A 288,358-nucleotide genomic window follows, 5' to 3' on the forward strand; every position below is an offset into this window, starting at 1 on the left:
ACAATGCATAACTGTATTGTAGAAGTTTTCAGGGAGTGAGGCTAGAGATTTTGGCAACTGAAGTCATAGTGGCAGTTGTTGACACATGGAAGGTATTGGGAAGTGGGCTGTAAGTATCTACCTGGGAAACAAATATTTGATAATGGATTCTTCAGTCTAGCAGACAAAGGTATAACAAGATCAAATAGCTAGCAAGTTTAATTTAGACAAATTCAGACTGGAAATAAGGTGTAATTTATTAACAGAAAGGGCCATTAACATTTGGAATAATTTAGCAAGGGTCATCATCATGGTAACTTCTCCGTTACTGGCAACTTTTAAATAACGATTGTTCAAAATAAATTATTTTGGGAAGGTTCTGTGGCCTCTGTTATACTGGTCAGACTAGATCAGTGATTCTCAGCCAGGGTATATGTACGTACAGGTCTTCCAGATGGTACAGCAACTCATTTGGATATTTGCCTAGTTTTACAACAGGCTACATAACAAGCACTGGTGAAGTCAGTAAAAACTCAAATTTTATAGAGACAGTGATTGTTTATACTGCTCTATCTACTATGCACTGAAATGTAAGTACAATATTTATATTCCAATTTTTATTTTATAATTATATGGTAAAAAGGAGAAAGTCAGCAATTTTTCAGTAATTGTGTGCTGTGACACTTTTGTATTTTTATGTCTGATTTTGTAAGCAAGTCATTTTTAAGTGAGGTGAAACTTGGGGGTACGCAAGATAAATCAGGCTCCTGAAAGGAGTACAGTAGTCTGGAAAGATTGAGAGCCACTGGACCAGATGATCTCAATGATGGTTCCTTCTGGCCTTGGCATCTACTCATTGGAATTTGGTATTCCCAACTCAAAAACGTTATTTCTAATAATGAAATCTTTTAACTATAATTTAACTCCTTACCTCCAAGACCTAATCTTTCCTTCCTGTATAAAATATAGCCAGCTATTACAGTATTTTACACTGGATTTATAGCTTATTATAACAATCTGTAACACACTAACCCCACTTTTTTTGTCCTATGACTGCAGAGGTTTTAACAGGCTACTTCACCTTGATTGGTCTCTTAGAATATGTGTTAACTACTTATGCTACACAATCTGTTCCACCTTGTGCTTAGCTGTGACACTGAGGCTTTGCCTACACTGGACTTTCGTCAGCAAAACTTTTGTCATTCAGAAGTGCGAAAAAAAAACACACACACACACCCCCGAATGACAAAAGTTTTGGCGACGAAAAGCACCAGTGTGAACAGCGCTTTGTCGGCAGAAGAGCTCTCCCCTGCCAACAAACAGCGGTTACACTGCCCCCCTTTTAGCAGCATGGCTATGTCGACAAAGCCTGAGTACTTTTCCCAGACCTGAAGAAGATATCCTTGAGCTTGAAAGCTTGTTTCTTTCACCAACAGAAGCTGGTCCTATGAAAGGTATTACCTCATCCACTTTGTCTCTCTAATGTCCTGGGACCATTACAGCAAAACGACATTGCAAACAATATCTAACTGATCCGTATTATCCCACCATGTTTTAGAAATGTCTATTTTATCTAAGTCCTCTTCAGTTGCTAGACATTCTAGTTCATCTATTTTTGCTGTCTAAGTTTCTTGCATTGGTGTAGTCAGGTATGTATAGATCTGGACTCAAACATTTTCCTGCTGCCTGTTTAATCACAGTTCCTATAAAACTCCCTCTGTTGTGCCAGGACAGGTGCAATTTTAAGGCTCAAGGATTATGTTGTTGCTTTTCATTCTTGTATGTGTGTATAAATGTATGTAACCCGTAATGGGTTGGCAATGCTGTATTTTGTTGTGTATTTTTTGTAGTGGTGAGAGTCCTAAACATGAAGGAGAAGATGAGGTAAAATTACTACCCTGTCAGTTAAAACTGGAAACGGTTGTATTGGTGTTTAAAATACCCTTTGAAGAATGTTGAATAGAAGAACTGCATCACGCCACGGAAGGTGCCATCGCTTGGCTAGACTAAATAAATAGTAATTAATAAGCATCTGACTTTGGTAACAATCCACTGCAGTTTTTTAGTTGTAGGGAACTTTTTTGTGTTGAAAATTTCCTCAGCATAAATTTTGGATCATTGTACTCTGGTACAAAAATATCAATTTACAAGGCATGTAATTGGGCTGGGCACAAAATAGTGGCACCATGCAGTGATAAATTGGTCAAAGCACCAGGAGCAGTGGCGCTAAATCTCTGGGAACAGAACAATGATAACCTGTGTGGTAAATTTACAATGGTGCCTCCTCTGCGGGGCTGAGTTTGCTGGAGGTCTTAACACAGCAGGTGAGGCATTAAATCTGCCAGGAGTGTGAAGTGTTCAATCTGCTGCAGAGCAGGCCAGTGTGCTATTAAATTAACTTGATTTTGAGGGGGGAGGATGCTGCAAGAGGAGGAAGGGGCAGCAAAGAAAACCATAGTGATTTAGTGTGGAAAGATCTTAGGTGGAAAATTCTGAGGCGTGTCGTGCATTAAGGTGGTGGCTTGGACTGGGGCGGGGGGAGAGAATTTTGAGGTGGCTGAGGGAGAGGGTTTGGGCGGGAAAATGTTGAGGAAGGTTGCGCGGGCAGCTGCTGAGGGACGCCATGGGCGGGCAATTCCTGAGGGGGCTCGCTGGGTCGGGGGTGGCTTGCGCTTGCAGGCAGCTCTTGAAACAGTTGGGTGGCTCCGATTGGAGGGGAGATAGAGGGAGGAACCCGGGGCAGAGTTGCTGAGCTGGAGCTATGCTGTTTGTGGTCTGGCCGCTGTGCGGCGGCATTATCATTAGCGGCTGCTCAGCTGCAGCAGGTGGTTGAGGGATAGGGTGACCAGATGTCCTGATTTTATAGGGACAGTCCCAATATTTGGGGCTTTGTCTTATACAGATGACGACTAGCCCCCACCCCCTGTTCTAGTTTTTCACCCTTGCTATCGGGTCACCCTATTGAGGGATGGGGGAGCATTGCATTAGAAGGAAAGCTACATAGCCTTGGCTTTGCGGATGATGGGCTCTCAGGTTGCCCTACCTGATGTCCATCTCCAAAGGAGCGACTACCAAGGGCTACCAAGATACAGTCACCCCCTTCCCATTGTAATGGGCAGCATCTTCCTGCAATATCTGAATGGAGAAAATACAATGAAAGCTTTGGTGTTGGGTGTGTAACACTTGTGCATTTTGTGGAGAGTGCTAGGGGAAAAACATCTCTTGTAAGCAATTAGGAGAACAAATCTGCCTCCACCCCCAGTTTCCATCTTGAAAATTTTGGGCAACTTGGAATTGCAGATAAGAATGCAGAGACCACCACAGAGAGTCACGTTTTGTAAATATAGATAAATGTGGACACTGGTGGGGTGAATAGCAGCCAGTAGATGTTGCAGCTCTGAGGTTTCAGCCAAGCATGCCAGAGAAGCCACTTACAGTATGTCTACACTGCCCGGTGAAGTTGTGATTGTTGTAGGGGTAGGCATACCTGTGTTAGCTTTAATCTAGCTAGCCTGGATAACCGTAGCAGTGTATCTGTGGAAGCATGGGTTAGCAAACCTAAGTACAAGCTCTCAGTGTCCCTGCAGCACAAACATGATCTCTGTTGAAAGGTGGTGTCTGACTGTGATTCTCCAGCAATAGAATTGGCTCGTAGCAGATCAGGGTTTGAAAAGGTATTCTTAATCCCTTGCTTTGCAGTAAGACATGTTTCCAATACATGTATTGCTACACATTTAAACGTTCCCATCAATTAAAATTTGAGAAGTCAGTCACAAGCACAGTCTGACATACAAGGAATACAGCTGCTAGTCCATGCTACCCACATTACCTGGATACCCCCCCGTCTACCATTTCCCAGCTTTCTGCATCCTCTCCCTGACCGGGAAGCCAGCCTCCACCGGTTTGATAGGTGCAATCAAAGTTGGCATCAACCTGTTCTGCTTGAGGAGTTTGCAGCTTCTGCTTTTCTCCCAAGAACAGATCATTCGAGAAGCTTGAGGAGGAGATGCCCAAAACATGTTAAAACTGTTTGTGGCTTTGCATTCCAGTTTCTTTTAGATTGTATCATTTCTTTTTACTACAACACCTGCCTACTTAGAACCACAGGACAGGGTTGGAACATGAGTAATGGCCCCCCTGTCTCTCCAGCACCCAGGGGACCAGCCCCTACGGCTTCCCCAAGGTTTGTGGGTGAGGGGCAGACTTTGAGGCAGACGGGGAAGGGACAATTTCTCCAGCATTTGCTAATTTGGACTTGTTTCTACCCTGGCCCCATGCCTGTGGGCCAAGCTGCCCGCAGTACCGGCTGTGGTCGCTAGGGGTCGTTGTACGGCTTGTTCAGCAGTGAGCAGCTGTTTGAGATCTACAGTCCCAGGTGTGAGAGCCGCAGACCAGAGCCCAGCAGAGCCTGCCAGGCGAATTCCCAGGCGGCCAAGGCCTCATCCCCTCGGCAATGGTGCACAGAGCAGGTAAGAAGGACCCCCTTGCATAGGGAACCTCAGCTTTTTCCTAGAGCCTGCAGCCTGCTGGGAAGAGACTAGGGAGTGGACTTGGGGCTTGCATGAGGAGAGGGGAAGCAGACATGGAAGCCGGCGTAGGGGTGTTAGTGGCTGCCGTGTATAGTGGGAAGGGGAGCTAGACGGGGCAGAAGCTGCATGGTGAGCAGGGCTTCAGGGAGTGGGAGCTGCAGAGGGGGCCTGAGCATGTCATGGGAGCCATGTCGTGCCCCAGGTGCGTGAAGGGATGCCCTGTTTGTCCCTTTCAGGCTGACATTTAAAGTCTCATTTGTTTTAGCCGGTGTTAGGGTTATTGTGGGTCTTTCTCATGGTTTTGTCAACTCCTGTGGGTGACAGAACAGAAGAGAATTCCGTTCTCAGCTCAGAATGCCTTCTGCCAATGGGGCCAAGGTCCCCGAGGTGTGTGGCAGCAAACCCTGGCGCTTATTCCATTTGTCCCAAGTATTTGTGCTGAGCACCAAGAGTTTGGCTTCTAGGGTCTTTTTCCCTCCTGGACCCCCCATAAACTCATTTGTACGAGACCTGGTCTCTTCTTTGTGCAGGTCACCAGACTGAGTTGCCCTTGCTGGCATTCTAGGGAAACAATTGAGAGGGAAGAGGGTGAACCTGAGGTTTAGCCCGCTAAGCCAGCCCCTTGTACAGGGTTAAGGGATGGTTTTGTGCATAAAGCTCTGTATTTCTAGCTTCTGCCGCAATGGGCCATTACAAATGTGATGACTCAAACAGAGACATTGCTGATGGAATGAAAGAGAGATCTGAGTGATGCAGAGAGAAACTAGACATTACATTGGGTGAAGTGTGGCCTCGCAAATACAGTGTTGGCCTGGGATTTGGGAGACCTGCATTTTACTGCAAGCTATGACCTGCTAGGTGACCTTAAGACCACTTCACTTCTGTGTCTGTTTTTTCCCAACTGTAAAAGGGGAGCAATGATACTTGCCTGCTTTGTAAAACTCTTGGTCATCGATGGGTGAAAAGGGGTATGTAAGAACTAGGTACTTTTGTTATTATTAGATTGGGTTTCTGGATTCTGTTCCCACATTTGCCACTGACTTGCTGTAGGTCCCTGGTCAAATCACACCCCTTTTCTGTGTCTCACTTTATCTGTACAATGAAGATGATGCATTAGTTAAAGAATAGACTCACAGGGGTCTTTTGAGTGTGTGTGTGTGTGTGTAAAGCACTTTGAGAGACTTATGTGGAAGGCACTCCAGAGGGGCAGAAATATTACCTTTTTGTACTTATCATTGTACATTATTCATTCACTAGTAAATTCAAAGGCGAATACAAACCCAAGTTGTCTATGAAAATTACTTTTGTTTCCAGATTCCTCATTTTCCACAGTCTGGTCTGACTGCACAGCACTGTTGTGTTTCTTGTTTTTCTGTTTTTCTTTTTTTCTTTTTTTAATCCTCTGTAAAGTGAAGTGTTTTATGTTTTAGTCATGAATTCAATAAAAGATGACACCACTGAGATCTATTTCTAGCTATATTAAAAAGGAATTTACCTTTGTTCACTAACATTTAGCTTTTTGTCTCCAAAGTGTAACAGTTTGGCTTGGAATGTATCCCCCCTTTGCATGCATAGCAGCAGAAAATATTGACATTCTGTCTTTGTACTCTTCTATATAAAATCTGGTAGTGATTAAAAATAATTTATTAAGCCTCATGAGCAGCAGTGAGATATGCAAGTACTTTTGATATCCATTTCTGTAATGGGAAAAATTGAGGTACAGTTCACATTGGGACCACTGAAGGGTGTGTTATAAGCATCTGCTCAGAATAAAATCTGGTAGCTGTGTTGTCATTTCCACCTGCCTCTTCTACCCTTAAAGGCTCGATCTGGAAAGAAAAAAAAAAGGCAACTTCAAATCTTGCTAACACTCACATGAAAAATGCTTTTTTATATACTTGAACTCCTGCTTCAAAAGTTCAATATCTATAAGGACGTGACCAACACAGCTGCACTGACATGTTCCTTTCCAATGTCTTGCAGATAATTCTTGATGGGTAATATAAATATATGCCTTATGAGTATTATCTGGCATTTCTTGTCTCTCTCAGCTTCCTGAACTGCTGTGACCTGATGGAAAGCTTAATTGCATTTAGAGTTGTTTACAGTGACTCTTTCAATGAAGAACTGACTTCATTTAGCTAATCAGTTATTAAGTGTGATTGCATTAGAAATTAAAACTGAGAGGACCCAAGTTAGTACCTCAAATCTGCCACCCACACTCAAAATTTTGAGAAATATGGCAGTTTCAAATGCATGGGCCCAAAGCCAAGTATGATTCAAAATTGGAAGGGGCCTGACTTCTGGATCCATAGTTGATATAATATGTATATGGTGTGTATATGCCCCAAGTAGAGATTCCTTTAAACAAGGAAAATAGAAGACTCCATGAAGTCTAGAAAGGACCTTAGTGCTCTATACAGTCCTAAAAATTACATGTGCAGTGTTTGAATGCTACAGTGATAGCTACTAATAGAAAACCTTAAGAAGAATGATTCAGATGTAGTCCCAGAATGGCAGAGATATCCTTAAGAACATCTACATCTAATCTGGTGAGATTTTGCCATTCTGGGCCATAATCTCAATAGACAACTTTAGAAAAGTTTTGCACTTTCAAACTTGAACATTAACCCTATTCCTGTCTTGAACCCAAACGCTGACCAGCCACTGTACTGATCTGGATTGAAACACCTCCTCCCTGACCCATTTTTAGTTAAGATCTTGTTCTCTTGATCAATAGCCTCTAACTCTAAAGTTGCCCCAATGCCAATTTTTTCAGATAACTTCTGTGTATAAATCCCCTTTAATTGCCTTTAACCCCTTAAAGGAGAATGGATTAAAAAAGACTGATGGTAACTTGAAGGGGCAAACAAGGGCTTGTAATTTCATAGTTTGGCTATTAGAAGCTATTAGAGCTTCTCTAAATTGGTATCCTCTTTGCAGTTCAAGCAGATGCACTGGCTAATTCATTAGAGAAATAGAAATGTAAGATGATAAATGGTTATGTATGTACAACCCCTGGAGCCTGCAACCGAAATGAACTGCGAATGACAAATTATTTTTCCTTAACTGTCTTTTAATGAAAAACCAAAGATCCTGCTTTAATCTTCTTTTTATCAAATAGTCCTTGCTGTAGCTTTCCTTGGATTTACCAAGTAACTGACATGTAGCCCTGTAATCAGCGCACTCAGATGTGCTAGCACGGAAGGTGGCTGGCAGCTTGCACAATGGTGATTCTGGCAAAAAGAGTATATTGGGCCAGATCTTCAACAAGTGTCAATCGCTATAGTTCCATTGGCCCATTAATATCTCTTCACTTTGCAGATGGCACCAATTTCCAGTTTGGTTTCAGGTGTAATTCAAAATATTGTCTTTAACCTAAGTAGCCTTTTGTGGTTTAGCTGCTGGTTGTCTAACAGACCTTGTCTCTCCTTCTGTTCTACCGGGGTAGCTGAGATGAGCTGGCACACTTCCGTCTTCGAGAATGCCTAGATTTTTCCATGCGGGGGGGCTGATGTTGGTGGATTCTCTGTTAATGGCCCTGGACTCCTGAATTTTCTCCCCTCCTCCTAGTCTCTCAGAACATGCATTAATAACTTTCTGTGTAAGTTGCAAGGCATTACATATAATAAAAATACATAGTAAGACTTTTTTTCCTGAGGGGCAGGTAGAATGGTGAAAGGAGTCTTGTGTTTTGTTTTGTTAGGGAGTGGTGGGTTTTTTTAATGACGTGTCAAATTAATGTAATTGTTGTAATATAGGTGTTTTCAGTACTGAGCTTCGTGGACCGAGGCTTCTGTGATGGGTGCATGGTATAAACGGGAATAGAGTGCTTGAGCCTTAATTTTTTTATGCAACAAGAATAACGTGCTGCAGCCGCATGCCAAGTACTGGTGACAAGACATCAAACTCGTTGCTTGGAAAGGAACAGAACATTCCTGAGCTTGCACCGACCAAAGATAGGCTGATGCAGTGCATTGCCCGACAGCTGGTGCTGCATACTGATGAAAAATGATTCTTTAAATAAGTTTAACTGCAGACACTTAGGGAGAAATACACCCTTGTCCATAAAGACGGCTCAAGTCTCTTATCACCACTTGAGCCCCACTTTAAGGGCTTGAAGGTCAGCTTTACTCTGGACTGTGATCGCAAATGTTCCACCTACTCCTCCAATAGGTCTTTGTGTCTATGCGGAGTCATATCTGCTTACGCTGCTTACAGTACATTTTTATTACTTCTGTTTAATCCTCTTACCGTTTCAGAGCCAACACAACCTTGCAAGAGGGATCTGGATTCTATTCTGTCTTAAGCGTCTTGAACAAAATTATTCATTAAATTCCAAATAGAAAACCATTACTGTTGATGTGTGAGCCAGAAAGAAGCCAGTGTGAATTTCAGCATATGATGAGCTGACAGTTAAATAAACAACTATCTTTTAAAATGTAAACTGAGTGCGGATGATCTGGCCTTGTAAGGCGGAACCCCCATAATGTTCCCTTCCCCCTGTCCTGTAAGGAACTCCTGAACCTACACAAAGTTCCTTGCGAGACTGGGGCTTTACTTCTCAGAGTATAACTGCAGTTTAAGGGGATTGATGCAGGCCCTGTACACTGGGGTAAATCTCACCTATATAGAATAAGAAAATATCCCTAGAGTAAGCTTGAAGTCTTCCACATTGAGGCATATATAGAATATGAAAGGCTATTTTGTGTAGAGCTGAAGCAATTGACTTTGCCAGCAGCTTTTTTATTCTTCCCCCTCGTCCAGCAATTAAAGTATTAGGGAGTGAATGAGTGTTGTCTCCTTCACAGTAAATCACGTTTTCCAACTGCTTTTTGCTATAGTAGAATTAACATAGTTAATTAGTAGCACTTTGTCCATTTATAGGAGAAACTCAGGGCTTTGCATACAACTAATTCATTGTCTCAAAACCTTTGAAGTGCTGAAGGAGTACATCCATTTTCCAGTTGGGTAAACTGAGGAACAGCGAGGTGCCCAAGGTCACTCAAGCAGTGAGGGACAGAATTGAAAATAGACCCCCCCCCCAGGAGTCCTGGAGCCCAGCACTGTGGTCTAACCACTCTTCATGCAGTTTGAGAGCCCACTCTTCTGTTGATGTGGAAATGAGTGAGATCTCAGTGAAGAAGGCTGTGACTACATCTTAAGCACCCTCTCATAGGATGCAGAGGTCTTGTTGCATGAACGGAGCATTGTTCTCGGAGAGATGATCCTGGGGAGTGATCACCTTGCTAAGATCTTAAACAGTGAAGACGCATGGCTTTTATACAAGATTGCATTGTTTCTGTTGTTGCCTGGAAACCTGGATGGGGCAGCAAAACATGAGGCTGTCAAATAACTAGTTTACTACACGTTGTGAAGTCTCTTTGCTCCATAGCTTCTTAATAGTCTTCCTGGTTTGGGGAAATGGGTGGAAGTAGTGGAAGGCAGGTAGAATCATAGAAGATTAGGGTCGGAAGAGACCTCAGGAGGTCATCTAGTCCAATCCCCTGCTCAAAGCAGGACCAGGACCAACCCCAACTAAACCATCCCAGCCAGGGCTTTGTCAAGCCGGGCCTTAAAAACCTCTAAGGATGGAGATTCCACCACCTCCTTAGGTAACCCATTCCAGTGCTTCACCACCTTCCTAGTGAAATAGGGTTTCCTAATATCCAACCTAGACCTCCCCCACTGCAACTTGAGACCATTGCTTCTTGTACAAAGATGTTTAAGGGATGGATGGATGCCTAGCTAGCTAGCATCTCACTAAATAGCCATGTGTCCATTCTGACATGAAGATGTACTGGGCGACCCCATGGTTCTGATTTCTTTGGATAAAATGGAACGCCCCCCATTTCAACAGGAGTGGAAGGGCACACAGCACCGTGCAAAATCAGGCCCTATAGTCTGCATAATTCCAATTTGGGCAATTAGTATCTCAGAGGCCAATGTAAAGAGAGGATCCTCCCAAAGACCTCTGGGACCATTGGCATCACAATACACAAATGGAACAAGGAACACTTCCAAAGATACAACCTAAATTGTCTAGAAGAGATGGGGAAAATACCTTCCTCTTCTTAGCACTTGCTGTGAGGGCAGAGAGAGAGAGAGAAATGCCAGGCCGATGGAAAATTCAGACATCACCATTCAGTCACAAGCTTTTATTTTTATTCAGTTCTCGAAATCTCTTAAACGATATAAAAATACACTTACAATTTTGGATATTCTCCTAAAGGTATAAATATCAGTCTGCTTTTCCATTGTGGTTTTCAAGTCTTCATAATCAACTTAAATAGATACAGTAGAGAAGAAAATAATTTCCCACCCTGCCATTTGCCCTCAGTAAACTGTGTCCAGGCACCCTTGTATATCTCTCATATGAGTGACTATATGGATGTGATATTATAGTGTCCTGTACAGAAACATAACCCTAAAGAAAAAGGCATAACTGCACTCCCAGTTTAAAATCCCTTTTTGAGATAGCCAAGATTTAAAATTCACCAAGAGGCTGCAACATGTTACATTACATTGGCTCAAAGGATTAAATCAGCTGAGACGCTGCATCTCTCTGCATGTTGAGGTGATCAGAATTTAACAGGAGAAACCCATCTTCACAGTGTATTTCCAGTGTGTGATTGGATAAGCTCTGAAGATAACAACCCAAATCACAGAACAACCCCCTTTATATATATATGGGTCTTACCTATCACACAAGAGTGGGAGTATTTTATAGAGCTGGTAATCTTTTCATCAGAACATTTTTTTTTCAACAAAATGGAAATGTTCACAAAATATCAATTCTAAACCAAAAAATTGGAGGGTTTTGATGAAAACCTGAAAAAAAAATTCAAAGAAAAATTCCACAGGGGGAAACATTACCTGAACAGTTCTCGTATTTTATTATTCAATGGGAGACAATAAAGGATCATCAAACCTCACTCTTCAGATTTAAGCCTCCAGTGGGATTCAGGAAGGAATTTTCCATGTGTGGGAAGCTAGATGTATTGGGTGGAGCTTTCCTTTTCCTCTGTAGCATCCGATACTGGCTACTGCCAGAGGCAGGATGCTGGACTAGATTGGACTAACAGTCTAACCAGTATAGTTACTCCTATGTTCCTAAAACCCAAGAGCAGTAGATTTAAAAAATAATCAAACCCTTCTTTAAAATTAACCTTAAGGAGAGAGAAGCAAGAAAATGTTCCCTTCTGGGTGAAGCGTGCCATGTATCCTGCAATACGTAGGATGAGCCCTGTATTGCTTACTGATTGATTTTTTTTTTTTTTTTTTAAACAGGTTGTGTTGTGCCTTAGTGTTGGAGGACATAGCGGATGCTATGAGCGACCAAAGCAGTTTCATGTCCCTGATTTGTGATGCAGCATATAAATATATTGCATTCAGAACCTCACTTTGGCACCCCGACTACAGATTCCTATAAGTCCTCTGGATGGCTCATTAAACACACTTGCAGTGTTGCTTTAAAGTTATAGGGTTGCAATTAATACATTTTATTGCTTTAAAAAGAAAAGTCTCCTGTGATTTTAAAAAGGGCTTCTCTATAGCTTTGTATTATATTTATCATGAGTGTTGAGGATGTTTCCTGAAATTAATTTTTATATATAGGGGCTGTCAAGCGATTAAAAAAATTAATCATGATTAATCACACTGTTAAACAATAATAGAATATAATTTATTTTAAATATTTTTGGATGTTTTCTACATTTTCAAATATATTGATTTCAAATTGAATGCAGAAAACAAAATGTACAGTGCTCACTTTATATTTATTTTTATTACAAATATTTGCACTGTAAAAAAAAATAGAAATAGTATTTTTCAATTCACCCTAATACAAGTACTGCAGTGCAATCTCTTTATCATGAAAGTTGAATTTACAAATGTAGAATTATGTACAAAAAATAACTGCATTCAAAAATAAAACAATGTACAACTTTAGAGCCTACAAGTCCACTCAGTCCTACTTCTTGTTCAGCCAGTCACTCAGACAAGCAAGTTTGTTCACATTTGCGGGAGATAATGCTGCCCGCTTCTTGTTTACAATGTCACCTGAAAGTGAGAATAGACGTTCACATGGCACAGTTGTAGCCGGGATCGTAAGATATTTGCATGCCAGATGTGCTTAAGATTCATATGTCCCTTCATGCTTCAACCACCATTTCAGAGGACATGCGTCCATGCTGATGATGGGCTCTGCTCGATAACGATCCAAAGCAGTATGGACCGATGCATGTTCCTTTTCATCATCTGAGTCAGATGCCGCCAACAGAACATTAATTTTCTTTTTTGGTTGTTCAGGCTCTGTAGTTTCCGCATGAGAGTACTGCTCTTTTAAGACTTCTAAAAGCATGCTCCATCCCTCTTAGATTTTGGAAGGCAGTTCAGATTCTTAAACCTTGGGTCGAGTGCTGTAGCTATCTTTAGAAACCTCACATTGGTACCGTCTTTGCGTTTTGTCAGCTCTGCAGGGAAAGTGTTCTTAAAATGAACAACGTGTGCTGGGTCACCATCTGAGACTGCTATATCATGAAATATATGGCAATATGTGGGTAAAACACAGAGCAGCAGACATACAATACTCCCCCAAGGAGTTCAGTCAAAAATTTAATTCATGCATTATTTTTTAATGAGCGTCATCAGCATGGAAGTATGTCCTTTGGAATGGTGACTGAACCATGAAGGGGCATACGAATGTTTAGCATATCTGGCATGTAAATACCTTGCAACACCAGCTACAAAAGTGTCATGCGAACGCCTGTTCTCACTTTCAGGTGACATTGTAAATAAAAAGTGGGCAGCATTATCTCCCATATATGTAAACAAACTGGTTTGTCTTGGCGATTGGCTGAACAAGAAGTAGGACTGAGTGGACTTGTAGGCTCTAAAGTTTTACATTGTTTTGTTTTTGAGTGCAGTTATGTAACAAAAAAGTCTACATTTGTAAATTGCACTTTCACAATAAAGAGATTGCACTACAGTACTTGTATGTGGTGAATTGAAAAATACTATTTCTTTTGTTTATCATTTTTACATTGCATATATTTGTAATAAAAATATAAAGTGAATGCTGTACACTTTACATTCTATGTCGTAATTGAAATCAATATAGTTGAAAATGTAGAAAAACATCCAAAAATATGTATAATAAATTTCAATTGGTATTTTATTATTGCTTAACAGTGTGAGTAAAACTGCAATTAATTGCGATGAATTTTTTTAGTTAATTGTGTGAGTTAACTGTGATTAATCGACAGCCCTATTTTTATATATAAAAAAATCCTATTGATAAGCGTTAGAAAAAACACCAAGGCTATGGTGTACAATCAGCTGTAGTCTAGAGCTTCTCAACTGGAGAGAAGTGCTTGAAACAAAAAATTAAAACCCAGAAACCTGGTAGCGTTCACTGGAAAAGAAGACTCATGAGGTAGATAAGTGTTGGGATCACCAATAAAGCCTTTGCAGGAGGCTGTACAACACTGACATCAGAGCGGTACACGATTCTGTCACTGAGAGGTTGAACAGGTCGGAAATTGTCGGTCATCTGTAATGTTTTATTCTCACTGAAGTAAAGCTTCTCCAAGAAATTCGTCACCTGCACACCACCATCCAAAAATAGTTGTTATTTTTCTGAGTGAAAGAAAAAGGAATTGTCCTATCTTGAGTCTATAATTCCTCTCACTGTGGTGTTGCTCTGAACCACAAGAGTATATTAAAGCTTAAATGGAACCAGTGCCACTAAAACTTGTCCCCCAAATCACTGATAGATGCTTCCTTCTAGCCTAGGCAGACTCTTTAAACTTCCTCCCAGCTAAACATCCTAGTTCTGTCTAGCACAAGCCACCCTGGAAAGACAGGTCTTTTCTCTATGTTCAGCTCCTGCCCCCATCCCTCAGGTCGCTGTGACACAACTTGCGGGGATCAAGATTACATGCCTCACCTCCTCTGGTTCTTCTCTAGAGCCTAACTCCTGGCTACTTGAAGCAGAAATTTAGCCAGCAGCTGCCAGCTGCGAGGCACACCCCCAATTTGTCATCCCCCACTGCACTGGCTCACATCTGGCTGGGTGTTGGGTTCTCAGCAAACACCAAGCAACTATCATTAATCTTATGGACTCAGTCTTATGGGGTATCACACTGTGGACATACTGATCATGGTCACTGTTTGCCGATGAACTGACCCAGAGGGGTTGTGCCTTGTCCAAGCCCACTCAATGAGTTCATGGTAGAGCTGAGATGGAAGCGCAAACAGATCATGACCAATTTAAAATATTCTGTTCTATTAAAATAAAATTCTAAATGGGGCTCGAGGAAAAAGGCCAGTCACCCATTACTCAGTTCTCAGAAGCAATTCAGCGACACATTCCAAAACATCTGAAGTTAGGGGATGATTCAGACCCTCATTTAGAGGCACTATGGGGCATTGGATAAAGCACTGAACTAGCATTCATCTGAATTCTGTTCCCACTTCTGTCACTGACTCACTGTGTGGCCTTTGGCAAGTCACTTAATTACAATGTGTTTTAGTTTCCCCACCTTTAAAATGGTGATGTTACGAACATTGCTTTGAGAATTGCTCTGAGATCCTTGTATGCAAAGTGCCATATAAGATCTAGTATATGCCCACCCCCCTTTTTTGGAGCGGGGAAGGATTCTGAGTTTTGTTTTGTTTTTTCACCAAAATGAGTGGTGGGACTGATGGCAAACACGCTGGTCAGTGTGTGATCTGTTGTGGTGACATGGATTTGGAGTCTCTTAAGATTGGACTGCGAAGGTAATGGAGAAGGGGACAATCCTACGTTGGACTTTGTGCATATGAGATCATATGTGGGAGGGAAGAAAAGAGGGTGGGGAGGGGAGTGTGAGTGAGACAGACACAAAATGACCTCACTGCTCCTTTCAGTCTGTACCTCTATGCATTACCTGACTTTCACTCAGTATGATTGGCTCCTGAAATATTGTCCAGACGACAGACTGGTAGCAGTTGGGAGTGGTCAGGGAGCCACTGTACCGATAATAGTGTGTGAGATTCTCTTTAGCTGGAATGAGCGATTGCAGGGGCAAAGACAACATATTTTTTTGAGACCCTAGGAAAACAATGGAGAAACGTCAGCTGGAATGGGCATGGTTACAGGTTCACGGTTTACAGCTCCCTTCAACTCTGGCTGCTACTACCAACTCTGATGCAGTGCCACCCTCATAGTCCCCCATCGCTGGTTGTGGGGGAGGCGGGGGCTCCTGGATGGGCATAGCCAAGGAACCACTGTGCCTGCCCTTCTCAAGAGCCCCTGCAGAGCACAGCTTTACAACATGGACACCTCGTGAGAGCTCTCCACGCCCTGCTTCCTTGCTGAAAATCGCTTCAAAGTTTCTTCTGAATTGAGGGCAAGTCTACGCTTAAAATGCTACCTGGGGCGCAGCTGCCCCTCTATAGCGCTTGAATCAAGATGCTCTAAGCTGACAGAGAGAGCTCTCCCGTCGTCTTAGTTAATCCACCTCCCAAGAGGCAGTAGCCATGTTGGCAGGAGAAGCTCTGTTGCCGACACAGCGCTGTCGACATGGGAGGGTAGGTCGTGGATTTTTCACATCCTTGACCGACGTAGCTATACCGGTATAGCTCTGTTGTGTAGACCGGACCTTAGCCTCTATAACACCTAGGAACATATAATGATTATCTTGTTAAATAAATTCAAATTGCTCGATGATAAATCCAAGCTCCTTACCTTTGACAGCAACTTCATTTAATATCTCTATTAGAGATTCATAGTTTTCATTTTTTGCACCGATCTGAAACAATATTTTGAGTCAGAAAAATGTATCCATTTCCTCAGACATTTCCCCCCCCCCCCCGACCCGTAACTTTTAATTTAATTATTAATGAAACAGAAAAGAAGTGGGAAAGAAAGCTGAACAAAAATCAATTAGGTGAATGTAACAGAAAGTCACTGTGGATAGGTCTACTCCACAGTCAGAGGTGTGACTGCTGCACGTGTAGACATTCCCAAGCTAAGCTATGATCTAGCCAGCTCGAATCGCAATGCGGAGAGGCTGCCGTAGCATGGGCTTGGTGCATGAGTACACACCCAGGGGCCTGGGTGGGCTTGTGTAGCCTGTGCTGCTTGTGGCATCACTGGTATTGTTGTTCATGCTCGCAAAATCAAAGCTAGCTCCGATGCGTCTACGGGTGCTGTGCTGCAGTCACGTCTCTCTGATTGCAGTGCAGACCTTCGCTAAGCACTGAGGCCAGACTTAAATGATTGATCTGGACCCCTGAAAACATTGGGGGAACTTTGGCTCCTGGCCAGTTCTACAGCCAAACCCTGCAACTTGGTCCAAGCTTTGGTAGGTGCCAGTCGGAGGTGGCCAATTAAAAAAAATCCTGGCAACTTACCTTTATAAAGAACCCCAGCACGGCCAGACCTTCTTTATCTTTCACTGCCTGCTCTGTAGTGGAGAAATCCTCTTTCATGTGGACTATATGAAGCTGTAATACAGGGATTAAAGGTCAATTATTACTCCCTTTATAGCCATTTATCAGCAAATCCTGGCCCCTTCCTTGTGCCCTGGGTGTGGAGAAACCACTGCTGTTCTACTGTGGAGGTGGGGCAGGGCCACTCCCTGCCCACAGCTGGCGAGAGGCACTGGGGAAGATATGGGACTGGTGAATTTGCAAAGACATGCACCCAAAGGCAGCTCCACCCCCCTTCTCCCCCATCTGTATAAGACAGCGGTTCTCAAACTGGGGGTCGGGACCCCTCAGGGGGTCGTGAGGTTATTACATGTGGGGTCGCGAGCTGTCCGCCTCCACCCCAAACCCCGCTTCGCCTCCAGCATTTATAATAGCATTAAATATAAAAAAGTGTTTTTAATTTATAAGGGTGGGGGGTCGCACTCAGAGGCTAGCTGTGTGAAAGGGGTCACCAGTACAAAAGTTTGAGAACCGCTGGTATAAGAGCAGCTTATGGGCTACTGCTGCCCTGAATCTGCAGTGGTTCCACTGTTACTCCATGGCCTGAGGTGGAGGGTGATTTCCTCCCACCAACTCACTTGGGACCTTCCTGCATCAAGCCCACCTGGTTTGTCTACGGAGGGTAGGATTTGCCCTCATTGCTATTCAAGGAATTTATACCTGTCACTGCACGGTCACAACAGAAGTATCTGAATAAGCAAGTGTGAGACTGGGAGATAGATGCTTTATAGCCTGAAATGCTACTGCCGTCTCTGAAGGCTAAATAACCCTGGGTTTTACTGCCTCTCCACATTTGCCTTTGCCATGCAAAACGTCCAGACCCTGATCGTTTTCCCTCTGTGATCTCCGCAGGGCTCAACAAACAATATATTCTCAGTTATTTAATTCTCCTCCTGGAGTCTTGCAAAAGAATCTGTTGGTTTATTTCATTCAACATTAGGTTAAGAAGTCAGAGTTCTTGGACCCGGCTGCATTAACAGAGAGAGAATCTCACCTACCTCCATAGTGTATCTCTCTCCATCGATGCTGTGTTCCGATCCAGGGCTGTACCTTTTGCTTAGCTTAGTGCCCCAGTGGAAGTGAAACTCAATAGCCTTGTATTTATTTTGAAGACCTCCACCTCCAATCTTTGCTGACCCGCTAAGAGAAACTTTAACTGGTAGAAACAAGTAGTTAAAAAGAAATAAATTGTTTGGCTCTTATTTTAAAAATAGTTGAAACTAGCAAGGGGCATTGGTTGCGAAAGCTCGGGATCCAGAGTTTCCCAGAAGTTCACTGGGTTTTGGATTCAATGCTTTGGCTCAGCCCTTTATATTGAGTGACCTAGATTAATGAACTTCAGATCCAGATCTGACTCTGAACACTCCTGAGTACCAGTTCAAATGTAATTAAAATGGGGAACAGTCCAATCCCTATATCCAGGGCACAGGACTAGGAGTTCAGATACTGGATGATTTAGTTGGGGATTGGTCCTGCTTTGAGGAGGGGGTTGGACTAGATGACCTCCTGAGGTCCCTTCTAATCCTGATATTCTGTGATACTTGAGTTTCTGATTTGCTACATGACCTTGTGCTAGTCACTTAGGGCCTGATTTGCCAAAGTACTGAGCACCTGTGGCTCCAGTTGAAGTCTATGGCAACTCCAGGTGCCCCAACACTTCTACAGCTCAGGCTATTAACCTCTCTGTACCTCAGTTCTCTCATCTATAAAATGGTGATAAGGATACTTACCTCTCCTTGTAAAGGGGAGACCTATGGATGAAAAATGCTACATAACGGAAAAGAATTTGTGTGCTGCCATCTATGGATTATAGTTCTATTTATTTTGGTGAAAGCCAGTTAAATGAGCTTTTGTGGAAGCATCTTCATCTGCCTTTTTGTAATCAATCAATTGTTCTCATCAATTTAATTTTTAAATAAATCAATACTAGCTTTTCAACGCAGTGTAAGGTTAATTGACCGTCTCTTCCTTGCTGGGAGCGTCCAAGTGGCTGGTTTTTGCCAGGAGAGAAGCAAGAGCCTGTGCTTCTCTCACTTTTAAGACAAACCCTAGGTTTCTTCCTCTGTTATCTAGAAAGGCGATGTTGGACCAGGGATTTTTCCCTTTAAATGTACAGAGCTGCATTCTAGAAGGTGAACTTGGTCCCAAGAGGTTTATTTGCAGGTTTCTGTTTTTGTCGCCTATTGTGTGTGCTGCAGTATTTATTTGCTTTGAGGGTCTTGCAGGGTTTAGAGTTAAAGACACTGTTACTATGTCTCAACTGTAGGACTCACTTTCACTTTACACCAGTCTAACTATAGAGCCATGGTTTTCAACCTGTGGTTTGTGGGACCCCTGGAGGTCTGCAGACTGTCTCAGATTTCCAAAAGGGTCTGCATTTCCACTTGAAATATTTCAGGGGTCTGCAAATGAAAAAGGGTTAAAACCAATGCTATAGAGTAAAACTAGGTAAGTGAAACCCAGGTAAGAGCAGAGTTTGAGTCCAGTATTAACAGGAGAATAAAACGTGTCTCTGGGGAGAATAAAAATATTTTCTAGTGATAATTTCCCTTAACCGCCCTCTGCTTGAGAGATTTGTGATGCATTTGAAAACAGCAGTCTTTGTGCTCTCTGGGAGATGGAATTAGGACCTCCTGAGAGGAAGGCTGGTCTGGTAGATAAGGCCCTGGATTGGGACTCGGGAGACATGAGTTCAATACCCAGCTCCCAAAGACTGGCTGTACTGTATGTCCTTAGGTGAGTCATTTCATAGCAGTGTTCCTCACTTCCCTGTCTGTAAATGGATTAGTAACATTTCTTTTGTCTGTTTAGACTGTCAGGTCTTGTTGGCAGTGACTCTCTTTTACTATGTGTATGAAAGACACCTAGCGCAATGAGGTTCCAATCTCAGAGCAGTTAGGTGCTATTGAAATCTAAAAATAATAATTGCATCCAATCTTATTCTCATTGCACTTGCTCCCCCCGCTGCAAACCCCATTTTGCATGTCTTGGGGACTTAAAGTTCTAAGCTGTTTCTATGATGGTTTATTTTTTATACAAAGACATTTCTCGGAGCATCAGCCACGCTTTGAAGATTCCACAATTTTATATTGTACCAAAAAGGCTATTAACTTTGTCCACATTAGTGGAAAATCAGAAGAAGTTTGTAAGAAAAAACAATCTGCCGAACTACTGAATTTCAAAACAAAAATCTCATTGCCCAATCCATCTGTAAAGTGCTTTTTTAAATTTCAGCTGTCTCCCAGGGGAGCACTTTGCTATGGGGCCATTCAGATTCGGGGCTGGCTGTCAAGCAGCTGGTTCTCTTGACAACAGCCCAGGTTTTTTCAACTCTCCTTATGCTTTGGGGTGTCTCTGACAAAAATGGATGCACACAAATATAAATACAGTTTTTTCATGCCTGTCCTGTACCTCTTCATACATTATTGTCAGAGTAGGAGGAGGTCAATCTTTTTGCATTGATTTTATCCTACCTGTTATGGGTTTTGTGCAGCAAAAAAAAGTCACTAAGAAGGTCACTGGGGTCAGTTAGACCCCTCAGTGTTAGTCAGTGGGGAAATGAAAGTATGGAATATCCAAGGTCTTGGGGGGTGGTCTCGGACTGCAAACGGGTACAAAAATTTGAATAAAACATGATGGGCAAGCCATAGCCTCTTCTTTCTTGAAGTATTCTCAAGCTGTGATGAGCACAACCTGTTAGCATTTGTCTACATACCTGTTGTGGTTTTAGCATAGTGAAAACTGTCACTTAAAAGGCATTGGGGGACCCCAAATTAATTATGCAGGTATTCCAGCATCAGATTGTCTTTATTTTGAGGCAGCCATTATTATATGATTATATGAATCCTACATAATTGTTTTTACCATCACAGTTTCAGTGTTCTTCTCCCCTCAGTCCCCTTCCCCCCCGCCCCCGCAAAAAAAAAATACCGAAATGGTTTGTTGGTCTGTGAGACCCCATTTGATAACATTTGTTTGAGATAACATTTGCCTCATGTATCATCACAATTGTAGAGCAAATTGCATTTCTTTGAAGATAGTTCCATCAAACTGATTTTCTGGGAAGCCTGCACTTGCTAGGAAAAGTTTCCAGGGAAGCCACGATTGTCGGATACATTTTCTGGCAAGCCCACACTTGACAGATGCTGTTGCCGGGGCATCTAAGTGTGCTGGGTACTGATCCAGAGCCAGAGAAATGGGGAAGATATTACATCTGGTCCAGAGAACGAGTCAGAAAAATACATCAGAAATGTGTGAAGTGTAAATACTTTGCATGTTCAGAACCTGGGTCACCAATTTTTGCTCCATTTTTTCCAAGTATTAGGCCATTTAGTTGCTAGTTTGCTGTATCTGTATTTGCTTTTATATTATTACTATTGCTATCTATTTTCATTGTTCAAACATGGGCTTGGTTAGACCCTGACACTATTGTGTAGCTTTCTTTAAAATGTGTTTGATCCTGGGGTCAGTTAGACCCCAACACAAGTACTGTGTAGTACGCATCTGAATCTAGGACCCCCCCCCCCCCATTTTGACATAACAATACAGAAATAGTTGGGTGATTTTTGGTCCAATATGAGGGTTAAATCAGCACTAAGTTTTTTTAAACAAATACAGTTTTTTTAGACTTAGTAACCTGACACAACACAGCATTGCCACAGAGTATCCCCAGTGATATTTCTTCCCAATAGACAGACAGCCTGGAAGAACATTAAAGCTGAATCCGTAAATTACTAATTAATCAGCTCTTGCCAATTAACTTCAGTGTGTGAAGAAAATAATCTCAACACTGAAAATGTTTCAGACAGCAATTAAGGAGCTAATAAAACAGAGCAAATAAGTAAACCCCATTCATTTCCATAGCTTACCCGTATGCCCATTATTTACTATGGTCCAATGAGAGGACTGATTGGTATTATAGCCTTCAAAAGTAAATGGTTTCAGGTCCCCTTTGTACTCCACTTTGTTGGTGACAATATTGATAGGTGACTGTTCATCTTTTCCACACTCCGTATTTACTGTATTCCAGAGACGGGGTTCTGTTTAAGAGGAAGGAAAAATGGCTTTCATTGAAGGACAAAAACAACAGGGAGTCCGGTGGCACCTTAAAGACTAACAAATTTATTTGGGCATAAGCTTTCGTGGGTAAAAACCCCACTTCTTCAGATGTATGGAGTGAAAATTACAGATGCAGACGTTATATGAAGAGAAGGGAAGTTACCTCACAAGTGGAGAACCAGTAACTTCCCTTTTCTTCATACAAGTTCTCCACTTGTGAGGTTACTCCCTTCTCTTCATATAATGCCTGCATCTGTAATTTTCACTCCATGCATCTGAAGAAGTGGGGTTTTTACCCACAAAAGCCTATGCCCAAATAAATTTGTTAGTCTTTTTAAGGTGCCACCGGACTCCCTATTGTTTTTGTGGATACAACTAACACGGCTACCCCCTGAGAATTGATGGACAAAGTGACTTCATCCTGATAAGGCCAAACTACTGCTTGGTAGATCTACATTTGCTTCTGAGGTTGGGAAAATTCTTTCAGTGGCAGAGTTTAACAGGGAGATTCCTTGACATGTTTACAAAATACTTAAAAATGCAAAACAGTGAAGTGTGCCCAACAATGACTGATTGGTGCAACTGGAAAATGTAAGCAGATGAAGTGTGTAGCAATGCCCAATTAAATGGGAAGCATGCCTGTGTCGGACTTAGCTAATTGATCATAAACAGTAAAAATTTGTAACCTGTAGCTTAGAATGTATTTAAAAAGGAGGGATGGGACAGGTTTAAATTGCAGATCCGTGTTCTAGTGTTTGCTGAAGGCAGCACTGGGAGCCAGGAATGCCTGAGTTTTATTCCCAGTATGTTAAATCTCAGCCTAGGTGAGACTAGATGCTCTGACTAGCATAGAAGCAAAGGAGCGAATGTGGTACAGCTGGCTGTTGTATCACTGGGCTGAAGTAAAACAAAGGGTACAAGTCCAGTTAAAATAGGAAGACTTTTCTCAATGTAGGCCTCAAGTATTTTTAAGGAATTGCATGTCTGCCTGGTGCCTGTGGGTTATCTTTCGGGTTTGTTGTAAATTCCTTTTACATTGACAGGAAAACCAGGAGGAATCCAGTGACACCTTAAAGACTAACAGATTTATTTGGGCATAAGCTTTTGTGGATAAAAACCCCACTTCTTCAGATGCACTTTAGATCCACTTCTTATATTGGCAGGGTTTTCTTCAGCCAAAACCAAATTGGTAGCCAGAACAAACATTGGAGTCATTAACATATCTCTGTCCCCTTCTCTTAAATATCCTAATAATCATTTAACTTAATTGGACTGGGTTTTCCTCTTTCCGATGACATACAATCAATCGGATTTACTACATTGACATCAATGTTCTTGCACCTGTTTACCGTAGTGATGAATTTGGCCCGAGAATGGAGGCACAAGATATAATCTCTGAGCAGGACCGGCTCTAGGCACCAGCAAAGCAAGCACGTGGTAGGGGCAGCATTCCGGCCACCCTTTTCTTTTTGCTTGGGCAGTTGCGCTCTCGGAGCTTGGGGAGGCAAAAAACCTGGAGCTGGCCCTGTCTCAGAGTATAATGGAGTGGCATGTGATATCTGAAGCTGTTGTGGGAAGATTTGTATCACTACTACAAGTAGGCCCTTTGTAAAACAGCACAGCACTAAAATGATTTCAGAAATAAACTGCTTAGAATTACCTGCACAGCTGGGGTGAGTCCATTTTTGTGATACGTAGCACCATTCTTTCTCACCTGCAACAGAGGAAATTAACATTTCAGACAAACTTTACAAAATTGCATTAAAATGAGAAGCTGTAGGAGTCGTTGATTAACTTCAGAATGACCACATAGCGATATTGGCTCTGGTACGGTGATCTAGGGAGAGAGCTAGCTGACCACACAGCTTTGACTCCCACTCCTTATTTCCGGCTGCTAAATTGCTTTAAAAGAAAGCTAAAAGTCCACAGGTACTTTCCTACTGTATAGTTGACAAAAGTATGTTATGTGATCATGCATGGGAGAAGAGGTGGTCCCTGGAGGAGAGGAGGTGTCCACAAGACATTCTCTCTATTAAAATGTGTCCTGTTCTCCAAAATATGTGAGAACCCCTGGCTGGTGACACACACAAATGTTGTGATTGTACAAAAAGCTCATTAGCAAATATTCCCCAGCCATCGTGTAAATCAGGTTGAAAGCTATGGCAAGCCTAGTCTTTATTAAAAGATGCAAAACCAGAATATGGGAATTGTTTTACTGGATCAGACATGCGTCTAGTACTGACAATGGCCAATACTAGATGCTTCAGAGGAAGATGTAAGAACCCTGCTGCAGTGAGAGGTTGGATAATTTCCCCCCTTCATTAGATCTGATCCTGGTCTCTGATACAGATGGCTTCAACCCTGAAACGTGGTTTAATATCCCTTTCAAAACCTTTGTTAGGATTAACAATTATAACTCTGGATATTCTTGTGTCAATGTCCAATCCCTTTTTGAATCTTGCTAAATTCTTGGCTTCAATGATTTTATGTGGCAAGGAGTTCCACAGTCTGAATATGTATTGTGAGGAAAATGTATTTCTTTTTATCAGTTTTGAATTTGCCACCCATTCATTTCATGTAATGTCCCCTTGTTCTTGTGTACAAGAAACCTCATCTCATCTCATCCTAACAGGGATGGAATCTTTAAAAAAAAAAGTTAGACCTTTAAAGATGATATGGTGGAATAAGGAATTTTCTTAAGAAATAAAGATCTCTCCTCATTCCAGCTCAGCTGAATTTGATCTCACTCAGTATGCCCAAGAGTTTCCCTCTGGAGCATCTTATTCTTGCTGTCTCAGGCCTGGTCTGTGCCAGAAAGTTAGGTCAACGTAAGCTGTTTTGTGTTGACCTGGTTGTTGTCTACAATTAAATTTATCTCCACACCTGTGGAACTCCTGAGCCAGATAAGGAGGAGAAAGAAGAGCCCTTGGGATGACATTCAATGAGATCCTGCAAGCTAGTGCTGCATGACGCTAAGCAAAGGGCCTGGAGGGTGAACGTCGCAGGCAGCCTGGAGAAGGAAAGAATGGACAGGAAAAAGGCCCAGGAACTCCAGCAGGAAAAGCAGAGGAAGATGCACAAGGATATAATGGAGCTTCTCCGTCAGCAAATGCGCATGTTGCAAACTCTTGTGAACCTCGGGCTTGTCTCCCTTTGCAGTCCCTGCAGAACTCCAGTGTAGCGCCTCCTTTCACCACTCCCCACCCAACATTCCATGTGACACTGGGCAGCCTCTCTGCCCCAGCAGACATTAAGGACAACCACAGCTTCACGTACACTGTCCTCCAAGAAATCGCCATGTTCCCTGCTGATTTGGTTTTTCTTATGGCAGGGTTGGCAGTTTCCCAGGAAAATCTAGTTTAGGACAGAGTGCTGGTAAATATCGGTTTAAACCGGGAAATGGGGAAAAATAATTGCATCAGTGTCTAACAAGCATAGAATGAATCTTTTCAAACTTGGATTCACCCATTCCAAACTGAGCAATAGACTTGGTCTATCCACTACATCAAAGTTGGTCTTCTGCTACACAATGTGGCATGGCTAAACAGACCAGCACTGGTATCCTGAAACTCTGTATGCTTCTGATTGCTTAATGCTTCAAGCATACAACTCTGCATTATTGTCTTTCATATAATCAAATGTTTTTGACTTTTGTTTATATAATATTGAAAACTGAAATATGAATCATGACGTATAACTTCCTTGAGAAAATACCAAACCAAAATATATACATTCTGATGTTCGATATTATAATTATATACATTAGTAGTACCCTCGCGGCAGCTTTACTTTTTATTCATACAACCCTAAATTAATCTATGAATCTGATCTGTGCCTTATGTAACATAAACATAATAACATAAGAATGGCCATACTGGGTCAGACCAAAGGTCCATCCAGCCCAGCATCCTGTCTACCAACAATGGCCAATGCCAGGTACCCCAGAGGGAGTGAACCTAACAGGTAATGATCTAGTGATCTCTCTCCTGCCATCCATCTCCACCCTCTGACAAACAGAGGCTAGGGACACCATTCCTTACCCATTCTAGCTAATAGCCATGAATTTATCTAGTTCTCTTTTAAACCCAGTTATAGTCCTAGCCTTCATAACCTCCTCAGGCAAGGAGTTCCACAAGTTGACTGTGCGCTGAGTGAAGAACTTCCTTTTATTTGTTTTAAACCTGCTACCCATTAATTTCATTTGGTGGCTCCTAGTTCTTATATTATGGGAACAAGTAAATAACTTTTCCTTATTCACTTTCTCCACACCACTCATGATTTTATAGACCTCTATCATATCCCCCCTTCGTGTCCTCTTTTCCAAGCTGAAAAGTCCTACCCTCTTTAATCTCTCCTCATATGGGACCCATTCCAAACCCCTAATCATTTTAGTTGCCCTTTTCTGAACCTTTTCTAATGCCAGTATATCTTTTTTGAGATGGGGAGACCACATCTGTACGCAGTAGTCAAGATGTGGGCGTACCATGGATTTATATAAGGGCAATAAGATATTTTCTGTCTTATTCTCTATCCCTTTTTTAATGATTCTTAACATCCCGTTTGCTTTTTTGACTGCCGCTGTACACTGCATGGACGTCTTTGGAGAACTATCCATGATGACTCCAAGATCTTTCTCCTGATTAGTTGTAGCTAAATTAGCCCCCATCATATTGTATGTATAGTTGGGGTTATTTTTTCCAATGTGCATTACTTTAAATTTATCCACATTAAATTTCATTTTCGCAAAAAGAAAAGGACTACTTGTGGCACCTTAGAGACTAACCAATTTATTTGAGCATAAGCTTTCGTGAGCTACAGCTCACTTCATCGGATGCTCATGAAAGCTTATGCTCAAATAAATTGGTTAGTCTCTAAGGTGCCACAAGTACTCCTTTTCTTTTTGCGAATACAGACTAACACGGCTGCTACTCTGAAATTTGCCATTTTGTTGCCCAATCACTTAGTTTTGTGAGATCTTTTTGAAGTTCTTTACAGTCTGCTTTGGTCTTAACTATCTTGAGCAGTTTAGTATCATCTGCAAACTTTGCCACCTCAACTGTTTACCCCTTTCTCCAGATCATTTATGACTAAGTTGAATAGGATTGGTCCTAGGACTGACCCTTGGGGAACATCACTAGTTACCCCTCTCCATTCTGAAAATTTACCATTTATTCCTACCCTTTGTTCCCTGTCTTTTAACCAGTTCTCAATCCATGAAAGGATCTTCCCTCTTATCCCATGAAAGCTTAATTTACATAAGAGCCTTTGTTGAGGGACCTTGTCAAAGGCTTTCTGGAAATCTAAGTATCTAATTTTATTCTTCACGGTCAGCGTAAGGTGCTGGCTTGTCCCCAGCCCATGGGGGACCCACTGCCACACCCGCTCCTGCTTCCGGGCCAAATGCAAGAATCTTCCTTGTTCTTTTAACTGACCACTGCCTCCTAGGGCTCTCTCCCTGGAGGCACATTCCCCCCAGGCAGTTCCCTCTGCCATGCCTCTTGGACTTCGGCAGCCCACCTTAGGAATTCCCCGCAGCTCCAGCTCGTCCTTCCTTATTGACAGCCTGGTTCTTCATTGCCACAGCTGCTGCCTACATGCCTCCAGCTTTCACCCTGACCACACCACATGATCCATCGTCTACAGCCAAGCTCTGCGATACAACCGCATTTGCTCCAACCCCTCAGACAGAGACAAACACCTACAAGATCTCTATCAAGCATTCTTACAACTACAGTACCCACCTGCGGAAGTGAAGAAACAGATTGATAGAGCCAGAAGAGTTCCCAGAAGTCACCTACTACAGGACAGGCCTAACAAAGAAAATAACAGAACGCCACTAGCCGTCACCTTCAGCCCCCAACTAAAACCCCTCCAACGCATTATTAAGGATCTACAACCTATCCTGAAGGATGACCCAACACTCTCACAAATCTTGGGAGACAGGCCAGTCCTTGCCTACGGACAGCCCCCCAACCTGAAGCAAATACTCACCAGCAACCACATACCACACAACAGAACCACTAACCCAGGAACCTATCCTTGCAACAAAGCCCGTTGCCAACTGTGCCCACATACCTATTCAGGGGACACCATCACAGGGCCTAATAACATCAGCCCACACTATCAGAGGCTCGTTCACCTGCACATCCACCAATGTGATATATGCCATCATGTGCCAGCAATGCCCCTCTGCCATGTACATTGGTCAAACTGGACAGTCTCTACGTAAAAGAATAAATGGACACAAATCAGATGTCAAGAATTATAACATTCATAAACCAGTCGGAGAACACTTCAATCTCTCTGGTCACGCGATTACAGACATGAAAGTTGCTATATTACAACAAAAAAACTTCAAATCCAGACTCCAGCAAGAAACTGTTGAATTGGAATTCATTTGCAAATTGGATACAATTAACTTAGGCTTGAATAGAGACTGGGAGTGGCTAAGTCATTATGCAAGGTAACCTATTTCCCCTTGTTTTTTCCTACCCCCCCCCCCCCAGACGTTCTTGTTAAACCCTGGATTTGTGCTGGAAATGGCCCACCTTGATTATCATACACATTGTAAGGAGAGTGGTCACTTTAGATAAGCTATTACCAGCAGGAGAGTGGGTTTGTGTGGGGGGGGATGAGAAAACCTGGATTTGTGCTGGAAATGGCCCAACTTGATTATCATACACATTGTAAGGAGAGTGATCACTTTAGATAAGCTATTACCAGCAGGAGAGTGGGGTGGGAGGAGGTATTTTTTCATTCTTTGTGTGTATAAAAAGATCTTGTACACTTTCCACAGTATGCATCCGATGAAGTGAGCTGTAGCTCACGAAAGCTTATGCTCAAATAAATTGGTTAGTCTCTAAGGTGCCACAAGTACTCCTTTTCTTTTTGCGAATACAGACTAACACGGCTGTTACTCTGAAACCTGTTCTCAAAATGGTGGAGCTTTACATATAGTTATATAATAGCTCTATCTAGCTAATCATTTTATTTATATATATAATCTCCACATACACACCCATATACTTATCTCATATGACTTATAAGAATTGTAAGCCCTTAACTCACTGCCAGGTGAAGAAAGAGAACCAAATTAGCTTGTCACTTTAGCATGAAGGGAAGTTTCTAAATTATAACTCTAAATGTTTTCCTTTCTGTTTTCCAGCCATAACCTATGATCTTGTCCCATCAATAAAATTCCTTTGTAATAAGCAATTGCGGTGAGGTTGATTGTCTTATCAAAGAAGCAAGTTGGCGTTAAATAGATATGCAGGGCTAAGGTGAATCTTGCTTATCTTCCTTTATTTAAGGCAGTACTAGATAAAGTTTGGGAGCCCGATTCAATACGATTATGACTAACAAAAAAAAAGGAATAGAATTCTTTTGTAACATTCACCTAGTTTTGCTGTTGTTTTATGTACATGTTGGTAACTTGTATAGAAATGTGAGTGAAAAATCTAATAAGGGGCCTCTGGGCATATTGTATCCTTTAAAAACAAAACATCCAGTAAAGTCAATATATGGAGAATGGCTATCATTACTGACCAATCTCCCACTCCAACTAAAAAAGAAAAAAAAATTCCAAATACGTAGCCCGAAGTACACTATGTCCACTGGATCCCCCTTGTCCACATGTTTGTTGACCCCCTCAAAGAACTCTAATAGATTAGTAAGACACGATCTCCCTTTACAGAAACCATGTTGACTTTTGCGCAACCATTTATGTTCTTCTATGTGTTTGACAATTTTATTCTCTACTATTGTTTCAACTAATTTGCCCGGTACTGACGTTAGACTTACTGGTCTGTAATTGTCAGGATCTCCTCTAGAGCCCTTCTTAAATATTTGCGTTACATTAGCTATCTTCCAGTCATTGGGTACAGTAGCTGATTTAAAGGACAGGTTACAAACCATAGTTAATAGTTCCGCAATTTCACATTTGAGTTCTTTCAGAACTCTTGGGTGAATGCCATCTGGTCCCGGTGACTTGTTACTGTTAAGTTTCGGAATTAATTCCAAAACCTCTTCTAGCGATAGTTCAACCTGTGACAATTCCTCAGATTTGTCACCTACAAAAGACGGCTTAGGTTTGGGAATCTCGCTAACATCCTCAGCCATGAAGACTGAAGCAAAGAATTCATTTAGTTTCTCTGCGATGACTTTATCGTCTTTAAGTGCTCCTTTTGTATCTCGATCGTCCAGGAGCCCCCCACTGATTGTTTAGCAGGCTTCCTGCTTCTGATGTACTTAAAAAACATTTTGTTATTACCTTTTGAGTTTTTGGCTAGCTGTTCTTCAAACTCCTTTTTGGCTTTTCTTATTACATTTTTACATTTAATTTAGCAGTGTTTATGCTCCTCCTTTCTATTCACCTCACTCAGATTTGACTTCCACTTTTTAAAAGATGCCTTTTTATCTCTCACTGCTTCTTTTACATGGTTGTTAAGCCCCAGTGGCTTTTTTTAGTTCTTTTACTGTGTTTTTTAATTTGAACCACAATTTGAATATGTAACTAAAACTAAGTGTAATGTGGTATATGCATTAATGGAATAGTTTTTAAAATATAGAAAATTCCTTTAACTGGGACCCACTTGTTTTTCCCAAGGTGGTAAAAACCATGCTTTTACCTGGTAAAAACCACCTATGATAAATGCCATGCCATTCCTATATTATGGCTCTGCACACACTGGAGGACTGTGCATTTTGTGCTTGCAACACTTATGCCAGTAGTGCAGAGCTGGGCAGACTTCTTGCTTCTGTCAGAGATGGCAGACAGCAAGGAGGGCCATGTCAGTTCATGGAATTTTTAAAAAGGTGTGAAAATTAAGGGATATAGACGATATTAGGGGATGAATGCAGTGTTGTTGTAGCCATGTCTGTCCCAGGATATTAGACAGACAATGGTGGGTGAGGTAATGTCTTTTATTGGACCAGCTTCTGTTGGTGAGAGAGACAAACTTTTGAGCTTACACAGAGCTCTCCTTCAGGTCAGGGAAACTTACTCAGAATGTCACAGCTAAACTAATTAAGTAAAAATATATATATTCATGTTATAAGAAGAATAAATTTTACACTTTAATTAGAGCTTTTATAATAATATTTTGCATTGACATTTTTCACGAAAAAATTGGGGTTTTAATTAAATCTTAATTTTTTGGCAGGAAGACTTTCTACATGCAAAATTTTTGGCCAGTTCTACCAACATTTAAAAATTTACAGAGCCCCAAAATGTTTAGCTCTGGCTTTCTCCAAATTGATTGAATCTAGGGTTTTGATTTAGGGCCATCTCCGTTGAAAGAATTGCCACACCTCCACAATTGATAACCAACACATCTTCTATATTATGAGACTGTAAAATGTGATGCGATAAGTATAGGATGGGATGGCTGGCTAACTTAATCAGAAGAAGCTTAATTAATAAATGCCTAGCAGACACTGGGCAGGTCAACCTGCATGGCATTTGATAATCATGTTTTTTAATATTCATTACCGTTGCAGAGATGAATGGCTGCCAATGTATTTTTGGCATCTCCAGCTAGCACAGTGGCTCATCATGTGCTTTAACAATTACTGCACCAGAGTTGCATAGTGCAGTGAACTCAAGCACACTGAAGTGGCAGCTTCCTTTAGAGTGTGTTCTCCCAGGAACTGCTGGAAAAAAACTACTGCACCTTGAAAGCAACCTTGGTTCAGACATTAAGTGATTATTTTCCCTTTGCCCAGAAATGATCTGATTAAGTTCAATATACATGTTACTGGTTCATATATTGTGAGCTCGCGGGGGCATGGGACTGGCTTTTTATTCCGTGTTTAAATAGCACCTAGCCTACAGTAGGATCCTGGTTCATGACTGGGGCTCCTAGGTGTTGCTGCAGTCTAAATAGTAATATACAACGTGATTTAGATCTGAGGGATGCATGTATCAAATGCATATTTCATTGGCTGGAAATGCAGAGGCTGCTTCTTGGAGCTTTCAGACTATGGGGACAAAAGCCATGAAAATAGGGTCATAGAGGAACACGGGGAATCCCCTTGGGAGCAAAAAGGCATCACCAGGACGGTGTTAATAATCACAATCCACTATCTCCACATCCGTATGCCAGGGGAGCAAATGCCTCTGGAAAAAGATAGTGGGATATGTATGGATCATTTCATCACCTGTCTGAATCCAGCCCAGTTCACCAATGTGATCAAATGTCCTCTAACACCCTGTTTGGTGGCCTGTGTCAAAAGAATTTGTGGGTCTCCGTCCAGTTCCAGTGGGCAGGTGAATGCATCAGAAAAACCTTGGATCTTTAACCAAGGAACCTGCACATCCAGATGCTGAAAAATAACCAAAGAAGACGAGAGAAACTCCAGACCTCAGGCAGGCCGGGCTGCTTTATATCCACTACACGTAGAATGCACGGAGGCATATAATTTAGATTTGTATAATTTGTATACTAATTGTATAATTTGTTTGTACAATTTGGATCTGCATCTGACCTTGGGGGACTTTCTATGAACCTTTTAGAAGTTCAGAAATTACTAATAAGTATGTAGCTTTTTCCTATCACAGCTCCGGTTTAGAATAACAGATCATATTATGGGCTAAATACTCAGGAATTCCTCAGGAAAGTAGAGTCAATAAATCTGAATGTGGGTTTCACAATGAACAGGTGACAAGGATTCTTTAGTAAATATTAATTTTAGTACTTAGCGCTGAATTTATATTGGTTGTGAATAAGACTTTTATTATTTTTCTTAAGAAAAGTTGAGAACCAGGATGTTTACTGTGTTTATGACTTAGTCAGAAACCCGCCTAGGTTATTGAAAAATTTGCATTATGAAGCAATATTTGATAAAGGTGTGATTTCTCCCTGTGTATGTGAACTTTGAGTTGTAAAAGTTCCCTTCACCCACTGGATTTGGTTTCTGAACCTTTCATTGAATACGATGCAAATGATGATGGTCACATCCAGCCGGTTACTCATGGACTACAGTGCAATTATCCCCTAGAGTGTATTGTCTAGTTAAAAAAACGAGGAGTACTTAGGGTGACCAGACAGCAAGTGTGAAAAATTGGGATGGAGGTGGGGGGTAATAGGAGCCTATATAAGAAAAAGACCAAAAAATTGCGACTGTCCCTATAAAATCAGGACTTCTGGTCACCTTAGGAGTCCTTGTGGCACCTTAGAGACTAACAAATTTATTTGAGCATAAGCTTTCGTGGGCTAAAACCCACTTCATCGGATGCATGGAATGGAAAATACAGTAGGAAGATATATATACACAGAGAACATGAAAAAATGGGTGTTGCCATACCAACTCTGAAACTTGTCTAGTTCAGTTTTAAATATCTAAAGCAGGGGCTCCTCCCACTTCACTGTCAGGAAACATTTCCTGGTGTACAGTTTACATTTTCCCTTTGCTTATCTTTATCCTTCACTCCTAGTAACACTCTAAACAATTCCTCTCCTTCCCTGGTGTGTACAGTCTTCAAATACTGTCTCCCTGGTTTCCAATTCCTAATCCTGTTTAAACTACCTCATTCTGGTTTCTCTTGTGATCCCGATTTCCCCAGTCTATCCTGCCCCTCCCCACCTCATAGCCATGTCCATATCCTTTTCTGGGTCTTTCCCCTCTCTTGAGTCCTCTTGCTTCTCATAGATCCTTCTAATTCTCTGCTCTTCCTCTGAACCCCCTTTCTCTCCTGTGCCCACTTTGACCATCTGACTCTTTCTCCTATCCCTCCCTCATTCTCTTTCCCCTTCCTCTGTCCTCATGATTCCTTTTCCTATGGCCATCTCTTACCTTTTTTCTTTTCAGCCTTCTGGTGTTGATCACATTAGCAATTAGTGGGCAGATCCAGGGGATTCTTGGCCACCATCTGGTGCCTCCCCACTGTTTCTGCTTCCTGCTGGATGCAACCTGAATGCTTAGCACAGGAGCAGAAAGGGGGAGACAGCCAACAGGCTCAGCAACAACAGAAGGGAACCCCTGCTCCCAGGACAGAATTGTGGCTTGGTTGGCTACTTTGAAGAGTCACCAGCCTGGGTGGTGGCATAGTTACTCTGCAGCTGGTAGTATTATAAATGAAGAATTGCTCTCCCCGGAGCTGCTGTTTAGATATCTTTTGCTAACACTGGAATCCATTTAATTTCTTCTCAAGTCACAAGGAGCCTGAACGAGTTTCTAATTCCCATTAAGTTATACAGAGTTTCAGAGGGAATGTAACCTGCTTCCTAAAACTTCCAAGGCCTAAAAGCCAGAAGGTGATGGAGCAGAGCTTGTAGATAAAGGTTTTCCAAGTCTTATTTACAATAAAATTTTTTTCCCATCAGCCTCCCCTTTTCCAAGGTTGCTGTATTCTTTACTGGCTCTGCCCAGGACAATGCAAGGAAATGCTTCTTTGCGACTGAAATGCTGATATTCCCTCCCACAAGTGTCTGCTTCAAGGATGTTGCTGAATCACTCTCACTGATGCTGTAACAACCCAATAGCCTGGTTAAACTCTCTGCTGGAGCTTAGTTCCCAAAACTTTTGCCAGTTTTATTGGCACAAATGGGCTAAGCCATGAGCATCCACACTTAGCCTGAGTCTGGCCAAGATCTCAAAAGCCATGTGCCCCACTGGCCCAGAATGGAGCAGCTGGCAGTCGTTCTCTTTGGTGCAGCCCTTCGAGTAGGGTGACCAGGTGTCCAGTTTTGGACTGGTCCAAAAGGGATCCTGGCAGCTCCACTCAGCGCTGCTGACCTGCCCGTTGAATGTCCGGTTTGCGCCACGCCGCAGCAGGGCTGGCAGGCTTCCTGCTAGCCGCTGCACTACAGACCGCGCGGCTCCCAGGTCGGGAAGCAGCCGACATGTCCGGCTCCTAGCCTTGGCGGCTGCCGGGGGGGTCTGCTGCTGCCCTGCTCTCAGGCGCAGCTCCCATGGGTGGGTCAGGGCAGGGGAGGAACTAGCACCACTCAAGCACTCCGCAAGTGGCTGCTGAGGGGTTGCGTGGCACGCGTCTCTCCCGCTGTTGCCCGGCCCTCTTCTCCTCGCGTGGCAGGGCTCGAGCTGCAGCACATGCCCTGCCGTGAACCGTGGTCTGTTGCCCATTGCTGGCGCCCAGGAGTTGAAGGTATGTGTATCCCCGTCTCTGAGTGCTAGGAATGGGGCTGCACCCCATCCCCCTCACTGCATCCCTCCCTGTCGCGCACCCCCATCATTACGTCTCTTCCCGTGCCACCCTCTGCACTCCCATCCCCTCACTGCATCCCTCTCCCATCCCGTCCTGCCCCCAACACCTACCCATCCCCACCCTGTACCCCATTCATCTCCATACACTGCTGCACTCCCATTATGTCCCTATACACCCGTGCCCCCCCACATCTCATGCACCTGTAGCCTTCTGCCTCCCCCTGCATCCCCATCCACCCCACATGCCCCCTACACCCGCTCCTCTCTCCTTCACTGCCCCCTCTCATCCCCACCGTGCCCTCTTTCCCACCCTGCCCTCTCTCCTCCACCCCCTGCATCTTTTCCCCTCCAGCCCACCCTCCTCCCTTCCCAGCTGGGTGATTTAGGCAGCCCCTGGAAAAGTGTATGAAAGTGTCTCGGTGCATGCGTGCATTGTGTGTGTGGAAGAGACTGCGTGTCTTGGTGTCGGGAGGTGCGTGTATTGCCACGTGTGTATACCTGTGTGAATAAAATTTGCAGCCTAACTCCTTGACTTTTATTCCTTTGGCTGGCTTGCGCACACACAAATTGATGACATAAAATATCTGTGTATTCATTTCATAATAATTTTTTAAAAGAGAAGGGAACTCTAAAAGAAATGTATTATTTCTTAAAAAGTGAATGTTGTTGACTAGTAATTGCGGAAGAGCCAATCTATCAGACATTTCTTCCCATCTTTGTCTAGCTACACTATAAACTCTTCGTTGCAGATTCTCTCTTTTTACGTGTATGTCCAGCACCTACCACCCTGGAGCACTGATCTTAGATGGGGTCTCTAGGAACTAAACAACAATTGTCTTAATAAATAATGTGGAAGTATATATGTTAGTGCATGCTAGATGTGTACACACACGTATATCTGCATGTAGGTGTGGAAGTCAGTTTCTACAGATTTAATTATATAGGTATCTGGACAGGTGCATTTCTGTGGTTGTGCTCTATGGATTTGTATTTGGGCTTCAGGAGCGGGCCTTTAAGGGACTCTCCTAATTCCACACATACAATTACAATCACTTTAGTGAACAAAAAACATGGAGCTGGTTACGAAAAATGGGAAGAGGGGAGGGAAAGAATCGTGAAAAAATTTTTTTTAAATGACCCTTTTTGACTATTTATTTTGCTGCCAGCTCTAGTGCCCTGTAACAAATAAAAGCAGAACTTAGCATGATACATCTGTCAAAACAATAAATATGCCTGTTTGGGCCTTGCAGTGAAATTGAGCATGTGAGTGAGGGTGGGGGAGAGCAAGCGATAGAGGGAGGTGGGAAGGAGTGAGCAGGGGTGGGGCAGCGGGGAAGGGGCGGGTCAGTGGGCAGGGCAAGGCTGTTCAGTTTTCTGGAAATTAGAAAGTTGGCAACCTGACCTTCAAGACACCAAGGCCCAGTATGCCATGCTCCACTGTGAGCTGGGTGGCTGTTATGAGACCTGTAGTCTGCATAGAAGGACCTGCATCTTGTAACAGATGAAGTCAGCTGAGGCTCAGAACAGCCAAGTGAACCATATTAGGCCCTTGTGCTGCATTTTAGCTATCCCAGGGTCAAGCTGTGATGCAATACATACAGGACGTAACTCCATTCACTTCCTTGGTGTTTTACACCAGCGTGTATTGTGCCTCAGGGCCTCTTCTTCCTACACAAAGTTCAAGGTAGCAGCATCCGTTAAACCCAGGGCGTCTTGTTTGTGCATTTGGCAAATAAGTGCACACTTATCTCTGTCTCTACTCTGTCCAGTTTGTTGCTAGTTTCCTGACTAAAACTATTTCTTGGCTCCCCTGCAGCCATGAAACAATACAGTTGTTTGTTGTTTTGTTTTTTTTTATTGTGAACATTATCATTTGTTTTAGCTACTACAGAAGGCACAGGGAAAGGGGCAACTCCATTTAGTTAGAACCCCACCCTCTGCTGTTTAACAGCTTAGTGGATAGCACACTTGACTGGGAATCAGAATACCTAGATTCTATTCCCAATCCTTGCCAGTGATCTACTATAGAGATCTTGTACAAGTCCCATGACCTCTTTTTCATTAGTGTGCCCTCCTATAAAAGAGAGATATTAAATGAGCTGTTTACCCATCTTTGTAAGGTGTCTGGAGATCTGTGGATGAAAAATGCTAAGTGGTATTATCTATTCGTTATTGTTAAACACATGGATTAAATCTCTGAGATTTGGAAAGCCTTTATGGCCCTAGGTGCCCCAAAGATTGAGATGCCTTTGTGATAGATAGTCCCTTACATAAAAAAAAAATCACAACAGTATTCAGGTTACGCCCTGTCCCAAAGGACTAGCCACTTACCCCAGCACAGTTGCACGTTTGATCTCACAACAAAGACCTTGTGGCCAATCCTATAATAATCTATCTAAAGATTTATTGACTAGGAAAAGGAAATAAGAGAATTGTATGCAAAGTTAAAGTAGGTAAACATACACACATGAGTTAGTTTTAAGTTTCAAAAGACAATAGACACTTCTATAATAAGCAAGCTCTATAAGTCCCTTAGAGCTACTCCAGGCTAAACACTGGGGAATCTGTTTATGCCTCAAAAATCTTGCCTTCAAGAATCCAAGCAGCACAGAGATAGTTTCTTCTTGTCAGAGATTTTTATTTCCTTTCCCCTTTCTCTGAGCTACCAGCTCAGCTCATGGGAGGAAATCACTTGCACGTCACCTTTTCATGGGCAGGCTGGGGTGGCCACGGAGTGGGGAGAACAATCAACAAAGTCTTTTGTCCTCTGATGTTCCACAATAGTTTGTCTGGTGTCCACTGGCCTTCTCTATTGTGCAGGGCCTAACACCTTCTGTTGGAAGCCAGCATTTCACACTATTTCATATTACGGTCCTGTCTGGTGATTACACAGTTAGAGAGAATTGCAGTGTAAACACTCAAATATTACCTTACAATATGGGATACAGGTATGGTAAGTGAGATTAAAGCATTTTTTTAACAATACTAATGCCCGGGGAGCTAGTCTACTTCCAGATATGAATTTGTCAGTATCCAAGGGAGAAATGGAGATCTTGGCATAAGCTGGTACCTGGTTTCCCAGCATCGCAATCCTTCTTTTGATAGCTCTTAGTTTCCTAAGACTACGTTAGTCTTCCTGACATTACGTTAAAAAAAAAAATACTCAAACTGACCTATATGTTGTACTTCTGGTTACTGCTGTATTGTAACACTGGGGGGGAAATTAATCCCTGGTGTACTCGCCTGCAGCTTACAGTGGTACACCAGGAAGGAATTTGGCCCTTTAACTCTATTAGCAATGTTTTTGCATGCAATGGCTTAGGGGTCAGTCACCATCAGCATTAGTTGTGCTGGGCTAGCTTGTTTTAGGGGACAGGGGAAGGAAACCACTATCAATTAAAGCGCTGCTCATTTCAGGGAAGTTTTGATTGTCGGCCTTGATGGGTAGACTCAGCCTCCAATATTTAACTCTCCAGTGGTGTAGCTGTACCAGCTGGGGACAGATTTGTTCAACCAAGTCTCTCCAGTTCCCAGTATTTCTTCCCTTTGTATGATAATTTTATTCTTCACAGTCAGTGTAAGGTGCTGGCTTGTCCCCAGCCCATGGGGGACCCACTGCCACACCCGCTCCTGCTTCCAGGCCAAATGCAAGAATCTTCCTTTTAACTGACCACTGCCTCCTAGGGCTCTCTCCCTGGAGGCACATTTCCCCCAGGCAGTTCCCTCTGCCGTGCCTCTTGGACTTCAGCAGTCCACCTTGGGAATTCTCCGCAGCTCCAGCTCCTCTTTCCTTACTGACAGCCTGGTTCTTCATTGCCACAGCTGCTGCTCTGCCCTCTTCAGTTGCCACACTGGGAATACCTGTTCGAGCACAAGGAGCTGGACCTGTTCTTTTAAAAGGCATCAGTCACCCAGTGACAGAGAGCTATAATGCATGCCTTCCAGACCATTAAGAAGTGGGTGCCTAAAGAAAAATGTTCTCAAAATGGTGGAGCTTTACATATAGTTATATAATAGGTCTATCTAGCTAATCATTATATATATAATTGTGACAAAGCTCTGTCCTTGCCTCCGTGGGTCCCACGTTTCCTGGCAGATTTCGCTAGCCTCAGAGGCTCACCATGACCCTGCACGTAATCCTTCTCTCTCTAGAGACAAGGGTCACAGTCTACTGAGCCATTTTCATCATAAGCCAACGAGGGAGGTGAGGAGAAGTTATCCTTCCTTGCACAGTCTCTGTTGTCTTCCAGTCTCAGTGATTAATCAGGGGGCAAAGGTGGCAGGGGGAGCCCAGGCCCACCCTCTACTCCGGGCTCCAGCCCAGGGACCCTAATAGTATCAGCTATGGTAGCTGACCTTTTAGAAACATAACATGTACAATTCCCTGGGCTACTTCCCCCACAGCAGCCCCCACTTCCTCAAGCTCCACTTCACCCTTACCTCAGGGCCTCCTTCTTTGTGCCTGATATGGTGTGTACTACCCAGCCTCTCCAACAGTGTAACTACCTTCCGCAGCTCCTGATGTGCACACCCACCTGACTGACTGGGAGGCTTTTAAATAGTTTCAGCCAGCCCCTGATTGGCTTCAGGTGTCCCAATCAACCTAGCCTTCTCCCTGCCTTCTGGAAAGTTCTTAATTGGCCCCAGGTGTCTTAATTGACCTGGAGCAGCTGCCATTTCACTGATCCTGGTACCAGGGATTTGTTTAGCCTGGAGCTAATATATCTATCTCCCACTAGTTTTCTACAGCCATCTGGCCTTGCCCCGTCACTATATATATCTATATCTATATATCCCCACATACACACCCATATGCTTATCTCATATGACTTATAAGAATTGTAAGCCCTTAACTCACTGCCAGGTGAAGAAAGAGAACCAAATTAGCTTGTCACTTTAGCATGAAGGGATGTTTCTAACTTATAACTCTAAATGCTTCCCTTTCTGTTTTCCAGCCATAACCTATGATCTTGTCCCATCAATAAAATTCCTTTCTAATGATAAGCTATTGCGGTGAGGTTGATTGTCTTATCAAAGAAGGAAGCTGGCGTTAAATAGATATGCAGGGCTAAGGTGAATCTTTCTTATCTTCCTTTATTTAAGGTAGTACTAGATAAAGTTTGGGAGCCCTATTCAATACGATTATGACTAACAAAAAAAAAAAAAGGAATAGAATTCTTTTGAAACATTTGCCTAGTTTTGCTGTTTTACGTACATGTTGGTAACGTGCATAGAAATGTGAGTGAAAAATCTAATAAGGGGCCTCTGGGCATATTGTATCCTTTAAAAACAAAACATCCAGTAAAGTCAATATATGGAGAATGGCTATCATTACTGACCAATCTCCCGTTCCAACTAAAAAAAAAAAAAAATCCCAAATACGTAGCCCAAAGTCTTGGACTTGTTTACTGGGAAGATGAACCTAATGCGACACATGCTGAAGGCCTGAACACTTGGGCTTCATGAACAGTCAAAGGGAATGAGTTTCACATGCCCTTCTGCTTTCAGAATTTAAATCTAGGGACTGTGAGCAGAAGTGTCTCCGATTGCTATCGCTGTCGTGAAATGAGCATATGCTCTCGCTGTTTTGAAATGACGCTTCCTATGAACGGCGTATCTGTCTGTCCAGGTGCTTGTCTTGGAGTTGGCACTCTTTGCTGTAGCAGAGGGGAATAATCTTTGACGTGAAACCGGTGGGAAATGTCATTTTCCCCCAGAATGGCTAATCGGATGGTCCCTTTCCTCCTGCAGGATGAGTGTACTGGATTGAAGAGCACTGGGGAGAAGCATGTAATATACTGCACCTACCCTGCTACATGAGAGGGAGATGAACAGGGTGAGTGGATACAACATGCTGACCGTGCACTGTACTGACAACGCAAAGGCTGATCCTTTAAAGAATTTGTAGTATTAAAGATGTTGACTCCGCTTTTTTACGAGAAGAAATTCTACCCAGTCATTAAATATTACCAGAGACAAAGTGAAAAGTAGGGAAAAATAGCCTGCGAACTTTAAACTGTGATGCCCTTGGTTGCATTGGCACAGCAAAGAATGCACTCTCTTGCGATCCTTAGCCCCTTTATTGGCTGAGGAGCTAAAGCGTATATCCAGCAAGGGAGGACTTGTACTGGCCCATTGACTGTGGGGTCAGGCATCTGCTGTTGCACTGTCAGCCGTATTTGTTGAGCGGTTAAAAAGACGTAAATGTTCCGGAGCTGCTGGTATGGCAGCAACTTGTTTCATGCTGTGAGGCAGGCTAAGGAACCGATCCCGTGTAATCTTTTGAGTGCTTGTCTACATTCAAAAAATAATTCAGATTAAGGTACAGTGTGAATTTAAAGCACAATAGCTATTCCAGAATAACTCCATGTGTGGATATTCTTTCTGGAATCAGAGTACCTTATTCCTGTTTAGCTTGCTTAATCAATGAGTTGATTAATAAGATAAACAGGAACAAGGCACTCGGATTCCAGAATAAGAGCATCTGCACATGGAGTTGTTCATGAATAACTCCATGTGTGGACAACCCCTTAAACAATGGGGCTTGCAGGAGGCTTTGCAGAACTAGCCTCTGAATTCACTCCTGAAGTTTGATGGGGACTGGGGTATCCGGAAGATTATGTGCTTGGTATCCATGTGCTGTTGACCATACTGCTTTGAAATCCTTTTACAAGAAGACTGCCAAAGAGGGATATACAGTGGACTTATCAGAAGCTACGTTTTCTTCCTTCTCTGCCATATGTAAGGAAGCCATGTCTGTCTGGCTGGAGGGTGTGTGGCTTGTAAAGGATTAAAACCGTTCAAGGTTTGTTTCATACAAGGCTATAATACCCTTTCGGACACCTCTGAAGAGGCTTCCTGCCATACTACCAGTAAGAACACACAAAACACTCTTTAATTAAAGAGCAGTTGGGGTTTCTAACCCGCCGTAGCCTATTACATTTTAATTCAGTACACTGAAAGTATATTCATTTAAAAGGCCATATTGTGCCTGAATACGTGGTACACCTGGTAATGGCTGCAAGCGGGGACAGCTTCAGATACACCACGTAGCGTATAGTGGTGTCTCCTGGTCTGCCACCAGTTAGGGTGTCTCATAAAAATGGAAGCAACTAAGTAAGAACAAACCATCTAGGTCTCTGTCTCTGCAGTAGGAAGCACTCGAATGCCTGTGCTGCTTTGTTTTTATCTTTCGTTGGACTTTTAGCATTAAGGAGTGAATTAGACTGAAGTTGCTGCATTTCCATAGCCTCCAACCTTACCATAATCCTAAGGAGATGAATGAATATGTCCTAAATTCCCCTCTATTCCTCCCCTCGTATTCCTCTTCTGTCTCTTTGCCATGCAGTCCGTCCACGCCTTTCTCTTGCTCACAGAAGCCCTCGGTTGTGGGCCAAATCCTCCATCCCAAGTGAGGTACGCTCCTGCCTATTCTCCAAAGCTCAGTTATTACTCCCTTATTAACCGCTCTTATTAGTTTAATGATTAATTGCAGGATTGATGTTTAATCAGAGGGTTGATGTGTTAATATTTTTACAGGACTTTGATGCTGCAAAGCACTACATAAATGTTAAATATTCTCATTGTCACAGCATAGATTGTGGGGCTATCAATTCCCATGATGACTGAAGCCTGCGTTTCAGGCTTACAGGGCCAGGAGAAGAATAGTGAGGACAGAAAAATACTAGGCTGAGCGTCTCCGGTTCTTGGCACATGCTCAGTAACCTGCAGCACGTAGGATTTCCTTCCTTCATGCTTACAGTGGGTCTGTTGAGTAAGAGTTTGTCACGCTGTAGCTATGTATGAATGCTCGCAGGCCAACTCCGATAAGGCTTTGCGAGTGTGCTGGCAGCCACTCACTGAATGCTTACAAGGAAGAAAGAAAAGGAAGCACCAAAGAACGTATCCTGCTTAAGGATATAAACTTAAGATCAAAAGTCTGCCTGTGTTGTTGTCATAAATATCAAGGGAAGGGTAAACACCTTTAAAATCCCTCCTGGCCAGAGGAAAAACCCTCTCACCTGTAAAGGGTTAAGAAGCTAGGGTAACCTGGCACCTGACCAAAATGACCAATGAGGAGACAAGATACTTTCAAAGCTGGAGGGGGGGAGAAACAAAGGGTCTCTTTGTCTGTGTGATGCTTTTGCCAAGAACAGAAAAGGAATGGAGTCTTAGAATTTAGTAAGTAATCTAGCTAGAAATGCGTTAGATTCTGTTTTGTTTAAATGGCTGATAAAATAAGCTGTGCTGTGTATATTCCTGTTTTTGTGTCTTTTTGTAACTTAAGGGTTTGCCTAGAGGGATTCTCTGATTTGAATCTGATGACCCTGTAAGGTATTTACCATCCTGATTTTACAGAGGTGATTCTTTTACTTTTTCTTCAATTAAAATTCTTCTTTTAAGAACCTGATTGCTTTCTCATTGTTCTTAAGATCCAAGGGTTTGGGTCTGTGTTCACCTATGCAAATTGGTGAGGATTTTTATCAAGCCTTCCCCAGGAAAGGGGGTGTAGGGTTTGGGAGGATTGGGGCGGGGTGGGGTGGGAAAAGACGTTTCCAAGCGGGCTCTTTCCCTGTTAGACGCTTGGTGGTGGCAGCAATAAAGTCCAAGGCCAAAGGTAAAATAGTTTGTACCTTGGGGAAGTTTTAACCTAAGCTGGTAAAAATAAGGGTAGGGGGTTTCTCATGAAGATCCCCATATCTGTACCCTAGAGTTCAGAGTGGGGAAGGAACCTTGACAGTTGTAATGGCCAAGGTAACTACTGGGAGAAGAGCATGTTTTTGATAACTTGTTAGTGATATTTAATCTTGTGTTGGATGGTGAGGATAGGCAGGGAGGCTATCAGTGATTTCTTTCCTCCTTGGCTCTCAAGTACTACCCTGTCTTTGTGTTCTTTTCGTGTACCTCTCACTCTCCTTAGTTTTAGATTAAATCTTAAGGTGACAGTGTCATGGTTCTGCCATCTCGGAGCTGGGTATGAAATAAATGTGTGTTTGTAAAGAGTTCTTGCCCCAGTAAGTGGAAATGGAAAAAGTTAAAGAATTCTTATGCCTTTATTTGTTCTGTTCTATTTTTTTGTCCTTGCAACTCTGCATTGCTATGAACAGCACATACTTTGCCTTTGCATGGCCCAGAGAGACATAAGGCTAGAATTTCATGCAGACCCCATCAATGCCAATGTACGTTACAAAGTTTTACCTCCATGAGAATCAAAAATACATAAGGTAGAAGTATAGAAAATGAAAGGAACAAGGTCTGCCATATGTGTGTCCTTTGAAGTTCCAGAAACTAATAGTTCGGGGTGGTAAATCTGTAAATGGTTGATTCCTGTTCAGTGCTCAAGGGGAATGTGAAAACACTCCAAGGTCCCTGCTAATATGCCCTGGGGAGAAATTATTTCCCTATCCCCACTTTGGCAGGTGTATCCCTGTTACATAACATCTGGACCATAATTTGCTAATAATGGTGATGGTACTACAGATGGTTTTAAACAATCCTCTCTCAAAAGGTTTGAATGTCTCTGTTGGAGCTGCCCAGATCTCACATGGATCTGTCATGTTCAGTCTTGTCCCTACCAGTGATCCCCAGGAGGCACTGAAATGGGATGCTTTAGGGGCACATTATGCTGCTGTTGATGATGGAATAATGATAGATATGTAGGAGCCGATTAACATCATTAAATTATTTCTGATGTTTCATGAGATGCTACCATACTGAGAGACAACATGGCCCAGGTTAGGATGTTTGCCGGAGAGTTAGGACTTCTGCGTTTTATTCTTGGATCTGCTCCTGTCTTCTGGTTGACCTAGGGAAAGTTGCTTCAGTTCTGTGCCTCAGTTTTCCCATTGATAAAATGGGGATAATAATACTTAATGTACCTACTCTATAAAGCACTTTAAGATATATGCATGAGAAGAGCTTGGTGGTGGTGATATTATTCTCTTACCAAAGGTCAAGGCTTCCTACAACTTGAGGTCCCCAAGCTATAGTCCCATCAAACCTGCTTTTAATTCAGCTCTGATCACTCATGTTTAGGGAGACCCCCTAAAAGTATAAACAGAGCCCTAGTAACTTAAGCTCTGTCTTGTGAATACAGCAAACTGTTATAGATTCTCTTATTTAAAAGCACAAACCTCTTTTATAAAAACAGCCCACCAAGAGTGCAGTCAGAGAGATGTGTGTTAGTAGCTGTGGGCTTTGAACCAAGTGGGAGATATATTAGTTGCTGAATACTTTGAAAAGCAGAGGCTTGTTGTGCATGTGCATCTGTACTAGATGTGGATGGGGAGGTTTATAGGAAGAGGTTATTGGAAGCCTTAAGTGACAGAAGAGCCACACCGGTCAGATTGAGCAGCTGCAACTGTATTGCAATGTCATTCTCAAAGGATGGATGTGGAAAAGGGTAAATTACTGGATTGTTGATTTGGAGAATTAAAAAACCCCTCACTGGGGTTAAACTCCTCCGTTTCAGTAGCGTTCTGTTCAGGTTTTAACACTGTCCTCATCACGTTCAACGTTTGCTGCTTTCAACTACTTTTGCCAGTGGATCTTGAGCTGGGTTATCTTGTTGAAAGCTGCATTTCTTTCACAAAAAGAAAAGGAGGACTTGTGGCACCTTAGAGACTAACCAATTTATTTGAGCATAAGCTTTCATGAGCTACAGCATCGGATGCATCCGATGAAGTGAGCTGTAGCTCACGAAAGCTTATGCTCAAATAAATTGGTTAGTCTCTAAGGTGCCACAAGTCCTCCTTTTCTTTTTGCGAATACAGACTAACACGGCTGCTACTCTGATCCCTTTCACAAACTCTCAGACATAGGGCAGCAATACATTAGATGCATCTGATAATACTGAATCTTTTTTCTTAATGATGCAGCCTGCTCCTTTTTAGGACAAAAACTCTCAGAGCCTTCATCGCTACCTAAGGACTGTTGTGTTTATTTTTAACTTTGATATTTACACGGGGAAGGATATTATTGAATAGTACTGCATTCGTGATCCAATATTAGCATACAAAAGCCATCTGAAATTTTTGCAGTGCTGATGATAGATCATTATCTGGTATTAACACAGTCATCATCAGTGGATAGCAAAAATTTAATTAAAGAAAGAAAGAGAACTATAAATGTCTGTTAATTTTTAAACAAATATATGGCTCTATCAGGCTAAAGTAGCATAAGACAAAGAACCTGAATTCTTTCATTTCTTACATTATTTCTTAGCATTATTAGAAGAAAAATAAAATAATTAGGCTACCTATAGTTGTATGCCATTTAAATCAGCATAGTACATAGGCAAAGAAAATACATTTTTACAGAATCTTTGACATTTATAATTACATATAGAGCTAAAGTAAAACCTGATGGATTTTCTTGGGGTGAAAAAATACTATAACCATAAAGGTAAAATAAAACAGTCAGAATAAATCCACTTGTGATACCAACCCATAAATGACTTGAGAGAGAAACAAACAAACAAATACCTCAGATTTATCATATAGAAGGATTAAAGAGTTTGAACAGAATTCAGTGGTATTCAAAATTCAAATAATCAAATATGAATAACCTTGATACCCGGGGTGGGAAGAACAGCATGGTCTTCTTACCTTCTGTTGCTGTCTTGGCAGTGTGCAGAGAGAGCAGAACAAGGAAAATCAATTCCATTATCTATCTCCTATTCTAGATAAGATGAGTGAGGAGGCTAGAATCAATTAGTATGTGATCATATTTCTGCTCTGGGAGTTTTTATACAGGAGTAAGTAGTCGTGGTCAGTCCTGATAGCCGTAGTCAGGAAGGTGAACTCCTCCCCTTTCTAATTTCTCCAGGTATACCCTACTCCTGATTTGATTTAATTTATTAATTTCTCCCAAAACTGGAATTGTAGAAGGGGTGAGATTTTTCAGCACTAAATAAGTGTCTGGGGCTAAATGACAGATATTTTACTGACTGGGCAGATATCTTGTAGCCGATTAGTTTAGTGTTTCATTTCTATCCACTGAAAAATAGCAGCTTCTCTGATAGTGCACATGACCTTCAGATTAAGTGAGAGTATGTCCATTATGGTCAGTGCTTTGTAAAAATAAGAAGCTACTCGGACTTGTAGCAGGGTTAGAGACTGAAAAAGCAGGATCTCTTTGTGCAATTACAGTCAATGTTTTATCAAGTGCCATATGGCTTTCATGCATTTTGCCAGGCACCTTATGTGTGTGTATAGTTTTAACTTGCTACAGTTAAATGAGAGCGAAACTTTTTCATCCAATGCTCCTTTAACTATAAAAAAGTGACGCAACTCTTCTGATTGCTGTGCTGTGCCATGCGATGCAGGTTCTTATACTGCCTCATCCCTGTAATATTGGAGTGCACTGATTCAAGGTGCCTGATTCACAGACAGGCTTTATGCTCTGCCAGTAGAGGTGTGATGAACAAGTCTACTAGCAAGCGGCATTTCCTTTCATACAGTGTATCTGTTCAAACTGTATTGTATGCATCTGAGTTAGGGCCAGATTATGACCCAGCCATGCATGAAAATAAAGGGGTAAAGGAGAGAAGATCCTTCCTGTGGCCATGTTAGTGCACTGTACGTCCTGGCTTGGATAGAAGGAGAAGAGTCGTAGTTGTCTGCCTGCTGCTTGCTCCATCAGACAGAAGTATAGGGAGCAGCTGGAGATGAGTATGCTGGGGCTCTGACTCTTAAAGTGCCATCCATCAGAACTGAGCTGGTTTGAAGGGAAAGGTAAGGGTTACCCAGTAAAGGTCTGCAATAATTTCTCCCCATGCACCTCCCAGTGCAATTACTTGACCCAGCATCACCTCGTATGAACGGAGCCTTTACACTGGAAGCCCCTGGTGCAGGGATCCTCTGTGTGCAGGTACATAGTAAACAACAATAATGGGCCAGATCCTGCAGACTCTCCTTAGTCTGTACTTGGGCAGATCTCCCTTTGCTTTCAGTTGGTGTCTTTCCTGAATAAGGTTTGGGGCCAATAATAACAATTTAATATCTCCCAGCTGATCTGTGATGCGCTGGCCTTTGTTTTTCCCCCAAGAGATGAGGACTATAAATAAAGTTGTAACAATGAAGCGTTGCTATTTTTCCATCCTGGATTGGGTAGATTTAGAAACATGAACGGACAATAATGAACCTAGCACCTGGTGCTGAGCTGAATTGTTACTGCAGTGACAATAACAAAGGGGTTGGGGTGGGGGGTTGTTGGAGTTTAGAACTTCCTAATTTGGCAGCCTCTGTGGAGTTTTCCAAGCTAAGCACGTAGTCAGAGGTGGAGGGAGGGAGGGAATGGGTCGGTGTCAAGCGGCGGCCTTGAAGGTTGTGCACCAAAGTTTGTTCGAGCTCTTTTCAGTTGTGCTAGGTGCAGAAATAAGGTCTTTGGCGGGGAAGAGGGCGGTGGCTCCTCCAGAACAATTTCCTCCCACTGGTCTGGTTGCATTCCCTGAAAGCCAAGAGCTTAATTCCACACTTCATATACGTCATCCTTATTTAGGACCAAAGAATCAGGTTGAGAAACTTTGGCCTTTAATTCGGACTCTTTTTTTCTCTCCTGTATACCCATGTTCATCCTCTCGTTATTATTTAATTTACATTACAGTAGTGCTTAGGGTATGTATACCCTGCAGCAGGGAGCGAGCTTCCCAACACAGGTAGACGGGCTCACACTAGATCAGCTTGAGCTAGCGTTGCTAACAATAGCAGTGTGGACATCATGGGTCCGGTGGAGAGACAAGCTAGCCACCCAGGTTCAGACCCAGGAAGTTGGGTGGGCTTTTAGTGTGCTAGCTCCAGCTAAGCAAGCACAAGTCTGTCTACCTGGGCTGGGACCCTTGCTCCTAGTTGCAGTGTAGATGTACTCTTAGAGGCCCCGTTTTGTGCTAGGTGCTGTACATACATATAGTCCCTGCCCCGTAGAGCTTACAGTCTAAATAGAGAAGATAGGTAGAGAGCAGGAGAAATGAAGTATTGTGATGGGGGAATTTAGGCATAGAGAGACTCAGTGTCTTACCCAGTGTCACACAAGAAGTCTGTGGCTGAGTTGGAAAATGAATCCAGGTCTCCTGACCTTTAACCCCAAGGCCATTCATCCCCTTCCATAGCTGTTCCTCCACAGAATATTTTGCAGTTGTTTCCTTGGCCATGGGTGGGCTAAGAACTGGGGACATTCAGAACAGTGGGATCCCCCCACACTTTGTGGTCTCTCTCTGCAGAGATTCTCCTTACCCCAAACCCTGGCCTCAGAAAACATTTTAAGTTCTCCCAGTCCAGACTAGCCCTTCCACACTCTTGTGAACCCCTACAAGACAGAGGTAAACCCTGTATTGCCTGGTAACCTGAGCAGCAAGCCATCATCCTAAAAGGTATGCCATCATGCTTGGCGCTCAGCAGCAAAGAATTCTGGGGATCTCCTGCCGGGGCCTGGATCCTGGCCTCCAAGAGATCTGACCTTCGCCAGCCACTCCCTACAATGCTTCAAAGGATGTGCTGCAAGAATTGATGTGATGCTTTTTGTAACGTTCCTGAGGACTGTTTGCATATGACTAAGCCAGTCTGTTTCGGCAGAAGCCTGGAGACAGGAAGTAAAAGCAGTTTGCATCCTCTCCAGATGAATGGCTGGAGGCCTCTTGGATATCTGAGGAAAGCAGCCAAGGGAGGATTAAAGCAGGATCCTTTGGATCAGAGTACCATGGCTTGGGGGGAGGGGGGAGACGACACCAGATGGAACAGAGGCAGAGTAGCGGGCAGCAGGCACCGTGCTCAGCGTATTGCCTCCAGTCAGCTACCTGCTTTGGTCAGCACCTGTCTCACTTCGGGTGGAGATCAGAGAGCAGGAGAGTGACATGAGTCCATCTGGGGAGGCTGGGGGCATTTAGAGGGACTAAGAATGCTGGAGGATTAACCCTTGATCAACTAGGGACTCTCCAGTTGGAAAACCCGCCCTCAAGAATGAGAGAACGTGTGGGGTTGCTCCTGATTACACTGTGTGAAGGTTTTCTGCCTACTGGCTGGGAAAGCTGGAATATCCCTACCAGGAGGTGCAGGAAAACCTGGAGAGATCCAAGCTCCCAAGGCATCTTCTCTCTCCATTGAGTTAGCTCTGATCCTTCCCAGCAAGTCTGCTCTGCCATGCTGCTGCAGCCACAGTGCTCGTTCTGGGGTGAGGAAGGCTGGCAAACAGTTCCCTCCAGACAGTGCATTAATCTGCTGAAAGGTGATGCTGGTAGAGTGTCCCCTTGCTGGTTTGAAACAAGACCTTTCCAAATTTGCTCATGAACTTGGTCGGGGGGTTGTTTGTCTGATCGTTTATTTTTTAAGGGAAGTGAATTTTTAGTGCTGGTGGAATGTGCCAAATTGACTTCCCTAGAGACTGAAGTCCTCTGTCTACAGACACGGGTACAGCATAGGTGGTGGCAGTAAAAGGCCACACAGCCCCATGGCTGCACCTTAACCCTGTCCTCGCAATCTTAGATGGCCAACAGATGTGCCAGTTTTGGAGCTTGCTTTTGCACTATGGACATACCTTCTCCAAGAACAGAACTAAGACCTGTTAACCACCGACCCAGTTTGATTCACTACGAGCCTCTGCCGGATTTGAACGGGTGATGAACATTAACAGCAGAGCCCTTTTCACTGTGGTGTGGGGAACTTATCCCAGTAATAGATCATTGTAGGTGGGGCATCCAGAGAGATTTGCAGGGCTTCTTGCGCCTTTTGGCTCAGTTCTTGTGTTACCTGCTTAATATCTGTTTTGTGTTATATCTGAGAACTATACGCAGCATTATGTGCTCCAGTAAGTCTTTACCATCAACTGTTGTGACTCTGTGCCCATCTCCATGCAGTCTGGTCTACGGCATGACTGTGTGTGTATGTGTGTGAGATGTTTCCGTCTCATAGGTAATGAGAGCTGTAACAGAAAACTTCTCCTTGAGCTCAGGTGTTAGAGGCCTGTGTTGTTGTTGTTTTTTTTTTTAAACTAAAGGACAAGGCTTCTACTCCTAGCCCTCAGGTGTGTGCAGGTGGTTTATCTAGGCATTGTGTTGGCCTTTTACAGTACATGGATTTGTTACACTGCTTCTATTGCAAGACCAGTCCCCTTGTGCCAAACTTACCTCTAGTCTGAACGTGGGTATTTTGGTTCAGGCACAAGTTACAAAAAGCAGGAATGTTGAGACAGATGGGTTTATGACTGCAAATACAGGAAGCAGTGTCTTCTTTAGAATTAAATGATAGGTAGGGGACTTCGCTGCATGACACGCAAGTTCCCTTTTTCAGTGCTGTATACATCAATGTCTTTTTCTTTTTAGACAACCTCATAAATTCTACGCAGGTTAAAAATTACAGCCCTGTATCTGGGTGAATTGTACAGGCTGTACCATGCCTAAATACCTTTAAAAGTTTGAGCTTTAGTCTCTCTGTGCCTCAGTTCCCTATCTCAAAAATGGGAATAATAGTACTTCCTTCCCTTACAGGCGTGCCATGAGGATATGTGAAAGCTATGTGCAAGATTTTGAGATGCTCTGATATAGCAGTAATGGAAGTCATATAAGTACCTAGATTAGATAGATAAATTTTAAGTTTTCCTTCTCTTGATCTCTAAATCTATTTTTGGAAAATTCTTGATGAAGTATAAGTGTGATTCTTGTCAGTTATAATAATTACTATTATTTATCAAGTGCAGGTAGTATAATAATTGCAAACTGTAATATTCCAGAAAATGTTTTTTTTTTGTTTTTTTTTTTTTCCTTTTAAGGCTGTCCATGTCCAGGAGATGAAAAGGAAAAAGGAGTTTATTCACAGGGCCTGCCAAGGCCATTTTAGTGGATGTGCAGAGCCCGGAGGAGATTTTCAGGAGGAGTCTTTGGCTCTGTAAATTGGCTCCCATTGAAATCTGTGGGAATTTTACAAGATTGGGCCCTTGATCTAGTCAGACTTGGGGTAGAATTTTCAGAAGTGCCTAAGTGACCTAGGAGCTTAAGTACCATTTTTCAAAAGTGGCTGTCAATCTGGCCCTTAGTCTAACAATGACTAACAATGCTGATAGGTGTCTAGAGGGAATTACAAAACTGCTCGTACAATTTAGACACCTAACTCCCACTGAAAGTCAATGGAAATCAGGCACCTAATTCACACAGTTGCTTTTGAAAATCTCACCTATCTGTGTCTTTAGGTGCCTAAATATCATTTTAAATGTGGCCCTAAGTCATCCTAACTTTCAGTCAGATGAAGGGTTTTTCTACACATGGAGTTATCCCCAGTTAGCTCTGTGTGTGGACACTCCTATTCTGGAACAAGAGTACTTGGTTCCTGTTCATCTTAATCCACTGGGTTAATCGGTAGAGTTCATCAGGAATAATTCCATGTATAGACAAGCTCATGCATGCCTACATAACTTTTAAAAATGGAACTTACACTCCTCAGTAACTTAGGCACATTTAGAAAATGTTACATGTGAGAACTAGATTAGTATAGCCTTGGGTCATGTGCTACTTTGGCTGTGCAAGGTTTTCGCTTCCTTCTTTTGCTTCTCCATCTGTGGCTTGTAGCTAATGTCATTCTGTTAACGGGCTGCTGAACAATGACCTGAGACATTAAAGCCTGATCATCTTGGATTCAAATTCCTGCTGAGGGCCACACATTTATGGCTAGAACATTTTCAGTTAACTGAAAAATTAGGACACAGAAATTCTAGAGTGGGACGGGATGGGGGAGGGGCAAAACCTTCTGTTTTGAAAGAGTCCCAGCAAAAATGTTGGAAAGAGATTATACACTCGACTCTTGTCTTCCTATCCAAAGAGGAAGGCTTTAATCCACATTAATTAAAACAAAAATTGGGTAAATAGGCTCCTTGTTTTTACTACCCCCTTTGCTGAATATTCCTTCTTTGCAGGCCTGCTGGATCTAGATTGAAATGCTGAGTAGATGTGTATTCTTGTGTCAAAACCGTGCTGGAGGTCATGGCAAGCAGGAATGGTATGTTCTTCCTTAATAAGACCCAGCCTGCTCTTTGCCTTTCATAATTTGGGACAGGATATTTGCTGCCCACAGTTTGTTAAAAAATATTTTTAATAGAGTGAGGGGATGGTTGGAAAAAATAGTTATTGTATGTTGGGCCTGTGGAATTTCATAGCAAGAAAGGTCTTGGGGCTCAAGCATAAAATGGTGAGCCAGACCTGGGTTGTGTTCCTATTCCTACCACTGCCTTCCTGTGTTTCCATGGGCAAATCACTTAACCTCTCAGTGCTTCACTTTCCCTATATGTAAAATAAGCATAAACGACTGGAGGGATAACACTGGGTGATGTGACGTGCAACAGAGACACAAAATATTGTCTTACTCATCACATTGCAGTGCTGCATCTTCTCCTATAACTTCAGGAACAGTTTTTGCGCATTTATTTAAAATCACGGTGAAATTCTGCAGTCTTCAGACAGGCACGTCTCCCGTTGGTGTCAGTAGAAGTTTTGCCTGAGTAAGGACTTGCAGAATTTGTCTTAGATGTTTTACAAACTGCTTTTTGGTTTCAACACAAAACCCAGGATGCATGATATCCCTCATAGGACAAATTCTGACATGCCTTGTGCTAACGTATATGGACAAAACTGTGCATGACTTTCCCATAAAGTGGACCCCTCTCAGGAAGCCCGCCTAGGTGCGATTCTACCCAGATCCTGGCAGATAGTATTACTGTCACTCATTATTTGTATTACAGCAGCACGTAAAGGCCACAACTGAGACCGAATAACATTATGCTTGACACTGTACTGATATATAGTAGGAGATGATCCCTGCCCCGAGGTGCTTCCATACGAGGTGTGAGAGGCTAGTTGTGCATGTGCCCTGCACTTCCATCTGCACAGAGAGAAAAGGGGGTGTCTTCAGGGGGAAAGTGAGCATGCTTAGCTCCATTGCACACATCCTGCAAGCTTGACCCCAGTGACATGCTGTTCAAAACTCTATAGTCCAAGCTCTCTCTTGGTGCCACTGGGCATTTTGAGAGTATTGGGCCTTCCACGGTTGGGTGTCACAGTTTCATAGTGAATGTTTCAATGTAAGACCAAGACTGACGGACTCTCGTTAAATTATTCAGCGCTGGGTGGCTCAATATTCTAACACCTAAGCTAATGTATACCAGAATGTAGCACTTAAAAGTCATGTGACACTATGGACCTAAAGGGTTTGATGTTGGAAAGTGACCTCTTGCACCCATAAACGTGCTACTTTACATTCTCATTTGTCTAGCTAAATAAATTATAGTTTATTGGGACTGTTTTTTGTCTGCAAACTTCCTGCAAGCATTCCTGAGCTCTGGTCTATCGGTAATAAAAAGGCCGTAATTTCCTATCTCTTTATATCAGTTTGCTGACCGTAAGAATGGTTAAAGTCACAAGATGATCTTTCTGGTGCCATATATCTTCTGCATGGTACAGTATATTCCTGCAACATAAAATATGGCATTTAAAACAAAGTAATCAGCAGGTTGACTGATGGCTGGGCAAGTGGCCTGTTAGAGATCAATTCAATCTCATTTAAAAAAAGACTGAAAGCTGCAAATTATGCACATAGCTAGTCCAAGTAACCATGTGTTCCTAGAACCACTGTCCTGGTCTTTCACCTCCTGCCAATGACCTCTATTGCAGGCTATGACCCACCTGTTGTCTCATGTTTCGAATTAGACTGCAAAGTCTTTGGGGTGGGGACTGACCTTTTTTTTTTTTTTTTTTGATGGGTTTATACAGCACCCAGCACAATGATGGTTCAGCCTGACTGGGGCCTCTGAGTGCTCCTGTAATATAAATAAATTCTTAGATTTAGAAGAGAGCTAGCGAGAGAGAGGCCTGATCCAAAGGCCTGACCTGTATTTTTTTCTTGTCTTGCCACAACAAAATTTGGAAATTAAATATATCAGCAAACTCTTTCCCATTTTAAAAATTCAAATAATATTTTTAAATTAGGCTAATGATTCACTTGAAAACCTAACGGACCTCAAGACAATTTTTTCTTTTATAGTGCTCATAAGAGACGGCGTTGTTTAATGGTTATCGTGTGGGGGCTGAGTGTCACGGCTTCTGGGTTCTACTCCCTGTTTGGAAATTGACTTGGTGTGGGACAACTAGGACCTGATTTTTCAGAGGTGCAGACAACCCACAACTCCAGCTGAACACCAAGGGATCAACATGTCTGAAATCGGACCCTAATTGTTTCAGGCTGGCACTCAAGAACTGGGGCACCCACTAGTAGTGGACATTTTAAAAAAAACATGCCTCTCCAAACTTCTGTCTCTCACTTTATCGGTAAAATGAGTACACTAATACTTGCCTGCCCCACAGAGGTAACAGGAAGCTTAATTAATGTTTATAAAGCACTGTGATATCCTGGGGGGAAAGGTGATACAGAAGAGCAAAATATTGTTATTACTTGGCATTTGTTTTCACGCTATATAATATAATAATACCTACCTCTTATATAGTGCTTTTCATCAGTAAGTATCAAACAGCTAGATATAAATCAGTTACTTTCTGGTAACAGGTACACATCTGAACCTGTTGAGCTTCTGGCCAAGGGAAGATGGAAGGAAGGATGTTCTAATGGTTAGGACCCTAGCCTGGGACTTCAGTGACCTAGGTTCAATTCCCTGCTGTGCTACAGACTTCCCCGGTGACCTTAAGTAAATCACTTAGTCTTTCTGTGCTTTAGTTACTCATCTGTAAAATGAGGACAGTAGTACTTCCCTACTTCTCAGCGGTGTTGTGAGGCTAAATAAAGATCACCAGATGCTCTGGTAATCATAGGACTGGAAGGGACCTCGAGAGGTCCTCTAGTCCAGTCCCCTGCGCTCATGGCAGGACTAAGTATTATCTAGACCATCCCTGAGAAGGTGTACGTCTAACCTGCTCTTTACAGTCTCCAATGATGGAGATTCCACAACCTCCCTGGGCAATTTATTCCAGTGCTTAACCACCCTGACAGTTAGGAAGTTTTTCCTGATGTCCAACCTAAACTGCCCTTGCTGTAATTTAAGGCCATTGCTTCTTGTCCTATCCTCAGAGGTTAAGAAGAACATTTTTTCTCCCTCCTCCTTGTAACAACCTTTTATGTATTTGAAAACTATTACCATGTCCCCTCTCAGTCTTCTCTTTTCCAGACTAAACAAACCCAGTTTCTTGAATCTTCCTTCATAGCTCATGTTTTCTAGACCTTTAATCATTTTTGTTGCTCTTCTCTGGACTTTCTCCAATTTGTCCACTTCTTTCCTGGACACAGTACTCCAGTTGAGGCATAATCAGCACCGAGCAGAGCGGAAGAATTACTTCTCGTGTCTTGCTTACAACACTCCTACTAATACATCCCAGAATGATGATCACTTTTTTTTTGCAACAGTGTTACACTGTTCGCTCATGGGGAGGCCCAGGATAGATGTTCAGCTCTGGCAGAGTAGGTGGTCCCCAATCTAGCATAGCTTTCATTCTCAGCTTTAAACCATTCCTTATATATATTTTTGAAAGTTCAAAACTCTCTTGCAAAAAGCTGAAAAGATAGAAGTCTGGCTTCCTCTACATAAACGCATAATAAATCAGCACTCGCTACTATTTCACTAGTATCTCCTTTAATCTAATAATATCGGATGGATTTTTAAAATTTTATTTGGCAAATCCAATAGAGAATTAAGAAGATCCCTGAGCTTTTCACAAAGAAGCTATTTATGCTCTGTTTGATATTACTCTTTAATTAGGCTATCACTTCACATGATATTTCACCCCAGAACACTAGATTCCCAAGAGACTTAAGATAACGTTTTCAAAAGTGTTAGCTTCACTTTGGAGCCTCAGTTCCATTGAACTTAGGTGCTTTTGAAAAATTTACCCTTAATAACTTTACTGCTGCTGGTCCCACTATTCTCCCCTTTTGTTTGACTTGTACATCAGTGGATGCAGTGGATCTAGCTAGATGCTGACAGGAACTGCTGCCCCTCGCGGTATTGCCAGGGAGGTAGTGATAGTGGCAGAGATAGTAAAAGAGGACACAGCAAAACAACATGCCAACTGCTTGGACGATGAAGTCGTAAGAGGACAAACAAGAGTGTATAGACAAGCACTAACACACAACTTTTTGTTGGTCACACTTTGCACTGAGTATGTTTATAAAGGGTTAATATAGCATGAATAGATTTTTTTTTTTTTTAATAAAGGGTTGATCAACTGTTGTAGAGTCAAACAGGTCGATAGTTTGCTTATAGCCATTCATAACACCTTGGCTGATGTTCTTATAACCCTCTATAATGCATACTATTTACATTTGTAACATGCTTACAACACTTATTAAGCCTTTATCAACTTTATAAAGGCATCCTTAATATAAAGGGGGATTATTTTGGTTTCTTTTTCATGTCCATCCAGCATTTTCATATGGATTTCTTACCTTGGGTTTCCAGTTTGCTGAATGTTGTAAAATGCTGGCAGAACTATTGTGATTCACAGATTCATAGATTTTTAAGGACAGAAGGGACAATTTTGATAATCTAGTCTCTGACCTCCCATATAACATAGTCCATAGAAATTCACCGATGCTAGGAATTCCTGCATCAAGTCCAAAACTGCTGTTGGAGTTACAGTGTAGCGACATTACCATTTCACTGTAATAGATGCTTATTTTGAATAAAAATTAATCTTATGATTATAGAATAATGATGCAGACTCATGACTTGGTGCATCATCAGCTGATTTAAAATTATTCTGTAATTATTCTGTTCTATAAACTTTTCGGTATAACCCAATTTGGTTATTTTGCTCACAGGAAACTTGCACCAGTGGGTCCTCATTTTGGACAGCCAAATAACAGCATAAATATTTCAGCAGGTCCTCTGTCCAGAAGGTTTCCTTGTGATAAAAAGAGAGGGCTGTATATAAAAAAAAAGATATAATTTATGGACCAAAAGCAGCTGTTTGGGTATAAAAAGGTACCTGTGTTTGTGTACCAATGCAAATTCACATATTGATTCACTGTTTGCATTGGCTGACATGATGTAAAAAAAAAAAAAAGACAAGAAAGCCATCAGACTCAGCAAAAACTTTCTAAGGGAGGATTATGTGAATATTTGCCCTTTTGTGGTACTCCCAGAGAGCTCTGATACTGTCCCAATTTCTTCATTTTTCCCACTCACAATGTATATAGCGGTAGAACATTCTTTATAACAACAGTGACCTCTACTGTCTAACATGCGTTTTTATAATGTACGTTCCAACACCAGCCTTTTTCCAATTAGGCTGAAGCACTTTAAACCTGGTTCTTGAAACTCATATAGCTTTTTAAAAAAAATAGATCAGAAGGTAGTCATTAATTATACTGGTACCACATGGAATAGCCCATAATGAATATATACAAATACAGATGCTTGTCATTTGCCTTCTACAAACGTGTATCAGGACTAGATAAATACATATGATGGGATTTCAAAGCACCTAAGTAGCTTACGTGCTTAACATCCATTGATTTCATTAAGAGTTAGGTGCCTAACCTGCTTGGGTGCTTTTGAAAATCCTGCGAATAGACTAGACCCTCTTATTCAGTATATGTTTTAACTTAAAAAGAAAACAGTAGGAAGTGTTCATGATTTACACCATTGTAAGAGAGAGGAGACTCAGGCCCTTATATTTAGCTATTGGTCATGAAGCATTTTTGAATGTCCTGCCTGAAAATGATGTTTCTGTAAATATAGGTTTCAGTTCTGTAATTGGCTCTGTTTGGGCAGACCCTTTCACATGCATGAAGCCCCTCTGCAACATTGCAAAGGGGTTTGATTGCAGGCTTGGGGATCTATTGTCTTACCATGTCTGTCCTGCGCTTAGAAAAATTGAACAGCTACTGTTCAGACCAATTGCAACTGTGAGAACAACAGGCATTTAGCTACTAGATTGTTGGTTCTGTCTATCAAATTGCTGTTAGAAATTCCGATGTATTCCCTATGGAATGTATTAGGCACACATGAACTATATGTATTTTTGTGCATAAAACAATTTTTAATTTTAACTCGGGGATGCTGTGTTGTATGGAAGCTTTAATGGTTAGTAGCATTTCTGGTAGGTATAACCCCTTGAGAATCATTCTGAGATGAAAGTACAGCTCACAATTCTGTGTGAGAGGCTGGATTAAGAAATTATCAGCCCTGACTCATATCGGGTCTAGAAAGAGTCAGAAAATGGCTGATTTCAGTTAAGAACATAATACTAGGGGTCTGTAAACCATCCAGGATATGAGACGCTTTAAGATTTGCTCTGAAATGAAAGCTGGGCAATAAATTGGCATCTTTTTCTACAAAGAAATTGAATTGAAGACCAGGGCCCTGAGCCAGCAAAAGCACGTAAGCACATGCTTAACTTTAAGCACATGAGAATTCCACTGAAATCAATGGGACTACTCACAAGTTTAACTTTAAGCATGTTTTTAAGTGCTTTTCTGGATTGGGGCTCAAGACAGTGAAGCTAAAATATTGTTTTCCACATTTAATTTCCACCCAATGACATGCTCTGCTAAATATTACCATACTAGCATATCTATCTCTGTCTAATCTATCTATGAATCAGGGCCTGAATTCACATTAGTTTCTTTTTTTTTTATACCATCAGAGACTTTATAATTACTAATCTGATCATATAATGCCACTGTAGGCAGTGAATATTTACTGCTTGATAAAGGTTGCCGTAGGCAGGGGAATGATACTTTATTGAATATGTTTGCCACCTTTGGTTATCCTAGCAACCTGAAGGGGTTTAGCCATGCCCCTGAATTGATAACCAAAGCGCTTAAATGCACCAAGGGTTGAAGTTTAATCCATTATTAGGATGATATCGTGGCAACAGAAACTCCATCAAAAAGATAAATTTTTGAACTGCCGAGCAGGGGGGCAGTAATAGATCTTGTAGTATTCACTCTCATGGGATATAGGATATACAAAGCAGTGTTTTTTAGCAGTTTAAAATTGGATTTTCCACCATGAACAGATACCTGAACTGTTCTGTCAACAGCACTGAAATCTGGAGCTCGCATCTAGTTCTTGCACTGGGTATCCCTCAACTGATCATGAACATAATATCTGTGATCTTCAACTGTGCGGTCATCATTACCATATTGTCTACAAAGGATCTGCATAAACCCATCTTTATTCTTTTCTGCAATTTGGCTTTTTCTGATCTCCTCACCATCTCTTCAGGCTTTTGGATTTCAATGCTGTTCATCACTAATCCAGAAAGCACAATCTTTGGATCCAAAGATATCCTCATAGTTTATGCCTTTTATACTATGTCTATTCTGTCCACCATCTATAACTTAGTCAGCATTGGAATTGAGCGCTACTTGGCTGTGGCAGAAAGCCTCAGGATGAGATGCAGGGTTTCCAGAAACCAGTCGCTGGCTGCAGCTCTAATTAACTGGGCAGTTGCATTCTTTTTGGGTTGCATACCTCTAGTGGGGTGGAACTGCTTGCACAACAAAGAAAACATCTCTACTCTCTATAGCCCCTTTTGTGTTGACTACCTCATCTTAATCACCATCCCCAACTGTGTGGTGGCTTTTATTTTGCCTCTGTTCACCTACCTTAGCATCATTGCCGTCTTGAGGAAACAGAAGTTCACAGTGGGAGCGTGTGGACAAGCCAGTGGCACCTACAAATCAGCTGAAGTCCAGGTTGCCAGAACTGGTGTCTTTATCTGGCTTCTGGCACTGTTTTCCTATGCACCTTTTGTTGTAGGAGTTGTGTTAGATGCAGCCAACCGTCTGTGCCCCACTGACCTGTATCCAAGTGTCTATGTGTTTCGAAACTGTACTGCTATGATGATCACCATGAACTGTCTCGGGAACCCCATCATATACACGCTCCAAGTCAAAACATTGGGGAGTAAGCTCAAGTTTTTGAAGTGCCCTGCCAGCAACCGGGTGCAAGTCATTGGGAATATCTGACCTAGTCTGGAATTGCATATGACTAACATAACACATTCTGTCTGTCTGTCTATCTCTGCATGCATGTAGTTCTTCAGATGGACTATAGTTCTCTCTCGCAAAGCTACACTCAGATTTTAGCATGCCAAAGATTGGCCTACAACTATGGGTCAATTTCAGAACTAGGGAAAGTGGACAGCTCCCTGTTGCAACTTTGGCAGAGGAAGTGCTGGAACTGCTTAACTCTTCCATAGGCACCAACATCACTGATTTGAGCTCTTCAGGTCTTTGCTTTGTAATGCACCTGTGGAGAAATTCATACTGAGTGCATGTGGGAGCAAAAAACCCAAACAAGGGGAGCTTTTTTTAATGAGCAAAAACTGGCTGTGAACATTAGCCTACTTCAGTCATTGGACTATAGAAATGCAATCATCCAAATGGTCTGTTAGGTGCTTCTCTGGATGCACCCCTGTTTGTCTTGCTGTGGTAAAATAGCAATGCTGCTGTTTTGAAAGGAAAGAGTTTTGTGAGTTAAATCAATTTTCTTTACATTATTTTAATTTTACTTGATTATTCAGTTAACCCTTGACCCTGAACACAGGAATTGTGAGTAGCATTTATTTGTCTGCTGACCGTTCTGTGTATGCCTGATTTGTCTCTCTTTATTGGAAACATAAGATTTATTTTGCATTAAGAGAGAAAAACAAATCCATGGATACTATTTACTTTGCATTTGGAGATCTGCTTTTGCTGTGGTTGCATTACTACCAAACTTCCTTTTTTGGTATTGTTTCATGTTGTTAAAGGAGACTTTGTGTTCATTTACATGAAAATTTTCAGAAATAGTGGAAAAAATTAGTTTCAGCTATTTATTTATCATCACTTTTCTGTGTGCAAAAATTTATTTCTTTTTCTATTAACATAGCACTCACCGTAGTTTACTGTAGACCTTTTAATTGCAAAATATAGATGAATTGTGTCTTTTTTTGTGAAATATTTGTGATCCTATACTTTCTACCCTTTCATTTCTTCATATTTCTACATTTCACACTGCATCCACTTTAAAACTTGAACTATAACCTCAGTTAAAAACACACTTCAGTTTTACAATATCAAGACTGCAATGGAGTTAATCGTGTACCAAGAAAATTGTTGGGGTTTTCAAATAAAAAGAGCAAACATTTTATAACTGGTATTAAACTTTGTTCATCTGCATCTAATTAAAAAGAGGGAGGGTTCCCCACCCCCCAAAAATTGGATACTTGAATAGTTTATTTTTTCATATTTCCTTACGTAGACTAGAAAATGGAAAACTAATTTTTCAACTCTGCCCCTTATTGTTCAAAATAAACTTTTGGGATAAATGTTTTGGGGGGATTTTTGCGATAGAAGTTTTGAGTGATCTGAGGTAGTCCTAAAGCACTACATGTATGGTTGTGAATACAGAAATCTGCACTTAGAAATCCTTGTTACACAAGCTTTTGATCGAAAAGACTACTTAAATGGACATTGTCTGGTGTGTGAAAATACAGTAATATGGATTCATAGTCACAAAACAAACACACACATCACATGAACCAAACAAAATCATCATTTGAAAATCAGTCCTTGAATTGCTGGTTTGGAGTTTTGAAAACAAAGCTGTTTATTTTTATACATTTCAAGGTGGTTTTTGTTTGTGCTTTGGGTGGTTTTGGTTTGTTTGTTTGCTTTTAATTATTATTCTGAAACCTCTAAAGACTTAGGTGAAATTTTCCTTAAACATCATCAGCCTTTTATTCAGAGGGTCTGAAACAGCAAGTTTAGTTTACTATGATGGTAACATGCATCAGTTAAATTAACACATAGGTAAATTCAACATTTACATACTGGCAATTTAGTGTTTTATGGATATTGGTAACAAAAGCCATCTTGACTGTGACGCTAAATATGGAAAATCTGGGAGGTGTTTTTATATTTTTTTAAGCAAGCATTTAAAAGCCATCCATTACTTTTAAGGAAATGACAGTACCAGGTAAACAATAATGAATAATCATTAAAATAAATGATGTCCTATAGGTCAAGTAGGACAAATTCTCTTCTATTTCTTTTAAATATTACTGTATTCTTAATTGTATTTCAGAAATTACAACATCTAAACAGCTGTTTCTCACTAATTATATTTCAACCTGAGTTGTAAATCAGGAGATTATAATCTGCCCTTTAGTGGGTTTTGTTTTTAAAGATAAAACTGGGGTGTGATATTTATTTTGCTTAGCTGCATTAACAGCCATGTTGACCTTGGCAAGCTGACGTGTAGCAACCAGAATATTTCATTTACCATTTATCTATGCTGGTGATTGTAAAAGATATTGAAATTCTTTTAACAGCAAGATAACAAACAGTTGGACCCTAGCCAGAAAAAGAAAAGTTAATCTCAAACCTATCAATTCGCAAATAAAACTTTGTACTGTTACAGCCCCTTTTGTTCAGGCACAGTGCTGTTCCCACTAAAGTCAATAGCAAAACTCACATTGATTTAATTTGAAGGAAATGTGGGCTGGGATCTAGAAGAGTGGGGTTCTCTTTCTGGCATTGTCACTGATGTGTGACTTTGAACCATCACTTCACTTATCTGTGCCTCTACTTCCCCTCTCATGCTGTGTCTATTTAGACTGTAAACTCTTCACGGCAGGAACTGTCTCCTGCTCTGTGTGTGTTCAGTGCCTCCCACAGTGGGGCATTGATTTGGTTTAGGGTGTGTAAATATTGCATCAGTAATAACAGTAAGAAGCAGGAGAAGGTACAGTAATTAGGAATCCAGATTTGTTTATTTTTTCAAATTTAAAAAGCCTTCTGTCTAAGATACAGTCAATACTATATACACCCGGAAATATATTAGATCATTGACCTTAAATAAGACCTCATCCATATAAATTCCTCCGCCCCACTTCATCATGTTATTCAGCCCCCTCCTCATCGCTGCCCCTGTAAAAGCCTGGTAAAACAGAAGACCCTTACGGCATAGCCCAGGTTCATTGTATCCAGGCTTTGTTGGCTTTTATAGGGCAGAGTTAATATCTTAAGATCCATTCAGAAAGCTAGAGAGAGCACAGGTGTGAAATGTGTGTTCTGCTTGGAACACCACAAGAGGGCAGCTGCATTCCGCACTGTAAACTTGTGAGTAAGGGAAGCAGGATTTGCAAGTGGTCCTCTAGTTTCACAGGAACTGTAGATCCAGTGCTGAAAATATGAAGTAAAATACTCTGGATAGTTACAATATGCTTATCACTGTGGTACCTGAGTGTGTATTGCATTTTCCTCATCAGTGTGCTGATAAGCCTACAATGCTGCCTGTCACTTCTGTTGATCATTTATGCTGCAAAACAAATGCAAATCATAAATCCAAGGGCACCGAAACTCAAACTGCCCTTTACCAGGCTGCTGTTCGTGAGTGATCACGTGAGTATTGTGCTTGTGCTTTATGCCACCCAGACTGTAAGATGAATTCTGGTAACTAACATTCATTAACATAAGAATAGCCATACTGGGTCAGACCAAAGGTCCATCCAGCCCAGTATCCTGTCTACTGACAGTGGCCAATGCCAGGTGCCCCAGAGGGAGTGAACCTAACAGGTAATGATCAAGTGATCTCTCTCCTGCCATCCATCTCCACCCTCTGACAAACAGAGACTAGGGACACCATTCCTTACCCATCCTGGCTAATAGCCATTAATGGACGCGACCTCCATGAATTTATCTAGTTCTCTTTTAAACCCTGTTATAGTCCTAGTCTTCACAACCTCCTCAGGCAAGGAGTTCCACATGTTGACTCTGCGCTGTGTGAAGAAGAACTTCCTTTTATTTGTTTTAAACCTGCTGCCCATTAATTTCATTTGGTGGCCCCTAGTTCTTATATTATGGGAACAAGTAAATAACTTTTCCTTATTCACTTTCTCCACACTACTCATGATTTTATAGACCTCTATCATATCCCCCCTTCGTCTCCTCCTTTCCAAGCTGAAAAGTCCTAGCCTCTCCTCATATGGGACCCATTCCAAACCTCTAATCATTTTAAAAAAAGAAAAGGAGTACTTGTGGCACCTTAGAGACTAACAAATTTATTTGAGCATAAGCTTTCGTGAGCTACAGCTCACTTCATCGGATGCATTCAGTGGAAAATACAGTGGGGAGATGGGGAAATAGTTTTACTTTGTGTAATGACCCATCCACTCCCAGTCTCTATTCAAGCCTAAGTTAATTGTATCCAGTTTGCAAATTAATTCCAATTCAGCAGTCTCTAGTTGGAGTCTGTTTTTGAAGTCTTTTTGTTGTAATATTTTGACTTTTAGGTCTGTAATCGAGTGACCAGAGAGATTGAAGTGTTCTCCGACTGGTGTATTCCTCCCCCCCACCCCCGTTCCTCAGACAGTCTTGTCAACTGCTGGAAATGGCCCACCTTGATTATCACTACAAAACGTTTTCTCCCCCCCCCCCCCCCCCCCCCCCCCCGCTGGTATTAGCTCATCTTAAGTGATCACTCTCGTTACAGTGTGTATGATAACACCCATTGTTTCATGTTCTCTGTGTATATAAATCTCCCCACTGTATTTTCCACTGAATGCATCCGATGAAGTGAGCTGTAGCTCATGAAAGCTTATGCTCAAATAAATTTGTTAGTCTCTAAGGTGCACAAGTACTCCTTTTCTTTTTGCGAATACAGACTAACACGGCTGCTACTCTGAAACTAATCATTTTAGTTGCCCTTCTCTGAACCTTTTCTAATGCCAGGATAACCATTCAGTTTAACCATTAACTCTGCAACCATTAACTCTGCAAAGAAGTAAATGTTTGCTTTAGATTATCTTGTGGCCATTTAGGGGGTCCCTTCTCCCTCTACTTGTTTTCAGATCAAACATGGACACTAGCTTTCAAGTCTAGCACTCCTGATCACCTTGCATGGAACTGAGACTTGTTGATCAACCGGCAGTAACCTGCAGGGTGCTATTATCACTTGGAGAATGTATAATGTGCTCTACAGTGTCCACCCCTTTGCGGTGTCTTATAAAGGGATTCCTTCCAGAAATATGTCACTCCATGTAGCAGATTATTACCATAGCCACAGTACAGAGCCAGTGGGTCTCTCTTTTTCTTTTCAGAATCCCTATTTTTTCATAGAGAATTCATATTTTTTCCTACTCTGTCCCTCTCGTCTGGAAGAGTGCCTGTCCCTTTATCCATCTAAATTCCAGACTATTTCAGAATCTCATCTCAGCTAATGATGCCTCTAACCCTCTTCCAGGCCCATCCCTAGACCAACAAAATAGAGAGAGTGGGGGAGAGGGAGAAATGTATGAGTATTTTGTAAGAGGGTCCCTCTATTTCTCACAAGAAGCCTCTCCAGAGCAGGACTATGTGGAAAACAGCACTGTGAGCAACTCCCTCTTTAAAAGCGAGAGCAAAGCAACATGTATGGTAGTTTATCCAAGAAGGAGACATATGCTTTTGTTTGTGGATTGCTTTGAAAAAGAGAACAACTTTTAACCTTGTCTCCTTGTTGTAAACCACCATACAGCCTTAAATCCAATATACATATGAGAAGGAGACATACTATAAAACTATAACTTCTTCTTTTAAGAGATGTGATGGTTTTAACATTTCTTTGAACATGTGTGCTGTCCTTGTATGTATTTTGGAGTTAAGGCTGCATGGGACTGTACAGAGCCAGGGGCATGAACAACGAGTTGTAGAAGAAGGATAGCAATGGGCGAGAGTTAACACATTTTATATGGGTATAGACAGAGCAATAGAAGCGTGGTTCTTAACTATATGTCTGCTAGTTTTTCAGTACTTGAAGGAGATGTTATTGAAGTAACAGTGTAACCTTAACTAACATTAAACGAACTAATGTTTTCTTTGTGTCAATACAATAGATATTTAATGTTCCAAAAAGTGATCCATAGTCTGAGGTTCATCAAATTCACATTGATTTGTCTGTCTGTCTAATTTTCAGTTTCCTAGTGAACAAAGCAGGTCATGCTGATGTAGATTGCTTGTAGGTAATGTTTCTAGGAAGAATAGAATAGAATGAGCCCATAGTCTCCCAGGTAAAAAGTGCCAAATATCTGTTGAAGTTGCATGAATTTACAGGGAGATTTTCAGAGTTGGTCACCTGACTCCTGTTTTATGCCTTTGACAATCTCCCCTTTAGTTGACTTTGTAGAGCATTGAAAGGTTCGTTCCAGCAGGTGTCACTGTAGTCAACAAAAATATCCAGTCTGGATGTATCAAACTAAATTCAACCATCTAAAAGGGATGGGGGGAGGGGAGAGAAGAAGAGTGACTCTAAAAGGAGAAAAAAATTCTTCTGGGGCAGCAGACCTGACCTTCTCTTTTATGTGGGCCTCTAGTGTAACTAAGTGTATGTCTACACAGCCTGTGAGAGTGAGGCTCAGAGCCCAGGTTGACACATTTAGGCTTCGCCTACAGTTCTAAAAACAGCTGTGTAGACATTGCAGCTCAGGCTAGATCTCGGGCTCTGAAGTCTGGGGTGTGATATCCTGGAAAAAACTAGAGAGAGCTTTTGAGTCTGTAAAGATACTGGCAGCTGTAAGCTAAGAAACTGCTCAGGTTGTTTTTGGTTCTTCCTATGTTTGCGAGGAGTGGGACTTTGTACATTCCTTGTATATAAACGAGATTGCACCAAAGAAAATACCAGATTCCCTCAATTTCTCCTTCCAGCTGGAACATCCCCAGGGCCCTGAAATTGGGTTGAAAAGCTACAGCTGCATGCCCACCCTTTCTTTGCAAGTGGAAGCCACGCAAAGGTCTCAAAGGTAAGTAGAGTTATCATAAATTTAGCTAATGATAATAGAAACTCCAGCCAGGAGAAGAGGAAAAATGCTTTTGTTAACTGGAAAGCAGCTCAATATTTAGAAGCAAAGTAAAATGAGTTAATGGGTTCTCAGATTCTTACACCATGTCCATCACCACAGTACCTGAACTCATTGCAGGACTGAAAATAAAAGTGGTGAGGTGTCATTCCTTGGTCCTGTGGGAGTGAAGTTATGGGCCCATCCCTATGATAGTGCTGTCTCCTCAAGGCATGTGTGTCACCCTGTAATCTCTAGACAAGGTCATGGTTCTGGGGAGTGGCAGAGGCACGGATCTGGCGGGTGGCAGAGGGTTTTTTTATGTACCCTGGAACCAGACCATTCTGAGCCTTGAAAATAAGGTGTAAGAACGAGGTTTTTAAAGGTATTTAGGCACCCAAAGATGCAGCTAGATGCCCTATTGCTGTTTTTAAAACGCCTGTCTTAAAACTGGAAGCAAACAATTTTATGACTATTGGTGACAAAGGAGGAAAAAGGAGAGAGTTTTGTTTGTATTTTAATTTCTGGGAAGTGCTCAGCCACTCCTGGGGTGAAGGCAATAGAAGTAGGTTGAAGAGGTGGACATAGGAGGGAGCCAGTCGAGGAAGTTGAGTACGAGGGTGAGATGCTTCAGTCACCTGATGCTGTTCTATCCAAATATGTAACACAGCACCGCTGCACTCACAAGGTCAGGAAGGACAGGGTGGGGAGTGGTTCTCAGTTAAGGGCTGGGAGCCCTGGAGCCATGAATATAAGAGGGGCCACAGGGGCTCAGACCCAAGGACAGTGGCCAGTGCGAGGGGCCCCAGAGGGAATGAACAGAACAAGTGCACCCCTGGGTGGCAGGAGCCTGCATGTCTCTAGGGCATAGTCTCTACGGTGCCACAAGGCCTCCTTTTCTTTTTGCGAATGCAGACGAACAGGGCTGCTCCTCTGAAACCAGGCACGACCCAGTTCTCGCACCAGGGGCTGCTTCAGAAACATCTGAGTGCCTGTTAAGGGCGGGGGGCAATGATGCTCTATGTGCTAAGTGCCTGGCCCTGGGTGTTGTCTCCTTAGTTCCTCTTCTCTCCCCCCCCCCCCCCCATCTTGTCTCCTGCTGGTCCTCGGGGTGTCCCCGTCGGTCCCCAAGGCCCCCAGTCCAGCGGGGAGGGGCTGGCTCAGCCCCACGCCCCATTGCCCCCAGAGCCTCCAGCCAGGGGCCTCTAGCCCCCCCGCGCTGGGGGCGGCGCGCCTCGGCGATGGATTAGTAGGGCCGGGTGGAGGCGATGGGCGCGCGGCTGAGCGGGGCTTGGGGCGGAGCCGGAGCGCGGGCGCCCACACGCGGGCGGCGGCGGCTGGGAGCGGACGGAGCATGGAGCAGCAGGGGGGCAGCGGCGACAGCGGCTGCTGCGTGTGCGCGGGGCGCGGCGCCCCCCGATACCGCTGCCCGGGCTGCCGGGCCAGATAGTGAGTGCGGGGGGGGGACGGGACCCCCCCGGTCACGGCCGGTTCAACGCCCCCCTCCACCCCCGCAGGACCCCTCTCGGTCCCCCCCCCCGTAGGGGCACCCGGCTCCCAGGCACGGCAGGTTCTTCCCGTGACCCCCCCCCGCCCCGCAGGACCCCTCCCGGCAGGGCCCCCTGGCTCCCGGTCTCCCCCCTCCCCCGTGCAGTAATGGCCGCGGCCCCTCAGCTGCGCAGGGACCCTCGCTCCCTCGTGCCGGCTGCCCGGCCGTTTCGCCCGGGAAGGGTCCGGCCCCCCCCGCAGCTACCTGCGGCCTGTTGCAGGGAAGGGGATCGTCGGTCTCCGCCCGCCGCGGGTCAGAGCTGGGAGCGGGAGGCCCCGGAGCCCCGCGACGGCTCTTCCCTCTCGGGGGGGGGGCAGGAGGGAAGGGGGGGGCGCCCCCTCTGCCCTACAAGTAGAACAGCGAGACCCTTTGTTTCTGCCTTCACAAGGGCTGCTGGGCCCAGACCCCGTGGTGGGAGCGGGCGTAACTCGTTTCGCTGCTCCGCGGGAGCCGCCGCTTATCCCCGAGGGTGCTTTCTTTGCGAGGAGCGTGGCTGCAGTCAGTCTCTGGTGGCGCACAGGCACCCGTTAACGGGTGTGTTTTTTTAAAAAAGGCTCTTTTTTTTATACTTTACTTACACTTTTCTTTGTTGTAGTTGTTCCGTCCCCTGCTACAAGAAGCATAAAGGTAAGAAGATGACTTTGGCTCAGCGCTGTACATTGTTCGAAACGAGTTTTTAAGATACTGCGAACTTGCAGCTGTGACCTTCCTACTGTTGCGAATTCATGTAACTTTGAATTTTTCATAGAACAGTGTAGACCCAAACAGGATCAGGTTGTAAAGACGCTGATGACAGACCCATCCTCACCTTTCAGAAGAGTTAAACCAGTGGAAAATGAAGGTATGTTCGCTTCCTTTATAAATATACTAAAAGCATAAATTCTGGATATCGATTACCAAATGAGCCTTCTGTGGCTTCTTAGCAGAAATGGTCACACAAAAAGAACCGAAGAGTTAATCTTTCATCTGCTTGGTTACTGCTAGCTTCTCACTGGAGAAAGAAAAATAGCCCCAAACCTAGGGACTAGGAAAAATTAATACACCAATTATGTACCCAGAAAAATAGAGGACAAATAGGTATTTGATTACCATTTATTCAGTATTCAGGCAAAAAACATTTGTCTGCGAAAGGGAAAAAAAGTACATCTGTCCACTTTTTTATATTAATAGTGGATAGACATGCCTGATTTAATAAATGTCATCAAAAGTTTCACTCTCTCCAATAAAAGTACCAGAAACACCACATCCTGGATACGGTAAAGAGGCTTCCTCTGTAATATAGTTAGAGAGATCTAATGATTAGATTACTGTGTAATGTTTTTCTAAACAAAAGCTCATTGTGGTAATGATTATAATTTTGTCTGATATTTAAATGCAATGATTTATAAACCTGTTAAAACTGCCTAAATACATAAAATTAAAGCACATTATTATAAAGGCTGTAATTTGAAACAATCTTATAATTGTTCCTACTTTTTGCTGAATACTTGCCTGTTTTAGCAAATGCCTGCTATTGTTTATGTAAGGGAGGGAAAGGTTTTCTATAACTGTAGAATGTAGCCTGTTTGGTTGGAATAGTACTGCTTCCTAATAGAATTGTTCCTTTAGCTGGTTAGAATATGCTTAGAACCCAGAATCCTTCTACTAAATAGCTATCTTTTGTAAAGTACCTTGTGACAAGCTAATGGGCTCTACAGCTAACACATGTGAGTTTAATTGGAACACCTGCTTTTTTATTTTAAATTAAATATGTAGCTAAGACTAAACTTGAATGGGTAGTTGCCCAGATTTTCAAATGAGTCCTATACATTTATACCAAAAGCAGAAGGGCCAAGTCCTTTCTCTTTAGAAAGTGCCATGTGAGTGAATACCTATTCAGTGTTTCAGGTATTACAACTGTGTGAGGTCTTGTCTAGGAGCCCTCTACATTGAATGGTACTCAGAAGGTTACAGGAAAGTGGGATGAAGGAGTCTAGGTATTTCACAGCTGAGGTTTACCCCATTGCCAGTGGGTGATGCAAAGCATCTGAGTTCTAAATGAGGGGTAGTAGATAGGAGTCACAGCAACAAGACGAAATTTCTTTCTATTTTATCAGTTAAACCACATTTCTGTTTGTCTTAGGAAGCCATTGGTCTGTAGATGATATCCTGACAGAAGATGATGAGGTGGACAGAGTCCCACTGCAGAAACTCAAACTCTTAGGTAATCTTTAAGATTAATGTGTGATGTCTACTGTAAGAACTGACACCAGTTCTGCTTCAGTCAACACCTAAGAATTCTATTAAAAGCTAAGTTGAGAAATTCAGTGCTTGGTCTTTAGTTCTTCATGGGAATCTTTATTATGCCATTAATAAGGTGTGTGTTAGTTTTTGTACAAAAACTAAGAGTAACTTCCGAATAAACTGAATTGGGAGTACCATAGCACATACACAAGGACAAATAAGCAACACATTCTTTGACTCTACTGCTGGACTTATTCTCCAATTGCAGGAAATTAGGTATTTACAAAAGTAGCATCTGCTGAAGCTTTGGGGGGTGAGTTTAAGTCCTCTTAGACAACAGATAATGGGAAAGGTTGGGCTTGGGTTTTTCCTCTTAAATATGTGTGTAAGTTTCCCTCCTACATAATTTTTTCTGGTTTCCTCAAGCAGATGCAGCATTAGGTTGATTTAAAAAACAAAAAACACACTTTCAAACCCATGATTAATCCCCCGCCTGTTTTAATTTCAATGTGGCACTCTTCCTCCTTTAATTAAGTTTCTGTTTTTAAAATAGGGGAGTCTAAAGAACTGAGAAGCTTACTACTCAACCCCCATCTGCAGCAACTTCTGTTAACTGTAGATCAAGCCAAAGAAAAAGATTCCCTCATGAAAACATATATGCAAGAGCCATTATTTGTGGAATTTGCAGACTGCTGCTTGAGGGTTGTTGAACCTCCAGAGAAAGAGAATTGGCTTTTGGAGTGAGAGACTCTTCAGGAACAGAACTAATCATGAATTTTTCTAAACCTGGAAGAAACGTTTTATTACCATGTGCTTTGCTGAAACAGCCTCAGATGGTTCTCCCTCTCCCCCCCACCCAGTAAAACATATTTAACTCCTGGATGTCTGCACTCTAATTCTCACCTCCCGCGTTGTCATATGGTAAGCTTTGTCACAGGTGGTTGAAGAGAGGAATATGTATGCATCTACTAGGTGTAATTGAAGGTCAGTGTTTTAGTGCTGTGACTTACCTTCTCTTAGTACAGGTTCCATTGCCAACAGCAGCTGTGCTAGGAAGGAGAAAGGTTAGATTAAGTCCCCTCGTGTTTAAAACTTTATCCTTCAAGCATTTGTCAAACCTTGCTGAGAAATTAGAGTCCAGAGAGCTGCACAAGATATTTATTAAAATGCTAGGTAGAGAAGAACAAACAAACAAAACATACATTTCCCTGCTTCAGGTCAAGCAAGAGGAAAAGAGCCCTTTTGAGCTCTCTCTTGCTCTAAAGGTTCCCATGCTAAGAAACACTTCTGCCCCTACAGAATCTGTGACCCTAATCCTGGGGATGGATGTGACAGTGAAGGGCTCTGGACCTTAGCAGCACCAAGAGGGTGAAAGTCGTTATATGCTTTTATCTGAGTTTGGACCAATACAATCTAACTGCTTAAAAGCAGCATGTTAATTTTTCTTCAGCTGGTCAGATACATTGAGCCCAGTCTTATGATCCCACTTTTCCTGAGACAGTTGGGTCCAGCACTAAGCTCCACCAATTCTTGCATTTTATTCATAAGCATTAGCAACCTGCTGAATTTTAGTGCTCTTCGAGGTAAATGGCTGTATGTTTGCCTCGGGGGGGGGGGGGGGGAGATTGGGGGACGATCCCTAGTAGTGTTCAGATTTCTTGAAAAACTCAGTTGTTTTCCCTATGCAGTGGAGGGCTGAAAGGATATTTTACATCAGATCATAGAGCTATTTGTTCAATTATTTCCCCAAAAATATTTTAGTTCGATTAAAGGTTGTTGTGATTTTGTTTGTCCTACTGTAGTGTTTTCTTGGTATTAATACTTCCTCTATTACCTGTAGGAGAAAGTAAGAAATCTGTGCTAATGACCAATATATCTGCAATATTTACATATGTGACTGGGGGAATCAAGATTCCAGGGTAGCAGCAGATATTTTTAAAACCGATCTGTCTCATGCAGGAATATTGTAGATAGATTAAAACATTTAGAAGCAGCAGCTTGAAAGAAGTCGTTCCTTGAAGGAAAAAGTGCTATAAATATTTACGGTGGCTAAAAGTTCACATTACGTAGTGAGCAGTTTTTTCCTATCCAGTAAGATTTGGTTGAATCCAGCGATCATACAGGCTTGGTTATGTGGACTGATGTTTGCGTGAGGCAGTGGAGACTTCTTGCAGTGAAACTTGACAGAGCCCTAGGAAGAAAAATAATTAGTTCTTAGTTTTGGGGGAGGGGAAAGAAATCAGCCACACACTGGGCTCAGTTTGCTACCAACAGTCACCAACCCACTGAAGTTAGACTACCTGCAGAGCGAATAAATACAACTCACTGTAAGTATGGGTGGGGAAATCTGGCCCTCAGACTTCAGGGAAATTACAGCAGAGAAGAACTTGTACAATAAAGCCATTAAAACCAGCAGGGGCTACAATACTACATTTTTAAATAGGAGATTTTGGTTTTGAATGCCAATGTGCATGCAACCAGTGGTTGGAATTTAGGGCCCCCGTGTGCTGAGCACATTTATCACCTTACACAAATGTTCCTTCATGCTTAGTGTCCTATGATGGTGTCAGAGTTTATTTCATGCTGAGAAACAGGACTAAAAAAAGCTAGGCCTTTAAGTAAAGAGCAGTTTATGGAGAAGCAAGTGTGGGGTTGTGACTTGACCAGTTGGGGGTAGTTTTACCTAACTGAATCTTTCCCCAATTTGTTCTCTTCTGGAAACAAAGAGAAGTGGGAGAGGAGATAGTTCAGTGTTGCCCTCCTCTGAATTCTAAAAAGCCCTGGTGTCGCAGATTCTTTATAGGACCATACTTAGCACTTCTGCAAGCATTTTCGTCTCAAAAATGCCTCCAGCACTATATTAACCTTCAGCATCCTGATGGAGTGCACAAGTTATGAAACTGCACAGATAATTATAAGTTAAATGGCATGCCTAAGGTCATAGGAAGCCTGGCTGAGCCAGGAAGTCTCCCTCAGCCTTGGACATTTGTGGGGTGAGGCTGTGTCTTACAAGCACAAAAGGCTCAAGTTTGGACAGTAAATCTCACTAGCTATGCCGTTACGTAATAACCAGAGTTTGTTGCATGTCAGGTCCTACTGCTGACTTTGAAGCGTTCTCAGTGTTAGGTACGTTACCTGTGGGAGTGCTCTAATGGAGGTGATGCCACAGCCGAACAGATTGCTCTCCACTTTGTAACCATTGTTCCGATGAAGTATTTTCAAGCATGCCAGAAGGGACAGGTCTCTTCGAAACCCAACCACTGTAACAGGTGCAGTAGATAGAACTAGTCCAAGAGGCCAGAACTGGATTATTGCACTTAGAGGCCAGGTCTTTTCCAGTGGACTAGGTGACCGGTCTAAGGAAACAGTAGCACCAGGAACAGGGGAATGGAATTTTTCTTCAGCGTAATCCAGCTCCTCTGCTGCTAGCGCATCCATTCTTGCCTTAGGGAAGAGACAAAACAATATTCCTGAGAGACTGAAAGGAGCAGAGGTAGCTAGTTCAGAAGTAGCCCCTTATGCCCTTAAGTTATTAGAATCTTCCAAAAACAACATGGGCAATTTAACCAATAGGACAACATTCTGCAGAATTAAACGAGTCTAGGTGGCTGATTAAAACACTAACTCCCCCCTTAAATGAAGCTGAAGAGCAACTGAGGAGTTGATCCCACTGCCCTCAAAGGGGACTAACTGCAGGATTGAACTCTGAATTCTTGCCTTTCCCCCATCCTTCAGCTTGAGAAAACTAACTCTGGTCCCAGGAGAGGAGACTACAGAGACTGGTTTTCTCCTTTCCCATTAAGAGAAACAGAGGAGGCATATTTATAGTAGTGGGAAGGAAGGAATAAAACAGCAAGTCACAGCACTGTACTTTTAAGTTGTCTTATGACTACCTGAAGGAGGAGAATATTTTTAAACACATAAAAAGAAGCAGGCAACCAGACACTGACTCCATGCGGTTCGTATGGTACTTACTTTCCATTTCCTCCAGGCACGCTTTATAACAGTAGCAGCCCAGCGCATTCTTTGAAAATGTTTCTTTGCTAACCAGGAGCGAATAGCTGAAGATTTAATCAGAAGAGTCAAGAATAAAGGAACTGGTGTATAGAGGATCTCAAAGCCCTTACCTGTAACAAAGCCAGTTGTATACATTTCCTAATTCTAAACTTTGTGCCAATGTTCAATTATGGTACCCAGACCCTGGCACTTTGAATATTTAACCCATTTGGAAAAATTACCTTTGGACATCACAACCACACCTGTATCGGCTTTCACCTACCAGCTTGGATGATGCTAGCAGACCATCTCTGCTTTGATAGCTTCCTCTGCTTAAACCTTCTCCAGCAACACTGCAAAATGCTTTCTCAGATAGTACTGCTGCTCTTCTAGCTTCAAGTTGTTCTAGCTGTGGCAAGGAAAAAATCTTGCCATTAGTAGACTGCATATTCATTCAGTCATTTAAGAAAAAGCTGTGATTGGCCTCTCATTTTTCATTAATTTAGAAGATGGATCCTTTGGTATTTTGCATCAACACATTTCAGAAAACTATTAAACAGTGGTGGGTTAATGTCTCCATGGAGACATGAAAATATTTCAGTTTCTAGAACTGTAGATCATGTTTTTAAAAGCCAAAGAAAAGACATACTAATTAGATAGTCTGCTATTCCTAAAGTGAGAGGGAAGAGACCTAGGGGTGGGAAAGTGCCTAGAAGAAAGATACTTTCTATCAAACCCAATGCAAGAAGCTTGTTTAAAGTGGTCTGCTTCATTAGCCTAGGCCCGGTTCAGCAAAGCATGTAGCTATAAGTTCAGCTACAAGTTAAGCATGTTGTGAACAGGGGATTTGACACATAGGAGAGGAATGAAATTTATCAGCCTGAAACTGAATATAATCTTCAGTGCACCTGTGATGAGCAATAGCAAATGAGTGGGCATGGAAACAGGTACAGTCTGGGTGAATACCTCATGTCCCTTACAAAATGGAGATGGGGTTTTAAAAAGACTAAATGCCTACTCCCATTGGAGCGTTCTCACCACATACCAAAGTGTAAAAGGTTTTTTTTTTTGTTGTTTTTTTAAATAATGTGAACAGGGTGTGAAATTCTGGTTCCAGTGAAGTCAACAGTTTTGTCATTGTCTATAATGGAACTGGGCTTTGACCCGTATTGCAGAAGCACACCCTTGTTCTTCCAGGAGATGAATGTAACGTGCTTACCATGAAATTGGTCATAAAGATTTTGGTTTTTCCGCAATACATCGAAGAGTTGTTTGATTTGGTCTCTGTTTGCTTCAGGGAAACAGCACTTTGTCCCACGGTCACATTCTGAAGAATATCATGAATGACAAAGCGTAATGCTTCATCATCATCTGCTGTTGGAGTCAAACCTGCAAAATACAAGATGTTGAAGGGAGGGAAAGTCAAGCATCTAATTAAAGACTGGAAAATAGTCTCAATATAAGTAAAAGGGCAGAATTACTGCAATGGTTAAAACTGCCTACGTAGAAACTGATCAGAAACAGTCAGACTTGATTTGAACAGATAAACAGATCCTATGCAATCTAGAAAACAAAACTGAGAACAGGAGCAAGCGGCAACGGATTTAGACCCTCAGTGACAATGTTCTGCAAAAAAGCAAAAGCACAGAGCAGGACTTCACCACAGTGCTTTAGATTGTAGTTTTAAAAGGGAAACATTTGAGATACCTAAATAGGAGATGATTCTGTCAAATGAATGAGGGATTATCCTGGCCACTTTTGAGATAGGATGGACACAGTTCTAGTTACATTATTAGGAAATTGCCAAAAAATAAAGAAGGGACAGCAGAGTGAGCACGAGAATGAGGGAAATTGGTTGAGAAAAGGTTTCACAAGTTAATTTTTCTTTTGGAAGAAGGAAGATTGGAGGATAGACAATTCAGGCTAGAACTACTACATATCTCTTTCCGAGTGTAAAATAGTGCTGCCTGGTGATTCTGAATGTCAAATATAGGAAGCTGGAAATCCCTGCATCTTTCCACCCCTAACAATGCATGCGTTTCTGCTTGTTCATTGCAATACTTATTTCTCTTTAGGAGATGGAAGAGTTGGAATAAGCAATACATTTAGGCTGAATGCTGAAGTTTTGCTTTTCTTGCCAACAGAACACCTGGGGATGAGCAGTGCTTCCATTGGCCACCACTGGGAACCAATAGCCGTATTGCTTATTCAACAGGAAATAGTTTCCTCCTCTTCATCTTCAACCTGTTACCTACTACAATAAGCAGGGAAAGTAGCTAGTCAGGAGAAGGCATTTCCTAGGCCAGTGTCCAGTAAATTTGTAATGGAGAGCCACACACAAAATATTTATCTGCATATAACTAACCAAAGCTAAGCAATCGTTATTTTCCCAGATACAAGGAGACTGAGCGAGTTAGAACCTCTTGCACCAATGACCAATGTTTCCTAGCTTACTGGGCTTCCTTTTTTATGTTAAAAGTTAGATGTACAAACTTTATTAGATTAAGGTTAAAAAATGGATTAATATCGTGCACGTTGCAGATACTTTCCATGCCAAATTTAACAATGAATGAGCTGGTACATCTCCTAATAGCCCCTCTTTCAGGAATTCACAGCATATGTATTACCTTGTGAATAGGATTACTTTTTACAGTGCATCCTCAATTGTTGCTCTGAAATACAGACTTGCACAGAGAAGTTTGCGAAAGGTAGAAGAAGCAGTATAATAGCAGCAGCAGAATCCAGTAAAGCTAGAGGCCAATTGTGTATTTGGCAACAGATACATGAAACAGAGAAAGGACCGTAAGCAAACAAAAAGAAACACTAAAATTTTTCAGTTTACTTATCTAATGCAAAACAAAAATATTCACAAAAGAAAAAACAGGATCATTTGAAAAATCGTATTCTACTCCAGATGAGAATACAGCCATCTGCACAAAGATGGAGGGTTTAGCATGGAAGTAATTTTAGTTAAACAGTTTTAAAAACCTGCCTTAAACGCCAGATTGTATGGAAATTAAATTAATGACTAGAATGTAAAAATACTATGAAAGCTCAAAAATGAGGAACTTCCCCAAAACTGAACATGTGATAATACAGTAGCTGTATTTGATTTATGCAATATCAAGAAATTCTGTACACTACAGTGAGCTGAGTGAAATGAATAAAACCTACCTTTTTTCTTCTTAGCGGGAGAGAAACCATTTTCATCTGGCATTGTATTGGATGTACGTGATTTTCCCAGCACCTTATAACGCTCAGTAAAACTTTGGAAGGAGACCCTGAAAGCCAAAATGAAAATCAATCCTACATGAGTACCATTTACTGTATGGCTCAAATGCTTAAAAATTAGCTTTTAATGAAAAAAAAAAGAAACTAATTTTTGGTGTGGATTATTGAAGGAAAGGATGAGCAAGGTTCCATTGCACACAGGTATAGACTTAGTTTTTGTTTAGGGAATTCTACACTTCAACAGCAGATATTCCATGCCCTTGCTTAACAGGATTATTCCATTTTTAGTCGGTTAAACTCACACAGTTTTACTACTGAAGGCAAGCTAGCTATCACTGCCCAGAGAGATCATTGTGACTTACTGCATCACAAAGCTATTCTGCTGTTTTAAGTCTTGGCTCTTAAATACAGGACAACCCTGCAAAAGAATTGCTCAGATGCCTTTAAAAACCCACTGTTTCCATGAGAAAAATCCAGACACAGCACTCATGATAGCTGGTTTTCAAAAATCTCCACCAAAAGCTAAGGGATTTAGACATTAGCTAACTAAAAATTAGTGGGAATTGTGTTGCGAAATCCCCGGTTGGTTCTCCAAATCTCAGTCTCAGAATACAAAATTCCTTACTAAGAACAGAATAATTAAGTGACTTGTCTGTGCCACTGGCAGATTTCAAAATTGTCATGTACAAAGGCTGATCTGATCTAGTGGCAGCATAATGAACTGCTACACTGATGTGGGGGTGGAGAAATGGACATAGGTGACAAATCTTATACCCATATTTCTTAAGCCGACAGGTCATAGGGCTGTTGCCTTTCAGCATGGAGATTTTAAAAGAAAGGTGGGGAATTTAGGCCTCTTCTGTTTAAATAAGCGGAATATGCATCTAAAATTCTCTACACTGTTTTGAAATTCTTCACCAAGGTGCATTTGTCTAAATAAGCCATACAGCAGAATATGTAGGTTTCCTGCCAATTTACATTTGGCTAACCAGGTAAGAGCTTATCTACCCACTCAATCTCCATAGTAACAAGTACTCAACAATTACGTTGTAATATAAATATGTAGAGAGGGATGAAATTGTCCCTGGTCAAACTCTGTGGAAGCCAGTGGAGTTACACTAGACAAATCTGTCTTATGAAGACTAAGCAGCTATATTCTGAAGATAAAGTAAACACGAGAAACTTAAAATTCATTAGGACTTACCTAATAGGAAATCCAGCTGCACTGATGCTGATAGTTTCTACTATGCCACATGCCTCAAGCTGACTGAGAACCTATAGCATGAATGTAAACACTTTAATTCTGTTTAGGTATTGTTTACCAGGGTTTCTATCAATGCAAACTACCTTTGATAACCTACAAGTTTTTCAAAAGACTTGAGCCTTTCTATTCAAAAAGTTTCCAAGAGCAATTAACATTCACCTGTTCAATCTCTCAAATCTGTTGATTCTTTGAAAGATGGCAAAGTTATGGAGCTCATCTCCCACTTACTACAGTGGGAGTTTAGCCTAAGTACTGTAGCGTGAGTGTGTTAAAACAAATGATACATTACATTTAAGTTTGAGCAGAGAGTTAGACAGGACTGTCCTATCCCAGACAGTTTGCCAGAAGTCTTGAGACTTAATTTCGCTAGGTGTCCGATTTCCACCCCCTCACACATTCAGCTCATTCACTAGTGGCAGAAGTTCCTTTACTTTGTGAAGTAGGTTGTTTTGCTCCAACCTCAAGCTAAAAACTCTTACCTGCAATTTGTACTGAGGATTTGCCACCTATGTGCCTCACCACAAGTGGCAGGAAACTTATCCTGAATTTTCAAACCAGATTCTTGTTTTTAATGTCAATAAAGGGCCATCAGGATAGATCCTTTGTAGATATAAGGATCAGCATATCTCCATTCAACAGAGCTTTTGATTTTACACCAGCTGAGACTCTCCAAGTTTAGCTACAATTGCTCAGCTCCCAAAGAACCTCCCACTCAGCATGCATTTCAGCTGTTCTCATCTGAGTTGGCAGACCTCCTTGTATAGAAACTAGGAGTAGGCACAGCTTAAAGGTGTGTATTCTAAAATAGACTGTGCCCTTAAGATGTATCTTGACTCAGAGCTAGGTTGAGTGAGCTCTAAGCCCCCCAAACCACTAAATCCAAACTTGTACTGAACAGCATCATCTAAGAGAAACTGAGGTTTCACATACACAGTATTTATCAAATGAAGCTGTAGTGAAGAGATCCTCACTGAAGATTCGCCCTAGTTTGGAGAAGTTTAAGTATCATCTACGATACCTCTGCTAAGTTCCCTTGTCTCAAATGAAATTTTCAAGTTATTTGCTAAGAAAAGTGCTTTACAATCCATATCATACAGGGCCTGATGCAAAGCTCAGTATGAAACCAATGGAAAGACATGGACTCTGAGGAAAATTCTTTGTAGAGTTACCTCCTCTTTTTCAAAGGTCATTGCCTTGCAATCAGCATTAGGCTTGATGCATCTGATGTAATGAGGTGTAGTGCTATGCAAGATCTGCATCAGACGTTCAAGTGAACCCTATAGAAACAAACATAGCAATTATTAATGACCATGCCATATTGAGGCCCTTTTGTTTTTCCAGAGTAATTTGGCTAATCAATACTTATGTTTTTAAAAAATCCTGATGTTTATTCATGGCAGTGTTCACAGGCTCACAAGAGCAGAACTGCTTAATTTCAGCATAATAAGCACAGCTGGTTTGTTTTTTTGTTTTTTTTAGGACAGCTAGAACAAATGATCAGTGTTCCATTTAAAGATAGCTTCTGGCACTTTTTTATTCTGGGGTAATTCAATGTTCGTACGTGGATTGATTGCTCTGTGCCTGGGGTTGTAGCAAGTCCGGAGATGGAGGTATTGGTTTGACATACAGCCACAAGACGGGTTAAAAAGCACAAAGGAAGTACAACAGACTCCAACTTCTACTTGTTTAAATACAGAGGCTCTCTACTAAACAGCGGAGTTTTATACCAGTGTATCAAAACATTATTTGGCACAGAGTCAGGAAATAAATGGAAGGATTTTACCATCAAGTTACTTGAAGACAGCAGCAGAAATCAGGCAGAAGGATATAGCATCTAAGTAGCATCACTCAAACAGGACAAACCTTGAACTTGGAGACCACTGTAACTGCTGCTGCTCTGTTCTGGGTTTTGGTATCATTTTGGCTCTTTTCTGTCATGGGAAAGAACTTCTGAAGCAAGCAGTCTTGGGAATTCTTCAGAAGCTGGAGTAACTCCAGTGGAACTGGGTCCTATATCGGCAAATACACGTCACTAGGATTTGGTGGAGTTACTTGGATACATAAGGCACCCTTAAAGATGTAACTAAATAGTCATCACATTTGGCGTCAATAAGGTTAGTAAATAGGCTGTATCAGAATTTTATTACTCAACAAAAGCAATGGTTTAGAGACCGTTTCAGATCTGACCCCATGTATTTAATATGAATTCACAAATATAGGAAAATGCTGAGAGTTAAACCATATTTACTAAAAATGGTGTCTGTTACTAGCATTTTCTTATGGAGGGATGGCACAGTGAGAAGACTAAAGCACTCATGGAGTTTAGTTTTAGTTAAGCTGCCCTAGGGTTAGTTAACTAATCGTCAGGCAGTCCTCATAATGGACATTAAAACACCTTCCTATGCTGAATAAGAGATGATATTCACTGCATCACATGATACCATTTCTTAAAAGTTCCTTGCAAAAAAGGTGACTTGCCGTATCAGAAATGACATAATACAAAATAGATTCTAGTGTTCACAGATTACCTCATTAACTTCCTGGTAGGCATGGTGCAGAAAGACGCTAAGTTTTAAGTTTCCATGTGATATTAGTAAACGGCCAAAGGTAAGTCCATGCTGCTGTTTCCCTGATCACGTGGAAGTTTAAAGTCTGAATTTAATATTCATAATTAAATGCACAATGACAGTTCTGGAAGCTGAAGTCCGCTAGTCACAATATGCAACAGTAGTGCAGACGCCTCTACGCTGCCCCAGCAATATGACCAAACCCTGGAGAGAACATCTTTAGGGGCGAGAGGTCATGGAGTCTGCATGGCTCCCTTAATCCTTGGGCCTCTGAGCCTGCTACCAAAGGTGCTACCTGTCCTGGTGATTGTTCACTAGGAACTGGACTGAGCTGATCTACCCCTTTCACATGGCCAAAACAGTCATCTACTAGTAGTGGATGCATGCACCGTGTTAACAGCAGTTAAACACTATTTTAAGGCTAGCTTCTTTCATGAGCCATGTGCTTATTTTTATTTTTAAAATACATACCCTGTTTTTCTCCACCATACCTTCCACTTGGTAACAGACTTTGCCAGCATAATGGGAAACAACAAAGTTTGGCTTCTTACTAAACTTGTCCCGGCTTATGCACCGGTTATGAGTCAAAGCGTTCTCAATTCGGGTTTGGAACTGGCCGACATTAGAGGACCTGTTCAGACGACACTCCTGTGTAATGAAAACAAAAAGGTAGAATTGCAGCATATCCTATTTGATATAGGCAAACTTTACCTGCGCAACAAATAAAATCTTTCACGCATTAGTATACTTAGACAAGTAAAATGCCTTAAGGTCGATGTTGCATTTGGTATTCCAAGTCCTTTAATGTTAAAGTACTTTTAAAAAAAAAATGACCCAGTCATTGGGGTTCTATGTTTGACATCAGTGGAGTGCCTGGGATACCCTGCAAGACTGGGGGAGGGTTGTGGGGAAAAGAAGCTCCCGTATAGTATTATGGGAACAGTTGGCTCTTTCGCCTTTAAGTGAATCTACTATGAAGCTCATTGCTGGCAGGTTTTGTGCTAAATAGAATGTACACACTGTATACCTGCTATCAGACTTGTTTTCTTTGGTCATTTTCGGAGACAGTTGAGGAAAGGAAGAAAAGCAGGTGAATGAGACAGTATTATCGGTTCAGCTCTTAAACTTACCTCATTCAGCAAAGAAAAGATGCTGACAGGATTTCCTTCTATCAGATCTAGACAGCTCTGGTTATCCTGATAGTTTATGAAAGACCACTCTAGACCTTCTGCTGCATATTCTTCCTAATACAAGAGAAAAGTGGAGAATGTTCTTCTCCTCAGGGCCCCAGTATTTCACAGTATACTTGGTGAAGTATTTCACATAGGGCTTTTGTCACTCGACATACAGTTGTTTCATGTTGGCTTTTTAAAGAACAAGTCAGTTCATATCCTTAAACATCACCTGTAGCAAATTTGTCACCATTTTCTGAACTACAAATGTTTGGAAGTTTTTTCTCACATAAGAGCTCTAAAATCTTTGCCTAAGTAGCACCAGATCCCCACAGGGCCATCTGTAGGGGATAGGTGGGAATTGTGCAGCTTTTCATAAAACTGCAAAGATGCTTTACAGAGCAATCACACAAGGTTAAAGCCAAGTTGTGACTCAAATGCCCCTTCAGGGTTTCCCTTAAAGGGAAAGAGTGTACCACATGGTCACCTTTAGGGCAGAATTTAGCCCTAAGCAAGAGCTCAACACGCACCCACTAACAGTTCTGTGTTTGAAAACTAAATTAGATCCAAAAGGAAAAGGATTGTATTGCAGTTAAAAATCAAAGTTGTGATGCAGAGTTCAGCATTCTTACAAAACAAAACGGACAAGTGATAAAGCAGAACGAGTTCTCATTTTTGTTAACTTTAAAAGTGTGTGGCAAGTTAAACTTGCTTAGGCAGACTCACGAATGGAATATAAACTCTTTGGCATGCAGCCATATCAAGAAGGGCAAGAAGTCAAGCAGTGACTTGCAGCTGGCATAAAATGACTCTGTAAATGGAATTATGATTTTGTTTCAGTCAGAAGGGGAAAAGTCATTTGCGCACATGCGCAGAACCTGCTTTCCATCTGTATGGATTGTTAACCCCTTGTGTGCTGGCATGTTGTACACAGTCACCCCAGGAGAGCAGTTTAAGAAAAAAAGTCAGTGGAACACACAAGCGTACAAGATCATGAATTTCTGGATAACTTACACTCGGGGCCACTTTGCACTACTATGCTATCTCCTCACTGCCACAAATACTAGATAGCCTTGTATCCTTCAGCTCACTTGAAAGGGCAAAAAGCATAATGGGGATATAGGAGTAATAATGGGCTAGAATGCAACAAGTATGTTACAGTAGCAGCCACAAGCCCCAGTGAGGGTTGGGCCCCCATTGTGCTAGACACTGTACAACTTGGCAAATTTAAACACTTACAGCCTGAAGGTTTATAGGTCTGAAATTTATATTCAGATGCATCAAGATCTAATTAGCAATGAATTTGTTTGTTTCTTGTGATCTAGCCAGTGGTTGCAAAAACAGCTTCGCAAAGTGCAAAGTATTTTCATAAATGTTTGTATGGTTCTAAATTAACTCAAGCCCTTCTTTTCTAGTGGTTGTAATGCAGAGTGGGAAATACTGCTTGTCCTCTACCAGGGCTATTTCCCCACTAATAACATAGGGCAGACAATAAGTGTTCTCTTTTGTATTGAAGGGACAAGGGAGTGGCAACTTGGTTTATGAGGAGTACTGCCAGGGCAAAGGGCCCACACAAAGCATTAGGTATCATTTAAGCCCTTATTACAGGGCCCTGCATGAGCTCTCTGCCCGGGGATGAATTTTGGCCCTAAGGAACTGCCCACAAGACCATTACAGAGCCATGGGTTTAACTCCTTTGTTCCTAACAGGAAAGGGGTGCGGGGGCTGCAATTTCTGAGGAAATCGCTGTTCAGACTCCACATACCTTAAGAGATGCCCAATAAATTCAGCAGCACCAATATGCCCCCGTGGATGAGCTCTGAACATTTCAGCAATTCCCAACGTCACCGGACCCTCGGTGACAGCTTTTTAATATGTACGTGGATACACGTTTTATGTCCTCCACAGATGGTCCCCCTCCCTGCAAGGGCCCCATACGACAATCCTTGGTCAAGTAAGTAATCCTGACCTACCTGTGCAATCCCCATTATTTCTGTGACAGAGTAAAAATTGCATAATCAGGCCATAAAATAGAGTTTTAGGTTAAAAAACCAAAATCAGTCTTGTAATCAGGAATTTAACAGTGTAGTAACGTAGGAATAAATGAAATGGCCTTGTGTTAGACATCTTGTGGAGGGACCGTACCTGTTGTGCCTTCAGATAGTGTGCTACAAAGTGCTGTTGTAATTTCTCATTGGCATAGTTAATACAGAGCTGTTCCAAGTTGTTTTCAGGAAAAGATTCAAAACCATAAACGTCTAACAAACCTGGAGAAATATGGGAAAATATTTATTTTCTATCAGATCTAGTGTGTTTGGGTCTACAGATTTACTTTCTACTCTTGAATTAAAAGGAACTAGAAACCATACCTATAAAGTTGGTCCACACAAGAGAATCTGCATAGATGCTTCCATTTATCACTAAAACCAGCCAGTCAAATAATCTGTAAATAACAGAACCCTGATTAGCTGGAAAGATTTATACTTACAAAGGTAAGTGATCAGTTGATTTATGTTTTCCAGTGATTTTTTTCCTGACTCCGACTGTTACTGCCAATGCCACAATATTTTACAGCTTCCCACTTTATCTTGGCAGCTAAACTAATTTTATGAAGTCAGAGGTAGGCCATGAATATTTGAATCAAGTTAAGAGACCTCCTCAAACAAATGAAGAGCCCACACACCCCGCCACTAATTCACTTACTTGTGTCTAATAAGTTTTGAAGAGCAGAAGACTATACTGTAATATGGGAACACAAGGTCAAGACCCTATTTTACCGGGTTTGTTCCCTTTACTCCCTCTAGTCTCATGGAGTTTGGTGGGAGTTTAGCAGATTAGTACACGTATTTAGGCATTGCTCTGCTCAGCACTGTAACGACTAATTGACTTAGGAGCCTGTGGCCCTTTTGAAAATGGCACCTAAAAAACCCCTGTGGACCTAAACCCTTAACGGCTTGATTCAGTTAAGGATACAGGGCCTTATTCTGCCTTACTTTACATCACATGTTGTCTCACTCAAATCAAAGGGAAGTCAGAATGCGAAGGCAGAATTTGATCTAGAGTTTCTTCAAGAAACGCAAAAAGAAAAGGAGTACTTGTGGCACCTTTAAATAAATTGGTTAGTCTCTAAGGTGCCACAAGTACTCCTTTTCTTTTTGTGAATACAGACTAACACGGCTGTTACTCTGAAACCTGTCATTATTCAAGAAACAGTTTTCTTTATTTTAAAATCACCTATACCATGTTTTTTATCTTCGACTGCAGTAGCACCAGCAGTGTGGCCCCATTGTGCTAGGAGCTGCACAAATACAAGACCAATTCCCACAAAAAGCTTACAATCCAAGGCCCTAGTCATACAATGAGGTATGTGCTAAGCCCCTTATCTATGCAGAACTTATTGTAGGATCAGGGTCTCGAAGTGGGGAGGAGAGGGAGGGAGAGAGAATACGCACATTTGTTTCTCTAATGTTTATCAGAAGGCAGAATCACATAGGGCTGTCATGGAAGTTGATGAGAAGAAAAAATTTTCACAGCACTGACCCATGTACTCAAACTATTTTAACTTGGAGCTGTATCTCTAATGCTGCATCTAAACAACAACAGTGACTCGTGCAATAAGCAAACTTCCTGCTTTCAAAACATAAGTCAAATATCTACAGTGAGGAGCACTGGCTCAGGGATTCCTAAGCTTTTTCATAATAAGCCACATTTTAAATGCATTTAAATCCCATTAGTGATTGCACAGACCACTTCTCCTTCCCATTTGAAATTGCATAACATCCATGTAAGCAATTGCTGTATTTGCAAGAGAGAAGGGGAAGAGTAGTTGTTTTTCAGTTGTCTTAATGCAATTTCACAGCTGAAACTGAAAAAGCCAGTGCTATAAAACAAGAGTTTGGAAAGTACTGCCATATTATGCTTTTTTAAAATGTTTATATACATGAAGCTATTAGAAAGTTGAAAATGCTAAAAAAATCCTCAAATGTTCAAACATGTAGAAGATAAAACTTAACCGATTAGAAATGTTCTTGAACAGACATCACATGGCAAGCTTTCCAAGGACAAGTACATGTAGTCATGCTACATAGGCTGCAGAGGAGTATAGTAGAAATAACTGACTGGACTAGGATAAAACCCTGTTGGGCACGTTGACACTTTAACTAAACCTTGTATAGACAGTCACAGCAAGATTGCTGATGGAACTTACTTAGCATAGATAACTTTAGCCAGGCAGTCCCTTCTTGTTTCACATTCTAATCTGGAGCATGGCTTCTTGAAGACTTGTTGCTGTTTTCCAGCAGTTATAGTTCGAATTCTTAGTGTTTCCAGCAGCTCCTCTACAGATACCTTTAGCAAGTTTGCAGTTGTCTTCACAAAACCTTATTCAAACAGCCAAAAAAGTATCATAGGAATATAACCTGTTTCTTAAAATCTAAGCACCTTCCAGAAATTTAATATATATTAAAAAGTAGCCTTTGGATAGCCCACACTGAAGCTTCTGACTTCATGGAATATGCTCTTTTACTTTTAAGACAGAATGTTGTAAGACTAGCCTCTCATTTTGAATATCCACTAATTTTACCCAAGTTGCAGGTGCTCAACAATGCCTGTTTAAAAAGCACACACCTCTAGGGCTATGTCTACACTGCAATGAAAGCCCGGGGTTAGAACTTGAGTCAGCAGACCCTGGGTTTGTTACCTTAGGGCTTGAGCATCTACACTTATTTTTAGCCCCAGGTTAGGAACTGTTGAACCTTGAGTCCCAATTTGGAGCTCAAGCATCTACACTGCATGATGTGGGCCCACAGTCTAATCACTCATGTTCCAGACTTCCTAATGCCCACCCAAAACGTGGCTGCTCTAGCTTTTTGTTCATGGTGCAGTGTGGGAAAGCTTGACTGTCCAAACTTGACTGTCCAGAGGACAAAGGAAGTTGGCCTGTGGGATTGTGGGACACTTTTGGTGGACTCTGAGAACACGAGTCCAGTAGTGCTGAATCTACACTGCAAAGCAATAGGGCTTGAAGCCCAAGGGGTCTTGGGACCCTGGGTTAGCACGATTTGTGTGTAGACAGAATGGGCGCTAGGCTTGAGCCTAAGTTTGAAACCTGGGCTTAAAATACAGTGTAGACATATCTTCAGTGTCTAAAACTGGCCATCTGAAATTAGGTCACATCTCTTAAAATATACCCTTGCCTGTTTACTTTGTCATCTCACATAAGCCCCAGCATGCACTGCCCAAAGAGGTCTCTAAATCCACGAAGGGTAGTATACAAACAATTATTGCTAGGAAAATAGGAAATGTATCTGGCATAGTTAGAGAACTTAACCCTGTCACAGTAGGAGGAGTCAAGATTTCCTAGTGCAACGTATGCAGAAAATGTAAACTACTTAAGACCGTGCTAACTCAAAAAAGCAGCTGAAGTGTACTAGAAATTATTGGGCCCAAATTAAAGCCATTGGAATTTGTCAGAACTTGTGAAACAGAAATATGAAGCCTTCCTGATTAGGCCACTGTTAGTTCCATGGAAAACTGGGGCCATTTAAATTTAGGTCATAGAGATGATCTTCGGATAGAAGGAAAGCAGCTTAATATATGTTCTCCCTTGTAAAGTATCTAAGGCTGCAATTTGACAGACTTGCTCAGATTGGAATCTCAAAATGGAATTACAGCCTGAATATTTAAGCATATAGATATATATAAAACCTCCAATCTAGGTCTCTTTGCCTCCAGGGGCCATGTGGTGTAAGTATACGACTAAGAACAAGGATCATGATTCTTCCAACAACTCACTCTGTGCCTTTGTGCAAATCACTCGGTTCCCCTGATCTGAAAGACAGGGATCTCTCACTGGGGTGGGACGATTACATTAGTGTTTGTGCAGCATTCTGATGTTTTATAAAAACAGATAAAAGGAATAATAGAGAGGGTACATTTAACTGACAGTTCTTGTCATTCCTCTCCCCACTTTGGTCTCCTAATGAAAGGAAGAATACAGTATATGAGATTATGTACTTCGGACATCATTAGGTCTTTCTGGTGCCATTATCTTTCAACAGTAGTTACCCAATAGGAAACTAAACACTAAAACTATGCATGTTTGGGGCCTCACCTTTGGCATTATCTTCTGGTTCACAGGGCTGGGATTCATCCACTGAATCAGAGAACTGAATGTTACCAAGGTGTAGAAGTCCTGCTAATATCTGCAACATAAACAGTCATTTGAATTCTGGAGTTCAGATTCACCTATCATTTTTAAAGACATCTGGGTGCCAAATACCTCAGGTGAATAGCACAGCAGCGGAAACATTTGCGCAAATATGCAAGCCAGAAATCATTTGAAAGACACTGCTTATATTTTTTTAAGCCACTAATTTAGTTCCTGATCCCGCACTATTCAAGTAAATGAAAATTCTACCATTTATTTCAGTGAGAGCAGAATTGAGCCATTGGAAGTTAACATTTACACTTTAGATAGTATATCCTAACCACAGGTGCTATACTAAGAACTACTGTTAGTTTAACATCTGTCTACAAAATTACGTTGAACACTGTGGAACAAATACAGTCAACGGCTGAAATGAAGAATTAGAAGCACATCCTCCCCATCGTCCTACCACCCTGCTCTGCTGCTAGCAAGGGCTCTAAATGCAGCCGAACAGATGCCAGGAGTGGGCAAGATCGTCAAAAAGATCTTGGGGAATGCCAGAGGAGAGCCATTTTCCGCACCCACAGACAGAAACGCAGAAGTTGTGGGGACTACTGCAACAATAGCCAAACAGGTTCCACAGTCTTGGGGAGGCAGGGTAGGATTCCTTACCCAGGATTCTCACTCAGGCTTAGGATTTGCTGCTAACAAGTCAAATCCTGCAGTCCTTACTAATGGGAACTTTGCCTAAGAAATCAGTAGGAGATTTGCCTGGTAAGGCAAGGACTGCAGAATTTGGTACTAAGACTGATCACACACCAAACAACCAAATGCATACCAAGATCCTTAGTTTCAAAGATGAGTTTACAGATATTGCAGAGTGTTTTTATCTGACCTTAAAAATATTGTTCTGTGTGGAGCTGTCAATGCCCAAGTGAAACATTGCCTCTCTGGTCACCTCAAAGCAGTCCCCTGGAAAGCCAAATGGGTGTTGTTAAAAAGACAACACATAAACAAGCCACCCAACACCACTCTCATCCCTCCAAAACGGCAGTGTAGACAGGTCAGCTGAAATTTTCAGAGCCTAAGGTGGTGGGGCACCCCTTTGAAAGTACCAGCTGCAAGCACAAGAACATCTGCTTTGCCAAACCAAAGGAGCAGAAGTCATACTATTAATTATACTACTGCCACTGAGCGACTTAATATTGAACCTTTGTGGGCCCGAGAGGTTAGGTAGCAAGTTGTTGAAGCAGCCAGGTATCACCCGAGGTTTGTAAACTTAGCCTCAGAGAGATGCAAAGTACAAATTCTTAACAGTGCAAAGTGAAATCTGAACAGAGTCGAAGTCAGGCAGGTGGCTTTGTGAAAATGGAACATAAATCCAATGTACCAGAGCCATAAGTCTCTATAGAGTGATTTTTCTTCCTTAAGACCATACTCCTATGGGCCATTAATATTCTACATACAACAGTCTCAGTTGTCAACTTTAAATATTACCTTCCAGTGTTCTTTCAGAATTTGGCAGCCAGAAGAAATTGGCACCCTCAGGCAGGTTCCACTCCAGTCTTTCATCCTTTGTGGCACCTTTTGTGATCTTGCAACAAAAAAAGAAGACTACTGAATCCTAATATTGTATGAAACATAAATGGCAGAGTGATGATTAGCAAACTGGGAACATACTTAATGGGATGATAACACAAAGGTCCAGAAAACTGAATTAAACCATGAGTAAAAAACTGAACTGTTCTAAACAGGAAGTTGCAAGCAGATCTTCTGCCAGATCTAATGGTTCTATCACTAATGTACTTTAGAAATACCTAGATAAATTAATCTAGTACAAACCTGATAAAAAATATGAAAGTTTCTTTCACGCGGGGCCTGATAAGCAACTCTGGTTTTCTCCAATAGAAATGTTTGGATGGAAGCGCTAGTCAGATGTTGTGATCTAGAGAAATAACAAACATGTTAGTATATGCCCTTAAAAACAGAAGTCCTATGGACAGCCCGTTGTCACACAGCATGCAAGGTGCCCCATATCTTTTAATACTGTTTTAAGCTTCTGGTATCTTTACTTAATTTAAGAACTCTATCATAGTATCTTTAATAGATTAGCCATGCAAGTGCAGAGTAGTCCATTGGTACAGTCTTCTGGACTGAAAAGCTATCTTTGCAAGATAAATGTCCTTTCAGTGTTGACAATGTACTAGGTAAATCCAGGAAACATTAATTCTTCCCAATATACCAAGAATGTTACAAAAAACACTCCATTCCATGTTCTGTGGAAGACTCGAGACACACATGTTTGCAAGAAGAGAAAGTTGTGAAGGTCAAAAAAACAACACAACAAAAAACCACCACACAGCTTGAGCATTTTACATAATAATTAATACCTGTTTAATTGAAGCTGGATATATTTTCCAAAACGGCTACTGTTGTTATTCCGAAGAGTACATGCATTTCCTGTGAAGTCACCAGGAGTGGGGGGACACAAAGCATAATTATTCTCCAATAATGGGGAAAACAAACAATAAAAACCAGAGCTTGTTTTAGTCTTCTTCTAGGGACATACAAATACATAGGATGATTTGCATGCTGCTTGAGTATTTCAGAGGTGATTTTTTAAAAGAGTAATAATGGGGAATAGTGAAGGTTTGTATAAAAATTAAAAACGCACAAACTTACAATGTAGTCATGGTTTTGTTTCCCCTTACTATTGACATAAAAAAGGGCTTTACCAAAAGCTTCCATAACAGGGTTGGAGTCCAGCACTCTCTTCTCTATCCTCTCCACTGTTTCATTGCCTTTAGGAGAGGTAGATGATGCAGCAACAGTAGCATAAAATTTCATAAGACATCGGGAAGTCCAAGTCTAAAAAGAGAATCTTGACAATAAGCCTTTGTCTGCTCTCACATTATAAATTAGATACAAGTCTGACAAGAGCTTTGGCTATTAGAAAACAACATTGTGCACCTAGTTATTATGTTGAGGAAAGTGATTTTTTTTCAAATGTATGAAACAAGCTTACGTGCCTTACTGGCCTAGGTTCTTGTAAGAAAAATGAAGGTACAGCTATTCAGAAACTATAGCCAGAATTGACAGCTATAGTTCACATACAGCTTTGCTTAAGTGCTTTGCTGAGCAGGGATGGACTGTTGAATCAGGGTCAGAGTTAGAAGCTGAACTCCTCAAATCTTGTGGATGTTTTGACACGTGGGGCTTACTCTAAATTGTATCTAGTCCTAACAAAGGGCCAAACTCAGCTATCCTTACCTATATCTCAACAGGAATTTTACTCTATCAAGAACTACAAATATGGTCCAGAGAGCAGTTTTACTGAGCATGGCACATTTGAATTTAACCAGAGTGCATTCCCCTCCCATCTGTCTTCCCCCATACTATAATGGCTTACAGTTGCCTGCTGTATTTTGTACCAATTGCATTTGTGTTTGTCTCTTCCTTCTTCAAATTAGAGAGCTAGCTGAAATGCTCTGTACCACATTAAAGTCTCAGAACATGCTAACAATGTCAGAACAGTGGCCTGATTGAAAAGGGGAGGCAAAACAAACAAACAAAAAAACATCCTATGCTTACCTTTCCAGCACCACTTTCACCACTAACAATTATAGACTGGTTTATTGGTTCAATCTGGCTTTCAACATTTCTGTAGGTCTGTTCAGCCACAGCAAAGATATGAGGTTTCAACTCCTAACAATAAAGAGTATATATATATATAGTTTGAAAAGGAAAACAGTTATGTTTAACACAAAGCAGATTCTATTACTTAATCCTCACCCGCCCAGTGAGGTAGGGAAATAGAACTGAACAGAAGAATCTGGGCCCAGGAAACAGAAGCAGAAGGATAAACTATGTAACCTAAGGCCACACAACAAGGATTAGACCTCAGGAGTTTCTGACTAAGCTTCACGCTCAGGTCACTAGAACATACTGTCTCTTCCTCCAGTTGATTGAAGAATTTGAGCACAGAAATATCAATCACATCTTTTCTTCTACATAGAGCTCTGTTAGGTTCTAAATCTAAAATTTGAGACGCGCACTTAACTATACACTATAGGAATGAACCTGGCAAACAGAAGAGTGCGAGAAGAGAAGGCAAAAATGCACAAGTTTGTAAAAGAGCCCTGGCTGAATAAAGCATATAGTTTTGCTAGAAGTGGTTCTAACACAGCGGGTGTATTAGTTCAGATTTGGATGACTTTTCATCTCTTTTGCTTTGTAAGAAGAACAGTCACCACCGTTACCTGAGGGCGAAGTGCAGTGTGGTACTCTTTCATAAGCTCAGGCAAATAGAGGTGACAGATAGGTTGAAATGGATTTACGGCCACAAGACTGCAGCCAGCGTATGTATAAAACACATCTACTCTGTACCTTGCTTGCAGACATTTCAGTACTGAAATAAACACACATTCTATTAGCAATTATTGGAAACAAATGCATTTTGTTTTCCCCAGTCCTATTTGTATAAGAAATCTTTAGGAAATACTATCTTTTCTGCCTATTCACAGATGAATTTAAATCTGATTTTTACAGAGTTTGAGAACAGTCAAATAAGATAATTTCTAGCATGTCTACCATGAATAAATATTCATCTTATAGGTTCATTTCTGGTCTTAAAAACCAGAATTTAAAGAACACCTAATTTGACTAATTAATTTCTTATGCATTCTCATTATAGGTTCCACATACAGAGCCCTGGAGATTGAATCATCTATTCATTCACAGAAAAAGGAGAAAGCATTGGAGAATTCTCCACATTGTACCATCAATATGCCTCAGTCTACAAAGGACCATTTTTAAAGTTAAGTGAAGACTGCAGTTTCCAAGCCTGATTTCAATCCTTGGCTTCTCTGCGAAGACTATTACAGTAAGAGGGCTCTACTGTTTGTGATGGTGTCTTGAGATAAGGAAATCTGTTAACTGAAACTGGACAGAGCACAAAATCCTTTCGCATAGCCATGTAAGAGCCATCCAGTAACAACTGCCAACCACTACCAATTCAAGGTGTATTTGAACCAGTGACATAGGTGAAAGGTTTTTTGTTTAAATCTTAGTTCCATGTTGCTGAGAGACCGGTGTGGGTTCAAAGCAATGCTAAAGAATATTGATCAAGCCAAGTTTAAAGACTGATCTCAAGTCAACAGAAATCTCTCCATTGACTTCAACAGGCTCTGGATCATGTCCGCAGGTACTATTTTCATGCTAGTATTACAGGGATCAGAATAGCTGACCACAATATATTTTGTATGCAGTATTGTTGTAGCTGTGTTGGTCCCAAGATATTAAAGAGGCAAGGTGGATGAGGGAATATCTTTTAAATATATTGAAGTTGATCCAATAAAAGAGATTGCCTCATCCATCTTGTCACAGTGTATGTTGACAGTTATTTGTTATGTGAAGTGAAGTAAGCTTCCAGGAGATGCCCCTGATGGCCACAAACACTGACCTGTTGTTGTGGTTACAGGATTAACTTTGGTAAGGTCATCTAAGAGATGCAATTTATCTTCATCACTCAGAAAAGCTTTAACCTCTTCTTTGAATGAGTCATTAAGCTCATTCTGGATGGCAGGATCTCTCTTTGGGCCATTCACCTGGAAAGCACATATAAAAGATAACACCTGTAATAGACTGAACACCAGGGTGGACTTTCACCTCTTCAACTGCAGTTTAAAGTCCCTTTCCAGTTTCCAAATAAGACAGATTTGATTTAAGCTCAGTCTTAGCAAGAAACAAATAATTCAGCACATTTTTACTACTGGTCTGACCTCTCTGCCCAGGAAGTATTAAAAAAAAATTATTATATATCTCACTACCGTGGAAGTTGTGTTTCAGTCTTTAGACGGTGTTTATTTGATGTACGAGAGATTGTGAACTAATGACAATTTTTATGGGCTTAATTCATCCCTGGTATAATTCTGACTCAAGAGGAATGACACCATGGATAAATGTGTCCCTAGATGTATAGTTCTTGATGTTGGCAACTTTGTGATTCTTTAAGAACAAATACACTTACACAGTGGTTCGTGACCAGGGGATTTTGACTCCTCTAAACACCATATATTCAACACAAGATCTGACTCAAGGAAATGGCCTATTAGCCTTAATGGCTGGTGTACAGATCATATTAGTTGTCAGAGGTACTAAGGCTAATGGAGGTTCCCCAGGCTTGCCTTTTTTGGAGCCAAACAGTGCTCCACAACTATGGTTTTGCAATGTGTATATATAGTGCCCATTTGGAGAGGTGAATAGAGAGGTTATGCTATTTTGTCTGCATCAAACCAGAATTTGGCCCTCTACAAATAACTTATTTAAAGGTTTTAATCTGAGCCTCTGGGCTCCAGTGTCCTTGAAAACACTGTTTGGAAGGTCACTTGTTTGTTAAGCATACATAATGAAAAGCATAGCCAGTACACACAGGTTTCAGGTGCTGGGTTGTTTTTTTTGGGCAAATGCTGATTTTTGCATTCCTTCCTGCAAGCGTTCTGTCTCCTCCTCCCCCCCCCCCCAAATTATGTAACTATCATTAGTGTTACAAGTTGACCACGTCTTAACACGCTGTTTTTTGTTTATACCAAAAAGCTGCTGAATACAGTTAGCAAATACAATTTGTTAACTGACCTCAGCAGCATTCAAATGGACAAACAACATCCTCTAGACACCACTTGCACATATGGCTCTGCAGGAATAATACGCAAATTAGAATAATAATTCCTCAAAATTAATATATGCACTTGGGGATCTCCAATTTCTTTCCAGATTGGATATAAATGGATTTAAAGTCATGCACAATTCTATAGCATACGAATAAAAATTTGCTTACCAGTAAAGTTGAATGAGACGAGAGTAGGTCAGATGTTGACATGAACATGGTTTTCATTATCATACCATGTATGAGCATTAAGGACCCAATGAGTTCACAGCTGGACATGCTGAACTACACAAAGCCAAATACTGCTCTTCAGATAATACTCGAGTTTTGTTGTTGTTGATTCCCCTATCTGTGGAACAATATGCATTGTTCTCCCCCTGCCCTCTCATCGGTTTACTGTTTAATGTTTACGGTAGATAAATGGTTGCAAACTCCATTGCAGAGCTGGCTGTAATAAGTCCTGGAAAAGGAGGCTTTTTTGCTGGCTTTTATTAGTTAGCCCAACTTCCTTGCATTCACCTTCATCTATTGATATGTATGGCTAAAATCAAAAATATGCAAGAATTGGCTCAACTCTTAAAATCCAAGCAGGAGGAAAAAAGTGCACATTTTAACAATGTTATTGAAAATTTAATTTGAAGAATGATGATTAAACAATAGTGATAGTCTATTGTAATCCTGCAATTTCTAGTTGTAGTGGGCTACATCCCTGAATGCAGGCCTACCTAAATTAAGGAATTGCCAGTACTCACTAGTCTTACTCATTTTATCAGCCATATATTAAAAACAATCTTTAGTAACACAGATCAAAACCTTAAACTTATCAAATCTAGTGTCTTGATACTACCCAGAGGTTATTCACAAATTTGTGGAGCAGCTGCAGGGCAACAAGGGAGGGGGAAAGAGGAAGAGAATACTTTAACAGTCTCCGATTGTGGATTACAAATCAACTGAACCTCAGCCCAGCATTATTTTATGACAAAAAGTTTAAATTAATGAAGACGGACAATATTGGGGCTTTTACCTGTTTTGGCATATTATTCAGATGTCTGATGCTGTGTATGGGTGAATTTGGAAAGCTCTAGAAACAGGACTCCTGGATAGGAGAGTTGATACCGTGAAGGCCTTCAGACTGGTGGACCTTGTTCAAGTCAAAGTGGAGGTCCTAAGAGAAATCAACTTTGTTATTTCCGAAAGAGTAATGCAAACCGCATAATTCTGCACTGCTTTCCTGGAGAAGAGACTCAAGCCTGAACTCTAGTACGGATGTAATGTTCTTCTCTAGAGAAGCCAGCCCCACCAGAATAAGGAGTTAGTTAACAATGGAGCTAGCTAGTTTATACATGTTGTTACACTAACAATAAAAATACTTGGTTTGCCCTCAGCCAACCACGTTTAAGCAACTTGATCTGTAAAGGAATTTAAAAAAAAAAAAAAAATTAATACTCCCAACATCTGTGCTCCACCAAGTTATACTACCAAAGAGGGGGCATAAAATATTTTCAGCCATGGGGTTGACAGAAGCAAATTGAATGAGTTTTAAGTGTCCTAACTAGGAAACATGCAGAACCAAGAACTACTTGGCTTTAGATGCACTCCTCACTTAGATTTCAAAAGAATTAGCCTATTAAATACATTTTTATTTAACTACTTAAACTTATAGAGCCTTACTTATAGAGCTATTTCTTTTGGACTCATTTAGATTCCAAGTGGCCCATTAATCCTGCCCTCTCCTTTGTTGCTTTAATTGGGCCAAATTCATCACGAGTGTAATTTCAGAGGTTCATTGACATACGCTAATGATCAGTTTGGCCCATCATCATCAAATCATTCATCACCAATAGAGCAGTGTCAAATCTAGTCTTGACTATTTCCAGCAAAGGAGTTTCCACTATCTGTCCTGGCATCTTGTTCCATTGTCCCACACTATTCTTACAATTCAGTTTGCACTAATATTTTAACATGTGTTCTCTACATAAGTGTAGACTTATAGCTACTGTTTGATCACTTCTAATCCATTTCATCCAGCCAGACCACCAGACAAGAGCTTCCCTCAAAGACACCTTTGTACTGAACTAAGTTGCAGGTGCCATCCTGTCCTTCACCCAAACTTCCCAGTGAACATGAACTTGTTAAGCTCTTAGGATTCCCAGCCAGGTTCAGAATCAAGGTCCTTAAAGTTGCAGAATGCTGTGATACCAGACCAAAGTGTCCTATTTTTAACAAATTCTGTATTTCAGTGCAACTTTCATTATGTGTTTAAGTCTCAGAAGTCCAGGTGAATAACTTGATTGCATTATGCATAACCAATTCTAAAGCATAAGTCATTTTGGCCCAGATCCTCAAAGGTATCTAGACACCTAGCTCCCATTGATTTAAGTAGGAGTTAGGCCCCTCAATGCCTTTGTGGAGCTGGCCTAAGAATGTGGGGTCAACAAATTCAATTCTACTTCCACTGAAAATAATAGGATCTTTGCTCTTTACTTGAGTGGAAGTAGATTCATGACCTAGCTGAGTACATTTATTTCGGTGCATCTCCTCTAATTCTCTTTGTACTCACTGAAGGAAGAAAAAAAAATTAAATAAAGCTTCTTTAGGAAAATGAGTTGTGTGAACATTTCTTTACTGCAAAATCAGCTACTTGGTTTCTCTTGGATTAAGAGGAGTAAAGCATATAGTAAATTCCTCACAATGAAAATAAAGTTTATCTTCATTCCTGCGGTTACATCAGATAGGAAAAGTTAGTGGGTCTGATAGCATCGGTGATGTCAGAGCATTTCTGGATAGGGTGCGACTCTTGAAAGTTAAAGCAAGACATACTTGCTCATTACTGGTTTTATTCTGCTTCCCCTGAAATCAAAGGGAGTGTTCCTATTTACTTCAATTGAAGGAAGGTTAAGCCATATTTTTTGCTTTCTTATTCTAGCAATGAAAAACGATTGATTGTCTAGGCTTCAATAACTGTATCCGTCCTACCACACATCCTAGATGCGTGAACTGCCGTGGTTTTAGTTTCATGTAAGTGGTGTTTAAAGATAAGGCTTGTTTAACAGTACAGTGATCCTTAATTTGAAAGATCTAGAGAGCAACACATGTTATTAACAGTTATGCACGGAACTGTTATACCCACTCTGCACTTCTCTACCTCCTTCCAATCTTAAAATACGTAAGTGCTTTACAAACTACTGATTTAAATCTTACAAGCTGTTGAAACAGGGCGGGAGAGAACAACTCCAGTTTACAGATATCAAACTAACTGTCCAAGGTCACACAGCAAATCTGTGACAGAACCAAAAATAGAATCCAGATCTGACTCCCAACCCCATATTTTAACTATTAGACTATACTTCCATCCAAGCACAACACCAAAACAATAGCTTTTCCTGACTACACTGGAGACATCTATTAGAAAGTGATTTTTAAAAAGGGGAGGGAGTTTGCATCATCTTCTGCATTGTTTTCAAAGTTATTTGTTTTCTGCCTTCAATTAATCTCTGAAAGAGGTTTTATTTAAAGTTTTCCGTGATTATGTTTCTATTCAAACACACACGATTTAACCTTGACTGAAATTATCTCTTTGCGGTCTAGGAATTCTAGAGTAGGCTTTGCTAGTATCTAGTTTAGTGTTAACCTTCCCATAAGCAAAAGGACATGTCAAATAAGCAGACAACCCCCTCTAATCCAGATTTGCGACCAAAAGACACTTATGAAGGAAACTCCATTTCTACAGTGCCTATATAAAGTTAAAGATATAGTTCTGTAGTGCATAAAACAAACTATTTGCAACACTTATCTAATCTACAAATGTATGCTGGATGCTTTATAGTAAAACAGTTAGCCTTGTTTTTAATTTAAGGCATTATTGCTGATTTTAAATATGATTTTTAGGCTTTCAAGGGCACCCCAATGACCTTCTGAAGTTGAAAACTGTCTTTAAATGCAGTCAGTGAGTGGTTAATTCTGTGGATTGGGCTGAAATAGAAAGAGTTTACACTCTACACATCTAGAAAGGTCTATACCAGAAAAGCGTAAAGCAGAATGGCTATACCACCCATCCCTTACACTTCACCAATCTCTTCCTGATCTCAGAATGCGTAAAGTGGAGAGGACTGTGTAGAAGTGCAGGGAATAAGAGCGAGTTTGTGCAGCTGGGGGAGAGAATTTGACTCAAACACTCCCATCATTAGAGATAAGGGGCGGGGGAGAAGGAGCAGATCAGATGTTAAACAGGGGAGAGGGTGGGACGTGGGGGAGCGCCGCAAACGTTAAATGGGGGGAGAAGAGCTGGAATAAAATAAATATCCCTAATTTGGGACTCACCCGTTCCATAGGGCGCGCACATGAGACCGCAACCAGGCAGGCGGGCAGCCGGGAAGGAGAAAGCTGCTGCCGGGGCTGGGCTGGCCAAGGAAGGAGGAGTTGAAGGCGCAAGGGCGGAGGCTGCAGTTTGAATCCGGAGAAGAGCCCGGTCCCACACCCTGGCCGGGCGCCACCCCGCCCGCAGACGGCACCCAGCGGGCCTCTGGAAAGAAGAATGTGAACGCCTTGGCCTTGCCTGCCGAGCCCAGCGCTTCTCCCGGCCGGACTGATTCAACCGCGGCTGGAACCACGTGGCGCCAGGAACACACGTGTCTCTGGTTCCAGCCCCCACCCGCTGTGGGTTTGGAAGGGGGTGGGAACGTTGCTGGCATCGATCTCTGGAGTAGGGGCTGGTGGGGCTTCATGGCAAATCCAGGGGTGTTGTCCTGAATCTTTAAAAGCAGCCCCTAATGCAGAGATGCTAACAACATTTTCTCCCACTTCCTCCTCCCAAACTTGTATGTGCCTGCATCGGTCATGTACATACATACGCTAAGGGAGAGGGCATGTGGGTGTTTTGGTTACCACAGGGGCGTGGCAGTGCGGCTTTCTGTTTTGCAGTGTCACTTAACGGTGCCTCAGTTTCTCCGTCTGTAACATGGCGATCTCTGTCCCAGGGAAGGATCATTCGAGAGTCTGAATTCATTAATATTTGCAAAGTGCCTTGATAGAAATGCTACATAATTTTTATAACCTTTTCTGTAGTCTCGCTTTCAAGAAATACCACATTTAAAATGTCATTTCCCACTCCTGCAAAGACTTAAAGTACATGCTTACCTTTAGGCATCTGAGCGATCCCATTTTCTTCAATAGGACTGTCACGTGCATGGAGTTGCATGTGGCTTTGTAGGATCAGGGCCCTAACTATTGACAGTAAATTCTCACTCAGAACTAAAAATATAAGTGTTTTTATTTTAAGTGCTTGTCTTTAACTCTCACAACTTCACAATAATTTTAAAAAAACAATATTTCACATAAAATCTAATGCCTAGACCACGTGAAACCTCTGTATGTTAACAACAAAGCTCAAACAACTAATTGATAACTTCAGCATCAAACCCTCAGCCATCTTATTCCATAAACACTCAGAGGCAGGGGAAAAGTTGTTTTAAATGGTCTGCTTATGTAAGACAACAACACCTACTCTGGGTGGCTTTGGGGGGGTCGCTGATGGGGGGGCGGATGGACCGGGGGAACAAAATGTTCATGGGCAGCCAACAGCAAGACTGGGAACTTCTGGTGTCTCAAACAGCACGAGATTATAGGCCCTATAGGGGATCAAAACTCAGAAGAAGAGTTTCCACCCATTTTAAACTGCACAGCAATCCTGTTTTTTGAGCATCAGGCCTATATCCCATTCTTCTGTTTTGCAGGATATTAAAGAAAGTGTTAAAAAACTCAGTGCAGAACAAAAATTAGGACGGGGGAGGTACTAGAGTAGTTTTCTACCTATTACCAGCAAGAGAGTGAGTTTGTCTGTGGGGGGGCGGAGGGTGAGAAAACCTGGATTTGTGCTGGAAATGGCCCATCTTGATGATCACTTTAGATAAGCTATTACCAGCAGGAGAGTGGGGTGGGAGGAGGTATTGTTTCATGGTGTCTGTGTATATAATAATGATATTCTGCAATTTCCACAGTATGCATCCGATGAAGTGAGCTGTAGCTCACGAAAGCTCATGCTCAAATAAATTGGTTAGTCTCTAAGGTGCCACAAGTACTCCTTTTCTTTTTGCGAATACAGACTAACACGGCTGTTACTCTGAATTCTACCTAGTTGTCTCCTCCAAAATGAAATGTTCCAGTGTTTTGTGAAAACATTATTTTAGAGGTCATTGTTATAATGGTATATCAATTTACCAAAACAGTAACTGCCAAATTCCACCTATGGATGCTCATCTGCAATTCCCATTGACATTAAGGAAAGCTGACTTCAATCGAAATTGAAGGTACATATCTGAGGGTGACATTTGACCCTAAAAAAGCAAGTGAATTGCATCTCTTTGTATTTACAAGTGTATGGGGATTTAGGCAACTCTCATATTCTCTACCTCCCTTGCCAACATTTGGAAAGTATAAAAGGGACATTTAAAGAGAAAAATAGAAATGTGTCTTTTAATAACAACGCTTTGTATTTCTACCGAGTATCTTGCATCCAAGGATCTTAAAATATTTTACAATCTTTAAATAATTAAACAGCAGAAAATCCTCATTATGTAGCTCAATAAACCCCTAGATTAGATTGGAAGAGATTTCTGGAAGAAAAGAGTGAAAAAGTAGTAAATATTTGGGTTGCACCTAAGAGGGACAGTAGAGATATATTCCACACCTGCCACTCTCTAATCCAAAAAACTGTATGTAGTGGTAAATAATCAGGTATTGTCCTTTATATGAGTAGAAAGTAGGGCATGGTTCCTCCCCCCATTTGTTTTTCGTGGTGGCAGCTTTATACTAAATAGAGAAGAGGTTATTAGCCAACTGTGTGTTGAATCAGGCAATAAAGTAAAGCAGACTGGTTCCCTTAATGGTGAAAATGTTTGGAGGAAACAGAGTCCTCATTTACCTCTCTAGATTTGGATTTTGGCAGGCTACTACCGGAAGTAAAAGCAAGCAGAAGAGAGAGAGAGGGAAGCTAATGGTAGGTTGCAGAGAGAGGGAGGAAGAACTTCATTTAACAAGCAAATTCCCTTCCGCACAGAGAACGCTCATGGTGAGAATCTCCTGCATAATAAATGTCAAAGTCACAGAAGTTATAGAAATTATTAAAATAAACCGTTATTATTTTTCATATGCTGGCTAATGCCTCAGAGCTCTTCCAAAATTACTTGGTATCTATCATCTCTTGTGGGATGTCACAAAAGTGTAAAGAAAGGAAACTACTAGATGGAACCATTGCTTAAAACAGTCTTTGAACTCGTTTTATTTAATTGACTTAATGTTATATGATGCAATATTTTGGTTAATTTATTGCTATTATTTTGATAGCTGCTTTCAACTACCTGAAAGGGGGTTCCAAAGAGGATGGCTCTAGACTGTTCTCAATGGTAGCAGATGACAGAACGAGGAGTAATGGTCTCAAGTTGCAATGGGGGAGGTTTAGATTGGATATTAGGAAAAACTTTTTCACTAAGAGGGTGGTGAAACACTGGAATGCGTTACCTAGGGAGGTGGTAGAATCTCCTTCCTTAGAGGTTTTTAAGGTCAGGCTTGACAAAGCCCTGGCTGGGATGATTTAACTGGGACTTGGTCCTGCTTCGAGCAGGGGGTTGGACTAGATGACCTTCTGGGGTCCCTTCCAACCCTGATATTCTATGATTCTATGATTCTATTTATTTAGTGCTATTTATGTGCATGGTACTTTACTGAGAGAGAAGAGAGCACGTCGCTTGCCCTAATGCCTTAAAATCTAAATAGACAAAATACAGACAAACTAGGAGGGCAAGGAGTCCAATACGAAAATGAAGTGATTGATCAGTTGAATTTAGCTGTATCTTGGTATGCTATATATTTGCAGTGTTCTTTGTTGTTATTTCTGTGAATTTAAATTAAAGAATTATGAGATCAAGTAAGGCCCCGATCATGGAAAGACTTACACACTTTCTTAACTTTACTGCCATGAGTAGTTCATTTCAAAGGAACTACTCACGAAATTAAAGAGACAAGGTGGGTGAGTTAATATCTTTTATTGCAGTGGTTCTCAACCAGGGGTACGCGTACCCCTGGGGGTACGCAGAAGTCTTCTGGGCGGTACATCAATTCATCGATATATTTCTCTAGTTTTACAACAGGCTACATAAAAAGCACTAGGGAAGCTAGTACAAACTAAAATGTCATACAGACAATGACTTGTTTATACTGCTCTATATAATATAAGCTGAAATGCAAGTACAATATTTATATTCTAATTGATTTATTTTATAATTATATGGTAAAAATGAGAACATAAGCAATTTTTCAGTAATAGTGTGCTGTGAGACTTTTGTATTTTTATGTCTGATTTTGTAAGGAAGTAGTTTTAAGTGAGGTGTAACTTGCAGGTACACAAGACAAATCAGACTCCTGAAAGGAATATAGTAGTCTGGCTCTAAACCTTTCCACTGTTTTTACTGGACCAACTTCTGTTGGTGAAAGAGACAAGCTTATGAGCTTGCACAGAGCTCTTCAAGTCTGGAGTAGGTTCTGAGATCTGAAAACGAGCTCTGAGTATGGCTCAAAAGCTTATTTCTTTCACCAACAGAAGTCAGTCCAATAAAAGCTATTATCTTATATCTAATATTCTGGGACCAACACGGTTACACCACCACTGCAAACACAGTAATAAAGTTAAACATGTGTTTAAGGCCTAAGAGAGCAGGGGTGGTGAATTATTACAATATGCTGTGGATGGAGATAGAGCTAGTTTCAAAAGTATTTATAGTGGTAGGGAGACAGGGTGAAATTGATTATTTAATACTTAGTCCTGCCATGAGTACAGGGGACTGGACTAGATGACCTCTCAAGGTCCTTTCCAGTTCTAGGATTCTATGATTTATTCCTATTTCATAATCCTGAGGAGTCATCTTCTAAGGAGCATTTGACAACAAAGTTTGTGCTGGATAAATTTTCTAGGTAAAGAAAAGAGAAAACAGAGATGGTTGCTAAAGGTGAAGGCTCCAAGAATTTTAGCATGACAGCTGTCAATGTACATCAGTGCCCCTCAGAATTTGTGTTTGATTAAGCTGCTTGAATCTTTTTTTTTTTTTAAATGGTATTAATGGAAATGTAAACTAATATGTTTGATATGCCTTTTTAAAATCCATTTTTATAAACTTTTGCTGGGTTTGATATACTAACTTGAGTTAATGCATGTTGAAATCATTCTGCTTGCCTGACTTCATCAAATGGTAAGCTTTCAAATTTATTATTTAACATTATATGCAAAATTATTGTTAGTGCTTGTGAAAAATGAGGGATTAGCTTCACTGAAATGTTCTGTATGTATCCATAAAACAAGTGACGCCTGGGCAGGAGCAATGCTAATTTTCCCACCAATATGCCTCCAGTGTAACCTAGGTCCTTCTGAATGCTGCTCCACACAGGCCTATATAGAACAGCTTGCAGAACTGGGGCCTTAAGAGGATACTTCAGTCAGTTTCTATTGTATTTGGTTTCTTCATTGAGAATGTAAACAAAGGTGCAAATTGTGATGATGATGTTTCTGATGTGGACACGGGCCACAATCTTCCAGATTGTTTTGTGTTGGTAGATCACTGCACCTGTGTGGAGTAACTTGCAGGGTTGGAGTCTTCTCCATGAAGGCCACTAGTTTAATCCACACATGCCGCCGAACAGCTGTCCAATAGATAACGACAGCTTTTTTGTTGCAGCATATTTAATACCTCTAAATGTATTCTCTAAAACAATAAATGCTATGAGACTAGTTACATATATATTTTAACATTTATAACTTTCAGAAAAAATCCTTTGGTGTAACAAAACTATGTTTAAAAATACGGCTTCTAAATGTCTCACTATAACAAAGCAAAATTTGTATGCTAAACCTTGGGCATAAATCCTGCAGACACTTACATATGTGTTTAACTTTACTACTGTGAGTAGTCCCAAGTTAAGCACATACATAAATGTTTGCAGAAGTGGGCCTGTTATTGTGTGGGGTGGGGAGGGGAGGGGGGAAGGAGGCTTTTATTTTTTATTTTTATTAATAGATATTTTAAGAATCATTAAAAACCAACAAGATGGCCAAAACACTTCTTATGACATTGCATCATTTCTTATGGGAAGCGTATGTTTTGGGAGGCAAAAAGAATTCACCTGTAACTAAAATTAAGTTGGTACTTATGAAAATCATTTTTATTTAATATGTCTTATGTTTCCATATGTAAAAGGAAGCGTAGCGTAAATTAAACACAAACTTGCAAAACATTCTTGCACTACAAAAATTAATTCTAGTTTACATTTTGAATTGCATAGGAAGAAGAATGTCACAAAAGCTGCTGAAAGAAGCCTTTATCAGCAACTTAAATGGAACAAGTTTTCTAGAAATTTCAATAGGTTTAACTCTAGCTCCACTGTGTATAGCTTGCAGAGGTTTGCTGTTAATTTTGTATAATCTGCACAATGGAAGACCTTTACATTCAAGAAAGTATCATCTACTACTCGACTTTACAGTGCTAGTAGTTCCTTTTGTGCTCAGCTGTACAATTTTGTCCCCTGTACTCCCTCTTTTGCCAATAACTATTGGGGCCTTCTGTGCAGGATTATTTTATAAAATATACAACAGACGAAATCATTGTATCAGGACTCCTCCGAAGCAAATCATACATGATTTCCTGAAGACTAGCTTAGAACCAGACTACATTCCATCAATAACAGTGTTTCGTGTTTACGTCAACATATTAACTGCAATTAACATTCTAGCAGTGGATTTTCCACAGTACCCCAGACGGTATGCTAAAACTGAGACCTATGGAACAGGAGCTATGGATTTTGGAGTGGGAGCTTTTATTTTTGGTAATGCTCTTGTTTGTCCTGAAGTTAGACAAAAAACAGGTGTGCAATCCAAATTCTCCTGTCTAGCAAGACAGTTGTTATCTGTTTGGCCATTAGTTTTTCTTGGCTTGGGACGACTGATCAGTGTTAAAGCTGTAGAGTATCATGAACATTTTTCAGAGTATGGAGTGCACTGGAATTTTTTTTTTACTTTAGCCATTGTGAGAATGACCGCATCACTACTTTTAACTCTATTTCCAACCAACAAATCATGGATTGTTTCTATGATTCTTGCTGTATTTTATCAGCTTATTCTTGACACTACCCATCTGAAGATGTTTGTTTTATATGGGAGTGATGGCAAAGATACAAGGGTTGGATTTTTAAATGCTAACAGAGAAGGAGTGTTCTCCCTTTTTGGTTATCTGGCTATCTATATGGCTAGTGTGCAAGTGGGGTTATATTTGTTAAAGAAGAGAACTTTAGTCAAGGACTGGATTGAAGTAATATGTTTCTTTCTGCTGACAGTTTTCATACTCTTTATATTTCTTCCTATGTCTCAAGTTTATGTTGAGCCTGTGTCCCGCAGGATGGCTAATCTGCCTTTTTGCATCTGGATAGTTGCTCAGTGCCTGATATTTTTAATCTGTTTTTTAGTGACTGATCTTATTTTGGTGTTTACAAAACTTCTGGTAAATGGGTCTCGAGTGCCTTGCTGTTGGAATTTTACACAACCACCTAATACAAATACAAAGCACGATTCAGAGCCCACATCTATCAAAAGAGAAAGACAGTGGCTAAGTATTTGCATAATTAATGCTATTGATAAAAATCAGTTAGTTTTTTTCTTGCTAGCAAATGTTATGACTGGCATAGTGAATATGATGATAGATACAATCCACAGCAATACCACATTTACCTTATTTGTGCTACACTTGTATATGTTTACTAACTGTTTAATTATGTATATATTGCATGCAAAAAACGTAATATTAAAATGCTGGTGACTATTGAAACTACTTGTGTTCTAGTACTTTGTATCTTAAGTGTACAAGTAAAATTTATATTTTGTTAGCCATGCTCAAGTGATAGTTTTAATGGAAAATACAAATTTTGTCTTAGATTTATTTCTGTGCAAACATGTTGGTTTGTAGTATACTGTGTATTTATGATTTATATCTAGGCTTGGCAGGATTCAGTTTAAAAAAAATTTTTTTGACAGTTAATATCAGTGTTTATTTTTAAGCATTTTCCCTATGTTTACCAATTTAAATTTCAGGTGTGCAAAATTATGGGTTTTAAGCATTTTTTTGGTATTTTTATCTATCTAAATTTTCACAATTGCGGGAAATTATGGAGATCAGACATTGGGGAAGGTCAGACAATCATTTAATGACAGTAGACATTTTGATTCAAGAAGTTAAAGCTTTATAGCTATTAATGCACAAATTGTCAACATAACAGAACTTACTAAGTAAATATCCTTAAATCAAACTAAGTTTTTAAGCAGCATTTTTCTTACTATGGTTTTCTGTAAATTTCAACTATTATTGATGGAAATATTTGTTGTTGTTGTTGATTTGTGTCCTGACAGTGAAATTGACATTTACTGGAAAAAAACCTAATCCTTCCAGGTCTATTTTTACCAAATGATACCATCACCCAGTGAAATTTATGGAAAATGTAACACTTTTTTTTTTTTTTTTTTAAATAAACACCTTATTTACATTTCTGGATCTCTTTATTTTTAAAAATACATTTTAAAGTATTATCAACAAACTGTTTATTGACCTTTGTCTTGATCTTGCAAACACCTGTGCCAAGAGTAACTTTACACATTGAATACAATAGGACTATTCACATGTGCAAGTGTTTGTAAGTTTGGGGCCACTGTACGTACATTAACAGTTATTCCTGGATAAGGCCCTGGTATGAATAAGGTATTAGAAACAATTATTTTATAAAAGGTAAATTTTATATTGAATAAATGAATATATTAAAAACTGTGACTCCAATCCAGCAAAGATTAATTTTTTTGAGTTAATCATGTGCGTTAACTGTGATTAATTGACAGCCCTAATTCATAGTACAATTTTCTGATAACCAATAATACATATTTATTAAAAAGGATTCAAGTGTTACTTTAGGTGGCAACCAAACTAAGGCCTCAGTCATAAACTCAGAGTGACTCACGTGTATTAATGGTTGGAGATTTGGAGCCTAAGGCCCAGATCCTACAACGACCTCTGCCTGGGTGCAGGATAGGGATGTATATGGGTATGATAAAGTTGAATTGTCTGTTGGTAAAAGAAGCAAACTACATATAGCAGGCTGGGCAAGGTATTATTTAAATTGCACTTTGTTGAGCAAAGGTTTAGGCCCTGATCCTGCAACTGGTAGAGTGTAGGAGTACGTCTAATCAGGAATAAAAGACCAGCAGCATAGCCACAGCTGGCCCAGGTCAGCTAACTCAGACCCTCCCGCTTTGCGGGGTTGCAGAACTCAGGCTCCAGCCCAAACCCGAACATCTACACAGCAATATTACAGCCCTGCAGCCTGAGTCAGATGACCCAGGCCAACCACAGTTTTTAATTGCTGAGTAGATGTACCCTAGAGGAGGCCCGCTGTATCTGTGCAGTGCCCCACTGACTCTAGCTGGGTTCAAGTCCAGGAACGTGCTGTTGATTGCAGGCCTGGAGGCTTGGTTTGTAATGAAAAAGACTAACAATTGAGCCCTGTAAACCAATAGGATTGTAGTATGCAAATAAATTATGAAATAGGGGATGGGGTTGGCTCTTTTATCTCTGATGTCACAGTCCCAACAATGAACTATTCATAGTAGGTGGAAGATGGCAGAACTCCACATCATGGGTCAGTCACCCATTTTTAAATCTATATAAAGTAAGTCATTCACCACTGAATTAGTGAGAGTACCAATTAATTCATGTTCCTTATTGTCAATAACAAGCATAACAACTTCTGGCCTGAGGCAATTGGCATAGTTTTTAGGACAGAATGTTTAGTCCATGAATAGTTACAGATAGCTAACCATATTTCATGGGCGGGTTAAAAGAACCAATAAATGTGAAGCAGAGTTCTTTGATTAACAAAGCTTTTCACGTTAACTCCTGTGTGATGATTTGAGAAGATGCAAGAGAAGCTGGCACAATATGAACAAGACATTAAATCATTTTTTTGCTTATCACTTTCTAATGAGAAATTAAGTGAGTTTCCAGTCTACAGTACCAAGACCCTGCTGGAGAATTTAGGCTAGAGTACATGGGGCCTTGATAATGATGGTAGGAGAATCTGAGATTGCATTTTGATGTTTGTATACATTTTAGCCATGGTTTCGGAAATGGTTCTGAACAAGTTTTCTCCTGCCTACACATGCACTCTAATCATGTTCAGCAACAGCTATTGTAATATCTGTTAGCAGCAACAGCTACTTTTCATGATGTACACAAGGCTGGAGAAGTTACCTAATTTGTCCCAGATGACACTGAAAATAGGCGCCAGGTGGGAATTAAACCTAGTTCTTATTTTAACCCCTATCCCACACTCCCATTTTCCCCTCTACCTTTATCAGCAGTCACATAAAATGCAGGGGATTTCCTTTTTAGCCCCCAACTTTTTCTCCTTCCTTTACTAGCTTTCTAATTTCTCTTTCACCTTACCCTCTTCCTCTTTATATGCCCTAGGAGGGAGGGTCTCACCCCGTGCTTAATTTGTAATGGAAGAGGTGCCAGGACTCAAGCAATTTTTTTACTTTCATAACTGATGCTGTCTTCTCTGGGTGGAGCTCATTAACCTGGCCTCATCTGTCTTCTTTCAAGGGTTGGGGACGTGTGTGCGTGTATTTCTGGGAGGCAGCCCTTCCTTTCCCCTTAGGCCCAGTTTTGAGCAAGGGTGTTTTTCAATTGTGTTAGCTCAAGGCTTAGCTTAATAACCTGACTGAAAAGCCCTGTTAATCCTTGTATAATGTAGGCAAACACAGAAGAGGGCCTGTTAGCGGGTGATAGTGTAGCCCAGTACCTCATCTAGAGCTGGGTTTTAAAGGTGTGAGCTTAGCCCATGCTAGAAAAATCTAATTCTGTATAGACAAGGCAAAGGGCATGCCTGATAGCACAGCTTCAGACATGTTAGTCTGTGTCCTCACTGGCATTAACAGAGTTTTTCAACTATGTTAAGCCAACCCGACTCAGCTAACATGACGGAAACCCCTCTCACCCTTTTACCCCCTCAAGACAGGGCCTTCGACCTGGTCTACACATAAGTTTTACTGGCATAGCTATGTTGGTCAAAGAGGGCGTGATTATTTTTTTTTTTACCAACATAACTATGACCACAAACGCCCTAGCGTGGACACAGTTAAACCAGCATAACTGCTCTAGCCAGAGGAACTCCATAAACGACGCCCGTATAAGGATTTTAATACCCATATAACTGTGGCCACACTGGAGCCTTTTGCTAGTAGTTTTATTGGCATAACCAAACCCTCCAAGTCAGGGGTGTCTCTGGGAGGTGCCTTGGACCATGTTCCCACACAGGGTGGGCAAGTAGCTGACTCTCCATAAGGCCCCCCTCACGGGGTGTGTACCCCTCTTCAGACAGGGGGCTCCAGGTCCCGTCAGAGGGGGGCGCCCCCCACCCTCTCTCTCTTCCCAGAGGGTCTCCCCCCGTGAGGGAGGTGCCCCCCTTACCCGCACAGCGGGGAGCGCGTTTCCTCAGCCAGCGCCTCAGGGCAGACGGGAGGGGCGGACCGATCCCGCCTCGCCGGCGTTGCCCCGGCGCCTCTCCATGACCCGGGGCTGCCCCGAGTCCCCTCACGCCCCGGTTCAGCGGGCACTATCCCCGACACCCCCGCCCCTTCTCCCGCCCCTGAGAGCGGAGCACTGACGCCCCGCGGGACTATTTCCCGAGGCGGCGGAGGGAGCCGGGCGCTGGGCCCCCGCGGGTATTTGTGACACCTCCGAGGCTCCCCATTCCCCCGGTGAAGGCCGAACCCAGCTCGGAGGCCTGAGGAGAAGGCGGTGGCGGGAGGTAAAGGTCAGCAGGGCTGGGGGCGCGGCCTGGGCGGGTCACTCGCTCCACCGCCCGGGGGCAGGAAGAGTCTGGGAGCCGAGTGGGTAACAGGGCGGGGGTCTCCTTTCAGCGGCCTAGGCCCGGGTGACTCCGGCGGGTGAGGGTCTCCTTCGGCGAGGGCGCGGGGTCGGGCGGGGGGGATGGTGGTGGGGGGCGGTTGGGCCGCGGTCTCTCGCGAGAGGTAGGCGGGGCCGGGGTGGCGCTGAGGAGACGCTGTAGCGGGGGCCCGGGCCGTCCGCTGGCTTGTCACAGCGCCTGAGGCTGCGGACTCGCTCGGGAGCCGGTAAAGGCCGCCGCGGGGCGAGCGGGGCGGCCTGACAGGCCCCGCAGAGGGTGACGGGGGCGGCCGGACAGGGGAGGCGGGCGCAAGGGGGCCGGGGAAGGCCCGACGGGAGGGGAGGGCCCTTCTGTCGGGATCCCTGCCCGCCGGCTGGCTCCGGGCTGAGCGGCCCCCGGTCGGCGCCCAGGCCGGGGAGTTGCCTGAGCGGGTGGGTCGGACGCGTGGGCCGCAGGCAGCCTCTGGTTCCTCGGCGTGCCCAGGAAGCGGCGGGGGCAGGGCGCTACCGGGCCCCGGGGCGGCGACGCTTTGCTCTGAGCTGGCGGGGGCTGGGTCTCTGCTGGGGGGCCGTGAAGGGAGCGGGCCCCTCTTTCCTCCTCCCGAGGCGGGCGGCGGCGCACTCGGAAGAAGGGGCCCGGTGGAGGGGAAGGGGCCCCGTCCGGGGGGGGGGTCCGGGCTCGGGAGAGAGGAACCTCCCCTCCGCTCCTTACATAACCGCCGTGCAGCGAAGCGCCCAGGTGCTGCTGGGGTGGCCGGCTGAGCGACACCCTCTGCACGCGGCGGGTTCTGCACGGGGGTGACCGCCTCAGAGACGGGGCTGAGCCCCGCGAAGGGATGGGCGGATCCTCCCGGCCCCCCGTGTGTGTGTGTGTGGCAAGGCTTGAGGGTAAAGGCCCGTTGACAGCCCGGGCGGATTCTTCTTTCCCTCCCCTCCCCGGTCGTAGTGATCCCACAGGAAGGGGGCTGAGTCCTAGTAAGCGCTTGATAGGCCTGGGCAGACTTTCCGTGATCTGCCACAGTGCCTCCCCGTGGTTTGGTGACACCCCAATAGAGGGTCAAGGTTTGACTCCTCCCACGTCCCGCTGTCTCCTCCCACATGCTGTGTCGCATTTCCCAGTCTTTACACCTTAAGTCCCATCTCTTATCCGTCTGAGTTTCTTCCAGACCCAGAAACAGTGACCTGACTACAGAAAATGGGTGTGGGCTGGGCGGAGGGGGTCTTTTGCACTGGTGCCTGGAAAGATGAGATTTTTAATGTACACCCTAGTGTGTTGAATCAGGCGATCTGATGAAGTAGACTCATTTCCCTGCTGGTGAAAGTGTTTTGTAGAACCAGAGCTCTTATTTACCTCTCCGGGGCTTGGCTGTTTGCAGGCTGAAGCTAGGAGGAAGCAGCAACAGCAGAGATGGCGCGGCTGGCTGCAGTTTGCAGAGACGGGGAAGAGGAATTTCCCTTCGAAAAGAGGCAGATCCCCCTCTACATAGATGACACCCTTACAGTGAGTGTCTGTTGTACAAGTGACACCTAATCTCTGTGTATCTAGCTGAGCACCTAGCAGTTACAACATAAACAGACGATATGTTGCAATTCCTAGGCGAGGCCTTTCTCTTTAGACATGCCTCTTAGGCTCCTCCTTTGAGTTCTCTCAATGCGATAATCTTTGGGAATTGGTAACGCTTAACGCAGCAATGCATTTTTCACCAGACTTCTTTAGAAAAATATAGGTGACAAAATCAGAAAATACTTGGTGCTTATTTGGGGCCCATGTATGTACAATTTCCAAGAAGTGGTAGGCATGTGTCTGTCTACCCAAAAGTAAGGCAAAGCAATCTTTAAATAATATAGGATTAATATAATCAGTGAATCATGAAACTCAGGTAACAAACGAGGCTGGCCAAATATAAGTGACATTTTAAAATAAGTGAGAAGAGGATTAAGTGGATTGGTGGTAAATTTGTGTTTAAAATAAAACAGTTTAGGGATGTTGATGATGTTTAGGTCCTGCATCAGAACATTGTCCTTTGTACAGTTCTCCTTGAATTGCTTGATGGTTTGGTTGTCCTGTCTCTCATTGCACTCTTCTAATGTTCAAAATCTACAGTCGTGTGATTTTTTTTTTTCTTCTTCTTCTTCTCCCCTCTTCCCTATCTGGTGAATGCAGTAAAATTAACTGAATGTAATTTGGGGGGCTTTGGTTTGGGATCCTCTTGGGTGTTTCACTGGAAGGTGCAAAAAAACCCATAATTAAAAACTGTGGCACAACGTGCCTATAGAGGAAGTGTCTTCCTAACCCTAGCTGGTCAGTATTTGCCTTATCCCTGAAGCATGAAACTTTATCCCTAATTTTATTTTTATCCAATCTAATGGAACTGTGGACAGTCTCATCCATATTAATGTCCTCTTTTTTTAATCCTATTAAGTTGTTGGCCTTGATCTATCTGGTGACAATGGATGATATATGTTTATTTCAGAGTAACAGCCGTGTTAGTCTGTATTCGCAAAAAGAAAAGGAGTACTTGTGGCACCTTAGAGACTAACCAATTTATTTGAGCATAAGCTTTCGTGAGCTACAGCTCACTTCATCGGATGCATACTGTGGAAAGTGTAGATCTTTTACACTTTCCACAGTATGCATCCGATGAAGTGAGCTGTAGCTCACGAAAGCTTATGCTCAAATAAATTGGTTAGTCTCTAAGGTGCCACAAGTACTCCTTTTCTTTATATGTTTATTATGCATTGTGTAAAAAGTTTCCTTTTATCTGTGTTAAATGCCTGTTTTTCTATTTTGGTGATTATCCTGGCTTGTATTATGAGATGATGAATAGGAGTGCCTGATGTGCTGTATTTTAGCTGTTAAGTATTTTGTATACGCATTTCTCCTCTCTGAACTAAATAGTTCAGTCTCTTCATATGGAAGGATATTCCTGCTTCTAAGCATTTGTTACCTCTCTAGACCTCTTGTATTTCTCCTGTGTCTTTTGAAGTATGACTAAAATGAAATACAGACTTACCAGGGAAGTCTTGCTGTTCTGCCTAAGTCACAATTTGGGTAATTTTAAATTTTGCTTACCTAAAATTCCTTCTTATTTTAGTGGCTGAAATATTTTTCTCTTCCTGTCCTAAACGGTTAGTGTTGTTCAGTGCCATCAGACTGTCATTGTGCTTTTAAACAAGAGGTAGGCTACAGTTATGATTGAAGAGGTTCCTGTGTATAGCTGTAAGTTGTTTTGTGATCCCTTTAGGTGAAAGGTATTTGTATAAGTACCATAATTCTCATTATATAGAGACATTACTATTGGTTCAGTCTCATTCTGTTACCACTATGGAGTCACAAAAAAATTTCACGTTTCTACATATGCTGGAAGCTCCTCTTTAACAGTTATGGGAATCGTAATTGGGTGGTCTCCTTGGGGTTTTTTTTGTTTTGTTTGCCCTAGGTCTTAAGTATCTATAATACTTTTTCAGATACTTAAGAAAAAGTAGTGCATGTTCTGCAGTTGTCTGCAGAGCTTAGCTCTAGTGCTTTAACTTTTAAATTTAAAAAAAAGTATCAAATGAGTGTTAATTTGATGTAAACAGGCTGGTAGTAACCCATCTAAAACTTAATTAAAAACATAGATGATTGAGAAGGTCTGCATCTGTGTAAGTCATTATGCAAACTTAAACTCTAACTGAAATTTAGAAACAAAGCATCAAAGTGACCCGAAATTGGTAAATGTGTGTTTGAACTAAAATGTGGTAGAAACTTCCTGCATCATCTAGGAATAATGATAAAGTGGCATAGACACTGTACAGATGCAGTATCATTTTGCCCCTTTAAATGAACAGTGCGCTAGCTTTTGTGTCCTGTCTTCTCATAAAGAGAAATTGCTGAAAGATTAAAATAATTTACCTTTTCAGTTTATGAAAATAACATACTCTATATGATTTGTAGAGGGATGGGTTTGATTTGGTACTGTGGGGACTTCCTCTTCCATTTCAGTACCTCAGGAACTGACTGGTTGCTGTTGCTCCTGTCCATAGAACTTCATCCAAAAGCTCCTGCCCATAGAACTTCATGCAAAAGCTTGATCTTTGACAGTTTCACTCTACCGTTCAGGAGCCTTGGAGGGCGTTCTCTGATGTTGGGGTGGAAGACAGAAATTACTTATTGGCCTTTCTTCACTAATGGCAGCAGATTGTTCTGGTACATAGCACATTCCCAGCTGGAGTATGATATCAACACTGACAAAGATTGTCAGTTTCAGGCAGCTGGTGGAAATTGCTATGTGCAGCATGATTGCATACCATATGTGGCATTAACTGGCAGAGAATATATGGGTGCAGGGAACAATTATTTATATTCCAGTAGCACCTACAGGTCTGAACCAGGTTAGCCCATTGTGTCAGGCACTATACAAACATAGTAAATGTAGGAAACCACAATCCTGCACCAAAAATGACATGCTGTTGCTCGCAAAGTGTTATGGACCACAGAGGCATGTAAAGTGGGACCAAAGGAGGGGCAAAAAAGAAGTAGAAACCATAAATGGCACAGGGTAGTAAAACAGAATCCTGTAAAGAATAGAATGAAGCATGCATGTTATAATGGGACAAAGGTGCTTTCAAGACTGGGAGAATAGATATTATCATTCAAGTAAACGTCTTTCTAGCTGAAAGAGTAGTATTGGCTGGCTCTAAAGGGAGATGCATCAGAGCTCTGGAGTTGGTTTCAGTGTTGTGGGGGAAGCAGAAGCAGAATGAGGATTTCAGAAGATTGCGCCCCTCTTCTCTAGCCAATTAACGAGGCAAAGCAGTTGGTGAAAAGGAAAATGGAAGCAAACTACTTCATTTTTAGAGTTGACATGTTAGTTCAGCTACTAGTCCAATTTAAAGGGACGGTAACAACAGACTTCTGTTAAATTACAGGGTTTTTTTCCCCTACACGTTAGCTCACTGAAACTGAATTTTAAAAATAAATTTGACTTCTCTGCATTTCTCTGTTAGAAAATGAAAATCGGTTAAGCAAACTTCACTTTTTTTTCTAGTCAGTCTTTCTTTGCCTCTCCATGGTGCAATTTGAAATGCAAACGCTGAAGCAGGTTTCTTGTTTAAAACAAGGATGTTTCTATCCAAAGGAAACAATTTTTTAAATAAAAATCTAAGTTTGGGACTGAATTTGAACTGGTGTGGGTCCTGATTCCATAAAGAGCTCTGTGCAGGTTGATCCTTACTTACTTTAGTGGGGCTCTGTGAAGACTCAATGATCCATGCTCCTGGAGCCAGGTGTAGCATCAGGGCTTCAGTTCTTTCAGTAGTTATAATCAGCTGGGTTGGAACGTTCTCTGCAAGGTTGTTAAATGAAATTAAAGCCCATAGGTAATAAGAGGAAGAAATTTAGCTATAGTTATTTGGTAAGCTACTAGAGTAAGAGTGGAATTGTAATATGTTTACATTTTTTTTAAGTAAATGGTGTTTAAATTAAAGGTACACAAAACTTGGACTGTCTGCAAAAGATTAACAGATTAGTTTTCTGCATCTCCTCTGTTATCTGTTATACACATTGGAGGAACTGTGAAGAGACGTATCTTAATTGTACCTATGAAGGAGTCCAGTTCTGTATGTCTTGTGGAATGGGATGAAGGCAAGGAATAGCAATTTGAATACTAAAGGAAGAGACTTGTGTTTTCTTAACTGCAGCTGGTAAAATGTTTTTTTTTTATTGTTCCAGACAAAATATTTATGCACCCTTGTTAAAATGGTAGAACAGAATTGCCTACTGAAACTCCCAATCCATGATGTGATACTGAAATTTAAAATAATACTAACTGGATTGAGGGAACTTGCACTTTGTAAACAAGAAAATATTTTGCTGGGTTTTTGGGTGCAAAATAGATTTTAGTGCTTTTCATTATTTAAACAGTCGTGTTGTTTGACTCTCTGTTAGCAAATGGCACCATAAGTGAATACCAAATCACCTTATTTTTCCATCTTTTGGCTTCCATGGTGCATAAGTAATTAGGCAAGAAATAGTATGAAATATTGTACCAATTATCACATAGCTCTGTGGATTTAACATCTTGCTTTGAACCACTTGAGAATTGCACCTACAGTCATCCAAAGCAATGTAAATGCCTTTGGAATACCTTGTTAAATTAATATTTTCTTAAAATTGATACTTTGCAAGAATAGACTGTGAAGTGATTAAACTGTCGTACACGTGTTTCCATAACTTTTTTTTTTCTGTAGTTGAACTATTGGATCACTTTATATAATGCCTTGCAATAATGTGTGGTGGGTTTTTTTGTTTGTTTTTAATTGAAGCACTTCTTCAAATATTGTAGATCAGGGTTCTGAACCTTTTTCTTTCCGAGCCCCCCCACAACATGCTATAAAAACTCCACGGCCCACCTGTGCCACAACTACTGGTTTTCTGCATATAAAAGTCAGAGTTGGTGTTAGCGGGTAGCAAGCAGGGCAGTTTCCTGGGGGTCCCCATGAAACTATGTTTGGCTTTAGCTTCAGATGGTGGGGCTCAGGGCCCTGGACTTCCACCCCATGTGATGGGGCTTCAGCTTTCTGCCCTGGGCCCCAGCATGTCTAACACTGACCCTGCTTGGTGGACCCCCTGAAACTTGCTCGCGGCTCCCCAGACCCCGGTTGAGAACCACTTTTGTAGATCATATTAGTAACATCAATATTGCTGTCTAACCTAATGATTGTTGCCACTTCCTAAAGAAATGTTTTAGAAAAGCACATGTTCTAAAGTGTCTTCTAAAACAGCAAGACAAAGTTGAATGCTTTGCTGACCATTCTGATACCTCTGTATGGAGTACTCTTACATTTAAAGCTTCCATTATTGTAATGTGAGAAGAATGAGGGGATTCAACAGGCAACTGTACATGGATTTTTTTTTTTAAAGGAAGTAGAATAAAGTCAGGTCTGGATTATGTTTGAATTTTTGTGTTCTGAGAGGTTATTTTTTCTTGTTTAGATGGTGATGGAATTTCCTGATAATGTGCTAAACCTTGATGGACATCAGAATAATGGTGCACAATTAAAGCAGTTCATTCAGGTAAGACACAATCCTTAACTTCCTGTCAGTTTGAAAAATCCATTTGCCAGATTTTACTTTCTCTGGTTACTTGCTTTATGGTACGTACTTCTTCAAAGCTGTATCGGTCACCATGTTGATAAAGTACATTGCTAGCTTGATGTGCAGTGAAATGTGTCTTAGGCACTAGCACCAAAAGACACTGGATACATTACGCTTTTGTCCCATTGCAATTGCTGCTCCTTTATTTACACTCTCTTCTTTCCAAAGATGAAGTACCATGTTATTTAAAACAGAACTTTTAGCAAAGTGACATCTGGTTGTCAGTGTGTATTTGTGTATTATACTTTACAGAAACTGTGATTCCTAATTCTATTTTAATCCATTATTTGGTTTCAGGATGCTGCTAATCTGTTTGTTCAATTATAAATAAATTTGTCACTTCTGAACATAAGGTGCCTGCAACTACTTCCAAGGCAGGGGTGAATGCACTAATTTATAGTATGGTTAACAGTGGGATTCTAAAAAAGCAAATTTGTGGTTCTCACAATTTTTGGTGTGGAAAACTGTATGTTAATGAAGTTGGCTTTTTGGGGTGAGGGGGATATCCTGTCTCTCTCTTTTTATTCTACTTCCTTTAGGCTGGGGTTGTCAGCAGTAGACAAAGTAGCTTCTTTCAATATTGTACTTTAGTTTTAACTGTGGTATTTCTGACACAGATGCTGCATGTAAAACATTGCTATGCAAGATAATTGCACTGTTTCTTCTGCTGTTGGTCAAGTATTGAGTAGAATTGCGGCATAGCATCATCACTGCTACACTGTTGCTTTATTTATCTCTGACATTTTGGTAATATTTTTATGTTGGTATTCCTTTAAAGACTTCTATCTATCTGGATTTTTTACTTTTGTTTCAAGTAACAATAGAAGATTAGTAACATATTTTTTTTTAAAATGCTTTCCCACATTCATACCCCCAACTTGTGCTTTGATATCTGTTTGTATGGTCAGTTTCACTGACCACAGGGAAGAGAGAAACATGCTGTGTTGGCTTTTTTTGGTTTTGTTTTTTTTCTTAAACAGGTGTTCAGGCTCCTGAAACTATATAAATGTAATTGAAAGATGAGGGGCTCTTTAATGTTATAGGTGTTAAAATCAAAGTCTGAAAGTTGTATCCCACATTCAGTAAATGATTATTAAGCAAAATGTTTGTTGCCAAGAAATGGTACACACTCCATTAAGTTATTAACTTTTTAATATGAAATTGCATGTAGCTTTCAAGAAAAAAATCCTTAGGTGTGGCCTGAATTCTTAATAGGAGGACTTCAAATCTCACTCCCCCCCCCCCCCCCCAAAAAAAAAAAAAAAGATATTTAACTTGACGGTAGTGAGCTGGTGACCTGAAATTTTGGGGCTGCAGACAGTATCCACTAAGGAATTTTGAAAGGAAACCTCTGTGAAAGTCTAGAATTCTATAATAAACAACTTAAAAATCAACCCTTTAGAAATATTAATTCATTGCATCTCTCTCTTTTTCTCTCTCTCTCTCTCTCTCTCTCTCTCTCTCAGCGACATAGTATGCTTAAACAGCAGGATCTAAATATTGCCATGATGGTGACATCGCGTGAAGTCTTGAGTGCACTTTCTCAGCTTGTCCCATGTGTTGGCTGTCGTCGTAGTGTGGAACGTCTGTTTTCCCAGCTCGTTGAGTCTGGAAATCCAGCACTTGAGCCCCTTACGGTAGGGCCAAAGGGAGTCCTTTCTGTAACTCGAAGCTGTATGACTGATGCAAAGAAGCTTTATACTCTATTTTATGTGCATGGGTAAGTTTAACTTCTTAGTGATGTATCAAAGTGCAGTCACTCGGCTTATTCTTTCCATGCCCCTTTCTGAAAGAAATAAGCTAACTTCTGCATGTATGTTTTGCTTAGTTTTCTTGTTGCAGATACGAACGTATTATTGGCACTGTGATCAGATGCTAATTAACTCAAAAGCAAAGCTGAACTGGAAATTGTGTGATCTGTTAAACTATTAAAGTTTAAACTAGCTAATCTTTCAGATGACAAGTTGAATTTGTTGCTTTTTCCAGTTGTGAAAAGGATTCAGAATTAGTATTAAGATTCTTAGCCAATGGCTTCCAAGTGGCCATATGTGACTTTCGTTGGCATGTCTAGAGGAAGGATGCTTGCAGTAGAACAGGATTTTCCTTTTTCTCTAGATTGTAAACATTAAAACAAATGATATTTTCTTACCATTTTATACTACAGTAAGTTTGCGCGTGGGATGAGAGGAAGGAATGCTTTAGTGTAGGAAAGGTTGGACTTAGTAGGCACAGAAGAAGCTTTGTTTTCTATCGATAAAGACATAAATGTGTCTGGATGGCATATTGGACTGTGATTCGTATTGCTTGCTAGAATGGTTGGTTGGGAAAATGCCTACTGCCCTCCCCTCCTTTACCTGAAACATTTTATAGGCAAAGGCAATAATGAAAGCAGGAAAAAGAAAAGCTTAGAGTTAATAAAGGAGTGGCACAGTATTTGTATCTCTGATAGTGTCTGTAACAGGCTGTCTTCATTTAATTTTCGCTGGATAATCTTGTAAAGATTTGTTTGCAAAATTGTAACTTTAATTTTAAAACTGATTTCTGAAATGTGTCTACATAGGTCCAAATTAAATGATATGATAGATGCAATTCCAAAAAGTAAGAAGAACAAGAGATGTCAATTGCACTCCCTTGACACGCACAAGCCAAAACCTTTGGGGTAAGTTAAGAGAACTTGGATACTATGTCAGTAAAGTATATTGTGTACATTTAAAATCTAAAAATGTTCAAAGAACAGAATTATAGATGAGTATTATTTCCACAATTTGTTGTTATGAAGAGATACTGAAAATTCTGTAGGTTTATCTGAATTTTGTAGGCAGAGAGGTGGGGGGCCAGCAATATACAGTATGGAACTGCATGCATAGGTCCAAAACCCTTTTAGCAGCCTCGCAAAAGCAAAATTTTATAGCTATAAAACTGTGTTGAAGGTCGTATTCCACTGCTGTAACTTCATGTCTGTGAACTTTGAGAGTAGAAATCTTCACCAGAAAAATCTGATTTGAAGACTTTGAATGGCCCCATCTATATTGGCTTTCAAACCATATTTTAAAAAGCGCATATATATATTTTAAACATGTATAGCATTGTGGATGGAGCTAAACTAGTGTGCAGCTGTTCTTAAATATGGTTGGAAAGTCAGCATAGATGAACACTTGCAGAGAATAGAGCAAAGTCTGTCTTTCACTTAAACAGTGGAAACTTATAGCTCTCTCACACTTACTGTTATTTTTACAAGCCAATTTACTGGCGGGGGGTTCGGTCTGCTGTCAAACTGAAACAATTGTACAGTGGTGTGAACCTCATTATGTTAGCTCAATGTTAATTTGAAACCCAGATATGTTCACTTATCCAGTCCACTTAACCACTACTGAAAAATCCAACCAATGCATGTACATCTTAAACGTAGTGATATTTTTATATTGTTAGCTTGAAACGATATTTCATAATGGGTATAGTCAACATTTTTTAATTTGACAATTCTTTGCTGATTTTGGAATGGGGGGGTGTCACTTTTTTGTTATCTTCACAAAAAATTGCATAATTATGAAAATTGTGAGGAAAATCCCCTCTTTTACCAGGTCTTTCCTAGGACTAGCGCCATAAGCTCTGAAGCCGGGACTGTCATTATCTTATATTCGTAAAGGTTTACATAATGGGGTCCCAGACTTATTGGAATCTATGCATTACTATAATTTAAATGTTAAATAAGTCTTTATATACGCAAATAGCTAACTGTTGTACAGAACATTCCGATAATTGTTTTCTACTGTCCTGCAAATCTGAGCTAAAAAAGTGTTTGTTTATATTGCTGTCAGCTAGTGTGGTGGACTCCTGTGATAGGTTTTTTATGGATTATAATACTTGTTTAAAGCAATAGTCAGTTTGGTTCAGTAAGCTCAGTATTTTGGGGCAAAACTACTTGCCCGAAAATATAAAAGTTGAAAATCTGGGAGTAGCAACATGCAGGATCGCGATCTAGGGTGACCAGATGAGATGGACAAAATATCGGAACACATGGGGGAAGCAAAAAAAAAAAAAAAAAAAAAAAAAAAAGGCGGCCAGAGCCGAGCTGCTGAAGCGCAAAAAAAAAAAAAACCCCAAAAACGCCGGAGCAGCCAAAGCTGCAATATCAGGACAAATTTTTTATCGGGATGTCTGGTCACCCTATCGCAATCATATCAATTTGGGGATAGCAACATGCGGAATAACAGTTGTATCTACTTCCCCATGTCCAATCCTGTGGGTATTTCAGGTGGGATGTGGCGTTATTGCAGTTTTCTACTGCCTCCATCCTAACAAATATGATGTCAGTATCAAATGAACGAAGACAAACTGTTCTGAGTGGCTCATTCTGTTGTCACAGTTCCTCTGCCCAGGTAGCTGTTCTCACATCAACTTGAAATATTTTCTCTCTAACGTGACCACTGAATCTTCTTCTTAATAAACAATTAGGCCTAACTTAGTCCCCAAGCCCTTGGTCAGAGCTCTGATGTGTATGTTAATGCATATTAGTAGCCCTGATTCTCTTAATGTAGTCTACTGAATTGCTAATCGTTTTTTTTATCACGGCTGTTTGCTTTATGTGGCTGGATTTTTTTGACCCCGTGGAAAGAATTGAGGGGGGCGTGGAAACAAATAAAACCACAGTTCCTTTGTGGGGGGGATCATGATACTAACATTACAGTTGCAAACCACCATTCTGTCAGCTCTGCTTCTATGTTGTATCTCTTTCCCTTTGTCTGGTCTATTTAGGTGATGATATCTTCAGCACAGCGACTGTCTTTCATGTGTGTGGGTTTTGTTTTTTTTTTTGTTTTTTTTTTTTTTGTACAGTATCTAGCACTGCAGGGTCTCATTCTTGGTTGGCCCCTAGGCACTGCTGGTAATCAAAAGAGAATGTGTAATAAAGATAAATTAGATCAGTTTTCATGTGTTTAATTGTGCTTGTAGAAGCTTTCTCTAAGTCTTTCATACATCTGTGTGAAAGTGTGCAAGATTCATTGACTGCAGATTTTATGAATAAACATGTTTTGAATTGAATATATAGTATGTTAGTATAAATAGACTCAAGTCTAGTTAACCATATCATTTATTCAAAATGTGATGCCATAATATTTGACTCATTTGGACTGTGCAGAGCTTGAAGTATTAAAAATGCCTAAAATTCATTAGTTCCCTCCACCATCATAGGCGTGTACACACTTCAAAATGTAGTTGGTTTTTATACTGTAAAATTTACTAGTTGGCTGCTGCTATGACATCTTGCCATTCATGTTGTCTGTCTTGTTTCCATATTAGGTGGTGGTCTTTTGATTTTAAAAACAATTCAAGCAAATAAATAAGATATACTGAATCTCTAGTTGGGTGGGATTTACTTTGCTAAGTTGAATGGTGTAATAACAGGGACTGCAAGGGATGTAAATGTAACTAAGCCCGGGTCTACACTACGCACTTACGTTGATATAATCCCCTGAGCAAGGGAGGTATACCAACTGAATTCCCCCTGTACACAGCACTATGTTGATAGGAAGTCTTCTCCCGTTGACATAGCTACTGTCTCTCTGGGAGATGGAGTACCTACTGTCGGCATAGGTAGCATCTTCAAAGCGCTACCGTGGCGCAGCTGCAGTGCTGCAAGTGTAGACAAGCCCTTAATTAGTAAAAGAGAAATTCTTAGAAAATCTTGTGATCAAAAGTATAAGACTAAGTGAAACAAAGATCCAATATAGTCAATGCTGGAGTTGCAGAACATACCCTTCAGAATACTGCAGCATGAGTTAAGGAAAAGGAGAGTGCATATGTGTTTACAAATATGTATAGGGAGATGAAGACATTACTCCATTTTAGCTTTTCCTTCAGAAGTCCAAATGAAAGCATGAATTTATCTGATCTGATGGTTTTGGAGGGAATAACTGAGGATTAGTAGGGGGCAAATAACCTAACTTTTTTCAAGACTAAACTTAAGTTCGTGGAGGGGATGCTATGATGCAGTTGCCTACAATGGCATGTCGCTCGTGCAGTTGCTATTAGTAAACAACTCTGGGGGCTAGAGATGGGATAGTAAATGGGGAGAACTTTGAGTTCCTCGAGAATTCTTTCCCAGGTGTCCGTTTGGTGGGTCTTTCCCACATGCTCAAGATCTAACTGATCGCCCTATTTGAGGTCAGGAAGGAATTTTCCCTAGTTCAGACTGGCAGAGACCCTGGGTTTTTTGTTGTGTATTTTTTTGTTTGTTTGTTTGATCTTCCTCTAGAGTTTGGAAGCTTGCTTGTTTGAACTAGAGTAAATGGTAGACTCTTTGTAACTTGAAGTCTAGATCATGAGTTGAAGATTTCACTAACTCACCCAGAGGTTATGGGCCTATTACAGGAGTGGGTGGGATGAGGTTCTGGGCAATGTGCAGGAGGTCAGACTATATGATCATGATGGTCCCTTCTGGCCTTATAAAGTCTATGTAAATGTTATCCCTCATTGGAATGTATAGGAACCTTGTCAGTATCAGTTGTGCTCTGTCTTTGGCAGAGTAAACAACAACATGTCAGAGCTTGATCAGAAGTTTCAGGTTGTGGGACAAACTTTTTTTTTTTTTTTTAACACTAACTTCTCTTTCATTTATGATGTCCATTCTCTGAGAGGCTGGGTAGGAGGAGGGAAATAAAATTGATACTGTTTTTTGTTTTAAACTCCGTATGTCTTGAACTTGAGATAATAGTAGCTAGTCGTTAGTTCCATCTCTGACTAGATTAAATATTTCAATAAAGAGAAATATAATTGGTAGTACACACTGTTTTGTGGCAAAAACAGAGGCATAGAAGCTAGAGTAATATAGTAAATCCAGGGGAATATGACAACTTTAGTCTTTTGCATGTTGATTTCTGTAAGATGAATCCTCAAAAGCCGCTTTTTCTCTAATAAATGAATATATATCTTATTCTCAGGTTGAATCAGACCAAAGAGGATTATGAAACAGAATGGTTCTTACATGAACATAATTAAAATTTTGCCTTAGCTCTCTCAACTCGCATTTTATATATATCTATATATATTTCTATAGTATGCAAATTGAGGCTTCCAACTCTCAGATAATGCTGTATGTAGTCAACGTGTGTAGGCAGTTTAAATTACATGGCTTGCGGTTTGCTTAAAATATACTGTTCAATATAGTACTGCATATACTATTATATATTGCAGAAATCATCAGGTACTAGCAATATTGCTATCAACTAAATCTGCAGTTTTGAATGAAGGCAAATGTATTAATAGCTTAACTGAGGAGATGGGATAGAATTTACGTGTGTCTCCAAGAGTAAATTGTTGTGAATGATCTTCAGAGTAACTTCTGACTGATTTTATTTTTCCTTTGCAAGAAGCCTTGCCTTTAAATAAGATAATCACAGCTTTGCATTATGCATATTATATATAAGATTTAACATGGAGTTTTAATTTGTTTTCAATAACATACTAAATTTGTAGTTTTAATTACAAATAGTCAACTACTGTGGTTATTGGCTGACAAGTAGTTAGGAGCCTATAGTCATACCATCTATTGAATTGTAAAAAGCATATCATTATTGTGTTCCCTTTGGGGCTCAGAAGATAACTTAGACTCCACTTCAAGTCTTAAGGATTATTTACACTTGGAAACTTTATCAAAAGAACTGTTCTAAAATAGTTATTTTTGACAAAAGCCCCAGTGTGGACCTTTTAGGCCTGGTCTACACCTAAAACTTAGGTAGACCTAGCTGTATCTCTTAGGACTATGAAAAAAATTCACTCCTTGTGCAACATACGTTGTCCCACTTTGACGGAAGAATTTTTCTGTTGACATAGTTGCCACCTCTCAACAGGGTGGATTTACTAGTGATCGAAAATCCTTTCTGTTGTCGTAGTGAGTGTCCACACTACAGCGGCATAGCTGCAGCTGTGCTGCTGTAGTGCTTGTGTAGTGTTGACATACCCTTATTTTGGAATAAGCATGTCCTTTTCTGATTTAGATTCGTCCTTTTCGTCCATAGGCATATTAATGCTGGAATTTATACAGAAATAAATTTTCCAGGGTAATTGTTTCCAAATCGCTATTTCGGTAAACTTCCAAGAGTCAGCAAGCCCTTGAGTAAAAGTGAATTGTTTTTCTTCTCTGCCATACAACTGATAACTCTTTCAGCAAATGTATGCTGTTTAAGAAACTGAAATATGGTGTTTTAGCTTTGAACTTGAAGTAGTTGATGGTATTGAAGCATGTCTTAATTTCAGATTGCAAACTAAATATCAATTTGCTGTGGAAATAAAGATTGTAGATACTTTACTTGAAAAGTAGTACTTGATTTTGGGGGTGGGGGAAATGTTACCTACAACTTGTCATTGAGATCATGATTCTTGCAGAAAACAAATTCCATTTGATAGTCCTTGTCACTGATTTTATGGAAGAATAATAATTTTTCTGGGACGTGCAATGCTTTCCTGTATCTTGGAATATATAGGATTCAAACTAAATTAGCTACTGTAGGATTTTGATAGCATGTTTCAGGAAAACATTGTAGTTTACTCTAGACGTTATATAGCTGTAATTTTTTTTTAATACTATGCTACAGTGAAGGGAGCAATAGCACACTCAGTACAGAGAAATTAGGTGCAGATAAGAAAAATAGTGAAGACAACAGGAAGGAGAGCAAATGTAGGATCACTTTCCACTATGGACCTTTCCAGGGAGCTGCCAGGTAAAATAATTAAAGAAAAATAACACTACTGCTTTCCTTTCTTTCTTTCTTTCTTTTTCTCTCTCAAAAGAAACTAATGTGCAGTTTTTGTTTTTAATTAGTATGTTATGTTTCTTTCTGCAGGGGTTGTTGGATGGATGTGTGGGAACTCATGTCCCAAGAATGCAGGGATGAAGTCGTTTTAATTGATTCTAGTTGTCTTTTAGAAACATTAGAAACATATCTGCGAAAACACAGGTAAGTTAAGGGAATTAAAATGTTTTTTACACTTTATACCTTACATATTGGGGATTCTCTCATGAAACAAAGTATATAAAGAATACAGTTTGACGTTAAAGGTCAATTGAAAAGGTCTTTGTTAAGCTCTGACAATTTTGCAGAGCTCTGCAATAGTTGATGAGACACCAAAAAACAAGATGTACTCTTTGGTTGCTTGATAGTAATAATGCGTCATAGCAGGAGAAATGTAGAACCCTAAGATCAGGCCTTAGCTTACTTTTCACTTATGATTTTTAGCTAGTACAACACTGTAACTTGTATCTTAATTCTAGCTACATAGTCACTTGAGATATGAAATGGCATTCTTTTTTTTAATATATTTCCTTTCCCATTTAATAAAGATTGTGGAAGTCTTATTTGCAACTATTAAACTATCGTGGCAGCTATTAGAAAAATATCAGAGGCAGTTGACTTATCTGAGGCATCAGCATTTGATTTGATGTAAACTATTCTCAGAAGATAACTTAAGAATCAAACTCCACGTGTTTACACGCTGTGCCCCTTTTTATTGAGTTTGATTGAAGAGTATGAGCAGTACTTCCAAAACTATTTCTTGATCTGAGAGAATATTAGATTCCTTACAGTGGCTACATTAATGTGCTATAATTGACCTTTTTAACTTGCTCTTGTAACTTAGTCTCACAATTTAATCAAAATGTAGTAACAAGGCAATGCCTGGATAGAACTTCAGACCATTATTTTAACTTTCTAGATTGAGTGTATTTAAAGCAAAACAATGGTAAAAGTTTCTCAATACTGTTTCCTGTTATACTTTTAAAAGAGCAGGTAAAAATCAACCATATTTAACCATCAAAATATGCCTATGTTTTATGTATTAAGTTTAATAAAAACAGTATTTCCAGTGTTGTTTGACATTTTAGGTCCTTGATACCATATTACACTTTGTAAAAAGTGTTTAGTTTACCCCTTGCATTAGAAAAATATATGAAGTAATTCTTTCCTAAATGTGCAATTTCTGCATTTTTTTTTTTTTTTTTTAACAACGTATACTTCTCTTAGTCCAATTGATCTGTGGATCAGCCGGCTGGCTGTTATAGCTGTATATTTCCAAAAAGGTTCAATAAAAACTTGTTGTGCCATAATATTTATGGGACCCGTTCAGCAAACTTAAGAATTGCTTTCCATTTAGAATTAACCGTCTTAATTTGGAATTACTTTTATGCTTACACTTTTAAAATAACAATGAGAACAAAACCAGCGAAAGCAAGGGTGTTCGGTTAGGGTTGCTATAGCATCTAAATTATTTTTAATATTTTAAAGTTCTTAATGATCCTTTGGCACCATTATCTCTAGTGCGTAGGAAAATATAGGACAGTGTTTTTTTAATATTCTGGTCAGTGTGGCAACTGGTGAGTGTGCACTAAATCACAACTGCACATGCATGGCAGCTGTCTTACCAAATTAAATTCTTTACCTTACAACAATCCAAAGGCACCAATATGTATTATGAGAAAAGAAAACCTTAAAATTCATAGGAACAGAGTGTTTGATAAAACTAATCAAACATCTGTCTGTCACAAACAGCTTAAGTCTTTTTACAAAATTCAAAATAGTCTTCAGTTGGCAGTATGCCTAATATAATATGTTACTGGAACTTGGATAAATATTTCTATTTTCCCTCACTTGACCACATAAAAATAGGATATAAATGGGCCACTGCTTAGCAATTGAAACGTGGTTGACTTATAAAATATTGTCTCTTTCAGTAGATAAAGCAATTTTTGTGGGGGGGTTAGCGCGGAAATACAACACCATACAACCCAAAGTTGACATAAGTAGGCATGCAACTTTTCAGAATTTAAAACTGAACTAGGCGCACATTGAGTTTGGACCATAGAATTTTTTCCGTAGCTGTCAGTCATTTGAATAATTAAAGCCTTGAATAGCAATATTACTTCTCAAAATGGTTTTAAGCTTGGTTGCATTTTTTTAGATTTAGCACTTTTCTAAAAGTGAATAATGCACTTCACAGCTAGTTGAAAGCCCTTAGTGCACTGTTTTATGACACACTTAAGGTGAATTAGATACCTTGTATAACTACACATCTTTGTGCAGCTACTTGCACACATTTTATTTGTTTAATATGTACACTTTGCTGTAGTAAAATCTAAGGCACTAAAGTAGTTTATAATGGAAATACTGATCTTATGCAGCACATACTAGGTAAGAATGTATTCTTTGATGTCTCCCATTATTCACTGTAGTTACTTAAAACATTCTGAAGTCGCCTTAAAGTCACTTACAATGTGCCATAGATGGAAAAATAATTTTAAAGGTACAGGAATTGTTGTGCTGGCTTGGACCAGTGATTCACCTGGTCCAATATCTTGCAGGAATCTCCGTAATAGATAATATGGAATAATCTGTCCCTAGGGGAAGTTTCTTCCTAATGCTAGCAGTTTGTGGTTGGTTTATGCCCTAAAGTATGAAAGGTCATATTAACAACTTCATTATATTATAAAATCTATTATATACTTTGGATATTATCAATGTAAGTCTTTTTAACTTTTTTGTTTGAAATATCTTAACTTATAGTGGTTTAGTTTAATAAATGTAATATGCACGGTTATATTCCTAAATGACACTTATAATGGTATTAAACTCTGTTCTAAATTGCTACTTCAATAAGAATACTCACTTCTTCTTTTTTTTTTTTTTTTTTTTTTTAATTTTATTTTAATACAGGTTTTGCACTGACTGCAAAAATAAAGTGCTTCGGGCATACAATATTCTTATTGGTGAACTAGACTGCAGCAAAGAAAAGGGATATTGTGCTGCACTTTATGAGGGTTTGCGTTGTTGTCCACATGAACGTCATATACATGTATGCTGTGAAACAGACTTCATTGCGCATCTTTTGGGTCGAGCTGAACCAGAGTTTGCAGGAGGGTATGAGTATGTAATTTGCTAGAATGGGCTATCTAGCGCTTTGCTTCTTTATTTTATTTCTGAACATATGTTGCAAGAGTGATGATTAATATTTTCTGCCTCTGCTGCATAATGGATTTTTAGATGTAACCATTTGTGTTTGATCTATACCTTCATGATGATGTTTCAAAGCAGTGAACATTTCATTAATCTCTTGGCTCATTTAAATCTATAAGCAAAATTGTAAGAAATTGTTAAATGCCTTGAAATTAATTTGTTCACTCGTTAGGGCTGCCTTGCTTTCCCATTGAGGTGTTCAAGATATGTGAAATAGAACGGGAATCCTGAGTGAAAGTTTTACTGAGTAATTTTATATATATAAAATCCATAATTTAAAGATTAATGTAGCCACTGTCCTAAAATCTTCCACTGGTAATATAGTTCTGAACTTGAATAACTTAGACTTTTCCTCACTGTTGTGTGCATTGTGAGAAAAGCAGAAGCATGCTGTTACAAATACTTGTTTTTAATAGATAATGGTTTATAAACTGGTACTGGGATACAGTTGCTTTATTGCAAGGTAGGTAATTCGTAAACTTGCATTCACCTTTTTTGAAAGATGTTATAAACATTTTGTTTCCTACTTTCTCTCTTAAAGGTGCAACTAAAATTCTCACTAGACTATAAACTAGATAGACGATAAATCCTAGAAAATCAAATGTTTAACTGTGCCCTACTGACATTCAGAATTATAACAAAGCTCTTGCAATATCCCTCCACCAGTAGAAATCATGTACTGGTGGGATAACTCCCCTCGAAAGCCATAGAATGGTAGATGCAATGCAGCCTTAAGGTGCTGTGCACAGGTGAACATGTCATGAGAGCAATTGATGCAGCTTCAGATTTTTGTTCTGGTCCCTTGTATTTTGCATTTGCATGCGGCACAGCAGAACTCTCTACAGTCATTACTGTCATTATGCAAATGTCTCTTCAGATTTTTATCTTCTGTAGAAATGTTCACATTCAGCTGCCTTAAATGTACAGTAAATAGATTCTGTTGACTTTCTTAATGAAAGGAATAGTTTATTACTGTGCATATCTCTACATCAATACATTGTTCATCATAATCCAAACCAACTCAGTATAATCTCGTTCCAGACGAAGGGAAAGGCATGCTAAGACAATAGACATAGCCCAAGAAGAGGTTTTAACTTGCCTGGGTATTCATCTTTATGAAAGACTACACCGAATTTGGCAAAAGCTACGGGCTGAAGAGCAGACATGGCAGATGCTTTTTTACCTTGGTGTTGATGCTTTACGCAAGAGTTTTGAGGTAAAAATGGGTGGCTATTTTAAAGTCTTATGACTGAGCAGTTAAACTAAAGGTTTTCTAAATTAACTATTAACTTATAAAAATTATCTAATTCTTCACCATTTATGATTTTCATTGTGACATGAAATGCAGCTTCGACAATGGGACAAACACCCATTATTTTATTTTCCAGTCCAGTGCTGCTGTATGCAGGACTCTCCACAGTGAACTAGGTCACAGGGACATGGTGAAATCTTCTCTATGCTACAGGTTTTAGCTATGCTGTAATAAGGTTACCTTATTTAGTTTTAACTATGGTGAAGAATTGGAAGGATGGGGAAGCCTTTGAATTACAAATGCTATAGCAAAATGCCTACATTCAAACAAAACTGCGTTCACTGGAAACTTCCAAGTACTTGGGGGAAGGGGAGAACCTACAATACCTAAATTTGGGTTAGAACCTTATCTGAGTGTCCTTTTAACATTTACTCACTCATGATCTCATGCATCCTTCAGTGCCTTTGACACTAAAATTCCAGTATTTTTATTGGAATAGTTCTGTCTTCCCCATCTTGTATATTATATGGTTTTTCTTTTTTGCTGGTTCCTTTTCATAATGACTGTTCTGTGTCCAAAATCTTTATGAACAAGTTTAAAGAAAAAAAAAAAGATGAAAATCCCCATTGGGTGAAGTTTTAACTAGATTAAGGCTCAACTTGTTCCCACCTTATAACCTCACAAAACATTTTGTAAGAATTTTTTGTTGTTGCTATAGATGTGGCTCTGAATTACCAGTGCTTTGCATTTCCAATTCCCTAATGAGGGAGCTGCTTTAAAAAACACAGCTATCGGGGAGCCTGATTTTTAGTCATAACGTGACAGGCTTTTTTATTTTGCAAAACCTAAAACCTTTGTTTTCCAATATGTTAAAACACACGGTTGAAAATTAAAATCTTCCTGTGATTTTTTTCGAAGGACTGGTCTACAAGGGGAAGTTATACCAGGTAGGATGTAAATATAAACCATTATAGTGAGACTGGTATAACTCCCCAAAGCTTGTGTTGCTTTGGAAGTGGTTTAAGCTTAACCAAGAAAAGCCACTCTTATTCCAAGATGAGTGTCCACATAGGGAGTTATGTTTTGTCAAAGTTCCCATATATGCAAGCCCTTACTGTGATATTCTTAACTCTAAATACATTCGCAAAAAGAAAAGGAGTACTTGTGGCACCTTAGAGACTAACCAATTTATTTGAGCATGAGCTTTCGTGAGCTACAGCTCACTTCATCGGATACATACTGTGGAAATCCGATGAAGTGAGCTGTAGCTCACGAAAGCTCATGCTCAAATAAATTGGTTAGTCTCTAAGGTGCCACAAGTACTCCTTTTCTTTTTGCGAATACAGACTAACACGGCTGTTACTCTGAAATCTAAATACATTATGGAAGATTCTGATGTTTTTTTAAGGGTTTAGATTTCTCATCTTGCTGATGCTCCAGGCAGCTATATCCATGAGAATACTGCTATGTCTTTATCTGTATTGCAATAGTACCGTAATTATTTAAACAGAACATTTTTCCAAATCAATTTTCTTGCTTTACTCTTCCACTTTTCACTTTGGACAAGGAACATTCACAAATCTGTTTCACTAATGTTTGTTTTCAGGTTTTCAATGCTGCAAAGCTAAGCTTATGATTTCTTTCCACTTACATTTCTTGAAATAATTAAAATCATTTAATAAAATTTATATTGATGCATTTTTATTCATAAGTCTTCTAGGAGCATCCTTCCCAAAAATCTAAATTTGGGGCCACATTTGAATCGACAGTTTTCCTTAAGCACTGGGAGTGATCGTGCTATGATGGACTCAAAGGCACTTTGAGTCAAACTACTTACCAGTATATCCTTTTTATTGCCCTTTCTGTTTTATAAATGGAGAAGCTAAAGTTTAGCTTTAACTCCTTTAAACAGGCTTTGAATTTTATTAACAGATGGCTGTGGAAAAAGTGCAGGGTATTAGTCGATTGGAACAACTCTGTGAAGAGTTTTCAGAAGAGGAAAGAGTACGAGAACTTAAACAAGAGAAGAAGCGCCAAAAACGGAAGAATAGGCGGAAAAATAAGTGTGTGTGTGAGATTCCTGCTCCCTTACAGGCAACAGAAGAGAAAGAAATAAGTCAGGAGAAGGTAAATATTGCTGATCAATTGGTTTAACAGTTTCTGTTGCTATTGATTAACTAATTTTGAGTTAATAACACTCTGCGTTCTCGTGTTCATCACGTTGTTGGACTCTGCAGTGCTTTTTTTTTTTTAATTTAATTTATTTTTATTGAGGGACTAACTTTTTTTTTTTTTTTTTTTTTTTTTTTTTTTTTTTAAAGCGTCTCTGTAAGGAAACTTCTTTAGAATAGTTTTGCCTTCTTGTAAAGGAATAGTTTTCAAACAAGAACTCTGATTTATGGAATTACTAAATCTAACTCTGGTTATTTGAATAAGTAGTAATCTAATTTTTTTTAAAAAGATGACTTAACTAAAGAGAACATCAGGTTTTGCATGCTACTCAAAGACAAGTACCACCAATGATGGCCTTTTATAAAGAGACTAAGGGTATGCCTACACTTTAATTAAACGCTTGCAGCTGGCTGATGTCAGCTGACTTGAGCTTGCGGGCTTGGGCTGAGGGACTGTAAAATTGCAGTGTAGATGTTTGGGCTAGTGCACAAACCCAAGCACTGGGATCCCAGCCCGAGCCCTGCAATCCCAAGTCAGCTGACATAGGCCAGCCACGGGTGTTTAATTGCAGTGTAGACACACCATAAAGTACTCTTCCTTACAATGGCTTCAAGTTCTGTGCTGCTGAATCTAGCTATCAGTAAATGTACCTATTATTGAAGTAAGTTCTTTGAACTGTTGGAACAGGGTTCTCCATGGCCACGTTCTGGGAAAGAAAGGATGTATTATTATTTAAGTTTGATATTTTGCTTTTTGAAGTGATACAAGCAATATGATATTTAACAGCCTTATCTGACCACAGTAGTTTCTCTTGTGGTAGGACTATCCTTTCTAGAGATTTAAAGAAAGCAGAAATAGACCAGCGTTATCAGCTGGCTGGTGATTTCAACACTTGTGTACCTCTCTTGGTTTTGTTTTAAGGAAAACGCAGACTTCATGGACAATAGTTGCAAAGCCTGTGGTAGTACAGAAGATACTAGCAGTTGTGTAGAAGTAATTGTTACCAACGAAAGCACTTCATGTACCTGTCCCAGTAGTGGCACTCTTTTGGGCTCGCCTAAAATAAAGAAAGGTATGTTAAACTCCTTTTTTATAAGTGGTTATTCGGAAAACATTTTAATGTAGGGTGAGGGAAGATATTTTCAGACACTCTCTTTTGAAAAAATAGTTGGAAGAAGTAAGAGAATATGAACTAAAAATTTAAGAGCTTCTTGTTTGTAGAGCCCTAACTAAAGAACCTATAACTTAACTGCTGTAGATTACAGTAACTTCTCATTTCATCTCAGGTTTATCTCCACATTGTAATGGTAGTGATTGCGGCTATTCATCTAGCATGGAGGGCAGTGAAACGGGATCTCGGGAGGGTTCAGATGTAGCCTGCACTGAAGGCATTTGTAACCATGACGAAAATGGTAGGTTCAGCAAGAACTTAATGTTAACATTATCTTAGTGTATAGAAAGCATAGAAAATGTGTTTGAGAGAGGAAATCAACTGTCTTTCACAGGTGATGAGTCATGTGTCCACGGCTGTGAGGATAAAGAGGAGGATGGGGATAGTTGTGTGGAATGTTGGGCTAATTCTGAAGAGAATAACACAAAAGGCAAAAACAAAAAGAAGAAAAAGAAAAGCAAAACGTTGAAGTGTGAGAACGAGCATGTAAGGACAACTGCTTGCTTTAGAATTCTAACTTAGTTATGCATGTATTGTAAAATAATTATTGCAGATTACCCAATTTGGATTGTGGCTAATGCTACAGGTATAAGCAAGATGGTGTGGGTTTTTCATCTCCCTCCTTCCCTCCACTTTCTCATTCAAAAAAATCTTTGAAGCAAGTATCAGATTAAGTCTTGAAAAAAGTCTCTTTATTCATCAGCTACCTATACACTTTAGTAGTGCATTTTTCCCTTATGCCCTCTCCTCCTCTTCCTGAATACCTCAACCCTGTTCAGGTGGGAGACACCTGTGATAGGCTAGTTATCTCCATGGTCCCGTAATCAATAATACATAGGTGAAGGTAGTAAACTAGCATACCAAGTGCCCATTTCCCGTCACCTGAAGTATTCAGCATTTGAACTGGCCTTCTCTACCCCCTTTCTAAATACTGCTTTGTGGAATTGTTTTTGTGAGGAAATACTGTCCGGGGTGTCTACCAAATCGTCATATCCCAATCGTGAAATCAATTCAATATTACAGGTTTAAAAAAAAAAAAAAAAACTTCCAGTAATCCATTGTAAATTATCTTAACTCTTTGATTCAGAAGCGTGGAAGTTGTATTGCGGACCCGAGTAGCCGGGAGACCTCAGGAAATACCGTGTGCAGAGAGTTTCCCCTTGACAAGCCCAGAGACCCCCAGGCTGAAAGCTGCTGCAGCTCAGAAAAAAATGGGCAGCAGCTGCCTTGGTTTGACCCCAGGAAAAAGGTGTCACGATTTGCAGAGTCTACAGAACCCTCTCTTGCTCCTGACTCGGGAAAGGGCGCCAAGAGCTTAGTGGAACTCCTTGTAAGTAACCGTTTGTTTTGAAGGCATAGGTTTGTAGCCTGCTGCTCTGAATCTTTGGTGCTAGGGATAGGTTCTGAGGAATTCCAACTCTGTATGTGGTATGCTAAGGCTTGGTACAGGGAAGAGGTAAGTGGAGATGCTCCTCATACCTTGTTCCCGGTGTTCTGTGTTGGTGAGACAGCCTTGTGGGAGACGTCTCATTCTAATTTTTGAGTAAGTTGAGTCAGTGGAATAATAGTGGCAGAATGGCAATCTTGTAAAGAAGATGTGTGCACCATCTGTGCTCTTGTGGAGCATGCTAGTGCCAGCACAGGTTTTCTCAGACCATTTCCCCCTTTTTTTTTTTCATTGATCTGCATCGCTCCTTATTTTGAAAGTTCCATATTAATGCCGTGATCTTTCACCTGAAAACAGAATAACACTCTAAAGCGAAACAGTGCTGCTGCTTAATTTTGCCAGAGTTCAATGCTGAGTAGACACCGCATGTAGCAAAGCATTGTGAATCAAACCCAGATCACTGGGCTAGCTAGTTAGGACTTATGTGTTGCCACCATGTGACAATTATTCTTTGGTCAGAGCAACTGTAAACTTTGAACAACACTGTACATAGGTATGAAACTTGAACTGGAGACACTGTCATTTTACAAATTAGAGAATGTGCAATGTTGGAAGAGCAATGTTCATATTTTTAATTATCTTTTTTTCCTTTGTAGGATGAATCTGAATGCACTTCTGATGAGGAAATCTTTATCTCACAAGACGAAATACAGTCATTTATGGCAAACAACAAGTCTTTTTACAGCAATAGAGAACAGTACCGACAGCATCTGAAGGAGAAATTTAATAAATACTGCCGCTTAAATGATCACAAGAGGCCCATTTGTAGTGGTTGGTTGACAACGGCTGGAGCGAACTAAATACAATAAAATAGCTCTCTTTCATTGAAATCCTCAAGATGACTACTGCGCCTTCTCTTTCAAAACCTTAATTTAGTGACTTACGGCAAAATTTTATCTTAAAATCAATGTGATCCTTTTTCTTTCTTTTTTTTTTTTTTTTGGTGGGGAGATTGGTGGAGGTGATTTTGTTAATTTTGATCTTTCTTCAGGCTTGTTTCTTTAGTTGAGTAGCTGTGCAAGCCTCTCATAATTTATGCCATCTCTTTTCATTACATGTTTCTCTTACTGTGAGACTTACAAAAAGCAACCTAGTGGCAAAGTAATGTTGTACCTATAATTCTGTACAGAATGACAATGAGCTGAATATAAGATTTTACAAATAGACATCCATTTGCAAAATGTTTTGGATGTAATATGTTAAAGCGCAATGTGCAAAATTTAAATAAAGAATATTTATTAATATGCATAGTAAAAGTTGGTTTAGATGTTTCTACTTTTCATAACATTGTGGATATAAGTATTACCAAGTCTTTTCAGTGCAGCTAAACTACTGAACCATCAGTCCCTGTTGGTAGGTTTTGATAGCAGAACTGAGTTGAGTTGACCTGCCCTTTTCCATACAAACTGATTAAATGCTATGTCTGGACAAGACAGATGCTAGTACTGATGAGTAGTATCCCAGCGTCTCTTCCTTATTTCCCTCCTTAGCTCACAAAACAGACTGGAAGCTTCATTTGAACAAATGAAAAGCAGACAGTATTTCAACACACGTGGAGGGTTGCTCACTGGAGTGGTGGATGCCTTGGCTGGTGGAACCCTGGAAGATGGTTTTGAGTAGGTGATTACGGGTGCTTTTGCACAAATGTACATTCAGCTTTGGTTAGTTTAATAATACAGTAACATAATGTTGCAGCCTATTAGTCTCATGGGATTATTTGTTCAGTACTGAGGATAGGAGGGGTGGGAGAGGTATGCCAGCATGAAAAAGGATTAGCCTTCTGATTCTTGGTAGACGTGGATTACACAGGTTGTGTGCAGTAGACTACATTCAACTGGAGTAAATTGGTACAACTGGCGTTGAAGTTGTTGGGAACTATCCCCTGACTTTATGGTGGATTGTAACCAATTGTGTGTTTACCTGCTTTTACCTTATTACACTTCATTCAGAACTTGGTGTCAATAGCAGTGCTTTTTCCAGACTCTGCAGGCCATGGAATCATCCGTGTACTTCATGGGATACTTTTTAAAAAACAAAAAACCCAAAGCGCACAAATTCTTCAACATGCAAAACTCAATTAAAATTGTTGGTACTTAGAGCAGAAACTTCCACACTTATATTTTGTACAATGAAATTGGCTTGCACTCCACTGATTCAGAGTCTCACTTCATTTTTGTAGACTAATATTTTAAAAACACTGTTTTGGTAAAATGTGGTGGTCTTGAACACATGTTCTCCCTTAATGTGGAAATGGTTCTGTTGCTGGTTAACTTGGAAAATCTATGGTTTGGTAAGACTAAATCTCTGACTGAAAAATACAGGTAAATCTCTGATCTCGCTGCTGGCCTACTAAGTATGCAGGAAAGAACAATCTAGTCAAAAGAATATCCAAAACATTCTGTAGCCAATAATCAAATTGCTTGTGATGCAACTGCCTTTGCTGGGAAAGAGATGCAAGTGATTACACAGTCTTTACACATCTTTGAATTGAAGTTCTCTACCATAAAAGTTGATGTTTTTGGATTGGCATAAAGTTTTCCTCACTTGGCTTCCACCTCTTATTTCTGTTGATAGGAGACTTCAGAAATAGAGATTCTCTAGCATCAGTAAGAGCTTGGTTGGTTTTCTTTGCTTTACAAAGCAGGTTCATATGTCTGAAGTCTAGATCAAAGTTGCATTTTTTTATTTTTTATTTTTTGGCTGTAATATGAACAGGCTGGGAGGGCATCTTTTCTTTCCTTGGGTCCTCTTACTAATTAAAAGTAAAATACTAATGTATAATTTAAATGTAGTAAAAATGTCACTTTCAAGCATAGGTGCCAAACCACACAGCTGAATGCAACTGTTTTATGCAAATACAAAGAAATAGATGAGTAAGTCTTAATTAGCCATGTGACTACTGAAACCATTTTTGTGGATCATCTCTTTGACTTCGTAACATGGGAGTGTTAAATCAGTTATTTCACAGCAGCAACAAGGTACATGTTAGATGGGTTAAAAACTGGCCACTGATGAGTCTTAATGGAATGGTAAATAGGGAATCTTCATTGTCAGTTATTTCTGTTAGGGTCCCATTTCTAGTAGTAATCTGTTCTAGGCCCTATGCTATTTAACACTTTTATTAATGACCTGAAAGAAAACAATCATCATTATTGATAAAGCTTGCAGGTGACACAAGTTAGCGGAATGGTAAATAATCATGGATCACTGATACAGAACAACCTGGATCGGTTGGTAAATGGGGCACAAATGAGCAATCATAGAGTCCTAAGAAGAATGTAGGACTGGAAGGGACCTCAAGAAGTCAACTAGTTCATCTGCCCACATGGAAACACAGAATTAAGTATACCCAGACCATGAATTTTAACAACCCACTCTTCTTCCCTGCTACTATGGAGTCTTGATTCTTGTATTAGTGAAGAAAAATGGTGATTGGCCATTCATTGCCTTTCTATCCTCAGGTAGGGGTGTGAGGGCATCCATGGCATAGGTGCAGGCCCAAAAATACTACTCGATAAAAGAATGATCTTGTGCATGGAGAGAATGCTCACTTACAGCAGGATTCACATGGACAACACATCTTGAAGGATTACAGTTATTCTAAGGTGTAAGTAACCATTCTTTATCAGGGCCACTGTGATTCATGTGGCTAAAGTTTGCAGTGGTGTTTATAGCCATGTTTGTACCAGGAGTTTAGAGCAACCAGGTGGGTGAGGTAATATCTTTTATTGGACCAACTTCTGTCGGTGAAAGAGACAAGCTTTTGAGCGAGACAGAACTCTTCTTCGGTATACAGTGTAACCCAGTTATCTAGAACTCCCAACTGTCTGAAACGTGGTCCTGTTCCTTTGACATCTATTTGAGGGAGTTTATAATATAATGATTGATTGCATGAAAAATACCATCATTAACCAAAACCTTTAGTTAGGCAGGCTCAGTCTCCCTTATCCCAGAGTTTGAATGATCAAGTCTGTAAGTAGAATTATTTGGATAGAGCATTCTACACCTGAAGGACTTGCAGAGATGGGCTGTAAGAAAATAGATGCTTGCCCTTTTTATGGAGGGCTATATAAAAGGAAAAGGACAAGATGTCTGGAAAACAAAATGGATAGGACGTGTAGAGCTGAACAAATTGATTTTTGGTGTGGCCATTTTTGGTTCAGCTTCACCCAAAATAGACTTTTTGTGGGGTTACTCAATGAAACAAAAACCTGAGAAATTCATTTCAGGTTAAACATTTTGTTCAGCCCAAACTAACTATATTGTTCTGGGTTGAGCAAAACATCTCATTCAGCACCACAGGATATTTTTCTTTGTTTTTGTGTGTGCTCTGCTTTTTTTGTTCTTTAATCTAGCTAAATGTCAAAACAAAACATTTTCAAAAGTCAAAACCTTTCATTTTAAGAAGTTGAAACATGACTTAGAAAAATTATTTTTAAAAAAAAAAAGCTGAAACTCTTCACGGAATTAGACGCAAATTTGCGAGTAGTCTCATTCCTCTGGAAACTGCATAAACTATTTGACCAAAAAACTTCACGCTGCTCTAATGACATGCCCTTGTAAAAATTGCCCCCTTCTCTTTAAAGCACCTCTTTGAAATAATAAGAGAGAGTGAGTCTCTTGAAACTGAAAAGGAGTACTTGTGGCACCTTAGAGACTAACCAATTTATTTGAGCATGAGCTTTCGTGAGCTACAGCTCACTTAGTTCACGAAAGCTTGTGCTCAAATAAATTGGTTAGTCTCTAAGGTGCCACAAGTACTCCTTTTCTTTTTGCGAATACAGACTAACACGGCTGTTACTCTGAAACCTCTCTTGAAACTGTTCTTTTAAAATAAATAAATAAAGACTTCTGTTTTTTTGGTATGGCAAATCCATGAGTTTTTCAGCTCCTTACTATGCTAAAAAAGACAGTTACAAACCAAAGGAATATGTGTGTTTAGCACTATTGTCCACTTGATGGCGCTTTTCTGGTTTCATGTTGCATTTGTTGAAAAAACACTAAGGATACTTCAGCTTTTAAGGGAAGAGAGCTCTTTCAGTTCCCTGTCCTCTCAAATGAGCTAAAGAAGTGCTACTTTGTATTTAAAATAAATCTATATAACCCAGCCTTTCATTTTTTGTAAAACTAGGTATCTTCATGCTTCAGTGAAATGTTGAATACTTGTGACTCCTGGATTTTGCTCTAGGATTTTTTGGTTTCCTACAGACTTCTGTAATTTCATTCTTGTATGTTGGAAATGGAAATAAATTTTAAACCAATAAAAACTTGATGCCAAACAGCACTTTAGGAGAGTGAGAGAGTGAAGGTGGAATGAAAGCATCTATTTCAAATCTGGCTGGCTTTTTTTTCCAAAGTGGGCTCCCATAGTAGGTGGCTGCTCCTGATGATGATTTCAACCAGAAAGCTAGAGACTGTAGTTGGTAGATAAATCTTGAAGGAGGGTATTTGGGCATTTTATTTTCCTGCTCTGGATAGGAGTAATGGCAGATGGATTTACTGAGAATTTCTTGTATCTGCTGGCAGGAAAATGTATCTAACAAGAGAAGTTGCATCCAACAGGGGAGTCCAGGGTAGAAGAATTCTGTGGAGTTCTTAGCTTCCCTCCACCATTGCATGAATTCTGATTCGGGAGCATGGTCCATATATTCTTCTTAATAAACATGGACCTGAAACCCTGAAAAATGATTACCCTCAGCCTAGAGGAAAGACAGACTTGGATCCAAACTTTGACTCGGGATCTAGTTTTTAGAACCTGTACCCTGTATTGGGGCTATCTATATCTAGCCAGACTGTAAGTGCATGATTGATTGTTGCTCTTGCAGAAATAACGTGTGCCCATAGTGACTCAGAAATTACAGATTTTGACCTATAACAGACTTCTGCATATAATGACCCTGATACTAGCGTATGGTCCTTGCCACGTACTTAGTCATCAGAGTACCCATATAATATTTCTGCACTGCTGCTTAAGACATTATCACGATCATGGTTTTTATTTTTATTGGAAGAGCAGATTAGCAGTTGCAAGTGCTCAGCACCTTTCAAATTCATGCCTTTCAACTGTGTATTTATTGCCTTTAGGTTAAAATTATTTGCCCATTTATTTGCATCTAGTTTTCTAATCTAAGACCTGACCATTTGTCTGTGGTGTAAAGAGTATCCAGAGGGTCTTTGCCTTCATAATTTCTAGAATATGGTTGAAATCATAACACACACAATGTTTGGAAAAACAGGAAACATGGTATGTGGTCTGACAGCCCAGCTTTCTTCTTCTTTCATAAAATCAAATATCCTTGCTTTTGTATCAGCTGTTTTTATTCAGCAGTTTCCTCAAAAGAATTTCTACAAATTATTAAAACATGATCTTCATTTCTTACGAAGGAACTGACAGTCCTTAATTAAGCTTTGCTTATCCTGTGAACCTTTTTTCCTGTTTGATCTTACGAAATTTTTCACCTCAGACTTTTTCTCACAACTGAAATTAATGGAAGTCTTTTGTAATACCCTACTGTCTGTGTCCCTGCATTTTTCCTTTAAAATTATGACCTAGGCCAGATGTTCTACTGTTGAGTAGGGCTAAGCACTTGTTCTCTGCAAGAACCTGATTACACCCAAATATATCTTTCACGTTGACAAGGGGGGAGAGAGGGAAGTGGCTTCTGGATGGCAGTAATTTATAGGGCTGACATAGGGCTTGTGGTGATTTGGCTCCATCAGTGGCTCCCACAGGCCTATCAAAAAAGATCGCACACGAACGACCACCCCTACATGCACTAATATTAGACTGCCTCTTCCTAGTCTTCTGGGATGCTTCCTAAATTGAGTGAACTTGTAAACGTGTCTGAAAACCACTTTTTCAACATCTGCAATGTATTTGAGTGCACACCATTTGGTTTGGTGCCCGATCGATTTTTAAAGGCTTCCAAACTTCAAAGAGGCAGCTCCTTTCCTTTTTATATTAAGATGCCTCTTGGGATCCGCTTTAGGCTTAGGTTTTGGAGAAAGTTGATACTCTTCTGAGCTGGCTAAATTTTCTTAGTTTCACTCTGTCACTGTCCTATTTATTTTACTGAAAAGCTGGTCTGTGTATGAATTTCCAGTTTTTTAAATTCTATTTAAAATGTGCACCATCAATAACAGTAAATGAGTTTTAGTGTGATACGTAACCGTATTAGAATGATTTGAGATAATAAACTGGAGTATGATTAGGAGAAGTGGGGTGATGTTAAAGGAAAGCTTAGGCTGAATATCCGGAAAACTTCTGCCCATGGTAGACGGAGTTGATAGTTCCACAAGGAGGTGGTGTTAGCCCCTTTGCTTGAAACATGTAAACCAGACTGGACAACATGCTAGTAAATGTGCGCTAAGAAACAATCCTGCATTGGCAGGGACATGGACTGGATGGCATAAGGGAGCTTTTTCATCTATTATTTCTACAATTCTATGATGTGGAGAAGGTGATAAATCTTTGCAGGAGTGGGGGCCCTTGTTTGTTCTACACATTAAGGTAATGGGCTTGACCTGCATGCAAATATGTTACCCACAAGCAGTATGGGCAGACACCTGCAGCAGCTCTATTGTTGGGGAACCTATATCTAGTTAGTCACAATGTAAGGATCTAAACAAGCCATCTCAGCTACTCGAGCATATTAGGCGTGTCTATGGACAAATAGGATTACAGCAAAACTCAGCTGCAAATATCCCTGTTGTTTATCTGAAAGGCTCAGTGTCCCCTTTGGAGGCTTCCTTGTCTCAGTTAAATATGTAATTAGGCAGGGTTTCCCCCACCTCATATTGATTTTTGTATAATTATGTAATTAAATTAATGTGTAATTACAAAATTAGTCCATGTAATTATCTTTTCTTACCACTTTTCCCTTTTTGGGCTCAGCACACTTACTATATGGTTAGTTACTTCTTCCCAACACAATTTAGCACTCATCAGTTGGTCCAACCTTCTGATAAGCTCTTTCATGTGCTTCTGTGTGGTTTCATCCAGAACAACTCCTACAGTTTCAAGAGCTTGGGTAGTAGATTTTTGTAACACTCCACCAGCATCTTGGCTTTGCAACCTTTCCATTTAGTCTCTTGTACACAGGACTCCATGTAATTATGTGGTTTAAAACAAAGTTGTGACAAATGTTTACTTCTCTGCTGTAGTGAAAAGTGTTTGCTTTTGTAACTTCAAAATCACTGAAATCCCCATATTTTTTTCTAAATCCCATCCTCCATGCCCCAGTGCACCAAAAAAGAATGGAAAGGTCATCTTGAAAACTTTGATTATATTGGGCTATATTCATTCCTTTTGTAACTCATCTGCTTTCATTAGAATCACACCTCAAATTTAGCCCGGTGATTGTTTTATTTGTCTACTGCAAAAACGGTCACATGATTTCTCTTTAATTGTGTACATTTTTTTCAAGCAGAGTTTGTATGTGAAGTTCCAGTCCAGTGTGACTGTTTAAATCCCATAAAGCTGAACTTAAAATGGAAACACTGGCACAGTTCTAATTATAGCACACTGGAGACTGCTGCTATAATTATCCTGTGACCCCAGGTGCACCATCAACTTGTATCTTATTTATCATACTTAGGTCATTTCCTGGTACTAAGTAAAATGTAGTTTCTGATTTTGCTGGTTGTCGACCAAATTAAGGTCCAGATCTTGATCCCAGTTAAGTGAATGGTGAAATGTCCATTGATTTCAATGGAAGCATGATTGAGAAATAAGACAGTGATATTAATCACTCTGCAGCTATTATTCCTGTAAATATCCGCATGTAAGTGAAATCATACTCAGTTTACTGTATTTTACAGAACTCCCTTATCTTCACGGCAAAAGCTTTCTGACTTTTGGGGGGAAGTTGCCCTTGAAGTCGATGATGGTTCCTGTACTGTACTGTACTGTACTTTTGTTTTGTTTAGAACTATATTATCTGAATTCAAAAACACCTGCCATAGTGGTTAGCTTGTAAATGAACTTCCTTAAAAACACTACCACTTTCACCATGCAACAAATTCATCCCTGGTGCCATTCCATGGGCATCAACAAGGTAACAGGCGGGGATGAATTTGGCCCAGTCGAGGACCCACTGACAAACTTTCATTGATAGCAGGAGGATCGGGCCCATTATTGTCAATCTCCTGGGTATTGTTGGTTGCCTTGTGTCCTACTGGGTTTTTTCTTTCTGTTAAGGTATATGCAGCCTGATAATTTTGTATTCTAGTCAGTGTCTGAAACTAAGTAAGGCTTAGCTAGTCCCAATGACAACATGTGCTGCTTCAGTTTTGCATGAGTGTCACTGACAGAAGCCCCTTTTCCAGCCTAGTGAATTGTAAGCAGTTTTCTTTAAAGATTTCATATCCCTTGCAGATGTTCCCATCACACAGCTTGCATTGCTCAGGTTATTTATTTAGGGCCTCATCCTGGGAAGCGCTGGGCAACTCCTGCAAGCCGTTAAGTGCCTTCAACACTTGGGATAGCTCAGTGGTTTGAGCATTGGCCTGCTAAACCCAGGGTTGTGAATTCAGTCCCTGAGGGGGCCATTTAGGGATCGGGGGCAAAAATTGGGGATTGGTCCTGCTTTGAGCAGAGGGTTGGACTAGATGACCTCCTGAGGTCCCTTCCAACCCTGATATTCTATGATTTTATGAACACTCAACTGAGCTCAGAGTACTAAGGATTGACCTACATCTTTTGGGATTGGGTCCTTAACTTTAAAGGTCCTTGGAGCATGACCTTGTTTTCTTATGTGTTCAAAGGGGTGTAAGTGCTAAAGTGCTGTAGGACTAGTAACAAGTAGTCACTGGAGGCTTGACAGCTCTGCTCAGAAGTTGAATTAACCATATCACTGCAAAATGACATCATTTGTGACATCAGTTGTCTGATACAAATACATTCCTTCTAAAGGACTCTCTCTCTGAGAAATACTTAATTAGAAGAAAATATAAATGCCAGCCTCCCCTAGTTTTTCCTCAGGTTTTCTATACATTTCAAGCCTTATAGATACTGCACATTCAAAATCATAGGGATAAACCAAGCATGATTAGTGGATAGGGCACTGGACCTGGAACTAAGAATACCTAGGTTTTATTCCTGACTCTCACTGAGTGGCTGTGTGACCTTGGGCTAGTCATTCCACCCTTCTGTACCTTTATTTTCCCTCACATCTTTTATCTGTCTTGCCTGTTTAGATTGTAATCTCTTTGGGGCAGGGGCTGTCTCTCATTGTGTGTGTGTGTGTGTGTGTGTGTGTACACGGACTAGCAGAATGGGGCCTTGTTGTCCCTGGGACCTCTATGTTACTGCAGTACAAATAATAAGCATGGTAGGCAAAAAGAGAAACTTACAGCTTCCAAGGGGTGGGTTTGTCTGAAGGGCAGGTAGCGTCCAGGTCACTTTTTGCCGGGCTTTCGGAAGTGCTGAGTACTCCCATGTCCCATTGTGATGATTGTTCAGCACCTCTGAAAATTCAGCCCTAACACTCAGAGTCTCAATTTCTCAGGACTAACTTATTTAAGAACCTCTCTACCTCCTCACCTTGGGAGGCTGCCAAGGCTCACTCGAAAGCCATAATTACACGGTTTCCCTTTGACTCTCCAGATTTTCCTTATTCATAAGGTGACTTTTAAGCACTTCGCAGGAATAAATCAAACTTGTTCCATTTAATGGGCACTTGATTTGTTTCAGGTTTTAGGACCTGCGCTCCAGAGACTTATCACCACTTGAGGTGGAGAAGCCGATAATTGCCTACCTAAGCCAGAAAAAAAGGTGTTTGCTTACTCAAGTTAAAACAAGAAGTCAAAGTGAAGGAAGGACAGCTTTGCGGTTAAGGCACTGGACTGGATCTGGATTCAGTTGGCACTTCAGGCAAGTCACAATCTCTCTGTATCTCAGTTCCCTATCTGTAAACTGGTGATGATGATCCCTTTTTTATTCCCTCCCATCCTGTGTCTGTTTAACCGTTAAGCTCCTCAGACAGGGACTTACTATGTGCATGTACAAAGACTACCACAATGGTGTTCTGGTCTTGGCTGGGGGCTCTAGGCAGTACTATAAGGCAAATAAATAATGCGAGGAGACAAGGTAGCCATGTCTTCATCTATTTGCCCATCAAAGCTGTTGGGTGAATTTTCAGTTCAATTTGACTGGACTGAGTGATCTTTTTGCCAAACAAATAGAAAGTTTGATTTGAAAAGTTCCATGTTAAGGCTGAGGTGGCAAACTCTGTAGAAAAGAAGCTAAAATGTTATTTAGTCTAACCTGTCTATCCGACCCCTGCTCATCGCTGGTAGCAATAGACTTGGTCTTTGAGAGAGATTGGGGCAGTTGGCCTCCTTAAGGCATTGATAGACATGCAGTCCTCAGTCTCGTGGCAGCAGCACCGGGAGTCAAAACAGGGAAGAACTGGGTTGAAGAGGGGTGAAACAAATATAAAACTATTTCTTTAAAAACAAAACAAAACAAAAAAACCTGCTTGACAATCGCCTTTAACTGTCCCCAGATACATGGTACACAGTCATTCTGGATGAAATACTCTGTCCTACACACAGATTTGATTTATTCCCATTTATTGTTGCTATAATTGGCCTTTACCAAACCCTCCAGTTTAATGTAGTAGTTTTTTTTCTAATCTGTAAATATACTGGCTCTTGCTGGTTCCTCTCAACGGCCTACAGTTGTGTTAAAAAGATAACGGTATTCCCATTGTTTTTTTCTATCTGAAGTTAGTCTGGTTGGTGATCTATATAAATATCTCACATTTTATAGCCCCTTTGAGCTCAAAGATCACAAAGCACTTCGCAAATTATATAAATATGCAACATGGAAATGCAGTCATCGGTGGCATTGAGGGTGGCAACCAACTAATCCAGCAATGGTGGAGAGGGGGAGATGTCGGTTAAGAACCCTGAAGTGAATCTCTGCACCTACAAGAAATGCCAAGGGATCTTTGCTATCCATGCAGAGAAGATCAAATCTTCCCTCTACACTGCCCGGTACACGGTTAATCTACCTTCTAAGTGATGATGGGCTGAGTCCACCCTGATGGAATTTAAACTTCAAGTCCCCGAGAGACTAGGTATTTCAATCCTGATGTTTAGTCCTAAGGGGGTAAGTTCCTATCTCCCCATCCCTGCCAGACCCAATTCACTTCTCCAAGTCTTTATGAAACTCCCCCATGCCATCATGAGGGTCTCATTGCCCCCACTACCCGTTTCTTGGGTAGCATCTTATTCTATTGCAAAGAGAATGTTACTACATTGGTACAAGTGTTGCCTTCCTCTGCCTCCTGTCAATGGCCTGAGCTTTGTTCCTTCCCTTTGTGCTTTTTCCTGAGCAGTGTCAGCCTGATGGAGAAGAGGGTACTATGGACAGAATAGACCCATGGTTGACTGCATGTTCCTAATGACCCTTGGCCTGGCTCTGACTAAGCCATCCTCACCTCCTTCCGTTTCTTTCAACAAAGGCAAGGTTCATCTGTTTGCTAAAGCATTAGCTTAAAAGTTGGTTTAAAAGTAGGAAAGGGCTGTTTTCCAAAGGACAAGAGGTGGGTAGCAAGTTGGCTGGTTATTATTGCTGCCTGGTTGATCTGTTGTTTTTATTTTGTGTAAAGGGCCCCAGACTCTGAAGACTTGTATCTATTTGTTACATAATATCTTGTTAAATATGCACCTCTCCTAATCTTTAGCTGCATGTACAAAGCACTGCAAGTGACAAAAAAGACCTCTCAGAAATTTCCTTCAGCTCACAAACAAAACTCCAACCAGCTCTAGCCCCCTGGGAAACCCTCAGTGCATAGGTAAATCCACAGGGCCTGCTGCAGGAGGAACACAGTCAGGCGTTGTCAGACTCATGGAGGAAGTAGGTTACAGAACCCTAGGTGCAAAGCTCATTTCTTTATCCAGGTCTTTGGGTGAAATGCTGCATTACTGAAGCCAACGGTAGTTAAGAATCAGGCTCTTTCTTTGAAGTAGGTAATCTCAGAGCCCAACGTTGCTTCTATTGATACAAAAGCTCCTTGGGTGTAGAATCGGGCCCTCCGTTCTGTAGGTCACAGGTTTTGAGAGTGACAGTGTGACACTAGTGTATTCTGTGTTTTAAATTGATTTTTTTTTCATGGATGTAGATTTTTTGAAATAGGAGCATTGTATAAATTAAAATAAATAGCAGCATGTATACAGGAGTCTATCCCTTTTTATTCAGAGGCATTTCTAAGATGCCTATAATGTCGAGCTCTTCACAAATATTTGTGAATTTATCCTGATAACCCCCTTTCCCCTGTGAGGCAGGGGAAGTGTTATCCCTATTTTACAGGTGTGGATTCTGAGGCACAGAGAGGTTAAAGGAGTTGCACAGGGTCACGCAGCTAGTCTGAGGCAGAGCTGAGCTACAGCCCAGCTGTCCTGACTCTGTCCTGTGTCTTAACCATAAAACCATCCTTCTTCTATTACGGTAGCCCTGGAAGCCCCCTCCAAGATTGGGGACTTATTGTAATTGTTGCTGTACGTATATATGAGAGGGTCCCTGCTCTGAAGAGGTTACAGTCTAGAATAGGCAAGGTGAGAGAAGAGAAGTATTTTATTATCCCAGGTGAAGGCTGGGATTATCAAATGAGCCGGCAGTCTAACTCCCTTCGGCTCCTTGAAGTGACGAGCTCAGGGTCACGCAGGCAGTCCTTGGCAAAGCTAGGACCAGAACCATGAGTTCTGGACTCGCAGTGGGGGGGCCGAACCCACCCCTCCCCCTCTTCTGTTTAACCTACCTGCGGTAGAACCTCAGAGTTACGAACACCTCGGGAATGGAGTTTGTTCGTCGCTCTGCACAAGAAGGGGCTCTTTCAAAAGTTCACAACTGAACATCGACTTAATACAGCTTCGAGACTTTACTATGCAGAACCAAATGCTGCTTTCCCTTTATTTTTTTAGTAGTTTACGTTTAACACAGTACTGTGCTGTATTTGCTTTTATTTTTTGTCTCTGCTGCTGCCTGATTGCGGCCTTCCAGTTCCAAGTGAGGCCTGTGGTTGACTGCTCAGCTCATAACTCTGAGGTTCTACTGTGTCTTATTACTGATTATACTTTATTATCTGCACCCTGGTAGCATGGAAGTGCATGGACCAGGACCCCACTGCGCTGTGTTAGGCATTGTACGAATGCCACAAAAAGACAGTCTCTGCCTCCAAAGAGTTTAAGGGCTTTGTCTCATCTGCTTTGCATTCCCTCATTTTTATAAAAAGAAAAGGAGGACTTGGGGCACCTTAGAGACTAACCAATTTATTTGAGCACAAGCTTTCGTGAGCTACAGCATGGAATGCATCCGATGAAGTGAGCTGTAGCTCATGAAAGCTTATGCTCAAATAAATTGGTTAGTCTCTAAGGTGCCCCAAGTACTCCTTTTTCTTTTTGCGACTACAGACTAACACGGCTGTTACTCTGAAACCCTCATTTTTATCTGATGAGAGTGCTGACTGGGGCTCTGGTGCAGCAGTGCCTTACCAATTAATAAACACATACAACCCTCAAATAGAAAGCAGTGCCAAGGAGACATATAGGTTATGCTCCCTTGGCCACAGCGACCCTCAATTTCTTCTGTGTGTGTAGGGCACCTTGGGGTCCCGGGTTGTGACTGGGGCTCCTCCGAGCTCCTGCAATACAAATAATCCATTTCCCGGGCGTGTCCTTGGGTCGCCGCCTCCCCGTCCCTGCAGGGTGTGCACCGAGTCTGCAAGTGCTCAGCCTGCTCTGTGCGGCCTCCCCGCCCCGGGAAGCTGCAGGGCTGAGGGCGCAGGAAACCCAGGGCAGGGCAGGCTCCGGGCTGCTGAATATTGAATAGGACGGGGGAGAGGCTGGGCTTGGCGAAGGGGCGGGAGGAGAGAGGCAGGAGGGGCGGGGCAGGATTCATCCTCCGCGGGCAGGAGGCTGGCTGGTCTCCCGTGCCGGCCCGGGGGAAGGCGGCTCGGCCGGGTGCGGGGAGCGAGCCCGGGGCCATGGAGCGCTGGAAGGGCAGAGTGGCGCTGGTGACCGGCGCCTCGGTGGGCATCGGGGCGGCGGTGGCCCGGGCTCTGGTGCAGCGGGGCATGAAGGTGGTGGGCTGCGCCCGGAGCGTGGACAAGATAGAGGTAGGGGGGAGAGGGGATGGGGAAAGGGGGGCGGGGGAAGAAGGGGGCTAGGAAGGGAAGGAGCAATGGGAAGGCGTCTCTGGGGGATTCCCCCCCCCCAACCCCTGAATTTTGGGACCCGGGAGGGGGGGGGGACACTCATCCCCCTCCCCACTGGGGCGCAGCCTCTCCTCCCGCCCCTTTATGGTTAGCGCTCCCGGTGCGGGCTGCGGACAATGCCGGATTCCCCCCCCCCGGCACGTGGGGGAGCCGAGGTGCCTGGGGAGGGGGCAGCTCGGAGCCAGGGGGTCTAGGGGCAGGTTGACGGGTCCCTCTCAGCAGCTGTGAAGGGGGAAAAAAAACCTTCCAAGGGGCGGCCCGGAGCGGGGATGGGGGATGAAAGAGATCTGGGGACTCAGTGCAAGCAGCCCTTGTCCCCATTATTCTTCCAGTGCATTTTGGGGGCAGGGAAGGGGTTGGGAAGTTGGGGGGAGGCCCTCAAACTCTTATTCCCCCATCTGAAATTGAGGAGAGCTCTTCCCTTCCCACCTCTCAAGTCACCGGTTAAAGTTGCAGATCCCCTGTGTTGGTTTATAGTCGCCCCCCCTCCCGCCCCCCCAGCCTTACACTCTCTATTGAGCTGTCAGGTTAAAATTCAAGGCCAAGATTTTTCCAAAGTGACTGGTAATTGTGGTTGGCTCCATTATGCCGGGGGGGGGGGGGGGGGTTGTCTCATTTGAGGTGCCTTGAAAGGGACCTGGTTTCCAGAAGGTGGGTTCTTAGCACTTTTTGAGCTTCAGATCCTTTGAAGGGATCTCAGGCTGAGCACCCAAAACCACTAGCCGTTTTTGAAAATCATGGCCCATATTATTTTGAAAGGATCTCCTGTGTGTATTAGAAATAACGTATTTAGCTTAAATTTTAAAACTCAACTGAGTTCTCCTAATTTTTGCTGTTTGTTTACTTTCCACACTTTTCACCTTGGAAAATAGTCCTGTCAATTTCACTTCTGTTTATGAGCCCAGGTTACTCTCTGGTTCTAGCACAATGCTGCAGTGTATGGGTTGCAGACATTTCAGGGAAACCATGACAAAAACTGTTGCCATTGGAATTAAATTGTAAAAATTCCTGGAAATATTTCTATTGGTGTTAGGATTTCTAAAGATGAGTTTTTACAAAACCTAAATTTAGGGAAAAAATTGACCTGAGTGTCCCTCTCGTTAAATAATACTAATAAAACACTTGAACCTCAGTAGATGAAAAGATGTATAGAAGTGCCAAGTATTACATTATGCAGCTGAGTGTATATTAAAATGAAGCAGAAAGGAGGGTTGGATAGTAAAGGGTGTGTTGGTTAAGGAGGACTACAGGGAAAAAAGGTCAGATAGTGTTATGAGGGTAGGGGGACCAGACAGCAAATGTGAAAAATCAGGACAGCGGGTGGTGGGGTAATAGGAGCCTATATAAGAAAAAGACCCCAAAATCAGGACTGTCCCTATAAAATCGGGACATCTGGTCACCCTACATGAGGGAGATTGTGCAGGGTAGTTGGGTAAGGCGGCATTTTGCTTTACAAGGGCTTACCTCCATTGCAGAATTGTATGATGTTTGAAAATGATTGCGAACAAATAAGTTAGCTGACATGATTCTGACCACATCTAAGTGGACAATTTGTATTCAGAATCATCATCAGGTCAGCTAAGTGTGATTCATGATCAGTCAGCTGATATGAAGCTAAACACCATTTGTCCTGGTCTAGACAGACCACTCAGATATGGTCAGCAGCATCCTGTCAGCTAATTCAACTGTTAAAAGTTATGTTCCAGCACAATACAATTTTGCAGTGTAGAAAATCCGTAAGGGATAATAGAGGGATAGTGGTGAGATTACAGAGGGAGTTTGGTGCATAATGATGAACATATCTTGTAACAAGATAACCTTAACAACTAAGTGACCTCATGACTATATTTCTGTAAAAACCTCATGTGCTCATCCTCCTCTTTCCCTCATCTGTTATGGCTTTCACTTGTTGTTTTATGGCTACCAAACCTAAACTCTTTGGGGCAGAAACTGCACCGTGCTCTGTTAGAAAAGTTTCTGGGACATTTTGACTGTTACCCACATTAAGATAATAAATACCATAGTATAAATACTTTGAGTGTAAATTTTATAAAAATGTAGCTGGAGAGGTGAAGAATGGTTTAGTATTCTGCATAACTGTTCACGCCAGTTTGAAACCTAGTGTTTATGAATGTGTATTATTTCCAGAAAGGGCTGTGAGTGAAGTTCACTAAAGATACCCAAGTCACCTGTGATTGTAAGGGTGAAATACATTCACGTATACACTTTTTTTTGGGTAAGACTACACGTTGTCTCATATCTGGTGGTTGCTGTTATAATGGTCAAAGGCACATTTAATTGACTCACCTAGCAATAAATGTAAAATATATTCTCTCCTTTGCCAGCTTGATTACACTTTGTACAATAATTCAGTTTTATTACAAATCTTTTAGGCCCCCAACTCATCAAAACAGTTAAACACATGTTTAACTTTAAGTTCAATCTTGAATTCACTGGGTCCTACGTATATGCTTAAATGCTCGGATGAACTGGGGCTTCAGTGCGTAAGTTGGAAAGTCATTTTTGGAGTCGAGGTACACCACTAGCCAACTATAATTATATTCCTCTCAGAAATCACTGGGTAGCAGTTACTTATTATATTTTTATTAGGTTACATCTAAAACACACACACACGTGTGTGTGTGTTCTATTTTGATTGTTAAATTTGTTGCCTCGCAGTTTAGGTTTAAATCCTTTGAGGGGAAGTAGCTTGTTAATCTAGTTGGGAAAATTTAGGTTTCGCTAGAGAGTAAGGCATGCTTTTTTTTCCTTTTTATTATGGAAAGATTCCCAAAAGCTTGATTTATCCTTTGTCCAGACAGATCTTTCTGTGCAATATTGGCTCTACAGAGCTAGTTAAAAGCTAAGCAGTAGCATGGTTTATGTAAATATTGGCAGCTTCTAATGATCTCCAGCAATGTATCTGGAAATTTGAGGTATACTAAAAATGCTGGCTTTATTGTTATGCCCCTACAGAGAGAGGGAAAAAATACTTCCCAACAAGCCTGAATTTGGAGGCTAGAGCTTGGGGGATGGGGTGGCAAGACTCTGAAGACAGAAAATACATGTAAATAGAATATAGTGAAGCTTTGGGAGAGTGGCTGTGGTAATAGAGAAGAATACCTGAGACATCTAGGGAACATGGGAAGGAGGATGTAAATATCATGGCCAATAAGGCTTTGGGAAGACTTCTCTCTCAGAAGGATTTGATACCCCAGCTGCTTGTTTATTTTATTCAGGTCAGTTTCTTGGCTTTATTATCAATAGGGCTGCTGCAAATACATGTTTAATAGTCTCTGTTTGCCTTGTATAGTCTAGCCATGCAAATGAATTTCAACTTTTTCTTTCATCAGCTCTTCCCCTGAGATTCCTGCCCTGTTTCTAATCAGATTTTTCACAAAGCTCTTTGTTCAAAGAGAAGAATTGGAGGTTGTACCGTTAAGTTTTAAACATAACTCAACCAAAATCCACCTTTATTTACCACCTACTGCCTGTATTTAAGATATCATTTTATTGTTTTTTAGCTTCTGTGTTGTAGGAAAGTATTATTTTAAAATTGTCTGAAAAACAGAATTGGTTTATGTTCTGAGCTGACTGGGGGCCACGCAGCATTTTAAGGCACTTATATTTTACGTGTGGTTTAATACATTTTATCTAGGCCATGTAAATCCATCTGAACATTGGAGAAATGCTGATCTTGCCATAATTGAGGTTAAAATAGCTTTTCATTTTAAACACAGTTTTGTCCCTACAGCAAACTTCCCTAGAACTAAACCAAATTAGCTGAAATGTTATAGATGTGATTTTTTTTGTAATGCCAGTGTAGGAAATTTTTTGGGCAAGCCTAAGGTATATGAAACAAGTTATTTGGGACCATGTTGATATATATATTTTGGGGACACCAAAACTCCAAAATGGTTTGGCCTAAAACCTCCAAATGGGTTTTAATCTGTTGGGGTTGGCAAGGACTGGTACCTTGGAGTAGTTTTGTGGATGGAATTGTGCAGTTATTTGAAGCAGTTTTTGCATAGCTTAACAACTCCGTGGAGTTTATAAACTCTGGATGGCCACCACGTGGGGAGAGGCAGAGGGAAACCACATAGGGGAGAGAGGAGTGGGCTGGTATTCAGGGGAGCAGAACAGAGAGAGCCGCATGTGTTGCGAGATGAGAGTTACACCTAACCAGTCAGGAAGCAAAAACAATGTAATGTGACCCATCTAGCCAATCAAAATTAACGAATATATTTTGAGTTTAAAATATTAGATAACCACAATTACCTTCTTCTAAGCAAGCTATGATAGTCGTATTTGCCAGATAACTCTGAACAATGAATGAATCTGAAAAATGTATAAGTTGGTTGTGGATGATTTGCAAATAGAGAATGGTCATAAGGGCAGATTCTCAGCTGCACAGATCAACATCACTCCAGTGAAAGCAAGGAGCTAAGCTGATTTACCAACTAGAATCAGGCCTTCAATTCATTAAATATATTGTTCCCTATGAGTTATTCATTTTGCTTTAGTTTAAAACCAAAGCCAAGTACTCCAGTCTCGACTCCACAGGTAAACCCTGCAAAGAAGGGGAATTTATGTCTGTAGTCACAGGCTACAAACTTCTTAAAATCTTCATCAGGTCCTACTTCATTTAAAAGTCCTCCATCAGATATCTCCATCTTACAAAAGGTAAAAAGAGAAAATCCTGACTCCACTTAAGTCAATGGAAGTTTTGCCACTGATTTCCGTGGGCAAAGATTTTACCCAGAGTCCGAGCCAAAGCCTATTGAAGTCAGTGGAAAGATTCTTATTTACTTCAGAAAGCTTGGGATCAGTCCCTGTGAGCACAGGGCAGAATTAAGGAATTTGGAGTGGCCTCAAATCAGTATTGCCAGCCCCAAGTATTCAAAACTCACAAGTCAGACTCCAAAATACAAAACATTTTTTGGGGACTGATCTTTATTTGTCCTCTGGTTTTTCAGCCATTGGTGTGTTTGTGGGTAACATTTTCAAACTTTTCTCCACAACCATGAGAGCTAGTAGCTTACTTTAAAAAAAGCTGAGTCTCATATCATCACGTGACTCCAGGGGCTGGGGCTTTAAGAAGAACACCTCATATTTTGAGAGTCTCAATAAATGTGTGACAGTAGCAACACTGCGTTTCCATACATTCTAATATTTTGAGGGTCAGGAGGTGCTGTGTTTTATTTTTAAAGATATAATCTTAAAGGTCACCCGTACAGGACAAAACAAACAAAGCATCTTTATGAAATGTAACAAAGGCGTGAAAGGTGTTTTTTTTTTTTTCTTTTTTTGTGTACACTAGAAATTCAGGTTTTGTCTAACCGGATGCTTCAGAAAAACTACGAGGATGATGAGATCATAACAGACGGAGAGCTGAGCAATTTGTCATGGGGGAAACTGGTTTATTGTCAGATTATTTAAAACTCTATTGTCTTTTGGCTATTTAACATTTCCTTTTTCTTTGTAATATCTTGTAAATGATGCCATTGTATGAGTTTTCCTTTAAAAAAGAAGCCATTTCCCGTATCGCCTTGGTCACAAGTCCTTCTAAACTAGCTCTATAATAGCTTTCATTATGGGGTGATTGGTTAGCATCAGATCCTCCTAAAAACTTGCTGTTTGCTAGAGAAGCATAGCAGAACTTGTCAATAAGATTGTGATCTGTGGAGGGTCAGGTTAGTCCATTATGATAATGAAGTGCTCTAATCTGAAGTTGGATAACATTATACATATGCAAGAGTAATGCTTTGTCATAATCTGTCAACGATTGTTTACCCCAAATTTTTTATAAGGTCAGAACCCCTGGGTTCTGTTCCCATCTTTGTCTGATTCTCTGTGCCTCAATTTATTGATCTGTAAAAGGGAGATGCACTTGCTTACTTAACTCACCAAGTGTGTTAGGATGCGTAATTATTTAGGGCTTGATCCAAAAGCCCATTGAAATCAGTGGGAGTTTTACCATTTATTTTATAAGGCTTTGGATCAGGCCCTTAATGTTTGTAAAGCAGTTTGTGGTTTTTAGGTGAAAGGAGTTATACAGATGAAAATTATTATTGACATTCCATGGGAGGCTTTGGTAAAGTGGCCTTTTATCTTGCTATTTCCTTTTCATTTAATCTTCATTATCATATCTTTAGACTGGCATTAAATCTGCACAGTTCCTAATACGCCTTTGCTTTTTTAGGTATCCATAAGCACTGGCATATGGTAATGCTTACATCTGAACCTTTTTGAAAAATTGCAGATAATATCCTGCAAGTGGGTTGCGTGGTTTACTTGGTGCTAGAGTTTTTATATATTTAGTTAATCGAGTTGGACTGGTCTTTGTGAAACTGTACTCCTCACTCCACTCAGCTACATTATCCATCCATTCACAAAGGAGTTCTGCCCTGCTTGTATGAAACACAAACATGAATGAATGTTCGCTCTGAAACGTGAATCACAGATGATCACCTTTCACAACATTTACTATCCGGTGGAGCAACATAATACCATTGTAACATGTATACAGACTTGCATTTAAAGTGGCGTTTTACTGAATATTGGACTTCTGCTGGGCCTCTCTGGTACAGTAGTACTGGTTAGTTTACTGAGTTGTGTAACTGATGTTGGTAATTGCACAAAACTTTTAAAGGAGAGACTTTCCAAAGCATCTGAAAGATTTAGGGCAGGAAAGTCAATGAGGCTTGTGCTCTCTAAATCTCATAAGTGCTTTTGAAAATCTCAGCTTAATGGTCTTTGTTACTCAAACTTTTCTGACAAAAGTACATTGTGTATAATGTGGACCTCAGAAATGCTCTCTTTTAAAATCTTTGCTTTTTATTAAAACCAGCACAAAATGCACAGTTTATACTGGTAATTTATTTGTATATAGATTGTGTTACAGAGTACCCAAGTGTCCCAGATAAGACCAAGTTCCATATTCTAATTCTGTTTAGATTCTTATGTCACTGTAGAATCTGAGCATCTTCGTTGTGCATGAAGTAATGCACTAACATCTGTCTTGTGTGGGCCATTCTTTCTCTCCGCCTGTCCCCGGGGCGGAATTGGATGTGCAGTGTAGTGATTTGTTTTGCTAGGGTTTTGGTTGATTGGTTGGTGGTCATAGTTAAGTGTCCACACGGCTCTGTTTTTGTGTTAGAGGAGACAAGGTTAAAGAAGTGCAGCTTGCACTTGGAACAGAGGGTGGGAGGTTTCTGGTGGTCCTTAGCTCCCAGGGAAGGTCATTCCGCCGTCTCAGACTGGCCCCCAAGAAAGCTGTTTCCTGCACTGACAAGCTTTAACCTTATGTTTGTAGAAAGTTCCATTTTGGAATGGAGTTGTTAACCATAGTCCTCATCTTGGAGATGTAGGTGATCTTTTAGATATCCTGGGTGCAGGCCCTTCAGCACCTTGAGGGTAAAGGCCTTGAACTTGACTATGGGAAACCAGTGTAAAGAGTGGAGGTCAGGTTTGTGTGCTAGGCATTATACAAACACATAGGAAGACATGAACCCTGCCCCAAAGAACTTAGAATCTAATTTGAAAGTTGCAAAAAGGCACAACACAATTCCCATTGAAGTCAATGGAAAGTCTCCGGTCGACTTCAGTGGCAACTGGATTGGGTCCCAAGTGAGTGAAACCAGGGGTACTGGAACATTATTTTTAGTGGGGGTGCTGAGAGCCATTGACCTAAACTGTAAACCCTCTATATGATGGAAACCACTTGAAGCCAGAGGGTGCAGCAGCACCCCCAGCACCTGTAGTTCCAGCGCCTATGAGTGTAACAAATATTAGCTGGGAAGTGGGGAGAGAGGACAAAGGCAAGGTTAAAAAGAACATGTGGTTACATAGATTCATTTATAACTTGGTGATTTCAAATAAGTCAGACTGCTATCCCTGACTGCGGCTCCTCTGAGCCATCACTCTAAGGCTAGTTTCTTGTAGGCATCACAGGGGCAGTGGGTCTTGAGTAGGGAGAGGGATAGCTCAGTGGTTTGAGCATTGGCCTGCTAAACCCGGGGTTGTGAGTTCAATCCTTGAGGGGGCCGTTTAGGGATCTGGGGCAAAAATTGGGGATTGGTCCTGCTTTGAGCAGGGGGTTGGACTAGATGACCTCCTGAGGTCCCTTCCAACCCTGATATTGTATGATTCTATGATATGAAAGATGAGTGGACCTATGGATTAGTTCAGGGAGAGCATTTCATGTGTAAAGGGCAGTGTGGAAGGAAGCCTGGTCATGTCTGGGAGAGAAGCAGGCAAATGGAGTGCTCACGGCTGACATCAGTGGGAGCGATGGGAGCAATGCAGTGAGAGACAGGAGCAGATGAGCCGGGAAGGGAATTAAAGGGGAAGAGAAGCAACCTGCGTTTGACGCAGTGGGAAATGGGAAGGCAGTGGAGGGGTCAAAAGGAGCCACGGTGACATGGACTATTTGAATGGATTGGAGAGAGGCAGTGTGGGTGCTGAAGAAGCAATAATGAGGGAGGAGGCAAGAGTAGGCAAGGCGGTTGGTACAGTATGTATCTCACTGATTAAAATCTAATACATTGATAGATAAACCATCGTAACTCTTGTATATAGAAAATAAATCCAAGCCATCTTTAACTGGGGAAGCATAAATGGTACGGTTTAAAAACAAAACCAGATAATCATATTCATAATCTCTAATCCTTCTAAGGTAAACTGGCTGGAACCACCATGTGTAGATGTTTTATAACCTACTGCAAATTGGTGACTGAGAGAATATGTAATCTTGTGGGGGAATTTATCTAGGGCAATAAATGCTATGTCAAGATTTCTTAATCTCTCGGAAAATCAGATAAGAGGAAGAGGCAAGATTACAAAGGAGTTGCCGAATTGTGGTTTGGGCTTTTAAGTGGTGGTGGGAGTGGTACGCTCTTTACTTGACTTTGAATAAAAGTAAAATGTTAGAGCTGGTCAAAAATGTTGTGAAAAATGAAAAATTTTGGATCAGTTCTATGAAATAGAGCATGGGCCACTATTATTTAGTTAGAGCATCGTTTGGTTTCCGTGAGTACAGTACTTGCTGTGTGGTTTGATTTGGATCAATAGTTATTTTATCTGTGTGGCACAATAAAGAGCTAGCTGAGTCATTTGGATTTATCCTATATAATAATGTCCCGTAGTGATGGTCTAAAATAAAATACTGTACAGGCCCAATCCAGCAACTGTGACTCCCATAAAAGTTCATTACTCAATTTAAGTCAGTTTCTCACTAGCGAAAGTCTTTAAATCTTAATCAGTGCACTACGCTTGTGAGTAAGGGTTACGTGTGTCAGTTGTACAATTGTGGTGGTCTTTTATAATTAAAGTTTGGAGGAATAAGATAACCCTGCTTTTTCTGTGCAAGTCTGCTAAATTAATTTGGCTAAAGACTTGTTTTTAAGTGGGAATCCTTGAGGCATTTAAGCAGTAATACAGTTCTTGGTGGGTACGGAAACCCAGTATTTCCAAGTTTTCCAACGTTTAAGTACAGGTGTATTCAATGTTCTTGAAGGGTACAGGCACTGCTGGTCAACCTTGATTCCGCATTACTAAAGTTTTTGGGCAATGCATGTATTAAAGTCGAGCATGTACTTAAGTGCTTTGCTGGATTGGCCCAGAGCATTTAGTACTTTGCATTAAGCGACTCACTTGTGTGGTTTCTCTTATCCTCTGTGTGGGAGAAGAATTGTGTGTACAAGCAGTGTTTCATTCTGGGTGTTGGACTCTGTGATCTGCAAGGCTTTTTCCATCTTGAATTTCTGACTTCTGTTTCATAAAACGGTTCTGTAGTGTAGTCTGAAACCTGCGTGTGTGAATATAGCATTTTTCGCTGGGTGTTGAGAAGGGCACCCTGACAAATTTGTGAGTGTTGTAACTGAGAAGACTTGGTAACACAGCTGAATATTTAAAAAACTCATGTTTCTAAAGTAACAAGAAAATTCAAGCAATATTTGAGATCTGTTCATGTCACTGAGAATAAAATATCCCATCTCCTGGCTGTACTGGCTGATACAACATTCTCTGCTCCTCTTACTTAAAAATGTAATGCATCAGTTACATTTTGCAACACTCTACACCTGAGATAAAATTTGAGTATTTATTGGTAAGCGTAGGGTCTATATGGTTTGGAGGCATAATAAAGGCAGCTGAACATCCTGTCACTTGTAACAGTGTGCTTTTTTTTATTAGAATGCAGGAACATATTAAATGTTTTCCTCTGTAAGAAGAGGCTTAGAGTAGAGAGAGAGAGAGAGAGAGAGAGAGAGAACAAAGCTGCTCCTATGGGATATGAAAATGAATTCCATGTGTAAGCATGAAACCAGATAGCAAGTCACTCTGCTACTCCTTCTTTCTATCAGCTAGCAGAACATTACTCTGTGTAATTTTCAGGGACATATTTGTGCTAATTTAACCAGTACAATTATAAGAAGGCTTTCAACGTTAAATCATGTATTATTAACACAACACAGTAGGTGGTAGAATGCTGCACAATAAGACAAGTGGGCTAAGCATAGAGTCCCTCTGCCTAGAGAATTTACAGTCAAAATTCTATGTCATCCTGTTCTCTTTCAGGTCCATTCAGACTGGATTGTATACCCTTAGCTGGTGATTTTCTCTTTTGCCTACCGACCTTAGTCGTCAATGTACGGGTTGTATATTCATGTGATAAAAGTGCTCATCTGGGCTGGAAGAAATCCACTCTCCTCAACCCCTTGGCTGTGGAACTATACCTAAAACTACTATTTTAAAACTGTGGGTCTGGATTAACCCCCCTCTCTTGTCCTTATGCACATCCCAACCAATCCAAATAGACAAGAAAAACAAAGGGTAAGAGAGAATACAGGCACAGAGAGGCGAGGTGACTTGTCCATGAACAGCGTCAGGAGTAGAATCCAGGCCCCCTGTGTCCCGGTCCAGTGCCCTATCCACTGGACCACGCTGCCTCTTGCTCAGCTCTCTCGTTTTCTATTTAACCAGATGGGTTTGGAGTACAGAGGTCGATTTTTCGTTTCTTTTTGTCTAAATGTAATAGACTTCAGAAGCGTATTCACCTCACCCGTGTTAATTCTGTCCATGTTTTATTTATGTGTATTCTTCCTTTTAACGGTGAGATGCTAGTTGCTAAAGAGGACGTTGTGGTCCATGTCGCAGCATTAAGCGTGGGACACAACATTACAAGACTGAGACAGGGTTAAAGTATTTCCTTGGCTCCCTGCCACTCCACCACAAGAGGGGAACATCAGAGACGCGTGTTGTCTCGTCGTCTGTGTGCTGCACACACAACACAATCCAGACACAGCAGGGGGAGGCAGGCGCGTTACGCTGATGCCCTGGGGACACAGCTGCAGCAAAAAAATAGCAGACGGAGCACAGCTCTGACTGTAGCAAAAGGATGAGTTCAGTGGGATCCTTGCTTAGACTTGATGCAGCTGTGCTAACCACTGCTCAGGGGGCTACCTCGTATTTCATTACATTTAGCGGCTGCTTAGGGGGATTGAAAACTGTTTCTAAACTAGCTGCTGGTATGCACAGGGCTAAACTGCATTCACATCTGCTTTGCCAGGGTCAGGATGAGTTGTGAAATGCTTTTTAAACACCTTTCTTTCTAGTTTATATAAGGATCATCCTCCCATCCTAGCTGTATTCATTTGGGGCCAGATCCTCAGCTGGTGTAAATTGGCTTCGCCCATGGAACTGTCAGTTTAGACAGGCTGAGGATCTGGTCCCATTTCAGAAAAGTTGATAGGTCATTAGGCTGTTGGTTTCCCTATAGGAGAAAAAGTTTAAAAGGTAGTGAAATTTTTGGTGGTTTTATCCTTCTCATTGCTCCTTACTTCCTCTGCCACCCTTTCCTTTTCTCTAAGATTTGCAAATACATGTTCTTTATTTGCCAGCACTGATCGTGGTTGCAATGTACCTTGGAGATAGGTGGCAAGGTGGAGTGAGCCTTAACTATGTTCTAATACCAGTATGCATTATGAAATTGTGCTCACGGCTGCCAAGGAATCTAACTGTAGATAATTTGACAGGTATCCAAAGGTACTTTTGCTCTTTTCGTCTGTAGATCTCAAAATGCTGTAGAAAGATGGGTATCGTTCTCCCCATTTTACAGATGAGAAAACCAAGGCACAGATTGATAAAGTAACTGGCTTAAAGTCACATATCAGGTCATTGGCAGGGCAGAGGGTAGCACTATCTCCCAGCCCATGACTCTTTCCACTGGACCATACTACCTCTTTCTATGATCTGTGTTTCTCTTGGAGAATAATTTTTCCATCTTAAATCCTCCTTTAAGTCCTGCATTGAGGCAACTTTCTAGCTGAGGAGGCCTAGATGTGGCTTCCTCTGGAAACAGGTAGTGTGACCCCCGGGAACATTTGAGCAGTGTGAGGTGCTTCCTTTCTTCTCCTCTTGGTTTTAACACACATCCGTGAACAGTCAGAGATCCATACACGTCTTCCCTTTGACAATTTGCATTAAGGTCGCCTGTGTCAACTGTCATTTACTTCATTAACCTATAGGCTTTTTTAAAATGTTGTGAATTCATTGCTTGTGAACGTTCCTGGATTGACAGCCCAGGAAACTGAGGTCTTCTATGTACAGAACATGCACAGCTTACCCACACAGCCCCGCCTGCGTTCCTTACCCTGACTCAGGTCGTTCAGCCTAAGGATGAGAGGGAGCTCAGCTGTCTCTTTCAATCTTAGCCTCTCTGCTAAAAAAAATAACAAACTGGGAACTTTTTTCCTTTTCTCTCTCCACACATCTGGCCATTAGGAATTGGACCACTTACATTGGAAGCTCTTTGAGGCAGGGACCATCTTTTTGTTTTGTGTTTGTACAGCGCCCAGCACCATGGGGTCCCAGGCCACGACTGGGGCTCCTACGTGCTACTACAATAAAAAATGGATGAATGAGTTAGTATCTTATTATTATTTATTATCACACAGGCCACCCAATTTCCACCAAATGCAACAACTTTCAGCCACTACTAATCTAGGATGGATTAGGATAAGGGACTGAAAAGTAAAAGGTTCAGGATCCCATTACATAGTTCCCTTAGCCAGCCATTCCCCCCATGTTCTTAATAAACAGGACAAAACAGGAGGACCAGAGAGACCCAAACTAGCAAAGGGGATTGTTGGGAGATCAGACAGGATATAACTGGTTTCACAAGTGTGTTTTGATTTTTCCTTGGATTGCTTTTATAATTGATATTGTGTCCTACAAAACAACTTTTTTTGGTAGGCTGTACACAGCGTGATACAATGTGGCTCCAGTTACAAGCTTTAACAGGTTAATTTTAATGCATTTGTGACAGTTATTGATCAAAGGTAACATTTATAACCAAGGCCTACTTTGTCAAGGTTAGATGTTGCTCAAGAAACAGCCTTTGATCAGATGAGCTATTGACTGTAAATTCTAGACGCCCAGCTTCTTAACAGATTAGTGCTTTCCTTTTCAAGCAAGCTTTAAGTAGGAGGAGGGGGAAGAGAAATGCCGGGCCTCAGTCTCCCTGCTATATGCACATATATAAACGTTCACTCTTTAAAACCCCCCGATATATCCCACTTGTATATTTATTATTTTTAATTATTGGTAGTACAGTAAGGCCAAGAGAGAGCCCAGTGGAGATCAGGGCCCCAGTGTGCCTGCAGTGAAGTCCCTCCTGAAGAGTTTACATTCTAAACAGACAGACAAAAGGAGGAACACAGGCACAGAGAAGAAATGATTTGTCCAAGATTATTGCCAGAGCCAAGAATTCAAATCAGTACCGGTCAAACGCCCTATTCATATACAGCTCATAGAGTAAATGCAAGCAACCTGCATAAGAGCTGTAGCCATATCAGGTGCTACTGTATTCCCCTCTTGCAAGGAAAGCCCCATTGCGTTGGGCTAGTACTTGGATAAGACACCGCCAAGGAAAAGCTAGGTTGTTTGCAATTCAGTAGCCAGCACTCTTTCCTCCTAGTCAGCACTGAACCAAGGTACTAGGATGTGTGGCACTGTTTTTGACATGTGACCTTGTCGGGATCTTGCGGACATTAACAATCCAATGGCATTTTCCACAAGAACAGGAATGCTGGCCCAATTCCAGCTCATTACATTCTGTCTCCTTAATAAATTCCCCCTCCAGCTTCAGGTAAACATGGCAAATTTACTTTGTCCTAAACAGTTGTGTAGATTTTAGGGTTGCCAGGCATCCGGTTTTGGACCAGAACACCTGGTCGAAAAGGGACCCCGGCGGCTCTGGTCAGCAGTGTCGACTGGGCTGTTAAAAGTCCGGTCAGCGGCACAGCGGCGCCCGGGGCTAAGGCAGACTCCCTGCCTGCCCTAGCTCCATGCAGCTCCCGGAAGCGACTGCCAGGTCTCTACAGCCCCTAGGCGCCGGGGCGGCCAGGGACCAGGAGGCTCCACGCGCTTCCCCTGCCCCCAGCACCGGCTCCGCAGTTCCTGTTGGCCAGGAACCGCGACCAGTGGGAGCTACGGGGGGCAGTGCTTGCATGCGTGAAGGCAGAACACACCACGCAGAGCCACCTGCCCGTCCATGCACCTAGAGGCTGCAGGGACCTGGCAGCTGCTTCCTTGGCACCGCAGTAAGTGCCGTCGGGACCCTGCCCCAGCCCGGAGTCCCCTTCCACACCCCAAACCCCTCATCCCTGGCCCCACCCCCAGACGGAGCCCTCACCTCCCCCAACCCCCTGCCCCCACCCGGATTCCCCTCCCAAACCCTATCCCCGGGTGGGATTTATTTTATGGCAGTGTAAACTGCTTCAGTAATTGTGGGTCTTTAAGCTTAATTTGTTCATATTTATCAAATTATCCTTTCAGTTCTTTTGAGTCCAACCCGAACTTCCCAGCATTTGGTACCTCTGGTTCAGTTTGGTATTGTGTTCAAAATCTTTCCCAGTCCTGAGCTTGAAGTTCCGAGAACACTAGATCACTAAGACCTGGGTAGCCTTAATTTTCTGAATACCACTAAATGCTAATCACTTTAAACCACAGTAATTGGTGCCAGAATTATAAAATATAAAGCAAGAGGAAAGCTTTAGACCCTATATGTACTTTGTACAGTATTTTGGTTAGTTAACTAAACGCTAAATTCTCTCTCAGTGTATGCACATGGGAGTAAATTAGGTTCTAGGAAAATTGCAAAGATGACTCTCAAAGCTACCCTTCTACTCCAGACTTATTTCTTTCTGTCCAGTCTAAAATCTTGGCCCGTCTCTCTGATATCTAGCCATCAGCTGAAGTTCAGCATGGCTAAAACAGAGCTCTTCGTCGTTCCTCCCCCAAATCCCTCCTCACTACTTCCTTTCTTGATCACTGGGGACAACATTAGTATCCTACCTGTCACTCAGGCCTGTAACCTGGGCATCCTCTTCGATTCGGAACTCTTTCTAGGTCCTCCCATCCAGGCTGTGTCTAAGGGTTTGTCTATGCCAACAGATAGACCAGGGCAAGCTGGGGTGTGACTCTACTCCACACTAGCCTGCTGTGGTCTAAGTGTCCTTGTGCACACTACTACCGTATGTTCACAGTTTGTGAGAATGCTTCGCTCTAGTCCTCCTTCAAACAGGACAAGATCAAAGGGCTCGAAAGAACTGTTAAATTACGTCAGCAGCATGCATCCAGGTAGTGAGGCCGGTCAGTGCCAAGTAGATTTACAGCCCAGCTTACTGAAGTCGTCGTCGTGTAGATAAGCCCTAAATCTTGCTGATTATTTCTGCATAACATCTCTCACATATGACCTTTCCTTTCCAGCCACACAGCTAAAACTCTTGCCTAGCTTTCATCAACTTGCCTCCTGATAACTGCAGCATTCTTCTCTCTCGCTTTGTGAAGTGCAGTCTTGTCTTGCTCATGTCCGTTCAGAATGCTGCTTCAAAGGTCATTTTCCAAACCCATTGCTTTTATCATGCTGCCTTGCTCTCTGAATCACTTCACCAATGGTCCCTTCTCTGTCTCAACAAACACCAGCTGCTCGTATCAGAGGGGGAGCCATGTTAGTCTGTATCTACAAAAACAACAAGGAGTCCGGTGGCACCTTAAAGACTAACAGGTTTATTTGGGTATAAGCTTTCGTGGGTAAAAACCTCACTTCTTCAGATGCATGGAGACTTGTTTTCACCTTCAAAGCTCTACATGTCTTATTCCCACCATATCTGCCATCTATAGTTCACTATTGAAATGTCAATGCCCGCCTCCAACTGGCCATGACGTTAGCCCCAAGGACCTGCTTGTTAAATTTTCAAACAAGCTCCATCGTGCTTTCTCCTACGCTGCCTCTCACACTTGGGAGGAGCTCCCCATAAACATCTGCAAAGCTACCTCATTCTCCTCTTCAGTCCCTCCTAAAAACTCTCCTTTACTACGATTCCTAAAAAAAAAAAATTGACAGCAGCTACGCTGGTGTACCGAGATCACGGTCTGTCATGCTGACCAATATTGTCTCGTTGGTTCTTTGTACTTCCCCGGCAGTCTGTCTGTGCCCCTCTGTTGATCTCTTGTGTTATACTTAGATTGTAAACTCTTTGGGGCAGGGAGAGACCGTCTCTTTGTTCTGTATTTGTACAGCGCCTAGAACCATGGGGTCCTTGTCTATGAATGGGGCTCCTACGTGCAATGGTAAAAAATAAATTTCCTTTCTTGTTGAGGGTAAGTGGTACGTTTTTGCTACTGATGTTTTAGCCTGCCCCTAAGTTAATTAGCCTCAGGACAGAACTGTACAGAACAGCATGCAGCTTGAGAACAGTTAATGAGAAATGTACTCGATTCCAAAATGATTAGCCTGCTGCATCAACCTCAGAAATTGCCTTGGAATTTTCTAGGCTAAATAATAGTTAGGCATTTTGTTAATAGCTTCTTGGTAATATTTCAGTTCATAGTGTCTCTCTAAAATAACTCCGTTTTATAGGTGACAAGATGGGTGAGGTAATATCTTTTATTGGATCAACTTCTGTTGTCTCTGCGTGTCTCAAGAGCTTCTCTCTCTCGCCAACTGAAGTTGGTCCAATAAAAGATATTACCTCACCCATCTAGTCTCTTTCATATCCTGGGACTGCCACGGCTTCAACTACACTGCAAATGTCAGTTTTAAGGAAGACAGTCCCGGAAAGTAATATGAGAACTTTATCCACTGTGATTTTTAATCCTGTATCTTTAAGAAATAAACCGAAACCAGGACTATTTCTCTTGTAGGTAGAAGACACAACACAAGTCGGTAGTGGCTTGCTCCTTCATTAACAGCCCTTTGGTTTATCTGACGTCAACCAGACTATCGTGTGTGCTAAGTTACTCCTGTGTGTTTGCAGGATCAGGCTCATGTGCAGTAACTTGAAAGGATAAAGACAAGGAGTACTTGTGGCACCTTAGAGACGAACAAGTTTATTTGAGCATAAGCTTTTGTGAACTACAGCTCACTTCATCGGATGCTGTAGCTCACGAAAGCTTATGTTCAAATAAACTTGTTCGTCTCGAAGGTGCCACAAGTCCTTCTTTTCTTTTTGCGAATACAGACTAACACGGCTGCTACTCTGAAACTTGAAAGGATAAGGCCAGGTCAGCGTGCAGGGCTATCTCCATTGTCTCCTCTGCATAGTAACGGTGGTGTAGTAGGGAGCTGTTGTGGTCTGAGGATAAAGTCACTGCCGGTAGGCAGTTTAACGGGGTATTGATTCAGGAAGTGGCAGAATGTCGATAGGGAGCACAGGCAGGTAGGTGTGTGTGTGTGTGTGTGTGTGTGTGTGTGTGCGTGTGTGCGCGCCCAGCTGGCTGAGGAGAATATAAATGCTGGGCGGTCTAATAAAGACAAGGTGAACCTTGCTGGCCTGTGTTGCAGTCTTTGTTGTTACCTGTCTCATGTTCAGAAAACTGTAACAACCCCTCAAGCAGCTGTCTCCTGAGTGAACAAGGCGGAGGCCTGATTTTCAGAGGTGCTGAGCAGCCACCGTGTTTACTGACTTCAGTGGGAGAAATCCGGCTCTGAGTGCTTCCTGGTTGTGTTGCCATGGTGGTCTTGGAAGATGCTGCTGCCTGCTCTTTTTGTCTTCCCAGGGGGGTTAGAACCTGCCCGCTGCTTCCCCCCAATGCTGACCGCTGTTATCGAGGAGTAAAAATTGGTCTCCTAAAAGGGAGGGATTTTTGTTTGGGCTGGATTTCCCCTTATTGACAGGAAAGGATTGCAGAGGCTGTGTTAGAGGAAGCACCCCTCAGGAGCACGCAGCTCAGAAAGCTTCTGTGCCAGGGGGGAGCCCCATTAATTTGACACTAAATTGGGCCCCAGACGCAGCTTGCCAGAGGCTTTTTTACGACCTTTAAAAATTTTAATGACCTTCAAAATTTCCTGGCCCCCTGCAAAGGCTTGTTTTTCTTTTGTGGAAGCAAGGGCTGAGAGACATTGAATACTAACTGCCTCTAAGAAACCACCCTTTATTGCCCCTTGACCAGATTCCTTTCCTGATCAATGTGAAAGAGATCCTGTAATTGTGTTTTGTGAGCAGCTGGAACAAATACTTCACTGCACTAAACAGTTTCTCAACCCTTGAATCGAATGAATTGAACACATTTTAAAAAACAAATTAAAAAAAATAACCCTTGGGTGTTTATATTTTTCAAATATGCTTTGAAAATCTCCTATCTCTTCCCCAGTTTTTTTATTATTATTTCTTAATGAGGTTAAAAAAGGACAGCCTCCGATTCAGTACAATCAAGATATTTTGCCATCCAAGCCCGTTATTGTGCCTCAATGGCTGAAATAGAATAAGCATTTATGGAGGAAGAATTAGATAAATCAGACCATCTGCCTAGTCCCACATCTTCCGAATTCATCTTCTGACCACAGTGCTCTGGATCTGTAGCACTGAAGAGGTGGACACTTTTGAGGGTTGGCTATGATTTATATATAGTCCTCTCTGCTTTCTAACCAAAAATAGTCTTGCTTTTTACAGCACAGTTAGAGGTGGACAGAACTGTAGCTAGCCGTAAGAAGGGTGATTAGATTGAATGGAAGGATGGGACAGTGGTTAGGTGATGTACCCAGGGGCGAATTAAGAAATATTGGGGCCCCGGGCACAAAGAACATTTGGGACCCCTACATCCCTCTCTGCCATAGGGCCCCACCCCCAAGGCCCCGCCCCCTGGCCTGGCCCAAAGCCGGGTCATGGTCAGAGCTGCCCAGGGGCCATTGTGAGGAGCTTTGGACCCTTCACTTGCCCTGGGGGACAGGGACACGGGCTGGGGGCTGCTCAGATGCAGGGTCCTGGGCTCACTGGACAGCTCTTACCACAGCCTAGGGCAGTAGTCCCCAACCTGTGGGGCCCACCCCCCTAGGGGGGCACAGAGGAGTGTTTGGGGGGTGCAGTGAGGCCCTGTCCTGCCCCCAGCTCCAGCTGTGGCTCTGCTCCTGGCTGCTCCCCCACTCACAGCCCCCAGCCATGGGCCACAGCCCTGCTCCCGGCCCTGGCTCCCGGGAGAGGCGCAGAATGGGTAAGAGGGGGGTGCATGACCGAAAAAGTGTGGGGACTCCTGGCCCAGGGTGACCATGCTTCCCATTTTGGCCCCAGACGTCCCGACTTTGTGTGTGTGGCAAAACTGGGCATTTGTCCCATTTGCTCTTGCCAGCTGATCATCACGGTGATTAGCTGGCAAGAACGAATGGGACAAATGCTCAGTTTTGCCAAAAAGGAGCTGGGGGCAGTGTGAGCGGGGGAAGAGGTGAACTTCGGTGCACTCGGGCCAGCCCTGCCCAGGGGAGGGGAGAAGGACGCAGGCGAGCTCCACGACGGTGGGGGTGGGGGGCTGAGACCATCTCCACGTTGTGGAGGGGAGGGAGAGGGGCTCGTGAGTGAGCTCCATGCCGGGGAAGGAGGGGAAGAGGGGCTTGGTTCAGTCCCTCACAGGACGGGGTGGGGGTGCCTCATTCTAGCGCTGTGTGTAGGGGGTGCACCTCTGTCCAGCCCTGTGTTGCGTGGGGTGGGAGGGACCCCTTGGTCCAGCCCTGCACCACACAGGGCGGAGTGGGGGCCCTTGGTCTAGCGCCATGCAGGGTGGGGGGCTTGGTCCAGCTGCACGCTGTGTGGGGCCGGCGGCCCGCTCTGTCGGAGGGGTTTGGGCCAGTTCATTGTGGCACTGGGGTGAGTCGGCACCTCAGCCAGCTCCGCCTGGAGGCGGGGGGAATATTACTCACCTGGCACTTCCACAGGCTTCTGGCTTGGCTGGAGGTGAGCCTCGGGGGGAAGAGGAGGAGCGGGGGTGTGTGGCCAGAGTTCTGGCTGCTCCTGTGCGGACCCCCAAATTGGTGGGGGCCCCTAGGCACGGGCCCCATTGGCCCATGCGCTAATCTGCTACTGGATGTACCTAGGACCTGGGAGACCTAAGTTCAAGCTTGAGGGATATCACTAACTTCCACACGTGACCTAGGGTAAGTAATTTAACCTTTCTGTGCCTCAGATCCCCGTTTACAAAATGCGGAGAGGTACAGTGGTAACTGAGAGATACAGTGGTATCCCAGGGCCATATAAGTACAAAGATATGTAGTAAAACTTTCTTTAAAAAAAAAAAATGGGGTGAACTCTTACTGGCATTACTTACCATTTCAAGAGAATTATATCAGTAACAAAGTATTGAGTCAAGATCAAAGACTCATATCATACAATTATTTATTTATTGTTTTATTGTTTATTATTTTTTTATTTTATTTTATTTGTTTGTTTTATTGTTTATTATTTATTTATTGTTGTTATTGTTTATTATTATTATTTATTTCATTTATATCTATAAAGCAGCTCCAGTATAGAGAAGAAAACAGCAGGTGCACATTCTTTACCCTTTGTTTATTTGCATTTCCACAATGCCTAGGAGTTCAACTCATGGTCCAGGATCCTTATGAAGACCTTGTCAGAGCAACAAAGAAAGAGTCCAAATTACTTTAGGGATGAATAGAAAAGGAAAGTGAACTGATGAATTTAAAAAAAATTTTTTTTTTTTTTAAAGCTGAACTTACATAGGTTACATTTCAATTTTCAGTATCTGTTAGGAACATAAATGACACAAACACTGATTTATTTGAGCATAAGCTTTCGTGAGCTACAGCTCACTTCATCGGATGCTCACGAAAGCTTATGCTCAAATAAATTGGTTAGTCTCTAAGGTGCCACAAGTCCTCCTTTTCTTTTTGCGAACACAGACTAACACGGCTGCTACTCTGAAACAAACACCGATGTAAATTAGATCTGAACTTGGCCCATTGTGGCTGGTCGCCTAAAGTAGTGTTGGTATTTATGCAGATATTTAATTACAATATGTCAAATCTGCAGCTGTGTGTTTCCGCTCAGAAGTTGGAATGTCTATCTCTGTTGTATGTGTCTTTCACTCTGAGTATTACTATACCACTCTATGCTGAATCCTTCACTTCACCTGGCTGTGGGTCATAAATCCAAAACATATTAAAATTCAGTAACCATCAACTATATTTTGCTAGTGGGGAATATCAGAGCCCTGTGAGAGAAGACTGCTCCTTTCCAAACATATGTTAATCTTCCTTTTCAGAAGAGAATTCATTCAGGATTATAGTGGCATGTAGCAGTAGCCAATGAAACGGAGATAAATGCATGAGGAATATAATTTCCTCTCCTGTACACCCCTGGCATAAATATTTGTCTGAATGACATTGGGGGCTGTGTGGGAAAATATCCAGCCCTGTATTTGGATGTTTAAAAAAAACCAAAACACTGGGGAGTGTTGAAAAGGAAAAAAGACTGATCTTATAGCAGGGACCTGCTGTTCTTGTACTGTTCTTTCCATGATAGTGTTTGAGTGATTTCCAACCAGTCAGCAGGCTGCTTTACTGACAGGCACGTTTCTTATAGTGTGGCACAGATTGCAGCTGAGTTGTTGGAAGTTTATCTGTCTCCTTCCAACTTTGTTGCAACTGAGCAATTCACGCCTGGAATTTACCAGACTCCATCCTTTGCTGTTACTAACACTTTGCCCTCCTACCCAAGGTTCTCAAAGCCCATGAATGGCTCATCTCACAATGCCCTATTTTACAGGTGAGGAAACTGAAGCAGAGTACGGTTAAAGTGAGTTGCCCAAGGTCAAGCAGTGAACTGTGGCAGAATTGGGAATATGGCTCTATTCTCCTTGTTCCCACTTCTGAACCTTAGCCCCAAGACTGTCTTTCCTAGCCCCCCCCCCCGTGTCAAGTTGTTGTTTATTATTTGTATATTGGTAGCACCCAGGTGGCCTGTTCGTGGACCAGGACTCCATGGTGCTAGGTGCTGTACAAACACAAAACAAAAAGAAAGTGCCTGTTGCTCAGATTTACAATTGACATAAGTGTGCGAGGTCACCCTGGCCATCTTGAAAAACCCTTGTGCCAGTGTTGGGTGGCACTTTATCATTTTGCCCCTGGGTGACATTCAAATCCATGAACCCTGTTTTACAAAGAAATGTTGTCCCCATGTGCCTGCAAGCGCCTTGGCCCAAGGTTGCAGAAGGTATCAGTATGAAGAGAAGGGGGCAGAGGTGAAGCAAGATGTTCAGGGCCTCTGGCAGATATGAGCAAACTATCTAGCAAATCTGAAACTAGCTGGTTTGGAAGCTGGGAGGGTCAGTGATCCTTATTAGGGGATATGGGAGAATTCTAGAAGTGGGGGTGGGAGGGGATCAGGTGGGAAGTAATATGCTGGGTCAGGAAGTATTCATCAGCTATATGGGGATAGGGATAGTTTGGGTAAGTTGGAGCGGGTTCAGCCCTACAGTTCATCTTTCCTGAATGGATGTTGAAGGGAGGAGGAGCTTAAAAATTAGGGCTGTCTCCAGAACCAGGGTATGCCTTGTGGCTACATGCTCGGAACAAAGGCCAAGTCCTGTTTGGCAGATCCCATTGCACAAAGTATTTTCCCTGCTCTGTTGTCAGTCCCTCTGGGTGTGCATGGGATGTAAGAGGACTCAAAGGGCCTACTGTTCAGCTGTATTTTTTTTTCATATGCAGGCATAAGGATTGTGGAGCCCATTGGTGCAGCTTGATTTGGTGAACACTGGGCTGATTAGATGTAGACACTGCTGTTTAGGGTAACTGTGGGGGAGGAGGCGAGGAAGGTAAGTATGTGTGTGTATGTCCATCTATAAAGCAGCTCCAGTATAGAGAAGAAAACAGCAGGTGCACATTCCTTACCCTTTGTTTGTTTGCATTTCCACAATTTTGGCTTTGATTTATAGCTGTTGTCCATACAAAGGCTCACACAGCAAGGTTTTAGGGGGGAAAAAATGAGAGCAGAGGCCAGTGTTCTGAGTATTCTGGTGGGAGGCTGGCTGAACCACTGTGCTGTTACAGAGGACTGTGGTGTATGATGCTGACACTGCAGGGGAGGGAAGCATTGACCACAGATGCTGCCTCAATATTGTTACTCTGAAAAATCCTTCAATTGTGACATCTTTCCCCGCTCTCTGCCAGCCCCCAAGTGTATTTTACTTGAGGGGAGCCCTAGAAAATCAAGACGGAGGCGGCCTGTTAGATCATCTACCCCATCTCCTGGGAACCCCTGCAAGATTATTTCCCATGAAGTATTTTTCTAATGCTTAGCCCTGGTTAGTTTGAAAGATTCACCACTTCCCTTGGGGGACGGATCCACAGCCCAAGAGATGTAATTGTAAAAAACAGATTTCTATAACATTCAGCCTAATTTTTCCCTTTAATTTAATCCCATTGCCCCTAGTTGCATCATCATGACTTGTTCATTAATAAAATAATTTTATGCAAGGGTATGTGTGTTTGGGTGTCTTTCTGTTTACTTTGATGAGCTTTGAACCAAGCCCTAAATTCATACAGTGTATCCATAGGTGTTTCCCACCTTTCTGGAGCAGACTTTCATGGATACTCCCACAATTGCTGCAAGAACTGATCAAGTGTAGTTGAATTAAAACAAATTAGCAACATCTAACTGTATACAAATATCGTCAGTTGTGGTAGAATAAAGTAGAAGTGTGTGTGTCTGTGTAAAAGTATCTCTCTAGCTGATATTGAAATTCAGATCCTCCCCTCATATATTGCATGCACACACTGCTTTGTATCTGCAGGTTGCCTTGGAAATTTACTCCCAGATAGGCAGTGATCCATACTGTAATGCATAACAAGTCAGGCCTGCTGGGTGGAAGAACTTACATGTATTTTGGACAACACAGTCTGTCACTAAACCCTCCCCACTGTGAGTTACTAAGACTGCAGAGTGTCTGGCAAATGGACACGTATGACTGCAGAACATTTACTTCCTTCTTAATGGTAACAATAATGTTCTGATAGAAAACAAGGGTGGGGGAGGGGTGAGTTTGAATTTGTGTTGTGGAACTGCCTTGTGGAATTAGGGAAAATGCAGAAATCTAAGATGTTCAGTTCAGGATATTCACACTTCAAGGAAAACATTGTTTTAATGAGCTGTCACAATAGAAATGGCTTATTCCCCTCCATCCATACTCCCAGCCCAGAAGAACACTATTAGCAATCACTGCAAAGCAGTGTCTTTAATGTTGATGTGGAGAATGATTATTTATGTGCTTTAAGGTAACAGGAACACTCATTAAAATATAAACGGAATTATTTGACTTGTACATATCAGACTGGACATTTCATAGAATCATAGAATATCAGGGTTGGAAGGGACCTCAGGAGGTCATCTAGTCCAACCTCCTGCTCAAAGCAGGACCAACCCCAACTAAATCCTCCCAGCCAGGGCTTTGTCAAGCCTGACCTTAAAAATATCTAAGGAAGGAGATTCCACCACCTCCCTAGGTAACGCATTCCAGTGTTTCACCATCCTCCTAGTGAAAAAGTTTTTCCTAATGTCCAACCTAAACCTCCCCCACTGCAACTTGAGACCATTACTCCTTATTCTGTCATCAGCTACCCCTGAGAACAGTCTAGGTCCATCCTCTTTGGAACCCCTTTTCAGGTAGTTGAAAGCAGCTATCAAATCCCCCCTCATTCTTCTCTTCCGCAGACTAAACAATCCCAGTTCCCTCAGCCTCTCCTCATAAGTCATGTGTTCCAGTCCCCTAATCATTTTTGTTGCCCTCCGCTGGACTCTTTCCAATTTTTCTACATCCTTCTTGTAGTGTGGGGCCCAAAACTGGACACAGTACTCCAGATGAGGCCTCACCAATGTCAAATAGAGGGGAACGATCACGTCCCTCGATCTGCTGGCAATGCCCCTATGTATACATCCCAAAATGCCATTGGCCTTCTTGGCAACAATATAATACCTTGTTCTGTGTGTAGAAGGCTGCCTGAGTTAAATGAGGGTTCCTCCTGTTGCCTGGCACACCCTGGCAAGATGATTTATGAGGCTGCAGAAGCTATCAGAAGAAGGTGGAACACTCAGGTGGAGCATCTGTTCATTGTTAATGATTCCCTGTACCAACTGGATTCAGGAGCACCGTTTTGAAGTGATCATTAATGACACCTACTACACAGATAAACTGGAGAAACACAGAACAAAAAGAGGTTTCCCTGTCCCAAAGAGCTTACAATCCAAGTAACACATGCAGAGCTCGGTGGGTTGGGGCCAGTGCAGAACCCTTTCAAGTGCCCTTATAAACAAGAAGCCAATTACACCCACTTATGCTAATGACGAATCTCCACTGACCTCAATGGAGTTGTGATTTCTCACACCAGCCGGAGTTCCTGTAATTACCTGTAACCACCCTGAAATCAACTTTGCATTGCATTGCTTCTGCCATAGCAATTCATCTGAGCTACTTGACTGGCAGTTCAGTAGATGCTGATAAGACAGCATTTCTAGCACTGCCGGCATCTAATCTCCCTTCTTCCCTCGCAGAGTAGCTGCGACAATGACTAGTGGCCGCTGTTCCCCAGCTGCTTCCCATGGGTGCTGTCTGTCACTGTGCACTGTTAATAGTGAGTAAGGCCAAGAAAATCCTTGTGTCGTGTTCCCTGCTCCAGAAACATCCGCTCTAATAATTGATCTGCATTTCATATTATTTAAAATAGTTTATTTTGCATGCCAGGAGCAGGTCTTGACTAAGAATAGCCTGTTGTAATATTACAGTGATGGAGCGTGAAAATTGTGCGTTGGGAGCTGAATTCCCTATAGGTTCCACCAGCTTTTGATCACATCTTCCTTTGTCGAAGCCTAGAGGTGAGCCTGACGGTTTCTGGGGCAATGTTATAAATTCGTTCCTGCTAATGAGTCAGCACTTCAGATGCATTTGGTGTAAACTATTTAGAAACTGCAAGACTTCTCCGTTCTCTGTTAGCTCCTGGTGTTGGCGTTCCATGTTGAATGCTGATGTGATGTCTCGTTAATCTGCATGTGTTCGCCTTTCCACTTGCAATGTTCTATTTCAAAAGCCCAGATCCTCAAAGGTATTTAGGTGCCTAACTCCCACTGAAATTAATGGGAGTTAGGTACCTAAATATTTTGGGGATCTGGGCAAAAGTAGTCTTTCTCTTCTGCCATGCCTCTTGGAACAGAAGATCTGAGTTGAGGAGCAGTGTACTAACTATGTTTAAAATACATTGCTTTAATCCATTTAAAACCAAAAAGTTAGGGGGATTTAATACCCAAATATCACACCAGGTTAGGGGGATTTAATACCCAAATATTGCACCAGTTTAGTTAAACTTGTTTTGTAAATTGATTTAGTTAAACCGATGCATATTCCTGTGTGGTACACTTAAATCTGTTTGAAAGAATTTAGTTAAATTGATATAACTCAGACACTGTTTGAATGTCTCCCAAGAGGGCTTTCCACCTGCTTAATGAAATCATTTAAAAAGCCAATTGTAGTTAAACAAGGACTAAACTTTTGTTTATAGGCAACCCCAATTGCTTTTGGTGATTTAAAGATAAACAAAAAAAAAATCTAGTTCCTATCTAGTGTAAAAATCTAGTGTTTTCATCTGTAGATCACAAAGCGCTTTACAAAGGAGATAAGTATCATTATTCTCATTTTACAGATTGGGAAACTAAGGCACAGAGAGGTGAAATGACTTGACCAAGGTCAATCAACAGGGCAGTGACAGAGAAGTGGCAAGCAAATCCAGGTCTCCTGTGTCGCAGTCCAGTTCACTATCCATAGGTGCTGGAACTAGGATCTGCTACACCCCTGGCTTGAAGTAATTTCCATCATATACAGGGTTTGCAGTTTGGTGCAATGGCTCTCAGCACCCCCACTATAAAAATTGTGCCAGAACTCCTGGTGCTGTCCGCTGGGCTGCAGTGCCTTTCTTGTGTTACCATCCTGGCTTTACATCTTATTTAAAACAAGCATCAAACTTGTCAATAAGTAAAAATGGAAATAACTTACAAAACCCAATTTCCTTTCACCATTGATGCAGTTTATTTTTTTTTGTAGTTCACTCACCTTAGAAAATGAAAACAGAGGAGACAGTTTCACTTTCCTTTCTAGTCAGTTTCTTGTTATGGAACATTTGGGTTACAACATTGCAAGGTGAAATATTTAAGACTTTGATATAGCAAAGCGCGTAAGCGTTTACACCAGTCTGTCCCTTTCAGGAAAGTGCTTAAGTACGTGCTTAACTTTAAGCCAAAGGGATTTATATACCTGTGATATACAAGTGGATGGAGTAGATGATCTTATGGTTCGTTCTGGCCTTCAAGTATATGAATTAAGCATAGAGTTAATGGGTTAGTTTGCCAAATCAGGGCCTAAACCTTTTTTAAGAGTCATTTAAATATTTATATTAAGTTTTTGTAAAATTTTTAAGTATTATTTACTGGATCCTAAATTTTGGGTCTAAAGTATGTAACTGTGTCCTTTACAATTGTCTAGTGCACAAAAGTCTTGTGAGGACTGCTGCTGTCTATTTTTAATGTGCATGGCACATGTCATATGATACAGCAAGATGCAGTTTTTAAAAAAAAAAAAGGTAACCAAACCTATCCTAAACAGCTGGACCAGATTCCTTCCTTTGGCTCTTTATTGGAAACCTAGTTCTTCTTTCCTTTATGCTAGTTTAGGTCAAGGTTAACACAGACACAATCAATGGTAAGACTGGTATAAGTGAGAGGACATTCCTGCCCTATATATCAAGTATCTGATGCAGTAGAACCTCACTGAAGGGATGCTCCTTGCAAAACATTGTGCTTAATGAACAATTATAAGTCTAACAGGATGTTGGGAATGACCTGCTCAAATCCTGCTTTTGTATTGGCTACTTTTCAGGCTTAGTAGCTAGGAAATACTGTCTCTGTGGCAATGGGCGGTTCCATTTTTAACTTTTGAACATGTGAAGTAATTATTTTTTCTTTGTTATATTTTCCTAATATATAATGGTACTAATGGCCACCTGGCTGGCACTTAATGACAAGCTGGGTTAAAGGGCTAGGGCTTCATCTGAAATCTTCAACTCTACCAGCTGGTGGTTAACTGCCAGGAAATAATCTTCCCCCATAGGGCATCCTGGTTTAAATGAGATCATGACAATGAGATTGATTGTATGGGAACAAAAGGAGTTGGGACTGGGCAGGAGCAGTGATTAGATCTCCGGTTAGACGCTAAGAAAACATTCCCAGCCTGATTCCAAATCGTGTTTAACTGCGTACACATTTCAGACCCATTTTCCACTGGTGTAAATAACCCCACAAATCACAGAGCAATGAAGAATCAGACCCTTCAGCCTGGTCTACACACAGATTTTGCGCTAGTATAACTATTTTGGCTAAGGGTGAAAATTTTTCCGGAAATTATTATACTAGTACAACCCCTAGTATGGAAGCAGTTATACTTGTATAAAAGTCCCTTATTCTGTGAGGCTCATCCCACCTCCTGTGAGTATAAGCTGTACCGGTATAAGCACTTTTAACTGTGTCTATGCTGTGGGGGTTTTGGTGCTGTAACAGTAGTCATGTAGTTAAAGTAATGCAACTCCTGCATGTAGAAAAGGCCTTAGTTGAAACTGTAGCAAGGGTATTCAGCTGATAAATCTGTCCTTTGAAGTTCACCTTCATGTACCAAATGCTTACCGTATGCTTTTAAAATTTCCTGGCTTTCCCATTTCTGTATCGAAGCTGTCACTTCATAGACATCAAGGTGATTAGCTTAGTATAAATGTCTAGAGAGACTCACTGTACTGCCTTTTGTATTATTCACCCCCTGTAGGTGTGATCAGAAGCTGACTAGTCTCTGCGTAAATGAAAATCTGGCCTATGGAAATGGTCCAGCCCTATTTGAGTTCTTGGTCATCTTAACAGCAGGGAATTTACTGTTCTGATCAATGTCTATTTCCAATGGAGAATGTTAGGAGGGATTAGCCTAATAAGCTAGACAAATTCAGACTGGAACTCAGGTGTACATTTTTAACAGCAAGGATAATTAACCACTGGAGCAATTTAGCAAGGGTTGTGATGGATTGTCCATCACTGGCAATTTTGAAATCAAGATTGGACGTTTTTCTAAAAGATCTGCTCTAGGAATTGTTTTGGGGAAGTTCTATGGCCTGTGTTACACAGCAGGTTGGACTAGATGGTCACCGGGGTCCCTTGTGGCCTTGTCGAGTGTAGTGGTGACTAAACTACAGGGTAAGGACTCAGATCTGGGTTTTGGTCCTTGTTCTGTTAGTCACCTGCTGTGTTACTTAACGCCTAAATATTTTCAAATCCTCTATCAATTTTCAGTGCCTCACTTTTTGGGAACCCGATTTGAGACATCTCTCATCTCAAGTTGAGACAGAAGGCTGTATAAAGGCAAAAGGATACAGTACCAGACTGGAAGTCAGGCGACCTCGGTTCTCTCTGTCACTCTATTGTAGTGTGACCTTGGCCAAGTCACTTCGCCTCTCTGTGCCTCATTTCCACCATCTGTAAAATGGGGATAATGATGCGCACCCACCTTTTGTAAAGTGCTTTGATATTTATGATTAAAACAGGCAATATTGGTGCTAAGTTTTATGATTATCATTATTACTATTTAAGAGCTGTGAGCAAAGACAGTAAAATGTATTATTTATATAAGAACATTAAGAATGGCCAGACCAGTGGTCCATCTAGCTCAGTCTCCTGTCTTCCAACAGTTGCCGGTGTCAGATGCTTCAGAGGGAATGAACAGAACAGGGCAATTTATCAAGTGATCCATTCTGTGTTGTCCAGTCCTAGCTTCTGGCAGTCAGAGGTTCAGAGGCATGGGCTTGGGTGTCCCTGGCCATCTTGGCTACTAGCCACTGATGGACCTTTCCTTCATGAACTTATCTAATTCTCTTTTGAACCCCATTATAGTTTTGGCCCTCACAACATCCCCTGGCAACGAATGCCACAGGTTGACTGTGTGTTGTGTGAAGAAATACTTCCTTATGTTAGTTTTAAATCTGCTGCCTATTGGTTTCTTGGGCGACCTCTGGTTCTTGTGTTTTGTGAAAGGATGAGTAACACTTCTTGATTCACTTTCTCCACACCATTCATGATTTTATAGATCTCTACCATATCTCTGCTTAGTTGTGTCTTTTCTAAGATGAACCTGCCCATATGGAAGCTGTTCCTTATCCCTAATTATTTTTGTTGCCTTTCTCTGTACTTTTCCCAATGCTAAAATATCTTTTTTGAGATGGGTTGACCAGAACTGCACTCAGTATTCAAGCTGTGGGTGTGCCATGGATTTATGTTGTGGCATTATGATATCTTCTGTCATATTATCTATCCCTTACATAATGGTTTGTAATGTTCAGTTAGCTTTTTGACTGCCACTGCATAATGAGCAGATGTTTTCAGAGAATTATCCACAATGACGCCAAGATCTCTTTCTTGAGTGTTAACAGCTAATTTATACCCACAAAATGATGGGGTCTAGTTGGGATTATGTTTTCCACTGTGCTTTACTTTGCATTTATCAGCACTGAATTTCCTCTGCCATTTTGTTGCCCAGTCACCTAGTTTTGTGAGATCCCTTTGTAACTCTTCACAGTCAGCCTTGGACTTAACTGTCTTGAGTAATTTTGTATCATCTGCAGACTTCGCCACCTCACTGTTAACCCCCTTTTTTCCCAGCTCATGTATGAATATGTTGAACAGCACTGGTCCCAGTACAGATCTTTGGGGAACCCTGCTGTTTACCTCTCTTCACTGTGAACACTGTCTGTTTATTCCTACCCTTTGTTTCCTGTTTGAGCTGTCTGTTGGCTCAGCAGCTGCTATCCTTCTGAAACCCAGAGAAAATGTCCCTAGTGTTTTGTTTAGGATTGGCTAAGAGTTAAATGATGCCCTGGAAGAATATCACAATCTCCTTCAGTTTGTAGAGTTGCCATCCATATTTTCCATAGCACCATTTCTTTGCAAACTTCCATGAGGCTGGTCTGTCTTTGAAGAGAGCCTGTGACTTTCCTTTATTCACAAGATCCCATTAAGCGATTTTTGGCTGAGACTGAACGCCAGCGATGTACACCAGGTGCTTTGTTCTCAAAGAGAATTTGCTAGGGCAGACGTAACCTGGGAGATGAAAAGAGCCATCTTGAGTCATGTTTCTGCAGGTGGCAAACTGCACAGAACAACAACAACCAAAAAAAAACCCCTCAGGAGATTTTCTGGGATGATTGCTGTGGTCAATCTTGACAGCGGAGCCCTTCATTAAGTGAGGAAGAACTACATGCTGTTGTATGTGGTTTCTAACGCCAAGATGATGAGATTAACTAGAGGCAAAGTGTGTCCTTTGCAATCCTCAGGAAAACAGCATTAGCAGCTCTGGATCATCATCAGCTGGTCTACCCTTCTGTTTTGTTTGAATCTCCATCAAGGTCCATATGCTTGGGTTTATGGCATCTAGGCCTGATCTTTTTTCATGCCAGTGTTGTACTGAATGTTTAAAAGCACTAGCCAGCTGAATGTGGAAACAGAGAGGTTAGAAATGTTGGTTTCTCTCTGGCTCACAACAGTGCACTGAAAACTTATGCTGAAAGCCAAACCAAAGAAAAGGCAATGGATCGCCTGAGAAACCTGAAATTGCAAAACTAGTTTCTTTCAGTGCAGAATTAAAAATTTTCCCCATGGAGGGGAATAAGGGGGGCAGAATCCTGGAGTGGACTTTAAATGGCATGACGGATCTCTCTCTCTCTGGATACATTTGAGGGTATGTTCTCATTCCCCAAGGGAATATGCAAAACGCTTCCCCCAGGCTTCCCTGTGGTCTTGTCCACACAGTCAGTCCCGTGAGTGATGCCAGCTTCAGCACACCCAGGGGGCAAAGGACTGAAGTTGAACCTTTAAACATAAATCCCTGTCTGCTAGTGTTTCTGTTCTTTTCACATCACCATTCGGATGCTGCAAGCATTGGCAGATCCATTCTCTCCCCTCAGTCTTCCCCTATGCGCTGGCCTACGGCAAGTGGGCCTGATTCTGGTCTCTCTTTCTCTAGTGTAACTACATTGACTTCAGTCATATTATTTCTAATTTACCACTGATGCAAGTGAAATCAGAATCAGGCCAAGTAGTAACCTTTTGCTGGCCAGGGCTAGCTCTGTGAGGGCCAGATCCTAAGCTCATTGAAGTCAATGGAAAGCATAGATCAGAGCATGAGGGCTTGTCTACGCTACCGGCCAGATTGACGGGCAGCGGTCACTCCAGCGGGGGGCGATTTATCATGTCTAGTATAGACATGATAAATCGACTGCTGATCGCTCTAATGTCGACTCTGGTACTCCACCTCAACGAAAAGCGCAAGGGGAATCGACGGGAGAGCGTCTTCTGTCAACGCACCACAGTGAAGACACCGCAGTAGGTAGATCTAAGTACATCAACTTCAGCTACGTTATTCACATAGCTGAAGTTGCGTAACTTAGATCGACCCCTCCCTCCCCCCGTAGTGTAGACCAGCCCTTAGTCACCTTCTGCCACCATCCCACCTTTGCCTATCTGGTTCTGTGTTACTTCTTCCCTAATCTAGCAAAGATGAAGGAGGTGAAGCATGTCCTAAAGTTTTAGGTGTTCCCTATTCTTCTGAACTGTCCCATGGCTCTTAGATCAGCCCTCAAAACTGGAGAAGCAACAACTGTTTAAACCTCCCTTGAGTAGGCATGTGCCTCAGAGTAACCGCAATGATTTGTCCTATGTGCAGAAGTGTGCTGGGAAACGTGCATATACAACTGGAGACCATATAGACCCGGCTGGGGGGGAAATTTGATGAGGATTTGATTGGTCCCCCCCCCCCCATTTATTTTAAAAACATTGAAATTACATTGAATTTCAGCCAGCTCTACTGGTCTTTGCGGTCGTGTGGGGAGAAATGTGTGTGCGTGTGTAATTTCCCACACACAGTTTAAAATTCCCCCTCTCCTACCATTATTTTGAATCTTGGAATTCAAAATTAACTCAAATTTGAAACATTTTGGATCGCTCCAATAAACCTGCATCAATGAGAATGAAATAAGAAAGACTGTGTGTGTGTGTTTCTCTACACTTTTACAGCTTGTAAATGTGTGGTGTTGGTTTTTTTTTGTTGGTTTTTTTTTTTTTTTTTACTCTTTGTTATCCAAGATGCACAGTGATTCTTGGTAACCTTGAGATATAGTGGATGTCCTGTTTTTGTTTTCTGTACCTTGGTACATTAACATCCAATGACTGCATCCTGCTTTACCATGATGGAAAGTGACAGTGACCGTCAAAATTCCAGGCACTGCTGGAACAGTAATTGAACAAAATTCTCACATCATCCTTGGGTGTACTGCAGTGCACTTTGTAAGTTTTTTAAAAAGAAGAGCAATTCAGGAACATTAAAAATGGCCAAGATTTGCGAAACTAAGACCAGCTCAGTCTTGAGCCTACCTGATGTTTTATTTCATTCTTGTTACGTCTTTGCCCAGTTGTCTTGCTGTTCCCAGTAATAAGAGACAGGTGAAGTCAGTTTGGAATTAGTTGCTATTAATTTTCTCCACTCTCTTCCCAGCCACCCACAGTTAGAACTTTTTAATGTTCTGCAGATGCCAGAATTTGGGGGTATTGCCCCACTTGCCTCAATTAAACATTTAATTACAAGATAGAGGGAGCCTTATTCCCATTTACACAAGGCCCTTTTACACTGGTCTGGATGTAAATGTAATTCATGCCCATTTTAAGGCCCCTCTGCACTGTAAATGAGAATCTGATCCAAACAGTTTTGACACTGTTTCACAGGATCAGGTCTCCAGTAGGTTTACTCATGTGCCCTGTGTTCTGTTTTCTTCTGTATCTTGGGGGAGCAGGGACCTGATGGGGTGGGTGTGTGTGTGTGTGTATGTATGTAAAATCTCTCTATCTCTATCTATCTCAAGTGAAGTTTCTTAGGGAGACTCAGCGGGGGAGAGAATTATCTTATCAGGAAGAGGACAGAAGGAAATATTCTTCCAACTGACCGAGCTCTTTGTGCTGCGTGTTAACTGCAGCATTTGGATTAGTGTATCTTAATTTCCTGAAAAGTTTATTTTACACGGCCGTGGGCATGATGGCTTAACATGTGCCGTCTGCTGCTCAGAAATCCTAAAATCGAGAGTGACCTTTGGTGTCTGAGTGCCTGGCGTAGGTTGTTTACTAGGACTTCCTGTTCCCTTGGCACGACGTACCAAGATACAGTGATTGCATTTGGGAGCAAATTAAGATCTTATCCCAAGTACAGAAAGTACATGGCCACGGACAGGCTTCTGGGAGCAAAGAATGTGACCACCAACGCTGTGGAGACTCTTCTGCTGTGATACTTTGTAACGGGCAAATATGGCGTGGTAAGCTCTCCCTTTTGAGGTATTGGCATCCAGGCTGCACGATTGTTTTCTGGCTGGGAAGATCTCTGAACTTGGGGCATTATGTCTCTCTCAACCACTGAAATAATCATGAAAGCTGACGCCTTGATGTAAAGCTACGATCAAAATGGATGAATGGCCCCTTCCATCTTATCAGCTGTGTCTGCCTAGAGTCTCATACGGTCATTGCTGTATTTGCTTTCTAAAACCAACTCTCTGTATAACTTGGATGCTGTATTAAATTTTAATCTAAATTTGGGTTATTGCAGATTGTTTTGTATGTAATTTATGACTTTTAAAACCAACTTTGTAATTTTGGATGATCTAAGCCCTATACCCAGATGTACAGACACTCCTTCCTTAACCTGTGTATTATATAATTTTAACATTAGCTTTGATTAAATTTTAAAATCTGAACACCTCCCAGCAGCTCTGGATGCTTCTTTTAATTTGCCTAACTGCTGCTGGCCTTTTAAAAATGTTTCTTTAAGTGTATGCTACAGTCTTTTCCCCTCTTTTTAAACACACATCTTCCTTCAAACCTTATCAGCACACAGTGGGCCTATCAGCAAAATCACATAGATGGCCAAATGAAACCACTCACAATAAGGGGGCGGAGGGCTATCATTCAATCAGAGGGGCAATTTTATGCTGTGTCCTACAGAAATATTGGCTAGCTCAGAACAAGCAGAGCCCAACAGACAGAATGATGCTATTCAAATGTATCGATTTCCCCGTCATTTAGGCTGAACTCAGCAAGTGCCCCCCCTTTTGTTCTGTAATGCTAGTAATAATAGTAATCACAGTTTGCATTAGTATAGCGCCTTCCTTTAAGTAATTTGAAGTGTTTTAGGACCTGATCTAGTGCCCATTGAAGACAATGGGTTTTGGATTAGACCCTTAGACATTAAGGCTGAGATTTGCAAAGTCGCCTAAGAGATTTGGATGTCCAACTCCAATTAAAATAAATGAGAATTGGGCACTCAAACCCAATCTCAGCCTGTGAGTCTCCTCATCCCAGTGGAGACTCATTGGAGGTTGTGACTTGTCGAAGGCCACACAGCAAGTGATCAGGAGAGCTGGAGTCAGAACCCTGATCCCCAGTTGTGCCTCCCAGGTCACACTTTTAGGATGCAGAATTCATTAAGTTCTGCTAGGGAGAAATTTTCTTGTTAGGATTTTCTGGCCTCTTTGACCATGTTGCTGTCTCTCCTCATTTCCACGAAAGCCAGAGGAGTGAATGAGTTGCACAGTTCTGAGTTATGTTGCTGTCCTAATTTCTGCTGGCAGATGAACAGAATGTTGATTCTTGCAAAGCTGTAGGGGGCCATGTATTTCAAAGTTCTCTCTCTCTTGTTCGCATGTTGCATTGAGGAATCTGTCGCATCAGAGGCAAGCTGGATAGGAGCCAATGCCCACGCTTTGGTTTTGTGGTTAACAGGTCCTGTATTATTTGTAAATACACTGCAATCACACGTCAGTTCCCACTGCACTCTCTCCCATTTCTCTCTGCAAATCCTGTGACAAGTAGAGAAGATTTCACAGTGTACTTTTTCCCCCCATTTTCCTTGTGCGCCATAACATTTGTTTTTTCTCTGTCTCTAATGTTTATTTAGAAGATGATCATTTTTCTTGTGCCCCCTTGGTGACTCTGACAGATGCTCTCTACCTCCTTGAGTAATTGTACAAGTGGAACAAAGCATTCTGAAAGCAGAATTCCCACTGCCCTCACAACAGCAGATTCAGGATGCATTGTAGCTGCTTACGTCCTTGGAACCTGCATAGTTTAGCTTTCCTATGTGCAACAGGGTTAAGAGAATCTGTTTCCTTCATTCTCAGTCATGGACTGATGAAAAGGAAAACGCTTTGAGAAGTGCCTGAGCTGCAAAATTTGGCTCTGGAGTCAGATCTCAAACACTCTGAAAGTTCAGGGAGTGAAATTGCCAGTGAAGTCAATGGCAAAGCTTCCACTGACTTCATTAGGGCCAGGATTTTAACCAGGGTATTTAGATCTGTGGGCTTTGACTCATTATATTGATATGGACCAGCTGCAAAATTCAGATCTGGGTCTTGGTTTGAATTCTGACCAACCCCGAATTTCATAGCATTTGGACCTGGAGGTTTTGTTTGAAGTTCACCTCTGTGATAGCTGACAAAAGAATAACTCTGTTAATAAGTAGTGAAAGTTGCCTGCCAGGCTTGTTAGCGTCCCCCAGACAGGAGATACCTTTAATGCATTGGTTTATCACTCTTGTTATACTGAACCTCTGCCCTAAGTGGGAACTGGGATGCAGAGGAGCTGCGGGGGCAAAGCTGCTGTCCATTTACTGGGACGCTTTTGGGGAAAACATGGAGGGTATCCTTGCAGGGTTTTCAGCTTCCAAGCCTCATCTCACTGGTGTTTCTGTAGGACAATGCAATCTGGGCCACTGTATCCCGTAGAAATGTAGTTGGAATTTAGATAGGCAGCCTTGTTGGCCACCCAGGTTCCAGCTTGGATTAGCACCTTACCCGGATGGGGCCTAATTCAACAGCCATGGAAGTCAACGGAAGGGCTCCACTGATTTCAGTCGGTCTGGAGATGGCCCATGAGGAAAACGCTGCAAGCAGCTAACGCCTTAGTTTTACATCTCATCCAAAAATCAGCATGTGCTCTGAAATCCTAGCGCCACACTACCACAGTTATTCACCCTGGACATGGAGGGAACGGTGCCATCTCTGAAATCCTTGACCACACCCTCTCAAGATGCTCCTTGAATGCCTCTTGTTCAAGCACTGACCCTGCACAAGGCTGCATAGAGCACGAGAGCGGGTGAGATCACAGCACAAGTTGGTGTGGCTGTGGGCCATTTATTGATTGAGTTTTTGCAGAGGCAACATGTTATCTTTTTGCATTGTCAGGATGCAACACAAATCAGTCTCCTGTGGAGGAAACTACTTATGATACGTGGTATGTCACATAGTCATGCACTGCACCACATCAGGATGGGTTGTGTCCCCACTGTCCTGCAAACGCATAGGCCAGTCACTTTGGATACAGAGAGAAGGGCTATAAAGGAAAAGAAAGCTCCCTTTAATGCCATGTACATTTTATTTCACCCGCTGAAATGTCACATTGGTGAAACGGCTGCAGGCTACAGAGTTTGCAAGTGATTTGGTGGATGTTTGTAGCCAGAGTCCATCTCTCCCCAGCAGCCAGACATCATGTGACTATCGCCTCATACTGGAAGCTGTCACTGTGTCTAATGTGACATATCAGCGATGAGATGCTGTTTCTCATTAGCATCAGGGCCCTTCGGAAGGGGTGAGAGGGGATCCTCTGGAGAATTTTGGGCTGCGGCTGTTGAATGATTAACACACACGGAGAGCCGCAGAGCCTCTCATTTCATTAGCTTTGTATCATTTAGTTTGATAAAAGAGCTGGATGCTTATAATAATCGCCGATCATGATTAATTAGCAACGGTAATGCATGCAATTGCTGTGTCCTTTATCCACACTTGTGTGTGTTAAGCCTACAGCTTGTCACCCTCCATGCTGTGACATTATTTATTCTCTTTATTAGTGGCCCCGATCTTGTAACGAGACCTCTGTTGTGTGGGGTGCTGTACAAGCATAGAACATGTGTATGCAGTTAAATAATGTTAAAAAGACTTTCACATCCAGATTCAGAATCTTGTCCGTGTAAATATTTTTTTTTAATATGATCATTTACCTTTTTTCCCTCTCAAATGACCTGATTTTTGCCTTTAAAAATTCTCATGGAGACGATTAAGGGATTGCTCAGACTAGGTCACAACCTCCCAGGCGAATGGATACAAAAACATAGGATAGATAAGCCACATGGAGCTAGATCATTGTATTGTTTAGATCATTGTATTGTTCTTGATGCAAAACCTGATACAGGGAGGCAAAAGTCTATTGCTTTCATGCCCCCTTCTGATCCCAGGGGCTGTTTGGACGTGGCTTTTGCCCTGTGTGCAAGTTTGAGGAGCCTCAATGTTGCTCTAAACGAGGGCAATTTTAAAGCAGCGGAAGCAGAGACCAGGATGTGGCTTCCAGGGTGCGAATGCATAGAACAAATGCATTACAGTGTGTAGGTGGTGCACTGGAAAGCTATTCAAGCTCCTGCAATAAAAGATGAAAACTAAGCAAGGAAACAAAATACAGTACCAATGTTAATATCCCCTGTGACTGTGTGTGAAGATTCTATTCCTCTCTGCATGCAGGCAGGATTAAAAAAAAAAACACCTAATAAACTCAGGGCCTGATTCCCTTCTGACTTACACCAGTGTAATACCATTGACTTCAAATGACTTACACTGCTGTGAGAGGAGAATCAGGCCCTTAAAGCTGCACAAATGAATAATAAATTGAGCCATATTTATGTTGGAAGCATACACATTAAAAAGCACGTACATACAAATTCCCTTTGGTTCCCATAATGTAATGCTGCTTTATGAGTTTTGCCTCTTAAATTCAGGGGGAAAACAGGACAAACAAACCCAAGTACAATAGAACTGTGGAAAAAAATGTATCCAATAATCTTCATCTTTCTGTTCAGATACAATGAGCCCTAAGCCCTAAGCCTGCACAAAGACCTTTTCTTAGGCTTCTTGTGAAGGAAAAGAATTTCACCCTGTTCTCACTTGCCAGATTTTTGATACCGGATCATTATGCTTTTCACAATGTAGAGGTTTGTTGTTTACTATATGTAATGAATCCCAGTGCTCTCTGAGCATGGTATGCATGTCCCTTTTTTGTTTTTTAAGGGCAAATATTCAACAAAATTGAATGTAAAATTACATTGTGCAAACTGACAGTGACTTGTAACAAGGCGCTTTTGCTGGGATTTAGTTGCTAATTAAAGGTATGACTGTGTGATTGCAGTTGCACTGGTGTAAACCAGGAGGAGCTCCAGACAAGTCAGTGGGGGTAATGCTAAGGCCAGTATTAGGGAAGTTCGTTTGTAGTTTAGGGAACAATTTCCCTGCACCTTTAGTTATTTACATTAATGCAAAATGGGGATAAAAGGCTACCAGATGATAACGGTAGCACTTTAAATCAGTTTTGCATGGTGTGATTGTATACGATGCAGGAAATCGTGAACTGGGCCCCCAGGTCCTGATTATTAGTAGTAAATAAATCATTATTTTTATGACTGTAGTGCCAAGAAGTCCCAGTCATGGACCAGGCTGTCAATATACTAGGTGCTGTCATCTCTTGTTTACACTGTTTTTAATCTGGTAATGCCATTAATTTAGTGGAATTATTCCTGGTTTGCACTGGTGTAGGTGAGATCATAATCAGGCCTTGTCTTCATTGCTGAAAAGGTGTGTGTGTTTTTTACCTCAGGGTAACTAATATGGTAAAAACACAGTGAAAGCCTGGCATTTTTGCTTCACCTCAAGGTAAATTAGGCGAGGTCAGCACTATAACCCCACGTGAAGTTTAGACTTTACCCAGTTTACCTCATATAAAACTTAAGTGCCTGGTCTTTCCTGTATTTTTAATTCAGGATGGTTCATGCATGTTAGTTACCCTGAGATGAAAAAATGCATCTTTTTTTAGCAGTGAAGTCAAGCCCTAGACCCAAAGCCTGAAACGCTTACTGCATTCAATTCAGCGCCATTATTCCTGTGGGATTCAACAGAAGAGGTGTGTCTGGGGAGAAACAAAACACAAAGACGTCTTTCTTTTGCTAAAGTCACTTGGGGATGTAGGGACTAATTCTCATTTACACTATGTATACATATGTAAAATGCTACTGCAGCACACACTCAGCGCTGCAGCTGGGTCGCTGTAGCTCTTCAGTGTAGACACACAGAGCAATGCTGGGAGGGGTTCTCCTGTCGGTGTAGTTAATTCACTTTCCAGAGAGGCGGTAGCTAGGTTGATGGAAGAACTCTTCCATCGACCTGGTGCCGTCTACAACAAGGGTTAGAGACAGCGACATCTCTCAGGGCTGTGGATTTTTCACACCCCCGAGAAATGTAGCTATGCTGATGGACATTTTCAGAGTAGACCAGGCTTAACACTGCTTTGCACCACTCTAGCCATGTAAAAGGGGTGTTAAAGTGGGTGTCAATTACCTCTTGTTTGGATTCAGAGTAGCAGCCCTGTTAGTCTGTATTCGCAAAAAGAAAAGGAGTACTAGTGGCACCTTAGAGACTAACCAATTTATTTGAGCATAAGCTTTCGTGAGCTACAGCTCACTTCATCGGATGCATCCGATGAAGTGAGCTGTAGCTCATGAAAGCTTGTGCTCAAATAAATTGGTTAGTCTCTAAGGTGCCACTAGTACTCCTTTTCCTCTTGTTTGGAAGCTCTGAGAACTACTTTAACCCTGAATTACACTTGCATCCACTCTTAGTCCCATCACTCTTTTATGCTGCCAGTGTAGCATAAAAGGGCCTTCGCATAACTGAGAATCAGACCCAAGGTGACCAGCTAAATTTCAAGGAAATAAAGGATAAGGATATGGAAAAAATATCAGAGAAAGGTTAATTTGAAAAGACATCACCTTACAGACTCTTACTCGTGGTACAGACTTTTGTATCACTGTGTACTATTCTTTGCATGTTTTAAAGCTTGATTTTTCCCCCCTCTTTTATCTGGGGCAGGGTTTGAGTCTCGGATGACTTACACCTTGTCTCGTCATTTGCATTTGTATCGCTGTGTACTATTCTTTGCATATTTAAAGCTTGATTTTTTTTTTCTCTTTTATCTGGGGCAGGGTTTGAGTCTTGGTTGACTTACGCCTTGTCTCATCATTTGCACCAGTGCTGAGTGAATGATTCCCGAAGGATCACGTTCCTTGCTTTGGCACAAACAGTGCTGATCTGCTTGTGACTTAACTCCCTCCCCCAACCTATCTGAGGTCTCACCACCTCCCCGCAGGTCAGCAGGCAACCTTTTGCTTCACTGCAGTAGCTTGCAGGATGTGAGATTGTCTTTCCTTCTCAAGTGCTTTGTCTTTTAAATGACTCTTGTATCGAATCCCCCCACCCTTCCATCTGGCTTTTATATTCTTACTTTTTAGAGGTTTTAACCATTGTTGTTTCTTATGTATATTGTTTATAGTGACACAAGCCCCTATTTGGAGGTGCCGTGTGTGTACATTGAAAGGTTTATGAATATTATTTTACATGGTCTCCAGCTCAGATACCCTAATAATGAGTGCATTGTCCAAACCTGGAATACAGTAGCTCTTTCCCACCCAAGATCTCAAAATTCTTCACAAACATTAATGAATAAAGCCTCACAATATGCCTGTGAGGCAAGTCAGAATTAGGCTTGTCTACACTGGCAATTTACAGTGCTGCAACTGTCTCACTGAGGGGTGTGAAAAAACACCCCCGAGTGCAGCAAGTTTCAGCGCTGTAAAGTGCCAGTGTAAAGAGTGCACCAGTGCTGGGAGCCCCGCCCCTTGTGGAAGTGGGTTTTTTTAGAGCGCTGGGAGAGCTCTCTGCCACAACCACACAAGCCACATTAAAGCGCTTTAGTGTTGCCAGTGCGATACGTTAAGGTCAAAATGTTCAAAAGTAGCCGCTGATTTTAGGTACCCACCTCTGAGATTCTTTGAGCTGGATTCTCAGCTGGTGTAGATCAGGATAGCTCTGTTGACTTTGATGGAATCCCAAACTTCCTGAATTTTAAGAGCTCTGAGAGTGCAAACCTCCAACTGAAGTCAGTGGGAGCGGAGTGCTTCTGAAAATTAGGTTCAAAGGATAAGATCAGCCTCTAAAGGTGGAATTACATGAAACCGTAACTTTTGAAAATGTGGCTGTGACACACAAACGAATGCAGTAACTGGGAACAAAACAGAGGTTTTCTGACTCCCCCTCCCCGACTGAGTCCCCCCCTTCCAAAAAAAAACCCCCTCCAAAACACCCCTGAAGCAGTTGCTAATATTTTAAAATTCTGACTGGAGCTAATCAGAAAATGAGTAGGGGAGAGAGAATCACATTTTGTTTTGATTTCTCCCTCCCCCCCAACCCTCTTGGGCAAAAATAGATATTTCAATGGAAAATGTAATCAAAAAGGTGAATTTTGAAAAATGTGAACCAGCTGTAACCCTCATATTTTATGGAAAAGGAAGGGGAACAGTTAAGAGAATCCAGTTTCATTTACTGATTTGGTTTTTAATTTTTCCCCCCCAAAGAAAGGAACTCTTTATATGGTATATGTTGTTATTTAACATTCCAACTGAGTATTTATATTCCAAGAAGGCAATGTGTGAACTCTGGTACGCTTTCACTCTGTCTTATGTATTAATTTTAAAAGACAATGTCAAGGTAACTAGTTCCCAAAATGTGTACACGGTGGGGGAAATCCTGGTTTCATTGAAATCAATGGGAGCTTTGCCATTGCCTTGGGTGGGGCAGAATTTATTTCACCCCGTGTCTTTTAAAAATGAGCTAGTTCTTTTAATGTCGATGTTCCACTGATGCTTCTTTGACAAACTGATTGTTGCGGAGAGCTCAACTTAAATCACTCATCCCCTCCTGCTGCTTGCATTAACAAAGCTCTGCGTGTGTATTTTTGAGAGTGAATTTCACTCAGACCTTGTCTTCTACAGGACTCACCAGAAGCCAGGCATGGTTTTTGCTTGCCTTTTAGTTGTTGTTTAAATTACTTGTTACTGCAAAGACTGGTTTATAAAACAAACACCTCAGTTCAACTGGGAAGAGCGAGGTTGGGCGTACAATAGTTTAGTCACCGAGGGCCGTAATACAGTACTTTGGTCTAACTCTGGTTGTTGGGTTGAGTATGGGTGGTTTAGTGGCTTCTGATATACAGGAGATCAGAATGACCTAAAAGCATTAATGATACGTTTTAGTCCATTTTGTAGAGCTAACCCCTTTGAATATATCACTTGGTAAGGGAAGGGTAATATTTATTATTATGAATTATTTAATAATAATTGATCAATTTAATTATTTGTATTATTATTAATACTAATAATATCTATTATTATATATGGTACCCTTTACGTCTGTCACAGTAAGACACCTTGGATGATCAGGGCTGGATCACTAGCCTGGGAATCATTCTTGCACAGCAATGCTAATGCCTGGTCCAGTGCCCGCTCACATCAATGGGAGTCTTTTCATTGACGTCAGTGGCTGCTGGATCTGATCCTTAGACCTTTACCTCGATCGCTTCCTTATGGGCAGCAGACAGGCCAGTCCTCCCAAACCTAAGTGCCCTTTAAGATTCCTTCAAGAGCTGGTGCTTTGTAATTTATTTTGGCTAGTTACACCACATGAATGAAACTTAAATCAACAGCAAGTCACCTCCAGGCGTGGGCTCTGTTACTGTACATTTTGGGGTGTGCCAAGACCTCAGACCCTCGGTGGATCTAAATCAGTGTTTCATGGTGCATACGCTGTAGTGCGGATGGCGCTGAAAAGTACTTGTATGGAAGCCAGTCAGCTTAAACCAAGTCCCTGATGAAGCTAAGACCTAAACATGTGCTTAACTTTAAGTACATACTTAAGTCCTGTTGAAATCAATAAAAAGCTCAAGCTAACAGTGCAGGATTGGTGTGTTTGGAGGACCTTTGACTTGAATTCATTCCTCCCCAGGCCTGATCCAATTCCCATTGAAGTAAATGGAAAGGCTCCCATGGTTTACAGTACTGGATCAGGCCCTAAATTTGCTGACCATCTTCAGGGCAGAAGGCAAAGCTATCTGTTTTACAAGGCTTTCTCTCCTTTGGGTGTTTTTGGGGGGATTATTTGATAAGAGCATATGTTTTGTTTGAGTTACTGCCCAGCAGCTCAGTGGACAAATTTTGCTTTTTGTTGTTCTTTATTATAAATGTAGAGGTTGACAATTATGTGCACCATGCAAGGCGGCTGAATTAAGTGATCTGAATAATAAACACATTTAAGTGTTTAAAAAATGACTTCAGTGAAGGATAGTTGTCTTGTCCAATGAAGAGTCATAAGGGCCAAGACTGAACTTTGTATAAATCCTTTAATGGTTCTGAGAACACAGTCCAGGCTGTGCCCTGGTTCAATTTATTCAAGCTACTTGGAAATGTCTGATATTTAAAAAATCTGCCAGGTGCAGAGGTGATCTTCTTACTGTAAAATACTACAATCCAGCACACACATTAGACAGCATGGGGCCAGATTGTCAGCTAGTGTAAATCAATGTAACTCCATTCACTTCAGTGGAATGATGCTGATTTACGCCAGCTAAGGATCTGGCCTTACAAATGCAAACCAAGGGGAATTCAGTTTTGAGTAGTTATGTCTGTGACATTTATAGCATCCAACCCAAGAGGATAAGCTCTGTGGAGCTGGATGAGCAAATGTAATGTGCAAGTGACAGGCAATTAGCAAGACAGCCTATGCTACACATAAGATCAGGCCTCCTCTTGCCAAGTCTGAGACCTGGTTTACACCTAAAACTGAGGCTGATGTAGCTACATTGCTCAGGAGTGTGAAAAAATCACATCTTGGAGAGATGTAGTTAAACTAAACTAAGCCCCGATTTAGACATGGCTTGGTCGACGGGAGAATTCATCCATCATCCCAACTACTACCTCTCGAGGGCGTGGATTTACTACAGTGACTGAAACCCCCCTTCCATCGCTAGAGCAAGTGTCTACACTACTGTGCCTCAGTGGCATAGCTACAGTAGTGTAGCTTGTAGTGTAGACCTAGCCTTAGTCCCTTTCTGCAAAGACGTTTTAAAATCAAGGGTCAAGGACCATAATTTTAGTCATCAGAACAGGAGATTCTGGCAGCCTTATCTGCAGAGGCAGCGTGGTCCAGTGGATAGGGTACCACGCTGGAATTTGGGTTCTGTTCCTGGCTCCGTGACCTTGAGTGAGTCACTTCCCCGTCTGTGCCTCTGTTCCCCTTGTCTGTCTTTTTCCTATTTAGACTGCAAGTTCTTTGGGGCAGCGACTGTCCCGTACTATGCATTTATACAGGTCTAGCGCAGTGGGGCTTTGATCTTGGTTGGGGCTGTTAGGTGCTGCTGTAATATAAACTAATAACGAAAGTACTTGCTGGCAGAAATGAAGTGCACAGCTGATCAGTTGGGCCTTTCCCAGGGGAAGGGATTCTGATTGCTTTTCTCTTCCTTCCTTTTTTCTTTCTCTAGAAATTGGCAGCAGAATGCCAGAGTGCGGGATACCCTGGCATCCTAATTCCCTATAAGTGCGATCTGTCCAATGAAGAGGAGATCCTATCTATGTTCTCTGCAATCAAGACTCTACATCAAGGGGTTGATGTGTGCATCAACAATGCTGGCTTGGCTCGCCCCGAGCCCCTGCTGTCTGGGAAAACGGAGGGTTGGAGGATGATGATAGATGTGAGTAGTTCGCCCGCGAGACAATGGGAACTATGATGGGCTGGACAGAGAGAAGAGAGTCTTTGCCATGACCAAGCGTTTGGATGCAGAGACAAGTATCGCCTGCTGGCTGGGTGCTAGGGGTGGGAAAATGTGTTTTGCCTGATTCTTGAACCATCTGGAATGTAGGAGTGATTAGAGTAGGGCAGAGATTGGGGGAAAAGGGAGCAGAAAGGGAGGGAACTCTCCACCGGAAAAAATAGGGCAAAAAATGGAGCAGAGACCAGGTGGAGTGAAAACCAAATACAAAGAGACTGTGGGGAAATAAGGAGCAGGGATGGTGAGAGGACATCCTAATTAAAAAATACACTGTGGTATGTCTACCTAGGCATTTATCTGGCCCTCATCACTCTAGTATCTGGGCACCTCACAGTCATTCATGGATTTTATCTTCAGGCCACTCCTGTGAGGTAGAAAATTCTGTTGTCTCCACATGGGGAACAGAGGCATTAGGTAGATAGTGTCTTACCCACGGTCACCCAGGCAGGGTGTGGCTGAGCCAGAGATCAAACCCAGTTTGAGTCACAACCCAGTGTCCTAGCCAATAGACCCGCCTCTCTATCTTGATATGCTGTAGGCATCCACTGGTCCTGGCCTAGTTTGGGGTGGGGAGTGATTATTTTGCCCCAATATAGTACTCATCACAGGCTTCTCTTTACCAAGAAAAATAAGTTTTGGTTTTAAATGAGATCATTTTCTGGCATGGGGTGAAACATGGGTATAAATTTCATGGGAAAAAGATTGGCAAATGTGAAGGCACAGCCTAACAAATAATCTTAGAAGTGTTGCAAAATCTCCACCCCCCACAGAGGTTCACCATCTCAATTGAGCACTGTTGCTGTGTGCTGTTAAACAACTGCTGTGTTCCACCCTAGAAGTGTTGCCTGATCTTTAGATTATGTATTAATTATATTGATTACTTAAGAATCCCCGGTTATCACTTTGGGGGCTGCCAGATTCTTGCCCCAAGATCATGCCCAGTATTATTTAAATTATTATACAGTTGGGAACCCTGATGTACACAGTTGCAAATCACACACTATAGGAACTCTCTTATATTTACAAATATAGTTTATTAATACATTTAGCACGGTCACAAACACCCCAACTTAGGAAGATTGATAGAAATACGACAGCATGTACATCTGCACACCCATATACTCACACCATCCCTTGTAGAACAGCCTGAAACGTTAGCCATCGTCTTCCTCATCACCATCACCTTCCTCATCTTCACCAGTGGCCATCATTGTGGCACCTCCCAAGGACTACATCTCTCTCTCCTACCGCCCTTAGGCTTTTATAATACGTTATGCTGATGCCGCTATGTTTGATGCATGTTCAGTAGGGGATTTTTCCCTTCTCCTTATTTGTATTTCCTCACCTTACTAATATTGGAGTGTCTTTTTCCTACAGGTTAGTTTATCAATGATCCTAACTTATTATCGTATACGTCTGTTAGTTACCATGGCCCTTTTGTGGTTAGGTATCACATTTGTTATTTCTGTCCTAACTGGTATTTTGGCTCTTTCCAAGTTCCAAGTGGTGGTGTACCTGTTAAGTTTAAAAGGGTATGAACTTAGGAAAGCCCCTATGCCAACCTACTTCAACGCATCCTCTATGTTAAAGGTTGCAGCCATATATGAACCATATGCTTTAGTTCATCACCATTTATCTAGTGAAAGGTCCCAAACCATACGTATGCTAACTTTGCCTTAGCTCAACATACAGGATGTGGTTTGCAGGTACCTTATGTTACAGCCAAAATATACTCTACTATAAACCTATTATAATAAAACAAATAATCAAACCCATAAGAAACGTATAAGAAAAGATATATAGGCAAGTAAGCAGGCCAGCCTTAAATGTATCTCATGTACTTGTTATGTATGTCGGTTCGTTGCCAGGACACTTCTGTAGTTAAATTATTTATCTGTGGTCAGAACTTCCCCTTAAACTCCCCAAATACTTGGGGTTTTCGGTTGGGCCGTTTATCTGTGCAAAGTTTATCTGTTCAAAGTTCACAGGGTCACAGGTCTTAGCCTTATGCTAACTTGCTGAAGCTAATGTCTTACAGGATACAGGCCTGTAGGTTTCTTGCATTACTGCTAAATCTAATGCAAATCAGAATATAATGCAAAGCAGTAAATAAAGGCAAACTAGCCCACTGGGCTACAGAAGTGGCAGCATTCCAGGAGAGTCTGCTACATACCTGCAGGATGACTTCATTACATGGATAGGTCTGCTGTTGCTGTCCTCTTTCGTGAAGGCAAAGACCACAGTTTGCTTTCTTGTGGCTTTGCCACTTGTGGACTATTCTGCTTTTTCTTGCCAAAACTATGCTTTGTCATTTTGTGTTACATGGATTCCAAACTATGGGTTGTGATATTACTGGGGTCTGCAATACTGCGTCACTGTTTAATTCTGAATTTTAACTGGATTATATTTTACCTTGGGACTGATTTTCAGAGGTGCTGAGTTCCCATTATTTTTAACTTGGGAATGGCCTCGTTTTCATTTTAATTGAAAAAAGGACCTATTTTCAAGCAGCCCCCTCTCCAAATCCCCCCTCCCCCCCCCCAAACAAAAATATGACAAATCCAGTACATGAGCCATTTTTTTTTTGACTTGGTACCAAAATACAAAAGCTTTCAATTTCATGTAGATTTGCATTTTGTCGTGATCGTGTCACACTTCTTCAACACGGAGGTCCCCTTTATAGTAGACAAATGCTCCAAAGGTCTCCTTGGAAGTGGATGATGTATCTATAACCCACGGCTGATTAATAGATTTCATGTGATAGAATGTTCTCTCCTGGTCTGTGTGTAATATTGGTGACCTGGAATCTGTGGCATGCTGATTCCAGGAGCCCTAGAGGACGGTCCTATCCCTGCACACTCAGGGAGTCATTACCGCGTAGTTGTGTCAAACGTCCACTCACAGACTAAGGGTATGTCTAGACTGCAGCCACTGGGTGTGATTGCAGCCTGAGCCAACATACCCCAAGTTAGCTTAAATCTTGCTTGCTCAGGTCCGTAGTCCCCCGCCCCTCAGCCTAATGAGCTATAGCATTCCTTTTTTTCTGGTCTTTAGTACTTTGTTTTCCGTTCAAAATCTGATTAGAGCTGGATACCACTGAGCCGATTTCACGCGCCGTACTAGGAAATTGTGAAATTCTATCACATTATTTACAAAAACAGTCTTCTATGATATGTACATACAGTACCTAGCATAATGGGACCAGAATCTTAGCTGGAGATGCTACTGTAATATTAACGATAAATGCATGTATTTATGGTTCTGTTTTCTGTACCACACTGTGCCTTTAAACGTCGGAAGTCCGTCTGCAATGGAGGCAGGGTTGTGAGGTGATTTGGGATCTTACAGCATGAGAGATACTTTCTGTTCTCTCTCCCTCTTCTGGAAACTTTATTTTTTCTAATTTTAAGTTATGGGAAATGACAAAGAGAGTCCTCCATACTGGAAGTGTGTGTTCTGCTCATTGTGTGCAGACAACATACCTGTGTGTCTCTGCTTTGACCTAGCTGTGGCATTAATTGTCAGGGTGATGTTACGCCGCCTGTGATAAACCGGGATGTCCAAATATTATCCAAATGAAGGCTTTATTGAAAGCTTGCCAGCAGCTGAGAGCTGAACCTAACTTGTGTCTAACGAACCCAATTTCAGTGGCACTTTTAATCTGGAGGGAAAGTCCATGGAAACCACAGGTCCCCGTGTGCTATAAGCCATCCTGATCTGAGCAGCTTTACTGAACCTGGCTCATGACTTTTAACCTGCTAGTAAACATTGAAAATGCCATTAAAAATAGCTCTGGGTTTTTCTTCCTCTCTGAATAGTCCTCTTTTCACAGCTTGGAAATCTCACTCTCTGAATACACTGTAGCTGAGTATAACTTTTGGTCTGGTAGTGGGGCTTTTGCTGTCTCTCTCTAACTACATATGCATCAGAGGGATATGCTTACTGAGTGCCACATGTGTGCCTCTCATCAACATCTGTCTGGTCTGGTTCTGATGCACTTTCCAAAACTTTTCAAGAGTTTCTTGAAACGGAGGCTGCCAGCTCCTTTCATGGGCCATTGGGTCTTCGCAGTGCTCTGAATAGTTCGTAGAGAATTTCTTCAAATGTTCTGCAGGAAGAAAAGCATTAGAGAACGATTTTATTTTGAAGGGTGTTACGGAAGCATTTCAAAGTCCAGCTGTGCTGAAGGAGAGGGGGAAAAAAAATCCCCAAATAACCGTAGATCCCTTCGTTAGGAGACATTTATGGCCTTAAATCTAGTGGAGGGGTTTTTAAATTGTTCCTTCTTTCCTTACATCATTTATGAGCTTTTGAGACTGACTTTGACTTTTAACGATCCCTCTTCCCATGTTTCTTCCTTGAAACCTGTACCTGTAGCTCCACCAGCCGAAGAAGTGCTATCATTTATTTATTACAGCCCCTACTGCTCTGCTGCAGGATTCTAGATCCTCGTCACCTGAACTGTTGTCTGTTGTTTATTCCCCCCCGCACCCCCGACTGCAGGGTTCTTAGGGCATGGACCACATCCGCTTTGTGTCCTCTACAGCACTGAGCAAGCTGTTGGCACTTAACAAATGCACAGTGTATGAGTGTGAATTTTATGCCACTCTGGCCCCATAAAGGGGCCTTAAAATGGGTGGAAATATCCCCTAGCCTGAAAATATCCACAAAATGCCCCTTGTACAGAGGAGCTCCTTTGAATGGTGTGGAGAGAGCCCCTGGCTCCAGCCCCTGGTGTAGGGGGACGTCGGGGGCATCACGGATACATACTGCATTACGGCTATTCTTTAAGTCCCGGGGCTCATAGAGGGCTACATTCGAGCAGTCTCAAGGCAGGGGCTAGCCAGGCTCCTGCAGGACCCCAGCATATGGGGCGTACAAAGGTGGTTTAAAGCCACCCTTGTGCCCTTCCCCTAAGTGCAAGAATGGAGCAACTGGGAAACAAGCCCTGAGATTTTTATCAGTCCTTGGTCGGATGCACTCCCATTGACGTTGGCCAGAATCTCAAGAAGCACCTCCGATTTGGCTGGTATTACAGCATGGTTTTGTCTGAATTTCCCCCTGATTCTGTTTCCTATTAAGGTACTTTCCCTCCAGCTGGATGGGCAGAAAAATGGCCTCTTGCCAATCCATTGCTGAGAGAGGAGAGCTATATTGGTAGGATATTGCTCAGCTGATTCTATTTTGGGACTCCCAGCAAATTACCGACTTTTCCAATATCTCTTTATTGAGTTTCTTTTCTTTGAATCACTCCAGGTAGAGCCAGAAAGTAGTGGAGAAATTGAAAAGGTCAGAAATGAGAACTGGCTGATCCCGGGCAAGGTGGATCAAAGGCAACAATCCCTCTGATCAAAAATAGGAAAGGTTTTACAAGGGTTGGAGCAGGTCCTCAGCTGGTGTTAATCAGCGTTGCTCTGTTCACTTTGATGGAGCTGTGCCGATTTTACACCAGCTAAAGATCTAGCTCATAAAATCACAGGCAGAATGAAAACAATGTTTGCTTCCTCAGCATGGCTCGTCTCCACATGTACAATGCAGCTCCCGGCTCGGGTGTGAACCGGGGGTGGGGGTGGGGGGAAGGGTTCAAAAGCACTTATATGATTTAGGGATATAAAACCCAGTGGGATTTTGAAAATCTCACCCCAAGTCTCAATGCCCAACGAGTCATGGGACGGCTCTGCATTATCACAAGGTGGTGGTTTTGGGATAGGAACGCACACGCACCATACCTGGAAAACAATCCCTGCATCTCCTGGCACAGAGAGGCTTCCAGCAGCCAGGTTTATGCCCAGAAAACAGATAACCAAAGGTTAACGTTTAACACCAAATCAGAGATCCAGGCTTTCAAACTCAGCAAGAGCCACCACCTTGTGCAATGTCTGGTAGGCCTTGAAACTTTAATGGCGTGATTTATGGCTGCCCCCTGCAAAGGTGCCCAAGTGGGGGAGGATGCAAAGAGCCTGCATCCTCAGTGCAGAGGCTGGTCATAGTTATAGCCTTGGCTGTATAGGGGACACTCAGGGCTAAGCTCCTCCAAAGGGAAAGGGTTAGGAGGCAGGGCTGTAGTCCCACCTGTCATGCCCATCCACACCAGCCCAAAGACTCAGGTCCAATTTCTCAAAGGTATTTAGGTGCCTAACTCTCACTGAAATAGGAAGCTAGATACCTTTGAGTGTCTGGGCCCCAGTATGGTGCTTTCACCACAGGACTAGCCTTCCTCTCTTTTCGTAGAATTGTACGACTGGAAGGGACCTTGAGAGGTCATCTAGTCCAGTCCCCTGCACTCAGAGCAGGACTAAGTGTTATCTAGACCATCCCTGATAAGTGTGTATCTAACCTGCTCTTAAAAATCTTCCATCTCCTTTCCTCCGGTTTATGAGATTTCCATTCTCCCCTCTATTCTCCCAGCTTGTTTATAATATTGTGCTCTAAATGAGACCGGACTAAAGTCTGCTCAGCCTTCTACATTCTGCTCAGGAGCATCTGGAGTCCCGTGCTGTGTACACACCTTATTTTACACAGTAATCTTTGAACAGCTCCTTCACATTTTACCCACTGACCTTTACAGCCACGAATTCAAGCAGAACCTTCCATCCACTCCATGTGGGCTACGTTCCAGCCCAGGGGCAAAAGATTCCAGTACACACACACTACCACATTCAGTAACTCTTGCATGGTGCAGGGTTGGGTGAAAAGTCCTGGCTCTCTGGGTCTTTTGACAGTTCTTCGTTGACCGGGGGTGCTTTTTGCAGTTTGTTTGACTATACCTCTGCTGTGTGTGTATGCAAAGCGACAAGACAGTACCGTGTAAGGCACGTTTTCACAGAGGCCCGTGAAACTGGTAGCTCTGACGCTGGCAGATTTTGCCAGTAGATCTAACACGTTCTCCTGGAGAGGCTTCAACTACTTGAGACGATTGCGAGCCTCAGGACAAGCTAAATGAATCCTGGCAGCTGCTTCTTCACCTTTGTCCAGCTGAGGCGTGGAGGCTCTTTGATGCTATGGATAGATTTCCCTACACTTGTCACTAAAGTAGTGCTGTTAATAAGATTCATAGTGTGGTGGGTGGGGTTTTTGGTTTTTTTTTCCTGATGGTAAAACGTTAACTTTTTGGCATCCTCCCCAAACGTAACTGCATGTTGTAAAGCGCTCTTTGTTGCAAGATCATGATGATTTTAGCTCTCTACATTAAACAGTGCAGAAATGTCCCCCCGTCCCCCCCGTCCTTGCTCCTTCAAATAGCTTAATAGAGAGGCAAGCTGCCAGATCCCCAGCTGGTGTAAGCTGGCACGGCTCCATTGACTTCAGTGGAATAATGCTGATTTACATCAGATAGGAATCTGAGGCCATTATACTCACGACTTTACGGCTTCACGGGGAGCAGCACTGGTGTTCATGGACGCTTTTTGTGCTACTAAAAGCCAAGATCTGTATCGCAAAGGTTTTTTTTTTGGTTGTTTGTTTAAGATTTGGATTGAAACAATCCATTCACACTTCCTTGACCTTGCTAACTGTGAAATCAAATAGATTTGAAATACCCTGCCTATTCTGGGCTTTACTCCAGCCCTGGAATACAGGGCAACTTTGGTGAGACCTCTAGAGACCTCCCACATAACCAAGGTAAATTTTTAACCTGGTATGTGAGGATTTTAGCCTCAAGTTCCCAGTGTGATGGCATTGTGCTGGCTAAATGCCCAGGTAGTGTTTATATGCTCAGCCAATGTGTAGTAAAAAAAATTTTTTTTACTATTATTATTTATTATTATTATTTAATTTATTTATTTTTATTGTGGTAGCCGTGAGGAGCTCCAGTCAAGAACCAGGATCCCACTGTGCTAGGTGTCGTACAAACACGGAATAAAAAGTCAGTCCCTGCCTCAAAGAACTCACAATGAGAAAACATAGTTTTCACTTTCCCGTAACTCAAAACCAACCAAACACGAGTTTCCTCTCACTTTGTTTTAAAACAATTAAATCAAATTCATACTGGCTGAGACAAAGCCTAGAGAATTTAATCCCCTAAAATGAATGATGATGTTATGGTATCAAACTTTACAAGTCCTATAGATACTGTAATGAACTGGCTAGGGTGTGTATGTCACCACTGCACTCTACAGGGTGGAATCAGAACTGCCTGGCATTTATCTGAGGACCTATACTGGTGACAGCTAATGGCAGGTCTTTTTTATCTCAAGTTGTAAGAACCTGTGCTTTGAAGCTGAAGGATCAGACTTCTATCCTGCTAAGTTCTGAATGGTAGTGGTTGAATTGTAGTGACAACTGTGAAGTCCCAGGTGGCTGTGGATTCTTTGCAAGTCACCAACGCTAGTTCCAGCCACATTTCCCTCCATGACCTGTTTTAAAGTGCGTGCTAGTATATATAAGCAAAACCCATTTCTTTGGCTGCAGTGTGGTTAGATGGGGTGTAAGTCAAGGCAGAGTTTATCCCAAACATACAAGGATGAGCATGAAATCCCTGATCACTGCAATGGGCTTTAATCTTCATTTTTTTCCTGCTATTTCAGGTCAACGTTATGGCCGTAAGTATCTGCACCCGGGAGGTCTATCGGTCCATGAAGGAGAGAAACATTGATGATGGCCACATTATTAACATTAACAGGTGAGAGACTAGATTGTGGCTGTCACTGAAAATAACCCTAATTTGCTGTGGGTTGGCTTTCTTCGCTGTTTTCTTTTGTTGCTTTACAGTGCAAAGCTATCCATCCCTGTCTCCCCTGCTGCTTGTCTCTGGAAGTCTGTCTGTATCTCACTGAGAGTTTTTCTGTGCATGTATGTTTTTGGGCCTTTCTGTTTTCGATACCAAAGATTCATGCAGCAGCTTGCCAGTATGTGTAACTGACGAGTCCCACATTGTTTCATGCTCTAGTAATGGGCCTGTACTGTAGCACTTCGCAGCTTCTCCTTTTCCAGATAAGGCTTGTGCCAGTGTGCACACAGGATCGGGACACAGACTATCAATGAGCCCTCTTCTCTCCCAGGCACCCATGCTGGCAGTGCTTCATGGACAACATTCATTCATGTAAAGCCTGAATGATGGAGCTCTATGTGGGTCAAGTGTTGGGTTTGGGAAGATGAAATTCACTCCTCCAGCCCGGGACCAAGGTACAGGCAGAGACAACAGCTGACCCACTTAGGAATCTGCACAAACACATGGATCTTCTGGTCCCTTCCCTGGCTCAGACTCTTCGCTGCCCACTGAGCTGGCAAATGTAGGGGTAGCATGGAGAAGCCGTCTGGGAAGGGGGTCTCCATTCACAGCCACAATGTAGGGTTTACACATTTTATTGGCCCTCTGCACTGGCATGATACAATCCCATGTCTGGTACTAATATTGACTTCAACTGATGCTGGGCCCTGTATGTTGTCCTATTCTGTTTGTACCTACAATTACAAACATTCCTCTCACCTTCTAATAAACTCGGGCTTTGTTTACTGGAGATTTTTCCTGGTTACAACCATTGGTGTCTATCCAGCCATATAGCACCAGTACAAATCACAGCTTTTAGCTTTTTTTTCCTCTTGTTGACTCTCTGGTGTGGCTACACCACTGACCAGCTACCTCTGGTTAACACTCCCAGTGTAGACAGAGCCTTTGTGTTATCCCATATTGAAGCCCTAGGAGCTCGGTCTTTGGGATGGGTCTGAACTTTCTTTCTTTTTAATTTGTTTTGGGGAACTTCAGTAGAGCTGGTTAAAAACTTGGAACATTTTCACTGAAAATTTCAAATGTTTTCAACATTCTGACCACTCCTGTCAAAAGCCGGAAAGATTGTCATAAAAATGTTGCCCCCACCCCTTCAAAAAAAAAAAAAAACTCCAAACTTTTCAACTAGTTCTAGAAATCAATTGTGTTAAAAGAAAAAAAAAATCTCAGCGTACATGATTCCCCCCATTTCATTTTATAGTTTACTGTGCTCCTCCACTATTCACAGCCCATTAGCTCATTTCCTAGCTCATAGCGGGAAAGGGGGAAATTCCGTATGTACTCATCCACGTCGGATAGGTAGGTTGTTTCCCCCCACCCCTCTTTGGGGTGCTGGTTCCTGTTTGGGACGTCTCAGGCTGTTCCCTGCTCTCCCCCCCATCACCCCCTTTCTTTCTGTTCTCTTCTCAGCATGAACGGTCACAGTGTCGTGCCACAGTCAGTTGTTCATTTTTACAGTGCCACCAAGTACGCGGTTACAGCATTGACGGAGGGGCTAAGACAAGAACTTAGGGAAGCCAAGACTCATATACGAGCTACAGTGAGTGGTTTTTCTCTCGGCTATTGTAATGAACAGTGGAATGCTCGCTCGTGATGTGTGTCGGAAGTTTTATCTTTTTGAGTCATGTTTTTGAGGGCGAGGGTAGCACTCCTAAACCAGAGGGCTGAAGACCTGTTCCTGGCTCTGCCTCTGACTTGCTGTGTGCCTCAGCTTCTGGGCACCCAGACTTGAGATATCTCAGGCCTGATTTTCAAGGGATGTTGAGAACCTACTACTCAAACATACAGGCTCTCAGAACCACTGTGTTATGTTTCGTGACACACACCGAGAGAAGTTAGATAAAAACATAAAAACTGTTACCACAAGGTTGCCATGTAACACTGCTTTATTTCTTAGAATTCAGAATAACACGTAAGAGCCGCAAATAAACAGAGAGCGAGAAAGCAGGCTGCTCCCTAAAACAGAGTGGCACAACTCACCCAACCTTACTCTAAGCTGAATGCTGACTGACTGCTGTTAGACTCATATCACATGATCCCCTACCAACCTCCCTAACCTGCAAGAAGGACCAGGAAAAATCCCTGAAATTAAAAGTGACAGCGTACAGATTTAACAGTTTTCAGAATACCGCATACTGAAAATCAGCACCTAATTTGTCCAAGTTAAACACCCAAAAGTTGAGGCACCCAAAATTAAGGATGCTTGTAGAAATTTAACCTATCTATGCCATAGGTCCCTCATCTGTAAAATGGGGTTAATAATTCTTATCTACCTCACCAGGGTCTGAGGAGGCTTAATTCATGTTAGTGAAGAGATAACGTGAGTATAGACGTAAGTATAGAAATGTGAATGGACAAGGCCTCGCACTGGGAGTCATGAGACCTGTGTTCTACTGCTGACTTTGTCCCTGACTCACTGAATGACCTCAGGCGAGTCACTTAGCCTTTCTGTGCCTCAGTTTCCCTTCTGAGAAAGGGATGGGGAATCAGACCAAGAGACAGGAGATATGGATTCTGTTGGGAGAATAGCTTTTTTTGAGCTGCGGTAACTTACTGAGGAAGCAGGGGAAATATATTAAAAATGGATAATACCAGTCAGATAGTAGCTTTGCTCGAACTGTTTAGTAAGCTTGGCTCTCAGAGGTATTTTATTCAGCAGTTATACTGTGTTGCAAGTTATTTTGTTATTTGCTGTGCTGAACCTTCTCTTTGTGGGGTAGGGGATATCTATCAGAGGTCCCCATGGTAATACCCTTCAGTGATCTTTAAGTCAATATCTATTCTCTTAACATAGTTGTCTTTTTTTTTTTTTTTTTTAAATGAAAGGGGAGTTACAGTTCCCATTAGGATGTGCTCTGTTCTTTTCCAGTGTATATCTCCAGGACTGGTGGAAACTGGATTTGCTTTTAAACTTCACGATAATGATCCAGAAAGAGCTGCTGCAACCTACGAGAGCATTAGGGTAGGGAACTGAGAAACGAATGCAGAGTACATTTACACTGATTGCATGGCTAATTATCTCTCTCTAACTAATAATCTTTTAGGACCCCAAGTCTGCATGTCACTGAGCACTTCCTGAAAAATGCTCAGCACCCTCAACTCTCACTGAAATCAATGGGAGGTGAAGGGACTCAGGACCCATTAGGAGGTTCTCAGCAGGATTGGCTCTTCAGACTGAACCACTGACCTCCACATATACCTTCTAGATTTTAATATGTCTGTCTTTTTTTAAAATTTTCTTATTTACAAGAAGAACGAACATCCAAGTATAAAGATCAACCAATTTTTAACATTGTGTGGGTTTAAGTGACTTGTGTCTTATTGGAGAGAATGTGTACCCCATTAGCTACTACACTTTCTGAAAGTTCGACCTTGCAGTTTTGGAAATTCAGACTCTAACCAGCTTCTTGTAGAGATGTTGGTTTAAAATATTTTTTAAAAACTAAGCATCTTGCCTTCGGAGCTCATCTTAAATCTGATTTATTTAATGAAGTGCTGTAGGAGGAATATAAACCCTCATGCTTCAGGACACAAGCCAGCCTCAAACTAATGGAGGTCAGGAAGGAAACTTCCAAGGGAGCAGATTATCCCTTAATTGACAAATGCAGGGTTCTTGTACCTTCCTCTGAAATGGCTGGTACTCATCAGTATGGAGATGAGTCACTGGACTGGATGGGTCACTGGACTGATCCAGTCTGGAAATTTCAATGTTCCTAATTATTACCCAGTTTGTCCTGGAGTCTGGAGTGACACCCCATTCCTCATAAAACCCCTAGCTTTCTGCTGAGAGGTTGCTTTTCCATATCTCTCCTAGTTACATTGCCCCCTCTTCCCCACTACAAAAACAGAATGTAGGTCTCCATCCTGGGTAAGGGGCAGAAAGTTTAGCTCTGTGAGGAAGTACATCGGGGCTGAGGGATGGAATCTTCAACCCAACTGATTGGTCTAACCCTAAGTAAAGCCATGAGCTGTAATCCAGGCCAGGGATAAGAGTATCAGATATGGTCTGATCCTTCTCCTCCCCACCCTATGCAGGATTTTGGCCCAGTGGATCTGTGTAATGCACATTGTCACAGGCCATATCCCTTGCTCACCCCAAAACCTCCTTTCTAAGAGGGGAAATGAGGAGTCTTGCCAGGGTGATTTTCCCATGTGTGGTTTCTGCTACTGCTGCTATCCTTTGCTTATTGGGCCAGATGTTTTTGGACACACCCTGGGACTTGTCCCTTCATCTTTAACACAATGACTATACTGGGAGTTTTATTCTGATCAGCCTTTTGGGTTGTACATATATTAAGCAAGTGTCTAAATAAAACAGATCCCATTAAAACAAGCTTAAAACCCAACCTGAGCCTGCCAGAATCTATGGAGTGTGATCACAATTTGCCTAACCTAGGGAGCAGGTCTTCCCTGGCAGCTTGACAACTCTCTCTGCACATCACAAACTCACTAGTTATGCTGGTTAGCTCATGGTACCTTTTTTGTTTATGCACAGTATGGAACATAAAAGCCAGCACAAGTGAGTGATGTGCATAGAGTATGTTTAACTTTGATACTGAATAGTCTGCTGCTGACTAAGGCAGGGAGAGAAGAGTATATATTTTTCCTTAGCAAACAGCCCAGTTCTGAAAATCTATTGCTCCGGTAAAATCATCTTTGCAGGCATTAAATTATGACTATGCCACTGGCTGAAAATCTGCTAGAAGTATTTGCAATATGTCTCATAGGGATAGTGTCTGAGGTCCAGAAAGTTGAAATACACTTCCTAGGAGTGGCAGCGTGGTGTAGTGGAGAGCACACGGTACTAGAAGTCAGGAAAGCGAGGTTCTAGTTTCTGCTCTTCTGCTGCCCTGCTGTGTGACCTTGGGCAAGTCACTTTCTCTCTCTGCTTCTGTTTCCCTTCTGAGTCTTGCCTGCCTCATCTATTTAGATTGTAAGCTCTTTGGGACAGCGCCTATCTCACTATGTTTTTGTACAGCACCTAGCACACTGGGGGCCTAATCTCAGCTGATGCATTAAAGCACTGTTGTAATAGTAATATTAATAATAGCCGATGCAAAAATAAAAACAATCCACTTCCCTTGTTAAATTGTTTATGCAGTTTTCCCCATGTCTGTTTTTTCTTTTTGAAATGCACTAAGTGTTGTTTGTTAAAAACTGAGCAACTTTACTGTTAAATTTTCCTAAGTAATCCTTTGTCTTGGCTAATATTGGTTCTGTCTTTCCAGTGTCTAAAAGCTGAAGATATGGCCAATGCTGTCATATATGTACTAAGCGCTCCACCTCATGTACAGGTAAGTTGCAGCTCATGTAAAATAACATCTCTGTTGTGTGTAACTGAAAGAGTAAAGGGGAATTTTGCAGACCTGACATCTGTTAATCAGCGTTGTAGTCTCCATATCAGCTGTGTGCTGAGAAGAGCATGGCCTAGGGATTAACATTGATCATTTTCGTTTACATGTACCTTATGGCAACATTGAAACTGCAAGGATCCAACCGCTAAAGACTGTACGTCTACAAGATAAAAAGTTCCTGCCCCCAGAGAAAAGTTATCCGGGACTCCTTCTAGAACCTAGATAAAATGGAAGGAACATGGACATCTCTTGCCCCTTCTGAACTGAATCGCCTGATGTCCTGCTGACATTCTTGGGGCTAGATCAGATTCTACCAGTCACCAATTTGGGGCCCAATCTTGCTAAGTACCCAGGGTCACAGAGGATGCGTGTGGCGGAGTCGGAATTGAATGCAGGTGTCCTACAGGGCTAGCATTCTACCCACTGAACCATCCTTCCTGTCCCTCAGCTCTTCCCAAGGGGCACTGGGTACTTCACCCAAGGATGCCATATGGGCTGTTCACAGGTCTGACACCTAGGTGCACCCGCTCCCCTCCAGTGGCTGGTCCACACAGAAGATAACAGGCTACTACTACTGCTGCTCCTTTAGTTCCAGAAGCCTGTGCTTTTAGTGCTAAAGAGCACAGGTTCTGTTACCAGTGAGGACACCTGCAAGCTGCGAATTCAGAGTGAAGTATCAAATTTCCAGTACCTCACCACAACTAAATCCAATAGTTCCTAGACACTGAAGAGCTGATCCTCTGCTCCTGGCTGTCTTGCTTTTATGCCTCTATTAAATTTGCATTTGAAGTAGTTTTTACTTTCAGTTGCTTTTAAAATCACAATGAATTTGTGGCTCAGACATGAAAATAACTTGAATGTCTCCCTCTGTGTTATGCACAAACTCCACTCATTCCTCAGCTATATGGCCAGATTTTGGGTGCTGAGCACTTTAGGAAATCTGCCTGATACCTATTTTGCACTCACATTATGCCTCTTGATCGAGGGTCCCAAAGGGGTTTTCAAATCTTTTGTGCTTCCAGACGTATTTTTCACCCACTGTATAATAAATAAATAAATAGTTTGCTTCTCTGCTGCGTTTCAGCTCTTTGCTGATGTGAAGTGACAAACCCCTGACAATCCACGTTTGTAGAGTCTCTGAAAAAAATATTAATGAGTGGAGACCCATGTAGATATCAGGTCCATACCACGAAAGCAAGAAAACATGTCAGATGACTTTGGACATGAAAAAAATGTCTAGCAAGATCTTTACATGGGCTCCTGTAAAGCCAGGGCATGAGACATGTGGATATAAGAGCGGTCTTCCTGAATCATTACAGTGGCCCGTTTAGTCCAGTGTCCTCTCTCTGACAGTGGCCACTACTTGCTTCAGAGAAAGTTGCAAGAATCTGTGCAATAAGCGGTTATAGAATAACCTGGCTGTGAGCAATGTTCCTTCCTGACTCTCATTCAGTAGAAGTTGCTTTATGCCCTGAAGCATGAGGATTTATAACCAATATCAGTTTACGCTGTCTTCTTTCTCTTCTGTGTACTAAGATTAAAATCATTGTAATTCTGTTAGAAGAAAAAAATTATGGTTAAAAGAAAAAAACCTGTTATTAAAAACTAACAGAACCTAATGACTGGTGGCTGAATAACTCTGAAGGGATCTATATCTTGTCATATGCATTGTGTTCATTTGCAGTTTGTCATTATTATGTTTCACTCATGTTTAGCATGTTTATGTTTAGCACACTGCGAACCTTTTAAAATGGGCTTCAGTGCTACTGTAAAATCACCTATTGGTCTTTTCCAGATCGGAGATATTCAGATGAGGCCTACAGAGCAGATTTCATAGCAAATGAAGAAGAATGCAAGCAGCACCATGCATCAATCCCCCTTCACACCCTCCAGCAGTTTAGGGTTTCATCTGCTGGTTGACAACATTTTAATTGGATGCCAAGGATCACATTTGAAGAATTAATTTTCATTTTCTCTCTCTGAGCTAGTGCTGAGCCAGTAAAAAAAATTACTATTGGTCTTGGGTATCTCTCCCCCTCACTATTACTGTAAATGTAATTTTGAAAACACTGCAGGGAAGCAAATCAGTGGAATACTGTATATGATTGGTTTGGGTTTTTACTTTAGTTTGTTTGGGTCTTGTTTGCTGATGCTCCAGACAGACACAGGTGAAGCGTCATGAGATATTTGCCAACTTCAAAGCATCACTTGGTTGCTGATTCCTTTCTGCTGTTGTGCATTCTTTGAATTGTTGCAATGAATTAAATGGCACATGACCTGTCACTTTCTTCTCTGTTTTTTAAGTATTATTGTCAGAGGTGTCCCAACTACTTCATTTGGCACATGTGATTTCCACCTCCTCCCTGTTCAGCTGTGACATACTAATGCATTGGAAGGAGATTTCCTTTGTACTTAGAACAAAGGATTTGTCTTAATACCAGTCCTCTCTTCTAAAATCAAAACAATAGACAAGACATCCGCTGTCCACCTTTTTCAACATACTTAATGCTTCAGATTTTTGGTGTATATTGTGTATCAGTCAATCTAATTTCTGTTCCTCTTGCATCTATTCAAAGCTAATTTTCCTTGTCAGTAATGGCGCATGTGACTCCCCTTCCCCATTGTATCCCACAGTGCCAGAAGAAGTGTAAAGAATACTCCTTTCCTGTTTACATGAATTGTGCCTGACAGATCTGAAGAAGTATCTCTGTGTGATTGCCGTTTCTCTCTCTTTCTAGGTAGGTAGATAGATGGAGGGATACGCACCTGAATTTCCACAGGTTAGGGAATGACGATCTAACGTATAAGTGGCATAGTTAAAGTATGAGTGAGTTGTTTGGTCTTTTTAATAAAAGTAAAATAAAACTGTGTACGGTCTTCTTGTGATCATATATATCCTTTGTACCATCTCATAGCATTCTTGATGTTTTTGTATGTTTGATATTTGCATGCAATGACACTTTTTGGAAATATTGACGCAATCTTAGAAATGCTGTATGGTGCTGTTTAAATGCTGATTGCTGAAAGCTAGTGAGTTGGAAATGTTGAAACTGTGAAATGGTATACGATCAGATTCTTTTGGAGTTGCGAGGGAAGAGAGAGAGGGGTGAACCATACTGAAGCTGTCCAGAATGCATGACTTCTGCATAAAACCTCATTCTGCTCTCATAACCAGTTTTATGCTGGTGTAATTCCTCTGAGTTACACCTGATTTACACTGGTTTAGGACTGAGGACAGTAAGGCCCATAGCTGATTACACTTACAGTTGCGAAACTTCTTTAGCTACCATGTTTAGGCTCCATTAGAATGGTATAAAAGAGACATAGGTGTGCACTCCAACCTGATATGCAATTGTGGAGCTGTTAATATGTGTTGCCTTAAGATTCTGATTTCACTTCTGCTGTGCTCTGAATTTCCTGTAGCATTTCCGGTGGTGAACCTGTTGTATTAGGTGGAGCAGGTTTGGTCAAGTGACCTGAGCAAGGACTGGGAGCCAGGGAACTTGATTTTGATATCTTCACGTACACTAGTTTTACACCATCTATGGGTGTTACTCCTTGTTTATACCAGTGTACGAGAGACCAGGATCAGGCCAAATACCTCCTGAATTCCGACTCCTTCTTTATCCTTGGGCAAGTCACTTAACCTCTCTGCCTCAGTTTCCCCATCTGTAAAATGGCATAATAATACTTACCTACCTCACAGGGGTGTTGTGAGGACTCATTATCTGTTTTGTAAAGCACTTTGAATATGAAAAGCGCTATGTAAGTGCTAAGTATTGTTATTAAGTATTATTAATTACATCTTGTGATACACAGAATTGCTTGTGCCAAAGGTTGGCAACAGTAGACAGATATTGCCAGAATAGCTGGTAATGCATACATTAGGAATGCTGGCATAAATGAAAAAACAAATAACTTTTTTTTCTCTTTAAAAGTGTGTTCATTATTTTTTTTTCTTTCCATTCCTGGTTTCTCATCCCCCTCCCTCCTGGGTAAGGCAAGTGCTGACTCAGCCGTTTCTGGATTTGGCTTTTTAATTCATTGCAGGGTAAATTCATCACTGTGCAGAGGACTTGAAACAAGCAAATGCACCATTCAAGTCCCACTTAACCAGGACTGGCTCTAGGCACCAGCAAAGCAAGCACGTGCTTGGGGTGGCACAATTCCAGGGGCGGCATTCCGGCCATCCTTTTTTGTTGTTGTTGTTGCTTGGGCAGCATTCCCCTGGGTGCTGAATTAGGGGACACGAGTGCAGCCTTAATTAACAGACGCTGTCCCTAACAACAGTCCAACAGAGCTCAAGACAATTGGCACATGCTTTTCTAGATACTGGAGCCCTTGTTGTGCTCAGATTTGTGGCACTGGGGTAAGGAGGGTCACAACATTAGTGCATAATTGCAGTGAGACATTTTCGAAAGCTGCCCTCCCAGATTTTGTACAGCACCCTTGTGATATTCAGCTTGGTTTAACTTTAAAACTCTTCGTGTTCTTCCAAGGATTTATATGCATTGGGAACTGGAGCTCATCATTTTGACAGATGCACTTGTGCCACATTTGTGATAGTCTCTGTTTGCCAGAAGCTGGGAATGAGCGACAGGGGATGGATCACTTGATGACTACCTGTTTTGTTCATTCCCTCTGGGGCATCTGGCATTGGCCACTGTCGGAAGACAGGACACTGGGCTAGATGGACCCTTGGTCTGCCCCAGTAGGGCCATTCTTATGTGTTATTATAAAAAGAAAATATTGGAAATGGTGACAATATTTGGAGTCTGAGCCAAATTAATGTTTAGAAATTGGAAACCTGCTGCCCCCGTCCAACAAAGCACTTAACCACATGCTTAACATTGAAGTCAATGGGAATACTCACATGCTTAAAGTTAAGCACATGCTTAAGTGTGTTTCTTAATCAGGGCCTAAATTGATAATTCTGCTTTGAATTCAGAAAGCATTACCTAAGCATAGTATCATCCTATGATTTAGTTGGGGTTGGTCCTGCTTTGAGCAGGGGGTTGGACTAGATGACTTCCTGAGGTCCCTTCCAATCCTGATATTCTATGATTCTAAGTTAAGGGCCATTCCAGTTTGCTAGTGTTCCTTAAAATATGAACTGGCAGCCTCGTGGTTTTAAAAGTCCCATTCAAATGCTTTTCTATATTTGTAACCTTCTCAGACTGATGAAATAATGTGTTGTCTTTCAAATTATTTTGCTTCCAACTGTCCTGTATATTTTCCATTCCAAATTTTTTAGGGAATTTTTTTCCTGCTGCCAGTTAAGTTTCTACCTTTGGCTGATTTCCTAAAACACATGCAAACCTTTAAGGGGCTTGAAAACAGATGGCTAGTTCTGCTGCTCTGCCTCTCATTTACACTTACCTAGATGGATTGCACTTCGAGCCATCTTTCCAGAATGATGTGGCATTGGCCACACGACTAGGAAGAGGAGGGGTTGTTTTGAAACTCCCAAACAGAAGGGTGAACTGTTTAATTTATCGATAGGTTTCTAATTGTGAACTGTAAAATAAAAAGAGAAAAATACTATGGCTTTGTCCTACTTTTTAAAGATATAATATACAGTTAAATCCGTGTGTAAAAAAACACTTGTCTTATGAAGAATTCAAGCGGAGTGATTTCAGGGTGGGGAACATAGCTTCCTTTGTTTTTGTACAGGGCCTAGCACATTGTTGGCACTACTGGAAACCGATGTTAATTCTTGACGTTAAATTGTAGCAGTGATTGTTTTTATTAAAGATACAGATGTTCTTTCTGACAGTATTTGCCAATGCCTGTGTCCGAATATGGCAGAGAGAAGATTCTCAGGTTACATCTCTAAGAATGGGTGACTCAGAAACTGGTGTAAGAGCTGGTGGTGGTTTTGCTAGCCGTTAAGTGATGCAGCAGGCAGGCGGAGTTGCAGGAGAAAGACTTCTACTGAACATGCATAGAGACCAGTGTTTACACGCAGAGAGGCCACTGTTTGTCAGGTAGCACTGGGCCACCAGCATACAATCCGGAGCCTCTGGTGTCACACCTAACTAGGTCCCTCCTGAAAGCTGTCCCTCTTCCTTCAGTCCCCCACTTCATAGTACAGGTGCAAAATGAACTATTTGTCTCAGCATTTTAAGTAAACACTTTCCAACAGAGTGGTTTTAAAACAACTGGGTCTGGGTCTGATCCCTTCCTCAGGTGGGCCCCAAGCCTGCAGTCAGGCCGCATGGGTTGGCCTTGCACCTGTACAGAGCCTTATTAACTTCAACAGGGATCCACCAGAGCACCCAAATGAATCCCACTGCAGGGTCTGCGCTAAGGGTACTCTCACTAAAACCAAGGTCTCAGGTGAGTAAAGGCTGATGGTTGGGCTCTTACTTTCATGGCAACCATTTGTGTAATTGCTTTAAAACATACAGGGGATGATCCAAAACCCACTGAAGTCAATATAAGGTGTCCCAATGACTCCAGCGGACTTTCGATTGGCCTCATGGATGTTCGTCTTTCAGAGGGAGATGTTTGCAGAAAGAGCATTCAGTTATCTCATGAATAACCAGTTTAAGTTGGACTCTGCTACTCGTCCTCGCATTGAGTAGTACCTTAATCTGCAAGTACTTGCACTGATTTCAGTGGGACTGTCTGTGAGGTAAAGTACTAAACATCGGGGTGGCAGAATCTGATTCTGAATTGCATTTTTGAACTGCTCAAGAAATGAGCTACGACCACCCTGGAAAACATAGACTTGCATCTGAAACTAGCACTGTATCCTTGTAGGGAGTCTTTCGTTCATTACTGGGGGGCAAACAATACAGAAGACTCTTTTTTCCATCATGGCTATTTATTTATGAATCACCTTCTAATTTACCCAAGTGCAAATAGAATTGTTTACAACCACAAACAGGTGGCTGGAAAAAAATTGTTAACTGAGTATTAACGAATGGTTGGGTGTCTTGTGAGCAGCCAGAAAGACCTTGTGAAATAGAAGGGCAGCATTGCCAACTCTAGTGATTTTTATTGTACGTCTCCTATTATTTGCTATTTATCATGAAGCCCTAGCTCCGGGAGTCATGTGATTATGTGAGAATCTCAGCTTTCATTAAAAAATAGTAAGTTGCTAGCCGTCTGCAGAGAAAACCTTAGAAAGGTAATGTAAGTGCATTCTAAAGGTTCAAAAACCAGAAGGCAAATAAACAGAGCCCACTGTTTCTTTACATGTTATGATTTTAAAGCTAATCTCATGATTTTGGGGGCCTGATTCATGATTTTTGAAAGTTTCAGGTTGACAATACTAGAAAGGACTAAAAGAAACTTGACTGGTTCTATTAAATCCTTTGTTGTTTAAAAGATTGTACGAATGTTAGAATACACGCTCTAAGGCCTTGAACCTCCAGGTTTGCAGAAGGGGCTCAGCACTTTGCAGGAGCTGGGCCTAAGAGGATTACTTGTGTGAGCAAGGTGTGCAGGAAAAAACCCTAAAGGTCCAAAAGCTCAAACTCACATTTCTTATGGACATGATCCTGCACCCACTGAAGTCAATGGGCACAGTTCACCTTTGTCCTGCACCCAGTTTAGTCATTTACACAAGTGTAAAGAGGACATAAAAATACTTCCAAATCAGAATGGTAGCATTTTGCACTGGTGTAAAGGTGCAGGGTAATAGTGAACTGGAGCCAATGGGAGCAGATTTGGCTGATTCAATGCATCGTTTATGAACCATTCCTATTTGTAATCCTAAATATGTTGCAAATATGATGTAGCTCAGTTGTAAACACTTAGGGTAAAATACCAGCCTCAGTAAAGTCAATCGTAGTTTTGCTGTTGATTTCAAGGGGTCGGGATTTCACTTTTACAATTTATATTTCCAGCTGGTTAGACATTGTTTGGACAGATTCAGCTGTCCACTGAATTTTACAGCCTGCCTGAGTGCACAATGCCTTGCAGAAGGGAGTCACAAATAGCTCTGGAGTAACTGACGTTCTCTCACTTGCTTTTTAATATTTAAGGCGCTCCTTGGGCCTCAGAATGTACATGTGCTTCGTACCAGGCTGAGAGGCCCCTGAGTTCTCAGCAGTTGTTTTTTTGCTGTTGGGTTTCTTTGGGTGGTGTTGCTGGAAGCGAGGAGTTCAAGAACAGCTCTGGAAACCGGCAACACATCAGAGGAACCTTTCTAAGGCCCCGGTCCCACAGAGGGACCCTTCTTCCCACACAGAGTCCCATTGACTTCACTGGGGTTCGGGGTGGACAGAAGAGACTGCCCATGTGGGTCCCAGATGTGTGCGCGCAGACAGATATCTAAGGCCAAATTCTGCCAGCCTTAAACCAGTCTGTGGGCCAGGCTGTGGCGAGCCTGTGTGCATGCATGAACGCAGCTTCCATCTCAAGCCCTCTCTACAGGGCCCAGCCTCAGTCACAGCCCTTAGGCTCTCACAGTCAGGGGCTGCTCAGAGCTGGCACCCACAGGGGCTCAACTTTCGGCAATGGAGTGACTCCAGAATTACACCAGCGTACAGAAGAGGAGAAGCCAGCCCAGTTTGCCTGCATGCAGTGTAATGCGTCCTCCGCCTGGAGCTTCCCTGGGGGCTGATAGGGCTCCACAGAGCCCCCCGGTCGTGTCTGTGGCGTAGTAGCACAATCTGACCTCGAAACCGGAATAAATCCATTAGTTTAAAGGGATACAACTGAGAGCTAAATTTAGCCCTTAGTCCCCGCCCCAGTGCACCTGTTTTCCTGGCTGTGCTGCCACGAGCTGCTAGGTACACCTGACCCCTCCCCGTAAAGCTGTGGAGGGAGGAAACACCGCTGGATAAGGCAGCATTGTGCAGTCTCCATGTCGCCTGTCCTGGAGGCTCATCGGTGCTTTCTGGCAAATACAGCAGCCTGTACTCTTTTATGTTCTTTGTAACCTTGCCCGTGAAGATACAACATTGACCTTTACCAAGCCATATATATTCCCCGTTGATAAAGGTCAATTATCCAGCTAGCTTTGTTCTGCCCAGCTGCTTAAGTTTTTTTTTTTTGGCTGTGCTGAGGCTAATTTTCCTGTCCCAGTTGTCAGCCCGTCGATGACATGGCTTTCTGTTTGATTCCACGCCGCATTTGGATGCAGTTGTTGTCTACCATCCTGGGGGGACCCTCCGTGAAGCAGTGTCTGCGCAGGCTGGTTTCACGTTCTGCTACACGTTGCCGGTGTCTGCCTCGCTTTGCAGAGGACAATGGGATCTGGGGGACAGAGTAATTTTCCCATTGGTACGTGCGGGATTTACAGAACTAATTAAGGCCTTGTCTATCCTGGGGAAGTCCTATTTCCAACTCTTGGTGTCACTGCCCCAGTGCAACTCCCGTTGTAGCAACGATCCAAATACTAGCTTTGCATGTGGAGGTTGCAGCTCTGCTGAATGCTGAAATCAAGGTAGATCCCCAGTAATGTAGACAAGGCCTTGCTGCACACGGGGAGAAACAGGTTGTAGCCAGTTGTCAAGCCTGGTTCGTAGGTTTACAAGCCCTGAGAGAGGATCAGATCTCTGCTCTCCAGCCATGTAGAGACTAGGAAAAGAATCCATGTTTAAAATGTTAGCTAATATGTGTTTACATGCTAGTGTAGACAGGGGTCTAACATCTTTTTAAAAAAAAAAAAAAAAAAGTAAGAAAGCATCAGCTGGTTTTGTTCAAGCTTTGGGATTTAACTTGTTTTCCAACGTGACCTATATTCCTAGTCTGGCTTCTGACTGCAGCAGCCTCAGCACTACTGCTGAACGCACCGCTCCTGCTCTTGCTTTCCCTCCTGCGCAGTGTGGGCTCTGCTCTGGCTCACAGGCCCGAGTCCCCAGGCTCACTGGCGGAGTGGTGACCAGGGCACGGCAGCTGCTGGGAAGCAGGAGAACGGGGACGGGCTCAGCACACACCTGCTCTGACCCCAGCCTGTGGCATGTGATAATTAAGTGGTTAAAAAAATACCGGTGAGTTTTCTGTTTAATGTCTTGACAATGAAAACCTGATAATTGGATAGCAGGCGCTCGAGCTCTGCGTTAATGAGCTCAGAGGCACCGTGATGCACCATGTCTTTCGTTGTTGTTAAGGATAATCTCTTTAACCTAGTAACCCCTAGAGATATTGGAAACAAACCACTGGTTACAAAAATGTGGCTGGTATGACCCTTTCCTTGCTAGCTCTCTGGTTGTCCTGCTACTATAACTTTAAGGCTCCAGTGAAATCAAGGAAGGGCCAGCCCTTACATATTGCTGTCTGCTATTACATCCCGTTTATTATCCACTCAGACCTATGGTGCTCAGCAATAGCCTGGGGATTAGCACTGGGCACAAAAGGTGCCCAGATAGTGCTATGGAACTAAGGGACATGGAAACACTGAGGCAGATGGGCAACGGTTGGAGCAGGAGATGGGGACTCAGCACCTCTGGGTTCTAGTCCGACCATTGCTACTGATGCACTGTGTGAGCTCAGTGAAAGCCCTTCTGTGCGTAAGTATCCCCCATCCGTAACACGGGAATAATATGAATACCCATTCCACGGTGCCCTGATTGTCTATAGGTTGGAACTGGGATCTTTTGGTGTTGCTATGTCCTAATTTTTCTTTTGTTTTCTAGTGTGAGTTAAACCATGCAAACTGTTGTTGCTTTGCAGAGCGGTTCCCCTGGCAAAGCCTGTCTCTCTGCAGATGGGTATGTAGCTCCATCAGCGGGGGAGACTGATGGATACCTCACGATGACAAGGCCCAGATGTGGGATGCAGTGGGGAGAGAGATCCCCAAAACGAGCAGCTGCCCCTGCCTTAAAAAAAGAAGCCTCTAAAGAAATGGTTTGTATTGTCTGTAATGGCAGCTACATGACCTGGTGTCAGGAATATCAATTCTGGATGATGATGAAAGCGAGAGGCCACAACATTGGATGGGACTGAGACAAATTTGGGTCTAAACTGAGGGTCATCCCGCCTAATGAGGGGCAGTTAAGAGGCAACAGGAAGGTACCATGTTCAGACTGTCAAACCCTATCAGGGAGAAGACAGAATGTTCCTTTAACTGTGGTCAGCAAAGCAGAAGCCCTGGTTTTGAAAAATGCTTTGAGTTTGGAAAGCAGACAAAAGGTACTAATGGAATACAGTATATGGAGCATATCCTGCTCAGGCTAAAAGGGAAGCTAAAAACAAAGCTGTTGCTGAAAGATCATGGTAAATTAGGAGCCCTAAAGAGCGTTCTTAGGTGGATTAGGTGGTGAGGGTATTTATCAGGGTTAGTTACAAGCAACGGCATATAGTAATAAATGCAAAGGTAATAAGGATTGCTCTATACCTCTTCCTTTGGGTTAGGGCTTGTTGGCACTCCAGTTGTGTCCAGCTGAGCATGGACAGGTTGTTCAGATCCACAACCTCTGCCCAAATGCTACAGTGATAAGTATATTATAGGGTGACCAGATGTCCCGATTTTTGGAGCTTTTTCTTACATAGGCACCTATTACCCCCCACCCCCATCCCGATTTTTCAAACTTGCTATCTGGTCACCCTAGTATCTTATAAATCAATGTACAGGAGCTAGACAGGTATAGTGCATGTGTCTGCTCATTAAAATCAGCGGCTACACTATCGTCCGTTTCAGCGGGCTCAGGATCAGGCCTGTAGACAGATGCATATAGACAGGGCACTGTCAGGTTAAAAATCCGGTTTCAATGGACATTTTTTAGCTGTGTTACTAATGGCAGAGGGAGAGCTCCGTACCCGCTTTGATGCTGAGGAATGACTTTGGTGACTTGTTCTCTTCTGGGAAGCAAATTAGATTAATTTTTTTCTCTTAAGTAAATGTCATTTCTGTTGGGGGGTCGGGGGCTGACTCTTCTGGAGCAAGGCCTTGATGTGTTTATAAACTCATGCAATGGCAGATGGCTACTACTCTGATGGGCACCTTATAAATGCAGGGGGTAATGTCTCATGAAACCTGTTGCCGTTGCAACGTGCAGACTTGCTTCCTTATCGCACTGGAATGAATCAGGAGTAATCCACTGAAGCCAAGTGAGTTACACCAGCATGAAACTGGTGTGAGACCTTGGGCCTGATTCTCAGTCACACAAAGGTCCCTTTTCACCTGACAGCATAAAGACACCTAAAAGTCTGCAGAAAACAGACCCTAGCTGGTGGAAAACTGCTGACCCTGCCCAGTGGCAGGAGCTGATGGAGGCATGGCCGAAGTGCATTGTACTACAACACAGTAACTTTTCTCTCTCGCTTTCCAGGGCCTATTTATAAGGCTAGAAGGCTCAGGAGCACAGAGGGCCAAATATTGCTGGAAAATGGAAGAGCTCCCAAAGGACCCCAGTCTCATTGAACTGCTCTTTCCCCGACCAATGTCTTTTTGGACCTGATCTCCAGGTGCCCAGGCATGTGAGAATAGAATCTGCCTCTGCACTTCTAAGTTTGATTTTATTTTTGTGGGTGCAAAGAGTGAGTGAGTGTGTGTGTGTGTGTGTTCTTCACAATAAATAAATAAAGCTGGAGAGGAACATATGGGCCTGCTTGAAAATGCCATCTGCCAGCAGCAGCCTGCAACTGCTCTAAATACCAGAGGGTAGGAAAGGCAAGTTGCCGTTTCATCTTTCTATTTCCTAAATGAACACAGTTTTAATGAATAGGGCCTTAGGCCTTCTGATTTACACCCACATACACACAACTGCTTCCCACTGCCTCTGGTCTCCAATGCACAGCTGTAATTCAGTGATGGGTCTGAAATTAACTGTCTGCCTTAGCATCACAACAAGGTGCTGGAGCCAGGTTAATGCACGCTCTATAGAAATGAAAGATGAAGTAATCTATACATTTCTGTCTCTGTAGATATCTTTTGTTTTTAAAGTGAGTTGCTAATGATTTACTGTCTTTTAATCGATCCAAGATAATAATAGTTTGTACTGTTACCCTGTGTTTATCACATGGTGCAGGGCAGAAAGGACAACCGGATTCACCTTTCCTATATAGCATCCTAGACTTTTATGGAGAGGGGTAAAGGAGGCAGATGTAACAAATACAGCCCTCAAGGATTATGAGGCAGAAAACCCCTAGAAATGGTTTGATTTGAAATACGTACACAGTAGAGACACGCTAAAAGGGACAATGTCGGTGTTTTTAGGCTCAACGTTTGACTAAACTGAATGTAGCGAATGTGTTCCCCAGAGGCGCACACTTGTGATCAGGAACTGCGAAACCTACAAAGGTTTGTGTTTGAAAAGGGCTAGCGTTTGGGGTCTAAATTAGCTATTACCACTTTAGAAAGAGATCTTGGAGCCATTGTGGATAGTTCTCTGAAAACATCCACTCACTGTGCAGCGGCAGTCAAAAAAGCGAACAGAATGTTGGGAATCATTAAGAAAGGGATAGAGAATAAAACAGAAAATACCATATTGCCTCTATATAAATCCATGGTACGCCCACCTCTTGAATACTGCGTGCAGATGTGGACGCCCCATCTCAAAAAAGATATATTGGAATTGGAAAAGGTTCAGAAAAGGGCAACAAAAATTATTAGGGGCATGGAACGGCTTCCATATGAGGAGAGATTAATAAGACTGAGACTTTTCAGCTTGGAAAAGAGATGACTAAAGCGGGATATGATAGAGGTCTATAAAATCATGACTGGTGTGGAGAAAGTAAATAAGGAAGTGTTATTTACTCCTTCTCATAACACACGAGCTAGGGGCCACCAAATGAAATTAATAGGCAGCAGGTTTAAAACAAACAAAAGGAATTATTTTTTCACATAATGCACAGTCAACCTGTAGAACTCCTTGCCTGAGGATGTTGTGAAGGCCAAGACTATAACAGGGTTCAAAAAGACCTAGATAAGTTCATGGAGGATAGGTCCATCACTGGCTATTAGTCAGGAGGGGCAGGGATGGTGGCTCTAGCCTCAGTTTGCCAGAAGCTGGGAATGGGTGACAGCAGATGGATCACTTGATGATGACCTGCTCTGTTCATTCCCTCTGGGGCACCTGGCATTGGTCACTATCGGAAGACAGGAAAATGGGCTAGATGGACCTTTGGTCTGACCCACAATGGCCATTCTTATGAGCCCTAATGTGGTTATATAGGGCAGTGAGTTGGAAAGGAAAACCCATCCACTGCCCCGGAACTATGTTGGGGGGTCCTTGGATCCAGAGTGCAGCCTCTCTACACAGCTGCAGCTTAGCACAATGGGCTCCTGGTCCCTGACTGATGCTCCTTGGTGCTATGGTAATACGAATCATAAGAAATAACAGTATTGAACTGACGTGGATGGAGATGCATTGCTGTGGGCCCAGTGGCTTTGAAGGCAGTCTCTTAAGAAAGGAGATTGCCTAAATAAAAGTGGCTTGTATGGGGTTCACTGTACACGTGCGGAGAGATAACGTTGGCTCTGTTTAGGGGAGTCATGTGCAGGTTCCCTGTGTAAATCAGCAGGGCTCCATTGAAATCAATGGAGATAAAGCTGATTTACACCAGCTGGGGGCTGGCCTAGGCAGCACAGCTGTGTAGGACTGTTCCTGAATGCCTCTGCATCTTGGAACCCAGAGCCAAGCAGTCTGAAGACAGCTCCTGACACCCTCCGACGCTTGATGGTGAAAGCCAGAAAATTCATTATGTAGAAAAAGGTTTCATTATTGCTGCAGCCACTTTGCTATTTAATTGCGCCAAGGGAAAAAAAATCCGATTTATTTCAAGGCGCGTGAAAGGTCTGTGCTCCCAAACAGGCACTTCCCATCACACAGCTGGAACTGCCCTAAGGAGACAGAGCATTTATCCTTCCCCAAATATATATTGTATGTAGAGTAAAGAGAAGAGCTCAGTGGCAGGGTTCCAATTCCACCAGCCCGATATTCCGCCTAATACGTTATTACGCTGCAGATTGTGAGGCTGAGGCCAAGGAATTGTTTTCCTCTGTTCTGTTACCTTGCCATTGGTTCAGTCACAACCCTGCTCCACCTGGGTGGTGCATGTGTTGTCTCCGGGTCACAGGCAAAGTGTAATAGAAGTAGCACCTTCTCTGACTATGTTGTGCAGTCATTCACACCTGCTGTTCTAGGGATACGTCTACACAGCACAGAAAACCCCGTGGCTAGCCTATGCCAGCTGACTTGGGGTCACGGGGCCCAGGCTGAGCGGCTGTTTCACTGCTGTGTAAACTTCTGGACTCAGGCTGGAGCCTGGGCTCTGGGACACTGCGGGGTGGGAGAGTGGGAAATGGGAGTTAGGTGCCTAAATGCCTTTGATGATCTGGAGCTAAGTACTTGGTGCAGAAGAGTAGCTTGCGAGCTGAAGTGTGTACGTACACCATCCAAGCTGCTGCTGTTCCTGAACACACACAATCAATGAAAGTACATTTCCCTTTATGCACACTCTGGATAGTGTATTATTACAAAAACTAACACTCGGCTCTTTCCATGTTCAAAGTACTGTACAAACATGAGTTAATGCTCCAAACATCCCAGAGAGGCAAGTAGTATCATCCCCATAATACAGATGGAACAAATGCGACTCAGAGAGATTAAAAGAGATGGCCAAGTCCGTCAGTGGCAGGGCCAGGATTAGAACTGGTTTTTTTCTTCTAGACCGGGTTGTGTCTCTTCGCATCATCAAGTCCTTTACAGGCATTAATTAAGCTTCACGACACTTAGATAAATGGTATTTTACTCATTTTACAGAGGGGTAAATGAAGTCCCATGTCATTGGCTAACTACTGGACATGGGTGTCTATGGTATGTCTACACTAGCACATTTACTGGTATAACTTATGTCACTCAGGGGTGTAAAAAACCACATCCCTGAGTGACACAAGTTTCACCAACAAGTGGGCTCTCACCAGCACACCAAAGAAATAGCAAATGTAATAAATATAACATAAATAACATAAGAAAACATGTCAGCTGCCCCTGACTAGGCACCATGAAGAAATGTGGAGTATTATGTCCTCCTGAGATGCCTTGGAATGCGGCATAAGCAATTGTGAAGAGTGCATAGGCAGAACCATCAAGAAAACAGATCCCAGGGGACAGAATGGATCCTTTCCAGCCCTCAGTCCAGCTAGGTTATTGGTAATCTTTATATGCTGCAGCCTCAGCCTTAACTGCACGGAACGTCATAAGCAATCTGGGGGGAGAAGGCAGCAGCAAAGATTGATTTGGTCTGTTCCTGCAGCAGAAATCCAGAGGGCGATGTCCCCAGGACACTGCAGTCAGCGTGCAAAGATTCCTTCTATTTCTAGAACCTCCTGATCTGGAGGAGAAAACAAAGTGAGTCTGCAGCTCTGAAACTAGGCTGTCTCTTTTTATGGATCCTCCCAGTCTGTGTGTGGGCACCATAAGGGCTCAGCACTGCTGCGAGGACAGCTGGCCACTGGCTGCGCAACAGAGGGGTGTGGATGAGTAGCAAAAATATGGACTTTGCTTTTGATGAAGTGAGCTGTAGCTCACGAAAGCTTATGCTCAAAGAAATTTGTTAGTCTCTAAGGTGCCACAAGTACTCCTTTTCTTTTTGCAGATACAGACTAACACAGCTGCTACTCTGAAACCTGTTTTCAACCAGGGGGACTGTGGCCAAGTGTTTGTAGGACAGCTCCTTCCATGTGCTCTCTGCCTGTGTCGAATATAATTCTACATACCAAGCTCTGCTGCAAGGCCTTATTCAAATATCTTTGATTACTAGAGATAGGAGGAGTCACTTCCCCGCCCTCTCGTAATATTTAAACAACATGCCTTAGAGGGAAAGGCAGACAGGGCACTCGTTAGAAGGTGATTGTTACTGGGGGCGCAAGTCCTTCAGGCAGACCATGGGCTCCTGTGGGAATGTTCTAATGAGACCATATGAATTATAAAGAGTTATTAACAACAGCAATCTAGAGCAAAACCCTTCACCTGTCTCCAGGCTCTTGCAGCTCATTGAAAGAAACACTTAACTCCCGGCCCCCCCTCCACACACACCCATCCCACTCCTCAACGTTCCACCTGATCTTTGGATGGAAGGTCCACGTATTATTGTTGTAGAAGTATCCTGCGCACAGGGACTTGCTGGGTTGTGAATGCACGTAACCAGCTGTCACACTGCTTTCTCAGCGGCGGAAAGCAGGATGTGCATTGCTTTCGAGTGCCAGAGAAAGCAAACTGGCAGGCGAGCAGGATGGCACGTAGTGGGCACACATCTGCCGTGTATCACAGAATTTGTGGGACAGCCTAGATTTTGTCCAATCAATCCCACAGCCTGGAAGCTCAGCTTGTAGCACAATATCCAGTCCCTCTGATATTGTAACAGTTTTATGACTCAAATGACACTAGGGGTAGATCTGCACTTGAAAGTTGTACTAGTATAACTATGTCTGCTAGGGGTGTGATTTATCCTGGTATACGCTGTAGTTTAGGCAGAGTTATACCATTATAAAGTTGCATTATATGGTATAGTTATTCCCCTTGCTGTAGGAAAATAGCTATACCAGTATAGTCCTTTATACTGAACCCATACGAGGAAGGTTCCACTGCTTTGCCTACACTGATTTATTAAAGGGTACAACTTTGTATTGTCGTTGAGGACTATGTCACCCAATCGTACCAGTATGTGACGCTACTGCCTTCTGACATCATGACACAGCCTCACCAGATCATGTAACATACTCTCTTGTATCAAATCATGGGCAATCCGGAGATCTGAAAAGTGGCAACCTGAGTCCACCATCACTGTGCTTTTAGCAGCAGAACACGCCCAACCTCCGAGCTGGCATTTTAGAACTGTTGCAGCTTTTTCTTTGAGAGGAGTTGAGGCGTTTGGTCATTAGCAAAAGAAGCTGCATTTTTAAACGTGCATTTTCAAGCACAAGCCTGAGCCAGATTTCACTGAAGCCAAGAGAATTACACCTGGGATGAATTTGGCTCTGTAAGATTTGTTTATGCTGTCAGCCTCGTCAAGCATCTCTTTACCCTAACTGGATTTTAACATTGTACATCAGGAGGTTTTCTGTGCATTAGTAAAAAGAAAAGGAGTACTTGTGGCACCTTAGAGACTATAGTCTGTGTGGTATGTAGATTGTAATGGATTTTTTACCTTCAGTCCTTTTGGTACGATGTCCATCTGTTTGCATTTGGAAAGGAAGATGATGTCTGTCTGTATCTGTACAAGTTTCTTCATGCAGTTGATAGATTTCCACTCCATGCGGCTAAATGCAGTGCCTTGCATAATGACAGGTTTCAGTGCCACAAGTACTCCTTTTCTTTTTACGAATACAGACTAACACGGCTGTTACTCTGAAACCTGTGCATTAGTAGTAGCCAAGCTCCCTCTGCTGGCAACCAAGGAATCAAACATCTTTAGCAACTTGGGCCATTCTCTCCCATGCCCAAGGTTTACTTGGCAGTTGTGGAAATTAAATCAAGTTGTCAAACTAGGACAGATAAAGAGCTGGTCCCTGTCTTTGGGAATTTCTGCGGAAGTGCATCACTTTACAGAGAAGGGAAGTAATAATTGCCAAGAAATTAGTTTTTCCAAGAAAATATCAGCAAAGCTGGAGACCTAAATACCACTCCCAGTTCTGCTGCGTGACCTTGTCAAGTCACTTCACCTCTCTGTGCCTCTGTCTCCCCTTTACCTGTCTTGTCTATTTGGAATGGAAGCTCTTTGGGGCAAAGACTGTCTATTACACTGTGTTTATAAAGCACCTAGCACAAGGGGACTCTGATCTCTGTTGTGGTCTCTAAGTGTTACTGTAATACAAACTAATACATACACTAAAGGATAGAAAATCATCATCGTAAATGACGTCTTTACAAAATAAGCTTATATCTCAGGCCGTGGAACCATTTAGTGTGCAACTAAAGCCACAGTGGGTGGGTGGGAGTCAAAAGCTTGTGCTCAGCATGAGATTGTGTGGTGGTGGTGGGATTTTCCTCAGTGGGGAAAGCAGGCAAATCTGCAGGTGCCAGGCCAGGTCTCTCCTCTCAGTGCACGCTGCCAAGGGGCTGTTTTCACTTGGATAGTCTGACCATGGGTCCTGAGCATCTGCTGGCGTCAGCATGATTATTCCCAGCCTTCGGGCACAGCAGCCGGTCCCACGGGCGCCCGGCCGGGTATGGGGCACTTCTCTGGGATATGGCTCTCTGCGGGGAATGGCGCTCTCTGGGGCACAGAGCCCACGCCGGCCCATTCCCGGGCACATGCACGGTCACCCCACCCTGGGAGAACCTTGGGGGCGCTCTCGGGCTGTGCCAGCCCACTGCAGGACATGCAGGACGCATTGGTCCCCCGGGCAACCTCCAGGGCGCAGCTGATCTCCAGCCTCTGGTGCTGGTGCCCCCTGCCCAGCAGCTGCCCCCCCCCCCCCCCCCGAGACCTGCTATAGCCTGAGGGACCCAGCTCCCCACGCCACCAGGCCTTCCCCCCCACACCACGGGGCACGCCCCGCAAGGGACAACGCCTACCAGCAGGTGGCGCTGCAGGGCAGGGCGCTCCGCCGTCCTCTCCTCTCGATGGTGGGTTAGGGGCGGGGCCTGGCGCGCGGACCCGGAAGTGGAGTGTGAGGTAGGGGAGTGTGTGGGGGCGCCCGGCGGAGGCGGGGAAGAGGTTGTTGAGTTCTCAGCCCTCCCGGCGAGGGGTCACCGCTGGCGGGGTCTGGGTGACCCCTCCCCCCAGCCCGGGTAGCCGCTTCCCTGAGGGGGGGGTCCCCTCCCCCAGCCCGCTGCGCTGCCTCCCGGGTTTCCCGCCCAGGGCCGCAGGCCCGGCTCGCGCCCCCCGGCCCGAGCCCCGCGGGTCAGGCGCCTGCAGTGCGGCGGGGCGGGCGCGGCGTTGTCTCCTCCCCGCTGGGCCCGCGGGGTTTCCCAGCCCCGCAGAACTCCCGTTTCCCTCCTGGGGGGGTTGGGCTGGTCCAGCACCACCCGCCTCCGGCTTCGCAGCGGGTAGACAACAGCCCCACGCCGCGGCCCGGAGCCGGGCCCCGTTCTCGTTTTCCCCGTAACGAGCCCTGTTGCTACCGTGCTTCCAGGGCCCCCGTCCCCCGTGCTGCCTGGGCATCTCCTGCCTGTCCGCCCGTGCCGTGGCCCAGCGCAGCCGAGGCAGAGAGCATAGGACCTGCCCGCAGCCGCAGAAGAAGTCCGTGGCCGAGCTGGGAATTGGACGGAGAGCCCTGGAGTCCCGGCCTTGTCAGCCCTGAAAGCCGCAGTTCTTTCCCCCCTGGAGGCCGTTTGTTTCCATCTTCCTGTAATCCAGGGGCTCTCAAACTGAGGTCGGGACCCCTCGGGGGGTGGGGAGGTTATTATACGGGGGTCGCGAGCTGTCCGCCTCCACCCAGACCCCGCTTTGCATCCAGCATTTATAATGGTGTTAAATATGCAAAAAAGTGTTTTTAATTTATAGGGGGGGGTCGCACTCAGTGGCTTGCTGTGTGAAAGGGGTCACCAGTACAAAAGTTTGAGGGCCACTGCTGTAATGCTGCTGGATAGCAGACGAGTGCCTTGGTGCTCGGGTTTGCAACAGCAGCAAGCACTTGAAGATGACTGAAGTTTTGCCACAAGGATCGATGCAGACTTGGTGCAGCTGCTTATTGTTTTTATGTCTGTAGCAATATATTAGGCTAATAAAGCTATGCCCGAGAGGGGAATGGGGAGGGTCCAGTGGTTAGGACACAAGCCTAGAGCGTGGGAAACCTTGCTTCATGTTCCTGCTCTATTACAAACTTCCTGTTTGACACTGAGTCCATCACTTAGCTGCTCTGTGCCTCACTTCCCCATCTGGAAAACTGGGATAATAATAATAATAGCTAGTTCTTATCTAGTGCTTTTCATCAGATCTCAAAACACTTTACAAAGGAAGTCATTATCATTAGCCCCCATTTTACAGATGGGGAAACTGAGGCATGGAAGGGGGAAGGGACTAGGCCAAGGTCATCCAGTAGGCCAACGGGAGAGCCCAGAATAGAAAGAGGGACTTTCCTACCTCAGGGGGGTATTGTGACAATAAATACGTTACAGTTTGTAAGGTACTCAGTATGACAATGGGGATAAGAACCTTAAATAGGCTATATTCAGTGTGAACAAGTCCTGCCAGTTGAGTTTATTACTGTAAATATATACTTACACAAAAAATATGTATATTTATTTCCTTCATGGAGTTCATCAATAATATGTCATGTAGACAGGTAATATTCAGTATGACAACTTTATTGCAAATCTATGAAATACTCTCTCATATGACATGGCACAACCTATGGCTTCTTAAGTCTGTTGATACAATCAGAAATGCTTGCATTAAATAGATGTGTATTTAAAAGAAAATCATGCAGGGAACATTCTTAACCATGACTGTAAGTTATTGTTATTGACCAGAGCTTGAGGAGGGCTGGAGTCATGAAATAGAGGACCAGATCATTAACTGATTTAAACTGGCATAGCATCTTCTATTTGAATTCTATTTCCACCAGCTCGGAATCTGGCCCAGAGTATTTTAACTAAATTTTGAGAGTCAAGCTGGACACTTTCTGTGGCTTACATGTGATCATCAGTGAAAGATTCTGCAGTTTGAATTTAGCTAATTCTGTTAGTGATGCATGAGCGAGAATGGAATCCAGCTCATTCTCCCATGAGCATATTAGGCTAATATTAAAAACTTATTTTAGTCAGCAAAAAGCAGCTATGACTTGGAACACAGGCAGGGAGTAGATGTTGAAGTTAAGTGTAAAGTTTCCATTTGTAAATAGTCCTTTTTTCTGATCATAAGCATGTTTTAAAATTGTAAATATTAGTGGGATATTAACCCATATTGCATAACTGGCCCTTTATCTCCTTTTTCAAGGGGTAGCCGTTCCGAGGGAGGAGACTGAGTGGTAGAATGGCCTTTGTGGTGGAGATGGTGCCGATCTTTAAGTTCAGCATCTCAAAAGCTGCAAGAGTTTCATTTGCTTTTAGTTGCCACAGTCATTTTCAGGCAATCAAACATTTTTCGACTCAGGAGAAGGAGCCCTCGCAACGTGCATCACCCCCAGGGTTTGGGAATGAAGGAAATTCACACCACCACGGCAGCCACCATCTTCCAATGTCAGGACTTGGGGATGCTGCACGAGTGATGCCCAAATCACATCCTCCTCACAAAAGCTATAAAGATCTCGCCCGTCAGAAGAATTTGCGGTGGCAGTGGAAGTCTAACATGAGAAGCACTGAGCAGGCTGCATCTTCCAGTGAGGAATTTAGGAACCTGAGAGAGGATGACTTTTCAAAAGAGCGGAAGAGACAAGTGCCAAAGCCTACGTCCATTGAAAGGACCAAAGGTTCAGAGATCCTGTTTGGCATTGCGCCCTGCTCCCTGGCTTTGTCACAGTCAAAGAGGGACTTTTTCAAGTTATTCCTCAAGTCGGGCAGCAGCTGCGCACGGCCTGTGATGGAAGAGTTTGCCCAACGAGCTAAGGCCTGCGGGGTCCCCGTGCACCATGTCAGAAGGCAGGTGCTGGATGCCCTTTGCAAAGGTAAAGTCCACCAGGGAGTTTGCTTAGAGGCTACTCCTCTCCATTTTAGGAGCTTGGAAGAAGCTGAAGCTTCCCATGTTGGGGTTGCCACTGGACTGGGCACACAGCTGATTTGGCTGGTGCTGGAGCAGATACAGGATCCTATGAATCTGGGTGCAGTGCTGCGTTCCGCGCACTTCTTAGGAGTTGACAGAGTGGTGACCAGCCAAAAGGACAGGTAAATTTTATGCTTTGCTTCTGTGGTGGGGTTTCCTGTTCACATTACTGCTGGCTTCCAAAGGATGTTACTATCTTGCATATTTGTATAGCTCCTTTTACCCTAAATGACCCCCAAAGCGTGTTCCAAGCAGATATAGAAACTACACTGGCTGCTGAAGCTCTGCATATGGGAGGCAGCATGGCCTAGTGGATAGAGCACTGGCCTGGAGAGGCCTGGCTTCTATTCTCAGTTCTACCCTGGGCCAGTTGATTGACCTTAGGCAAGTCAGTTCATGCCTCTGTGCCTGTACAGTTTCCCTGCCTGTAAAATGGGATAATAATGCTGACCTTTGTAAAGCACTTTGAGAGCTACTGATGAAAAGCAGATCGAGTGTGGTGTTATTGTTATTTCACCCCATCTACAATCTCTGGTTTTCACTTATGAGTCCTCCAATAATTGGAAAAGCCCCCACTTCTTGTCTACCAAGTGCCCTCCCTTTCCTTCAAATCCCTTCTTAAATTCCCCTCCTTTCCACAGGGCCTTCCTACGATGCTCCTCTCACCAGTGCAGTCCCATGTTTTGTTTTAGTTTCTGTTAGATTGTAAAGTCTTTGGGGCAGGGACCTAGATCTCTTATTTCCTTTGTCTAGTGCCTTGTGAATTGATAGTGCTGTGTAAATAATGGCAGCATTAGGATATCGGCTTTGCCTGCTGCTTTGGGACAGATGCTGATTTCGTTTCAGCAACCTGTGCTCCATCAGGGATGGAAGGTGGGGAAAGTTTTGTTTGTTAACTCCTCTTGGATCTCTCCATTTTCAAATGTGTTCCCCCCTTTTATTGCTGAAGTCCTCCTCCTATACCTGAGGCTGCTGAAGTCAACTGCCTCAGGAGCCAGTTAATGCAGTTTCCATTTGTCAGCTGGAAGGGGTGAGGGAGCCAGTTAATGCACTTTTCCCCATTGGACTGCCCTCTCACTGCTTCTGCAGCAGGACGATGAGTCAGAATCAGAAAATCCCCTGCTTCCTATTGGACAGCGTGTTGTGTAGCCACCAGCAGCACACTGGGCAATCCCCGATTGTTGCTTTTTCCCCTTATTGCTGTAGGAGTTTCTGAGTTGCAAAGGGATTAAAAACATATCTTAACCTTTGGCGTTCTAACTGCCCCCTCTGCACTCATTCATTTCAGTGACCGAAAAGCCATTCCCTTCCAGCCGTGGAGAGATTAAGGGATTTTTTTTTCTGTAGTCCAAGTTTTCAAACCCTATGGGTCTGATCCTGCATGTGGAAGGACTCCAGGATATAATGAGGATTTGCTCACATGTTCTTAACTGTCCTGTCCCCCAGTGCTGTACTATTAACTCCACATAAAGGGAACCGGAGCCTTTCTCTGAGCTTATTCTATACAAGCTGCCAAGAGTAATTTCCTTTTTCCAGTAAGTATTGCTTTGTTGTCTCTGCCTAAACAGTTCACCAGTCTTTCAAATAAGAGGTAAAACCAAGGTCCTTTTGTAGGCATTAAAGATTTTATCATCCTTTTTGTAAGGATAGAAGAGTCAGTCCCACCACTCTGGACGCATTCCAGCTCAGGTTGTTGCCTCCTGCCTACCTTGTAGTTTCAACTGGATGCTGCCTTCTTCACTTTCGGTCTTAAATTGTTGAGCTGCCATGTTCCACCCCGGAAGTGGATGGCCATATCCTTTTATAGGGTGTGTGTATATGTTTGAGCTACTGAGGGTTTCAAAGCAATTAATAGATCATGCCCCAGCTACATCAATTTTGATTTGTTCACTACCATGACAGCTGCGCTCCTTTGGGTCAATGCAGATCACAAAGCCCAGGAAAAAGTGTGTAAGAGGTGGGGACGAAGCATTCTCGGTCGAGGGGATCTGGCTATGGAACAAACTCCCAGAGGACATCGGGTGAATCCAGAGTTTGACCATCTTTAGGAAATCTTGCAAAGCTTTCCTCTTTGAGAAGGCCTTTCCATCATAAAAATGACCCTCTCAGAACTGACATGCTTTCTACCCCAAGATGCTACCGAAAAAATTGAAAACCTGTACCCCCAAGTAGAGTTTTGCCCTGAAACAGAGCTGGAGCCCCCTTGAAGTCTGCTAGGGAGAAGACTATTGCTACTGATTTTAGAGGGAAGGCATTCAGCTACTGTGGTGACGGGCAGCAGTATACAACCTCAGGATAGCTAGAGAGACGGGATCTCTTGGGATGGAAAGAGATTTGTAAGCATGCTCAGTTCTGTGCTGTGCACAAACACACACACACACACGCAGATTGCCAGGTGTCCGTAGCTCCTAAGGGCAGTGTATAATTTGTTTAAAAAGGCACAGGTGCTGCTAGTCAGAACAGCCCTGAATCCTTTACTACCCTAGGTTTTTTTCTTTCTTTCCTTCCACGGTATGTTTATTCTAGTCACTCTGCCTCTAGATTCAAAAGTGCAAGACTGCTGCTTGCACGATTGCAAGATTTGGCCTGGTCCCTGCTATTCTCACTCCAGGGATTAATGCATTCTTGCACCTCTGAGCTGTGCTTTTTTGATCAATATCACTTGCTGAGCAAGTCCACCACTGTGTGTGTTTTTTGGAGATATATTTTAATGCAGAGGGAATATGATTATTTTGTAGTAGAACTATTAAGGTTGCACCCAGAGGCCTCAGTCAGGGGGTAGGGTGCCACTATGCTAGGCACTGGACATGCAAATACCATAAAGATAATCCCTGCCCTAAAGAAAGTACAATCTAAGTATAAAATGAGAAACAACAGGTGGAAATGGACAGACATGGGGAGCACAAGGGAATAGCGAGAAGATTATGAGCGGGGTGATGAGCAATGGTCCCAGCAGACCAGCAGCCTAACTATTGCATTGTAGGCATCACAGCAGAGGTAGTTTTAAGGAGAGATTTTAAGGAGGACAGTGTAGAAGCCTTGTGAGGCCAGTGATAATGGGAGGGATGCTCACTTCTCCCTGCCCTCTCTCTTCTGAACAGCTTCTGCTGAGGGAGGCAAATAGGGGATTAGCCCCGCTGATTCAGGTGTGTGGCAGGAGGGTCTCATGTATGCAAGGCTAGGATTCACATAGATTTTTAACAACGGGGAGGAGTCACCAGTGCAGTAGGTACATATAAAGATAGCCAGAGGTATTTAAACTTGGTTTGATGAGAAGTTTTGTTTTATTACCATTTTTAGTTAGTCTTGGTGTTCATTGTGCTCAAAAATGCTCCTCCAGCCTCGTCCCTGTGTTCCTGTCAAAACTTCCCATTCCCTATAAGAAAGTGCATCTATACAGTGATTAGAATCGTTTGTAAACCGATTTAAAGTGAGTCATGAAGGCAGTAGGATGACCTAGCAAAAACAGTTTTTCAGGGTTTTTGTTTTGCTTTGTTTTAACTTGGAACTTTTCTTGGCTTCTCTACTGACAGCTGCCCCCTTACTCCTACAGTGAGCAAAGCAAGCGCTGGAGCCATGGAGGTTTTGGAAGTATACAGCACAGACAATCTCCAGAGATTTCTGAAGGTAGAAGAGCCCAGTTTTCCTTTTTTATTTTCTTTGCCCTTTTACCACTACAGGTCCCAAGAACTTTCAGGCTGTCTCACCAGCTAGATTGCGTGGCCTGTCAGTAGGGGAGATTCGCCATTTTACATCATTAGGTGCATAGTTATAAGCTGTTACACACATATCCCTGATCACAGAGATGGAGGTTTTCAAAGGTACAAATGACACCCAGCTTCACTTACTATCTATAGCTATAAGCTGTAATTTTATCTATCAAGTAAATAAAGGCACTTGCCTGGGTTGATGCTTTTGAACTAAGGATCTTGTAACCTTTTAGCATGAATAGCCCTTAAACAGCTAAGGGAATTTAAAATAAATAAATATATATCAACTGCTTATTTTAGGCCACCATACCATGTATTAGCTGAACAATAACAGCACTGACACTTATTCTGATTCTCCTCAGTGGTGAGAACCTGGTTCAGCCACTTTATTATTTATTTGTATTGTGTTGGTGCTTATGACCCCAATCAGGGATTAAGGCCCCATTGTGCTAGGCGCTGTACAAATATGTAACATGAAGATGGTTCCTGCCCAAGTGAGTTTACAATCTAACTAGATAAAAATCCCAAACTGTTTTTAGACTAGCAGTAACGGCCTCGGTCCAAGGCGTCTGTGGGAGAACTCCCCACTGGTTGCGGACAATGGTTCAAGCCAAAGGAGACTGTGCAGTGCCTGCTTTCTAAGGGGGCTAAAATCAGTAAATAAGTTGCAATAAATGCATTGCAGGGCCAGGTGAGTTCCTCTCTCCGTGTATCAATGGGAGTAGATCTTAATGCTTCATATAGGAACATTTTTATAAACTGAAACGAATAAAGTCACCTGCTTCCATGGTGTCAGGGTTGATGCTTTTGAACTAAGCACTTTGTAATCCTTTTGAATGAATGTCCCTTAAAGAGCTAAGGGAATTTTCAAAAGCACAACTGCTATTGAAAGTCAGTGGCACTTACGTGCTTCTGAAAATCCCCCTAAATGTGCAAAGAGAGCAGATCTAATATTGATGTAATTTATGGGTACAGTTTTCAAAATCGACTGAATCCCATTTTCAGTGACTTAAGTTACTTTGAAAAATGGGATTTAGGCTCATGAGTCACTTAGATGCTTTTGAAATTTGTACCCTACACCTGTCTCAGTGTGACTGATCCTTTAAGGGGAGATGGGTCCCAGCCCCGCCCGTGACACTTAACAGGTGGAGAGAATGATAATATCACATGACAGGCAGGTCATGCGGCTAAATCAGGCTTTCTGAGGGGGAAGTTAAAAAGGGAGCAGGAGGATTGTGTGAGCAGGTCTACACAACTCTTCTGAGCTCCCAGGCACTGGGCTCGGGAAGTGCAGAGCCAGTACCAGCTAGAGAGGCTAGAGTGTAGGGACCAAGCTTGCTGAAGGAGAAGTTTCAGGAGGGGGTTTGTTTCCTTTAGAACTTGATATTAATAAACCAGATCCCAAGAAGGGGTGTTAGCTGATACACAAAATCTTTGTGAAGTTATTAAGGAGCCTGAGAGAAAGAAACTGCTGCAGCAACGTCACTGAGCCCAGAGCAAGTAGGCAGCTCTGCGATAGCCTTTAGGAGTATGTCCGCACTGCAGCTGGAAGGAAGGCTCCCAGCCCAGGTGGACAGATGCACTGGGGAGGGCTCAAGGGAGAACAGTAAAAACAGCTGTGTGGACATTGCGGCACGGGCAGTGGTATGGGCTAGCCACCTGAGCGTGGATCCACTGGGTCAGACGAGCTTATACTTGTGCGGCTAGTGCGTGCTACCACCCATGCTGCAACATCCACACTGCTATTTTTAGTGCTCTAGCTTGAGTGGAGCTAGCGCCTAGCTGTCTTCCCTGGGCTGGGAGGCTCGCTCTCAGCTGCAGTGTAGACATCATACCCTGTGAGGCCTCTGTTGAGTTTGTGCAATGTTTCTCTGTTTTATGCACCACCCGCTACAGGCTGCTGCTCAGAGGCTGGTCACACGAGGGCAGCATTGTGCAGCAGTTAAAATGTAGAGGAAAAGAGAAACTGTGGGTGGGTTGAAATGCTGTGGATGTGTTCACCTCGCTGGAGGGGCAGCTACAAAACAAATCTGGAGATTTGAGCTCCATAATGAAGCCTCTGATGAATGACTCTACAGAGAGGGAAGAAGGCTTTGAAAAGACTCTTTAAACAAAAAATATCCTTGCATTAGGGTTGCCAGGCTTCCAGTTTTCAACCGGAACTCCCGGTCAAAAAGGGACCCTGGTGGCTCCAGTTAGTACCGCTGACCGGGTTGCTAAAAGTCTGGTTGGCAGCGCAGCAGGGCCAAGTCAGGCTCCCTGCCTGCCCCTACTCCGCGTGGCTCCCGGAAGCAGCCGGCATGTCCGGCTTCTAGGTGCAGGTGTGGCCGCGGGGGCTCCACACGCTCCCCTTGCCCCGAGCGCCAGCTCCGCAGCTCCCATTGGCCTGCACCTCAAATATCCTGTTGCACCCCAACACCCTGCCCCAGCCCTGAGACCCCTCCTGCACCTAAACTCCCTCCCGGAGCCCGCAGCCCCTCCTGCACCCTAACTCCCTTTCCCAACTCGGAACCCCCTCCCGCACTCTTAACTCCCTCCCAGAGCCCACACCCCAACCCTCTGCCCCAGCCCTGAGCCCCCTCCCACACTCTGAACCCCTCGGCCCCAGTCTGGAGCTCCCTCCAGCACCCCAAACCCCGGCCCCACCCCAGAGCCTGCACCCCCAGCCGGAGCCCTCATCCCCTCCCGCCAGAGCTCTGGATGATGGTGAGATAAAAAGCACATAAAAGATATTGATATTTAATTGAAACACCTGGAAGAATCACCGTGTTACTATAAAGCTCAATTTATTAACATTTTGGGCCATTGCTGCAGTCCATTTAATTGGACCCAGATTGGTCAGTCTAACCTGTGGCATCACAGGAGTGTAAATTTAATGTAGTGTAATGTAAAAAGTGCAGATTTCACAGGAAATGAAGCTGGCAAGAAGCAGCAACTTGACTCTTGTTAAAGTGGATTTTCTAGTTAAAGGGACCCTGGCCAAATTAAGGCACTTGTACTGAGATTTTATCAAACAAAATGGGATTTCTAGTCTTCTAAACTGCCACTCAACAAGAGTAAGGGAAGCAGAATTGGCCCACTACTTAGATAAGGGCACTGGGAGCTGAAAGTGCTCAGAGTGTTTGAAAATCAGGTTCCATATTTAAGGGCATAATTTTAGGCACCCAAGTTTGAAAATTTTGGTTTGGGCTTCTTAAGCCAGGCCTACACTTAAAGTTTTGCAGGCATAGCTGTAGTGGTTACAGGTGTGATATTTTTTTAAGGATTTAGCAATGCTGGCAGAAATCCTAGCAGAGATGCAGCTACTGCGGCAAAAAAATCCTTTTGCCAACATAGTTTATTTTGCTCACCAGACTGGAATAAGTTATGCCAGCAAAAGCACTTTTTTGCTGGTATAAGCTATGTGACAGATATTTGCAACCCCTTGCAGTATGTTTGGGGGCATTGTGTTAAATTTATATATGAATGTGTTCTACTCCAGAGGGGAAGGTTACCGCAGCTCCTCCAGGAACCAGAAACAGTGGAGTTCTATTAAAGTGAATCACTTAGGTTGCAAACACCTCCAGAGAGGTACCACCCCCTTGGGAGGTTTGCATGTACTGATTTTCCCAGAAACCAACAGACAGAGAAAGGGATTTTGGTATTAAAAGGCTGGGTTTGAACTGACTCAGGGCCTTCTTTCTGATCCAGCAAACGGACAAGAGGGACCCCGACCCTTGCGGAAGGGTTGGAAAGACTTTGGCCTACTAGGGCCTCCTAAGACTGACGGGTAACTCCTGGTATGTTTAGTGTGTGTTTAAATTTGTTTACTGTTTTCTGTATGCTTTCTCTGTAATTCTTTCTACTTTTAGAAAATGTGTGTGTGCTTGGAAAGAGCTGTGTGGTAACTTGTGACAGCTGGGAATACACTGTTCATAGCCCTCGGAAAGAGCAGCAGGCTGGCCTGCTGGGGATATCACAGCAGGGAGCTATGCAGCCTTAAAAATCCCTGGTCAGAAGGGAGTGGGAGAAGGGTCCCTTCCCAGAGACAGGGGATGGCTGGAGACTGGACTGGGAACTCCTGGAGTGGCCCATGGGCGTGGGGTTACAGGTGCAATTACCCTGAAACTGTGACAAGCTATCTTTACAGTAGCAGGGTTTTGCCGGAATAGCTATATTGGTATAATTTGTGTAAACGAGACCTAGATGTATTAAAAAATGAACAAACAAAAAGGAGCAAAGTAGATTAGCTACATGTTTGTGCTGAAAATCTAAAAGCTTGTGAGTGTGTGTGTATTGTTTTTGTGAATTTAAAGAACCTGGAATCATATTTTTCTTTTTTGTCCCCTTTTCTTTCTAAGGCTAAAACTGAAGAAGGCTGGGAAGTCATAGGAACAGTCAGCAAATCTGAGGTCGAGGATAAGGTCCCTGTCATCAGCTGCTTAGAATTTCACTGGAATAAACCCACTGTTTTAGTATTAGGTATGGTATGTTGCAAAACTTTAACTGGGGTGAAGGTCCGTGATATGGAGACGTCACCTCTTAAGCTAGTGCTGATGTAGCGGTGTTGTCTTCGTCACATTAACTCTGAAAAGAAGCTAAGCACCAGGTGACGTAAAACAATCACTCTGTCTGGGACAGTCATATCCGAGGTGCCTATAAAGTGAATGTGATAAAGGGAAGCTTATTAGGTGGACATTTGCTCACCCTTTGCTGAGTGGGTTATGCCTAGTGGTGCAATAGATGGGAGAGCAGCAGTTGGCTTTTATTTTTCTTGTTTTTTGGTTTTTTTCAGTTTAATGAGCCAGCCTGAAAACCTTTCTTTTTATTAAAAAGAACCCCTGCAAATTTAGTGCTGATGATAAAGAGACTAGCAACCCAGTCCCTGTTTAGTCATAGAATGGGTACCGCAGGGCAAATGACAGTCTCGCTTCCTCACACCGTGCCTTGATCTAGGCTGACCACTTACAGGAGTGGCCAGTGAGTTCAGTATTCATGTGTACATGGGGGTACCCAGAGGTCTTCCAGGGTGTACATCCCCTTGTCTAGATATTTGCTTAGTTTTACAACAGGCTACACTAGCAAAGTTAGTACAAACTAAAATTTCATACAGACAATGACTAGTTTATACTGCTCTATACACTATATGCTGAAATCTCATCCACTCATGCCCCTTCTCGACCTACGCTACATTGATGACATCTTCATCATCTGGACCCATGGGAAGGAAACCCTGGAAGAATTCCACCACAATTTCAACAGCTTCCACCCCACCATCAACCTCAGCCTGGACCAGTCTACACAGGAGGTCCACTTCCTAGACACCAAGGTGCAAATATGTGATGATCACATTAACATCACCCTTTACCGAAAACCCACCGACCGCTATGCCTACCTTCATGCTTCCAGCTTCCATCCCGGACACACCACATGATCCATTGTCTACAGCCAAGTGCTGAGGTGCAACCGCATTTGCTCCAACCCCTCAGACAGAGACCAACACCTACAAGATCTTCACCAAGCATTCTCAAAACTACGATACTTGCACAAGGAAATAAGGAAACAGATCAACAGAGCCATACGTGTACCCAGAAGCCTCCTGCTTCAAGACAAGCCCAAGAAAGAAACCAACAGAATTCCACTGGCCATCACATACAGTCCTCAGCTAAAACCTCTCCAACGCATCATCAGTGATCTACAACCAATCCTGGACAATGATCCCTCACTTTCACAGGCCTTGGGAGGCAGGCCAGTTCTTGCCCACAGACAACCCGCCAACCTGAAGCATATATTCTCACCAGCAACTACACACTGCACCATAGTAACTCCAACTCAGGAACCAATCCCTGCAACAAACCTCGATGCCAGCTCTGCCCAGATATCTACACCATCACAGGACCTAACCAGATCAGCCACAGCATCACTGGTTCATTCACCTGCACGTCCACCAATGTAATATACGCCATCATGTGCCAGCAATGCCTCTCTACGTACATCGGCCAAACTGGACAGTCCCTATGTGAAAGGATAAATGGACACAAATCAGATATTAGGAATGTCAATATACAAAAACCTGTAGGAGAACACTTCAGTCTCCCTGGATGCACAATAGTAAATTTAAAGGTAGCCATCCTGCAGCAGAAAAACTTCAGGAACAGACTTCAAAGAGAAACTGCTGAGCTTCAGTTCATTTGCAAATTTGACACCATCAGCTCAGGATTAAACACAGGCTGTGAATGGCTCGCAAACTCCAAAAGCAGTTTCCCCTCCCTTGGTGTTCACACCTCAGCTGCTAGAAGAGGGCCTCATCCTCCCTGATTGAACTAACCTCGTTATCCCTAGCCTGATTCTTGCTTGCATATTTATACCTGCCTCTGGAAATTTCCACTACATGCATCCGACGAAGTGGGTATTCACCCACGAAAGCTTATGTTCCAATACGTCTGTTAGTCTGTAAGGTGCTACAGGACTCTTTGCCGCTTTTATATGCTGAAATGTAAGTAAAATATTTATTTTCAAATTGATTTATTTTATAATCATATGGTAAAAATGAGAACGTAAGCAATTTTTCAGTAATAGTATGCTGTGACACTTGTGTATTTTTATGTCTGATTTTGTAAGCAAGTAGTTTTTAAGTGAGGTGAAACTTGGGGGTATGCAAGACAAATCAGACTCCTGAAGGGGTACAGTAGTCAAGAAAGATGGGAGCCACGGAGATACAATATTAACTTTTGTTCACTTCCAACCCTTTTGTCATTTGGAGCGACTCTAGTTTGTTACTCGACCCCTGAACAATGCACACCTCTCCCCCCCAAACTTATCTTAAGCAGATAACGGAGACGATTGCAACAAATTTATCAAGATGGTGTCTTTTATGGAGAAATGTTTGAGTTTATAGGGTCTGAATGGTAAAGAAGCAAGTGGACGTTACAGCTGAAGTAAGAAACATTGCAGAATTCATCCAAGAATGCATATTTGGAAGCTCTTTTTGCTGCTCCATGTAAGCAGGCAACGAACGTGGTTTGAACCATTGCACTGAAAGGTAATGTCATGCTGATGATCAGCCATTGAGGGGCTGTAATCCTGCCTGATGCTACCATTTACTTGGCTCTGAAGACATTTCTTTAATTAAAATGTTTATTGAACTCCAGGAAATACTGACAAGACAACACAGCAAATCTGGCATCTCTACAAGATGTGTGGCACTATATTACAAAGGGAATAGAAAGGCTGGCAACGCAGATGATGGACCACAAAGAAATACATACCAGAAACAATGACAACAGCAAGAGAAAGGAAGAGAGAGAAAGTGACAGCAGTGTCATTACCTTGAATTATGAGAGATTTCTCCAGGAAAAAGTCCAAATATTCTTTTGTCAGGGGAGACTGGAGGCTGATTGGTAGATGCATGAGAAGAGTTCCCAAACCTTACAACAGTAATGACTTCAACTCTCTACTGAGCACTAACTCTTCACTGAAAAGAAAATTGAACATTATGGAGTTGTGTGATACTGGGGTTGTTTGAAGAAATGTCCTGGATCTAAATATGTAGCATACCTGTAGCAGCAAACAGAGAAGAGCAGCAATAAATTAGTGTGGAAGCAAGCTTCCCACACACTGTCTTATAAGAAAAGTGTTACAGACTTGCATTTGCCTTCCCAGCATCCTAGTCAGCTACAGTCTTGCTTGCTTGCCAAAGAGAATGATCTGAACAATATCTCTTAATGTTGTCTGTGTGCAAAGTCAATGCCTAAGGCAACAGATTGACTTCCCTAGAGACTGAAGATCTCTGCATGGGCCAGGATAGGATTAGCTCCCTTTCCTGTCCTGCCAGCGATTCATATCCTTTCAGTTCTTGGCATGGGTGCTGAGTCTGGGAATAAGGGTGCCTACTGTGGTTTTGTTTATTTGGACACCTGTCCACTTAGATCAATCGAATTCATTTTTCACAGGCCACTGAACAACTATCATCTTTTGGTCGCTGCTTATTTTGGCTGGATTTGAGTTGTCAACATCCAACGCTACAATAGTTAATGATAACATAAATTCTGGATGTGATATTCAACATCATGCTTCATGGCGTAAGCCAAGTTCTAACTATGTGGTGTAGGAGGTTTCTTGCACTGTCCTCTGAAGCATCAGGTGCTGGGATACTGGACTAAATGGACCATGATCTGATTCAGTCTGGCAAATCCTAACTTAATGGGATGCAGAGCCTTTCATCTCTGTCAACCCCCTGAATCATCAGGCCACACCCTGAACAATATTACAGTCAGAAATGGGGACAAAAAAAATAATTAAATGATTGCATTTCAGCTGCACTCTCAAGGAGAGACAAAACTATGAGATTAAATTCAAAGAGCCAAAGTGGTAAATGTTTTGTGCAGCAATATAAACTAGCATCTTGTATTATTTTATCTGATTCCATCAGCACTCCCTCCCACATCATTCTCTGTCTACAAGTCTTTTTGCCCTGAATTTATGGGTTCTAATTATCTTAAGCGACTAAGGCCATAAAAAGCTTTGTAAAAGCTGGAAGGAAAATTGCTGCTTTTATTGGGAATCATAAGACCCTTATCAGTGAGAGAAAGGGAGTGTTCCAGGAAACATGACACCTCTGACAATAGCTGCTGGCCCAAGCTGAAGGAACACACCATAATATGAGCGTGAAAGGCTGATGAGATGAATGTGTTTGAAGTTATAAAACTTTTCTCTTCTGTATCAAATCAAGAAAAAGTAGAGGGGAAGGTGAAATCCTTGCTTTTGCCACCAGTATCTTGTGACTGAGAGGAATGGTGGCCCAGTGGTTGGGATGCTAGCCTGGGAGACCCAGGTTTGATTTCCTGCTCCACCTCAGACTGCCTGTGTGACCTTGGGCAAGTTACCTTAGCTGCTCTGTGTCTCAGTTTCCAATCCATAGTATGGGAATAATAACACCGCCCTATCTCACCGGGCTGTTGAGTGGATAAATACATTAAAGACTGAGGTGCGCAGATAGTATAGCAGTGGTGGCAATATAAGTACCTTAGAAAGACTGGAGAGATGATTTGGTGACAGCATCAGAAGATGGAGGCTTGCAGGCATTTTACAGAGACAATTCCAGCATGTAGGACAGCAGCTAGGTTCTAGAGTAATAAGCCTAAAATCCAGTAGAGATAGCCAGTGTCTCTATTATCAATCCCTTTTTGGCAAGGCTAAGAAAGGGGAATAGGTGGCTTCCTGTTCCATGGATCTATTCTGTTGACTGCAGACCAGGGACCTTATTCTGTGTTTGTCTAAACTGTGCCAGGTGCACCTGTGGAGCTCTATAAATAATAGAGCCGATCTGGAGTCAGAGGTGGGGGGGGGCTGGTACTGGGGTTAGTCTGGGCCTTCTGTATTCATTTGTGCACAAGTGGAATTGTTTTAAGCAGCTCCCTTTCCATTTTCCTTTGTGACAATGGAAGCCAAACTACTACTAATGACCTGGCATAGATTTCTACTCTGCTTCACTAGTGTATCAGGTCAAACATATTAGGGTTGTTGGATGATTTAGCAACTAATCAATTGAAGCCTCTGGTTAAACTCTCTGTGTTCACGAGTTGCACCCAGCTGGTAGTACCGTCTATTGGAAAAGTTGAACAAGTCAATATCAGTAGAGACATAGGAGTTGCTGTACCAGATCAGACCATTGGTCCATCAACCCCTATATCCAGCTGCCAGCAGTGGACACTATGAAGCTTCCTCCACTAAGTACCTGGTCAGCTGTACATTGGGAATAGGGAAGGATTTCCCCTGGCCCTTGAAAGGGTGCTATGAGGCTTTGTAATGAAAGTGCTACAGAAGTGCAAGGTATTAGCACTGGCTGAGAAACTCCCTAGACCTCTAAAAACAAATCCAGACAGGTTGAAATGGGCCAGTAAGGAAAACTACATGCATTGCTGTCATTTGTTACCTCCGATTTCAATTTAACATCTGGATCCTGCAAAACTGCTCTTGATCATGTATATTGTCCTATGGGACAAAGTCAATGGGACAACTTCTGTGAGTCAGCGTTTGTCAGGAGGGTGTTCTGACGGTTTTATTCATAAATCAATAGCAGAGTTGTGAAAATGTGCGAAGTTGGTGAGACAGATCCATGAACATACCCATACAATATCTTTTTTTCTGCAGGGAATGAAGGGTATGGGCTATCTTCGGAGACACAAAGTTTGTGCCACAGGATGCTAATCATCCCTCCTGGAAGAACGTTGCAGCCTGGGATCGAATCATTAAATGTCTCTGTTGCTACTGGTAAAAATAATTTAATCGCTCAAACTGATTGCAATTCCTGTTTCTTTAAAGATAAAAATTTTCAGGATGAGTTTCTATTAATGATGCCTTTTTGTTTTTTTGCAGGGATTCTCTTGCATTCTATATGCAGCCAAAAAATAAAGTAACAGAATGTGATTTTTACCATGAATTGCGTAGATCTTTAGAAATCCAACCCTTTTGAGCAGGGAAAACAGTTCAGTGTTGTGTGGTTTCACTGACAATGAGTAGAGGTGGACACCCTTTTGCACTTTCCAGAGTCTTTGTACAGCTGTGAGCTCCTGAGAAGCTAAGGAGAAAGTAAACACTGAACCTTCTGCTGTGAAATGTTCAACTTAAACTTTAGAAGATTCCAGATACCATTCCAGGTTATGTCCAATGTCCTGCACTCCAGGTTGTCTCTGCACAATATTCCACCTGAGCATTGGATGCACTTGCTTCATCAAGCTGTGTTTACAGACTGCAAAAGCTCCAGGAACCTGATGAATACATAAACTCCCAAGAGACAAGATTAAAGGAAAATGTGACAGAGAGACAGCTAGATTTCAAAAATGGAGCCAAATCTCTCTCTGTTTACTGATGCAAAACAGTCATTAAAGTAAATGAACCTTGGGTTTTTTTACACTAACACCCTTGTACAGAACTCATTCCCAGTGAGATCTTTGCTGCAATAAGGACTGCAGAATCGGGCCTATTCTGTATTTTTTTCATAGTGTGATGGTGTTTCCCATTCCACATCACTGTTTGGACATCTGAAAACGTTGCATTGAATCTGACTGTAAAATAGGTCCGTAAACTCAATTGTGTGACAGATGTGACCTATAATGAAACTCAGTTGAGGGGAAAAAAAGTAACCCATTGAAATAAAACTCTCTAAAGATTTGTCATAGATTTGTGTTAAATTGTTCCTTTTGTTCTCTCTCATATGATTAGTGAACCAGGACACAGTGTATTTGTGTGAGCTGTGGGTGAGGAACAAGGATCATAGAATCATAGAATATCAGGGTTGGAAGGGACCTCAGGAGGTCATCTAGTCCAACCCTCTGCTCAAAGCAGGACCAATCCCCAACTAAATCATCCCAGCCAGGGCTTTGACAAGCCTGACCAGTGCTTTGTCAAGCCTCATGTTAGTGGATTCACTAGCATGTTCTCTCATTCACATTGTGAATGTTCCTCTTCCATTATGGTTCTGGTCCTGTAGAAGGCTGAACACCCGAGCACCTTCAACTCCCATTGAAGTCAATGGGAATTCATGACATTCAACATCTTTCCTTGCATTTGGGTGTGTGTGAGATGGAGGTTTCATTTGCAAATATTTCTGGCTTGAAAACCACACTTGTTAAATTATTGAAAACAAAATGAATGTTATCGTTTAGCACCTTGACTGTTTTATTTAGTTACTGTGGCCCTTTGCATAGGATCACTCATTAACACTTGATTTACAGTGCCCTTTAGGGATAATTTCAAACAATTTAGCTTACTCCATCCCCCCCTTTCAAATGAGCAGCTAAATCACTCAGAGAGACTAATTAGACTTTCCTTTGTGCTAAATGAAGTCTGTAAACTCTGGTCTGTGAATCTGAAAGTTTTTCAGATGCTTCAGGCGGGTGGTTGATTTCATAGTCTTTGGAAAAGCTGTGGTGTCTGCCAGCCCAGTCGCCATTCTGTTGCCTGGATTTGCCTTGGCTTATTTAGTAGGAAGGAAGGTGATGTCCTAGCTCATTTTCATGTACGTGAATTCCTTTCTGGGATGCTGTAGGTTCTAGATGCGGTGGGTGTGAATCTCTGTTACATTTGTATTTTGGTAGCACTTAAAGGACACAATCAGATTTGGGCCTCATGGTGTTAGACGCTGCACAAGCACATAATAAATGAAACCCTCCCAGCCAAAAAGAACTTTCAGTCTAAACAATGCTATCTTCCCAATTTGTTGTTGTTAGGGGATTTTGGTTTTTTTTTTTTTTTTTAGAGTAATACTTTCTTTGGTTCCTTTGTTTTTGCAATCTCTCTTCATCGCAGCCCCTCTTTGGAGCAGTTATGGGGTTGGTTCCTGCATTCCTGTGCAGACCCAAAAATTGCCACTGAAATTGATGGGAATTTCAGGTGTGCAAGGAATACAGGCTTGCCCCAAGGCGAGATGCTCAACTGGTGTAAGTCAGTGTAGCGCCATTGAAATCGGTGGAGCTATTTGATTTACATCAACTGAGGTTCTGGCCCATAGTCTTTGTCAATATGCTATGGGAGATTCCATTCTTTACTTCACTCTCAGCCATTTCTCCCTCTTGTTCTTGCCATGGGCCTAGGTTTCTGCGGAGAAGTGTTGCCGTGAAATATTTCCTTTAGGGTGGATGCTTGGGATCTGAAATGAACAGAATCATAAAAATCTTGCTGCTCACTAAGGTGCCATTCCTTCAGGATTTCTTTTTGCATTATCTGAGGTGCATGCCTCTGGCTTGCTATTTTTACCAATATTTCCATTCAGTTATACTTGGCACTGTACAGTCTCCTTAAAACCTTCTTGATGAAGCGAATGGTTTCTCAAAAAGGGAATGGATCTTGAAGCCTTGCACAGGCAAAGTTCATTGGCATTTGCCTTGTTTCGAAAACTAACCTGCCAAATATTTTCAAGAACTGAATTGTCTTGTGGCTGCTTTGCACACATTATTTTTCCTTTGATGCTGGCACCTAAATAGCCTGCCTTGTGCAGCTCATAGCAAGATCCCACCGACTGGCATTTGTTACAAATTGTTGCTCTTGGCATTTCTTAAAGCATGGTTTCAAATTGTTTTTCCAAAGACAGAATCTGTGTACCTTTTTACATTAATAAAATAGAGGATTTGTTTATATGGGAAAGATGAACTGGTATAACCTGAGGTGTGAATTTAAACCAGTAGACTTAAACTGAGTCAAACCTGTGTGCAGACACACTGATTTTGGTATGGGAGTGGTTTTTTTCAGTTTAGCTTAAATTGATAGAGAAAAGATTTAAGTTTAAACCAAAGTAAGCCCCCCTTAAACTAAAATAAGAGCATCCACATGGATTTACACTGGTTTAACTATTTTGGTTTAAAAACTGATTACATTAAACCTTTGCAACTTTTCCATGTAGACATGGTCAGAGAAAAAAGTTGGCATAGAGGTTAAGGCATTGGTCTGGGACTTGAGAGATAACGCTAACATTCTCTCTGCCACAGATTTTCTGTGTGACCTTGGGCAAGTCACTTAATCTTTCTGTGCCTCAGTTTCCCTTCTGTAAAATGGGGATAGTAACACTTCCATTCTCCCACCTGTTTATTTACATTGTAAGCTCTTCAGGACCAGACTGTCTCTTTCCATCTGTTTGTATAGTGCCTAGCAAACATTTCATATTAAGGCCTTTTGGGGTAATTGTAATACAAATGAATAATAGATTGTGATCATCTGTGTTTTGTGTTGAATTCTTGACATTTTACCTTTATTTGGCCTGATTTAAAGGTGCTGAGCACTCATGTTTCTTATTGCAAACCAGGGAAGATGTGGGTGCTCAGCATCCCTGCAACAGACTCGTTATACTTAATTATATTTTCCCCTCCAACTCTTAACTGAGAAAATAAAACACTCGCCAAGCAAACAATTATTATTTTGTGGAACACAGCTCTTTGGAACTCAGATTCTTTATAGTCATCAAATTTAAAGGTGAGAGCTGTCTATTAGGTGACATTGAAACAACTCGTTGCTGGAGAGTAGTAATGCTTTTCTGGTAGATATATAGCATTTTAGTTTCCTGTGCAGAATGAGTCAGTTTTAATATAGTAATAAAAAAGGCTAGGGATAAAGAAAGGTTCATATGAATCTTTTCCCTGTATTTCAGGTTGTTATTAAGGAGAACCCTTGTTCTGTCCATTAGGTGGTGCCCACTATGCATTTTTGCATTAGGGGAGGAAAGAAAGATTCTAGAGACTTAGAAGCAAACAAAATCCATCCTTGTTAACATCAGGAGAGGAGAATAAAGCCATTTCTTTATTCTTGTCATATAGGTAGGTATATATTTTTTTCTATGTACTAACTGATTTTTTTATGTAATTAGTTGGCAAGGGGAGGCACATCCTTAGGTTTGATTTGCTCCTGTATGTACGCTGAGAAATTTCTTGTAATTTCAAGTGTAAGAATAGTAAAGCAAAGTTACACATTAACAAAGAGGCGGTTGTAAATAACGTGAACATGTTTGACAATTATTTTGCCCTTTTCCTGAAGGTTCCAAAAGTACTTTGCAGACACTAGACCTGTAGGAATTCTGATACACAATTAGAGATGAGTGGAGACTGATGGGAACTTTTGGAACATTATGTTGTTTTATTATCCTCCTGTTATCGTTTATTGCCACCCAGCTCCTGCCTGTTGTGAAGTCCCGATCCTGACTTCCTGATATCACAACATGCTGCTGTGTAAACAGTGGCTTCCCACTATCATAGAAGGAATAAATGCACTTGGAAGTGAGAGGATATGGAGGTCAGAATGTGAGAATTTAGAGCCAAACCTTGCTGCTCTTACCCTTAGAAGTCAGCCATGCCTACTCACATGTGGAAGCCTAACAGAAGTTGGCGTTAAGTTTGTGAAGAGCTTAGAGGTAGAGAAAGACCTATTAGGTCTTCCTGGCCAGTGCATAATTGTTCCCTATTGTATGTACAGATGCAAGTGCTTTGTTCAATCTTGTTTTTAAATGTGCCAAGCAGTGAGGTTTCCACCACTTCTCTTGGTAGATTATTCCATAGATTTTATAGATCTCACTATTAGTTTGCACATGCATATCAAAAATAAGAAACTGTAGTTGTTTGTCTTGTAGTTTAATTGCGTTTACCAAAAGGGATGATAGACTCCTTGCCTCCTTCTCTGTTTTTTCTCATTCTTGTGGTCTTTTATGCTCTTTTTGGTAATCTGATTTGGCAACAGAGGATCAGAGGACAAGGGCTGGCCCTGGCATATAGTGTACATTTCATGGTAGCAACATTGTTTTTTAATTTTTTTAATGAGTCTGTGTATTTAACACACTGCTGGATCTCTGTGGAAATGCATCTGGTGTGCTAGTGACTACATTAGGTCTAATGCAGACATAGGGTAGGGGTATGAATTGACACACATGTACATGATTCAAAACGCCAGCTCCACAAATGCACTGAGTACTTAGAATTGCATATCTGTTCCTGAGTAGCAGCCGTGTTAGTCTGTATTCGCAAAAAGAAAAGGAGTACTTGTGGCACTTTAGAGACTAACCAATTTATTTGAGCATAAGCTTCCATGAGCTACAGCTCACTTCATCGGATGCATACACGAAAGTTTATGCTCAAATAAATTGGTTAGTCTCTAAGGTGCCACAAGTACTCCTTTTCTTTTTGCGGATATCTGTTCCTGTATTTATATGTGCTGTATTAAAGGTATTGTAAGCGTATTAACACTCAGTCGGGACTGCGTTCTCTGTTCTCTAGGGTTCTTCCTATCCAAATCTCCAGGGAGGGAGGGTCACTTGATGCTCTCACTCTTGTTTCGTTGTGCTGAGATGCATGTCCTTTCGCTGCAGCAATTGATCAGGTGGCTGGGATAGTCACGATCATTTGCCATCAGAATTTCTCTCCATATTTTGACCCCTATTTTGCAGGATGCTGAAAGCTTCCTAAGAAGCACTGAGCACCCTTGAATCCCATTGAGATCAACAGGAACCAAGGATCTTTGGCCCCCTGGCAGGATCATGCCCTTTGAGACAGAGCTCTGTGCTATCTCATTTGCCCCCTGATTTAATAAATGCGATTCATTAATTGGATCATTGCCTTCTTCTCCAGTTAATTTCCTGGGTATTTTTAAATGTTAAAATGTAGTTTTTATAGTCTTTCATTATTTTTAGCCTTGAGCTTGAATATAATTGTCCCTGTAATGTAACTGTAAAAAAACTCCCAGCTTCATATCATAAACGAAGTTATTAATTGTCATTTTTGCGTACATTTGCAAGATCAAAACATGTTGGCTGATTACTTCTGTTTGTACATACCATCTCTTTGATACTTCGATATGAATAATGTGAGTGTGTAATTTGAAAGTCAATTCTTCCCTCCCTGCTGCTTGTCATGGATTATTTTCAGGAACATATTTACCAAATTGATTTTAAAATTTAGTAATTGCCCTTCTACAATGATTTTTCAATAGTCAAAGTGTCTAAGCACACTGGCAAAATATTTTCCTTATTAGTTCAGTAGATACTTCATGCACATTGTGTCTTTGCCCAGACAAAGCTGAGTACATCTGTTTAATGCCCAATCTTCACTGTTCAATCGAGGCATTATTTAAAGGGACTCTGTTAATTTAGTTTAGGTCCCAAATTTAGGTTTCGTGCTTTAAAACAGAAACCCAAAACCTTTTTCTGAAATCAAATACTTGTCTCAATAAGATTTGCACATATACTTGGATTGGAAGCTCCTTGGGAGCAGAAATTGCCTTCCCAGTTTCTGCTTATAACACAAACTGTTCTGTGCTTATACAGCGCCTAACACCAAGGGGTCCTGATGCATGACTGGGGCTTCCACAAGACTAATAATAATAATAAATTCTAACACTTGTGTGCACAAGTGATAGTACTGTGTGCAGCAGATGTTAGTGCAAATTTAGGTGCTTACATGTGCAAAATTGCACATACATAAATGGAGGCTATTTCTAGAAATACAAATATGTTTTATTTTCAGTTGAAAGATTTTAAATTTTTAAAATTAATTTAATCATTTCCCCGCTCCTGCCCTCCCATGTTAGGAATCTGGCCAATACCGTTTTAGTGCAGGAGAACTGCCTTGATTGTAAAGTGAAAGGAGTGCAGAAGGTAAACAGACCATGCATCCTGGTGAAAAGTAAAGGAGATTTGAAGGCTGAGAATGTCAAAGCTGCCTAAGGGACCTGGACACCCAAATTCCATTAATTGTAATGGAACCAATTCAGGAAAGCATTTAAGAATGTGCTTATACCTTAAAACTCTCCAAAAACTTGACAGTGATTAGGCAGCTGGTGTGCTAACATCACTGCCCATCATGCTGACCAGTATTGTCTCCTTGTTTCCTGGTGCTCTCACATCTGTCCGTATCCACCTGTTCTTTTTTGCCGTATACTTAGAGCGTAAATACTTTGGGGCAGGAACCATCTTTTTGTTTTGTTTGTACAGCACCTTGAGGTCCTGATCCATGACAGTGGCTCCTGAGCACTGCTGCAAGACAAGTAATAATACTTAAGTCCCTTCCTATTCAAGAAAGTACTTAAGCATGCGCTTCAGGTGTGTGGACTTCAATGGAACTTAAGTACATGCATAAAGCTAAACACATAGTCAAATGCTTTGCCTAACTGGGGTCACTGTGTCCAAGTCTCTTGGGATATGTCTATACGGCCATAAAACCACCTGAGGCTTGTGGGGCTTGGGCTGTGGGGCTGTCAAATGGCAGTGTAGACATACGGGCTTGGGACCCTCCAGCCTGAGCCTGAACATCTACTCTGCAATTTTATAGCCTTGCAGTCAGAGCCCCTTGAGCCCGAGTCAGCTGACATGGCCAGCTGTGGGAATTTTACTGCAGTGCAGCCGTAGCCTCAGGCTTCTTTGAACATCTCTGCCTACACATTCTCTCAGGTTTAATCCGGTAAAGTTTTGTATCTGTAATTCAGTGAGGGATTTAAAAATAGATACCTTTTTTTATATCTTGGCAGTGCCCCCTCTTAACAAACATACAGTGCATATCAAATTCTTGTTTCTTGTTATGATATCTTAAAAGGGATATAGATGTCATATTTGTTTTAGATATGTCATAGCTGTTTAGTGAACAAAGTTCTCTGAGTTTTCCATTTACCCAGTGCCTGCGCTCTACCTGTCTATACAGTGCACAAAGCGGATGTATGTTTTTTTGCCACAATTATAACATAATCTTGATAGCCTCTATGCTTACTAACCAAGCTGCATCACTGAGCCTGTTGTGCTTGGCCTGTTTTCATTGGCTCTTACACGATTAAAATTTCTAAGACAGATGGAAAATCCCCCACCGAACTCCAGCGCTCTGCCTCATGCTGGGTTAAATACAGCCTGGGTGTAACACAGCTCTCAGCTTTAGAAGGGTTAATATTCACTTCCACTTGATTTGACTTTGGCCCCTTATGCAGTGTTTTGATAGCTGTACAGAGAAGTTTACACATACATACCCCATCTCTCGTGCATACGATTAACTCTGCATGTTAATTTCTTTGAGGCTCACACATGTCCCTTTTCAGAGGGGATGCCAATTAACCTTCTCCCCCTAAACCCTAAAGCATACAAACATTAAATGTGAAAACAACATACACACAATGCCCCTAACCCCAAGTTGTGAACAAATCCCAGCTTGTTCTTTTTAGGAATTTAAAAATGATTTTGCAGTAACCTGTCTAGTTGTTTGTTGTTCTGATTTGAAGTGTAAAGTCTGGAAATCAGTGTAACGTGATTCTATTTTGTCTTTGAGAGGATGACTGGTTAATGTTACCGAAATACTTAGGTCCCAATCCTGCATTGAGAGCTGCTAGTGCAGAACCCAATGCTCATATACATACCCACTGAGACTCCCCATGGATGCATGCTGTCGGATCTGATGCTGGACTGGCGCTTAGGTCCTGATTAAGCAGTCTGTCACTATTCACATTGACTTCACTAAAAGAAAAGGAGTACTTGTGGCACCTTAGAGACGAACAAATTTATTTGAGCGTAAGCTTTCGTGAGCTACAGCTCATTTCATGTGAGCTGTAGTTCACGAAAGCTTATGCTCAGATAAATTTGTTCGTCTCTAAGGTGCCACAAGTACTCCTTTTCTTTTTGAGAATACAGACTAACACGGCTGCTACTCTGAAAATTGACTTCACTGGCACTAAGCTCAATGGGCCAGATTTTTAAAGGTATTTAAGTGTCTAAAGATGCAGATAGGTGCCTAGTGAGATTTTCAAAAGTGCCTAGATGTCTGTCTCCCATTGAAAATCCCGTTAGGTGTCTATCTGCATCTTTAGTAGTCTAAATACCTTTAAAAACCTGGCCCCATGTCTCCTCCATTCCTATAGATGAGAGTTGAGAAGATTTAGCATGTCCCAGAATTGGGCCCTTAAAGAGCTTTTTAAAAGGTTCCTCTTCTGACTTTTTCCTGAAGCTGTTTTCAAGAAAGTTACATAGTCATCATTTTGTTAGCCGTATCATGTTTGTTAAACCCAACGCCCCACCCATTCACTATCCCAGGTCCTCACCACTGTTAATTATCCCAAGTTTGTTTGTGTCAGCCTTATAAAGAGGCCGTGATAAAAATATTGCTTGTTGGTTCATTTTGCAGACTGTTCTTCCTGAATAAATGATACCTCTGGGTACTGTGTTGAATCCTCCAGCCACACCATAGTGATAATCGGAGTTTGTAAATGTAATCAACCTTGAGGTCTTGTTACTTCCACAGGTGCAATTAACATTACCATCTGCTAATCCATGATTAACGATGTTTACAAATATGCTACAACATGTTAAAATGTGCCTGAACTCTTCCCCCCCCTCACTTTGTGTGTGTGTGTTACCATTAGAAGTGGGAGCATGGAAGGAATTTCCCGGTGGAGGGTTCTCAATACTCCGCCATTAATTCACAGGACATTTTGTTTTCATTATTTAAAAGTGCTGTTAAACTCCAAACCAGCTGTAGGAATGACAAGTTCAAATCTAAAGGTCGCTGCCGCTAAATGGGATTTAATTGCATGGGGGTTGGGGCACTAACTGATGAATCTGAATAATAAAACTTTGTTGGAAGCGACATATGGCGTGGTTTAAAGTAAATTTTTATTGATCATCCCACAACTGATGTGTTAATGAAATGGCAGCGTTCGCTTTGAGTTTGATATTGATGTTGAGTTTTAATAGTGTCACACAGGAATATAGTGGCACATGGCTTTTAATGGGAGTTTTTATAAAAAAAGTTGTTTATTAGTTGCCTTTTTCTTTTTAACAAACAAAGGAATGTATTACAGCTCAAATACATGTCCTCCAGATCTATATTACATGTAATTTTTCTGTAATTGGTAGAAGCATAAAAAAGCCATCGTATTTGCCAGTGAAACTTAAGTTACCATGATATTGAAGTGTGATACTATTCTCTGTAAGACTTGTGTTACTCAAATATTGTATACAATCTGTTATTGTTTGCTACAGACATATTTTTGTTATACACTGTGTATATACATGGAATATTGCACCAGTATTAACATTAAGGAACATTCATTTTTGACACACAAGGTCAAAACATTATTTGATTACATTGGAAGGTTATTGAACCTCACTATCCTTCAGTTTCACCATTGGTAAAATAAGAATATTATAAGGCTAAAATTCAAGAAGTTTGTCGTTTTCAAGAGAATTTAGGGGAGTTAGACACCTAGCTCTCTTTGAATTTTCAGTGCAATTTGGGCATCTAATTCTCCTTAATTATTTGAAAAATCTCAGCCTAATATTTGTAAATTGTTTTGAGATCCTCAGATGGATGTTGCTATGGAAATACATATTGTTGTTATGCCCTCAATTACTAGGCTTACCAGGGTCTATTAAGAAAGCCAGTAATATAGAATCGTAGAAATGTAAGGCTGAAAGAGACCTTGAGAGGTCATCAAGTCTAGCCCCCAGCACTGAGGAAGGACCAAATAAACCTAGACCATCCCTGGCAGGTGTCTGTCCAACCTGTTCTTAAAAACCTCCAATGATGGGGATTCTACAACCTCCCTTGGAAGGTCTGTTGTGCTTAAGTTTTTGGGAACATATGGTATGTAGCACACTTACTGTAGGTGAATGTTGTTTGCATTGATTCGCATCATCTAGTGTACTGTTTTTTTTTAAAGTTGTTTTTGGTTAATGGATTTGGTAAAAATGTGTGACCAGCCATACTGAATGGTTGGTTGGTGATTCAAATGGGGGATATTCATTGTTCACGTGTCGGAAATCAGATCTGGTACCATTCTTCTGCATAGAACAGATTACATCCTCAGACCAGTTTGATCTCTATGGATGTCAGTGCAAGAATGTCATTGGCTATTGTCCTATTCAGATTGGGTCTGATCCTGTGTCCACCTAAATGAATGGGACTTAAATGGACAAAAATGATAGTTGACTTAAATGGATGCAAGATCAGACCCATAGTCTTTTTTGGATCCAATCCAGGTTTAGTAAAAATATATGTGGAAGGTGTTTACAGTTCTCCCACACAGATCAAACTGGCCCCACGGGTTGACCTAGTGTCCAGATTGTCCCCATATTGATGAAGATGAAGTGGAAGCACAATGAGATTAAATGACGTCCAAATCCAATCTGATCTCAATCTGGAAGTTCATGAGAAAAATGCTGCCATGCCTGTTCAGATCATGCTGATCCCAGGAATCAATCCACGTTCCTCAAGGAAATTCACAATTAATCATAAACTATTATGAGATGTTTCAGAGTAACAGCCGTGTTAGTCTGTATCTGCAAAAAGAAAAGGAGTACTTGTGGCACCTTAGAGACTAACCAATTTATTTGAGCATAAGCTTTCGTGAGCTACAGCTCACTTCATCGGATGCATACTATGGAAAGTGTAGAAGATCTTTTTATACACACAATACAAAAAGATCTTCTACACTTTCCACAGTATGCATCCGATGAAGTGAGCTGTAGCTCACGAAAGCTTATGCTCAAATAAATTGGTTAGTCTCTAAGGTGCCACAAGTACTCCTTTTCTTATTATGAGATAAATTTTCCTTTGAGATGGCTTGGTTCCAGATAGTTAGTACAGTTCACACCCATGTAAAACTAGGTATAAACGAGAGGTGAATCATGTCCCAAGAGCCTGTGAAATGGTGTATTTTGAATGTGGCTATTTTTTGTTCATGGGGCTGTTTTAGCAGCGAACAAATCCCAGTACCAGAGTAAAAATGGGACAAAGGAAGGATGGTACAGTGGTGTGAGTGCTAGCCTGGGCCTTCGGAGACCTGGGTTCAATTTACTATCTGTCATAGACTTCTGGTGTGACTGAGGGCAAGTCATTCATTCTTTCTGTGCCTCAATTCCCCATCTGTAAAATGGAGATAATAGCACTGCCCTACCTCTCAAGATAAAGAGTATAAGATGCTCAGAAACTACAGTAATGGGAACCCTATAAGTACCTCATCATGACAAATGTCCCAAAGAAAGTGCATGTCTGTTTGTTCCTCCATCTATCACCCGGTGCCCTTCGTGAAAAGTAATACCTGCCAAAGTATGGAGAGAGGCAACAATTGTGCCCTTTGAGCTCAATAAAAATAACTGTTGATAGCTTCTGAATTGTGGAAAGCTTTCAGTGCTGCTTTTCTTTAGCTCTGGAATTATTCTGCTTACAAACTGTATATGTTTAGAGTAAGTGCAGCATATGGCACTTATTGAAACCAGCAGTCTTGGACGTAACACGCTGGGGTTCCAGTATAATTACCCTTCTCTTGTCTTTTTTCTGACTTCGGTTTTTTTTTGCCCAGTTGTCAAATAGAGTGTGCATTACTGGTCTATGTCTATTAAGCAATCACTCCTTATTTGCCTAGCATGTGACTTAAAATATGGGGAAAGGTAATTGAGTTGCATGTAATGCTTGCTTATAATCAATAGTTTATATATTTTAAAGTGTAACAATGCAGTATGAATTTGATGCAAAGTTAATGCTGTCAATTTTTTTTTCTGTTGGCCTGTTTTAGAAGCTGCAAAATCAGCAGTTTTTCATGTGCTCAATAAGTGATGGATCAGCTGTTTTATTTGAACATCTAAAAATTTGATCCCTTACGTCATGCAGATACTAAGATCCTGGAGCTGCTGTTCCTTTGAGCGCCAATTTCACAGAGCAAAAGGTCTACTAGCCCCAGTTCAGCACAGATGTATACGTCTTAAACATTTTTAAAAAATGTCTCGGGCTAAAGTTTTTTGTTCTTAATCCAAATGTCTTGAACTGTTGGAAAATAACGTTTAGGCCAAGGCTTATTTATACTGTGGCTGCTTTGGACGCTGATTGCACAAAGTTATCAACTCACTACAAAAGTTGCATCTCTATGATGAGGGCGTATGTGTGCAGATGAATAATAATACTTGGCACTGATATTTACTTATTTAGATTTATGCAGAATTAAAAAGGGGCTTCTACGGCAGGGGCGTTGAGGGTCATTTAGTAACGGCAAGGAAAATTGCTCGTGCCCCTTTTCTTGGCTTTCCCTGTGGGATTATTACTGAGACATAAACACCACCAAATTGTGCATCAATTCTGAAGAATTGAGTAGTTTTGCAATTTCACACAAAGATTCTCTAAAAGCCCAATGAATAACATTGGCATATATAGACTAAGAACCCCCTTGCCCCCCCCCAAAAAATCACCTGCATTTTTCCAAATGGATCATAGGTGAATTGGCAGCATTATAATATTTAAAAGTGACTGGGGATGCAAGTATGATGTGCTAGGATTTGTATTACCCAGCAGAATAAATTAGGCAGCAGTGTCTGTCAACATGTTCACAGCTTTACCTAGCCTCATTAGCACCTCTCAGCAAAGCGGCGCATGTTCAAACTATAACACAAATTTTTTACTTTAGATTTCATCTGTGCCTAACATACATTTTGATGTAAACAAAGGTACTAAATGGCCTTTCAGATCCTTTCCTAATGCCTTTTTGTAATAGACGGTCCTGAATTAAAAACATGTATATGTGACTTTAAGAATTTTCTAAGTGACACTGAAAACCTATTGTAAAGTAGGATTTCTTCTTGCAAAATTATTTTAATGAAATTCTGGTTTATTTTCTGAGTATATTTTACGTCTTTAATCCTCCAGAGGGGTGTTCAGAGGCAGCACCTCATTTTCAATGCCAGGGAAAACGTACCTTTCTGAAATGCATGGGGGGGGGGGGAACCAACTCACCACCAGAGGCAAATGTATGAGATAAGAATAGACTTGAAAAGCTTTGAGGTGGTTTATGGCCTCTCTTGAAAGAATAACAATTCGTGTATTTTTGTTATGGTGCAGTTTAATGATGCTTGCAGAAAAAAGATAAGGTAGAAATGGAAATATAAAATTAAACCAGGAACTCTAATGTGCTTATTTTAGTTACTAGTATTACCTGGGGAAAGTGTACTCAGAGTTCTTTATCTAGTGTAAATATTTGCTTTTGTAAAAGGAAGGGCCGTTAGCACCTTGCAAGATCAGGCCCTGTGTTAAAACCTTACCATGTATTCCGACACCTTGCAGGGGGGCATAATAGGAAGTGATTTTTTTTTCTCCCCACTTCTCTCTGCTTTATACCAAGTACTGCAGTAATTCTGACTGGATCCCATTCCAAATTCCCAGTTTGATTCCTGCTGGTGTCTCCCTGCATCCCTTTAACAGATTCATCATTGGCTTAATCACCAGTAATTACAAGTTGTACTTTTACTTTCTCTTAAAGTTCATGCAGTGTTTTGATCTTTGATTGTGTGTAGAGGGAGGAGCTGGCTCATGCTCAGCCTGCATGCTCTTTTGTTTAGATTAGATGCTGCTTTTGCATCTCGCCTTTTGTTTTTAGGGATCTGAGATACTCTAAGTGGCTTTGTCTCTGAATTCTTTTGGAGACAGCTCCTTTGGCTCTCCTTGGGTCTTACTGCCAGTTCTAATCATAGATGTTTAAATTGTCTAATCCAAGGCTGCTCGATTGCAATTGCCCAGGGTCCAATAGCAGAGTTTCTAGGACGTGCTGTTGTCTGGGTTGTCATGCACACCAATCTCACGCACCCCTCCAACGACCCACATGCCTGCAGAGGGTAAAAGTCTGGAAAGCAGGAGATTTTCTGACACAGAGACAGAAAGGGGGCCTTTTGCACATTTTAAAAAATCTCCTTTCCACTTGTTCTTTGTTGCTTTTTTCTCGCTTTTTCCCTTTTCTTTGATCCTTTTGGGGGCATCTCTCCTCTCGACTCCCCACTCTCCATTTGTTGCTGCTTTATTTTGTGCCTTTCCTTCTGCCTCCTGTATTATTATTGTGAATTTTGGAGGGGGCAGGATTCCTTGTAATCTCTCTTCTTGCTTTTGTAAACTCTTTGCAGGAAGAGCTGCTCAGTGGATAGGCTGAAAAGGGCTAGTCCTCCTATCCTGAGATTGCAAGCTGTATGGGGCATGGCCTGTCTTTTAACCATGTGTATATACAGTACCTAGCACAAGGGAGGGCATGATCTCTGACCAGGGCTTCTAGGAGCTACCACAATACACACAGTAAACAATAATAATCAACATCACCAGCTGACTAGCCATCAAAACGGAAATTCCCAAAGGCACCAGTGTGAATGAGGCTCCCAGTTCCCATCGACTTTCCCACTGAAAATCTCCCACCTAGTCAGTTTTCCCTCTTACATAATTATGTGCCTAGAGGGCTCATGCTACTACTGCCCATGATGTGTGGATATGTAGAGACCATCAGTCTCCAAGGCTGTCAGTCTGGCCCCGTTCACCCCCACAAAACTCAACTAAGAGCTGTATTTCAAAATGTATTTGTCTGCTCTATATTCGCTTCTGCTGAGGTTCTTATTTCCCAGGCATTCATGGTAGTGTCTGAACATCTTTAAGATTTGCTTGACTTTAACATTTGATTCCAGCTATGATGCTTTAGGCTATCATTATAATTAAGGATTTGTCAGCATTGCTCTCAGGGATTTATAACTCAGCAATTTCACATTACTAGGGCGACAGCCTGGCATCCCAGCATTGTCATGTCACATCCCCTCCACAAATGGCTGTTTCTGTGTAGATAATGTTCTCCTGCCTGTGAGCCTGTAGAATGCTACTACCCTCCTTAACCGTAGTGCGTTGCCGCCATAAAGACCATGTCTGATTCTGATAGATCAGCAGGCGTATTCCACCCCCTGTGGCTGGAATCTGCTATTGCTAGTGATGGTGGTCAGCTAATCGGAAGATGGAGAAAAATAAACTGAACAGCACAAACACATTTCAAATTCAGAAACTTCCCTCTTGCTTCCAGTTAGCATCTAATAAGGGTAGGTTTTTTGAGCCCGTTCACCGTTTGTGAGCACGTTATGGTGGTTCAGTAATAAAGACAGCAACTGGTGTTGTTTTCTTGAATGAGAGAAACGTGGCCTGATTTGCCATGGTTCCGAGCCACCTGCAGCCCCGGCTGATTTCAGTGGGACCTTGGGGCTGATCTGTGCCTCTAAAAATTAGTCTATATCTTTCAGTCCCCTCTCAGGTTGTGCAAACGAAGAGACCAAGTTAACTGATATGTACCTAGAGATGTTATCTTGACTTGTAGCAGTTCCTTCAGCCTCAGCATGTTTAAAAGTTGATCTGATAAAACAAGTAAAATAATGTCATGACTTGTGATAACATTAAAGGACCATAAAAGCCACACCCTTGTCTCCTGGCATTTGTATTATTATTTGTTATTTGTTTTACTGTAATGCCTAGGAGCCCTAAATATGGACAAGGACCCCGTGGTGGTAGGTGCTGTACAAACATAGGACAAAAATTGGTCTCTGCCCCAGAGAGCTTATGATCTAATTATAAGACAAGAGCCAACTGATGAGCACAGACAGACAGGCCAATTGGGGGAGCACAAAAAGGAGACAGTGTGCGTAGCTGAGTGCAGCCCTGGTCGATCCAGTGCAGCTGGGGGTTAGATGATGCTCTTGATGTTTCATATTGTAACCTAAAACGTTAGGCAATGACTTGATCAGGGCTAGATTCTGGCTAGAAGACATTGCCCATGGTAACAGCATTGTTCACGCACATCCCTTGGCGGTAGTGCCAACAGGCTGTGCTTGAAGAAGGCACAACGGCTTTGTGCTTGAAGAAGGCACAACGGCTGTAAGAGTGCAGGTTGTCATCTGCTGCACCCTTTCATAGGCTGCAGTATACGATCCTTTCTGTGCTGGCCCAGGGCTGCTTGTCCCTGTGCGAGCCTCAACCCCTGCACCTCCTCTCCAGTTTCTAGCACCTGCAGTTTCTACATCCTGAGAGCAAGATTGTGCCTGGACCCCTGCTCCGAAGTGCCATCTCCATCACCTTCGCCATTGTGCGCCTGTGCCCTAGTTTACAAACCACGTGCCACTGTGGTGGAGCAGCAGCACTTCAGAATGATTTGCCGACCAGGGGTGGTATTTATGGAAATGAAATTAGTTACCGAATGCTGTTGTGAGGGATGATGGAACATGGGCTACTCAAGGAATTTCTTCGCCGTGTAATGACTGCTTAGTGCAGAGCATATTTAGAAGATAAACACTCCTGAAGTCAGCGACAGAGCGGGGAGCTGAACCTGTGAGACTGGATGCTCCATTCCCGGCTCTTCTAATGACTAAACAAACTTTGAAGCCGGTTTGGAAATCCTTAGAGCTGTAGAGAAATGACCCTTTAAAGAACCAGAGGGCTGGCTACACTAGGCTGGCAGATGTCCCTCGTTTATAGGTTTCAGCCTAGACTGCATTGCATACATCCCTTTCACCCAGATGCCTTTTATAGCATCGTTGTGATATTTCTATGGAAGGAAGTGTGCTCTGGAGGAATGGACACAAGGAAAAGATCTGACTGCTGAGCCTGGCTCTGTCACTGATTCACAGTGTGACCTTGGGTAAGTCATCCTTTCTGTCTCTTTCCCTGTCTGTAAAACGGGGATAATGATGCTTACCCACCTACCTCATGGTGATGTAAGGATTATTAATTACTCAGTGTCTGCGCAGTGCTTTAATATGCAAAGTTGATGTAAATATTAAGTATTAGTATAATGTTAGAACTGACATTTAATGGATTTCATTCTGTTTTTATCCTTTCTGGAAAAAGCCCTCCAAAAGTTGCTTGCATGTTTTAAAAATCAGTAAATGCTTGTGTTCCTACAGTGGTGCCCAGTGATAACAAGTAGTTTCCATGCAGCATGGTTGTTGCTATTTATTATTTGTTTCTTCTATTGTGGTAGTGTCCAGAGGCCCCAGTCCGGGATCAAACCTCATTGTGCTGGGCATGTGTGTGCACACAATGAAAAGATGGTCCCTGCCCCAAATAGCTTGCAGTCTAAGGGTGATGCCTAGTGTCTTAGGTCATGTATACTCTGCCCTGCAGTTCAGACGATGCGGGTGTGAATAGCAGTGTGCACCAAAGTGCTGCACTGTAACTCCCCCTTGCGGACGCGAACTAAGAGGTTCCTAGTTCATGTTAATCTAATCCTGTCGGAAGAGGACTAGGTTAACCTGAACTAACTGCCCACACAGCTCCCACTTGGGGGAGTTACAGTGCAGCACTTTGGTGCGCACTGCTATTCACACCCCTGTAGTCAGAACTTGGGTCAATATAGACATAGCCTTAGAGTTCAAATCTGGATTCCCTTTTACATTTCTCCTTGCCTATTACCTATTCTGGGCTTTTTGTTTTCCTACAACCCGAGGCCATTGAGGGCTTTTTTCTAAACTGAACATAAGTGCTTGGCATTACCCTTCATATAGTTGTCTATGTTAAGAAAAAGAAATAAGATTATTCTTGACACATAGGCATGTTTTTCATTGTATTTGTAGGTTGAAAAGCCACCTGCCTCTGAGAAAATCCATACTGCGCTGTTCCCACTCCCTGACTGTGTTTTACAAATCCTGTTGCTGTCCCCTGTTGTGTAATTTTAATACCCTGAAGAGCGTTCATATCTTCTGTATTTTGTAATAAGTAGGTTACTTTGCAATAATGCAGAGCCTTTCAGCCAGTGATCTTTCTGCACTTTCCACATTCTAATGAAGACAACACACCTCTGAGGTGTTATCAGCATCCACATCACACATGGCTGAAGTGTGACACCGGGGGTTCCTAAAGGCCACAAAGAGCAAAGATGCCCTCATGCTGTCCACACCTGGGCAGAAGTCAGCGACAGAGCGGGGAGCTGAACCTGTGAGACTGGATGCTCCATTCCCGGCTCTTCTAATGACTAAACAACATTCTCCCTCGTATTCTCCATCACTCTGTTAAGGTTTTATTTTTCCTTCTTCGTGAGCTATTTCATAATTAGCAGTTTGACTCTCCAAGAAAATTCGTGGCCAACATCCAACTCCAAAATAGGTCCCGATCCAACGACCCTTACTCCTGTGAGTAATTCCACCAACTCTGTTTGAAAATTATTGGGAATCATCATACGAGTAAAGCGTGTAGGAGTTTACTCTTTGTAGATATAGTGGTGATTTGCTAGGTTTAGTTAAGTTCTCAACCTAAAAGTACAACAGGCAAAATTACATTTGAGTTCTGACATACATCGAATCATAGGATTGGAAGGGACCTCGAGAGGTCATCTAGTCCAGTCCCCTGCACTCATAGCTCCATGCTGTCTCATTCCAGTCCCTCTCTAGTTGGTGAGCCCAGTGTAAGGGTCACAAGAGTTAAGCTTGTAGATGAATTAAATATGACACGTGGCCTTGAGCTTTACTGGGTAGATAATTTTTCCGTTTCTTTCATGGATCCGAAATAGAGAGCAGTTTGTTTATAATTAAAGTACTTGAGGATTTATATTTTAATTCAAATAGCTGAAAAGAAGCAGTTTCTGTGTAGGTTTCTTCACTATCAGAATCTAAAAAAGATTATTATGTAAATTTTTTCTATCCTAAATTCATTATAATATTCAATTTCAGGAAATGCTCTTGACCATCTGCTGCTGCTCTAAGAAATGAGTTTTGGAGATTGTTTACTACCAGAAATATTGTAGGTCTTTAAGGCTGTATCACAGTGGAATGTGGGGGCAATGTATTTATTTCCGAATCCTGATGATATAAATCAGTAATACTAAAGCCACAAGCCTAGTAAGTTATTAAAGGATGTACCCTCTACTGGTGAAGGTACATGTATCATGATACAGCTCACTATTGTTCAAACATCCCAGTTAATACCACAGCTTAAAAAAAATACAAATTCCATAGTATGTTGCCAGCGGTGAATTAGAATTAGAGTGGAGTAAGCACTTGAATACTATGGTGATGGGTGCCAATAGAAGAACCTTGATGGATGGATGCATAGCTAGGTAGATAGGATGCATTTATATTCTCTCTGAGGCACTTCAGCTATTACGGTCCATATTCTCTCTGAGGCACTTCAGCTATTATGGGCCAAATGCTCTTCAGCTATTATGGGCCATATTCTGAAATCCTTACTCACAATGGATAGCTGTGAGTTTAGCGGTTTACTCTTGTGACCCACCGGTCAGGGTGTGTTGTGTGTCCTGTTTTGTGTCTGATCCACAGAGGATGTCAGTCTGGTACAGTCCGCAAGTTACAGAGCCTGTCTCTTTAGCGCAAGCTGTAGAGACTCAGGCTTTTAATTCTGGCTTCCAGCACAGGCCACCTGCATTTCCAGGCTGTGTGTGGGTGGGAAAGCAGCTGTTTCTGAATCATGGCTTTGGTCCCCCAAAAAGAGCAATCTCTTTTTTAATTATAGAAAGTACGCTCTCCAATAATTGCTTTAAAGTAAATGCACATTCCTGCTGCTCTGCCCCTAAATGCATCACCTCTGTCCTTGGTCAGGCTCTATTTAAAGGGTCTCTGATGTCTTGAAAAGAATAGCTGTAGTTTACAATATTATTAAAATAAACAGAGCCTTTCATAAAATACGTATTGAGCTATAGATTTAGCTTTATTAGTCTTCTAATAAAAAGAAAAAGTCCTAGCTCCATTAGTCAATCATTTATGAAAACTGCAGTTTATGGAACGACCCAAGTTTAAAAAAATAGTATTTTATTAGAAATTCATATTCATTATATGAAATCTAATTTGAGAAGGACATTTTCATTATGGTCCTAGTACAGGACTATGATTCGTCTAGGTCCTCTCCTGCTAAGCCATTTAAAACAAAATCAGGCCCCTTTAGTCGGAGAGATGTACAGTTGACCACTCAGCTGATATTTTCAAGTTACTGCTCAGGGGGAGATTCTCAGAGGGCCAGCACAACGGCTATTTTGAAGACTTGAATGGTACATAAGACTTGTGCAAGGGTGAATTCACTATCCTGTAAACCACAGCATCCATTTTAGGGCTAGATCCTAAGCCATTGAAGTCACAGAAATCAGGAGATCAGGGTGCTGTTCCCAGTTCTGCTGTGTGGCCTCAGGGAAGTCACTTAACTTCTGTCCCTCAGTTTCCCCATCTGTAAAAATGGGGTAGGAATACATACTGATCTCATAGAGGTGTGGCGAGGCTTAATGCATAGTCTGAGCAAAAACGCTTTGAGATCCTCAGCTGAGGAGCATTATAAAAAATATCATTTACCAATTATTGTAAGCTCTAAGCTTGCCAAGACAAGTCAAATCCTGATTTGCAGAGAGCTTTCCACCCAGATGATTTCTAAAGAGTAAAGCTACCCAAACCTCCAGACAAAGAGGAAATGCAAGGGGAAGACCTCTTTATCAGGAACTGTGCAGGGCCAAGAGCCCATAGTTACCACTGCGCCACTATGAAGTTTAATCTATTTTTTCCAGTAGCTTGTCAGTTGTTAGCTGTGTCAGAGGCAATGGCTGAAACACAATGGATGGTGATACAGATCTGTTAAGGGAAGCCCTTGCTTCTCAAGGCAAACCTCAAATCTTTTGTTTGGCATTTCTTTTTGCCAATATCATCATTAGCATTAGAAAGTTTATTACAAGACTTTATGCTGCTCCCGCCCTCTGATTTTTTAAAAAACGGGTACCTATTAAATATGATTTTTCTTAGCTTCAGTCGACCAGTGTGGTGCTGTACACACTGGCCCATCTCCCAGCACAAACCAAAATGAAATTCCCAACAGGGCCATCAATAGTGGCTGCTGCCTATTGATTAGGATGGGAGCCTGAGCAGTGATGCTTGCAGCAAGAATGTGCTCTCTCTTCATGGTGATTGGGTCAAGTATTGACAGGTTGAATTGGCTATCAGGGTCCTATTATGGGAACAAACGTCTGCTGGCTGTACATGGGCGGGGGGGAGTTGAAGGCAGAGTGGTGTCTCTAAGGATTAGACTCTGTAAAATGACCAGCCCCAGCCCCAAACATATTAACTTCTTTTCACTACAGCAGAGGGAACAAAATATTTCAGTTTATAACTTGAGTCACTTTGGACTTCAAGGGTAATGGTCTATAATATGTGACTCGCTGCACCTGAAAGTGGCAATAGTTAGGAGAGCTAGTAATATTAACGTGTGTGCAGGATGGGGGACTATCCATAAGAGCTAGTACTCTTAATAGGAGCATGCAGCATGGGGCTAGTAGGATAGACATGGGAAAAATTTAGTAACCAGTAGTATTAAGAAGTATGCAATATGTGAAGTATTAATAGATTAGTAGCATTAAAGTGGGAGATTATGTAGCATGGAGAATATTCAGTACAGTTAATATGAGAGTACGTAGAGTATTTAATAAGATTAACTATTAATAGGGGAGTGTGGGGAGTATTCAGAAGGGCTAGTAGTATTGGTATGAAAGTGTGCATGACAGCGTACCTATTTATAAGAGCTGGTAATATTAAAAAGTCTGCAGTATAGGTCTACAGTATCAATGTCAGAGTATACAGTATTCAGAGGAGCCAGTAGTTTTGGTAAGTGGTGCAATATTGAAAGCATTCAGTAGGGTTACCTAGGGCTTGTTCAGTAACATTAGTTTTATTAAAATGAGTGAATGTGGCCTGGGGAATATTCAGAAAGGCTAGCGGTATTTAATAGAAGAGGCTGTAATGTGGGGAATGTTCAGTAGGCCTAGTATAAATGTCTGAGCATAAAGTATAACAAAGAATTATTTTGTTCCTGTTGTTCTGCATTCATGTACAAACCAATGAAAACACCATTTTCTTATCAGGAATCCTTTCTAGGATTCGGTATTCAAATACTCATGAACGTTAATCGTCTTACTTTCCCTCCATTAGGGAAATTTTAACTCTTGTCCTCAGTTCTGAGTAGATATTTAAGCTGGTAATAATGTGAGACAGAGGGGAATTAGCTGGCTCTGCCTGCCCATTCTGTTTACGAAGACCTCCAAAGATCATAGCTGTAGAATTAAAGGGGTATAAATTAGCATTCAAATTATTTTTCTGCTGTGGAGGGGTTCATTTTTAACATGATGTGAGGAATATTATGTACATTTCCCCGCCTTGCCATCTCTTTTATCTTTAGCTGCATCCCTCCAAGCTTTTGGCACAGGTATAATTAGGTATGTATCACGTACTATTCTCCCACAGTGCAGTCTCAACGTTAGTTATTCTGTAGTGACCAGTGTGTTGTGTTGTGGGTGAAAGATTACCTGTAATTCTCCTTCCATAATTTATTTCCTCAGCCAAGGAACCTCTTTAAAAATTAGCATCTAGATGTAGCCTGCCAGTTTCTAGGAAACTTCTGCCACTAGGCCAGATTCTATAATAATGGAATAGCTCCACTAAAGTTAGTCATAAATAAGATCAAAATCTGGCCCTTGATTTCTAACTTAGAGGGAATGGTAAGGATCTTACCGCTGCTTGATATGAACAAAAGTCACTGACTGTCCCCCGGGACCCATTTCTCTTGAGGATGTTGGGCTGGGTGTAATGGGAGAGCAGGGGAACTACCACTACTCCTCAGGATGGGCATTGCAGCTCTGTATGCCTGGGATTGCATGGAAATGCATCCCCGTTTCCCTTAGCAGCTCTTACCTGCTGGGGCAGGAGGTGGGAGATGAGAGACAAAGACTTGAACCTTGCAGGGTGGGTGACCATGGCATGCCTGTGCAGAATAGGGTGGAGATTACCTTCAGCCTAGCTAGATTCCTCCCTTTGAAACAGAGCTACACAGAGATATCAAGACTCCTTAGCCAGGGAGATGACTTCAAGACACATAGTCCTTTAAGTCTCTCCGTCCTGCTGATTGTCAATCAGCTGTGAAAGATTCCATTCTCTGCTGATTGAAGGGAGTTCCCGTGTCTCTCCCAACCTACCTCCTCCTTAATATACAGCAGTAGGGCTTGGTGGAGAGAAACTCTGCTCCTGGGCAGTGAGAAAAGTTAACAAATTGGGGTGCTTCTCCCACCATGTATATAGTAGCCTCTATAACCATGACTCACGGAAACTCCTAAGCCCCACAGCCATGGAAATTATTCTGGCCAGATGTACGTCCCCTTAAGTGCCCAGAACATATGCTTGGAAATAGGATCTTTTTCGCTTACAGTAGTTTATTTGCGACAGCTACTCTTTCCTCTCCTCATAAATCTTAATCCTCAGTGGTCCTCCCACCTCACTGCTGTTGAGGTGACAAACAGGATTAGGAATGTGGATGAGGGAATAAAAAGCCAGGAGCAGCTGCCCTCACAAGCAAAAGACACCTCATGAATGAATAACAGAGAGAAGGGAAATTTGCTCAATATGATGGCAGTGGTGGGATTGTGTCTACTATGTTCTTCACCCTTTCCCGGAGACCATTAGTAGTTTCACCCATTTATGCATATTTCCGCTTGGACTTCAGTTTGCTTCAAGGAACTTTTTGCATTAACTTTTCCTGGTGATTCTGGCGCCCCCGAGCAGATCTTGAGAGAGGAGAAACTTAAAGTGCCCTGTTGCTCAGGCTTTGGGGGCCCGTATGTGAGTTTGTGGAATGACTCAGCAGGAAAAGAAGCACAGAGTCGCAGTCAGCATGGTCTCCTCCTCAAAGGTTAGTGTTTGAAACAAGAGGATAAAGTGAGTCAATGTAATCAGGAAATAAAAAGGAGGACTTTTTAACATGGTGTGGACCATGCTCAGTAGGGTGACGTGGACTTCTGGAAAACGGGCTGAGAACTACCATCATTTAACAGAGGACACTAAACATTAACCACACGCATGGATTTTGTTTTTTACTCCATTCTAATAGTTTCACTGTTGGTTTCTCTCCTGCTTCTACATTAATCTTGTTCTGTTTCTGAAGCAGCCTGCACATGGGCAACTGTGGTCACAGGGGTATATATGCCAAGTGGTTGTGGGGGGTACTCTTGGTTCTGTCAGCTTCACTCCAGGCGTTGCCTTGCTCTATATTCAATTTTTCTATTAATAATAATAATAATAATTAATAATTAATACTTTATTTGTATTGTGGTAGCGTGTTGTAATGCACCGGGCCCCGTTGTGCTAGGTGCTGTACAAACACTGAACAAAAAGATGATCCATGCCCCAAAGAGTTTACAATCTAAACAAAAAAATGTTGAGGTCCAACAGAGATTTGAACTCGGATTGCTGGACTCAGAGTCCAGAAGCTGGCTGTTACATCAGGGAAGCAGCTAGGCTCTTGGGCTCTCTAGTGAGAATGGGAATCTCTGCATTTCGGGGGACATCTTGAGTCAGGAACTCTAAGTAGCAGGATGAGCGTTATGCTCAGTGCTTTAAGAGATGGAAGGAGGCGGTGGGTTTGTGTGATCTTACCTAGTCACCTGAGGTGGATTACGCTGCAAGAAGTGAATGTGAACTAGAAGAAAAGAAGTACTTGTGGCACCTTAGAGACTAACAAATTTATTTGAGCATAAGCTTTCGTGAGCTACAGCTCACTTCATCAGCATCTGATGAAGTGAGCTGTAGCTCACGAAAACTTATGCTCAAATAAATTTGTTAGTTTCTAAGGTGCCACAAGTACTCCTTTTCTTTTTGCGGATACAGACTAACACGGCTGCTACTCTGAAACCTGAACTAGAAGGAAATTCATCATTACAGATGCTTTGTGTCTCAGACTTGCCCCATTATACATGCACTCAGAGAGAGCAGGGCCTCCTGCTGACATTTAGGAAGAGGAATGCATCATCGCTTGCTTTTTGTGTGTTTTGATTTTAGTCACATCTAAACATTTCCCACATGTCTGCAATCTGATGCTTGTGTCTTTCATGCATCGAACTCTCTGGTGTAGCATCAGATAAGGGGCAAATTCTCCTCCCACTTGACTGTAAGTAAATGTGGAGATGCTCCATTGGCTTCAGGAGTTACTCTGGATTTACAGTTGTGTATCTGGGAGGATGCATAAGGACTGCAGAAAATGGGAGTAAAGAACTGGTTTAAAGTGGTGCTCAAGCAAGAGGCAAACAAACCCCAAATCACACACAATCTCCCCCCGATACCCCAGAAATAAAAGGTGACACCCCCACTGATTATCTAAGGTTCTGTCTTCACTGCAGAAAAGGTGTGTGTTTGCATCAAGATAACTAACTCGATGTAAAATCCTAGTGGAGACAAGGCGAAGGCACAGATAGTTTTTACTTGGACGTGGCTAGTTGAGGTCAGCCCTATACCCCACAGCTGAGATTCACCTTGACTAGCTACAGCAAGGTAGAAATGACAGTGCTTTATCTCCACTACAATTTTACATGGAATTAGTATCTGAATGTAAACACGCACCTTTTTTGAAGTGATCATCATTGGGGTGTCACATTTTATTTCGGGATTGTAGAGGGGCGTTGTGTGTGGTTTGAGGTTTGCTCGCTATCAGGCTATCTTGATGGGGAAAAAAAACCTTGTGAAGACAAACCCTAAGCTTTATTTTCATAGTTTATTTCCTACAGATCAAATAAATATTAGTATGTGCATGTTGACTAGACTTTTTCTTCCTTATGGGCCATTGTTGTTATCTCCATTACACTAGTATAAACCCAGAATAACGCTATTGACTTCTGTGGCGTTATTCCAAATTTATGCTGGGGTAACTGAGAGCAGAATTAAGACGAAAGTCTTTCGTGAATACAGTAAAATCTGGCAATTGCCTCATTCACAGATCAGAGATTTTAATTCTATTTTAGCTAAAATAACATTGCCCAAATTCTGCAGTCTCTACTCAGGCAAAACTGCTATTGATTTTACTGGGATTATTTGCTGAGTCCTTGATTTTCCAAAAGGCCTCTCACCACCATTGTAAGCTGTAGCTCAGCGGTTCTCAAACTGTGGGTCGGGACCTCAAAGTGGGTTGGGACTCCATTTTAATGGGTTGCCAGGGCTGGCTTAGACTTGCTGCTCCCGGGGCCAGAGCAGAAACTTGAGACCCACCACCCAGGACCGAAGCTGAAGCCCGAGACCTACCGCCTTGGGCCGAAGCCTAAGGGATTCAGCCTTGGGCAGTGGGGCTCAAGTTACAGGCTCCCTGCGGGGGGCTGAAGCCCTTCAGCTTCAGCTTTGGCCTCCCTGCCCGGGGCGGAGGGGATCAGGCTTTGGCTCAGGCTTCAGTCCCCCCTCTTGGGGTCGTGTAGTAATTTTTGTTGTCAGAAGGGGGCTGCGGTGCAATGAAGTTTGAGAACCCCTGCTCTAGCTCAAGGGTTGTTAGATGTCAAAGGAGCATGATCATTCTGCCCTTTCCATATTGCAAAACGGGAGAGGGCCCCGGTTAGATTGAAGAGGTGTTCTGGGGTGATCCCACGGAGGATAAGGTTGAGGATAACTGGTTTAATCAATATGGGGCCAGTACAGTGTAAGGAATATAGGATTTGGATCTATATTAATTAGGACATGTTTTAGTAGGACTAGGAACATAGGGCCCAGTTCTCTACAAATGTAAATCAGTGTATCACCATTGATTCCAATGGAACTATGCTGATTTACCCATGCTGAGGATCTTTTAAAATGAAGGGTTACTTATTTACCAAGTGCCGTCGGTGCACGTGGTGTGGTGGAGAGACGCTTTTCCCTACACAAATCTTGTTGATTGCCCCTTAGCAGCTGCAGCTTTCAGTCATCTGTCATTGCATAGGAGACATAACTAAGGGGTGATTGGCTGCCTAAACAGTCAAGCTGAGCTTATTGCACTTTCCAGCATAACTCATGGCAGATTTTGTACTTCGCAGTCAGAAGTGGAGGAAACTTGGATGCCATAACATCATTTGAGAACTCATCGACCTTTCAGCAGCCCGGGAGGGAGTTATTTATGCGCTAGCTGTTGTTTTCAGTTTTAATCCTGGGGCAAAACTTCCTGAGTTTCTTGGGGGTAAATCCTCAGATGGGGTAATTTGGCATAAGTCATTAGAGCTATTCTGATTTACACCAGGTGTGGCTCTGACCTGTAGTCAGATTTATCCAACAAATGCCATTGTTTCATTGACTTTTATTCTGATTTCACATACATCAGCTACACCAGCGGAACTCCATTGTCTTTAGTGGAGTTACTTTTGATTTACACAAACATAAACAAGAGGGGAAGTTTCCAGTTAAACTGAACACAACTTTTCTTGTGGCTCTGAAGGAAAAGAAACGCTGTTTGTATCTTTAGTCTGCAGCCTCGCCTAAGTGTTATGATAAGGTGACAAGGTTACTAAAAGTGGGATATCTTTTGTGTGTGTGTGTGAGAAACAGATGTGAATAAACCCAAGTTCGATTTCCAAGCACTGCCTGGGGAATATTGTTAACTAATTATAGAAAACAGAAGATGCGCTCCCCTCTTCTTGCATTTTTGATAAACATTGTCTCCTCTCAACAGCTGAGTATTTAATTAGGGTTGATTGTTGTTAACATGTTCAATAACTACTCATTAGAAGGGGGAGGTGTCCTCTGATCCAGTGTGGCCTGAAGCACAGAAGAACGGAGGGTGTTCATAATTAAGGATGCAATTTATTTTAGTAAGTCATGTGTACAGCAGATAACATTTTAGGTTAATTTTCAAGGTTAAAGGGTAGAATTTAAAAAACCTCCACTGCAACTTCTAAGGACAGTCTTGTGTGATAGCTGTCCATCTACACCCATGGTGTTGACTGACTTCACCTGTCTGACCTTAGATCAGATAGGTCTAAGAGAGTCCAAAGATGCCAGGTATCAGTGGATATACAATATATGCTAGGGTTGCTCATACCTCTGTAAATCCATGCCTTGGGGGACATTTGATACAGCAAGATGTGTATATGTTTGCTACTAAACCTCGGTCCAAAATGGCAAAGCAAAGCAGTGGAAAGGTTTTACCTTGGTCATCAGAAATGAACTATCAGGTAAAATGGAGTTAGCACTGAGCCTTAACTCATGCTCCCAGATGTGCGCATCCCTTAATTATGGTAAAGTTTGGGTCTTGGTGTGAACTTCGCAGCTCAGGTTTGTCTTTATTTCTTAAGAGAAATTAGTGACGAAGGAAGATCTCTAACTGGATATTCATACAAAAAAGGTGTCCTGGGCTGTGCATCCTCCATTTTGAAAAGGTAGCATGGCCTTGTAACCTCATTAAGAGTCATGAGGAACAGAGTTCGCAGGACCAGCTCTATAAACAGCCCATAAAGTTTGGTTTTTGCTGGTCTACTATTGTTTCTCAAACAGGTGTTTAAATCTGAGTTACGACATTTGTCTCTAAACTCATGAAGATGAACGCTAGATCTAAACCAGTCCTGTTGAATATCCAGAGAAGATAGACATGATAGTATAGTGTGATATAAAGGTATATTAAGCTTGTGTTTGGGACAGCAGTGTCACTCGTGCAGCAAAGTCTCAAGTGAGTTCAATAGGCTATCCTGAAGGAGTATTGGCGTGCGCATCTCCCATCACATTTTCTATAGTTGTCATATATTTTAGAAAAGTGTAGATGAATTTAAAAACACGTGTCGGGATGCTTGCTTTTGAATAGCTCTGGCTGCAAAGCCTGGCTTATCGGTGCCACAAGTCCAATTCTACAAATCTCTGCAGGAAAGAAAAAAAATCACTAATACATTAAAAACAACTATCCAAATTACCTACAATAGGTCTTCTAAACATAAAAAATGTCTCAACTTTAAAGTCTTGGATTTCTACATCTCTGGACCTTCAAGTCCAAAAACAAATGCTACGTGGTGTTATGGGTAGGACCCTAGCAAATTCACGGTCCATTTTGGTCAATTTCACGGCCATAGGATTTAAAAAATCATAAATTTAATGATTTCAACTATTTAAGTCTGAAATTTCACGGTAATTGTAATTGTAGGGGTCCTGATCCAAAAAGGAGTTGTGGGGGGTGGGGTTGCAAGGTTATTGTAGGGGGGGTTGTGGGACTGCTACCCTTACTTCTGCGCTGCTGCTGGCGGCGCCGCTGCCTTCAGAGCTGGGCAGCTGCAGAGTGGCGGCTGCTGACTGGGAGCCCAGCTCTGAAGGCAGCCGTGCAGAAGTAAGGGTGGCATGGTGTGGCATTGCCACCCTTATTTCTGTGCTGCTGCTGGCGGGGCGCTGCCTTCAGAGCGGGGCGCCCGGCCAACAGCTGCCGCTCTCCAGCCTCCCAGCTCTGAAGGCAGCACAGAAGTAACCTTGCAACCCCCCTTCAACCTCTCTTTTGGGTCAGTACCCCTAGTTTGAGAAACACTGGTCTCCCCTGCGAAATCTATACAGTATAGGGTAGCAGCACACAAAAGACCAGATTTCACAGGGGGAGACCAGATTTCACGGACCTTGATGTGTTTTTCATGGCCATGAATTTGGTAGGGCCCTAGTTATGGGTTGAAGTAAAACTTGCTGAAAATGGTGGGTGTAGCATCCACCCTTCGTTATAAATAAATGTAAGAAACAGTTAAGCCGCTCTATGGAACCACATAGCTAAAATAATAGAAGGGTCCACCCGGAACAGGTGGTCAGACTAGATGATCCAACAGTCTCTTCTGGCCTTAAGGTCTATGACCATGACAAACCAGAGGCACATGTCACCACTCAAACCAAAGGTACATGTGGGTTGCAGGGGTTTTGTTGGCTGTTGTTTGGTGGAGGGGTGTGTCTCTGTCTCTATTGGAGAAGCATGAGAAGAAACAGCTGGGAGAGAAGCAGCAAAATGCAAAGGACATAGCCAGAACAAGCACGGGACATGTGGCCCTGAGAAAAGCCTAGAAGGAGAGAGAGCTTTTGGGATAGGTGCTGGCTGGAAAGTGGTTTGGAACTGTGTGCAAGAAAACTGTCTCCTGCTGTTTGATTCCTGTTATGTTTAAGGAAACAGGACTTGACACCTTTTTTATGAATAGACAGGATTCGGGGTGGGGGAGGGATAGCTCAGTGGTTGAGCATTGGCCTGCTAAACCCAGGGTTGTGAGTTCAATCCCTGAGGGGGCCATTTGGGATCTGGGGCAAAAATTGGGGATTGGTCCTGCTTTGAGCAGGGGGTTGGACTAGATACCTCCTGAGGTCTCTTCCACCCCTGATATTCTATGATTGCATCAAAGAGACTTGACTCCAGCATCAATTTCTCTTCCTAACCTTAACAACCCCCTGGACCCTGAATTTTGGCTAGCCTGTGATGTAAAATAGGGGAAGCAATGCCATGTTGGAAAGCTGAAAAAGTTCACGTTTGGGACGGAAAGAAGGAAACATTTTGGTGGCAGATGTATTAAGAAAATAAAGGTATCTCTTTGAGGCTGATTTGTGGTTTGGAATGTTAGGCTAAACCCTGGGTGGGATGGATTAGTGAGCAGAGTGCACGTGAGGTGGTCAAAGGTGCATGTTCAAATGCAATTTTTCATGTGGCTGTGTAATTTATCACACTTCTACCCTGTGACCTGAAGAAGAGCTCAGTGAAACTTGAAATTTGTCCCTTCCACCAACAGAAGTTGTTCCAATAAAAGAGATTACTTCACCTCCCTGTCTCTGTCATATGGTATATGTTAAAAGCTCCACGTAAAGAATACACACAAGAAGCAATTTATAGTACACAATTTGTATTGGTCCTACAAAAATCAGAAACCTGTGACATATATTCTTGAACATCCTCTACTGGCACTTTATTAAACTCTTTGCATGTATATGGACATCTCTCATTTATAGAGCACTACAAGGACTCCTTGTTGTTTTTACTGATACAGACTAACACGGCTACCCCTCTGAATCCTATATCAAGGTATCCCTCTCTCTTTGTGTGAATTATAATATAATTTAACCATAGGTTTTATTTTTTTTTAGCATTTTTGGTTAAGGGCATGATTTAAACTGAAAATTGAGGGAAATTCTGAGGTTACATACCTTAAACCACTCTATGCCTAGGGACTGCAGAAAGCAGAATAGTGACACCATCTTACAAATCAGACTTTGTTACCCTATAACATCTTCAGACAACTCTGTAAGACATAATTATTTAGAATTTTTATTTATTATGGACAGGACCCCATTGTGCTAGGCGCTGTACAAACACAGAACAAAAAGATGGTCCTGGTCCGAAAGAGTTTATAATCTAAGTAACTCTCAACTGTTAACTCTTCTAATTTGCTGATGTTCTGGATTTCAGTGGGGAAGCCTTTACACTGCCAGAGTGGTAAAAGGAGCTTAAGTTAAACGAGAATCAAGCATATGCATGTATAATCACACAGGCCTCTACATCTTGATACGTAACATATTTTAAAGAGGAAAATGCCCTTGATATCTTGCAGAACAGGAGAATACAATTATTGAAAAAGAAATTGATGCACAAATACTTCTTGTACTGTGGAGAGAAGGAACTAGATATCTCTCTGTTTTGACCTCAGGCAGTGTCTTCTCCATCCCATATCCCTGCTATCTGAATGCAAAGTCTTGCATAAAGCAATGAAAATATGCTGATTTGGAATTACATACTACAAGAACTTTACAGCTGCGTCAAATTATCTTGGCATATATATTTTTTGGGGTATATATGAAAATAATGTCTTTTATCATTTAATGCAATCATATGTTTTCTGAGGGAATTGAATTAGATAAATATGTACACAAAGAATTACTATATCAAGATACAGAGGTGTGTCTAAATATATTTCACCAGAGAGCTTGCAGCAGAAGTCAGAAATATGGAGATTTTCAGACCTACCCACTCTTTTCCAATAGTCTGTGTCTGTTCCTTTAAGTTTTGTGTGAAGAATGTTGTCTCCAATGTCAAAATGTCTATCTGAAGAAAGGTATTTAGTAAGCAGGTGAAAACATGGTAGGTTGTTTTTTTAATAAAGCTGAAGTGTCAGTGTGTAAGGATTGCTGAGGTTTACAATCAATATGGGTGTTATCAAATAATACAATCGTGGGATGGGGGAACATTTTTCAACATTTCACATTTGACTGTATTTACATAGGAAATAACTGTGTGTGTGCGCCAAAAGATATTATCCTGAGGACTTAAAGAGCTTGCAGACTAGGTCAGAATCAAAGGCAGACATTCGGATTAATTGTCAAATGTAACATAAAACTCCCTGATTCAGGTGTGTGTGAGGGAATTCGAAAAAGCCCATATATTTTTAAGCATATTGAAATTTATCAATGTCACTTTTCAAATCACAAGAACTCTTCCTTTCTTTCCGTTTGACTGTAAAGGAAGTGGATTTTGACGATACTTAACTGACCCATGTCTCACTCAGGTAACTAAGGAGGTGCTGATGCAGATGGTAGGAGAATATTATAACAGCATCTCCTTCCAGTGAGAGTTTTGAACTCATACTACTGTGTGTGTGAGTGTGTGTTAGTGCCCTATAACAGATGAAATGTCAGATATGCTTAAGAGTGTGTGAGAGAAAGAGAGATACTAAACCGATAGGCTCTTGAAGCATTCCTAATATGGATAATGTCGCCCCCTATAGACTGCAGCCCACAAATGGTATGAACTCTAATCCTACTACAGATAATACAGATACACATTTTAACAACATTGCTGGTGATTAATGTTTGGAACATCTTACCAAGGGATGTGGTGGATTCTCCATTACTTGAATTCTTTCTAGATATGCGCTACTTCAATCACATGTTATTGGGCTTGGTGCAGGAATCACTGGGTGAAATTCTATGGCCTGTGAAAGAGGTTAGACGAGATGATCACAATGATCCTTTAAAATCTATACATTTTCTTTTCAGCTCAAAAGATGGGGGCCTGTGTTTTTGGAACCTGACAAACCTGACGTTTTGTACAGCCTTGTCATCTGCTATCCTATCTATCAAAACAATCAGATTGCTGTTTCCATATGGAGCTCAAACATATGGTACGTTAATGTCATCCTGCACCACAAAGGTCAGAGTAGACACTACATGGTAGGTTCCCCCAGAAATGCCACTGTTATGCAACACACCAGGACAAAAATGCTGTTTCGTCTAGGAGAGGATGCATAAAGCTGGGCCCAGAGCCCATAAATTCCAAGCTTACTTCTTCAGGCCAGTCTCGATGATCATAAAATGGTCCCTTCTGAGCTTAAAATTTGTGACTCTAGGAATAATGTAGTGGTTGCAAGTGAAGGAGAAAGAGAAAGAGTTATCAACATCCAAACACCCTCCACCCTCTCAGAGCCACAACAACGGAGCAATCCTCCTCCTGTTTCTTGCAGTCCCAGATGACAGTATGTAAGGATGTTTTTTTTAAACTCCATCGCTCCAGAGTGCCTGGGTATTCTGGATTGCCTTGGGAATGTATGCATACATTCTGGGTTGCCTTAGGAGAATGTGTGCACGCACGCAGGGGGATTCTGGATTGCTTTGGGGAGTGTGTTGTGTGTGTATAGAGGGTGGGGGATTCTGGATCACCTTGGGAGGAACTGGAAGTTCTGGGTTACCTTGGAGGTCTTTTGATCTCCTTGGAGCATCCAGTATGTTCAGGGGTAGGGGCATTACAGAGCACTTGCCTTTAGAGCCCTCATATACCTGAAGTATTTCTCCCCCCATGCAGAGGGACTCAGGGCCCAGTTCAGAGCAGGTGTAATTTGCACATCAATAAACAGCCATAAATTGGTGCAAGAGGGTGTAAGCAGTTACAGTTTATGTGACAAAGGGGCATACGGACAGGGCTGTAGCAGGAAAAGTGTCCAACCGGAGGGTAAAAGGAGGTGTAGGATAAGGCACATGGTGGGACCTGGGGATACTCTAGCTATGTCTTTTTCCTGCTTTGTGTGATTTCCAGCTGAGCTACCAGGGAGGGTTGTAGAACTGTAGCGATTATTTCTATAATATGCTCTATAAATATCCTAAGATGTGGCCTGATTTTTAGAGATGCTGAATGCTTGCAGCTTCCGTTAGCTTCAGTGGGAGCTTTGGATGCAATGCACTCTGGAAAATTTGGCCGATAGTATAGTATTTCGACCTTTGTGAGATCACTTGTGGCAGGGCTAGGACAAATACCGACAAATAAAACAAAGGTATATTTAGTCTTTGTCACCTTTGCTCATGCTGAGTAGCCCCATAATCTGCAAGTGGCTGGGCTGGAATCAGGTGGCTGGTGTGCAGAGGAAGGTGCTATGCAATGTGAGTAAGGAGTAGGAGCCAACCCCTCGTCCTTTAGTAAGTGATGTAACATTCAGTTTATGAAATATGGGCCTGATCCTGTGATCCTACCACCGGCAACCTTCCCCTCCCCTTGTCAATGGGGATGGGTTTTAGGGGCCCCCTAAGTTCTTGCATATTAAAAAAAAAAATGTACTAGGCCACATTGTGCAAACACTTAGGATGGGATGAAACACTGTTTGCCCTGGGGAGTCCCACAGAAGGCACATAGGTCAGATCCTCCATGGTATTTAGGCGCTTAACTCCCATTGATTTCAGTGCCTTTGAGGATCTGAGCCATACCACTTACTACCCACCGGTGCTAAATGTTTGCAGAATCAAGCTGATAAATCAGACCTGTCTTCGTGCCTTTCCTTTGCTGCCTCAGTCTTTACCACTGCCATCCTGACCTCTCTAGCCTCCTTTCCCATTTCCTTCCTCAGCTGCTAGTCCTGGATGGAGTAGTTATGAATCGAAGGCACCCTTAAAACTACTTTATATTTTTCCAAAGCTGGATTTTTTGGTCTCAAGTAACTCACTGGGAGTCAGCAGGCCCGGTGTTCCTCCCACAGTGCTGTTATCTGCGTCTAGGTCTGTTGACGTTAGTGGAGTTACTTCACGTGGTGTCACTGAGAGCACACTCTGGTCCACAGTGGTGAAATAATTTGATACAAATGAGTGTGTGGTATTGTGAGGGAGGCTCGGCATGCTGCCCCAGCTGAGGTACATGGGGCAGGCTGGGCCAAAGGGGCATGGGGGAAGACGGGCACACTGCTCCAGGGAAGGTGCATAGGGGAGAATTGGCTGAAGGGACACGGTGGAGGCCGGGCATGCTGCTCCAATGATGGTACCTGGAAGAAGTCAGCTCTGCAATTCCAGCACATTCCTATTTCCTGCTGACTAGATGCTTTTGCATGGGCAAAGGTGGGGGTGGGAGGGAGACTCAGCAGTAAAAAAGAAAAAAACCCTCTCTCTTCCCAGTGCTCCTTTCTCTTGTATTTATTTATTTATTTATGTTGTGCCTCCTGACAGCGATGATGGAACTGTCATGCTTTAGTGGCCTCAGTCTCATGATCAGGCACCTGTTCTCTACAGTTTAATCTCTTCACTCCTTTTATATAGAGATTCTATATATAACCCCCAGCCAAACAAAATGTGAAGAAAAATCAAATCTAATTACATGCCATTGATTTCTTTCCAAATTTGCTTCTAATACACTTTTTGACTCCTTGATGTTTTTTTTCCCCTTCTCCTTTCCTTTCCCCACTTTCATTCATTCAGCTGCAGCCTCCTCTCATGAAAATGAGTTTCTATATTGCCTTGCATTGGACTTGCAGGACCACGGAGCGTTTAGGGAATATGCAGACCGACAGGTTTTTGCTTTTAATAGGAAATAGGGAATCTCAGTGCGTTGAGGATTTTCATAAGGCAAAGGTAGGACCTTGCAGCTTTCTGAAAATTATTTCTACTTTTTAAACCTGACCTCTGATTATGGGGTGTGCGGGGAACAGGAGCTGCTGACCATCAGCAGCTGCACTTAGCCCTGTTTATTTAACAGAATAACTTACCGTGTACTTGGTGACATTAGTGTTTTTAGCAATTGAGACCAGCTGTTGGTTATCCTGGGGCTCATGTGTTGCAGTTTTGGGGGGGCGGTGCATGAGGGAAGATGACATCTGATTAAATTCTACTGTGTCAGCCTTTGCAAATTATCAGTCTACTCAGTGTCTATGCTACTATTTTTGCTATCTTGGATCTCGTGTTTGCCCAGCTTGTCTTTGTGCTTAGCTATGTATTTATTTATTTATTTGATCCCCGAGCAATTGAATGTGTTGCTCCAATAAAAGCATTGAAAGCAGCAAGAGATACCTCTGCATTTGATAGCTGGTGAGTTTGCATGTTTGTGAGGCAGCTACTGAGGGTCTGTGACATTCACTCATCTGATCAGTCTTTCAAACTAGAACTCTCGCCGCTTGTTACATGTTAACGCAAATACATTTCGAGGAGGGGGGGATGAGTATGGAAGGACAATCGAGTACGTTGTCAATCTCTCAAGTCACTCATCAGGAGTTTCACAACCTGGCTAGCATATGTTTTAAATGTTCAGTAACTGCTGTAATGAAAAGAGAGAGGAGAAGGAGGTAAATATTTGAATAGCTTAAGATACAATACATTTTTCAGTTGCAATCGATCAAAAATAGTATTTGGGATGTCGATACAGTCTGTGTCAGGGTGTTTATTATTTGATTTTGAACACACCAGGGGATATTGATTTTGGCAGCGGGGTGGGTGGTCTTGTGGCTACAGACCATGACTGGGAGTCAGGCAGGGTCCGTGTTCTATTCCCAACTCTGCTAGGACTTCCTCTCTGTGCCACTGTTCCCCTTACCTGAATTAAATGGGCTAATAATATCGATGTATCTACTGGCATGTGTGTCATAAGGCTTATTTCATTACTGGATGTAACAGTGGTTTGAGATCCTCAAATGGAAGTTGCTATGGAAGGGGAAGGGTATTGTTGTTTGTTTATTTTGAGTCTAGGATGATACTGGCTCTTCTTCAGGTCAGTAGCACCCACTCCTTGTCATATAAATTCTGGGTTCTGGAAGCTCTCACATGGGTGCTATTTCATTTCCTTGCTCAGTCAGCGAACACTGGTTTCCACCCGTGCTTTGCTCTCCAGCTGGGTTTGCCCTTTGTGAGATGGACTCCTCTGCCCTTTGTGGTTGTCTGTGTGGAGAGGATGTATGTATATACCAGGAGAGAGGCTTCACATTGTGGTGTTTTGAATTCTGAGGTAATGACTGGGAATTGCTCATGATTAGTCATTCTGGAGATCAAGCTCCCTGCAGATTAAAAAAACCACACTGAACCATGACTGACTTGCAAATGCCTTTTTTCTCTCCATTTCTCATTGAATTTCAGGTCACTAGCCTTATGAGCTTCCACAGTATATAAGTAGACTTGTCTAATAAACTAGATTAGTAAACAGGCATAATATGCAGCTAGGCGAAGGCAATTCAGATGGTTGATGTAGCTAAACTTCCCAAAGCCTGATGTTATGTGTGACAATGAAAACTTCGTCAGATGGATCATGAGGCAGCGCATCCCCTATACCCACCCACCCGCCACCCTATATAACGCAAAGGGCACCATTGGTTCTGGTGGTGGCGGTGGCAGGAATATCAGTGGTTTGTGTGATACATAGGTTGCACATTCCTATTTAAAAAGGAACAAAAAAAGAAGTCCGGTTTAAAGAATTTTCCTGCATGGCCATCCACTGCTGCATG

General features: G+C 42.1%; 7 protein-coding genes across 27 annotated transcripts; 5 read left to right on the top strand and 2 right to left on the bottom strand.

The window, feature by feature from the left end:
• Window positions 1–10,651: 10,651 nt before the first annotated feature.
• Window positions 10,652–46,963, bottom strand: CA4 (carbonic anhydrase 4). Of its 2 annotated transcripts, none has more exons than XM_043531449.1 (8): window positions 46,814–46,963; window positions 23,704–23,757; window positions 21,854–22,024; window positions 17,984–18,141; window positions 16,908–17,000; window positions 16,240–16,303; window positions 15,440–15,603; window positions 10,652–14,147 (listed from the first exon to the last, which is right to left on the bottom strand). In XM_043531449.1, the coding sequence occupies exons 1-8, from the start codon at window positions 46,869–46,871 to the stop codon at window positions 14,109–14,111; spliced, it is 801 nt and encodes a 266-aa protein (XP_043387384.1). In that variant the 5' UTR covers window positions 46,872–46,963; the 3' UTR covers window positions 10,652–14,108. The 2 variants fall into 2 exon arrangements, with proteins under 2 accessions (XP_043387384.1, XP_027675979.2); XM_027820178.3 differs by having other exon boundaries at window positions 10,652–14,112; window positions 46,814–46,956.
• Window positions 34,502–73,827, top strand: ZNHIT3 (zinc finger HIT-type containing 3). Of its 3 annotated transcripts, XM_037880343.2 has the most exons (7): window positions 34,502–35,148; window positions 40,959–41,043; window positions 67,865–67,959; window positions 70,140–70,171; window positions 70,293–70,385; window positions 71,667–71,747; window positions 72,321–73,827. In XM_037880343.2, exons 2-7 carry the CDS (start codon window positions 41,035–41,037, stop codon window positions 72,509–72,511), a joined length of 501 nt encoding a protein of 166 aa, XP_037736271.2. In that variant the 5' UTR covers window positions 34,502–35,148; window positions 40,959–41,034; the 3' UTR covers window positions 72,512–73,827. The 3 variants fall into 3 exon arrangements, with proteins under 3 accessions (XP_037736271.2, XP_037736269.1, XP_037736270.1); XM_037880341.2 differs by lacking the exons at window positions 34,502–35,148; window positions 40,959–41,043; window positions 67,865–67,959 and adding an exon at window positions 69,249–69,444 and having other exon boundaries at window positions 70,298–70,385; XM_037880342.2 differs by lacking the exons at window positions 34,502–35,148; window positions 40,959–41,043; window positions 67,865–67,959 and adding an exon at window positions 69,280–69,444.
• On the bottom strand, window positions 72,904–101,383 carry MYO19 (myosin XIX). The gene is given in 26 exon segments (XM_007057621.4): window positions 72,904–73,958; window positions 74,903–75,211; window positions 75,743–75,828; window positions 76,047–76,118; window positions 76,121–76,172; window positions 76,983–77,152; window positions 78,938–79,044; window positions 80,199–80,269; window positions 81,428–81,535; window positions 82,122–82,268; window positions 83,297–83,473; window positions 83,956–84,069; window positions 86,143–86,264; window positions 86,367–86,440; window positions 88,205–88,376; window positions 90,110–90,200; window positions 91,041–91,117; window positions 91,643–91,739; window positions 91,988–92,090; window positions 92,536–92,605; window positions 92,881–93,013; window positions 93,737–93,850; window positions 94,405–94,553; window positions 95,607–95,751; window positions 97,834–97,974; window positions 101,130–101,383. Coding segments are annotated over 25 exon segments (2,901 nt in total). The 5' UTR covers window positions 97,846–97,974; window positions 101,130–101,383; the 3' UTR covers window positions 72,904–73,829.
• A 332-nt stretch (window positions 101,384–101,715) lies between these two features.
• PIGW (phosphatidylinositol glycan anchor biosynthesis class W) lies at window positions 101,716–109,382 on the top strand. Its single transcript, XM_043531447.1, has 2 exons — window positions 101,716–101,845; window positions 107,133–109,382. The coding sequence occupies exons 1-2, from the start codon at window positions 101,842–101,844 to the stop codon at window positions 108,659–108,661; spliced, it is 1,533 nt and encodes a 510-aa protein (XP_043387382.1). The 5' UTR covers window positions 101,716–101,841; the 3' UTR covers window positions 108,662–109,382.
• A 3,176-nt stretch (window positions 109,383–112,558) lies between these two features.
• Window positions 112,559–139,236, top strand: GGNBP2 (gametogenetin binding protein 2). 14 transcript variants are annotated; one of them, XM_037880139.1, is made up of 15 exons: window positions 112,713–112,836; window positions 114,172–114,296; window positions 119,772–119,852; window positions 121,400–121,653; window positions 122,494–122,592; window positions 128,528–128,653; window positions 128,777–128,890; window positions 131,639–131,848; window positions 132,980–133,154; window positions 135,123–135,317; window positions 136,284–136,434; window positions 136,649–136,774; window positions 136,868–137,019; window positions 137,621–137,863; window positions 138,577–139,236. In XM_037880139.1, exons 2-15 carry the CDS (start codon window positions 114,204–114,206, stop codon window positions 138,778–138,780), a joined length of 2,223 nt encoding a protein of 740 aa, XP_037736067.1. In that variant the 5' UTR covers window positions 112,713–112,836; window positions 114,172–114,203; the 3' UTR covers window positions 138,781–139,236. The 14 variants fall into 14 exon arrangements, with proteins under 14 accessions (XP_043387378.1, XP_043387379.1, XP_037736071.1 ...); XM_043531438.1 differs by having other exon boundaries at window positions 112,805–112,823; XM_043531439.1 differs by lacking the exon at window positions 112,713–112,836 and adding an exon at window positions 112,915–113,022 and having other exon boundaries at window positions 131,639–131,842.
• Window positions 139,237–152,847: 13,611 nt separating this feature from the next.
• Window positions 152,848–218,969, top strand: DHRS11 (dehydrogenase/reductase 11). Its single transcript, XM_037880316.2, has 7 exons — window positions 152,848–153,102; window positions 199,062–199,271; window positions 207,875–207,969; window positions 209,485–209,614; window positions 210,944–211,036; window positions 213,303–213,368; window positions 215,224–218,969. The coding sequence occupies exons 1-7, from the start codon at window positions 152,971–152,973 to the stop codon at window positions 215,263–215,265; spliced, it is 768 nt and encodes a 255-aa protein (XP_037736244.1). The 5' UTR covers window positions 152,848–152,970; the 3' UTR covers window positions 215,266–218,969.
• A 13,844-nt stretch (window positions 218,970–232,813) lies between these two features.
• On the top strand, window positions 232,814–250,841 carry MRM1 (mitochondrial rRNA methyltransferase 1). Of its 5 annotated transcripts, none has more exons than XM_037880313.2 (6): window positions 232,814–232,946; window positions 235,212–236,095; window positions 239,507–239,600; window positions 244,024–244,144; window positions 249,815–249,934; window positions 250,040–250,841. In XM_037880313.2, exons 2-6 carry the CDS (start codon window positions 235,248–235,250, stop codon window positions 250,078–250,080), a joined length of 1,224 nt encoding a protein of 407 aa, XP_037736241.1. In that variant the 5' UTR covers window positions 232,814–232,946; window positions 235,212–235,247; the 3' UTR covers window positions 250,081–250,841. The 5 variants fall into 5 exon arrangements, 3 of the variants coding, with proteins under 3 accessions (XP_037736241.1, XP_007057679.2, XP_037736243.1); XM_007057617.4 differs by lacking the exon at window positions 232,814–232,946 and adding an exon at window positions 232,955–233,646; XR_005222622.2 differs by lacking the exons at window positions 232,814–232,946; window positions 250,040–250,841 and adding exons at window positions 233,184–233,646; window positions 243,374–243,462 and having other exon boundaries at window positions 249,815–249,833.
• The last annotated feature ends 37,517 nt before the right edge of the window (window positions 250,842–288,358 follow it).

This window comes from Chelonia mydas, chromosome 17 (genome assembly GCF_015237465.2).
Source record: "Chelonia mydas isolate rCheMyd1 chromosome 17, rCheMyd1.pri.v2, whole genome shotgun sequence".
In the NCBI taxonomy this organism is placed as follows: Eukaryota; Metazoa; Chordata; order Testudines; family Cheloniidae; genus Chelonia; species Chelonia mydas.

Coding starts and splice junctions, on each gene's coding strand:
- CA4 (XM_027820178.3), bottom strand. CDS start 46,871: ATGGAATTGATTTTCCTTGTTCTGCTCTCTCTGCACACTGCCAAGACA. Junction 22,025..23,703: donor GACTCACCCCAGCTGTGCAG/GTAATTCTAAGC, acceptor CCTCTTAAACAG/AACCCCGTCTCTGGAATACA. Junction 18,142..21,853: donor AGTAAATAATGGGCATACGG/GTAAGCTATGGA, acceptor TGTTTCTACCAG/TTAAAGTTTCTCTTAGCGGG.
- MRM1 (XM_037880313.2), top strand. CDS start 235,248: ATGGCCTTTGTGGTGGAGATGGTGCCGATCTTTAAGTTCAGCATCTCA. Junction 236,096..239,506: donor GTGACCAGCCAAAAGGACAG/GTAAATTTTATG, acceptor CTCTACTGACAG/CTGCCCCCTTACTCCTACAG. Junction 249,935..250,039: donor AAATGTCTCTGTTGCTACTG/GTAAAAATAATT, acceptor GTTTTTTTGCAG/GGATTCTCTTGCATTCTATA.
- DHRS11 (XM_037880316.2), top strand. CDS start 152,971: ATGGAGCGCTGGAAGGGCAGAGTGGCGCTGGTGACCGGCGCCTCGGTG. Junction 207,970..209,484: donor CACATTATTAACATTAACAG/GTGAGAGACTAG, acceptor TTCTCTTCTCAG/CATGAACGGTCACAGTGTCG. Junction 211,037..213,302: donor CAACCTACGAGAGCATTAGG/GTAGGGAACTGA, acceptor CTGTCTTTCCAG/TGTCTAAAAGCTGAAGATAT.
- ZNHIT3 (XM_037880341.2), top strand. CDS start 69,264: ATGGGCGCGCGGCTGAGCGGGGCTTGGGGCGGAGCCGGAGCGCGGGCG. Junction 69,445..70,139: donor CCGGGCTGCCGGGCCAGATA/GTGAGTGCGGGG, acceptor TCTTTGTTGTAG/TTGTTCCGTCCCCTGCTACA. Junction 71,748..72,320: donor GCAGAAACTCAAACTCTTAG/GTAATCTTTAAG, acceptor TTTTTAAAATAG/GGGAGTCTAAAGAACTGAGA.
- GGNBP2 (XM_037880139.1), top strand. CDS start 114,204: ATGGCGCGGCTGGCTGCAGTTTGCAGAGACGGGGAAGAGGAATTTCCC. Junction 131,849..132,979: donor GAGTTTGCAGGAGGGTATGA/GTATGTAATTTG, acceptor ATCTCGTTCCAG/ACGAAGGGAAAGGCATGCTA. Junction 133,155..135,122: donor CTTTACGCAAGAGTTTTGAG/GTAAAAATGGGT, acceptor TTTTATTAACAG/ATGGCTGTGGAAAAAGTGCA.